Source organism: Homalodisca vitripennis, chromosome 8, assembly GCF_021130785.1.
Source record: "Homalodisca vitripennis isolate AUS2020 chromosome 8, UT_GWSS_2.1, whole genome shotgun sequence".
Classification (NCBI taxonomy): Eukaryota; Metazoa; Arthropoda; class Insecta; order Hemiptera; family Cicadellidae; genus Homalodisca; species Homalodisca vitripennis.
This window is the reverse complement of record NC_060214.1, coordinates 129,158,608-129,446,965: the sequence shown is the minus strand read 5'-3', so window position 1 is coordinate 129,446,965 and position 288,358 is coordinate 129,158,608. Positions and strand designations below refer to the sequence as shown.

At 35.2% G+C, this 288,358-nt stretch overlaps 1 protein-coding gene across 1 annotated transcript; it reads right to left on the bottom strand.

Moving 5' to 3' along the window:
• Positions 1 to 113,665: 113,665 nt before the first annotated feature.
• Positions 113,666 to 270,108, bottom strand: LOC124368372 (chaoptin-like). Its single transcript, XM_046825657.1, has 12 exons — positions 269,988 to 270,108; positions 133,511 to 133,673; positions 132,771 to 132,912; positions 130,602 to 130,712; positions 128,059 to 130,519; positions 126,227 to 126,359; positions 125,964 to 126,027; positions 125,033 to 125,096; positions 124,767 to 124,834; positions 122,390 to 122,625; positions 114,835 to 115,016; positions 113,666 to 113,889 (listed from the first exon to the last, which is right to left on the bottom strand). Exons 2-12 carry the CDS (start codon positions 133,665 to 133,667, stop codon positions 113,749 to 113,751), a joined length of 3,759 nt encoding a protein of 1,252 aa, XP_046681613.1. The 5' UTR covers positions 133,668 to 133,673; positions 269,988 to 270,108; the 3' UTR covers positions 113,666 to 113,748.
• Positions 270,109 to 288,358: the final 18,250 nt, after the last annotated feature.

The window sequence follows — 288,358 nt, the reverse complement described above, 5'->3', positions numbered from 1 at the left end:
ACGGGGCTGTCCTGGACAGGGTGGAATTTATTGTTACTCTACAATATTTTGTGCTTTTTTAACTCTATGCCAGTCGGTATCATGTTAGTGATTACAGTATGTAATTAAAGGTTATCTGAATTGTTTTATTTCCATTGAGAACCAGTCCATTTGTTGTGCAGTACTGTTTGCTAGTATTATGAGCGATGTTAGTATTTCTGATGAGTAATTCTGGTGATACATTTGCCAGCGTCATATTCGTATCGTCGGCGTACATAACTGTATGACACAAGTTTTGTATCCAACTTAGATGGTAGTTTTCCAGTAAGGGTAAAGAGTGGGGACCAGACCATAGCCTTGCGGAACTCCTCGACATACACTGAAGAGGTCTGATATGATTTTTTGTTTGTTGGTGTTATCTGTTTGGTGTATAACAACAAGCTGTTACTTTTTTTGTAGTTACATGTAGGTAACTACAAAACCAATTTTCTGTTGTTCCAGCAACACCTAGAGCTCTTAATTTATTAAGTAGTCTGATAAAATTATTACAGTCGAAAGCCTTGCTTAAGTTTAAGAATAGCTTGTTACTTTGTTTTCTTCTCCCATTCCATCAATTATAAGTTAAGTGAATCGTGTCAGAGCAGTAGCAGTAGACCTTCATTTTAGAAACTGATTCTAGCGATCAGTATCTTTTGCTGATGGTGAAGGTGAGGTTTTTGTGGAACTAACATTTCTATTGTTTTTGAGAAATGTGTAGTTGTGGACATTGATCTATAGCTACCTATACTGATAATTTTGCCATTTTTATTATTCGGATACACTTGTACGGCTTTCAGTAGATCTGGGAAGATTCTTTTGTGGAGTGATTTCTTTGTGATATCAGTCAGGGGGATTTTTATCTCTACTTTAAAGGTTTGTTAGTTTTACTCATATCACATCAACGCCCAAAGAGGGTATTGCCTTGAATGAGTATATGGCTTTTTTATAATAGCGTGTGTCACAGTCTTAAATTTAAATTCAAAATTGGCTGTTGGCTTTGCTTCGTTCTGTTGTTGTTAAGAGTTAAGGCAGATGTTGCTGGAATAAAGTGTTCTATCTCCAACTGTGATAACAAAATGCTTCAAACGGTTAACTATGTTTTGCATTCATTTGTTTATTTATTATCTGCCAAGTTGGGTTGATAGAAAGGCGACTGAGAGGTCCATGTTTGCACTTGCTGGTACTTGGAAGGTGTCTTTCTTCATTTCTATTTTAAATAGGCCCGTTTCACATATAATTTATAATTCTGCTTATTATGCTTTATTAGATTAAAGCTCTTTCTTGGCGTACATCAAAAACTTGTCGGTGTTCTATATCATATGCGAATCTCAATTGTAGTTTTAATATTGTCTTATTTCACTATCGCCAAAAACTGTGTAATTTTCAATGTTTTATATGCATAATTTACTTTGAATTTTAATGTTCATGGTCTTATTCCATCGCAAATTTATTTGCTAAATTCACTGCAGTTTCTATACGAATGTCAGGAAAATTAGTTTATACTTTTGATACGAGGCAAGAATACGTTATTTTTTGCTTGAACAGAAATGGCTACCAATTTGAACATTTATTTTAAAGTTTATAAAGGATTTACAACAGCATTCAGTGAGTAATTTTGCTGTTCTTTCACTTTTTTTTACCAAAATGCAGCATTTTTAAGAGCTTCAATTTGAGGTGTCACAAGGTATCAGTTACCGTTTCAAAATTTTGACTTTGGGTACGGACATAGGGGTGAGCATCCCCATTGGGATGAAAATAATTATTTTGTTTCCCAATTAGTATTATATACTCTCTCGTTTAAAGAAATTTGATACTTGGGCTATAAGTGTTTTAATACGAGTTTGAAGTTTTCAAATGAACTATGTGTATAAATAACAGGTAATTCAACAAAAATTGATTAAAATGAATAATTTAATCTGAAATCAAGTGTTTATATTACAGTTTTGTTTATTAAAGCTATACAATGACTTGTTTGTATTTAACTGAATGGTTGAACTAGTATTCCATCATTCATAAATTAAAATATTGCAACTGTTACTTAGTATGAAAATACTGATTAAGTTTCCATTAAAACTTTCAGTTATAATAAACACAGGAGATACACTGCACTGAAGCCTTTCAGCTTCTCTGAATTGTTACAATAAATTACATGATAAGATCAGAGCCACTTGACAGCACTAGAGAAACTACCACACCAGTGCTGCCAACAACACAGATTGCAACTCTCTTCTCATGAAAAAGAACCAAGACGTTCGCCAGAGGCAATAAGAGAGGAATCAATGAAATTGTAATAAGCTCGCGAGGGATGGCGAAACTCAAGTTGCCAACAACACAGATCGCAACTCTCTTCTCATGAAAAAGAACCTAGACGTTCGCGAGAGGCAATAAGAGAGGAATCGATGAAATTGTAATAAAAATAAGATGAGTTTAAATTTAGAATATTAGGGTGGACTTGCAAGTGTAACTTTAGTTGATGGTCAAATGAAGGAGAGGCGTTTGATAAACTTGTTCTGACTTATAGTACTTGTAGATACAGCCTAAAAATACTGTGACATCCTCCTACATTGCAAACGTTAACTTAATTCTCTTTACTTATAAGTTGTAACCGAATAATAGCAAACGATACACCACTCATGGATTTAAATTTAAGTCATTGTGAGAAAAAAGAGAATATCTGTCGATCAACAATCTAAAGGCATTATTAGAAGATTAAGTTACGGTACTTTTAAGTTTTAATTGGGTTACAAATGTTTGGAAACCAAACGAAGTAAATTAAAAGAACAGAAGTTATTACACTACAAACTATGTACGCCGTCAAAGTAAATAAAAAACTGATTTTTTATCTCATAACAATAATTTTTCTTTCACCTTGAAGGAAGGTAAAGAATGACTATTTGCATGTATTTTTGAAAATTTTATAACAGTTTTAAAACATTTTTTAATATCTCACCTCTCGATTGGTACTTTATCTGCTCATTTTTAAATTTTATCTTCCCACTGATTATATCTACAAAGAATATATAACAAATAAGCATTTACATTAACTCGACATATCTCCTGTAAAGCTTTAGTACAAGCTTTCATACTCCCACTACCTGAATACTTACACTAGTTGATCCTGTTTTGGAAGTAATAATAATAACTTAGACTTTCAAAATTATTGCTATATACATTGTCCTCAGCTTATACATAACACCAAAACACTCCTCTCAGGCCGACCCAATGTAAGCTTGCGATGGTTATTCTTGAATAATAAAGTAGTTACAACAGCTGTATAACATTCTTCAGAGTTTGTAGATTTTATCTGCTATGGAGAAAAAATGCTGAGTAAATGTTCCTGCAATATTTAGTGCACCAAAAAATTAAGGAAGATCGTTACGTAATGAAAGTTACAAGAACATTCTAAATCTTTAAAATGACAAAATTACATTTTGCTAATTAAATAGTTGGATTTGTCACTAATAAATGGAATGTGAATAAATTTACTGTTGTCACAACTATCAAGATATTGTAAAGAAAACAAAAGCAATATACGTCTATATTTAATCATGATAATTTATAAAGTATTGTTAAACATTATCTTTTCGAAAAAATTTGTGACTTATCGCTAAAATTTTTATAGAACTTATCAAAAGTTCAAAGACACCCAAAGCGTTTTGGTATAAAAATTAATAAAATTAGTATATATATTTACAATGTAGAATTTGGGAATGGTTTATCAATTTATAAGTAATCTCGATCAGACTGTATTAATAAATTGTATAATAACTTTATATTCCCGTTCTATTTTCAAAAAGGAAAAGAAAGATATTGTAGACAGTTATACCGTGAGGTATTTCGTCTATGTAATCGGGTCGCAAATACAAAATGTCTCGAGATGTTTGCCGTGACTGTAATTGAGAGTAAACAACGCAATTCACTCTCGCGGAAGATTTTAATGTTTTGAAGACTCACTGTGAGCTTTATATTAGTAAGTAATTTAGTAATTTATACTAAATACTAACCGATACTAACTAAAAAATTCCTAAAACCACTAGCCGTATAGCAAGAATGAGTGGGTTTCTTCGTAAACTTACATAAGGATGTATTTGTAAGCCATTTGTTATGTTGAATACGTTGAAACATATAGGGGGAGTGGGAGGGGGAGGGAGAGAGAGAGGGTGAGGGATATATATATATGAGCCGTATAGCAAGAATGAGTGGGTTTCTTCGTAAACTTACATAAGGATGTATTTGTAAGCCATTTGTTATGTTGAATACGTTGAAACATATAGGGGGAGTGGGAGGGGGAGGGAGAGAGAGAGGGAGAGGGATATATATATATGAGCCGTATAGCAAGAATGAGTGGGTTTCTTCGTAAACTTACATAAGGATGTATTTGTAAGCCATTCGTTATGTTCAATACGTTGAAACATATAGGGGGAGTGGGAGGGGGAGGGAGAGAGAGAGGGTGAGGGATATATATATATATATATATGAGCCGTATAGCAAGAATGAGTGGGTTTCTTCGTAAACTTACATAAGGATGTATTTGTAAGCCATTTGTTATGTTCAATACGTTGAAACATATAGGGGGAGTGGGAGGGGGAGGGAGAGAGAGAGGGTGAGGGATATATATATATGAGCCGTATAGCAAGAATGAGTGGGTTTCTTCGTAAACTTACATAAGGATGTATTTGTAAGCCATTTGCTATGTTGAATACGTTGAAACATATAGGGGGAGTGGGAGGGGGAGGGAGAGAGAGAGGGAGAGGGATATATATATATATGAGCCGTATAGCAAGAATGAGTGGGTTTCTTCGTAAACTTACATAAGGATGTATTTGTAAGCCATTTGTTATGTTGAATACGTTGAAACATATAGGGGGAGTGGGAGGGAGAGGGGGAGAGGGATATATATATATATATATATATATATATATATATATATATATATATATATATATGAGCCGTATAGCAAGAATGAGTGGGCTTCTTCGTAAACTTACATAAGGATGTATTTGTAAGCCATTTGATATGTTGAATACGTTGAAACGGTTTCGCCGTGTTTGGTAATTGCAAGAGAGCAGTGACTGTATCACACGTTAATATACTTATCTAGTGTTATATACTACATAATCTACTCCTTAAGCTGCTTGGTTAGATTTCAAGACCTACGAATGACATCTAATTTCTACTGGTTGGATATGATTGCTTGTTGCATGGTCGGTATGTATTATGGCTTATTAGAAATACACTATAGTCACACACACACACACACACACACACACACACACACACACACACACACACACACACACACACACACACACGCACGCACACGTACACACAGGCACACATAACATATACACTGACTTATAGTCTATTGAAATACACTATTGATTCAGGAATAAGCCCTTATGGGAGGTAAGACGCAAAACCCAAGAACAACCTAAGTACAGAATCACGTGTGTGACGAAGAGATGATAAACTATACACAGGGGAGATATTGAGCTTTATCAGTCCAGAATAGTCACTGTTGCTCGTTGTTCCTTTGTCGCTAGAAATCCCTCAAGAATAAGCTCTTATGGGAGGTAAGACGCAAAACCCAAGAACAACCTGAGTACAGAATCACGTGTATGACGAAGAGATGATAAAACTATACACAGGGGAGATATTGAGCTTTATCAGTCCAGAATAGTCACTGTTGCTCGTTGTTCCTTTGTCGCTAGAAATCCCTCAAGAATAAGCTCTTATGGGAGGTAAGACGCAAAACCCAGAACAACCTGAGTACAGAATCACGTGTATGACAAAGAGATGATAAACTATACATAGGGGAGATATTGAGCTTTATCAGTCCAGAATAGTCACTGTTGCTCGTTGTTCCTTTGTCGCTAGAAATCCCTCAAGAATAAGCTCTTATGGGAGGTAAGACGCAAAACCCAAGAACAACCTGAGTACAGAATCACGTGTATGACGAAGAGATGATAAACTATACACAGGGGAGATATTGAGCTTTATCAGTCCAGAATAGTCACTGTTGCTCGTTGTTCCTTTGTCGCTAGAAATCCCTCAAGAATAAGCTCTTAAGGGAGGTAAGACGCAAAACCCAAGAACAACCTGAGTACAGAATCACGTGTATGACGAAGAGATGATAAACTATACACAGGGAAGATATTGAGCTTTATCACTCCAGAATAGTCACTGTTGCTCGTTGTTCCTTTGTCGCTAGAAATCCCTCAAGAATAAGCTCTTATGGGAGGTAAGACGCAAAACCCAAGAACAACCTAAGTACAGAATCACGTGTATGACGAAGAGATGATAAACTATACACAGGGGAGATATTGAGCTTTATCACTCCAGAATAGTCACTGTTGCTCGTTGTTCCTTTGTCGCTAGAAATCCCTCAAGAATAAGCTCTTATGGGAGGTAAGACGCAAAACCCAAGAACAACCTGAGTACAGAATCACGTGTATGACGAAGAGATGATAAACTATACACAGGGAAGATATTGAGCTTTATCACTCCAGAATAGTCACTGTTGCTCGTTGTTCCTTTGTCGCTAGAAATCCCTCAAGAATAAGCTCTTATGGGAGGTAAGACGCAAAACCCAGAACAACCTAAGTACAGAATCACGTGTATGACGAAGAGATGATAAACTATACACAGGGGAGATATTGAGCTTTATCACTCCAGAATAGTCACTGTTGCTCGTTGTTCCTTTGTCGCTAGAAATCCCTCAAGAATAAGCTCTTATGGGAGGTAAGACGCAAAACCCAAGAACAACCTGAGTACAGAATCACGTGTATGACGAAGAGATGATAAACTATACACAGGGGAGATATTGAGCTTTATCACTCCAGAATAGTCACTGTTGCTCGTTGTTCCTTTGTCGCTAGAAATCCCTCAAGAATAAGCATTACGTATATGTAGGAATGGAAAACTCTATCAAATTATCAAACTACATATACATGATAAAATGTGCTCAAAGGAGATATTAAGTTTATGAACACATGATAAGATCGTCAAGATCATCGCATCATCAAGCTATTTGTGATATTACATCGAATTTTATAGGTTTTGATGGTATACATATTGAGTTTATAAAAATTAGATTTGATGAGATTAGGTGTATAATTTTTCATATTTCAAATTTTTCTTTCCTTAATACTGTTTATCCTGATCAATAGAAATTTCTTTGATTTTACCAAAGAATCGAAAGTAAATTATCCAACTGATTATAAGCATTTTCGACCAATTAATATTCTAAGTGTTTTTGGGAAAATAATAAGTTACAATTATGTTCATTTGTTACTAATAATAATATTTTATACAAGTACCAGTCTGGTTATAGATCTAATATTAGTACACAGACTGCTTTAGTTTGTATAAGTGATTAATTAAGAAGGGCAATAGATAATGGAGAACTAACCATTATGATTTTATTAGATTTTTCAGAGCTTTTCATAGATCATCACGAATTGTTAATGTCTATTTTGCGATCTTATAATTTTAGTGATGCTGTGGTAAGTTGGTTTAGCTGATATTTAAATAATAGACAACAAAGAATCAGAACAATTAATGGTTTATTGTCAGAATGGAAAATGTAACGTGGTAGAAGTTCCGCAAGGATCTACATTATCAGCTCTATTGTTTTCTTAATACATAAATATGTGATTCTTTAGTTTTCACTAAAACAATTATACCAATTACATGGTATACTTTAAAATAAAATAAAAATTTAATAAATAAAATTTTATTTTAGTATTGTAAATGGATAGGGAATAAAAAAGTAAATTTATATTGTAATCCAGCGGCAGGCACAACGCGCTTGGAATCTGGTCTAGACCTGACTTGATGGCAGTGAATGCTAAACAATAGTCTACAGTGGACTAAATCTTTTGTTAGGCGGCGAACCTGCGTTGAGAGAGATTCAAACAGGCCTGCAGGAACAGGAGCGTAGTCGGTGCAGGCCGAGAAAACACGCTCTGCTTCCTTTCCGAGTTGAGAAGCGATAGAGTAAAGTCTTTAGTGCGAGTTTAAAAGTAGTGTCGGGCGTAGGATCCGTCGGTATAAATTATTTTAATACCGAACTCCAAGACCTTCACGACTAAAGAGCTAAGTACTTTTGACTGAATTATAAAATTTTTCTAAATTTGAAATTTGAAAAATTTAAGAAGTGAATTAATTTGAAATTGGAATTGAAATTTGAAATTAACGATCAAATTCTGTTGAGTGTGGACTAATATATATCTAAATTGTAAAGGAGTTATTTATTTAAAGTCAAACGTAAAAATTTAATTGAAATTGTAGGGATTCTAGTTAAAATTAAGAGCTGCAGGTGCTGCACCATATCCTGTAGGAACTTGTGAAAAATTCCTGTTGAGAACTGTTTAGATTTGTTTGAGAATTTTATTTTAAAGAAGTTTATAATTTTTATTTTATTAGTTTTGAGAAGAAGCCTATTTATTTTATTTCATACAAATTTATTCAAGATTATTATTTTATTTTATATTTTATACACACGTATTTGGAGGACAGTGAGTCCATGTTAAATCGAAAGTGCCTTGCCTAAGGAAGTAGTAATTTTAAACTATTGTGCAAAACATTTCATTGGTGGAATACAAGGTTAATAATTGAAATTTGGATTGATTTAATAAACCTGAATATTTCTAAAAAGGTGCAGTTTTAATTTCCACCAGTATCTACTTAAATCTTATGAGTTCGAGAATATTTAAGGTCATCATAATAAAAACAAAAAATTTTGTATATTAACATTTAGTATAACAATGCTTTATGCAGATGACTCACAATTGTATATTCATTCTTCTGTAAGAAGTTCTGTAGAATGTTATTCTGTACAATAGTTGATACTGTTAATTGCTTGAGTTCAGATTTAAGTAAACGTTTTCAATGGTGCAATAACCATGGCTTAAAACTTAATATTGCAAAGTATAAACCAACAATCTTGGATAAAATTAAATTATTAAATACTATACATCTTGAAAATATACCTAAAGCCATAATTGATAATAATGAAATAGCATATGAAGATACTGAAACGCTCGTTTCTTGGTATACTGGACGAAAGTTTAGCCTGATCAACTAAACAAAGTTATATTTGCGTAGTGGAGCGCCAACGTAAAATTTGTCAACCACCAAGGAAACGGAGTGTGTCCACGCCGACCTTGACCAGATAGATAACTTGATTGTTGTTATCGGTTACAATGAAGTAGGCTACCGGATGACGAAAGTTGAAGTTCAAGGTTCGTCCACCTAGCGCTGGGAGTGATGAGTCACGAACGGAACGTTGAGCTTGGGAGTTACTGGTCTGTTTTAGTGGAGTTCAGAGTAGAGGCAGGTGACCGACCCTCTTCAGCTCCGTGGGAGGATTTCCGTAATTTGCTATATTTTTGAAGAGGGTTCTGGTTGCGTTCAGGACTGTACGTCAGGCAAACTGCACTCGCCTGGACATTTAGCAGCACAGACTGTACGCGGGGTCTACTGTAAGCTTCGCTAACTGTGAGGAGTAAGCGCACCTCACTTCCTTGCGTCACGACGTGACTGGTTGTGGAGTCACGGGCCTGAGAAGTGACTGCGACACGATAAGTCAATTTTTTTTTTCTTGTATGGCCATACCTAAATATTGAACTTGTATATACGTTATTTGAAAGCAGCTGTGGCGCCCTGATAAAAACCTACATTCAGCATACACTTGGTATTGGTAGTAGTAACCATAACACTGCCTGCTGACTGCTTCCACACACATTACACATTTTATATATGCGTATTGTACATTAGAAATAAAGAAGTGTCAAAATCCCTCTCTCTCTCTCTCTCTCTCTCTCTCTCTCTCTCTCTCTTCATTTAGAATTCAATGTTAAAAATAAAATAAATACTGATAATGGTAAAATTAAGATAAGAGATTTTAGAAATATAACCCTAGATGCTTTGAAGAATGAGTGTTTGAGTTTAAAGTGGGATGAGCTATATAATAGTGATTCAATTGATAATAAGGTAGCTATTTTAGAAAGTTATTTATCTATGTTGTTCAATAAATATGTAATAGAGCGTAATGTTTCTAAAAAGAGAGACCCGTGTCCTTGGATTACGGGAGAAATTAGAAATATGATGAAAGAAAGAGACGTTATTTATAGGCGTTATGTTAAGACTAAAGACCTAGGTGTATGGGAAAGTTATAAAACTCTTAGAAATAGAGTAAAGACAGTGTTAAGAGATGCAAGAAATAGGCATTTTGAATTGTTCTTTCAAAAAGATAACTCCAGTAAAAATGTATGGAAGGTGCTTAGGAAACAGGGAGCTGGAAAGGAGAAAAAAGGATTAACGGAACCAATTGTACCTTTGAATAATTTGAATGATTTTTTTTGTGGTATAAATAATGAAATCAGTAATGATTTGGTTCAACAATATAAGAACATGTATAATGAGACATCTGGGATATTTAGCTTTAAGGATGTTAATTGTGATTTAATGTTTAAAATGTTAAATAGTATATCTTCAAATGCTGTAGGAAACAATGAAATTGAAATAAAGTTTATCAAGTTAATTTTTAATGAAATTAAGGAGGTTTTATGCCATGTTTATAATTTTTTCTATAATTAACTCAGTTTATCCTAGCCAATGGAAAAAAATCAGTTATATTACCTTTGCCGAAAATATCTAGCCCTTCTGAGTGTAAGCACTATAGGTCGATAAATATACTGTGTGTGTTCGGAAAGGTTTTAGATAAGTTAGTGCATAGTCAAATATGTGAATACATTGATGAGAAAGATATTTTGTGTAAATACCAGTCAGGGTATAGAAAACACTTCAGCACTCAAACTGCTTTAATTCGTATTACAGATGATTTAAGATATGCAATGGATAAGAGACTTGTAACTATTTTAATGTTTTTAGACTTCAGTCGTGCATTTGACTGTGTTAATCACAAGCTTCTTTTGTCTATTTTAGAGTCTTATAATTTTAGTTCAAATGTTGTTCGATGGTTTAGTTTCTATTTAGACAATAGATTGCAGCGCATTAAAACCGTAGGAGGCTTGTTTTCAGATTGGAAAGTTAACCTTTCCGGTGTACCTCAGGGTTCCACTCTGTCTGCGTTGTTGTTTTCATTGTATATTAACAGAATAATAGAATCCATTACATTTAGTGAAATCCATATATATGCTGATGATGTACAGTTGTATTTGCAGACTAGTATAAAGGATATTAAACATAGCTATCACTAATTTAAATGCTGACTTGGAAAACCTTGTTAAGTGGTGCACAAACCATGGATTAGGCTTAAATGTATTGAAATGCAAACCTATGATTGTGGGCACTTCTCGCTTACTTTCTAGCATAGAGCATCATACTGTGTTACCTATAAAAATAAATAGTACAGTTTTAGAATTTGAAAAATCTGTTGTTAACTTAGGGATAAGAATTACTCAAAATTTATCATGGTCGGAACAAGTGGATTACATACATAGGAAAGTTTATCAATGTTTGTACCAGTTTAAAGACGATTGAATTTTAAACCAACTTTTATGATTAAAAAAATGTTAGTTACTACTTTAATTTTTCCTTATTTTGATTACGCTAATATAGCCTATTGTGACTTAAATGAAACCTTAACAACTAAGCTACAAAGAGCACAAAATGCGTGTATTAGGTATATGTATAATTTGCGATTAGATGACCATGTAACTAGATTCTACAAGGAACTAAGACTATTAAAAGTTAAAGAAAAAAGGGAGTATAGTGTTTTGAATCTGTGCAAGAAATTGTTAGTCAATAGAAAGCCAGAGTATTTATATGAAGTTTATAAAAGGTTAGGAGAAGGGAACCAACGGGAAACTAGATATGGTGAAGTAGTGTTGAGAGTTCCAATTCATAGAACATTAATTTATAATAGGTCTTTTCATGTATTATCAGTTCGGCTTATGAATTCTTTAGACAATTATGTTAAGGATGCTCCTAGTGTCAATATTTTTGCCAAAAGGTTAAAAGAGGTATTGCTAAGAAGATATTAATAGATTATTAAAATGTACTTAGAAAAGATGTGATGTTTGTATAAATGGAGATTAATCGAAATAAAACATATTCTACAGTGTGTATCTTAATTGAAGTTTGGAGAGATAAAAATAATAATATTTATATATTTATAACTAGCGATTTCACAAATCTTGTTAGTTTATGAAAATAATAGGTAAAATACTTTAATAATGTAATCGCAAATTGTGTGTTATTCTTAGTTATTATTAGTTATTAGAAATTATATTATTAATACTATTTGTGTAATATAACCCTCAACTAATGTAAAAAGAATTGTAAATCTTTGAGCCTGTCCTGGTGGAAGAGTGGGCCTTTGGCCCAAACCAGGGCAGGATAAATAAAACCATTGTCATTGTCTCTCTCTCTCTCTCTCTCTCTCTCTCTCTCTCTCTCTCTCTCTCTCTCTCTCTCTCTCTCTCTCTCTCTCTCTCTCTCTCTCATCTCTCTCTCTCCTCTCTCTCTCTCTCTCTCTCTCTCTCTCTCTCTCTCTCTCCCTCTCTCTCTCTCTCCAAACGAGTTGAGGTTTGGCCGCCGTCGAGTCAACACGCAATGTGAGAAGAGCTCTTGTTATTCAGCCGTGTTTACCTTTCATGTTCTGGTTTTGACTAGTTTCTTTTTTGTTTGCGTTTGTTTCGAAACTGTATACAATGAATTGTAAGAAGTGTTCTTTAGTTATTGCAAGTGATGCAAAAAAAACTTTTTTGTATTGAGTGCAGTGAATATTTCCATTTAACCTGTATTGAGGGAGTTAAGGAATCTGATTATGAATATATAGTTTCTTCCCAGCTAACTGGAAGTGTTTCATATGTAGTAAGAAGAAGGTTAAAGGTGATGATACTCCTGTTACACCACGAGGTGTGAAGGACGTAAGTTCGCAGAAAAGAAGTGGATCAGAAGGAGATTCGGATTCGAGTACGTTATCATCAGGTGTTACAAAAAAGACAGTATGTTTTTCGTGCAAGAAAGGGTTATTCTTATAATGCACACAGAGCTATTTGTGTGAAGTGTCAGAATAGTTTTCATTTTTAAATGCATTGGACTTAATAAAGATGATTACAATAAATCAGGTTCATGGCTGTGTGATGTTTGTCTACCGGTAGGAGCAGGAGTCTTATCAGGGTACGTCACAGATAAGCTCAGTAAACGTAGTAGATAAGATAACGACTGATACGGCTAATGCTGTTGTCTTGGACATTCTTAAGGAAATGCGAGAGTTCCGGCTTGAGATTAAAGAAAACAAACCAAGAATTTTCTAATCAGTTAGAAAAGTATTCAGAATGGATAATGAAACTGGAACAAAGATTGACGAGGTTGGTAAGAAGGTCGAAAAAGCCATGACCGATATGACTTTTCTTTTTCAAGAAAAATGTTAACTTAAAGAAAAATGTTCAGGAGCTTAATAATAAGGTTAATATGTTGGATCAGGCGTTTAAGGACAAAGATCTTGAAATCAGTGGCGTTCCATTAAAGAAAAGGAAGACTTACTTCAGGTACTAGTTAAAATATCGGAAGTAATTGGATTTGATTTTAATCAAACTATGGTGGATAATGTCTTTAGATATAAGACAACTAGTACAAGGTTGGGAAACATAGTTGTTCGTTTTGTACGAAAGCTCGATAAAGAAGCTATAGTGGAGAAGAGACGCCAAAAAAGAAATTTGAATTCCCGTGACCTTGGCTTTATGGAGGGAGATGCAAACGTTATATATTTCAACGACAGTCTCACGCAGGAAAGAAGAAAGTTGGGTCAATGCAGCTCGTATTGTTGAAAAACGAAAAGCAGTATTCTTTTCTGTGGGTTAGAAATGGGAAGAATCCACATGAGGAAAAACCAAGGGGATCGTTTTGTGATCATCAACAGCTTGGAGGACCTGGAAAAGCTGTCATGATGTTTACATTGTGTACGGGCATTGATGTTGTTGTACTTTGATTTCATCGGTTTAACTGATTTGTGTTTTGTAACAGTATTTGTTTTCATTGTTTCAACGGGTTTTGAGAGTTTTAGTTATATGTGTTTTTCTGTGCTATACAAGGTGCTAATATGCATTTCTGAAGGAAAAATTTCCTTGGTTCTAGGAATGAGAGTTTCTGTTTCAACTGTGGAACATAAGGGAACAGTTGGCTATGTTAACCAGTTGTATATGGGTAAGCTGATAAATAGTTTAGTAGATGTTAATATTGAATTTGATAATTATTTGAGATGTAAGGCAAACATTGGTAGTTTCTTCATCAATAATTGTATTTAAATGATGAATCAAAATGATAATGAAAAAAGTTTTTTTTTGATTTAAGAGAAACTTTTAAAGAGAATAAAAATTATTTGAAGATATGTCATGTGAACGTAGAGAACTTACATGCTCATAGGGATAATTTTATTGCTAAGTTTGGTGATTCTTTATTTGATATTATTGCCATTACGGAGACATTTTTAAAACCTGTTCTGCCATCAGCTCCTTATGTTATTGATGATTATAATATTTTAAGACACGATAGAGAAGGGAAGGAAGGGGGGTGGGATAGTAGCTTTGTACATTAAAAAATGTTTTACTTATAAAAAGATTGCTTTTTCAGAAGCAGTATATTGTAGAAAGCCGGAATATATTGTAGTTGAGATATCGTTAGCATTAAATTGGACGTTACTGTTGTTGTGTGTTGTATATCGTCCACCCAAAGTCGGGTATATATCAGAATGTTTTTGAAATTATTGGAAATTTGTTGCCTATTTATAGCAACGTAGTCATGATAGGTGATTTCAATATAGATTTGTGTACTGATAGGTATTTTAATGATAAAAATCAACTACTGGCTATAGTTCGTAACTTGAATCTTAATGTATTACCATGAAACCGACTTATCATAGGCCTGATACCGAGTCTTGGTTAGATTTAATTGATTGTTAGTGATGAACATAGAGTTAAAAACATTTGGACAAATATCAGTATCTGGTTTATCATATCATGATTTGATATATTTAGAATTCAATGTTAAAAAATAAAATAGATACTGATAAGGGTAAAATTAAGATAAGAGATTTTAGAAATATAAACCTAGATGCTTTGAAGAATGAGTGTTTGAGTTTAAAGTGGGATGAGCTATATAATAGTGATTCAATTGATAATAAGGTAGCTATTTTAGAAAGTTATTTATCTGTGTTGTTCAATAAATATGTAATAGAGCGTAATGTTTCTAAAAAGAGAGACCCGTGTCCTTGGATTACGGGAGAAAATTAGAAAATATGATGAAAGAAAGAGACGTTATTTATAGGCGTTATGTTAAGACTAAAGACCTAGGTGTATGGGAAAGTTATAAAACTCTTAGAAATAGAGTAAAGACAGTGTTTAAGAGATGCAAGAAATAGGCATTTTTGAATTGTTCTTTCAAAAAGATAACTCCAGTAAAGATGTATGGAAGGTGCTTAGGAAACAGGGAGCTGGAAAGGAGAAAAAAGGATTAACGGAACCAATTGTACCTTTGAATAATTTGAATGATTTTTTTTTTGTGGTATAAATAATGAAATCAGTAATGATTTGGTTCAACAATATAAGAACATGTATAATGAGACATCTGGGATATTTAGCTTTAAGGATGTTAATTGTGATTCAATGTTTAAAATGTTAAATAGTATATCTTCAAATGCTGTAGGAAACGATGAAATTGAAATAAAGTTTATCAAGTTAATTTTCAATGAAATTAAGGAGGTTTTATGCCATGTTTATAATTTTTCTATAATTAACTCAGTTTATCCTAGCCAATGGAAAAAATCAGTTATATTACCTTTGCCAAAATATCTAGCCCTTCTGAGTGTAAGCACTATAGGTCGATAAATATACTGTGTGTGTTCGGAAAGGTTTTAGATAAGTTAGTGCATAGTCAAATATGTGAATACATTGATGAGAAAGATATTTGTGTAAATACCAGTCAGGGTATAGAAAAACACTTCAGCACTCAAACTGCTTTAATTCGTATTACAGATGATTTAAGATATGCAATGGATAAGAGACTTGTAACTATTTTAATGTTTTTAGACTTCAGTCGTGCATTTGACTGTGTTAATCACAAGCTTCTTTTGTCTATTTTAGAGTCTTATAATTTTAGTTCAAATGTTGTTCGATGGTTTAGTTCCTATTTAGACAATAGATTGCAGCGCATTAAAACCGCAGGAGGCTTGTTTTCAGATTGGAAAGTTAACCTTTCCGGTGTACCTCAGGGTTCCACTCTGTCTGCGTTGTTGTTTTCATTGTATATTAACAGAATAATAGAATCCATTACATTTAGTGAAATCCATATATAAGCTGATGATGTACAGTTGTATTTGCAGACTAGTGTAAAGGATATTAACATAGCTATCACTAATTTAAATGCTGACTTGGAAAACCTTGTTAAGTGGTGCACAAACCATGGATTAGGTTTAAATGTATTGAAATGCAAACCTATGATTGTGGGCACTTCTCGCTTACTTTCTAGCATAGAGCATCATACTGTGTTAACCTATAAAAATAAATAGTACAGTTTTAGAATTTGAAAAAATCTGTTGTTAACTTAGGGATAAGAATTACTCAAAATTTATCGTGGTCGGAACAAGTGGATTACATACATAGGAAAGTTTATCAATGTTTGTACCAGTTAAGACGATTGAATTTTAAACCTACTTTTAATGATTAAGAAAATGTTAGTTACTACTTTAATTTTTTCCTTATTTTGATTACGCTAATATAGCCTATTGTGACTTAAATGAAACCTTAACAACTAAGCTACAAAGAGCACAAAACGCGTGTATTAGGTTATATGTATAATTTGCGATTAGATGACCATGTAACTGGATTCTACAAAGGAACTAAGACTATTAAAAGTTAAAGAAAAAAGGGAGTATAGTGTTTTGAATCTGTGCAAGAAATTGTTAGTCAATAGAAAGCCAGAGTATTTATATGAAGTTTATAAAAGGTTAGGAGAAGGGCACCAACGGGAAACTAGATATGGTGAAGTAGTGTTAAGAGTTCCAATTCATAGAACATTAATTTATAATAGGTCTTTTCATGTATTATCAGTTCGGCTTATGAATTCTTTAGGACAATTATGTTAAGGATGCTCCTAGTGTCAATATTTTTGCCAAAAGGTTTAAAAGAGGTATTGCTAAGAAGGTATTAATAGATTATTAAAATGTACTTAGAAAAGATGTGATGTTTGTATAATGGAGATTAATCGAAATAAAAACATATTCTACAGTGTGTATCTTAATTGAAGTTTGGAGGGATAAAAATAATAATATTTATATTTATAACTAGCGATTTTACAAACTTGTTAGTTTATGAAAATAATAGCTAAAATACTTTAATAATGTAATCGTAAATTGTGTGTTATTCTTAGTTATCAGAAATTATATTATTAATACTATTTGTGTAATATATAACCCTCAACTAATGTAAAAAGAATTGTAAATCTTTGAGCCTGTCCTGGTGGAAGAGTGGGCCTTTGGCCCAAACCAGGGCAGGATAAATAAAACCATTGTCAATTGTCAATTGTCAATTGTCCTCTCTCTCTTTTTTTGATTCTCTCTCTCTCTCTCTCTCTCTCTCCCTCCCTCCCTCTCCCTCTCCCTCTCCCTCCCTCTCTCTCCCATTCCCTCTCCCTCTCCCTCCCTCTCTCTCTCCCATTCCCTCTCCCTCTCCCTCTCTCTCTCTCTCTCTCTTTTTTGATTACGCTCAAGCAGCATATTGTGATTTAAATAACTCACTAATGAATAAATTACAGGTAGCACAGAATGCGTGTATAAGATATATTTATAACCTAAAAACTTGATGATCATGTAACTATTTATTATTGGAATTTAAGATGGTTAAAAATTAGATAAAGATTAGAATATTCTGTGTTAACAATGTTGTTTAAGATATTGAAAAATGAAAAACCGGATTATCTGTTTGAGCGTTACGTTAGTATGTATAATGTTCATCAAAGAAACACTCGTTTTGGAAGCACAACTTTGCTCTTTCCTATTCACAGAACGGTTATTTATACAAATTCTTTTCATGTAAAATCCATTAGACTAATGAGTGTTTTAGAAAATAATATAAAAAATGTTCCCTCAGAACAAACTTTTAAAAAATTATTGAAGGACAAGTTAGTAAAAAGATATGAGTAATGTGTTAATGTTCGTCATCCGTAAGCAGGAAAAATTAATTCTTATCTTGTGATGTATGATTTTATTGTAATACACGTTTTATTTGAGAATCGATTTGTTAGCTTTAAAGGGTAGTCTAAAGTTGAAAATTTAAGCATTGTAGGATAAACTGATTAAAATCATATAGATTTATATTAATTGTCTAGAGTAACTCCACTTATGTTTGTTGTTGTTAATTTGATTAAGTAATAGTTTATTATATTTAAAACAGTAAAAAATGTGTTTTTATGTGTGCAATATAAAAAGTAGAAACATTTGCGCATTTAAGTTTTAGTAAATAAATTAAATAGATTAATATAAATTGTGTAAACTTTTTCAGTACAAAATAATTGTAGCTAGTGTTTTCTAAATCGACCAAAATTATAAAGTAAAATAATTTTAGTCAAATAATATATTATAATTAACAATTCAATTTAAAGTTTAGATAAAGTTAAGTAAGATTAGTATGATTTAAATAATACTCAATGTTTCATGTGTGTTAGTATAAAATTGTGTGCCACAACTCTGTAAAAAAACAATGTAATTGTACAAATTTGAGCCTGTCCCGGTGTAAGAATGGACCTCTGGTCCAAACCGGGGCAGGGTAAATAAAGAAAGTATCAAAGTATATCTCTTTAGGTCCATGACAACATCCGGCTTCCAAGACAAATGGATGTCATACGTCATAATGGTGACGAGAAAAACACTGAATATACATTCATTAAATTAATAAAACATTTGTTAAAATACTTTGTTGGATTGGTTAGTTTAATTAAAAGTTTTCTCATTTAAATTTAAATTAAATATTGTCTGAAATTACATTATTCAGTACATGCAGCCACCTCTCTCAGTCAGCGTCATAACTTTCTGTTTCTTTCGTGGGTACATACTACAAATTTCACAATAATAACCTAAAAGAAAAAAATATTCTAATCTATCAACCATCTATAACTAACTAACCATTTAGTCCTAACTTCGCCTCTGTAAATAAAGGCATTTTTCATTTCATTTCATCTATATTCCTTAATCCACAAACAAATTACAGTCCGGTAAAGACATTAGTTATGTTCCGTCTGTTCATTCCATACCTCCTTATATCAGATTATTGCCTTGTTTAGACAGAGACTACCTAACTCTGATGAACCGGTAATATTACAGGAGGTCTGCTGCTGAGCCAGTATTCTTGGGTCTGTGACTGTGGCTTGACCTGGCTCGGCCACTGGCTCAGTCGGTGGCTCAGAGAAGTTCTGCAGATTCACACTGCACCACTAGACGTCGCTCAGCATGTTCTTATGACGTCACGGGAGGTCACCTGTTCGCTACAGGTCACTGGAAGAAAGGTAACTACTACAAAAATAATTTTAAGAGATAACAAAGTGTTTAATGCACTGTGTCCATTATTTATATAATATAAGGTATAATTTCTGACTGCTTTCTAGCTGTTATCAAATAACATTATTTACAATAATATTGTATTTAAGTAGTGCAGATCAAACCTCTTAATTATGCAGTGAAGTTTGTAGACTTCACCACACAAACTTGGTTGATTAATATCTTAGAACCCGAACCAGACGTTGAATCATAATTTAACTTCAGAACGAATTCCACTTTTCTTGTATTGCTTTGGAATGTATTAAGATTATTTAAACGGTCTTGGTATTGTACACTGAAATTAATAAAATATATAACTTAAACAAATACCACTATGAATGTATGTTGTATTACACCTTGAGAGGAGACATTTTAGTTGCACAGTAGTAATACATGTACTTAGTAATATTGATGTCTTTTGAAATTACTAAAACAGGCCGTAACTTTTCTATATTCTTCGGATTGTGGTGTTTAAACTTGTTTGGAAGTAAATCTAAATAAATTTAACAAAGACTATTTTCTTAGTTCTTAAGTTTACGCTGTCTTTGTACATAAAAACAGAAGTGCCCATAATAAGTATTATTTGTGTAGGCGAGTCGAAAGGAGCGGAACTGTGTTGATGTCTGTCCCCAGTTCCCAGCTTCTACTAGCTGACGCTATCTACTTTTTGAAATAGTTTCCTTCCTTCATTTATTTTATGGTTTATCTTTATTATTTCACTATAATTTGATGTTTACAAATTTTTAATACTAGTACTTGATAGATGAATGTAAACTTCAACTTAGAAAAACTGAAACCAAAGTTTGACTGTGAGTATTCCCAAGCACTATTAACTTGTAACAGGTGCGGTATTAGTTATACCTTATGTACAATGCATTAAAAGTGTTTAAACTTCAAACAGCAATTTATTTCGCATGTTTTGGCAAGTACATGAAAAATAAAGTACTAAGTTTAGGCCCTCAAATGGTTGAATAACAAGTGTATGCAATACTAAACCTGAATGGAGTTTTGTTAAAAGTGGTAAGGAATTACCTTTGAATTTGACAATAACGTGAGAAGTTAGACCGAGCGTTGCAATCGGTGGAAGACTTGTCGTTTCTGCAGGAGCTTAACGAAGTTGGAGGTTGTTACAGAGTCTCAAGTTCCCGGCTTTGCATTGTCTGTCGTTACTGACTATCCTTTGTTAGGGAATTCCCTTTTATGTATTATCTACTGCAAATTGTAATGCCCATAACGGACTGAGGACGTGATAAAGCTTACTTTCCAGTAGTTATTAATAATGAAAATCTAAAGGTTTTTTAATGAAAGAGTTTATTTGTGTAATGTGTAAAAAGTGTTATTCTAATGAAGGTAGTGTATTCAGCTGAGTTTTTCCCTTTTCATTCATTAAGGTGAGTTATTTAGTTAGTTCAGTTATTGTTTTATTAATGGGTGAATTAATTTCGTAAAAACACAGCATATGTTCTTCCCAGAGAAACTAATCATATGTGAATGTTCATTGTACTTTTAATATTGTCTTACTTGACAAACGCTGAAAACTGTGTAATATTTAACGAATATTTTATAAATGTTTCACTTTGAATTTTAATGTGCATGATCTTATGCTATCTCAAATTGATTGACTAACACCCATTGTAGTTTTAAACAAGAATTCCAGGAAAATTAGTTAATACTCTTATATAACATAAGAAAAAACATAATTATAATATGTTTTGTTGACATTGATGTGCAGTTAATATTACAATTACAAGTCAACAGTTATTGCAATATACACGAATAAAGTAAATAAACGAAGGATACTCGTAACGGCTTTTAGCTTGTATACAAATATCGTTTTTGTACTCTCTGTCATATAACAGTATTGTATTTACATATTATTGGTGGGTGAATAATTTATTGTTAGCTTCAGACTTTTAATGCATAACTGTAGATTTCATTTTTAAACCATCAACTGTTGAAAAGTGTATAAATACTGTTGTTGGATAAACATTATTGTATAGTAAATTATATTAAAGTAATAGTATAAAAGTTTTTACTAAGAGTTATGCCACCCTGCGGGATAATAACCTGCGCTGAAAGTGTTATAACTTTATTCATTAAAGTTGAAACATTATGTTGAAATATATGAAAAAATATGTTTTAGAAATACCACAATCCAAAATTTAGGGCCTACACATAACTAAAATATTACTCAGAATAGGTCTACTTTAACATATTTTGACAATGCAAAATTGTGTGCCTTTCATATGCAACCAAGTAAAGTTGAATAATATGTGAAATCTTACTCTATTACAGATCTTACTCCTGGAATCTGCACAGCCCTATGAAGAAATCCAAATACTCTTTGAACTGTTTCGACATCAAGGAAACACAACGTACAAAGGAGCTCTGTCTGGTTTACTCAGTAACTATCCAGTGGAATCTAGATGGAAAGATATTCTCACTGTATCACTAGGCACACAACTGAGTTCAATAATATGTTAGTAATAGTCATGTGGCGTTGCTATACTTTAATAACAAATAATAGTAATATATATAGCGAAGTTTACATTTGATAAAAGATTGTTCCCGTTTATCTTTGTAGGCTGCCTCTTCAAGTACTCTTGAACAAGTCAGAACAAGTTTATCAAACGGCTCCTTCAGACTACGAGTTTCAGTTGACCATCAGCTAAAGTTAACTGTTTCACTTTGCAGTTCACTCTAATCTTTCTGATGTAACCAGTGAAGTCCTTAACTGACCTCGTAATTATATTAGTAAATTCCAACATTTTTTGTGATGTATTCAAATCAATTATATTGATTTATATTTATTCAATTTATACGCCTTCACATTATAATTATTGTTATAATACTTTCTTACAGTCGATTATGTTCTGTCTGTTGATTTCCCTTTTAACTGCAGAAAGCCATTATTCCTACTAAACTCAATGTAGTATATTTATATATTCAAACACAGTTTGACGAACGAATTTTAATGTAACTTTGGAATTCTTGGAGTATATTTTAATATGAAGTAAGTTTTTAAGTTTTTAACTGTAGCACACAATAACACCCACGTGGTGTATTATGAAGAGATGTTCAATCATGCAATGACATTCAGCCCAGTACAGCACAGCTGAATGACATCTTTCCTTTTCCGCAAGTATTCTTGATGGAAGGTGGTTGGAGGTGTTCAATCATGCAATGACATTCAGCCCAGTACAGCACAGCTGAATGACATCTTTCCTTTTCCGCAAGTATTCTTGATGGAAGGTGGTTGGAGGTGTTCAATCATGCAATGACATTCAGCCCAGTACTGCACAGCTGAATGACATCTTTCCTTTTCCGCAAGTATTCTTGATGGAAGGTGGTTGGAGGTGTTCAATCATGCAATGACATTCAGCCCAGTACTGCACAGCTGAATGACATCTTTCCTTTTCCGCAAGTATTCTTGATGGAAGGTGGTTGGAGGTGTTCAATCATGCAATGACATTCAGCCCAGTACTGCACAGCTGAATGACATCTTTCCTTTTCCGCAAGTATTCTTGATGGAAGGTGGTTGGAGGTGTTCAATCATGCAATGACATTCAGCCCAGTACTGCACAGCTGAATGACATCTTTCCTTTTCCGCAAGTATTCTTGATGGAAGGTGGTTGGAGCTATACAATCAGTGCCAGGAAGACTATCTTTAAGTTTCATCATCTGCATCCGTCAACTGCATTGTGTGTGTAATAACAAGGGCAGTGATTAATTATGTCCAGGACATCGTTTTAACATGTTCCTGTGACCTGTATGTTGCTAGTTCACTTAGTGTTCCCCAGAGTTGTGTTCTACAACACATTTAAACAAGCTTACATACATTCCCACTCACTGGTTACCCGCACGACTCATGTGTCGTGAATCTTCACTTGTCTGAAAATATAAAAATGTACAAGACTGCCATAAATCCCCTCCATTCATTGAATAACGTTATAGATAAGAGTATATTGCGTTCCAGATCCCCACCTAAATCGTAATTCTAAAAGAACTAGCAGAAACTGCTGTCTCCCTTATAACAATAGGAAGAAGCGCACCACCACAGACAAAGAAGCCTTAGACATCGCCTTACCTCAAAAACATGGGTCCCTCTACTGATTAAGACTGACCACGGACAATAATCAGACTACTCCCTACACAGTGCGGCGCTGAGAAACAAACATCAGATCTCGTGACATCCTGCAGTCTGCCTTGGCCAAACATTGGAACAAGATTGCAGATTGTTGTTCCATATTAACAATGTGATCAAACATGATAAAACTGTGAACGTTTTTTATTAAGGCATCCAAGTAAGCAAAGTTGTCAGCTTCAATATCAAATAATTCAAGACTACGTTCGCCTCTTGCAGGCAATGTTCAGATTCCATTTATATATACACAATAAAATTGCTTTTCTCGCAACAAGACATTAAATTATCTCAACACTGCATTATTGCTTGTTTAGAGAGACACGCATGAAAACAACTGACACAATATTATTACGTTGTAAGTAAATAATTAAAGTAAACTCTCTATTTAAATTCAGTTGTGATTTTATGTCAATTTTCCCTATAGTTGCAGCAAAATTAATTGACCAACTGACACAATATTATTACATTCTAAGTAATAAATACTTTTTATTTTTGTTCAGTTGGGATTTTCTATGTCTATTTACCCAAAAAGTGCCGAAAATAAATGAACCAATTGCCAAATTTTGGTCTTAAATAATCATTCTCAATGGAACGGTCAGTAAAATTATACGTTTATAGACTATTTCACTATAGTATCTTAGCATTGCACTCGTATATTAGCATTCGTGCTAGGCTTAGATAAGACGGTTATTTGCGATTTCATAACTACATAACTATATACGCGTATTTCAACTCTATTGGACCTCAAACATATACCACGTCTGTGACAAACGTTACATTTTTAAAGTTAAACTTAGTATAATATATTTATGTTTGACTTTCTCTAAAATATAATATCAATGTTATTACTAAAATATAAAAAAGTTTATTTTTTGCAAAACGCAACACGCTACCTAGTTTAAGAAATTTTTAAGAGTCTTGCTATAACGTTTACAAAAATTAGCTTTTATTTCGATCTGTTCATCTGAAAATATTATAAAATATTTGTTGCAGGGTGAAAATAATATTTTTAATTAAAAAAACCTTTTTAAACCACTTTTAACCAACAATATTAGTTCACAATTAATGTCATGACATCATTAATTAATTTTATACTCCACATCTTTGAAAATTATTTATTTAATAACAATTTTATTACTTATAATATTTGTTTAACAATAACAGCAATGCAAATATCAGGCGTACCCATTTTTCGATTAACGTAAATTGTTTTGTGTCTTAAAATAATCCAAACAAACTGCTGTATTTCACCTTCACAAACCGAAACCAGATGGTAACAAATCGGCGCAACTCGGCGACAAATAGTTTCCTCCTCTTAAATCTTCTCCTAACTCCGTCCATTTGTTGTTACCTCGTACTTTTCCTCTGCCACGTTTTCTCAATATAAATAGAGTTCAGTTTTATGTTATCGCTTTGTTTCTTCCACTTTGTGATGTACGAAGGTATTAATTTATTTTTAATATAAAATGTGTTTTTTGCATTATATAACGACACATTTAATAAAATATGTAAATTATAAATACTGAAGCTGGATTACTTGAGTGGTTAACTTTAGAAACAATGGGTACAAAATAAGATATATTCGTCTCTTTCATTACTTTTATCATTTTTTATATTAAGGGGGTGACACATGACGTTGACTAGAATGAAGCCGAAAAAGGATGCGGAATATGCGGTAAAAAGTAACAATAACCAAACCATAAATATAAAAAACTTTAATTTTCAATTTTATTTTTGAGTACTTCCACAAGATACGTAGTTCGTGCATCGACTTTAAAATTAAAATAAAAATTCTCAAGGCTTATGTTTAAACACTATACTGTATACATCCCTAACTTATTCTTTAATCAAATCATTATTCGCCTTTTAAAGATTTTTAAACTTTCGGTACATCATAGCTTTGTGAAGTAAGCGAATTTTAAATCACAGAACTAGGTTTTGCAGTTCACATAAGCAGATAAGATGTAGGCCTCGTGTGTCAAAATGCAGTAAAAACTTTAGAACTCTCTTGTTTGTGTTTGGTTATTAGGCTAGAAATAGACGATAACTTACAAACAACATTCGATCATAACCACTAACGATACTGCAACTAAGTCTCTATAACACTAACCGACGTTCATAATTTATTGGTAATTGCTAAAGGATGAAAGCAACACGGAAGAGATTTGAGGATGGAGAATACAAGTTTAGCTATAACCTTACATATTCTGGACGTGGGATAACTATCTTCCCATATAGATGTAGCGCTTCTATAATCAAATAATTATACCACTATACGAATTATATTTTTAGAAAACTTTGCGAAGGCTCAGGTTACAAGAAGAGCTAATAAACGTTTAATAAAAGATATACTATATTACTGAACACATATGTGGTTATATGAAACAGAATTACTCAAAAGACAAGAAATGTTTTATCTGCTTTGCTTTTCTTTGATCTTTATAAAAGTCCTAATAATACAATGTTAGAGGGAGAATATAATTGACTAATTCAATAAGGGCAATTGAAAGGGATTTGTAAACTTTTGTTTGTAACAATCTTTTATTCTATACGGCTTCTTTCAAAGTCACGAAGGGTTGTTTTTTTATCTCGAATATTTTTATGTATTTTTTGTAATAAACCGTCACTACTTTAGTATGGTTCCCTCTGTATAACAGAGTAGTTGCAACTATAAGAATGTGTTTTATATACTACATATGTGTTGCTGTAAGGTAATCAATCCCTACAGTAATTGTCAGAGCTCCAGGAAGGGATCACGATATAATAATAAGAACGAATGATAACAACATTATAGAATGTTATCAAAACACAAATTAAAAAAAATGTCTTCAGTTCCTTAATTTATATGCGTAAATTTTGGCCAAATGATAAATTTGTGTCAATCGATTTTCAATAAAACTCAGTGGAATGCTTTTACAAAGTTTACTGCAAAGAAAACCTCGTATATGGTGTTCACAACCTGGAGTCCCGATCTTCTATAGCTGATAGTACTCATCATTAAAAATATAAAATGTCCTATAAACTAAGTCTAGAAATGTCTCGTTTAGCCACTAGCCCCATTTTGTATTTTGTGTAAAAATATATTATCTGTAGAACTTGTAAGGCTACAGACACCAAACCAACATGTAGATAGAATTATAAGAGGAAAACTTAAAAATAGTTATGTGATTTGTGTTAATATAAACAAATTGGTACCTGTTAACAATTTTTAATCAAATAAGCATGTGACCAATGCTGACGAGATATCGATGTAAAGCCAGATGATGGACAGCGCCGATTCGTAATTAGTTAAAAAAAAACGTGAATTCATTGATATCGACCAGTCTAACCTTGTTACTTGTGCTGTTAGACTAACTACGATAAATTACATACAAGGGTGATAGTGTAGTTAGTGTGATAGCACTTAGTCCGGTTCTCTTATTAATTGATAAAGATATGTATGTAGATTTGTATGCTCACCCATCATTGTGTAAACAAACTGAATATAAGAATATAAAATTTCATGTTTTGCTATAATGACACATTTAGGTATAGAATTTTGCATACAACCTCAGTGGTCCTGTTACACGATAAGTTGTGTTGATTACTTCTCCCTTTATTATTGTTGGGGTATTAATACATTCCATGTGAACTCCTAAGCGATTGATAATAATTGCTTGCTCTATGTTTGGTACGCACAACGACACACGATGCAGAATCAACGTTGGATTTGGATACAGATCTGGAGCTCTATAAATTATCCAACTGTCGTAGAAAAATATGTTCAGTCAATAATTTACCATCAACTCATGCTAAAGTTAAAATTATTTAAGAATTGACAAATTTAAGGTAGTAATGTGGAATTTTTATCGCTCATGATTTCATCACGCCTTGAAGCAAATAGAACAATGATTTCTTATCCTTGGTACTTAAAATGAGATATAAAAAGATAAATTAAACGGGATTAGAAGAGAAAATTATATTTTTGACACAAAGCTCCACAAGAAACGCTGTAGAGTGTAATTATGCAGTGGTCAGTCCAGCGCAAACACAGCTCGCCTGTTCTCTGTATAAATAATTAAAACATCAAGAGTTGTGGGAGAATATTTCTCGCCTTCATATGACGGGTAAAATTTGTTATGATCAAAGTGTTTAAAAGCGTTTACTAGATGTTACTGCTACTAGTACAGACTCAAAACACAGTATCAAATAGAATCACATTTTACCTTGAGTACTTTCGAAAATTAAATTGTCGACATTGTTCTCTTTTAGAATTCTAAGTGCGTTGGCAATTTACTTATACATTATACATCAGTTAGAGGCAAAATCATATACACGCATAACAAAGTTGACTTTCTAGTATTTATGTATCTTTAAAGAATGATCAAAAAAGATCACCGTAATGTACCCTACATCGTTATTGATCCTTAGTTAGGTGTCTTTATAATTTTAATATAGATTTAGAATCATTGAAAATTTGAATTAAAAAGAGTCGAGTAGGGATTCTGTCGGGGATACAGATTGCAAACTTTGCCCTGTCTCTATATTTTTGACGTGATCATGTACTGCAGATCAAAGTGCGCCTCGATTCGTGGCAGGAACGTTCATCAATATGAAACTAGAGGCAGAGACACATTTCGAACTCATCAACTCACACTGACATTAGCGCAACATCTACCGCAAGAAGTTGGTGTCAGATTAATGAAAAGGCTCCCTGAAGAAATCAAAATTTCCAACTTTCAATTAAAAACGCGTCTCAAACTCAAATTGTTGTCCAAGGCTTTCTACTCCGTTAGTGAATACATGATAACCCGGTGGGATATTTGAGAGTGCTGGATCTTAAGTCAATGCGACTGTGTCTTGAATGATTGTATGAATAATTGTGAGTATGAAGGTGTGTGAATGAGTAGATGAAACCGTGCAAATTTACCTAATCTGTTGATGATTGCGGTACGATGTAAAAATTGTTATCAGAATTCAATAAAGAGATTATTTTTATGGTTTCCTGCTAGGTTTTATTGAGATTGTGAGGTATTTTGGCCCATACTCATTAAAATAACGACTTCATTTGTGACTTCCGGTAGAGATTGGTTCGCTGTTCCCTGCAATAGGGATTGTATGACATCTTTATATAAAACAATTCAATACCATGGATTAGGAAATTGGCCAATACTTATTAAATGAACGAATTCATTGTGACTTCCGGTAGAGATGATCGTCGGCACGTGGTTCGCTGTTCCCTGCTAGGTTTTATAGGGATTGTATGGACATCTTTATACAAAACAATTCAATACCATGGATTAGAAAATTGGCCCATACTCATTAAATGAACGACTTCATTGTGACTTCCGATAGAGATGATCGTTCGGCACGTGGTTTCGCTGTTCCCTGCTAGGTTTTATAGGGATTGTATGGACATCTTTATACAAAACAATTCAATACCATGGATTATAAAATTGGCCCATACTCATTAAATGAACGACTTCCTTTGTGACTTCCCGGTAGAGATGATCTTCGACGCACGTGGTTCGCTGTTCCCTGCTAGGTTTTATAGGGATTGTATGGACATCTTTATATAAAAACAATTCAATACCATGGATTAGGAAATTGGCCAATACTTATTAAATGAACGAATTCATTGTGACTTCCGGTAGAGATGATCGTCGGCACGTGGTTCGCTGTTCCCTGCTAGGTTTTATAGGGATTGTATGGACATCTTTATATAAAAAAATTCAATACCATGGATTAGGAAATTGGCCCATACTTATTAAATGAACGAATTCATTGTGACTTCCGGTAGAGATGATCGTCGGCACGTGGTTCGCTGTTCCTGCTAGGTTTTATAGGGATTGTATGGATATCTTTATACAAAACAATTTTAATACCATGGATTAGGAAATTGGCCCATACTCATTAAATGAACTACTTCGTTGTGACTTCCGGTAAAGATGATTGTCGTCACATGGTTCGCTGTCCTCAGTTAGGTTTTATAATATTTCTAAATTTTCACTTTAACATCTGCTGCCCTACAAAACCGATCACTTTTTGCGAACAAATTTAAAAAAAAAACAACTGGATCCCAGCGGTTATTTTAGTTTCTAGAGAGAAACTAAAATTCTTCTCCGTAACTTATAAAAACACTTCAAGCGAACAATTAAAATTTTTTTTTCAAGAATTAAACAGAAAAATATACAAGAAAGTGATCAAGCCGCAAAAGCATATGATTTCTCAAAATCCATTCGCTCTTAAAAAAAAACGTTTCAAATCAATTTGGAGCATCATTAACAGTAAAACTTTTGTTTAACTCTTGCTCACAAAGAAAACAAAATTAAAATTCTTGGAAAGGCTTGTGGGGGATGAAGCAGAGATTGCCATTTAGTTCAACGACTTTTTCGCATCCGTTGCTGATGGGTGGGATCCTCAGCCATATGAACCCCAGTACGCCCCTCGCGTATACAGAGACCCACATCGTCAATGGCGTTGGCTTCTGTCGTTGAGGATGAGCTTCACCGAATTATTCGGCAGCTCCCAACCAAAAAATCAAATGACCTCAATCTAATGTCCCCGTGGCTCAAAAAAAAATGCTGCAAACAATTAGTGAGACCTCTGACTCAATTGGTAAACTATTCTTCCAAACAGGAGTGTTCCCCTCTCTAATGAAAATCGCTTAGTTTTTCCCAATTTTAAGATGGACGACCCAGCCTTTCAATCACTAACTACCGGCCTGTCTCAATTTTGCTAGTGCTGAGCAAAATTTTTGAAAAGCTTTTGCTTATAAGAATGCTTTAGTTTTTGGACAAATGCAATCAGCTCTCAAGAGAACAATTTGGATTCAGGAAGGGCAAATCGACAACAAACGCAGTCGTGAGTCTTGTCGATATGATTTAGAGGGGGATTGAATGTCGTAACCACTCAATGAATGTGTTCTTAGACATTTCCAAAGCACTCGACTGCGGTGACTACGGTACACTGCTTTGACAAACCCGTGCCTCTTAAATGGCTTAGCTCGTTTCTTCAACTCACAGATTCCAAGTTTTCCAGATATCTAGCAAGTCGCCCAAACAAATAGAACTGAGTTATGGAGTCCCTGGGGGATTCATCCTCAGCCCTGTGCTTTTCCTGCTTTACGTCAACGATCTAAAAATCATCGCTTCTGCATGGAAAATTAGTTCAGTTTGCCGTCGATACGACTCTCTTTTTTAATGCAATATCGAGTGAAGTGTTGGAACAACAGGCTTTTGTTGACATCAACAACTGTGTCCAATACTTTCACAGCTTCAATCTTACAACAACTCTTCAAAAACCAACGTTTTGAATTTTGCCTTGCGCACTGCAGGCAACCAGTGTAGGCCTGCCATTTTGTTAGATGACACCACACTGGATGAAGTCAGCTCTTCAAAACCCCTAGGAATGCACCTTGATCGAGGCCTGACTAGGAATGAGCATATTGACTTTCTTAGCGACAAAGTCTGCTCTTGAATTTTTGTTCTGAGATATTTAGCCAAATACTGCCCGAGTCAGGTAGTGATTACTGCGTATTATTAACTGATTTACCCACATCTGGCTTACAGTGTGGTTCTTTGGGGAGCTTGCGCAAACACACTGTTTTAAACTTCAAAAAGCAGTTTGAGCATTCAGACTTCAACAAAAGCAATTTGAATAATCGCCAAAATCAAATTTAGAGAGTCGTGCAGGGAAGCTTTCAATAAATTGCAGATGTTGACTCAGCCGTGCCTCTACATTTTGGAAACAACTTTGTTTCGTATGAGTAAATGTGCCTTAATTAGAGGCGAGACATACACATGTATGAGACACGTGGGAGAACTAACTACCGAACTGGGAGGCACAGAACGGTGATTTATGAACGCCTGCCCTAACAGGCAGGTGTTTATTTCAACAGACTGCCTAATTCAATTAAAGATGCACCAACGCCTAGGGCGTTAAAGACTCGCCTTAAACGTCTCTTGGTTTCACAAGCATTCTATAATGCAGGTGAGTTTTTGGCATTTGACTGGGAGACCGCCCAATTAGAAGACTGCCTCCGTTGTACTAAGTGGGTAGCATTGGCGATGGATGAAACAGGCGTAACTGTAAAATTGAATGTGTAAGTGTGTATTGTTGTATGATTGCTAGAAATTTATAAAACCCATGAGGTTTGCCGTACAATGTAATTATTCTCTATCAGTTAATGTCCGTGATGTTATTGAAGGACATATTTAGTAGTAAACCCCTGTTAATGTTAAAGCAGTCTTTTACAGTTAGCAAAACTCTTTCGAATGATAATAATTAAATAAATGCACACCGCTAAAGCTTTTATCAAAAGTTTTCCCTCTATATGATAACTGATTAATAATTTGAATAGTGAACAGTCAGACTTTTATGATTTATGAAATTAATAAGCTATTGGTAGTTAATGATTGAAACACTTTATAATTAAGAAAATTTTTTAACATTAACGCTTTCTTCTAAACAATGATAAATTTAATGTATTCAGAAGCTACACTAAAAAAGGAACAACTACGGAATAGATCTATGTAATAATATAGATTGCAGTTGTTATTATATACACAGATCATGTATGAGAGTTCATTTTAACTAGAATTTACCCCAACAAAACGCTTTAAGAAAGTTAGATAAAATTAGCTCGTAGGGTAGTTCATTATCTCAGAGTACGTATACAAACTACACACCCCACTATCACGTCTAAACTGAAAACAGCGCACTCAAATTACATATTTAGAGACAATAAATTTCTATCATATGCCAAATCCTAAATCTTAATCCAAACAGAAGATAAATAAATTTTACCAAATTAAAAATTTACAAAAAATAAAGCATAAAAATAAAACACGTTAAACATTTACTTCATATTTAGTGTTATACCACTGCCTTGTATAGAACATCACAAACACAATAAATACCAATGTTTTTTAGTTTTATTTATTGTGTTATAAATTTATGACATAATTTGCTAATTAAAAAAAGTCAGTGAAAACACATTGGTTAGTAGAGTGAAACGCCGCCTACCGCATCAGAATACGACGATCCAGTCAGAAATGGCAGCGCATAATGTACTTCACAATGTGTACCTAAAACAAGCCGCCATTTCTGATTGGATAAACCTTTTTAGATGCGGTTTGCGGAATTCAACTTTACTAAGTGAGCTCTTTCAAATGAGGTATCACTCGACCCATGCTTCAATTTAAGATTTCCATGTTTTCCTCTGTGGGCCGTCCCCCCATGGTTGGCATGTCATGGTAATAGCAAGGAAAAATTGTTTACATAGCCATATGACACTGTGCAAAGTTTATAGATGTTATCTCCTATGGTTTTTAAAATATTAAGCCGTACCCATACTTTTCAAACACCCTGTATATATCTGTAATAAAACTCGATGGAGTTCCACTCGGATCATGTTTTGCCAGTTGTAGAATTAAGTACTATAAAATGGTCCATTCATAGAACTCATGTTATCCGCTCCTTCATCAAGAGAGGTTTATTGCCGTGTCGGAAATGTTTTGTAAGCAGGATAACTTCAAAGTTGGATGTTTAATTACGTTGTGTTCTGGCAAACAACCAGCGGTCAGCCTTTTCAATCTATTCATGGACATGGATATTCAGATTACTGTTTGGATTACATTTTTATTTTCTCGATCTTTATATTATTACTATAAGTTTAACTATATATCAATTTTAAATGAACAATGAACTGTGTAAAGGAAAAAGCCGAAAATTCAGGCTACCTAGTTGGGGCTTGTTTTATTACTTTTGATTTCCATAAATGTTTCTTTACTGTTCCGATGATTATGGACAGATCTACATTGGTCATAAACTAGCAATCTCATCCACCCGTATCTCGAACTACGGTCTTACGTAGAAACCTCAACGTGTTATTCCTCAATGAACCTTATTAACTCATATATTTCCGATGACTATGGACAGAGCTACATTGATCATGAACTTGCAATCTTCATCCACCCCTATCTCGAACTACGGTCTTAGATAGAAACCTCAACGTGTTATTCCTCAATGTCACCTTATTAACTCATATATTTCCAATGACTATGGACAGAGCTACATTGGTCATGAACTTGCAATCTTCATCCACCCGTATCTCGAACTACGAGTCTTACATACAAACCTCAACGTGTTATTCTTCAATGTCAACCTTATTAACTCATATATTTCCGATGATTATGGACAGAGCTACATTGATCATGAATTTGCAATCTTTATCCATCCGTATCTCGAACTACGGGTCTTACATAGAAACCTCAACATGTTATTCCTCAATGAACCTTATTAACTCATATATTTCCGATGACTATGGACAGAGCTATATTGGTCATGAACTTAAAATCTTCATCCACCTGTTTCTCGGACTGCGGTCTTACATAGAAACCTCAACGTGTTATTCCTCAATGAACCTTATTAACTCATATATTTCCAATGATTAAGGACAGACCTATATTGGTAATGAACTTGCAATATTCATCCACCCGTATCTCGAACTAAGGTCTTACAAAGACACCTTAACGTGTTTATACATTAAAACCGGGCATAAAAAGGGGGGGGGGTATTTAGGTATGGTTTTTGCAAACTATATAATGCATTAATCTGCAGTGGAATAAGAACACAGAAGCATTAGAATGAAGCACTAGTAGGTTTATAAATTATCTGTATCAGATCAATAACATTGAACAAGACGCACGGCACTTGACGTTAAAACAACAGTTAACTGTTCTTTGATGGAGAAAGAACAAAGACATTCTTCCTTTTGACATTTGTACAATTAATTATACTTCCCAGCTTTAAACGCTCCAACGCTTTGTGGGTTTGAAACTGCTAAATTAGGTATTTGTACCTTGGCGATTCCGGTGCATCTTTAAATTAGAATATTTGAGGTGGTTCAATTAAGGTTATTAAAATACAATAAGTTTGAATAACCATTTAAATTAACGTACTTTGTGCCTACATGTGACGAAATTAGAATTCCTCAAAAATAAGTGGAGGAGGAATCTACAATTACATTTAATAGATGCCGTTCGTAAAATATACATGCATACTGATATTAATAAAGTTTACCTTTATGTCTTCAAATATCATAAAATGGCTATTTGGCCAAATTCTGTAAGAGGATGATGCAGCTTTAAATCCTGCAATCATGAGGTGTTTAAATAGTGATATATATATATATGTTCTATATGAATTGAATTAAGCATTTTATAAATGAAATATTACTGTAGTTAATATTTTTGAAAATATTGCAGTCGGTTGTATATTTATAATCCAATTACGAACTTTACCTTAGACATACTCAAAATCAGATTGTAATTGATTATGACATGCCCTGCCTTTATTTTCTTTTAAAACTCTAAAAGCAATAAAAGCTAACCATGGATGCTTCATATAAAATAATGAAGTTATTAAAACTGTAAATGAACAAATTCTATTATCCTATAATCCTATGTACATGTACATTTCCAACGGAAAACAATTAACATAAATGTGATGCATTGGAAAAGTGTTATATCCCAAAAAAATTAGGATTTTGGACTCAACAAATTCTTATTAAATATAAAAAACGCATACACTATCGGAATTCTCAGTTGCCAGAAGTTATAACACAGAGTATGCCACTAACCCGATTTATGGGTTGTATCACAGAGTATGCCACTAACCCGATTTATGGGTTGTATCACAGAGTATGTCATCAACCCGATTTATGGGTTGTATCACAGAGTATGCCACTAACCCGATTTATGGGTTGTATCACAGAGTATGTCATCAACCCGATTTATGGGTTGTATCACAGAGTATGCCACTAACCCGATTTATGGGTTGTATCACAGAGTATGTCATCAACCCGATTTATGGGTTGTATCACAGAGTATGTCATCAACCCGATTTATGGGTTGTATCACAGAGTATGTCATCAACCCGATTTATGGGTTGTATCACAGAGTATGTCACTGACCCGATTTATGGGTTGTATCACAGAGTATGTCACTGACACGATCTATATATTATGTCAATGAATATATCACTAGCTCATCCAATTGTTATATCGCAGAGTATTTCGCTAACCCGATCAAAGAGTTACAGTACACAGTATCTCTCTTACCTAATCTATGGGTACACATAGTACGTCAATAATGGAATACTAGTTTAAGTGATACCTAAATTATATGCAGATGCGTTCAGCAAATGTCACTCAATATAAAATCCATTTATACATTGTTAGGAAACACGTTAAAAACAAGCATCTCGCACCAAAATATTCCTAATATTTCCTATTTGAGGCCGTGTTGCCATAATTATGTCAACTACCAGCTATGTTTCTGCTATAGTCATATAATGTCTGTTAGTTTTAACAGTAGGGGAAAGTGCTGTACCTTGAGACAGTTTAGAAAAAATATTTTTTTTAGACACGCTATCGATGTTCTAGTGGAATAAAATAATTATTATTTGATTAATTGAATCTTGAAAAATTTAATGCCTTTAAGCTTTTTAGGGAATCAGTTACAGGTTTTTGTACAAAACAATAAATAAAAACACTTGCATATTTATTATATTTGCAACATAGGGTTGTACCTTGGGACTTGGTATGTTGTACCTTGGGACTGGTAAATAATAATTTTAAAATTGTAAGAATAATTAATTTATTTCTTATAAATCAGCATGGAGCTCATAATATTATATAAACTGAAACACTAACACTAAAGGCTCTTTTTTACAAATAAAAATCTTTTTGATAAATTAGTATGAACCTAACAATAAAAATATAAAATTCCTCCACATATTAAGTAGAAAAAATATCAATAGGAATATTAAAAAATATGAAAAACTTAAGGTGGGATCTTAATAGTCATTATTACGTCATGTCTATTACTGCATGCCATAACCACTGAAATCGACAGAGAATTTAACACCCCAATTTTGCCCTTGGGGAGATCGAAAATGCGTTGGCTGCGGAAGCCAAAGTGACACAAAGTCACTTTCGTCCATTTCATGAACTTTGTCATTCTTCTTAATAAAGGTGTTAGGACCAGTTTTGGTGAAGTGTCATAAAAAAATTCACCCTTTCCAACAACTTCTACAATGTTAAACTTCGTTGCCCTTTTCCCTGAAAACTTAACTAAAATATAATTTCCAATTTTTATATAAACTTCTTCAAATTGAAATTCCCCTACAACCTCTTCCTCGTCATTTATGATTTCATTTATGAAATTCTCCAAATTTTCATCATCTGCAGAAAGCAAGTTGATTAATTCATCTACAGAGCTTGACGATTCTTGTTTCATTTGTCTCTTTGTTTTAGTTTTCCATATCTTCTTTTGGAAAAGATGCCGTGGCTTTGTTTTATCTTTTTTTAACTTACTTTGGATGATTTAATTTTTTTCGGGAGTGTTTGTAAGAATTTTTGTCTCCCACGAGAAGTTTTTTTCCTGGCCCCTGCCTTGGGATAAGGTCGTACCATTTCCGGTGTTAATGTAGTTTTATTCAAACCTGATATCGAAGGACGGCTTAAATCAGTCAATGGTTCAGAAATTTCCTTAGATGAGGTCATAGGAGAATAAACTACCGGTATTACTTCACTTACACTAGTGGGGGGGTGGGGGGGTGGGGTTGATTCGTTAACTACAGATACAACAGGGGTGTTTATTTGTGTTGAAATTTCTTCACTTAATGGGCGATCTGTAACATAAGAGCACATAAATTTATTTAATTTATTTAAGGGGTGGATTCCTGCAACTTTGAACCCCTTTTCGATGTTTTCTTTAATAAATGCTTTGCAGTAAGCCTGCCCTATTAAGCTACCCATGTCATAAATAGTTACTGGCTTCCCTGGAGTAGACAGCATCCAGCCATTTACAGTTTGATTGTAAAATGTTTTATAGGGGCCATACACGGTTCTGTCAAGTGGTTGTAATTTATGGCTGGTATGTGGAGGAAATATTACCACCACCACTCCATTTTCTTTTGCCAAATTCAGCGACTCAATTGAAATGTGAGTTTCATGGTTGTCAAGTACAAGGAGTACAGGATCATTCTTACTTGGTTTGACATTCTTGATGAAGTGACTTAGCTATTCTACAAATAAGGATTCAGTAGACCAACCACTAGAGTTTGCTCCTCCAATTGATCCATTTGGGGCACCTATCAACGTATGCTTTTTTAAATTTACCCTAGAGAAGATGATCATTGGGGGTACGCTGTTCCCTATAGCATTTACACAGGATATCATTGTTACATTCAAACCCCTTTCACCTGATGTTACTGATCCAACTTGTTTACTCCCCTTAGCATAAATTACTTTAGGAGGAACATAAACAGTTGAATTACCTGTCTCATCCAGGTTATATATTTTGGCAGGCGTAAAGCAATGGCGCACCATAACAAGCTTAATATTATCAAAAAACTTTTTGACATTTTCCTTGCTAAAACCAGTAGCTCTCCCAAGACTAGTGGCCTCGGGTTTTAGCAAGCTAACTGTAGGATGTATTTTACGAAAGCCACGAAGCCAGTTTTTCCCTGCACATTCGTTGTTACGTCATTCTTGATGGAGAATGTTGGTACTGTTTGGTTGCTCAGTAAGGTTATTGGCGTACTGCCAAGCTAAACGCAACGTGTCTTTAGCTGACAATCCATGGTACAAAGTAGCTGCCTTTTTTAAATATTCAACAAGATTTAGCTCCTCAATAGTTGTAAATACCTGTTTCACAGCATTTGTTGTTACGACATTCTTGATGGAGAATGGTGGTACTGTTTGGTTGCTCAGTAAGGTTATTGGCGTACTGCCAAGCTAAACGCAACGTGTCTTTAGCTGACAATCCATGGTACAAAGTTGCTGCCTTTTTTAAATATTCAACAAGATTTAGCTCCTCAATAGTTGTAAATACCTGTTTCACAGCATTTTTTGTTACGACATTCTTGATGGAGAATGGTGGTACTGTTTGGTTGCTCAGTAAGGTTATTGGCGTACTGCCAAGCTAAACGCAACGTGTCTTTAGCTGACAATCCATGGTACAAAGTTGCTGCCTTTTTTAAATATTCAACAAGATTTAGCTCCTCAATAGTTGTAAATACCTGTTTCACAGCATTTGTTGTTACGACATTCTTGATGGAGAAGGGTGATACTGTTTGGTTGCTCAGTAAGGTTATTGGCGTACTGCCGAGCTGAACGCGACGTGTCTTTAGCTGACAAGCCATGGTACAAAGTGGCTGCCTTTTTTAAATATTCAACAAGATTTAGCTCCTCAATAGTTGTAAATACCTGTTTCACAGCATTTGTTGTTACGACATTCTTGATGGAGAAGGGTGATACTGTTTGGTTGCTCAGTAAGGTTATTGGCGTACTGCCAAGCTAAACGCAACGTGTCTTTAGCTGACAGGCCATGGTACAAAGTGCCTGCCTTTTTTAAATATTCAACAAGATTTAGCTCATCAATAGTTGTAAATACCGGTTTCACAGCATTTGTTGTTGTTTCATATTCAAAAGAACCACTTTCTTCTTTTCCTTTGTTCTTTAATAAATTCTGGTAGTGCTTACTTACTGTTGAGTTGCTCAAACCATACTCATCAGCCGCTTTATTAACTGCCGGTTTTCCTTCCAACACATCGTTGACTGCCTGTTCCAAGGCTGTCTTGTCAATCTTCTGAAGTTTTACACCTGACTTACTTCTAGGCATCTATGTAAATAAAAAAAAACTAATTACGACTGGAAGGGAAGTAACTATTTACTCATTATTCATAGAAAATTTGTAAATGATTAAATTTTTAATCCAAAGGAAGGCATATACTTTTAATATCTTTTAAAAATCATAATAAAATGTAAATGATATTGTAGATAGCTCATTTAGGTTAATTGCTTTAAATATTGCAGGTAACTTAAAACGAATTTAATGCCATGGTAAAGTATAAAAGAATAAATACTCATAGCTTTAAGAATATTTTTTGAAGAGTGCTTTCTCAGGACCTCCTAAGGTACAACACTTTTATAGTCCCAAGGTACGACACTAGACACAAGAAACAAAACTGAACTACAACTCTGTTATAGGTTATGTTTACCCAAATGTAGCAGTTGCAAAACAACCATCAGAAATCTTTAGTACCAAATTAACAACAGAAAATAATTAGATTTCATAATTGAAACCTTGAAAAATAACTAATCAAGATTCAAAATATTTACTTATCATAAAAAAATTCATAAATTCAACTGTAGAAGGAGAACACAGCCAGCAAACAGATTGATATCTTCCACAACCTACTCTGGTGGTGAAAAAAAGAACTATGAACTCTTAGATCATTGTTAGGTTAACCGATAAAACTGTGTTTGATAATGAGTCCCCAATATTTAGTAAAAGAGTAACCAAAGATAAAGCTCCTTGGAGAAATGACATGATAAAGCAAACCAAATTAAAGAATAAGTTGCGAAACAAATATTGGAAAACCAGGGACAGTGATAATTGGAAAGATTACAAGAGAGCTCGCAATAACCTGAATAAATTGGTGTGGAGGTCTGAGAAAGCCTTTTTTGCAGAAAATTTGTCATCCAATAAAAATCCAAAAGAATTTTGGACGTGCCTAAAGAAATTTAATGTTTTTGAAATAACAAAAATAAAATGTTCCTACTTCAATTAAATATTGATGATATAAATAAGTATTTTATTGAAATAGGGTGTGGAAAAGAAGTAAGTGCCGAAAAAATTGCCTTCTTTTAGGAACAGAGGCGAAACAGAGGTAAATGATTTCATCTTTTCAACAGTAAGAAGTGACGAAGTAAAATCAGCAATGAATGAAATCAAATCAAAAGCAGTCGGGAGTGATGAAATTTTAATAGATATGATCAAGGCTGTGAGTCCGTATGCCATAAAGGCCATTACACATTTGATAAACGATTCATTAATAAATGAGATTTTTCCTGAAAACTGGAAAATTAGTCTTGTACACCCTTTGCCAAAGGTAGCAGCCCCTAAATGTGTCGAACAGTTAAGGCCCATATCGATATTACCCGTAATATCCAAGATTCTCGAGAAAATTGTAGCAAGACAAATTGTTAATTATATGGAAAGAGAAACAATTTTGCCAAGAACACAATCTGGTTTTAGGAAAAGCCACAGCACATGCACTGCCCTGGTAAACTTATTCAGTTATCTGATCGATGAAAGAGACCAAGGAAGATATAGCTCAGTTGTAATGCTTCACTATTGACAAGAGTTTTATTCAATAAATCATGAGCTGCTGGTGGCGAAGACGCATTATTATGGATTTGGCAAAAATGTAATAGATTGGGTCAAATCATATCTAGATGATAGGAGCCAGATTACAAAGTTGGGAGCTGAGGCATATGATGTCTTGTTTAAACGTAGAGGTGTACCTCAGGGAAGTTGTCTGAGCCCAATTCTTTTCAATCATCAGATTTTCCTTCATGTGTGCAAACAGTGGAGTACACCAGTATGCAGATGACTCACAATTGCACTTGTCATATGCGCCTGGCAACATTGAAGAGGCGTTTCTGAGGATTAACTCTGATCTAGAGAGAATCAGCCAGTGGTCGCATGACAATGGGCTCAAACTCAATGTTAGCAAGTGCATTGTGATTCATCTTTCCCCACACAACCTTTTAGAGGCACTCAGTGACAGAGGTCTGAGTGTCACGATCGGTGGCGAGAGTTTCGCTGTTTGTGACAGCGTGAAGACTCTCGGCGTAGTGCTGGATAGGGAGGGACCTTACGTTTTCCAACCATGTTACTTATACCATCCAGCGTGCCATTTGCAGGTTAAGGGGTCTCTACAGGTTTAGGGATCTGCTGCCGGAGTCTGCAAGGCTGCTTTTAATGCAGGCTTTCGTGTTATCTGTTTACTATTGTTATCCTGCTTATGGCAACAGTATCTCTAAGGGAGACCAGGAGCGAATCCAGAAGCTTCAAAATTCCGCAATTCGTTTTGTTTTCAAATTGAAACGCTTTGATTATGTTTCTCCTTATCGAGATGCTGTTGGCCTATTGCTGATAGAAACTGTGTGCAGGATACAGACCTGTATTTTAATTCACAAGGTTCTGTCTGACGGAGAGCCACGGTACTTAAGCGGGAGGCTCTCATCCCGGGAGGCTCTCATCCCGGGAGGCTCTCATCCCGGGAGGCTCTCATCCCGGGAGGCTCTCATCCCGGGAGGCTCTCATCCCGGGAGGCTCTCATCCCGGGAGGCTCTCATCCCGGGAGGCTCTCATCCCGGGAGGCTCTCATCCCGGGAGGATGTTTCAAAATACAGAACCCGTCATGACACGCACTTGCTACTTTTCCAAAAGTAAACCTGGAATTGGTTAGGAGGAGCTTCTCTTACTTCGGCCCAAAATTTACAGCGACCTTTTTTTAAAATTTTTTTTAATAAAAATAGTCATGTAGTTCAAGTTAGTTCATTATTTAGTTGCTGTTAAGTTTAATGTGTACTTGTTTAATATTGTTTGTTGCACTTATTTTAAATATTTATAATGATTGACCTAAGTTATTCTGAAAAACGTTTTTGTACTGAGAAACGCTTGGAAATAAAAGGCATTTTTATTTATTTATTTATAACTGCACCAACTGGTTTGTCCCAAGGTACAACTGTCAGAAGGAACATCACTTTCCCCTAACTTTCGGCAAAACTGATAAATTAAATCAAATATACGTATAATTACTTACGGTAATAGCTAATGCAATAAATGTAGAGACGGATCACAATTCATACGTAAAACTGGCAACAATGTACGTCGCGGATGTAGAGGGGGGATTCAGATACACCAGCCATCATTGGACTACTTTCGTGCGGGCTATTCTATTCTTTAATCCATCAAGTATAACCTTTGTGTGTAAGTTTGTTAATCAGTGGTACTATTTATTAGTCTATAATGATATATATATATATATATATATATATATATATATATATATATATATACATATACATATATTTCAACAAATGTTGTTGCCTTTATTTATATTTCTATAACTACCATTTACAATCGTTTTATATTTAGACAACTCTACATTTAGGTTGTAAGATTGCCTTCTAAGCATAACGTAAAAAATTAATTATTAGGTACAAATAAGGTATAAATAAGAGTAAACATAGACCAATAATACTAAATATTACTTCATCATCATTATTTCTTTACTTAATAGTACTCGTTTATAAATAAATAAATATATATATATATACTATGTATTGTGGTTACCACCGTTATCCCTCGTTTTTTGGTTTTTCTCTTAATCTTACTCATTTATAATCATATATAAGGATACATATTGATAAATAATAGTAAACATTGCATCAACATAGCGAATTGAGGATGTATAAGATAAGACGTACACCTTATTTATTATTTATTTATTTACATACATACTGATCTTATTCTGGAACTCGTAGAATTTGAACTTGTAATATTGGAACTGGTATTATTGGAACTCGTAGAATTTGAACTTGTAATATTGGAAATGGTATTATTGGAACTGATAGAATTTGAACTTGTAATATTGGAACTGGTACATTATTATTGGAACTGGTAGAATTTGAACTTGTAATATTGGAACTGGTATTATTGAAACTCGTAGAATTTGGGTCTGTTAGTACTTAAACTCAGTATTGGGTCTCGCAAGCACTGGAAATAGCAGTATTGGAAAACAAAGAACTGAAACTCACATATTTATCGATTATTTACACAAAGTTTCAGCAACACGGAACATTTCATTATTTAGACTGAAGGTACACATCAGGCATAACTCGAAAATTTATGAGTGCACTTTAATAAATTATGACATTATGTGAAGTTTGTACAAGATAAATGCAGCAAGCCCAACCGATTCAATGTGGGAGCTTCGTGTTCACCTCCAATATTAACTTCTGTACTCAGTTGATTTTTCTTTGGGTCAATCTTTTACTGATCATAACTTCATAGCTATATGAATGTTAAACAATAAGGGAAACAATTTTCAGTTCAATACTTCTAAGGAACTGAACTGTATTGAAAGTTGATAAATGTTACAGTTTTATGAAGCAGTTTAAGAAATTCCAATAGTTGTAGTAGACATAAAAGGACTAGACAACAATAAAGAAATGGAAAATTTTACAAATGCACTAAAAAGGCAATAAAGCAAAATACTGTTGGAATTAGTAACATCAACAACGAACTATAAAAATATGGTCTTTTACTCCATGTTTTACTCCTTTACAAAATATATTCGGAGAGTATATAATACAACCGAAGTTTATTATAAGTTTATCAAAAAGTTTATCGTCAAGTTTATCATAAAGTTTATCAAAAAGAATAATAAACAGCTATAAAAACTTCAGAAGAATAAGTTATCTAGTTTAAGCTTTATAATGTGAAAGAAAAGTAAAACTCAACATTTCTATTGTACATTTTTATGAACTTTCTATTTATTAGCTACTTAGTAGAAATCAATATATCTCTATACAAGTATTTTCCAGTAATATCTTCTTAGTCTATTTTCCTTTACTTTATGCTAATTTTCGTTATAGATCTTTGTGTTAGGTACATATGAGCTAGCAGTTTGTGATGGTTGGTATAATAAATATAATTTACAAAGCTTCGGCCACCGCTTCTTACTCTTAAACCTCTTGAAAGGTTCATTATAAGATTATATTAGGTTCAGTGATAAGAATATCAAAAAACCACATATAATTACTATTTTATATACAAATTAATTATACAGAAGTATTTTAGATGTGGCCGTAATAATATTAGTTTAATAAAAAATTCCATAATAAAAGATTTGAAATTAAAATTAACGAAAAGGAAATTGCTGTTATTAAAGAGGTGGAGTTAGGGCTATTAATTTCTCTCAACCACGCATCTTGAATCTCAGAGCAAATCGCTAAAATAAAGAGTGCCATCATTCCTTTAAATTTGGAATAAATTTTGATTACAATAGACTACAATTATTAGCTAAGGCTTAGCAAAAATTTTGATTTATGCCTCTATGTATATTTGTCATACTGTCAATCTGTCCTGGCGACAGTATGAAAACCTACTAACCAATAGACCTGAAATTTTGCATGAAGCTTCATTCATATATTACCAACATTGAGTTCGATGATGGTGCTTGTCACTAACAGTTTAGCTGAACTTTACTGAACACTTTTACTTTGGTCTAATCGATAACCATGATGATAACAAGGAAAATCAGATTAAACATTTTTCAAATATGTTTTATCGTGTGACTTATATGTTCATTGAGTAAACGTAAAAAGAGTGGAAATTCAATGCTAAATTTCGAATCCAATATTTGATATCAGTGCACTCCTGTGTCATTGAATACACTTTAGCTTACCAGAACTTATATTATTTAAAAAATGTTATGAAACGCAATTTAACTATCAAAAATTTAATTTTGTTATGTAGGAAGGTATCTTGAGAAACTTTTCATCAGATCATTTAAATGTTGCGTGAATTTTAATGGCTACATATACAAGAATGTATTCCATAATATCCAAATGTGGAATATGTCTAATATTCATTAAAGACTATTTCTGAGTAGACTCACACAGTATCTCCTTCGCCTGCTAGAGAATATGTAAACATTTCATCAAATCATTTAAATGTTGTGTGAATTTAGATTGCTACATATACAAGAATGTATTCCATAATATCCAAATGTGGAATTTGTCTAATATTCATTAAAGACTATTTCTCAGTGGACTCGCACAGTATTTCCTTCACCTGCTGGAGAATATAAACATTTCCTTACGATTGTATTTTCTTCTAGATAACCGTAGGACATCTCAAGAATAAAATGGTCTATAGATTTTATGGTTTGATGCGACAGTAAGAAAGATATGTACGAGATAAGTCGTGTGGCATATAGACCTTGTATGATAAACACATTAATGGTATGTACAGTTTAACGAAACAAAAAGTAAGGGTGAATATTATAGACCAAAAAAGCAAGATATCTCTGGTGCGAATATTTTATCATGACTGTCGTACACGATAAACTACGTTCTGTCTTTTCCTGAGTTCTATATCCATAAATTTATATGGAGCTTATTCTTTTAGGCATGTTCACAAATTAAAAAAGAGCAACAGTGAAAGAACTGGACCATTATAGATCAATATCTCCCGTGAGTATGTTTTATAATGTATTTGTCATACACACAATACTCCACTTCGTCTGTTCACGGGTTTTACATCCTTACATTTACATGAGGCTTAGTGTTATGGGATTTTCAGTGACAAAGGACCAACGAGCAACGGTGAGCGTACTGGACCATTATAGCTCAATATCTCCCGTGAGTATGTTTTATAATGTCTTTGTCATACACACAATACTGCACTCCGTCTGTTGACGGGTTTTACATCCTTACATTTATATGAGGCTTAGTGTTATGGGATTTTCAGCGGCTAAGGAACAACGAGCAACAGTGAGCGTACTGGACCATTATAGCTCAATATCTCCCATGAGTATGTTTTATAATGTCTTTGTCATACACACAATACTGCACTCCGTCTGTTGACGGGTTTTACATCCTTACATTTATATGAGGCTTAGTGTTATGGGATTTTCAGTGACAAAGGACCAACGAGCAACAATAAGCGTACTGGACCAATATAGCTCAATATCTCCCGTGAGTATGTTTTATAATGTCTTTGTCATACACACAATACTGCACTCCGTCTGTTCACGGGTTTTACATCCTTACATTTATATGAGGCTTAGTGTTATGGAATTTTCAGTGACAAAGGACCAACGAGCAACAGTGAGCGTACTGGACCATTATAGCTCAATATCTCCCGTGAGTACGTTTTGTGATGTCTTTTTCGTACACACAATACTGCACTGCGTCTGTTCACAGGTTTTACATCCTTACATTTACATGAGGCTTAGTGTTATGGTATTTTCAGCGGCTAAGGAACAACGAGCAACAGAGAGCGTACTGGACCATTATAGCTCAATATCTCCCGTGAGTATGTTTTATAATGTCTTTGTCATACACACAATACTGCACTCCGTCTGTTGACGGGTTTTACATCCTTACATTTATATGAGGCTTAGTGTTATGGGATTTTCAGTGACAAAGGACCAACGAGCAACAATGAGCGTACTGGACCAATATAGCTCAATATCTCCCGTGAGTACGTTTTGTGATGTCTTTTTCGTACACACAATACTGCACTCCGTCTGTTGACGGGTTTTACATCCTTACATTTATATGAGGCTTAGTGTTATGGGATTTTCAGTGACAAAGGACCAACGAGCAACAGTGAGCGTACTGGACCATTATAGCTCAATATCTCCCGTGAGTACGTTTTGTGATGTCTTTTTCGTACACACAATACTGCACTCCGTCTGTTGACGGGTTTTACATCCTTACATTTATATGAGGCTTAGTGTTATGGGATTTTCAGTGACAAAGGACCAACGAGCAACAGTGAGCGTACTGGACCATTATAGCTCAATATCTCCCATGAGTATGTTTTATAATGTCTTTGTCATACACACAATACTGCACTCCGTCTGTTGACGGGTTTTACATCCTTACATTTATATGAGGCTTAGTGTTATGGGATTTTCAGTGACAAAGGACCAACGAGCAACAGTGAGCGTACTGGACAGTGTGAGCGACTGGACAATAGGGTTTTACATCCTTACATTTATATGAGGCTTAGTGTTAATTTTCAGTGACGTTATAGCTCAATATCTCCCGTGAGTACGTTTTGTGATGTCTTTTTCGTACACACAATACTGCACTGCGTCTGTTCACAGGTTTTACATCCTTACATTTATATGAGGCTTAGTGTTATGGGATTTTCAGTGACAAAGGAACAACGAGCAAACAGAGAGCGTACTGGACCATTATAGCTCAATATCTCCCGTGAGTACGTTTTATAATGTCTTTTTCGTACACACAATACTGCACTCCGTCTGTTGACGGGTTTTACATCCTTACATTTATATGAGGCTTAGTGTTATGGGATTTTCAGTGACAAAGGACCAACGAGCAACAGTGAGCGTACTGGACCATTATAGCTCAATATCTCCCGTGAGTACGTTTTGTGATGTCTTTTTCGTACACACAATACTGCACTCCGTCTGTTGACGGGTTTTACATCCTTACATTTATATGAGGCTTAGTGTTATGGGATTTTCAGTGACAAAGGACCAACGAGCAACAGTGAGCGTACTGGACCATTATAGCTCAATATCTCCCGTGAGTACGTTTTGTGATGTCTTTTTCGTACACACAATACTGCACTCCGTCTGTTCACAGGGTTTTACATCCTTACATTTATATGAGGCTTAGTGTTATGGGATTTTCAGTGACAAAGGAACAACGAGCAACAGTGAGCGTACTGGACCATTATAGCTCAATATCTCCCGTGAGTATGTTTTGTGATGTCTTTGCCTTACACACAATACTGCACTCCGTCTGTTGACGGGTTTTACATCCTTACATTTATATGAGGCTTAGTGTTATGGGATTTTCAGTGACAAAGGACCAACGAGCAACAGTGAGCGTACTGGACCATTATAGCTCAATATCTCCCGTGAGTACGTTTTGTGATGTCTTTTTCGCACACACAATACTGCACTCCGTCTGTTGACGGGTTTTACATCCTTACATTTACATGAGGCTTAGTGTTATGGGATTTTCAGTGACAAAGGACCAACGAGCAACAGTGAGTGAGCGTACTGGACCATTTATAGCTCAATATCTCCCGTGAGTACGTTTTGTGATGTCTTTTTCGTACATACACACAATACTGCACTCCGTCTGTTGACGGGTTTTACATCCTTACATTTATATGAGGCTTAGTGTTATGGGATTTTCAGTGACAAAGGACTAACGAGCAACAGTGAGCGTACTGGACCATTATAGCTCAATATCTCCCGTGAGTATGTTTTATAATGTCTTTGTCATACACACAATACTGCACTCCGTCTGTTCACGGGTTTTACATCCTTACATTTACATGAGGCTTAGTCTTATGGGATTTTCAGTGACAAAGGACCAACGAGCAACAGTGAGCGTACTGGACCATTATAGCTAGTGAGTCACATGTTATTCTCCGTGTCTATGTTTTTTCCACACACAATACTGCACTCCGTCGTTTTGTGATGTCACACACAATACTGCACTCCGTCTGTTGACGGGTTTTACATCCTTACATTTATATGAGGCTTAGTGTTATGGGATTTTCAGTGACAAAGGACTAACGAGCAACAGCGAGCGTACTGGACCATTATAGCTCAATATCTCCCGTGAGTATGTTTTATAATGTCTTTGCCTTACACGCAATACTGCACTCCGTCTGTTGACGGGTTTTACATCCTTACATTTTTATGAGGCTTAGTGTTATGGGATTTTCAGTGACAAAGGACCAACGAGCAACAGTGAGCGTACTGGACCATTATAGCTCAATATCTCCCGTGAGTACGTTTTGTGATGTCTTTTTCGTACACACAATACTGCACTCCGTCTGTTGACGGGTTTTACATCCTTACATTTATATGAGGCTTAGTGTTATGGGATTTTCAGTGACAAAGGACCAACGAGCAACAGTGAGCGTACTGGACCATTATAGCTCAATATCTCCCGTGAGTATGTTTTATAATGTCTTTGTCATACACACAATACTGCACTCCGTCTGTTCACAGGTTTTAAATCCTTATATTTATATAAGGCTTAGTGTTATGGGATTTTCAGTGACAAAGGACCAACGAGCAACAGTGAGCGTACTGGACCATTATAGCTCAATATCTCTCGTGAGTACGTTTTGTGATGTCTTTTTCGCACACACAATACTGCACTCCGTCTGTTCACAGGTTTTACATCCTTACATTTACATGAGGCTTAGTGTTATGGGATTTTCAGCGGCTAAGGAACAACGAGCAACAGTGAGCGTACTGGACCATTATAGCTCAATATCTCCCGTGAGTACGTTTTGTGATGTCTTTTTCGTACACACAATACTGCACTCCGTCTGTTGACGGGTTTTACATCCTTACATTTATATGAGGCTTAGTGTTATGGGATTTTCAGTGACAAAGGACTAACGAGCAACAGCGAGCGTACTGGACCATTATAGCTCAATATCTCCCGTGAGTATGTTTTATAATGTCTTTGCCTTACACGCAATACTGCACTCCGTCTGTTGACGGGTTTTACATCCTTACATTTTTATGAGGCTTAGTGTGTTATGGGATTTTCAGTGACAAAGGACCAACGAGCAACAGTGAGCGTACTGGACCATTATAGCTCAATATCTCCCGTGAGTACGTTTTGTGATGTCTTTTTCGTACACACAATACTGCACTCCGTCTGTTGACGGGTTTTACATCCTTACATTTATATGAGGCTTAGTGTTATGGGATTTTCAGTGACAAAGGACCAACGAGCAACAGTGAGCGTACTGGACCATTATAGCTCAATATATCCCGTGAGTATGTTTTATAATGTCTTTGTCATACACACAATACTGCACTCCGTCTGTTAACGGGTTTTACATCCTTCCACTTACATGAGGCTTAGTGATATGGGATTTTTAGTGACAAAGGACCAACGAGCAACACTGTGAGTTCTGGAACAATAGATCTGTATTTCCTGTGAGAATATTTTATTATACTTTTTTTTTATACTGGATATTGCATTCTACCTTCTATAGGTAATACATCCTTAGACTGATTAGGGGCTTCTTCTTGAGGGATTTTAATTAAAAAAGCAACAACGAGCAACAGTGTCTGTTATGGTCCAATACAGCTCAACATTTCCCATGTGTATATTTTACCATCTCTTTGTCATTCACATGGTTCTGTACTTCGGTTTTCTCAGATTTAGCGTCCTTACATTCCCTAAGAAATATTCTTGCATTATTTCATTGACACCGCACAAATACATAGCAGGTGCTGTTCTGGATCAATAGTGTCTTTCTAGTAACCTGCAACGAGCAATCATGTACAGCCAATAGAACGTAAATGCACTCCATAGGTTCTCAAGTCTAACCAATCAATTTCATGCGGTTAATGAGGCCTTATTTAAAAATATATTAGTAACCTGTGATAGTCACTGATCTGTTACAATTTACTAATACAGAAAAACCGTTCCAGTGTACGTACCATAAAATATGAGATGGCTTAAAAATGTATCCTTACGTAAGATATATCCTGTCATTTAAGAAAGAAACCCACTCACTAATCATTTTTGGATTTTTATTTTTTGAAAATCCGGCATATCTACTTGCATAAATTAAATATAACTAAAAAGTACAATATTTAAATTAGCGTGAATAACGATTGGTAGTAATAGAGATAATTACTCAGTTATAATATAGATTTCCCTTCAATATTCTTACTTTGGTAAAGTAAAAAACCTCACAGTTAGTATAAGGAGACTTCAGTACATTAAAATCTTCCGCGAGAGTGAATTGCGTTATTTACTCCTCATTGCAGTCCCACGAAACACATCGAGACATTTTGTATTTGCGACCTGATTAGACAGACTTAATACATAACTTATTGTCAGGGTTCCTCAACCCTTCCCTTTATTACCCAATTACAGTCCCACCAAACACATCGAGACATTTTGTATTCGCGACCTGATTACACAGACTTAATACATAACTTATTGTCAGGGTTCCTCAACCCTTCCCTTTGTTACCCGATTACAGTCCCACCAAACACATCGAGACATTTTGTATTCGCGACCTGATTACACAGACTTAATACATAACTTATTGTCAGGGTTCCTCAACGCTTCCCTTTGTTACCCGATTACAGTCCCACCAAACACATCGAGACATTTTGTATTCGCGACCTGATTACACAGACTTAATACATAACTTATTGTCAGGGTTCCTCAATCCTTCCCTTTGTTACCCAATTACAGTCCCACCAAACACATCGAGACATTTTGTATTCGCGACCTGATTACACAGACTTAATACATAACTTATTGTCAGGGTTCCTCAACCCTTCCCTTGTTTACCCAATTACAGTCCCACCAAACACATCGAGACATTTTGTATTCGCGACCTGATTACACAGACTTAATACATAACTTATTGTCAGGGTTCCTCAACCCTTCCCTTGTTACAAAAATTACAGTCCCACCAAACACATCGAGACATTTTGTATTCGCGACCTGATTACACAGACTTAATACATAACTTATTGTCAGGGTTCCTCAACCCTTCCCTTTGTTACCCGATTACAGTCCCACCAAACACATCGAGACATTTTGTATTCGCGACCTGATTACACAGACTTAATACATAACTTATTGTCAGGGTTCCTCAACCCTTCCCTTTGTTACCCGATTACAGTCCCACCAAACACATCGAGACATTTTGTATTCGCGACCTGATTACACAGACTTAATACATAACTTATTGTCAGGGTTCCTCAACGCTTCCCTTTGTTACCCGATTACAGTCCCACCAAACACATCGAGACATTTTGTATTCGCGATCTGATTACACAGACTTAATACATAACTTATTGTCAGGGTTCCTCAATCCTTCCCTTTATTACCAAATTACAGTCCCACCAAACACATCGAGACATTTTGTATTCGCGACCTGATTACACAGACTTAATACATAACTTATTGTCAGGGTTCCTCAACCCTTCCCTTTGTTACCCAATTACAGTCCCACCAAACACATCGAGACATTTTGTATTCGCGACCAGATTACACAGACTTAATACATAACTTATTGTCAGGCTTCCTCAACCCTTCCCTTTGTTACCCAATTACAGTCCCACCAAACTCATCGAGACATTTGTACTCGCGACCTGATTAGACAGACTTAATACATAACTTATTGTCAGGGTTCCTCAACCCTTCCCTTTGTTACCCAATTACAGTCCCACCAAACTCATCGAGACATTTTGTATTCGCGACCAGATTACACAGACTTAATACATAACTTATTGTCAGGGTTCCTCAACCCTTCCCTTTGTTACCCAATTACAGTCCCACCAAACTCATCGAGACATTTTGTATTCGCGACCTGATTACACAGACTTAATACATAACTTATTGTCAGGGTTCCTCAACCCTTCCCTTTGTTAACACGCCGCTAATTACAAAATTACATATCGAGACATTTTGTATTCGCGACCTGATTACACAGACTTAATACATAACTTATTGCCAGGGTTCCAAAACCCTTCCCTTGTTACAAAAATTACAGTCCCACCAAACACATCGAGACATTTTGTATTCGCGACCTGATTACACAGACTTAATACATAACTTATTGTCAGGGTTCCTCAACGCTTCCCTTTGTTACCCGATTACAGTCCCACCAAACACATCGAGACATTTTGTATTCGCGATCTGATTACACAGACTTAATACATAACTTATTGTCAGGGTTCCTCAATCCTTCCCTTTATTACCCAATTACAGTCCCACCAAACACATCGAGACATTTTGTATTCGCGACCAGATTACACAGACTTAATACATAACTTATTGTCAAGCTTCCTCAACCCTTCCCTTTGTTACCCAATTACAGTCCCACCAAACTCATTGAGACATTTGTACTCGCGACCTGATTAGACAGACTTAATACATAACTTATTGTCAGGGTTCCTCAACCCTTCCCTTTGTTACCCAATTACAGTCCCACCAAACTCATCGAGACATTTTGTATTCGCGACCAGATTACACAGACTTAATACATAACTTATTGTCAGGGTTCCTCAACCCTTCCCTTTGTTACCCAATTACAGTCCCACCAAACTCATCGAGACATTTTGTATTCGCGACCAGATTACACAGACTTAATACATAACTTATTGTCAGGCTTCCTCAACCCTTCCCTTTGTTACCCGATTACAGTCCCACCAAACACATCGAGACATTTGTATTCGCGACCAGATTAGACAGACTTAATACGAGTACTTTACCTGTGGTCAGGGAAGTTGTTCTAGGATTTGTCATTCCCTCCATTTTTAACCTCTAAGTAACGGAACATATGTACATAATATGTGCAAGTAGAACTATCCAATATTGTAATACAAATAATGTATAAAATACTATAAAGAGGTATTTTAAAGGTTATATCTATACAGTTAAACAATAATTTGTCCTATAACTTTTTGTCCAGGAGCTTCAAAAATGAATAAAACCCTAATGTATATTATTTAACGTTTGAATACTATTCGGTAATGCATAAAATTTACTTTCATATTAAATAATATAAATCCTAAATATTTGTTTTGTAAATATTGCAAATCTAATTTTACTTATTTTTTTAAATTAAAGGAGTCAAATAATTACTAAATATTTATAAAATGTAACAAAGTTTTTAAAACAAATTTTCAACAGCTTGATAAAAAATATTAAAATCTAACAAAACTCCTTCGAAATCAGTACAGGTTTAAAAAGAAATCATTAAGATTTAAAGATCAACAATTCTTAAATGAAAATGTATTTTACTTCAATTCTTCTCTGAAAAGAAGTGAGATAAAATTAATGGCCCTTACTGCAATCATGATATTTTGGACCTAAACTGTGACATTATAACTCTAAGAAGCCTATCGGAAATACAAATTTAAAGATATTTAGTTTGGTTATCTTCAAAATGTTAGAACAAATTAAGCCTATAATAATAAAACATTAAATGCTGAAAATTTTAAACAAATGTTTTTGTTTAATCCTAAAGTAGTTTACACTTTTTTATTCTATCAAGATCCTGCATTTCGTTGGTTGTTATTATTATTATAATATTACATTATTCACGAATAATCATATTATGAAATAGACTTTAAATATCATCAACATTAAAAATATCTTCAGAAGTCAATTGAAAAAAAACTTTCCGGTTTGACGTTTATTATTTCCTAATTGTGGTTTATAGTTACGTACTAAAATTTTAATTCATCTACTAAACTATTTTAATTTTGCTTATGTAAGCATGCACGTCTATAATATTTTGTTTTTAAATTGAAAAATATATTTAAATTATTAAAATATAAATATATTTTATATTTATATTTAATGTATATATAATGAATATACAACCAATAAAGTCTGTTAGATATTTTTTATAAATCAGTAACTTATTTTAAAGTGCTAAATCTTTAATATATCCAGAATATTTTAAACTAAAACGCTTTGGATGTTTTTGAACTTTTAGATATGTTATGTCAAAAATTTTGCAATACGATATAATTTTTGAATATAATGCTTACTAATATTTGATTAATTTTCAGTATTAAAATAGACTGTTATCGCTGTCGTTTTGTTTAAAATATTTGTTATATTCTATACATTGTTCTGCAAGTTTTGTTTTACAACTTCAAATTTGGCTTTCCTCTGCACAATCTTGAAGATAAGTAAATATATTGCTTTTTTCTATATGTTTGTTAGAGGTATTATTTAAGTAATAATTTGTTTTAATATCTTGATTGCAGTAACAACAGTTAATTTGGTCACTTATTAAACTTTATTAGTGACTTTACTAATAAATGGAAATAGTGATTTTACTATTTAGTAACACAATTTTATTCAAGAATGTTTTTCGAAAGGTTTTTTCAAATAATTTAGAAATGTAAATGTTTTTGAAACCGTAGTTTTTTTCATCGAATTTTTTGTTATTTTCGTAAATATTTACTTATATTTAGTGATATTTTTCAAATTAAAGTTTTGTTATGTTGTAGATTTAAAATGTTTCTGGAAATTTCAGGATTTACAAGCTAAACATTTGGCATTCCTTTTTTAAGTTTTCATTGTTATAAAATTTACAAAAAATAAATTCAAATACTTATTCATTATCTTTTCCCGATGTAAAAGAAAATGATAGTTATAGTATAAAGTTTAGTTTTTGATCTTCCTTCTAGGTATACACGGTGTTTCGTGTACTAACATCTGCTTTCCCAATTTACCTGGTTTGGTTTGAAATTACACCAATTAAATTTTTTAAATAAAAATCCTCTGTTAATCCCTTTAGAGTTTTTACCCATCAAATGTAATCTTTTTCTTGTAACGACTTAAATTCAAATCATAAAGTAATTAATCATGTAGCGTTGTTATTCTTCGGTTACAACTTATAAGGGAATAGAACGAAGTTAACATTTGATAAGAAGATGGCTCCGTATATCTGAGTAGGCTGCCTCTTGAAGTACTCTTGAACAAGTTAGAACAAGTTTATCAAACGGCTCCTTCAGACTACGAGTTTCAGTTGACCATCAGCTAAAGTTAACTGTTTCACTTTGAAGTTCACTCTAATCTTTCTGATGTAACCAGTGAAGTCCTTAACTGACCTCTTAATTATATCAGTACATTCCTAACTTGATTTCTATGTATTCCAGTTAAATAAATTTATTTTTATTATTTAAATTGATGGAATATTTAATGTTTAGAGAGTATAATGCAATTATTGTTATAATATTTCTAAAAGTCGAATATGTTCTATCTATTGATTTGCCTTTTTATGTCACATAAGTTCCATATCCAAGACAATTTTCACTTAAACACAATTTACCTCTCTGTGTGCACGCGATAATAGCATATTAGTATATTTTAAATAAGATTAAACAGAAAATAAAATTTAACAATTAAATGGAGCGTACTATCTGACCCAAATGAAATTCTAGAGCAGTGTTGCCAATATTAGAGACAAAAGATTCCCTGGTCTTGGAAACAAGATGCTGATAACAACATTGGTCTTATTGGTATTCTGTATTTGCAGGTAAGTCTATAAGAAATAGAACACTTTGGAGTTACGAACTGTATTGTTGGCAGCATTGGCCGACTCTGATCTTATCATGTAATTTATTAAAACAATTTGTAGAAGATGAGGAGGCTATACATAGTATGTGTTTAATTATAAGTAGTAATACAAACTAAATAGACCCCTGTGCTCTTAAGTATCAGTTACAATATTGTAAATTATAAAGTATAGAATGTTATTTATACTGTTTAGGTTTTCCCAACAAAGTTAATAATATTAAATTAATATAAGATAATTAAGCATAAGAATGAATTCATTATTTGAAATTAAATTATTATCATGTTAAATCATATTTTGTGTTGTTAACTTAGTTGTTATTTATACACATGTATAATCTTAATTTTTAAATACTCTACAAATAGAGAGTTTTTATGTTTTTAACAAAACATTTCATACATTATTGTTTAATATTCATGTGTGTAATTGTGGGGTTTTTGTGAAATAGGTTATGTCAATTAATCTCAAAAAATAAAACTAATTTATTGTATTAACTAATTGCATATATATATATATATATATATATATATATATATATATATATATATATATATATATATATATATCTCACCCGGCAAGTGAGAGATCCGGGTTCGAGTCCCGGCGGAGCAAGTACTTTTTGCGATTCAATGTTTATTGATAAAAATAAAATAAGGCTATTGCCATTTATACGAACTTGATTAATATATATATATATTATATTAAGCTTCATTTTCAAATAGGCAACATCGAGCTCAATGGTGGTTTTTGTCGCTCACTGTCAGCACGAAATCTCAAGAACAGATCTACGAGTATATTAGTGACATTTAGCATGAAGCTTCATTTTCAAATAGGCAACATCGAGCTCTATGATGGGTTTTGTCGCTCTCTGTCAGCACGATATCTCAAGAACAAATCTACGAGTATATTAGTGACATTTGGCATGAAGCTTCATTTTCAAATAGGCAACATCGAGCTCAATGATGGGTTTTGTCGCTCTCTGTCAGCACGATATCTCAAGAACAGATCTACGAGTATATTAGTGACATTTGGCATGAAGCTTCATTTTCAAATAGGCAACATCGAGCTCAGTGATGGGTTTTGTCGCTCTCTGTCAGCACGTATCTCAAGAACAGATCTACGAGTATATTAGTGACATTTGGCATGAAGCTTCATTTTCAAATAGGCAACATCGAGCTCAGTGATGGGTTTTGTCGCTCTCTGTCAGCACGATATCTCAAGAACAGATCTACGAGTATATTAGTGACATTTAGGCATGAAGCTTCATTTTCAAATAGGCAACATCGAGCTCAATGATGGGTTTTGTCGCTCTCTGTCAGCACGATATCTCAAGAACAGATCTACGAGTATATTAGAGACATTTGGCATGAAGCTTCATTTTCAAATAGGCAACATCGAGCTCAGTGATGGGTTTTGTCGCTCTCTGTCAGCACGATATCTCAAGAACAGATCTACGAGTATATTAGTGACATTTGGCATGAAGCTTCATTTTCAAATAGGCAACATCGAGCTCAGTGATGGGTTTTGTCGCTCTCTGTCAGCACGATATCTCAAGAACAGATCTACGAGTATATTAGTGACATTTGGCATGAAGCTTCATTTTCAAATAGGCAACATCGAGCTCAGTGATGGGTTTTGTCGCTCTCTGTCAGCACGATATCTCAAGAACAGATCTACGAGTATATTAGTGACATTTGGCATGAAGCTTCATTTTCAAATAGGCAACATCGAGCTCAGTGATGGGTTTTGTCGCTCTCTGTCAGCACGATATCTCAAGAACAGATCTACGAGTATATTAGTGACATTTGGCATGAAGCTTCATTTTCAAATAGGCAAAATCGAGCTCAATGATGGGTTTTGTCGCTCTCTGTCAGCACGATATCTCAAGAACAGATCTACGAGTATATTAGAGACATTTGGCATGAAGCTTCATTTTCAAATAGGCAACATCGAGCTCAGTGATGGGTTTTGTCGCTCTCTGTCAGCACGATATCTCAAGAACAGATCTACGAGTATATTAGTGACATTTGGCATGAAGCTTCATTTTCAAATAGGCAACATCGAGCTCAGTGATGGGTTTTGTCGCTCTCTGTCAGCACGATATCTCAAGAACAGATCTACGAGTATATTAGTGACATTTGGCATGAAGCTTCATTTTCAAATAGGCAACATCGAGCTCAGTGATGGGTTTTGTCGCTCTCTGTCAGCACGATATCTCAAGAACAGATCTACGAGTATATTAGTGACATTTGGCATGAAGCTTCATTTTCAAATAGGCAACATCGAGCTCAGTGATGGGTTTTGTCGCTCTCTGTCAGCACGATATCTCAAGAACAGATCTACGAGTATATTAGTGACATTTGGCATGAAGCTTCATTTTCAAATAGGCAACATCGAGCTCAGTGATGGGTTTTGTCGCTCTCTGTCAGCACGATATCTCAAGAACAGATCTACGAGTATATTAGTGACATTTGGCATGAAGCTTCATTTTCAAATAGGCAACATCGAGCTCAGTGATGGGTTTTGTCGCTCTCTGTCAGCACGATATCTCAAGAACAGATCTACGAGTATATTAGTGACATTTGGCATGAAGCTTCATTTTCAAATAGGCAAAATCGAGCTCAATGATGGGTTTTGTCGCTCTCTGTCAGCACGATATCTCAAGAACAGATCTACGAGTATATTAGAGACATTTGGCATGAAGCTTCATTTTCAAATAGGCAACATCGAGCTCAGTGATGGGTTTTGTCGCTCTCTGTCAGCACGATATCTCAAGAACAGATCTACGAGTATATTAGTGACATTTGGCATGAAGCTTCATATTTCAAATAGGCAACATCGAGCTCAATGATGGGTTTTGTCGCTCTCTGTCAGCACGATATCTCAAGAACAGATCTACGAGTATATTAGTGACATTTGGCATGAAGCTTCATTTTCAAATAGGCAACATCGAGCTCAGTGATGGGTTTATTCGCTCTCTGTCAGCACGATATCTCAAGAACAGATCTACGAGTATATTAGTGACATTTGGCATGAAGCTTCATTTTCAAATAGGCAACATCGAGCTCAGTGATGGGTTTTGTCGCTCTCTGTCAGCACGATATCTCAAGAACAGATCTACGAGTATATTAGTGACATTTGGCATGAAGCTTCATTTTCAAATAGGCAACATCGAGCTCAATGGTGGTTTTTGTCGCTCTCTGTCAGCACGATATCTCAAGAACAGATCTACGAGTATATTAGTGACATTTGGCATGAAGCTTCATTTTCAAATAGGCAACATCGAGCTCAATGATGGTTTTTGTCACTTGATGATATTTGGCTGAGCAATGGCAATTATGTTTACTTCAGCCCATAAGAAACAAGACATTTCCAGAATTAATACACTTTTATAGTACCTGAATATAATCATATTGAATTTTATATAACGCAGTAACATATGTAGCTATAGAAATGAATGGAGACTCAACGAAGCCTGTTACGAGACAAGTGCTACTTCGCATAGTAAATAAGAAATACAAATTAGAAAAATATCCACAGTACAGTTACGAAAAACAATAGTATATAAAATTGTTAACCTGTTATCTGGGTTTTTAACACTCTAACACAGTAACATATGTAGCTATAGAAATGAATGGAGACTCAACGAAGCCTGTTACGAGACAAGTGCTACTTCGCATAGTAAATAAGAAATACAAATTAGAAAAATATCCACAGTACAGTTACGAAAAACAATAGTATATAAAATTGTTAACCTGTTATCTGGGTTTTTAACACTCTAACACAGTAACATATGTAGCAATAGAAATGAATGGAGACTTAACGAAGCCTGTTACGAGACAAGTGCTACTTCGCATATTAAATAAGAAATACAAATTAGAAAAAATATCCACAGTACAGTTACGAAAAACAATAGTATATAAAATTGTTAACTTGTTATCTGGGTTTTCAACAGTCTAACAAATATATTTGACTACGATGTTTTAGACACGATCTTGAAGCAATCGCGGTTATTACTCATAACGTGGCTCTGGTGGGAAGGCTTGAATCTAACTAGGTGAATAGGTTTTCTCATTGTGCAACCTATGATAAAATAAGAATACCTGTTTATATATATTACAATATCTTTTGTAGTCTAGGTACCTCTGATGTATAATTGATGAAAAGAGTTTATTTATAGCGATTTTTGTCACCTACTTATTTTAGATCTCTTTAAAAGATCACTCCAGATTCAAGGACACAGGTCTACGTCACATTTCAGACATAGTACCAATAGGAATTTAAACTGTAGCTAAACTCAACATTCACTAATTATTTAATTGTACTTTGTTGAAAATAAAAGGCACACAGTCTCTATTAAATGTGAAAGTAGACCTATTGTAAACAATTACTTTGACTATTTTAAATTTTCGTAGTTCAAAAATATATTTTCCCCCGAGTGGGAGGCCTTAAAACAATAAGAATAATCCTTAAAGTACTTTAGAAGTACGAAGAGCCATTTTTGAAGTATCAAATTGAACATACTCACATGTTTTATGGCTAGTATAAACCACTTTAGCTACTACAACAATTTTATTAATGATATGTAATTTTTTTAGAAGCGTACCATGGTAAAATTTGATAATGCATCAAAACGTTTTTACCTCTAAATTTTATTATTTGAATGTATAAAGTTTGGGCATTAGATTTCGTTTTGTATTAAGAATATAGATTGAAATTTTCAAATCTAGGTGCACCTCAATAATAATCATTTACAAAGCGTGCATGGGATAATCAAGAAGAAATGTGTCCTCATAGTTAGTATAAAAGACTGTAATTGAATATGGATGGCCTACGAACACTTTCACTGTAGGTCATAACTTTGATACATCACATCGCACCTTATCGCAGGGTGGCTTAATTGTGCCATAATTCTTAGTAATATCTTGTAAATTGTTAGTTAATAATATTTGATATTGAAAATTTATAGAATACAAATATGCTTATCAAATAAGAATACCCTTAAGATATCCAATTGACAATAGTTTATAAACTAAAATCTGCAATTATGCATTAAGTGTCCGAGGCTAACACGACATTCTTCGGAAACCTGCCAACAATGGAGAATTTCAGTATTATCACATGGCGGAGAATACAAAAATAAGGATTGGATTATTATATTGTGTTTTAAGATTAATTCACCCATTAATACAAATAACAGCAGTAATTAAAGAATTCAGCTTAATGGGTGAAACAGTGAAACTCAACTTTAAATAGAAAACGTATTAACTTAGTTAGTGTAGTATTTTGTCATACTTTGTTCTCGTGTCCCCAGATGTGTACGGGTATTAAAACTTTTAGTAGATAATGCATAAAAGGGAATTCCCTAACAAAGGATAGTTCAGTAACGGCAGACAATGCAAAGCCGGGAACTTCAGACTCTGTAACAACCTCCAACTTCGTTAAGCTCCTGCAGAAACGACAAGTCTTCCACCGATTGCAACGCTCGGTCTTCTCGCGTTTAAGTCAAATTCAAAGGTTACAAAGTATATTAATTTATACTAACGCGCCAAACTAAATTACTCAAAATCTTTACTGAGTCTTAAAATAACAATTGAAAAGAAAAGTTGTTCTCCGCAAAAGGTATTTAAATAAAAAAAAAACTAAAACGATGTTTTACTTATATCTCTTTCAACAAATATAAAAAAACAATGTTTAATACATCAAAAAGATCTAATCAAAGAAGAGTTTTCCAAACTGAACAAAAACTTTAGATTCGCGTGAACAGCTTAAAGTCTTTAATATCTCATAAATATATGCATACATTTATCATGAGAACTTTGTGTCAGAATAAATTATTACAATTTTATAAACTGTGAATTTTTTCGCTCACTCCGAAACTAAAAACAATGTTAGATACGAGAAAAACAATCCTTACTACTGTAATATTTTACTTGAACTTTTGTCATAATACTTATATTTTATACCGAAAAAATTCTAAACTTTGTTACGAACCTGGTTAAATTTTATCAATCATAAATATTATTTGGGCTCTAAAATAAAACTATCTGAATAATCGCTGAACTAAACTTTAGAGCCTTGTCATAATATTTTCAGGGAGCGTGAGTCACTTTACTGGCGGCTGGACCAGGTGCGTTATCGTACAGGCGAGAGACTTCCGTCACTACGGTACCAGAGGTAGGTACAACAGCACAGAGGTTGGTGTCAGTTATACCAACCGACCCCTTGAAGGTATTAATACTTCTCCAAAATAAGTCAGTTTAAACGCTGAAACTTGTGTTTGTGTCTAAGGCAATCGACACACAAGGAGGACTTCGGGGAGACTGAAAACCAGATTTGGCACCGGTGCTTATCGTGAATGGCGGCTCGATTGTGCAGTTGACTTTGTTATGCAGTATCTCATAACTTAATTGTAAATATAATTTTATTGTATTATTATTCACCTGTAATATATTGTATCATTATTATTTGACTTCATGGTATATACTGTTAATTACTTGTATATATACCTTTACTGCCACATAGCTTTTATTTCTTTGCATTGTAAATAATTTAAGATGTATGCAATTGTCTAGCTCTAATGTTTTATTGTTGTGATATAGACTACATTAATTATGACGACCAGCATCAGCATACTTATTACGTTGCAACTAATAAGGACATCTTGGCTCTTGATAATCTGCCACGGCCCCGCCCAGCTTACCAAGCCCACGGCTGTTCCTATGCCTGCAATAAATCCATGAGAGCTGTTTCAATTCTTATAAAAGAAATCTATCAAACTTTTCCTAAAATAAAGTTAATTTTAATACCTCCTCTAAAACTGATACTTTCAATAGAAAAGACTCTAATGCCTCCGCCATTATGGTTAGTATTTATGAAATCAATACGGGTTGATTAAATAGGAATATTGGTTAACCTACATTTCAACCGTCCGTTACGTGCTGCGTCTGAACTCTCACACTGGTCAGACTTGATGTCTGGAATCTGGATTTGCACAGCTCTCTGAAGAGATTAAAAACTCTTTGCTTCGTTTCGACATCAAGGAAACCCAACCTACAAAGGAGCTCTGTCGGTTTACTCAGCAACTATCCAGTGGAATCTAGATGAAAAGATATTCTCACTGTATCACTAGGCACACAACTGAGTTCAATAACATGTTTTGACACGATCCCAAAACACAGAGGATCAACCGAATCGCACACATTAAATAATTTAGGTAGGAAAGGTTAATTCAATGCGAAAGAGTATTTAGCTACATTTCAACTTCCCTCTACGACTCTTTCTAGCTTTTTAACAAATCTGCTGGTTAATATCTATCATATAAAATACTCCGCCTTTCACCTGAATGTCAATGGCATATAGGAGTTCATATATTTTAATCACTATATTGGTTTTAAAAATATCCTACATTATCACCCACAGTGCAACACACGCGGTGTATTATGAGGAAACATTAAATCACGCAATGACAGTCACCTCAGCACTGCGGAGCTGAATGACATATTTCCTTATCCGCGAGTATTCTGGATAGAAGGTGGTTGGAGCTGTTCTATCAATGCCAGGGCGTTTATAGTCTGTACCCGTCAATTGTAGTGTGTGCAATAACAAGGGCAGTAATCGTGGCAGATCATGGACGACATTCAGATTCCTTACACAAACTTCAACTCTACTGGATCAAGGCAGATGCTGGATGCGATTTGTAGTGCAAGATAACAGATTCCTTACACAAACTTCAACTGTACTGGATCAAGGCAGATCCTGGATGCGACTTTGTAGTGCAAGGATAACAGATTCCTTACACAATCTTCAACTGTACTGGATCAAGGCAGATGCTGGATGCGATTTGTAGTGCAAGATAACAGATTCCTTACACAAACTTCAACTCTACAGGATCAAGGCAGATGCTGGATGCGACTTGTAGTGCAAGATAACAGATTCCTTACACAAACTTCAACTGTACTGGATCAAGGCAGATCCTGGATGCGATTTGTAGTGCAAGATAACAGATTCCTTGCACAAACTTCAACTCTACAGGATCAAGGCAGATCCTGGATGCGACTTGTAGTGCAAGATAACAGATTCCTTACACAATCTTCAACTGTACTGGATCAAGGCAGATGCTGGATGCGACTTGTAGTGCAAGATAACAGATTCCTTACACAATTCTTCAACTGTACTGGATCAAGGCACATGCTGGATGCGACTTGTAGTGCAAGATAACAGATTCCTTACACAATCTTCAACTGTACTGGTTCAAGGCAGATCCTGGATGCGACTTGTAGTGCAAGATAACAGATTCCTTACACAAACTTCAACTCTACAGGATCAAGGGCAGATCCTGGATGCGACTTGTAGTGCAAGATAACAGATTCCTTACACAAACTTCAACTCTACAGGATCAAGGCAGATCCTGGATGCGACTTGTAGTGCAAGATAACAGATTCCTTACACAAACTTCAACTCTACTGGATCAAGGCAGATCCTGGATGCGACTTGTAGTGCAAGATAACAGATTCCTTACACAAACTTCAACTCTACTGGATCAAGGCAGATCCTGGATGCGACCTTTAGTGCAAGATAACAGATTACTTACACAAAATACAACGCTACTGGATCATGGCAGATCCTGGATGCGACTTGTAGTGCAAGATAACAGATTCCTTACACAAACTTCAACTCTAACAGGATCAAGGCAGATCCTGGATGCGACTTGTAGTTGCAAGATAACAGATTCCTTACACAATCTTCAACTGTACTGGATCAAGGCAGATCCTGGATGCGACTTGTAGTGCAAGATAACAGATTCCTTACACAAACTTCAACTCTACAGGATCAAGGCAGATCCTGGATGCGACTTGTAGTGCAAGATAACAGATTCCTTACACAATCTTCAACTGTACTGGATCAAGGCAGATCCTGGATGCGACTTGTAGTGCAAGATAACAGATTCCTTACACAATCTTCAACTGTACTGGATCAAGGCAGATGCTGGATGCGACTTGTAGTGCAAGATAACAGATTCCTTACACAATCTTCAACTGTACTGGATCAAGGCAGATGCTAGATGCGACTTGTAGTGCAAGATAACAGATTCCTTACACAAACTTCAACTGTACTGGATCAAGGCAGATGCTGGATGCGATTTGTAGTGCAAGATAACAGATTCCTTACACAAACTTCAACTCTACAGGATCAAGGCAGATCCTGGATGCGACTTGTAGTGCAAGATAACAGATTCCTTACACAAACTTCAACTGTACTGGATCAAGGCAGATCCTGGATGCGATTTGTAGTGCAAGATAACAGATTCCTTGCACAAACTTCAACTCTACAGGATCAAGGCAGATCCTGGATGCGACTTGTAGTGCAAGATAACAGATTCCTTACACAATCTTCAACTGTACTGGATCAAGGCAGATGCTGGATGCGACTTGTAGTGCAAGATAACAGATTCCTTACACAATCTTCAACTGTACTGGATCAAGGCACATGCTGGATGCGACTTGTAGTGCAAGATAACAAGATTCCTTTACACAATCTTCAACTGTACTGGATCAAGGCACATGCTGGATGCGACTTGTAGTGCAAGATAAACAGATTCCTTACACAAACTTCAACTCTACAGGATCAAGGCAGATCCTGGATGCGACTTGTAGTGCAAGATAACAGATTCCTTACACAAACTTCAACTCTACAGGATCAAGGCAGATCCTGGGATGCGACTTGTAGTGCAAGATAACAGATTCCTTACACAAACTTCAACTCTACAGGGATCAAGGCAGATCCTGGATGCGACTTGTAGTGCAAGATAACAGATTCCTTACACAAACTTCAACTCTACTGGATCAAGGCAGATCCTGGATGCGACTTGTAGTGCAAGATAACAGATTCCTTACACAAAACTTCAACTCTACTGGATCAAGGCAGATCCTGGATGCGACTTTAGTGCAAGATAACAGATTACTTACACAAAATACAACGCTACTGGATCATGGCAGATCCTGGATGCGACTTGTAGTGCAAGATAACAGATTTCCTTACACAAACTTCAACTCTACTGGATCAAGGCAGATCCTGGATGCGACTTGTAGTGCAAGAATAACAGATTCCTTACACAATCTTCAACTGTTACTGGGATCAAGGCAGATCCTGGATGCGACTTGTAGTGCAAGATAACAGATTCCTTACACAAACATCAACTCTACAGGATCAAGGCAGATCCTGGATGCGACTTGTAGTGCAAGATAACAGATTCCTTACACAAATCTTCAACTGTACTGGATCAAGGCAGATCCTGGATGCGACTTGTAGTGCAAGATAATAGATTCCTTACTCAATCTTCAACTGTACTGGATCAAGGCAGATGCTGGATGCGACTTGTAGTGCAAGATAACAGATTCCTTACACAATCTTCAACTGTACTGGATCAAAGGCAGATGCTGGATGCGACTTGTAGTGCAAGATAACAGATTCCTTACACAAACTTCAACTGTACTGGATCAAGGCAGATGCTGGATGCGATTTGTAGTGCAAGATAAACAGATTCCTTACACAAACTTCAACTCTACAGGATCAAGGCAGATCCTGGATGCGACTTGTAGTGCAAGATAACAGATTCCTTACACAATCTTCAACTGTACTGGATCAAGGCAGATCCTGGATGCGACTTGTAGTGCAAGATAACAGATTCCTTACACAAACTTCAAACTCTACAGGATCAAGACAGATCCTGGATGCGACTTGTAGTGCAAGATAACAGATTCCTTACACAAACTTCAACTCTACTGGATCAAGGCAGATCCTGGATGCGACTTGTAGTGCAAGATAAACAGATTCCTTACACAAACTTCAACTCTACAGGATCAAGGCAGATCCTGGATGCGACTTGTAGTGCAAGATAACAGATTCCTTACACAAACTTCAACTCTACTGGGATCAAGGCAGATCCTGGATGCGACTTTAGTGCAAGATAACAGATTACTTACACAAAATACAACGCTACTGGATCATGGCAGATCCTGGATGCGACTTGTAGTGCAAGATAACAGATTCCTTACACAAACTTCAACTCTACAGGATCAAGGCAGATCCTGGATGCGACTTGTAGTGCAAGATAACAGATTCCTTACACAATCTTCAACTGTACTGGATCAGGCAGATCCTGGATGCGACTTGTAGTGCAAGATAACAGATTCCTTACACAAACTTCAACTCTACTGGATCAAGGCAGATCCTGGATGCGACTTGTAGTGCAAGATAACAGATTCCTTACACAATCTTCAACTGTACTGGATCAAGGCAGATCCTGGATGCGACTTGTAGTGCAAGATAACAGATTCCTTACACAATCTTCAACTGTACTGGATCAAGGCAGATGCTGGATGCGGACTTGTAGTGCAAGATAACAGATTCCTTACACAATCTTCAACTGTACTGGATCAAGGCAGATGCTGGATGCGACTTGTAGTGCAAGATAACAGATTCCTTACACAAACTTCAACTGTACTGGATCAAGCGCCGATGCTGGATGCGATTTGTAGTGCAAGATAACAGATTCCTTACACAAACTTCAACTCTACAGGATCAAGGCAGATCCTGGATGCGACTTGTAGTGCAAGATAACAGATTCCTTACACAAACTTCAACTGTACTGGATCAAGGCAGATCCTGGATGCGATTTGTAGTGCAAGATAAACAGATTCCTTGCACACAAACTTCAACTCTACAGGATCAAGGCAGATCCTGGATGCGACTTGTAGTGCAAGATAACAGATTCCTTACACAATCTTCAACTGTACTGGATCAAGGCAGATGCTGGATGCGACTTGTAGTGCAAGATAACAGATTCCTTACACAATCTTCAAACTGTACTGGATCAAGGCACATGCTGGATGGCGACTTGTAGTGCAAGATAACAGATTCCTTACACAATCTTCAACTGTACTGGATCAAGGCACATGCTGGATGCGACTTGTAGTGCAAGATAACAGATTCCTTACACAATCTTCAACTGTACTGGATCAAGGCAGATCCTGGATGCGACTTGTAGTGCAAGATAACAGATTCCTTACACAACTTCAACTCTACAGGATCAAGGCAGATCCCGGATGCGACTTGTAGTGCAAGATAACAGATTCCTTACACAAAACTTCAACTCTACAGGATCAAGGCAGATCCTGGATGCGACTTGTAGTGCAAGATAACAGATTTCCTTACACAAACTTCAACTCTACTGGATCAAGGCAGATCCTGGATGCGACTTGTAGTGCAAGATAACAGATTCCTTACACAAACTTCAACTCTACTGGATCAAGGCAGATCCTGGATGCGACTTTAGTGCAAGATAACAGATTACTTACACAAAATACAACGCTACTGGATCATGGCAGATCCTGGATGCGACTTGTAGTGCAAGATAACAGATTCCTTACACAAACTTCAACTCTACAGGATCAAGGCAGATCCTGGATGCGACTTGTAGTGCAAGATAACAGATTCCTTACACAATCTTCAACTGTACTGGATCAAGGCAGATCCTGGATGCGACGTGTAGTGCAAGATAACAGATTCCTTACACAAACATCAACTCTACAGGATCAAGGCAGATCCTGGATGCGACTTGTAGTGCAAGATAACAGATTCCTTACCACAATCTTCAACTGTACTGGATCAAGGCAGATCCTGGATGCGACTTGTAGTGCAAGATAACAGATTCCTTACACAATCTTCAACTGTACTGGATCAAGGCAGATGCTGGATGCGACTTGTAGTGCAAGATAACAGATTCCTTACACAATCTTTAACTGTACTGGATCAAGGCAGATGCTGGATGCGACTTGTAGTGCAAGATAACAGATTCCTTACACAAACTTCAACTGTACTGGATCAAGGCAGATGCTGGATGCGATTTGTAGTGCAAGATAACAGATTCCTTACACAAACTTCAACTCTACAGGATCAAGGCAGATCCTGGATGCGACTTGTAGTGCAAGATAACAGATTCCTTACACAATCTTCAACTGTTACTGGATCAAGGCAGATCCTGGATGCGACTTGTAGTGCAAGATAACAGATTCCTTACACAAACTTCAACTCTACAGGATCAAGGCAGATTCCTGGATGCGACTTGTAGTGCAAGATAAACAGATTCCTTACACAAACTTCAACTCTACTGGATCAAGGCAGATCCTGGATGCGACTTGTAGTGCAAGATAACAGATTCCTTACACAAACTTCAAACTGTACTGGATCAAGGCAGATCCTGGATGCGACTTGTAGTGCAAGATAACAGATTCCTTACACAAACTTCAACTCTACAGGATCAAGGCAGATCCTGGATGCGACTTGTAGTGCAAGGATAACAGATTCCTTACACAAACTTCAACTATACTGGATCAAAGGCAGATCCTGGATGCGACTTGTAGTGCAAGATAACAGATTCCTTACACAAACTTCAACTCTACAGGATCAAGGCAGATCCTGGATGCGACTTGTAGTGCAAGATAAACAGATTCCTTACACAAACTTCAACTCTACAGGATCAAGGCAGATCCTGGATGCGACTTGTAGTGCAAGATAACAGATTCCTTACACAAACTTCAACTCTACTGGATCAAGGCAGATCCTGGATGCGACTTGTAGTGCAAGATAACAGATTCCTTACACAAACTTCAACTCTACTGGATCAAGGCAGATCCTGGATGCGACTTTAGTGCAAGATAACAGATTACTTACACAAAATACAACGCTACTGGATCATGGCAGATCCTGGATGCGACTTGTAGTGCAAGATAACAGATTCCTTACACAAACTTCAACTCTACTGGATCAAGGCAGATCCTGGATGCGACTTGTAGTGCAAGATAAGCTTGATTGCAGATTGTTGTTCATTAATAAGTACGTGATAAAACCAAATAAATTTTCTCACATATACAATACAGTTTTCTCTTTAAACATCCAACTAAACAAAGTTTCCAGCATCAATAACAAATAAATCAAGACAGTGTTCGCACTTGTTTATAATGTTCAGATTCTATTCGTGTATACACAGTAGAATTGCCTTTCTAGGGACCTCTGGCAACACGATATTAAATTCTCTCGATACTGCATTGTTGTCTTAGACCTTATTTACAAAGGCTCGTATGAAAAAACAACTTACACAATATTATTACGTTCTAAATAAATAAGTAAACTTTCTAATTTACCTCAGTTGTGATTTTCTATGTATATTTAATCTACTATTGCGACAAAATAAATTGACCAAAAACCATAGTGATCGTTCTAAATAGGCTAATCTTTTGAAATGAAAGATTCGATTCAATTATATGCTTACAAACCATAGAATAATATACTAACATTGCACTCGAATATTATAGCATTGATTATCTGTTCGAGGCGTAGATAAAATTTGCAAAATGTTTTAACTGATTCATATTATACCACTTTAATACATTTAATTCGTCTTCATCCCAAAGGCTCTTCATAATATAAATGTTGCATCAATGCTACTAACTATGCATCCATAGATTTATATTTTGTTACAAAGTTCAGCTTTTTCCCAGAAAGTATTGAAATATTTATTTAAATTATTATAAATGTTCTAAAACACAAAGAAAGTTACATTTAAAAATGAGAATACGTTCCCTATTTTAACATAACTGTCATAATAAAATATTTTCTTTCTTACTAAACAATAAATGTCATTACAAATATTATTAATAAAGAGTGAAACGTAAAAGCTGCATAGGTCAATTATACACAAGAGAACATCAGTGACAACGGTTACAATTTTAAAGTTATACTTAGTGTAATACATCTGTGTTTTCCTTTGTCCAAAACATAACACGAATATTAATGCAAAAATATAAAAAAGTTTATTGTTTTGCGAAACCATAACACGCTACCTTCTCCAACTTAGTTGTTGCACTTCCATAAGAAAGATTTTAAAGAAAGTCTTGATTTGATGTTTATGAAAAAAACTTTTATTTCGATTTGTTCATCTAAAAATAAATTAAAGAAAGGAACATATTAATTGCAGGGTAACATAATATTTATATTGTTTAAAAAGTTTTGTTTTACAATATAAAAAGTTTAATTTTCAATTTTATTTTTGAATACTGCCACAAGATACGTAGTTCGTGGATCGACTTTAAATTTTTTTTTTAAATCGAGGTTGATTTTTAATAAAGATACTGCTTGTATCCTTCCATTTTTCTTTAATCAAATCATTATTCGTCTTTTAAAGCCTCTTAAACTTCCGGTACACCACAGCTTCGTGATGTAAGCGAATTTTAAATCACAGAACTAGGTTTTGCAGTCCAGATAAGCAGATAAGGTGGAGGCCTCGTGTTTCGAAATACAATCAAAAGTTTAAAACTCTCTTGTTTGTGATTGGTTATTAGGCTCCAAATAGATGATAACTTACAAACAACATTTGATCCTAACCACTAACGATAGTGCAACTATGTATCTATTAAACTAATCGACGTTCATAATTTACCCCAAAGTGATGAAAACAACACGGATGAGATTTGAGGATGGAGAATACAGGTTCAGCTATAACCATACATATTCTGGACACAATAACTCTCTCCCTATATAGATGTAGCGCTTCTATAATCAATTAATTAGACCACTATACGAATTATATTGTGAGAAAACTTTGCGAAGGCTCAGCTAACAAGATGAACTAATAAGCATTAAATAAAAGATATATTTTATTATTGAACACCAACTTATATATGGTTATATCCTTGGTACTTAAAATGAGAGATAAAAAGATAAATTAAACGGGAACAGAAGAGAAAATTATATTTTTGACACAAAGCTCCACAAGAAACGCTGTAGATTGTAATTATGCAGTGGTCAGTCCAGCGCAAACACAGCTCGCCTGTTCTCTGTATAAATAATTAAAACATCAAAAGTTGTGGGAGAATATTTCTCGCCTTCATATGACGGGTAAAATTTGTTACGATCAACGTGTTTAAAAGCGTGTACTAGATGTTACTGCTAATAGTACAGACTCAAAACACAGTATCAAATAGAATCACATTTTACCTTGAACCCTTTTCTAAAGTTAAATTGCTACAACTGTTATCTTTAAAACATCATTTAGAGGCTAATTCTTATAATATAAATAACAAAGTGGACATTATAGTAGATATGTATCGTTAAAGGATGATCAAAATAGATCGCTGTAATTTTCCCAATATCGTTGTTGATCCTGAGTGAGATGTATAAATATTCTATAAGTTCATAAATAGTTTAAACCTAAATTTATGGAGGAGACTATACTCAGAATTGTCAAATTATTTAGCGAAATGTATAACTACCTAACCTGATTGACATTATTTATTCCACATATATGAAACTGAGAGTAAACTTCTGAAATGTAACAATACAAATCATTTATTTCATTCTTTTAAACAGCGACAGGATGTACTGTAAGAGGTTCTAGAGCTCATCCTACATCAGTAGTACAGTATAATTGTACTCCCCGTTATATTATATTGATAATAAACAAACAAATTTATAATTAACATAACATCATTAATAATAAGCTTAGGTAAATTAATAGATAGAATAGCTTGTGAGAAAGCTGTGTCTCTTATGTAGTTTCATAATTATGATGTTGCGTAACTCGTTCAAATTATGGCAATAAAGAAAAGAGGAACAGTGCGGCAGGACTACTGTTATGTTAATTTTTCATAATGTGACTGTCACAATCTTCAGTGCGAACATTTGTCAGTAGGTGTGTCCCTTCTTGCAGTCTCATAATTATGATGTTACATAACTTTGTACAATTATGGCAATAAAGGAATGCGGAACAGTGCCGCAGGACTACTGTTATGTTAATGTTTCATAATGTGACTGTCACAATCTTCAGTGCGAACATTTGTCAGTAGGTGTGTCCCTTCTTGTAGTCTCATAATTATGATGTTACATAACTTTGTACAATTATGGCAATAAAGGAATGCGGAACAGTGCCGCAGGACTACTGTTATGGTAATGTTTCATAATGTGACTGTCACAATCTTCAGTGCAAACATTTGTCAGTAGGTGTGTCCCTTCTTGTAGTCTCATAATTATGATGTTACATAACTTTGTAAAATTATGGCAATGAGAAATGCGGAATAGTGCCGCAGGACTACTGTTATGGTAATGTTTCTTAATGTGACTGTCACAATCTTCAGTGCGAACATTTGTCAGTAGATGTTTCCCTTCTTGTAGTCTCATAATTATGATGTTACCTAACTTTGTAATATTATTGCTATGAGGAAGGCGGGACAGTGCCGCAGGACTACTGATATGGTAAAGTTTCATAATGTGACTATCACAATCTTCAATGTGAACATTTGTCAGTAGGTGTTTCCCTTCTTGTATTCCCATAATTATGATTTTACCTAACTTTGTAATATTATTGCTATGAGGAAGGCGGGACAGTGCCGCAGGACTACTGTTATGGTAATGTTTCATAATGTGACTGTCACAATCTTCAGTGCGAACATTTGTCAGTAGGTGTGTCCCTTCTTGTAGTCTCATAATTATGATGTTACATAACTTTGTAAAATTATGGCAATGAGGAATGTGGAATAGTGCCGCAGGACTACTGTTATGGTAATGTTTCTTAATGTGACTGTCACAATCTTCAGTGCGAACATTTGTCAGTAGATGTTACCCTTCTTGTAGTCTCATAATTATGATTTTACCTAACTTTGTAATATTATTGCTATGAGGAAGGCGGGACAGTGCCGCAGGACTACTATTATGGTAATGTTTCATAATGTGACTATCACAATCTTCAATGTGAACATTTGTCAGTAGGTGTTTCCCTTCTTGTATTCCCATAATTATGATTTTACCTAACTTTGTAATATTATTGCTATGAGGAAGGCGGGACAGTGCCGCAGGACTACTGTTATGGTAATGTTTCTTAATGTGACTGTCACAATCTTCAGTGCGAACATTTGTCAGTAGATGTTTCCCTTCTTGTAGTCTCATAATTATGATTTTACCTAACTTTGTAATATTATTGCTATGAGGAAGGCGGGACAGTGCCGCAGGACTACTGTTATGGTAAAGTTTCATAATGTGACTATCACAATCTTCAATGTGAACATTTGTCAGTAGGTGTGTCTCTTCTTGTAGTCTCATAATTATGATGTTAAATAACTTTGTAAAATTATGGCAATGATTAATGCGGAACAGTGCCGCAGGACTACTGTTATGGTAATGTTTCTTAATGTGACTGTCACAATCTTCAGTGCGAACATTTGTCAGTAGATGTTTCCCTTCTTGTAGTCTCATAATTATGATTTTACCTAACTTTGTAATATTATTGCTATGAGGAAGGCGGGACAGTGCCGCAGGACTACTGTTATAGTAAAGTTTCATAATGTGACTATCACAATCTTCAATGTGAACATTTGTCAGTAGGTGTTTCCCTTCTTGTATTCCCATAATTATGATTTTACCTAACTTTGTAATATTATTGCTATGAGGAAGGCGGGACAGTGCCGCAGGACTACTGTTATGGTAATGTTTCTTAATGTGACTGTCACAATCTTCAGTGCGAACATTTGTCAGTAGATGTTTCCCTTCTTGTAGTCTCATAATTATGATTTTACCTAACTTTGTAATATTATTGCTATGAGGAAGGCGGGACAGTGCCGCAGGACTACTGTTATAGTAAAGTTTCATAATGTGACTATCACAATCTTCAATGTGAACATTTGTCAGTAGGTGTTTCCCTTCTTGTATTCCCATAATTATGATTTTACCTAACTTTGTAATATTATTGCTATGAGGAAGGCGGGACAGTGCCGCAGGACTACTGTTATGGTAATGTTTCTTAATGTGACTGTCACAATCTTCAATGTGAACATTTGTCAGTAGGTGTTTCCCTTCTTGTAGTCCCATAATTATGATTTTACCTAACTTTGTAATATTATTGCTATGAGGAAGGCGGGACAGTGCCGCAGGACTACTGTTATGGTAATGTTTCTTAATGTGACTGTCACAATCTTCAGTGCGAACATTTGTCAGTAGGTGTGTCCCTTCTTGTAGTCTCATAATTATGATGTTACATAACTTTGTAAAATTATGGCAATGAGTAATGCGGAATAGTGCCGCAGGACTACTGTTATGGTAATGTTTCTTAATGTGACTGTCACAATCTTCAATGTGACCATTTGTCAGTAGGTGTGTCCCTTCTTGTAGTCTCATAATTATGATTTTACCTAACTTTGTAATATTATTGCTATGAGGAAGGCGGGACAGTGCCGCAGGACTACTGTTATGGTAAAGTTTCATAATGTGACTATCACAATCTTCAATGTGACCATTTGTAGGTGTGTCCCTTCTTGTAGTCTCATAATTATGATGTTACCTTACTTTGTAATATTATTGCTATGAAGGAATGCGGGACACTGCCACAGGACTACTGAGATGTGAAATGGAGATAATACTTCTATACGTTCTTCCATGTCTTTATATACTCAGTTATATTATTTTATAAAATACCAGTTAGTTTTTTGTCAATAATGGTTCAGCACAGCCTCTAAAAGAAAATTACTAATTTAAATTTATAAATATTATCTTATTTATATAGAGGGGCCGTAGTTTGTTAGTCATATTTAAGCTGACCTTTACAATTTAAAATGTTCAAAACTATACTTATTCGCATATTATTAATTTGTTAACCAAAAATTATTTTTTAATTGTACTTTATAATCATGCTGATTATATACAAGACCTCTACAAATGACATGGCGTACTAGTTTCCATGTAAGGAGTTTCCTACTCGTAAAACTGTTGGAATAGTTTTCAAACTAAAAACCATCAATATTGTGATATTAATAGAACGTTACAAGTAATGTATTTGACAGTGCATAAATTACAATCATGAACTTTTCTTAATGTATTCAGTTTTGGTTAAATATTGTTGCAAGTGCGCGGCAAATATATTACGACATAACAAACGCAAAAGTAAAAACTTTATTTTCATTATCTTAATACTTACAAGTATTAGGTAACCATGAAAAAATAAATCTGGCAATATTTAAAAGGTAATAATATTTTTTTAAAGTGAGTTCTTCCACTATAGGATGTATATAAATAGTAACGACAAGATGTTTACCTTGTGCGTTTCAAAATACTTTTTGATGAAGACATTTTAAACCGACACAGCAGCATTTTCAAGTCTTTGCTCACCTTAAAATCCATCACGTGAATTGCAATAAAACCCGCTCATAATGGACATATAAGTGAAAAACTTAATTGCAAATGTATAAATAAAAGAATATTTACCTTTTTAAACATTTGTATGTTTATATTTTTATATTATTTTAGAACACTAAATGCCTCTAAATGTAATATTATAAAGCTTTATAAAGAAAGTCATAAAATTAATAGAAATATATACGACATAAATATACGTCATCAATATAAATATTTACTACATTAGTGAATTAATCAAATACTCGTAGTATGTACAATAATTATGGCCAACAAAATGTAGAATAAAGGTTTATTTATCTGATATATTGACATTAGCATCGGTATAAAAAAGATAAAATGTATAAATGTACTATTATAAAAAGGCAACACACCCTCATTCAGCCTCACTGTGGAAAAGTTAAAACCAATATAACATAACATAATCGCAAAATTAAAACATCAGGCAATTCACTAGCAGCAATTAAGAAACTGAGCAAGAGTCATTAAATACAAACGACTTTGTTGTGACTTCCGGTGGAGATGATCGTCGTCACGTGGTTCATTGTTTCCTGCTAGGTTTTATTGGGATTGTGTGGAGATATTTATACAATACAATTCAATAGCACCGGTTAGGAAACTGGAGCAAGAGTCATTAAATACAAACGACTTTGTTGTGACTTCCGGTAGAGATGATCGTCGTCACGTGGTTCATTGTTTCCTGCTAGGTTTTATTGGGATTGTGTGGACATCTTTATACAATACAATTCAATAGAACCGGTTAGGAAACTGGAGCAAGAGTCATTAAATACAAACGACTTTGTTGTGACTTCCGGTAGAGATAATCGTCGTCACGTGGTTCGTTGTTTCCTGCTAGGTTTTATTGGGATTGTGTGGACATCTTTATACGATACAATTCAATAGCACCGGTTAAGAAACTGAGCAAGAGTCATTAATAAAAGACTTCGTTGTGACTTCCGATAGATATGATCATCGTCACTTGATTCGCTGTTTCCTGTTATGGGTTTCTTAAATTGTATAATTATAAGTATATACATTACATTACGGTTGCAAATTCATTGTTTGGTAACTTATCCATGCCACAAACTAAAACTTTATGAAGTATATCTAAATCGCATGGTGTTGTTGCCACCATAGTATCTGATATTCTATTTAAAAATATTTATTTGCTTTTTGTAATTACTAAGAATTTTTTAATGGGATTCAGCTACGTTTTATTAATAAAAAATCAGTGAGGAAGGACTTACGTGCAAGCTAACTCATTCTGTACTAAGTACTGGTTTATTTATTTATTTATTTATTTATTTCCAACGGACATACTCCATTTTTACATTCAAGATCCATAATTCAAGATCAATAATTACAACTTAACCTAAACCAAAAAATTACCTCAACAAAAACATGTGAATGACTGAAAGGAAATATTACATAATACTCTAATGCAAGGCATGATATATGCTAGAATAAAAACGTATTTAAATGTTTTAAAAACTATAACAATACCATAAATGAAAGAACGCAACAATAAATAAACTATAACAATAGAAATAACATAATAACAGAAATAACTTAATAACAGTAACAACAGAAAAAACATAATAAACTATAAAATAATATAACAGGGATATTCGTAACAGTGTTTCAAAACAGCAGACAGTAAAAATAACAATGGTAAATAGACAAACTATGACATACAATAAACCGAGAAAATGAACAAACATAGACATTAAGTGGAGGCATTTACGTTGGCAGCACTGCACCTTTCACTTTCCACTTCAATGATCTCACGCCATCATGGAAACAGGTCAACAGTTTATAGGCAGGTTTGTTGCCGGCCCTCTGCAGGCGAGCCACCGTTGCTGTTTGCTGCATAGTTTGTGCCATAGTGTTGCCTGATGAAGAGGTCATTGAACGAGTGCTGGATGGTGTGTCTTGAAATTGAGGAGTTGAAGGACGTCCGGGCAAACCATCTCACCGTTCACACCAACTTATGGAGAACCACTAAGTCGGCTACAGTCCTGCGAGTATCAAGATGTTCCAGTTTAAGTCTGGCGTACATATCATCACATTGGTACTTGTTTGTGTATTGGGTATCCATTTCTGACACCCACCAAACGATGAAACGACGCTGAACTCGTTCAAGATCATCACAAAGGTACTTTTGGTGTGGATTCCAAACAGTCGATCCATATTCCAGAATCTGGCGTACCAGAGCACAGTATATTGTCCTCAGGGCTACCATATTTGTTTAATATGTTTAGAAAAACGGGAAATAAAACCAAGCATTCTGTTTGCCTTCGAGCAAATATTATGAACGTGAGCCTCAGGGCTAAAATTCTGTGTCAGAGTAATTCCCAAATCTATCACTTCATTTACTCTAGCGATGGTTTCTCCTTGCAACAAGTAATTGTATATTATAGGCGAAGTGCAACGGTAAAATGATATGGCTTGACATTTCTTGGCGTTTAGTGACATTTTTGTTTATTAAGCACCATTCATATACGCCATGAAGACTATCTTGAAGTGATTCACAATCCGCAACATGAGTAATCTGTGAGTATAACTTGACATCGTCCGCAAACAATAGGCAGTCACTGTTGATATTCAGAGGAAGATCGTTTATAAAGAGTGCGAAGAGATAAGGTCCAATGATAGAGCCCTGGGGAACACCGGAAAGTGAGATAAACTCAGAGGATATTGAGCCAGCAAACTTCACTGCAAGCCTGCGCTCAGAAAGGTAACTCGACAGCCAACGAACTGAAATGTCATCGAAAACCAAGCGCAGAGATTTTCTTGAGTAATAAGGCATGGTCAAACAGAGTCAAAGGCCTTGGAAAAGTCTAAATATATTGGTATTCCAGCTGTTTGCCATTAGCAAAAGCATTCTGCACCTGAGTCTGGAGTAACATTAAGTTTGATAGAGTCGACCTTCCTGGTGAGAAACCGTGTTGCTGAGGACAGGTTAACTGAGCAAATCCTAAATCTTATTCGATTCAAGAAATAGATCCTCAAAAACCTTGTATATCGCTGAGAAGAATGGAAATGGGCCTGTAATTTGAGGTGATGTCAGTAGGTCCTGATTTATGAATGGGGACCACGTAGGCTGCTTTGAACGCCTCAGGAAAAAATTCCCATCGCAAGTGAAGTATTAAATATGTGGCAAACTGGAATGGCCAAGATGCTTCTGCTGTACTTGAGTACCCCTGGTGGAATCCCATCAGGGCCCCAGCCCTTTTTGTCATCAAGGTTTCTAAGCTTCTCCAATACTTCTTCAGGGGTGAACTCATAAGCAACTCCGTCACCGAGATGGTAATATATCCGCTTGGAACAAAGACCTCCGTAGGCTTCGTGAAAACCGAGGAGAAGAAGTCCTTGAATGCTTCACACATCGCAAGAGGCTCCTCAGCAAACAACGACTCCATTGTGAACAATCTGAGAGGGCACAGACGAAGATTTTTCTTGTGGAATTGACATGACTCCAAAATAAACGGAAATTGTTGGGGATTCCAGCTTCCACCCTTTGTATATGCTGGCAATAATCCCAGGCAGCCAAGACCTACACCTTGCTCTTATATTAGCGAATCTGGAATAATTAGATGCTGACGGAAAGTGCTGCTTGTATTTTTTATGTAAACATTTTTTTGTTATTATTAAGTTTTTTAAATAAGGTGAAAACCATTAGGAAACGGAGAGTAGCCAATTCTTCTTACTGGCGAGTTAGCCTTTACTATATTGGAAACTGTAGAGATAAAGGAATTTGTTGCCCTGTTAAGGTCTGTTGAGTTGGACAGTATTGCATGAAAGTCAGTAGTTAACAACGAGCGATGAACATTCATAAGGTTACACCTTTTCAGATCATATATGTGTCTTTTGAATAAATGAGATTGGTTGATATGTCGTTAGTGGATCTCAAAGGATAAGGGTGGGTGGTGCCTCTCCTCAAACCAGCAGCAGATTATCGCTCTCCAGTTGATACATTAATATCTTTATTAGAACTCAGAATCAGGTCCAACATGACGTCTCTGCTGTTATAGATTTGATTGATTTGGTAAAGCTGAAACAAGTCCATCAGTGACCGTACCACTCTTGACGCTGGGGAATGCGTACCAGTTGACAAACCATTCCAATCAATCCCGGGAAGGTTGAAATCACCCACGACAACCACCTCATCGAATCTTCGCCCCGTTGACATTAGTGCCTCTATTGACTGTAACAAACTATTGTATCTGGAGGGAGGCTGCTGAGGAGGGATGTAACAAGCTACTAGGAGCCATGAGGTGTATTTGCAGGGCTTAAGCTCAATAAGAAGGTGCTCAATATCATTGATTTCAGAGTAGAGTTGAGTTGAGTTGATAGCATCCCTGATGGCCACCATTACTCCACCCTTACCAGACCTTAGAGCTGCTCAGTGGAGACCTATCACATCTATAAATTGAGAAATTCTTAGGCAACACCTCAGCATCGTCAACGTCAACTGACAAGTTTGTCCTCCGCCAATATGACAACGTCGAAGTTAGACATAGTAATTGAGGACTTGAATTCATTCAGTTTGCTTCTCATTCCATTCACATTTTGATAGTAAAAATAAGTTATGACCGTTGGATGAAACTAGTTTTTTGTCTTCTTAACTATCATCGGCACCCCATTCTGATACTTAATTGTTAAATCCTTCTCCCCATTTCCTTTCTCTGACAGCTAGAGAATTTCGAAGTTCTTGCAAGTGATATCTCTCCTTGGACAGTTCGATCACGGAACACTTCAACAGCACTGTCAGGAAGAGACTGCTAAGTTTGGGAGAATCAAAATTTTTAAAGAAGCTGATGGCCTCACTTGTGTCACCAAAGGAAACCTTCATCGGACGAGGTTTTCCGGGCTTCCCTTTACCAATTCGAACTATCTTACTAATATGAAGGTCACTCACTTGGAGGACTTTGAGGACGTCATCCATTTTTCCCTTATCATGCTGATTTTACTCTTGATATCTATATCAGACGATTTCGGGTATACCATACAGTATAGCATTCTTTGAGCGCTGGTTCCGATCATTAACTTCAGCAATGACAGTTTCCGAATCAAGTGGCTTATTATTCTTTAATATCTTTATATCAGCAGCAAGGTTTTATTATAGTTTGAATGTTTAGCCTAGATTCAGATCACCTTCCGCCTAGTGAAGCATCTGGAATCTGAAATTTTTTCTGACCTTCAATCTCCTGGAATCTGGAGTCATGTTCGTCAGAAGAGATCCGAAAAAGTAAAGAACTAACAGTTGCACAGTTGAGTGCACAGTGCAATTTTCCACCTGATGACACAATGGGAAAGCTTCTGCAGCTTTATTTCACTACATTCTGTACTCGAGGTGTCTCTGATGTCAAAACTATGTAGAGCACGTTGTCCCTGACTTTTTTGGATCTCTTCTCTTTTTTGGATCACAGGAGCTAAGCCTGTGATCGCGTCAGATGCAAGACGTCGCACAAATGGGAATGTGAACTTCAGCTAATCTCAACACTAACATTGGATTTGCCCTTCCTACAATAACTACGTACATAGTACTCTCCCTACCTGTCCAATAGTCTTTACTTGGTAACTGTAGGTGACTTGCTTTAAATGTGCCTGTATGTGAAACTAAAGTGGATAAGTCGGTAATAGTTGTGTTATCGTTGTATTCTCTGCTACCCTCACATCACCGAGTACATCACAGGATCAACAACAAGCGTTGCTTCAGTGTTATGGATATTGGAAAGATGTGAAGAACCATTTCAGATTGGTGATAAATGAAAACACGAAACTAAGAGACGTAGTCTAAGCCACCATCTTGTATCACAATACACATCTCTCGACAAACTGGAAAATGGACCGATATTATTTATTTCGTGGGTCAAGAAAGAAATAGACTGACGTAGGAAAGAGGCCAGGGATGCCAGGACGGAGTGACGTCACCAACATCGAGTGGGGAGGGAATGCTTGCGTCCTCCATTGTCTTGCGTCACAGCACTCTATTTTTCTAATTTCAGAACAATTTATTTAAGTATACTAATACTATGCACGCTTTAAAAATGGTAGTACATTTTCTAATTAATAACAAGAAATATGTTTTTATTTCAAAATCTATATACAAAACGGCATAATTTTATTTTATTTATACACTTCAATTTATACATTTTTACTATTATTTATTTATTTTATTTTAATCTATGTTTCATCAAAATATTATTTATACGTAAAAAAGTTTGATATGGTACCGGTATTTTAGTTAAATAGTTCGTTAGAACTGTAATCTTTAAATTGATATTTGCAAAATTTATTTTCAAATTAATTTTTAAATACAAATTATAACGTGCATTTTAACAACAATTAAAGACATAACGTGATGGGGATGCCAACTCACATAGAGCGATTCTTTACATCCGACCTTACTTCTAATAAAACTATAAATTTTATGAAAAAAAAATAGAAATTTGTTTATATATTTCTGTTATTTTTTAAGAAATTCAAGGCTTTCCTATCTCCTAACCAAATAAATAAATCCATTCGTACAGAAGGGTTTTCTAATGTTTTGTAGTTAAAGAACGTTTCGTTAATATCATATATTTAGTAATTAACCCAACTATTATATATAATCGTTATGTAATTATGTAAAATAAATAATGATTTACTTAATAAATAATAAAACTACTTCATTTATAACTTTATCCTGGCATCATAAATATTATTTAACTGAAGTTGGTAAAAAATGATTTTACTAAAGATCGTCAGAGTGAATATTTATGCTTTATTTATTATTTTATCAGTATTTCGTATTTAAACAGATCCGTGGTTTTTTACCGGGAGAAATATACTATTAGTTTGGTTATTGTTGGGCCTGCGCTGTTGTTCGGGTGATCGGAACTTTAGTACCTACTTGATGGTACGTAATTTAGGTATCATCTAGAGGGATTGCCGCACTTATGACCAAGGACATTAGCGATCGGTGCTTTTCTGTGTTCCGATCACGTTAAACGTTTAGGGTGGCACTGGAGGCGTGATTGAAGTAATATATAGTTAAGTATATACTGTATTCTACATTGAGGGAAATGAGAATAAAATAGACTTTCTTCAATGCTTATCATCTTGCGTATAACTTTTGTACATAAACAAAAGGAATAAAAAATGAGCATCGAGTGTTGGACATAGGTTCAATGAAATCACAACCAACAGGGGGGTCTGCTTCAACCCCTGCAACAACCCATAGATACCTTGTTTCTTCTTTTGTCTGTGCTTTATTCCTTCTACTGTCGTTTCATAAACACTATCTGAGCTCAAATAAACCAGCTTCCTACATCGACTCGATGTACATCAACACTTCATAATTATCCTATTCATAATTATGTGTTATTGCCAGTAATTATCTTGCTTTTTCTTGCTTTATAGTTTCAGTCAAACTTTGGTTTAGTTATACGAGTAGTATGGTATTGTACAAACCGAACCTCAGTTTAAACAAGTAATGGTTTTTATCAAGTTGCCTAAAAGTGATCATCTCAACCGATTTGATGTTCATTGTTTATAACTTTTAATTGTACCAGTGTTAATATAAACAATATTTCGATAAAGTTTATTATAGTACAAACATCTGCACCATTCAAGAGAAACCTCAGTACGCATGATTAAGGTTACAGGGATTGGATTTATTGCCCACGTTAAGCTTATTTCTAATTGTTACAGTTTCTGGCTTTCAGTGTTTATGTCAAACTTTACTTTACTTAGAGCATGGATTATAAAAACCAAACATCAGTTTATACAAATAATGACTTTTATCAAGTTGGTTAAAATGATCAACTCAACCAGTATAATGTTAATTTTTTATCAATTTTAATTGTACCATGCATTAATATAAAAATAATATTTCGACACAGTGTATTATAGTACAAAACTCTGCACCAATCAAGAGAAAACTCAGTATGCATGATTACGGTTACAGGAATTGCATTTATTGCCCACGTTAAGCTCGCTCCATTTCCCATTTAATCAGGACAGCTTGTAAATTCAATTAAAGTTTAGCATGAGCGCCGCACCTAAAGTGTTTCATAAATACATACACAACGTGTCTGGCGGATTACTAGCGTGACGTGCTGTGATTGATGAGAACTCCCAAACATTTAATCAGGACAGCTTGTAAATTCAATTAAAGTTTAGCATGAGCGCCGCACCTAAAGTGTTTCATAAATACATACACAACGTGTCTGGCGGATTACTAGCGTGACGTGCTGTGATTGATGAGAACTCCCAAACATTTAAGCTGTTAAGCTGTTGCCTCTCAAGTTTCTGCATGTTTAACATGGACCGCTGTTCGGACTGCACGTCTATTTATACTTTAATGTTAAAACGGTCATTTCTTTAACAAGAACTTCACAGTTCTGTTTCAAATGTGCTTATTTAAATGTGTTTTAAAATTTTAAAATATTACATTTTTCAATACTGAAAGACTTAAAATATTAACTAGAACAAACTAACTGATACATAATTTTACTGCCATTTATTTTAAAAATCCAGCTCCCTTAAGGGGAGGCGGAACAAAAAAAAATATTTTTTTTTTCAAACTTTTTTTATTGTATTTTATTAAAATATACATTTTTCCGAGTTCACTGATATATAATACACCTGTGTTATCTAAATATTTCATTACAAAATAAATCCTTGAACTTTTGTTGCAGGGTCAGTTTTTACTAGAATATTTTTGCTTGCATACATACGTATATCTACCCATCATTTCTGTTGCTATTTAATTTTGCTTCATTTGGCAACACTGAATATAGACAACTGCTTACTGTCTTCTGTTGCTAGGGAATAAATATTGTAAACATAACCTGTTTGTTATTGTTTATGGACGTTATTAGTTTCTGTGAAAGTTTTTACTAACGTTTGTGATTCTTACAGTTTCGTTTATTGGTTGTATTATTTATTCATAATGCCTAGACCTACTTATAAAACAACTAAAAGCAGGAAAGGAGTTGGTGGACGTGGAAAAAAGAAGGTAGTACAAGGTGTACCTGTACATTCATCTGCTAGTGTTCCTAGCTCTCCTAGGCCTAGGCCTACCAAAGCGTCGAGCTCATCAAAGAAAATTGACTTTTCGGATTATAGCCAATATGCTACAGATCATAGCTATAAGAATGAAATTATAGATATCAGTATACTATCAGAGAAACTCCAAGAATGTTCTTTTTGCAAAAGCTGTAAGAAAAATGGTTTACAGTTGCGTTCCATGAATTATGTTGGCTTAGTGTCGAAACTAGAACTCTTTTGCACACATTGTAACTTTTGTGAAGAATTTAACAACTCTAAAAAGGTTGAAATACCTAATGTAGCAAGTAAGAAGTTTTTTGATGTAAATATTAGATTAGTGTATGGCCTGCGATGCATTGGAAAAGGTCAGACCGCTGCGCAAACTTTATGAGGCATCCTGAACCTCCCCCAGCCTCTTACAAAATTCCGACCCTATAACACGGTATTGCACGAAAAATGTAAACAGGTGGCTTTAGAATCTATGACCAGAGCTGTTGAAGGAGCTGTAGAAGAAGATACAGCTATAATTGAAGAGGAAAAAATAACTAATCCTGAACTGCAAACGGATTCTCGTAAATAAATGCACAGTTTTAGTTTTTAGCCGTTTTCCGAAAATCGATTTTTTTTGACATAAGGTACATTTTCTCTGGAAATACTGAAGATAGAGAGTTCAAATTTTTACACAATATGTATGTAATAGTTGTACACACCCTGAGTGTTAACTTAAGTTAACTAATTTGGTAAAAAAAAATTAAATCTTAAAAAAAAATTTGAATATTTTAGGTGTCATGGGAAAAAAATTATAACATACTTATTTTTTATATAACTACTTAAAAAAAACTCAGGCTATGTATAAAAGGCATATGAATAACTGACAAAAATTTCAAAACAATAGGCTTAGTAGTTTTTGAGAAAATGTTCCTTATTTTAGCATTACAGAGATAGGGATTCCGCCTCCCCATGTCTGTTGAAAATGTGGTCTTAGCGTACTGAAATATACGACGACGCTCAAATAATTTCTAGGGTGTTTAATGTTGTGACCCACTATTATACATATTACATGTACCTGTGTATCCTTCAGGACTGAATTGGTACTTCGATATTGGATATCAGTTATATATGATACTACGAGAAGAATGTCAAATTATATGGATCATCATCAAAATCTATGTTGTTTACGAGATACTCGTATAAATGAAGCTTCGTGCAAACGAGTCAGTTTGTTATAGCACGGGCAAACAGACAAACATTCAGAAGTTAAATTTATCCAACCTCTTGAGTGACAGGAAATATTTTTAATAACAGAAAAAAACCACAGTGAATCCAAATTAGGGGTCTCAATTATTAAAGATTTAAACTACATGTAAAAGTACTTATACTACTATCTATACATTTCGATATCTAATTCGCTGTCTGCATTATATTCAATGGATATTGCCATGTAGTTCATAACATATTGCTAAACCAATTCTTTTTTACATTCATGGCTTTTCATAAACTGAGAGTATATAAGCTTCCCACATTTAATAAAGGTTCGTAGGGATCCTTATAACACTTTACCTTTTAAGGTAAAGACGCCGTACGGTACAAACAATACCCATGTACATTTAACATATTCAGTGTTTTTAACATGTCCGTGATGTTATTGAAGGACATACTACTACTGTTAAAGTAGTGTTTTTCACTTAGTAAACCTCCTGCGATTGATAATAATTAAATAAATCCATCCGTTTTAAAACTTTTACCAATTTGTTTCCTCTTTATGTAAATTAATTAATACATTTAATTGTGAGCAACGAAATTAGAATGATTTTTGACCTTAAAGCTAACTGTAGCATTGACACACACTATAGTCAAGAAAAATATTTAATTTAATTGTATATGGTTGTACTTTTTCACTATTATACTATTTTATTTTATTAATATGATATAAACCTATGATACATCTAATGGAACTCAAAAACTACAGTAAATAAAGGAATACTGTGACATGAGTGATAATTTGCGTTGCAGTTGTTTTAGATATTGTGTCAGTACGCAATTCACAGGTTATTGTATACGTCATATACGAGAGTTTAACTACCTAAACAAAACACTTGAATTAAGTAGTTGAAATTAGCTCGTACTGCACTTCATTATCTCAGAATACGACTATAAACTCTACATTCAACAATCATCTCTAAACTAATAACAGCTCACTCAAATAATATATTTCCATTTTTATTATGGTGTTCATCTCCTTCACCAAACATATTTAGCCGCAATATATTTCACTCGGACGCCAGGTGATATACTATTGTGAACTTGCCGATTACAACACAACTGACTGATCTACGTTTTGTGACCTTTTTGCAACATTCTTTTCATCTGTCTACTCACAGTAGGAGTTATTCATTTCCACTTAACACATAATGTTTGATTAATCTGTAGGTTGCTCATATCGAAGTATATTATGTCTTCCTAATATGCAACTAAGGGTTGTGGACCTGATTGTATACCATCGCCTGTTTTGAAACACTGCACTGTTTTATTTACGGATGCAGTTGCTGTATTATTCAATGCGCAATAAGATCAGGTGAGTTCCCCCAAGTGTTTAAAACCGGTTTTGACACAACTATGTTTAAGTCGGGCTCCAAATGAAATGTAATGAATTACAGACCGGTAGTGATTCAATCAACGCTTGCAAAGGTCTTTGAAAAATTGTGCTTCATAGAATTCAGCCTGAGCTTGGTAACCTGATTCCTACTCATTAGCATGGGTTCTACGGTAACGAACCTCGTCACCCTGCAATGTGGTATCGTTGGGGCCATCTCCGACCGGAGTCAGATGGATGTTAAGCCTTCAGTAGAGTTGACGATTCGATTTTTGCTGCCAAGCTTGAAGCAAATGGAATTGGTGGGGATTTGTTGTCGTCGATGAAGATCTACCTGACTGATAAAAGATTTGTGGTAAAGTTTGCTAGCAAACTTGTTTTTATCGAATGATTTCTCAGCTTCTTCAGGGGTTCCTCAGGGCTCCCCATAGTGGCCCTTTTTCATTGACTTTGTAATTGATTCTTGTGATTGATATTGTTATTTTATGCAGGTTAGATTGTTGTTGAAATTACTAGTTATTTTCATTGTTATGCTTGTTATTTCTATTGCTGTTGGTATTACGATTCTCTTGTTGTTTTTTTCTTGTTATTGATTGATATATTGTTTCTTGTATTTTAACTTTTTTTATAGTTTTATTATTTATTCCCTACGTTGTTATTTTCTTGTTATATATCTATATAAGCCAAACAATATATTCATTGTGGTGCAATACACTGATTATTTATTGTTGTGTTTATACAGATGTTTATTTTTGTCTATCTTTTAAGTCTGCGATATTATAATACATGTTGTAAATTGGATGATATCCGTTGGAAATAAATAAATAAAGATAAATAGGTTTTAACAGAGTAACAATTTACAAGTAATAAAGGCTCAAAAACTAAAAATGATGATTGTATAAATGCCCAAAATCAATTTAGTAATCATCACGGAGTTTATTTTAAAATGTTGAGAGAATTAAGTCCCATATATGAATACATTTTAGTTATCACATAAGTTCAATAAATTTATTAAATTCCTCCACACACCTTATGATACTACACAACACAAAACTTTTCCTCGCGTGTAAAAACACGTTAAACAATTACTTCATGTTCAGTGTTATACCACTGCCTTGTATAGAACAGCATTGCTTATATAGCGACAGCAAAATATTTAATGAAGTATAGAAGGTCTTTTGGAAATAAAACATGAGCTATTTATTAGCTTGTTTTGTAAACTAAAATTCATCATGGTGTATAGAATAAAAACAAGTAGCCTATGTAGCAGTAACAGCATAAAACAGGCAACATTGTTGAAAATAAAGATATTTTAATATATATATATAGCCTATATATATATATATATATATATGTGTGTGTGTGTGTGTGTGTGTGTGTGTGTGTGTGTGTGTGTGTGTGTGTGTGTGTGTGTTCGTACGTGCGTGCGCGCGCGCGCGCGTGTGTGTGTGTTTGTGTTTTTTTTTTTTTTTTTTTTAACTCAATGGACTTCTACTCGGATCATGTTTTGCCAGTTGTAGAATTAAGTACTATACAATTGTCCATTCATAGAACTTCTTTTCTCCCGCTCCCTCGTCAAGAGAGGTATATTGCCGTGTCGGGAATGTTGTAGAAACAGGATAACTTCAAAGGTGAATTACGTTTTGTTCTGGCAAACAACCAGCAGTCAGCCTTTTCAATCTATTCACGGACATGGATATTCAGTTTATTGCTTGGATTACATTTTTATTTTATTGACCTTTATATTATTACTATTAGTCAAACTATATATCACTTTTTTAATTGAACAATGAACTATGTAACAGAAAAAGCATAAAATTCAGGCTACCTAGTTGAGGCTTATTTTATTACTTTTGATTTCCATAAATGATTCTTTACTTTTCTGATGACTATGGACAGAGCTACATTGATCATTAACTTGCAATCTTCATCCACCCCTATCTCGAACTACGGTCTTACATAGAAACCTCAACGTTTTATTCCTCAATGTATCCTTATTAATTCATATATTTCCGATGATTATGGACAGACGTACATTGGTCATGAACTTGAAATCTTTATAGACCCGTATCTCGAACTACGGGTCTTACATAGAAACCTCAACGTGTCATTCCTCAATGTAACCTTATTAACTCATATATTTCCGATGAATATTGACAGACCTACATTGGTCATGAACTTGAAATCTTTATCCACTCGTATCTCGAACTACGGTCTTACATAGAAACCTCAACGTTTTATTCCTCAATGTATCCTTATTAATTCATATATTTCCAATGATTATGGACAGACGTACATTGGTCATGAACTGGAAATCTTTATAGACCCGTATCTCGAACTACGGGTCTTACATAGAAACCTCAACGTGTCATTCCTCAATGTAACCTTATTAACTCATATATTTCCTATGATTATGGACAGACGTACACTGGTTATGAACTTGAAATCTTTATCCACCTCTATCTCGAACTACGGTCTTACATAGAAACCTCAACGTGTTATTCCTCAATGGCACCTTATTAACTCATATATTTCCAATGATTATGGACAGACGTACATTGGTCATGAACTTGAAATCTTTATAGACCCGTATCTCGAACTACGGGTCTTACATAGAAACCTCAACGTGCCATTCCTCAATGTAACCTTATTAACTCATATATTTCCGATGTTTATGGACAGACGTACACTGGTTATGAACTTGAAATCTTTATCCACCTCTATCTCGAACTACGGTCTTACATAGAAACCTCAACGTGTTATTCCTCAATGGCACCTTATTAACTCATATATTTCCAATGATTATGGACAGACCTACATTGGTCATGAACTTGCAATCTTCATCCACCGGTATCTCGAACTACGGTCTTACATAGAAACCTCAACGTGTTATTCTGCCATGCCACAAAAGCATGAGGCAACATTGCTCCGACTCAGACTCAGGGAGAAGGGTAGGTTCTGATAATAATTGTGCGCAGAACTCCAAGTCCCAGGTGCTAAGGCTCTAACCTAACTGTGTTCTTCGAGTTGTTGTTGAAAATTATTTGTTTAATGGGCGCCACCCCGTTGGTAAGGTTGCTGAGGGTAACGACGGGGAAGAAACCCTTCCAAAAGCACACAGTAAGGCAGACCCAAAGCCCTAACATTTATTCATGCTCGGTTCACAAGCTATGATATGAACCCCAATAATACACTATTAGTTTCCTGGAAATCCACTAATAGCATCTAAAGTTATTTCACCTTGATAAACTCAAATTTTATTAAACCACTATGTTTGTGTATCTCGGCACAACTCCATCCTTAAGTATGAAGTGCTGATAACTAATTGTAATCAAGTCCTGAGGGGACTCTAAGTTACACAGCAAAATTATTTAAATTTAATTGGCATATATCAATTTATTTAATCTAATTGTGCTTGTTATATTTTTCAATTCCACAAAACTATCACTAAATTATCAAGGAAAATTAAATACTGTATATATATATATATATATATATATATATATATATATATATATATATAAGAAAATCTTGGATTTATTTAAACATGATCAAATTAAGAACCCATTTCAAAATTCCAAAAAAACAGGAACCATATTCAGCTCATCAACCTGATAAGTATCAGTTCAACTTTCAAATAAACTTAATGTGAGGAAGTAAATATTCTTAATCAGTGACCTTAGGTCAAATTCTCAAGTATTCACAACAATTAATTTCAATAGAGTATGATAAATCCCCAGAATATATCAGAAATCACCATGGCGGACAATAATCAAAATCTATCACAAATAATCAATACTTAATAGCTATACAGTAATCAATATTCAATTATGACAATGAACAGCAAAGCAGGTGGCCACCGCTGAAAACAAACATTAAACATTTAAATGAACAGTGAGACATTTAATAACTAACATAATTGACAAATGAAGCGACGAATTGCATCACTGGCAGAGTCCAGAAATGTCAAGAAGTCTCATAACCGCACCAATATGAAATAGAATCGTTGTATTTAACTTTGACTATCACAGTCTAAGTCCGTGCTGGCCAGCCAAATCCAAAATAATATTGATTCAAGTTCACCAAGTGGAAAAGAATGACTATTCTATCACTTATCGGTTCATGACAGGCGATACGGTGAGTGAATAGAAGTCCCAGTGAGTAGGCACAAGGCAAAGGTAGTATGGTGCGGGGGGGGGGAGGGCCAATGTCACCAGGGCCACCGGTCAGCGGCGACGACACGGTAGCGGCGATGCGACGTGATGCTGATGGCTGTGGCTGTCAACCAACCGTTCCGTTCGCTTGACGATGTCCGGAACGTAAAAAAAACCCTACATATTCAATAATATATAGTATTTTTGGTAGACAAATAATTAAACTACATAATTAAACTACAATGGTATAAAACAAATCATTTTGCAGATTCATATTAAACATTTTAATAAATCTATTTACTAAAGCATTATTTTTTTTATACATATGTTTAATTTTATAATATTATTTATATTTTTAATAATTGGGATTCATTTAATTAAAACCTGAATTTAATCTTTAAAACTGTTACTGTTTACATTTATTTACATAATATTCTAAACTTCATAATATCGATATATATATATATATATATATATATATATATATATATATATATATATATATAGTATATTATTGTTTCAGTTACTTCAAAACATTTTAATCCTTTTCTATAAAATAATACTTGTGCAGCTTAACTGCATCATAACTCACGAGCTCACAAAATAACATGTAAAAGATAAATGATAATCTAGTATTGGACAGTTTGTACAAAATCACAAGTACGAAAATAAGGTTATTATTTAGACACATTAGAACTTTACTAAACAAAATCATTAATTGTCATTTAAAATCATTACTACGAGATATATCAGAGGTATGAAACATTAATAAACTTACGAGATATGAAACATTAATAAATTTGGTTCTGTAAATAGTGGACAATAATTAAATATTATATACGGACAGTTAGCTAGTAGAGCAGCTAATAACCTGTTCTCAACGACTAAAGGTAAATATTTTCAAGATATATATATATATTGATAACAACACTCATATTCTGTGGCACAAATAAACTCAAGTTACTGGCAATATTCAATAAGGTTACTGCAATATTCATTGTCATCGAACAATTGTGTACAAACCACAATCGTTGTCTCAAAATTGACAAATTTACAAATTTACATTTTACAAATTACACCGTTCTTTAAACATACAAAACAAATGAGACATTTATATTCACAAACAAGAACGTACTTGATTTTTTTTTAAATATACATTTACTTTAACATTAGACATTTTATGGCTACAAAATATTACTGAAACAGATTTTAACTACCCTAAATTCTACTCCAAGTTTCTTCCTTCAAAATTAATATTGCATAATTGGCTCGTATTCATTTTGACGTGACAACGTCTTAAATTAGGTTGCGGCTCGGAGTCACTCATGAAAAAGTGTAACGCCCGGTAACGTTACGATGCCCGTCCAGCCGTCCAGTGGGTCCGCCGCACGGGATCCGCACGGGATAAAGCAGATAACTGTGGGTCCGCCGCACGGGATAAAGCAGACAACTATGTTTATTCGTGAAAATGTGGAGTGCTTAGATTCGTCATTTACAACAACTACAACAATAAAGGTAAATAATTGTACTCTGATATTTCATTATCGTAAACTATGATTGATTGATTAATTGTTAGATTGACACAAAAGTTGAGAAATTGAGTTTATAGGTTATGTCATACTATTGACAAATGTTGATAGTGTTAAGTAAATTATTAGTTTAAATCACTCTGCAATCAATCGTAATTCAGTCGATTGAGAAGAAACAGCGCGTATTGCTAGTCAAACATTTAAAATAACAAATTATAACCTCTAACCTGTCATAACAGTGCGACCAAACAAACGAACTAAACCGACCAATCACCACGCGCGGAGTTTAGAATTTAACTGTGTTTAGCAAGAATTTCAAATTCCAATTTTAGTGAATGTTTTATTCAACTTTACCATTTACAATAACAAATTTTAATTAATTTCAAATTATGTACAATGTTTTAAGCTACAGTTAGATTTATATGAGTGAATTTTATATCGCTATACACATTAAACAGACAGTACTATTTTCATATTCAGCTCTTTCCCAATAAAATACAAATTGGGCAGTTTATCACACAACATAAAATATTGACAACACAATAAACGAAACCCTAATTACTTGTAAAATAAGTAATCATACATTAAACATCGTTCCTATTTGCCATGTGCCTTACTTAGGATTGTCCAAGCATGAATAAAGAGAACCTATTTTAATGATTGCAAAAGTCTAATAATGATTTAAATTTTGACGCTTTTAAATATTGCTTTTGACAAAGATTTGAATTATAGAAAATGACGGTCTGCCTTACCTCTAAGCAAATTTTCCCTGAAGAAAATGCTGAAAATCCACGACGTGAAGAGGGCTTCTTCCACAATCCATGTGAACAGGTCGGCAGCTCATCCACAACAAGCCTAATTGTCGAGACAATGCCATATCACCCGCTCGGGATTAAACTTGCTGGCGCACCGGTCTAAGGTCCAAAGTGGCGGCTCTGGCTAGACGACAGCGCTTACGGCAATTTCTCAGCGCCTACATAACTCTGATAGGCAAATACTGCACGCTCAAGTTTTAGGGAATGCATCGGCCAACTTTGCGGGCTAGCTTCCGCAGTGGAAATGTCTAATTGGGTGATCAATCCAACTTCCGAAAATGAGGTCCATAAAACATAAATGTTACAATTCCTCAATGTAACCTTTATTAACTCATATATTTCCGATGATTATGGACAGAGCTACATTGATCATGAACTTGCAATCTTCATCCACCCCTATCTCGAACTACGGTCTTATAAAGAAACCTCAACGTGTTATTCCTCAATGTAACCTTATTAACTCATATGTTTCCGATGAATATGGACAGACGTACATTGGTCTTGAACTTGAAATCTTTATCCACCTCTATCTCGAACTACGGTCTTACATAGAAACCTCAACGTGTTATTCCTCAATGTAACCTTATTAACTCATATATTTCCGATGATTATGAACAGACGTACATTGGTCATGAACTTAAAATCTTCATCCACCCCTATCTCGAACTACGATCTTACAAAGAAACCTCAACGTTTTACTCCTCAATGTAACCTTATTAACTCATATGTTTCCGATGATTATGGACAGACTTACATTGGTCATGAACTTGAATCTATATCCACCCGTATCTCGAACTACGGTCTTACATAGAAACCTCAACGTATTATTTCTCAATGTAACCTTATTAACTCATATATTTCCGATGATTATGGACAGACCTACATTGGTCATAAACTTGCAATCATCATCGACCCCTATCTCGAACTACGGTCTTACATAGAAACCTCAACGTTTTATTCCTCAATGTAACCTTATTAATTCATATATAAAACAGAGCTTGTAACAACTCCTTCAACACGTGTCTTTGTTTGAGCCATGACAAGTATAATTAACGATTTGAACTCAGGTGTCCTGAGCAAATCAAATGTATTTATCAGCACATATAATATTAGTAAAAATACATAAATTATAACAAGTTTGGGCACAATTTGAAACGACTTTACTATTTAATTTTATTTGTTCATAAATACTTTCTATCTGCACCACCAAACTGACGGTGGTGTTTAATTGTCTGTCAAAACCTTTGGAGCATTTATTTTATTATTTAGTTCAGTCTATAAAATAATCACAATTATTATTCTTAGTGAACCAAAGAAATTATATAAACAAACGCTATATTAGATATTTTAATTCAGTTATGCAACATAGGTAATGAAATAATAATTTCATGATGAGAAGGAGAAGAAAAGATAGTGTAATCAGACAACAACAGAAATCAGTCAGTTTGCATACATAACATCAGTAAGAAGCTAGGTATGGTTGGCTAATGAAGTGTACTGTTATAACTTGTTTTTTTATATTTGTGTATATGATTTAAACTTTAATATATCATCATTAATGACTCTGCAGAGGGTTTAAATAATTTACATCTTACTGACCGATATTAATGTTTTGACATCGAAACCGGTCTCTCGCATAAAAACGAAAAAAGGAATGTGTACGTATGTTACGTTTTTATTACTAATATAAAGCATTACTCTGCATTGGAATACACAGAAAGGAACATCAATGGTAACACAATTACGCAACAATAATTGTATTAATGATCTGTCTCAGAGCAGTAAAACTCAATCAGAAGAACGGGATTTAACATTGAAACAAGAGTTCCTTTTCTTTTATGGAAAAAGAACGGAGAACTTCTTTTGGCTCTTGTATAATTAATTATACTTTCCAGCTTTAAACGCTCCAACGCTTTGTGAGCTTGAAACTGTTAAATTAAGTACTTTACCTGAACGTTTCCGTTGCACCTTTAAATTGGAGTATTATGGTTACTCATATACAAAAATCGCATTAGTGCAACTATTTCAATTAGCGTACTTTGTGCTAATACGTAAAGAAATTATAATTGGTCAAAAGTACTGAAAAGTGGACGAGGATTTCATATATACATTAAATAGTAGCCGTTCACACATTATACACGAATGCTGATTGTAATAATGTTTAATTTTGAGTCTTGAAAGATTATAAAATTGTGATTTGGAAATTTTCTGTAGGTCTAGAGCTTTGGATACTCAAATCATAAGCTAAATAATATAAAGTATGAATGTTGTGCTGATATTTTTAATTGGAGGTTTATCCCGTTTACATTACATATTAAGGTATACAGGACCATCTAGAAATTATAATATTACTCTAATTAGAATTTTAAAATACAAGTACATTTTAGTGTAAAATAATTTTACTACCATCTAACTCGGATAAGTATATGCATATGTTACACTTACATTGGATCTCTGATTAAGGTATCATAGTTTAAGTAGCAATACGATGTCGCACTTTTGAGTTTTAATTTTTTTGGCATTTTCAAATATTAGGTTTTTGACGACAGACAACGAGAATTAATTTCATAGTAGGCCTAGTCTCTAAAATTGAATAATCAATAATATTAAAAGTTCCGATGAAGTAGTAAGTGTACTACAGGTCAAGAGTGGGGTGAAGTCAGATCGTTTGACAAAATTTATTTAGGTTATTTTCTCGTTGTCTGTAAGATCATGGGTCCTATAAGATCAATGTAACTGGGAATTGTTTAAAATAATGACATGTATGTACCTACATTGTTTTACTTTGTGTGTAATGATAGAATTTCCAGAGTGGGGATTGCGTGGTAGATAGTAAATCTTTTTCACAGTTCTAAATCCATAATAGTAATTTCCTAGTTACTTAGAATGAAATTTAAAAAGTTGGATATGTCAAATAATTGTTAGAGTCTGTTAAGAATATAACAGGTTTTTTACTGTTTTCAGTAATTGACGATGTTTACTTTGATTGTTGATAGATAGCGTAAACCCTAATTGTTTCTAGTGACAACTAGATTGCTGCATTGGATGCAATATCTTCTCATAGACTGCTATATAACTAGTGATAATCCTAACTGAAATTCCGGAAAGCAATCATGACATAAAGCTGATTTTCGATAATTTTTTAGTTATCATTATAAAAAAACAATATCAAACGTATTGCGATTCAATATTTTTATAGTATAAACACGTAATGAAAGTTATCAATCATTTCTTCAAAATTATCGAACAAAATGTCTCGATTATAAAGTTTCCTCGATTATCCCATCACTGCGCTGTTCATGACACAGAAGCCCGACCCCACCAGCTGTTTGACGACGAGTTCATAAAGCCGCCTGATATACCGAGCATTCAGTCACGTGATCTGGCTCACGAGCGTGTGTCATTCCGACCCGGGTGATGATGTACACATCGACGTGTTGTGTTGTGTTGCTTATTGTTGTAGGAAGCGCAGTGAAATATTTGTGTTTGACGACGAGCTCATAAAGCCGCCTGATATACCGAGCATTCAGTCACGTGATCTGGCTCACGAGCGTGTGTCATTCCGACCCGGGTGATGATGTACACATCGACGTGTTGTGTTGTGTCGCTTATTGTTATAGGAAGCACAGTGAAATATTTGTGTTTGACGACGAGCTCATAAAGCCGCCTGATATACCGAGCATTCAGTCACGTGATCTGGCTCACGAGCGTGTGTCATTCCGACCCGGGTGATGATGTACACATCGACGTGTTGTGTTGTGTTGCTTATTGTTGTAGGCAGCGCAGTGAAATATTTGTGTTTGACGACGAGCTCATATAGCCGCCTGATATACCGAGCATTCAGTCACGTGATCTGGCTCACGAGCGTGTGTCATTCCGACCCGGGTGATGATGTACACATCGACGTGTTGTGTTGTGTTGCTTATTGTTGTAGGCAGCGCAGTGAAATATTTGTGTTTGACGACGAGCTCATATAGCCGCCTGATATACCGAGCATTCAGTCACGTGATCTGGCTCACGAGCGTGTGTCATTCCGACCCGGGTGATGATGTACACATCGACGTGTTGTGTTGTGTTGCTTATTGTTGTAGGCAGCGCAGTGAAATATTTGTGTTTGACGACGAGCTCATATAGCCGCCTGATATACCGAGCATTCAGTCACGTGATCTGGCTCACGAGCGTGTGTCATTCCGACCCGGGTGATGATGTACACATCGACGTGTTGTGTTGTGTTGCTTATTGTTGTAGGCAGCGCAGTGAAATATTTGTGTTTGACGACGAGCTCATATAGCCGCCTGATATACCGAGCATTCAGTCACGTGATCTGGCTCACGAGCGTGTGTCATTCCGACCCGGGTGATGATGTACACATCGACGTGTTGTGTTGTGTTGCTTATTGTTGTAGGCAGCGCAGTGAAATATTTGTGTTTGACGACGAGCTCATATAGCCGCCTGATATACCGAGCATTCAGTCACGTGATCTGGCTCACGAGCGTGTGTCATTCCGACCCGGGTGATGATGTACACATCGACGTGTTGTGTTGTGTTGCTTATTGTTGTAGGCAGCGCAGTGAAATATTTGTGTTTGACGACGAGCTCATATAGCCGCCTGATATACCGAGCATTCAGTCACGTGATCTGGCTCACGAGCGTGTGTCATTCTGACCCGGGTGATGATGTACACATCGACGTGTTGTGTTGTGTTGCTTATTGTTGTAGGCAGCGCAGTGAAATATTTGTGTTTGACGACGAGCTCATATAGCCGCCTGATATACCGAGCATTCAGTCACGTGATCTGGCTCACGAGCGTGTGTCATTCCGACCCGGGTGATGATGTACACATCGACGTGTTGTGTTGTGTTGCTTATTGTTGTAGGCAGCGCAGTGAAATATTTGTGTTTGACGACGAGTTCACAAAGCGCCTGATATACCGCGCATTCAGTCACGTGATCTGGCTCACGAGCGTGTGTCATGCCGACCGGGTGATGATGTACACATCGACGTGTTGTGTTGTGTTGCTTATTGTTGTAGGCAGCGCAGTGAAATATTTGTGTTTGACGACGAGCTCATATAGCCGCCTGATATACCGAGCATTCAGTCACGTGATCTGGCTCACGAGCGTGTGTCATGCCGACCGGGTGATGATGTACACATCGACGTGTTGTGTTGTGTTGCTTATTGTTGTAGGCAGCGCAGTGAAATATTTGTGTTTGACGACGAGTTCATAAAGCGCCTGATATACCGAGCATTCAGTCACGTGATCTGGCTCACGAGCGTGTGTCATTCCGACCCGGGTGATGATGTACACATCGACGTGTTGTGTTGTGTTGCTTATTGTTGTAGGCAGCGCAGTGAAATTTTGTTGTGTTTTTGTGTTAGAACTAAACCTGTAATAGTGATTTCTATCTCGAAATTGAAATTTCAATTTAACGGTTTTTACCATTTATCTTATATATAAAAGATATACCAAAAAGCAGTTATATATATTAAAGTTTAGTTTACATAATAATACATATATATATATATATATATATAATATATATAATCACTATTAAATTAAAATATATTTTCATGCATGAGTGATTAACCGATATGTAATATTAATACTTAAAGCAATATTTTTTGTGACTAAAGATCCAAAAAGACTATATCAAAGTCGAGATTTAACACTAATAATATATTGAACGCCAGTCATAATTAGTTTGATCTGTTCGACCTTTTTAATCTATTGAAATATGAACAGTTGAAACGGTCGACTGAAGTCGTGTAGAGAGCAATCAAGGGTGGATAATGAGTGTTCGGTATTCCGTTCAGGGTTTAAAGAACATTACGCCATTCAGTAGCATTGAAATATAATTTGGCATTTACATTTAATTGAATGGCTTTCTTGTACAGATGGAGCATTAAAGATTAAATCTAAATGCGAGTTCAAACTCTTTTCAAAAATTAAATGCTTTCATTCATCCAGCCAACTTATTGCCTTTTTATATAATCATTGAATTTTAATTACTCAGTAATAAGTAGAGTCTAAGCTGAATTGAATACCCAACTATAAAAAATAAATTATTGAGCACTGGCAGTTTTGTAATAAACATTTCAAATGAACTTTTTAATGTATAATAATCGAGTAAATTATAATGTGATAGTTGTGATGTAATGCTTTTAAGTGCTGTGTTTCTAACCTACTTCTTTGTTCGATAATTACACCCAACACCTTTTATTTGATATATCCACTAAATTTCTACACACAATCTAGCTTCAGTGGGTAGGGTTGATTCAATGCCAAAGTTGAGTTAAGCTCTAGTTCACCCTCTGCTAGTGCAGCATCTGAATCTAACAGTCACATATTTGACAGTGGCGTGATGTAGCGGATACAGTGATTATCACAAGATCTCAGAAATCAAGCTATGTTGAGCATGGCTGTTACTTGGATGGGTGACCATTGAGAGACCCGGTCCTATCAAGTACCCGACAGTTCACCTTCCGCCTTTATACTGCTAGTCTCTATGTAAATTGTTAGAAAGGGTTTTAGTCCGCCTTAGGGATCCAAAAAATGTCAGCGACAAAGATGTTTAAATGTTGAACTCCAGTGTTTCGACATAAGAGACTGTCGATATAGTTTACCCATGAAACATCCGGTGTAATCTATATAAAGGTGATCTTATTGTCTCATCAATTGAACACAATTGAGTTCACTACGATGTGTGAGACATGGTTTCAGAGTACGGAGGAGCAACCGATTAAAGAAATACAATCGTGAGAGTGAGTGACATAACACCTCGCCAGGTTTGGATTTTATCTGTTGGATATTGTGACAATAATACTGTTTACTCGCGCTGCTGCGACGTTATACCGAACGTCTCGAGATGTATCAACACTATACTGAGGTTTGCAAAACATCTAAAACGTACAAGTGAACTACATACAACTTAAGGTTGTTGTGAATGCTTGAAACATCTTAAACTGTTCTTTGCTTTATTCTGCTATGTCTAACAGTTCTTTATGACACGAAATATATAGTTTATCCAATTGTAATTGAAATCTCAAACGTGTTTCAGCTTCCTATATTAAAAATTATAAAAATATATTACAGGAAAATCATTTTTAATTATTCGTGTTTTTGTAAAGCCAATTCATTTCGACTGTATTGTGCAGTGACTGAGATAATATCTTTACTAAATACGAATGGTATCTATGTATCAAAGTGTCATAAATTGTTAATTAACATACATGTTTAAGTTATTTACAAATGTTATTTTCTTGCAACTATAGTTCATACAGTTAAATAGCTATTTCACACATAGCTGGAAATTTTATTTCCCCATTATTGAAGTGTGATTAGCAATAACATTTAAGACAAAATGTTTTGTTAATTACCCGAGATTATTGAAATATTATGTGAATCAAATATTAACTGTGCTGTAGGTTTTAATTTAAAATTTCAAAATCATGCTGTTAATTATTATTAAAAACTGCTATCTATGTTGGAGTGTTTATGAAGCTTTTCTGATTAACTTAAGTGTAGAAATTCTTTGTGCTGTAAAGAAATTACATAGCATTGACTATGTTACAATGTCATTATAATATATATTATATATTCTAGGAAAAGTTCTGAATTTATCCAACCTTTTGGGGATAGCCTAAGTGAGTTAGGAAGACTGTTTTCTTTGAGTTGGTCACTCCATCTTATCCCTTTAAAAATCACCATTGATGGGATGAAACTTCCATCAGCGCAAACACAACACAATACTGTTTGAAGCTGTCTCCATTCTGCGTATGTTCTTTTATAAACATATTTGTTCAAAACTTGACCCACTATTATATTCGGTTTTGCAACATACGTGAGTCCTGTTTCATCTACATTCCAGATCCTATTTGGCTGGTTTTTTATTCCCAGTTCAGACAAAAGTTTGTCGAATTTTTGAAAATAATCTTTCACCATCACTGGATTTCCCATGCTTGCTCTGTACCTTGATAAGTTTTCGGGTGTCCGAAGACACAGGTTATAGCGTTCTTTAAATTTTTACCATCACCATTTACTGGCCGCCTATTTCTCTGTGTTAAAAAAATGTGATCTGCCTATTTTGTCTGAAAGGTCATAAGCCAGTTTTCTAATTTGAAGCACTGTAAGGCCAAAACCCAATTCCTGCATTTCAACAAAGTTAAATTTAAAAACACGCAACTCAGTATCTAAGGGCAAGGCGAATGGTCTGCCCATTTTGAGAACATGAGCATGATCTAAGTCGTCATTTTTGGCCAAAAAGTAATTGAAACGTGTAAAATTATGGTGATTTTGCTAAAAAAAATCTTACTTTTTAAGGTTATGGCTTATTTATTTTTAAGGATAAAATTCTCAAACTACTATTAAATGAAACTGTGTTTCCTGAACGACATGTACCACACCAGAACTTCTATCACACATACGTATTATGAAGGAAACAGGATTCTTCCGGACATTTGCCATCGTTTAGTGAAACAATAAATCAGTAACACTACGTTTCGAAATCTGCAATCTACTAACCTAATACGTAATTAAAAACTAGGTTAAAATAAACAAATCATACCAAAGCGTTGTGGACGCCTAAGCCAGGAATCACAACCACCACGTTTGTCAACTTCACTAACTCTAAAAACATGCACTTAATAAAAAACTATAAACAACACTAATCATTAAAACTGAACTATAGAATACAGGTCACAATACGTCTGCATTCGTCTACCAACATCCTACGACTGATTTAGTTTGTATTATATAAACTAAATCCACCAAACAACTATATACTCGTAAAACAGCACAAGACTCTAAAATAATTGTCAGACATAACCTTTAACTTTGTTTACAACACGAACTAGAAAGCAGAACCGGCGAAACATGTGTTTCTTCAAAACTAGACAACTTTCGCTACCTAGTGGCAAATACTTGAACTAATAACTTTGCAGGCAAGCCTGTAATAGAAGAAACAGAAATTACTGCGAAATACCCTTACCTTACCCTAGTGCATAATTTCTCATCAACATACTAATTTGGAAGCAGAAAGACGACGGATGTTGTGTTTGGGGGTATTTTACCCCCGTCTATACGCCGTCCTGTCCACCTTAAAGTAGTGTATCGGCCATCCTATGTCTTGTATATTTCATACCGTTCCCTAGATGAACAAGACCTGAATATTGATATTGTAATACTAGTAATAAAATTTACATTTACTATCGTTGATGATAAGCAGGTATTGTTTTAGGGACTATTATTGTTTATTAAAAAGGTTAAATTAAAAAAAAATTGTATTCTAAATTAAGGTCGATGTTTTATGAGTTTTGGCATGGCTTTTGATTTTGACCTATATCCTTAGTGTAAGGAGTAAAATGATTAAAGAATAAAAGAAGACCGTACACGAAACCTCATACTGGTATTCAATTTTTTCTTTGTGTACGCTTTTTCGAATTTGGCACCTATTATGTGCTCTAATTATAACCGGTATGCAAAGAATACAGCTTTACTACATATAACGCAGCAATTTTGGAAAGGGTTAATTTAATCCAAATGTTCAGTTCAGCTCCATTTCATCTACCTCTTAGTATAGCATCTGAAATCTGAGCCTGTCACAGTCTTCACTGTTGACATTAGGAGTCTACTTCTACCTACATATCTTAAAAAGAACTCTTTACATCGTTTAGACATCAGAGACACCTAGAGTACGAGATCATGTGTAATCTAGATGAAGAGGTGTTCTCATTGTTTCATCAGATGCACAATAAAATGCACTACTCGTATGATATTTTAGACAAACCAAAACATTACGTGTCAACTATGTCTACGACACATAACGTAGCTATGATAACGTAGCTATGATAACGTAGCTATGATAACGTAGCTATGATAAGAAGGATTAATTCACCGTGTGTATTGAGTATGAGTATAGCCCCCACTCTTTGTCTCTTCAGACATGGCAAGATTCTAGGATAAACATTCACATAGAATATGAAATTTTAAATTGTAATATTATATAAAATGCAATATAATACACTGTTATCATACATATAAGAATGTGAGAACACATCATTGTCTGGTCAGACTCACACTACTTGAGTGCACAACAGTGCTTTATACAAGATCCCAAAGCATGGCGAAGCAACCGAGTTTTCTTCACATATCGTACATAGCTACTGTATAGTATTAAAGATTAATTCAATGATAATGTTGAGCTCGGCTCCACTTCACTTGTGCTTAGTGCAGAAACTGGATTTTAAGTAACACGTTGTCAATAGAAACGTCTTACAAACAGTTTGCTTCGCTGCACTAAACGGAAGGTGAAATAGAGTTTAACTCCGTATTCACATTGAATCAACACCTAAGTTAAAACATTTATGGGTACGTATAACATGCACTTTTAACTATTTTTCAATGTTCCTTTTATTGAGTAGGTGATAATAAAGTATTTGGTAAACACCATGCAATGTAGTAAGACAGCGTCATCTGCACAAAGTGTTTACTATATAGTGTTTACAGTGGGACTATAGAGTGCCACCGCATACCAGTCAAGAATAATAATAATACAATTTATTGTGAACATACAATGAACACATTGTATCACAATCGTCCTACCTAACCTAATCATTCATTCTGACATTTCAGACATACTTTATATCACTCACTTTTCACACAATTTGGTTTTAATCTTCCCAGCCATCCATCATAAACTCGATAACTTAGTAAAATGCCCTGTAGTAGAATGGTGACGGGAAGGTATTGTCGGTGCCAGAGTCGTCTCTGCAGAGCACCCCCGCATAACAGTGAAGTATGGCGACGGGGAAGGTGAGGATAGCAGCAATAAATAACATTAGCCGGAAAACTAAATCTAAGTTATGGAAATTATAAACATAGAATTCACAGACATCCATGTAAACCGTTATAGTTGGGGTAGAACGACCACCAAAGCTGAAGGGACAGGGTAGTGTCAGGTCAGGCCTACCTCTCCCATATATGGCCTCTCGGACTATTGGATAAGGACCAGTAGTTTTGTGCGTTCTTCTATCCTACCACTACATCCTTCTCCTATTGACATATTTTACTTTCTTTCATTCCCGTGGTGAGAATTTGGGCATAAAGAAATCGCTGAGTTAAAAAAAATCAATACCTCTGATTCCTATCCTTTACACTACTCCAGCAAATTCTACACTGTCATAAAGATAAGTTTTCCCACCTGCTCCTCTTGCAATCCATGACCATTGAAAGAAAACTGTTTATGTATGTGATACTATGTTCTATACATACAGGGTGAGTTTTAAGTCCCTTCCCCCCCTATTTTTTTTAAACCGTATAAGTTAGGAGGTTTTAAACTCCGTACATATTCGTTAGACCTAAATATCTTGTTTTTCATGGGTTCATTGACTCTCCACCTCCAATGGGGGACGGTCCACGAGGAGTAAGCCGAGATTCTTAAATGTAAGCATAGGTTGATATGCACATCAAATTAAAGGTCTCTGTAAGTAGAATACAATGCCGCAAACCGGACCTCAAAAGGTTCATCCTAATGAAAATTACAGGGTGTTAAAATGTACAAAATAGTAATGTGTTATTATCTGCGTTTTATCGCGCAACTTTTTAAAAGTTCATTTCAAAACAATTTTTCTATTGCTGTTTATTCTTTAAAAGAAACTTTATTTTGTTGTGTTTAATGATTTTAAGGATCACTGGAAGTCCGAGATCTAGGAGTTAACTAAAGGATTTAATAAGAAGTCGGTCATGTGATGTGTCGTTTAACATTGCCTTTTAACGCTGGAAACGGTGCTACAATCTGAATTAAAAAAGGATAATTCGTAATTTTGTTAATAATAATTTTGTACAGAATCTGGGGTCTGCATTTTTAAATGTAATCTTTGACATAGTCCCCTGTGTCGTTGTAAAAGTGAAAGTTGTTTGTTATCTGGGAGACATGTTTATGTTTGGTTTCAGTTACTTGGGCCATTAAGTATCTGATCTTGTTAGTTGCAGTGTAGCTACTGACCTTGTTTAGTTTTAGTGCTGTTAAAGTTAGAAACATGTCTCGCACTCTTCAAGAAAAAAGTTGACATGGTGTTTATTTTTTGGTGCTTCTGGGAATAATTACCACAAAACAATGAGACGATTTAATGAAAAACATCCAGAAAAGACCTGTTAGCAGAACCTATTTAAGGCAGTTAATAACAAAATTTAGAGAGACTGGTAGCGTTTAACTGATGCAAAACGTTCAGGCCGTCCTCCTTTGTCAGAAGAAGTTGATTTTGAGGTTCTTTGTACAGTCGTGGAAAATCCTCAAACCTCTTCGAGACAAATAGCAGACAATATCGGGGTATCACAACGCAAAGCAATAACTACCCTGAAGAAGCACAAATTTCATCCCTACAAAATTATGCTACATCACGCATTAAATGAAGATGACCCGGACAGAAGATTGCAGTTCTGTGAAACTATGGATAGACTAATTATAGCAAATCCAACAACCGTAAATAATATCTGCTTTAGTGATGAGAGTACATTTTACGTAAATGGTTTAGTAAATAGACACAACTGCCGATTCTGGGATAACTCTAATCCCCATGTTCACAGAGAACATCATACCCAGTATCCCCAGAAAGTAAATGTTTGGGCAGGTCTCTTTGGTAACCACGTGATTGGACCACTGTTTTATTGACGGAAATTTAAATGGAGAAATTTATTTACATATGCTCCAAAATAATATTCATACCATTAATATAAAATACAATTCGCACTAATGTTGGGGAGTTTAATCGAGAAGAAGTAAGGTTCCAGCAGGACGGTGCTCCTCCACACTACGATGTTAATGTTCGTGGTTACCTTACTGTACATTTTCGTGAGAAGTGGATAGGACGACGCGGGGCAATAGAATGGCCGGCACGGTCCCCTGACTTGAACCCACTGGATTTTTTTTGTGGGGACACTTGAAGTCTGTGATTTATTGTACACCAGTCGCATGTGTGGAAGATCTTCGGAACAGAATTACTGAGGCCTGCAGGAAGGTAACACCAGAAATCCTAACCCGTGTAAGGAGTGAATTTGTTAACAGACTATACTACTGTCAGGAAGTAACAGGCAATCAGTTTGAGCATCTACTACAATAAAAGGGTAAGTAACAACCTACTAGTATCGGAATCATACAATATTAGAACCGGAATCGCTGTTGAAATAAAAATAAATGGGTCTAAAAAACCTTTGTAAGACAACAATTCTTTAAATAAAATACTTACAAGGCGACACAACACATGATCGACTTCTTATTAAATCCTTTAGTTAACTCCTAGATCTCGGACCTTCCAGTGATCCCTTAAAAATCATTAAACACAACAAAATAAAGTTTTCTTTTAAAGAATAAACAGCAATAGAAAAATTGTTTTGAAATGAACTTTTAAAAAATTTGCGCGATAAAACGCAGATAATAACACATTAATACTATTTTGTACATTTTAACACCCTGTAATTTTCATTAGGATGAACCTTTTGAGGTCCGGTTTGCGCATTGTATTCTACTTACAGAGACCTTTAATTTGATGTGCATATCAACCTATGCTTACATTTAAGAATCTCGGCTTACATCCTCGTGGACCGTCCCCCATTGGAGGTGGAGAGTCAATGAACCCATGAAAAACAAGATATTTAGGTCTAACGAATATGTACGGAGTTTAAACCTCCTAACTTATACGGTTTAAAAAAAAATAGGGGGGGAAGGGACTTAAAACTCACCCTGTATACTACACAGAACACACACTGGTGCAATAAAAATGGTTATATCTTCCTGGAAGGCAATACTTATAACCTTGTTGTAGGAGGAGGTAATACTGACAGTAAAAGTAAATTTTATGTTTTCAAATAATTATTTATGTTTATCCTCGCTCATAAAGGCACGCACATGTGACACATTTCATGTTGTACAGGCAATTACTCTACTATTACTCTTATCACTGGAGACATCATTAGCTTTTAATAATACTATACTATGATACTAAGTATGTTTGTAATTGTTAACCATATAATATCAAACTTACTGTTTTACTTATTAGCCGCTATTTGATATCATGTTGTATTTATATATACTTTTCATAGAGTTTACTTTTCATCTGACTGTTAGTTGGCGTCAACTGCCTTCGTTCCTCTGCTAGAAAACATATCGTTAACTTATTTATCTAAAATTTGCAAGTACCACAGGATGTCTAAACAAAATTAATTATTTTTCCTACATTTTGGATTTTCCTTTTGGACTTCTTGTACATTTAAGATATCCTTTGAGCCAACTATCAGATCCTCCTGGGCATATATCAGAAGATAAAATCAGCACTAATATTGTTTTATTTTACTTTAACGGCCTTTCAGTGCCTTAGCAGTGGGTATTCCTATATTTACGAAATTTATAAACGTACATTTAAATGAAAACAAACACGCTACAGTTACTTAAATAAGTCTTGAAAATATTCTCCGATTACAATTTTATTCCAAGATTTTTAAGTGTAATTATATTTTATTATTAAGAAGGACCCTTAAGAAAACTATATACTAACTAATATATCTTTCAAAAAAAAATATATATATACATAAATATTATATATATAATTGACTGTAATTCAAAAAATGTAATATACCAAATTAATTGTAAGTTTTGCTCCAAACAATATATTAGCCAAACATCGAACCATTTGAGAATCCGTATGACAGGGCATAGGTTTGACATATTCCCATAAAGATGAAGATAAACCATTGGCAAGACACTGTCTAGAACGCAAACAAGACAAAATTGAAGAGTGTTTTAAATTAAAAGGAATACACCAACTACCACAATGCCCTGATGAAAACTACAACAGATTAAAATTAAAGCACATGGAGCAAGCTCATCAAATTATGTTGAAGACAAAAAATCCATTTGGTCTAAATTTAAGGTAACTTTTTAAATAATTTTAAAACATTCAAAATTCGCCATAAATTACAAGTTGCATTCCACCCTTTATAAAAATCAACTGTTCCAACAAGATTGAATTAGAAAAATTTCAACGTCAGCTGGACTTTGTCAAATGTTATGCACTGTGTTTACATTTATGTTTTATTAATTTTTGTTTACATGTTTATAGTTCTGTATTCATTTTATTTAAAAACTTCCTGAAGACGGGGGTATTAAATCCCCCGAAATATAGAAGTGAAAAATAGTTCTTTTCTTTTCTTCTATTCAACACAGTGATTAGTAAGTAAGCCATTTTGGCAGATACGAAAATCGACCAACAAAAGCCTGCTGGTAACTCTTCTTTATACTCTTTATATTTTTGTTCTCTTTCTTTTTTTCTTTTTTCCTATGATTTCACAGCCTAGCAGAAAACATTTGATGAAACAATTTAAATACCATTCTTTTAAAATTGTTAACGTAAATTGTCACATTATGTTTCTTAGTGTACTTTTGTCTTTTGGTTTGACACCTCGTGGATTAAGTCCGAAGTTTCCTTTCTCTGGACTACCACCATCTATGCATGAAGATGTTGAAATTCTTGCAGTAAAAAACTAGCTTTGACCTGTCAAATCTAGTACTTATTTCATATAAAAAATTAGCTAAAGAACACGGTAATTCATTGAAGAATATCTATGATTTATTATTGTCTCTTTACAATAGTGAAGAACTTAAAACCGATATAAATAACGTAATAAAAAAACTACAAAGTTTTATGACAAACAAAACAGAAAAAAATCAAATGTAAACTTTTACGTATCTGTAAAGAAAACATAGAATTAGGAAATGAAATACCAACAAAATGGAAATATATGTCACAATTTGATTTAAAATAATGAAATGTCACAAACTGAATCGGAATCTTTTAACTACGAACAACCACAAATTAAGTCATCTAATCTCAACGATGAGCAGCAAGCGAATGTACAAAAAATCTCAATTAATTGTAAACCTTTCAAGTTTATGCTCCAAAAAAGGCCAGAACTGGAAGTTCTTTCAAAAGGTCTTACTTTTTTGTCCGACCCCTCAATTTAATCAAATTAATTTATTGAATGATGCTCTAGCATTTGCTAGAGATGTAAGAATAAAATACTTCTTCAGTAAACAGCAAGAAACATTAAACTCTGATATTATTCCATGTTTAGAAAAATTCAAAACAAAATCAAGCTGGGAACCTCCTCCACTACCTCCGGATGTTGAAACAGTTTATCAACCTAGTTCTGTTTAATTTATCCAACCCTGAATTTAAAAAGTCATTAAATACAAAGGAAAACCTCAGTCCACACCAATTTAAAGCAATACAGTCATTAAAAAATAACACAGACATCATCATTCTAACCTGCCGATAAAGGAACAAAATTATTATTCAAAATTTAGAAGATTAATATTTAAAGAAGCACAAAAGCAATTGTCCAGACCATGATACATATCAAACTTTGGATGAAGACCCAACCGTTAAATTTAATGATAAAATCAAAGAATATTTGGAGGAAAATGGTCCAGAACAAGATATTTCTTCAAAAAACATTGCATTACTTTCACCAATAAAACCTCGCACCCCCATTTTTTTATACACTCCCCAAAATTCATAAGAGTAATCCAAAATCCAACCTGGGAGACCCATTGTATCCAGTTACGGGTCACCGACTGAAAGGATATCCTCTTGTGTTGATGATCAGTTGCAACCACATGTAAAAATCTCTTCCATCATATGTAAAAAATTCATTGCATTTCATCGATCAAATTTCCTGTATCAACCAACCATTACCCTGATGACTCTATTTTAGTAACAGTGGATGTTAATTCCCTTTACACTAACATCCCACATGAAGATGGAGTAAAAGCAGCAGAATATTTTTTAAATTCACGACCAAATAATACTAAACCTACAACACAATTTATTATCACGTTAATCAGAATGATACTTTACAATGAACAATTTAAATTCAATAACCAAAATTATATACAAACTTCTGGTACTGCAATGGGAACTAGAATGGCCCCATCTTACGCAAGTCTATTTATGGGCTTATTTAAAAAAGAGAATTTTTAGATACACAACGCTTAATACCTTTGAAATGGCTACGTTATATAGACGATGTTTTTTTTTCATCTGGGATCATGGAGTCGATTCATTGACACAATTTCTTAATGATCTTCAAGATTTCTCTTCTTTAAAATTTTCATGGATATATTCTAAATCTAAAGTCACGTTTCTAGATTTAGATGTTTTTATTGAATCTGGATTCTCCAAACTAAATTACACATAAAAGAGACTAACACCATGAATTACCTACATTTCTCCAGCTGTCACCCAATGTACGTCAAAAAATCCATTCCAAAAAGTTTGTCAGTAAGAGCAAAGAAACTATGCAGCAGTCAATCTGATTTCTTAAACTACATTGAAAAATTGGGTAAAACCTTCAAAGATTTGGATTACCCCGAAAAAATTGTCAAAAATCAAATTAATAAACCGAAATGTCCAAAAAAATTCATATGATTATTCAAAAGAACCTAAATTTATTACTCAATTCTTCCCTGGTCTACACAAAAATTAATTCTATTATAAAAATTGGATTTAATTTACTTCAAAGTTCCCCTGACACTTCAAATTTTATTTCAAAAGCACCTCGAGTAATTTTTAGAAGACCTCCAAATTTGAAAAACAAGCTTGTTAACACACTAGTTCCAAAATCTATCAACTATACAAGAAATGGATGTGATCCATGTAAAAAAATCACGATGTGGAACATGTAAAATTATGACTTCTTCAAGAGAATTCAATAGCAGCAGTACCGGAATGACCTATCCTATAATTGGCAAAATTGACTGTAATTAAAAAAATGTAATATACCAAATTAATTGTAAGTTTTGCTCCAAACAATATATTGGCCAAACATCGAACCATTTGAGAATCCGTATGACAGGGCATAGGTTTGACATATTCCATAAAGATGAAGATAAACCATTGGCAAGACACTGTCTAGAACGCAAACAAGACAAAATTGAAGAGTGTTTTAAATTAAAAGGAATACACCAACTACCACAATGCCCTGATGAAAACTACAACAGATTAAAATTAAAGCACATGGAGCAAGCTCATCAAATTATGTTGAAGACAAAAAATCCATTTGGTCTAAATTTAAGGTAACTTTTTAAATAATTTTAAAACATTCAAAATTCGCCATAAATTACAAGTTGCATTCCACCCTTTATAAAAATCAACTGTTCCAACAAGATTGAATTAGAAAAATTTCACGTCAGCTGGACTTTGTCAAATGTTATGCACTGTGTTTACATTTATGTTTTATTAATTTTTGTTTACATGTTATAGTTTCTGTATTCATTTTTTTATTTAAAACTTCCTGAAGACGGGGGTATTAAATCCCCCGAAATATAGAAGTGAAAAATAGTTTCTTTTCTTTTCTTCTATTCAACACAGTGATTAGTATATATATATATATTATATGATATCAATAGTTTCCAGTACTGGCAGAGTATCTTCTACTTTCAATTACCATCTCCGAAGTAAATTACTTACTCAAAAAGAAATGTTTTCCTTGTTTGAAAGATATTTTAAAATATGTATTTCAATTATTTACGAATGCCACAATATTTAACTATGGCGGACAATTTTTCTAGAAAAAGTTCTTTTAAGACGTTTTTATCTTAGACTCTTTTTTCTCGTAAATAACGGTTATATGGCAGTTAAAATTTCTCATGGAGTTTTACATTGCAAAAAGCCATTTTTAAGTGGGCGTTAATTTTTATATTCGAAATATAGCGACCAAAATTTTGAAAAGTTTCCTTTGCTTCTATGGCACTTTATAAACACGATATGAAAATAATAATTAGGCTAAACGAAGGATGACAGACACATTAAACAACCAAAATTACTTTATTTTACAGTATGATACAATATTTACAATAAATACACGAAGCAGCTAGTCAACATCAACAGTCTAGATACGGCAACATCTCAAACTCCACCAGAGCATTGAAAACATGAAACAGGGAATATCCAAACACGGCGTCCGAAGGGTGAGCGAAGCTATGCTGAGAGCACTCGCCTGGCAGTTCGGGTACAGGTCGAGCAGTGGGATCTGTGGATAAACCAAACTGACATCAAACTGGCAATACCCAAATATGGCGTTCGAAGGGTGAGCGAAGCTATGCTGAGAGCACTCGCCTGGCAGTTCGGGTACAGGTCGAGCAGTGGGATCTGTGGATAAACCAAACTGACATCAAACTGGCAATACCCAAATATGGCGTTCGAAGGGTGAGCGAAGCTGAGCTGATAGCACTCGCCTTGCAGTTCGGGTACAGGTCGAATCTTGGAATTTAATCTGGCATTAAGTATGTACCTTTTCCCCCAAAATTGTTAAAAACTGAAAAATATCTCTATTCGCTGGGAGGGAAGTTGTGACATTTATAACGCTATTTTTTCAACAACTTTATTTATATAATAAGAATATTACCTATATTAAGGGATGTGTTTTGAAAACTATAAAATGTTTAACATTTAAATAATTAAATTTTCAATTTTTTAATTATTAAATTGCAAAATATCCTAAAATATTGTATATCAAATATTCTAAAATTTTCAAAAAACATCAATTTAATTAAGACAATTTATTAGCTTGGTGCAACATAAGTTTATTCCTATGGAATACAAAGGTATCTTCTCAAGGTATGATAGAATATACAATCATAGGTTTATTTAATTCGTGCATTTTGTTAATTTCTGAGGTAATGTGGTACCATGGCAAGAATGGTGAAGTATTGTTAATACACTCCAAAGCAATACAAGAAAAGTGGATTTTTTTTAAGTTATCTGGTTGATAGGGTTCTAATTTATTAACCAACCAGGTTTCTTGAATCTAGAAATTTCACTACATAATGAAGAGATTTGTTCTGCACTGTTTTAAATATATTATCAACATAATTTTTTTGCATAGTGACTATTTGTCATACTATGATATTATATCTCGTACATTGTACAAAATGCACGCTTTGTCGTATCTTAAAATTATTTTTTTAGTAGTTACCTTTCTTCCAGTGACCTGATGCGAACAGGTGACCTCCCGTGACGTCATGAGAACATGCTGAGCGACGTCTAGTGGTGCAGTGTGAATCTGCAGAACTTCTCTGAGCCACCGCCTGAGCCAGTGGCCGAGCCAGGCCAAGCCACAGTCACAGACCCAAGGATTCTGGCTCAGCAGCAGACCTCCTGTAATATTACCGGTTCGGTTTTTGTGGCATTGTTATCTTATTGGTTTACTCCACATGAGAATAAGCTAATTTAATGGAATATCATAGGATCCAATGGAATGTAACTAATATCTTTATAGGACTGTAAATGTTCTCAAATTAATGAATATTGAATGTCGGTAGTTCAACGAGTTCCTTTTTATGCTTATATTGTGCTTATTTTTTTAGTCTGTACCCATGAAAGGAACACTAAACGTTATAAGGCTGACTGACAGAAGTGGTTGCATGTACTGAATAACGTAATCTGAAAAGATTGAATTAAATTTAAATGATCAAGAACATGACTTATGATTTTCCTCCAAAATCTAGCTGTCTGTAGAAAGCTGCAATGGTGGATGTATGTAATATTTTTCATCTTTTCCAAAGGCAGATTTCAGCAGGTCCCAGAGGCGGGAGAAACTGGAAACTTCAATGTTACATACTTTTCCCTTTCGCGTCTAGAGCCATCAGAAGATAAACGTTTTGAATAACAGTGGCTGGATACCAACAAATATAGTCCTATAAAAAGGCTACAAATCCGTGGGTTTCAAGATTTATGTAAAGTTGTTCCGGAAATATAGATCACAGATATGTAATGACAATTTAATTTAGAAGGCTTAAAAGCCAGTTCTTGTAAGAGAGGCATCAACACCTTGGAGAAGGAATAAACTTGGAGAAGGCATCAACACAAACAAGCAGGAATATATTCCCAGACTTGCTACTTGGGAGAGGCCTAACATAGTCAATGAAAACCTTCTTCAAAGGTTTTTCCACCACTTCAGATGATAAAAGACCCAACTTTGTATTTTGAGCGGGTTTGCTTAGCGAGCACAACTCGCAAGAACGTACTCGAGCCGCAATATCCCGGTCCATACCTTTCTAGATGAACTGATTCCTAATCTTAGCGATGGTCTTAAGAATTCCGAGCTGTCCGCCCACAGGAGAATAAATAAAATATTGAAAGACCATTGGTACAAGGAAGCGTGGCAGCACTAACCTTGGTTTTCCCCGCTGCATGTCACGGCAGCACAGAGCACCACGGTACAGAAAATAAGGAGGGTGGGCACCTCCGTTTTGAAGCGCATTGATAATGCAGTCAGCTCGGAGCCTTTGTGTTGATGTGGAACAATGTCCGAAAATGCAAGAGATAAGTCTAAGAGCACGTCACAACATGTCGGCTCAGATAAATTCTGGTGGTCGTTGGGCATGTGATACATGCATGACAGAGTGTCCGCTATTATATTTTGAGTGCCTCCCACGTGCTGCACCGAGAAATTAAGGCAAGAATTTGGACTACCCAGCGACCAATTTTCCCGAACTAACGGGGGTGAGCAAGGAGCCAAACAAGTGCCTGATTGTCAGTTTCCAGCAATAAATCCTTATCTTCTAGGTAACGCCTAAACTTGTTAATTCCAAACACGACAGCCAAACATTCCAGCTTATAAACAGAACAACTCTTTCTCACAAGGTGTTAACGTGCGTGAAGCATAAGCAATGGGCTGCTGGATACCATCTATTTCTTGCGACAATACCGCTGAAACGGCTATGTAGGATGCATCAGTGCAAGACGAACTTACGACTAAAATCAGGCATAGCCAAGACTGGAGGCTGCATCACTGCCTCTTTCAACAGCTAAAAAGCAGTCTGTTGCGCTTCACCCCACTCAAACTTGGCACTCTCTTTTCTAAGAGAGTTCAGAGGGGCCGCTTCTTCAGCAACATTGGGGATGAAACGACGATAAAAATGTATCATTTCCACAAAACGGGCAACACTCTAGGCATATTTTGGAGGAGGAAGAAGAATATGATAATAAGCCTGATTAAGGTCGAAAATTGAGAAAAACTTGGCCTTACCGAACCAGTCGAAAGCAGAATGCAAATCGGGGAGAGGCACGGATACGATTTCAATCTGAGCATTGAGCTTGCGATAATCCAGGACCAATCTGGACTTGCCATTAGATTTTGCACTAGGAAAGCTGGACTGGAAAAACTTGAGTGAGGCGGCTCGATCACCCCACTTTCAAATAATATATTGATCATATTTCTGAGAATTTCCAACTTGGGTGGAGCAAGTTTATATGGAAGTGAACGCACAGCACGGGTGTCTGTAAGATGTATCTCATATTCCAAGATGTTAGTAATACCAAGTTTAGTTGTCAACACTTCAGGAAAACCAGAACAAATCCGCCTTATGGTGTCAGCCTCCTTCGGTGTTAGATGTCCCAGTGGCTCGGGTGGTACTAAGTTCTCAGCTTCCATCTGTAATGCTACCTTGCAAGCAGTCCAACAGTCTGGCCATTGGTCGTGGTTCGATGTTTACTTATAAGCCGTTTGTCTCTACGTTAAATGAACTTCGCCTGATAAAATAAGATACCCTTTCACTTGGTCTTTGTCTTTTATAGGTTTTAATTATAAACACTAACACTTCGAGTATAAGTACTTGTACCAAACATTTAAAATATGTAATAAATAAACAGTTTTTAATTTTATTTCCATATTTAAATTAAAGCTGCAAAGTATATTAGACTTTTTAAAATTAAACTTTACAGAAGAAAGTAAAAGTAATTTTATTAATTTGTTAAAGGCCTAGAGTTTACATAATTCTAGTAGCTAAGGACTATTTTAGACTCTGCGAGACAACAGGGAGGACTATAAAATACCCCCTAATGAGATTTCCACTCGCGCTCAACCACACATAGAAATACATTCACAACCGCCCCGGGATTACTCATTAGCAGTTGACAAGAAATGCGGACGGCGATTAAAGCATTCTTCAGGGTGACGTTTTAATTACGACACCGTTTGATGTCGGTAAGGTCTCCCTCATTAGAACACACTTGTCCCGCGACTGTGGGATAATTAGTGCCGGTTATACGTGTCAAAGGGCCAGCACTGCCGGCAACTGCCCACAATTAAAACAACAATATACCCTCAGACAGCTCTGAAAAAGGCATTGTGACTGCCTTCTGTTTATATTATATTCACTCTCTGAAATAATGTGCGGATTATTCTGCCCTTTCTTTTCTCGTTTTTTTGTAGTGACGTTGATCGGAATGAAGTGTACCAAGCCTTTTATTTTGAGAAGGGCCTTTAGCTTCACTTTCGACTGAAGAACCTCCGGACACATTTAGCAGGGTAAAAAAACATTTAAAGATTGTATTTTATGGACGTACGAATGATATTTGTCTTTGATGTATTTTATATTTTGAGTTATGTAATTTTGACGTGACAACGTCTTATAATTCGATGGAGCCGGTGTTACCTCACTCTGAGGCGTTCCGATTAAGGCTTGAAGTGCAAGCGAGAGCGCGGAACGAGCGATAAAGAGGCACAATCGGCCTCCGCGTTCGGCAGCGTTCGACATCAATCGGCCTCCACGTTCGGCAGCGTTCGACATCAATCGGCCTCCACGTTCGGCAGCGTTTGACATCAATCGGCCTCCACGTTCGGCAGCGTTCGACATCTGTCTCTCTCCTACACGAGAGAGCGATGCGTCCGCGTGGACAGCTGCTATTCAATAATACATTTACATGTTTTCGTCAAGTATGAAGTGCAGTGAAAAGTGAATGTGGTGTCATTTGTTTATAGCAACGATAATTGCGGCGATAAATGTAATGATTCTTTCGATTTTAAATATATGTTCAGTAATATATTGTCGAATATTCTTGCTTTCATCATTAAAATAAATAGCATTGGTTCACTAGTGCAGCGATTGTAGGTTATGCTATAATTTTAAAACTATAACAATAAGTGTTTCACGATGAGTAAAAAATCAATGGCTTTACTATTCGATCGAAATAATTATCTAGCGTAGCAATGAGTTAAAAAAATTAAAACATAAATGACAAATCTCCCACATATCATAACAACGTTTCTGAAATGACAGGTTGGACCAGCCAGCCGTCAAAGGGAACAATTTTCTCCTATATCAAACACATTGAGGCGGGCTTTTTGAAAGCTAGAGTTACAAAGATTTTAATGATGTTTTCAAATTTCAAATTTAAGATTTACGAACAATAATTTAATCACAGTTTATTATTATAATAAATTATTCAAAATTATTCCTTTTTTACAACAAATTACAATTAAAATGGCAAAAATATTGTTATGACGTTGTCACGTTCAACTATCGTCAGTCAACCGACTTTACAGACAACCGGTTTTTTTGTAATCTTAGGGAGGTTACTAAATATACAGTATGTTGTTGTAAAAGCCCAGAAATACTCCAACACAATAAGAGTGAGCATTTGATTTTGTCAAATCATATTCCTTTATTTGGATAGTCATTTTATATTGATTTAGTTTTATAATGTCAATGATGTTCTAAGCACGACGCGAAGGTACCATGTTGGTTGTTAAATTTAATAGGTGAGAATTTGGTTTTGTAATGGAATTATACTTGCATAATTAATTAACATGTAGTAATTTACTCAGGAAAGCGAAATAATACTGTAAAAACTAGATTGATTTCACATATCAAGGCCCAAGCAATGGGGCTGCCCTCCCATCGTTTAAGGCTCTCATTGTTAAGACGGCATATAACATATTATCATAATATAGTATAACACTCCATTAGTATATGGTTTGGCAAGGCTGAGCAAACATACTACATGTTATCATGCAGAGGAACTATCCTAAGATAAGTTTGAATCTGAGATTTTCCTAGTTCGTAGCGTTGCCGTAGAGTTCGGCGGGGCTGAGATACACTAACCTATTACCATGCACTGTAACTGAACTGAGATTACTTTGGTGGCGAGTTTTTCCCAGTTGGTAACATAGCCGTAGAGATCGACAGAGCTGAGATACACTAGCCTGTTACCATGCAGGTTAACTAACCTGAGATTAGTTTGGTGCCGAGATTTTCCCAGTCGATAACGTAGCCGTAGAGATCGACAGAGCTGAGATACACTAGCCTATTACCATGCAGGTTAACTAACCTGAGATTAGTTTGGTGCCGAGATTTTCCAGTCGGTAACGTAGCCGTAGAGATCGACAGAGCTGAGATACACTAGCCTGTTACCATGCAGGTTAACTAACCTGAGATGAGGTTGCTGTCAACATTTTCCCAGTCGGTAACGTAGCCGTAGAGATCGACAGAGCTGAGATATACTAGTTGTTACCATGCAGGTTAACTAACCTGAGATTAGTTTGGTGCCGAGATTTTCCCATTCGGTAGCGTTGCCGTAGAGATCGACAGATCTGAGATACACTAGCCTGTTTACCATGCGGGTTAACTAACCTGAGATTAGTTTGGTGCCGAGATTTTCCCATTCGGTAGCGTTGCCGTAGAGATCGGCGGAGCTAAGCTACACTAGCCTGTTACCATACAGTGTCACTAACCTGAGATGAAGTTGCTGTCAACATTTTCCCAGTCGGTAACGTAGCCGTAGATATCGACAGAGCTGAGATATACTAGTTGTTACCATGCAGGTTAACTAACCTGAGATTAGTTTGGTGCCGAGATTTTCCCATTCGGTAACGTAGCCGTAGAGATCGACAGAGCTGAGATATACTAGTTGTTACCATGCAGGTTAACTAACCTGAGATTAGTTTGGTGCCGAGATTTCCCCATTCGGTAGCGTTGCCGTAGAGATCGGCGGAGCTAAGCTACACTAGCCTGTTACCATACAGTGTAACTAACCTGAGATGAAGTTGCTGTCAACATTTTCCCAGTCGGTAACGTAGCCGTAGAGATCGACAGAGCTGAGATATACTAGTTGTTACCATGCAGGTTAACTAACCTGAGATTAGTTTGGTGCCGAGATTTTCCCATTCGGTAACGTAGCCGTAGAGATCGACAGAGCTGAGATATACTAGTTGTTACCATGCAGGTTAACTAACCTGAGATTAGTTTGGTGCCGAGATTTCCCCATTCGGTAGCGTTGCCGTAGAGATCGGCGGAGCTAAGATACACTAGCCTGTTACCATACAGTGTAACTAACCTGAGATAAGTTTGGTGCCGAGATTTTCCCAGTCGGTAGCGTTGCCGTAGAGATCGACAGAGCTGAGATATACTAGTTGTTACCATGCAGGTTAACTAACCTGAGATTAGTTTTGGTGCCGAGATTTCCCCATTCGGTAGCGTTGCCGTAGAGATCGGCGGAGCTAAGCTACACTAGCCTGTTACCATACAGTGTAACTAACCTGAGATGAAGTTGCTGTCAACATTTTCCCAGTCGGTAACGTAGCCGTAGAGATCGACAGAGCTGATATATACTAGTTGTTACCATGCGGGTTAACTAACCTGAGATTAGTTTGGTGCCGAGATTTTCCCATTCGGTAGCGTTGCCGTAGAGATCGGCGGAGCTGAGCGAGACTAGTCTGTTACCATATAGTGCATCTAACCTGAGATGAGGTTGCTGTCAACATTTTCCCAGTCGGTAACGTAGCCGTAGAGATCGACAGAGCTGAGATATACTAGCCTGTTATCATGCAGTGTAACTAACCTGAGATAAGTTTGGTGCCGAGATTTTCCCAGTCGGTAGCGTTGCCGTAGAGATCGGCGGGAGCTGAGCGAGACTAGTCTGTTGCCATGCAGTGTAACTAACCTGAGATTAGTTTTGGTGCCGAGATTTCCCCATTCGGTAGCGTTGCCGTAGAGATCGGCGGAGCTAAGCTACACTAGCCTGTTACCATACAGTGTAACTAACCTGAGATAAGTTTTGGTGCCGAGATTTTCCCAGTCGGTAACGTAGCCGTAGAGATCGACAGAGCTGAGATATACTAGTTGTTACCATGCAGGTTAACTAACCTGAGATTAGTTTGGTGCCGAGATTTCCCCATTCGGTAGCGTTGCCGTAGAGATCGGCGAGCTAAGCTACACTAGCCTGTTACCATACAGTGTAACTAACCTGAGATAAGTTTGGTGCCGAGATTTTCCCAGTCGGTAGCGTTGCCGTAGAGATCGACAGAGCTGAGATATACTAGTTGTTACGATGCAGGTTAACTAACCTGAGATTAGTTTGGTGCCGAGATTTCCCCATTCGGTAGCGTTGCCGTAGAGATCGGCGGAGCTAAGCTACACTAGCCTGTTACCATACAGTGTAACTAACCTGAGATGAAGTTGCTGTCAACATTTTCCCAGTCGGTAACGTAGCCGTAGAGATCGACAGAGCTGAGATATACTAGTTGTTACCATGCGGGTTAACTAACCTGAGATTAGTTTGGTGCCGAGATTTTCCCATTCGGTAGCGTTGCCGTAGAGATCGGCGGAGCTGAGCGAGACTAGTCTGTTACCATACAGTGCAACTAACCTGAGATGAGGTTGCTGTCAACATTTTCCCAGTCGGTAACGTAGCCGTAGAGATCGACAGAGCTGAGATACACTAGCCTGTTATCATGCAGTGTAACTAACCTGAGATAAGTTTGGTGCCGAGATTTTCCCAGTCGGTAGCGTTGCCGTAGAGATCGGCGGGGCTGAGCGAGACTAGTCTGTTGTCGCGCAGATCCACAGACAGTTGGGAGACCCGAGACAGAGGAGCTAGCAGGCCGGGGGGTAGCTCCTCCAGCATAGTGCCGGTCAGTTTCAGCTGTAGAGAGTGGCGCAATCGCCCCAGGGCTCGGAAGGCGTCTGGCCGCACGCTTGTCAACCTGCCGACAACAGACCAACCCTTTAAAGATCCATCCATTCTCTGAGACGACAAATAATTATTTTTTGAGTAGTCTGAAATTTTACTAGAAAGCACTTATAGGTTACATTACGTGGTACAGAGATTAAATGTTTAGGTTAGAATCTGAATTGTTAGCAATTTATTTTTTTAATGGCTATATACATATATAGCCATTTAAACGATTATTTTTTCTTATTGCTTGTTTATTATTGATAATGAAGGAGTTATTGGAAGAGAATCAAACATTTTCATCAAAAGTTTATTACTTTAAAAGTATTTCTTAAAAGGAACAATATACTACTTTCAGAATAGCAAATATGAAAAACATAAAAAAGAAATCAAATTGTATGAATGATTATATAATGTATCATCAAATTTCGGTTGAATTCATTTAAATAAATAAGTGCTGAATTGCCCTTGTTTTGTGAAATGCGATAATCTGGACTCATTCATCGTCCGAGTAGTTTTCAAGGGAGCCAATTAGTCTTAATGCCACATAACGAGCTCCTCTTTCGTTAAGTCGGTGGACTGAATTGAAGAGCCTACGTCATGTCTCAATTATCCGATGATGTCCTTGGTTTAGATAAATTTTTTCCAGTTAACACTGTCATAACAAAGAATCTAAAAAATGTAAACATATGCGAGTGTAAAATTTCAGTTTCGAATAAAATAAGGCATTAGGGATTATTTAGGCCCCAGCCGAAACATCATTAGAACTTGGATTTAAATTTTGTTATATTATCAGAGTGAACCAAATTACTTAAAAGTACCGTCACATATTTCAGATTCTTTACACATAATACATAGACAGATTTTATCTGAATATATCTGGGCTTTGCACAGGTAAGAATATTCGGAACTCCTTTTCTCTAACTAATTTCCTCATTGAAAGCTGTCTCCTGTAATTTACTCTTACTTCTAAAATCATACATAGACCCTATAATTGTTATGACGTTGGCAAAATGACTGACTGGAGCGCAGGAGACAGTATGCGCCAGATCCTTAACATAGAGCAAGAAGAGAGTTGGGCCCAAACGCATACCAGAGGAATTTTCTAAGCGTAGATAAACTAAAAGAGCGTAATAACAATATACTAATTATACAACCCCAGAGCCGATAATGCTCCACCATAAACTAATAACAACCAACAGCCACCAACAGACTCGTAAACACGCAGTTCAAAATAATAATAATAATAATAATAATAATAATTACAGTAACAATTATATAATACCATATTAGTATATAAAACTAAAAAGGTTTGGTAAATATATTAATATTAATATATTAATATGTAAATACATATCATGAATTAGCTATCGACTTGCACTATCTGCCAGGATAGATTCAGCTTTCCTCCTTTCCGAGTCGATTAGCCGACTGCACAGAAGTCATCCTCGTTATCAAATTGCATTGCCGAGGCAGATGACTTTTGGACTCTGATTACTGTTGAATAGATATGAACCCAATTCGCCCATTCTTTACCTCTAATTCCGTAGAAATTGAATATTTAATCAAAAGATCCTGCTAGAGATCAAAAAGCTTAATAGAGATCACATAGTACAGATGCTACGTAATCCCCTCCATCCAAAGACTTTGAAATTAATTCAATAAGGTTTTATCGGAATCTTTAGAAATATTTAAGTTTATCCAGTGGAAAAGCTCCACCTTAGTTTCCAATTACACTTATCCTTTATTTATGATCGGGCATAATAATATTAATATATTAATAATATGTAAGCAGCAGTACTGGTAGTTTCACATCTTTATGTAATAAAAAACTAAAAAGAGTTTTATGTGCGGTTGTAGATTATTTAGAACAAATCTTTAAGCACAATAAATATCAGTAATATTTTCTAGGGTCTGTATCCATCTAATAAACTTAACAGATATTGTTTAAAATGTACAAACCACTTTTTAGAAGCTAATAATAAATGTTACTAACAAAATCTTCTACGCACACTAATTATACTCAATAAATATTCTCTTATTGTATGGGGTTGAATCAGGTAGAGTAATGTTTTTCTTTTTAACGGAGGTACCGATTTGAATCTACGCCATCTCTAACTCAAATTCTCAAGTTGCTCAAGACACTCAATTTAAGCTTGTAACATTCAATACCTGCCGGTCAGCTCGAGATGCCTGAGCCTGGGCAGACTGAGGTTGTGGAGCTGGGTGGACAGCTCTGACTCAGATATCAAGTTTCTCAAGACACTCAATTTAACATTGGGTAAATACTGCTAACATTCAGTACCTGCCGGTCAGCTCGAGATGCCTGAGCCTGGGCAGACTGAGGTTGTGGAGCTGGGTGGACAGCTCTGACTCAGATATCAAGTTTCTCAAGACACTCAATTTAACATTGGGTAAATACTGCTAACATTCAGTACCTGCCGGTCAGCTCGAGATGCCTGAGCCTGGGCAGACTGAGGTTGTGGAGCTGGGTGGACAGCTCTGACTCAGATATCAAGTTTCTCAAGACACTCAATTTAACAATGGGTAAATACTGCTAACATTCAGTAAATGCCGGTCAGCTCGAGATGCCTGAGCCTGGGCAGACTGATGTTGTGGAGCTGGGTGGACAGCTCTGACTCAGATATCAAGTTTCTCAAGACACTCAATTTAACAATGGGTAAATACTGCTAACATTCAGTACCTGCCGGTCAGCTCGAGATGCCTGAGCCTGGGCAGACTGAGGTTGTGGAGCTGGGTGGACACCTCTGACTCAGATATCAATTTTTTCAAGACACTCAATTTAACATTGGGTAAATACTGCTAACATTCAGCACCTGCCGGTCAGCTCGAGATGCCTGAACCTGGGCAGACTGAGGTTGTGAAGCTGGGTGGACAGCTGTGACTCAGATATTAAGTTTCTCAAGACACTCAATTTAACATTGGGTAAATACTGCTAACATTCAGTACCTGCCGGTTAGTTCGAGATGCCTGAGCCTAGGCAGACTGAGGTTGTAAAGCTGGGTGGACAGCTCTGACTCAGATATTAAGTTTCTCAAGACACTCAATTTAACATTGGGTAAATACTGCTAACATTCAGTACCTGCCGGTCAGCTCGAGATTCCTGAGCCTGGGCAGACTGAGGTTGTAGAGCTGGGTGGACAGCTCTGACTCAGATATGAAGTTTCTCAAGACACTCAATTTAACATTGGGTAAATACTGCTAACATTCAGTACCTGCCGGTCAGCTCGAGATGCCTGAGCCTGGGCAGACTGAGGTTGTGGAGCTGGGTGGACAGCTCTGACTCAGATATGAAGTTTCTCAAGACACTCAATTTAACAATGGGTAAATACTGCTAACATTCAGTACCTGCCGGTCAGCTCGAGATGCCTGAGCCTGGGCAGACTGAGGTTGTGGAGCTGGGTGGACACCTCTGACTCAGATATCAATTTTTTCAAGACACTCAATTTAACATTGGGTAAATACTGCTAACATTCAGTACCTGCCGGTCAGCTCGAGATGCCTGAGCCTGGGCAGACTGAGGTTGTAGAGCTGGGTGGACAGCTCTGACTCCAGGACTGCCACTGAGAGAAACACGACCCCCAGCGTCTCCTGGAGTGGCCAAGGTCAGCTCTGGATGTGGAGGGAGCTGAGGGATCTCAGGCCGGAGAAGCTACCGGATTCTACACGCTCCAGGTCCGACAGCTCCGTCAACCTCAGGGAGTCGAGGCGCCGGAGGGAGGAGAAACTCGAGTTGGTAATCTCCTGTCATCGAAATTTATGTTAGTTTATTATTACTATAAGCTATCATGATTTACATGCATTCTACCATGGTTAAAATCAAATATTATTTTATTATGTAAATATTGAGTTCGTTTTCCTCTATTCCAGACCTTGCACTAAGAGGAAGGTTACTTGGAGCTAAACTCAATATTCACACTGAATCGACCATTAGAACAATAGCTGCTTTATATGATTTTGTTAGTTAATATCACTAATTACAGATACACATAAACATGCCGTAACACTGACAGTTGATACATTAATATCGATAAAGTAATAGTTTCATTCCACACATAGTATCTTGCCTTAACCTAAAAGTAGTCTTCGATCGAAAGATACCAGTCTTTATCTGAATTAATGTACTGAAAGTTTCAGTCTTTTTTGCTGCTCCTATCACAACAAATTACAACTATTGTAATTTTCTTGAATTCCTGTGGTTCACTCATGTGTTATATATTATTAATGTATTTTAGTGCATACGCTACCAGGTCTACTGTTAAACACGCTTTAAAGTCCGTTATAATGACTATCTGATGTTATAATTGCGGATGAAATTGCATAGAGTAGTAAACACTGCAAGCGAAAATATTCGGATGGGCAAAAGTTTGTTTTATACGCATGATTGTACCTAGAAAAAAGGTAAATATAAGAGTAATTGGTTTTTTTTCTTTTTGAAATAGTTTAATAGCAGGGTAGATTTGAAATTTAAAATTATTATTATTATAAATAAAATAAATTAAAATGTCAGTAATTGAATATAATTTAAGAGGAATAGATTTAAAAGCCCAGTAAATTTTATAAAAAATGTTATAATAGTATTATGGTAACTTAATAATGTAATGTCGAATGTATTAAACCAAATATGTTTACCCCCACGCGCACATTTAATGGTGCTTGGATACTGCGTTTATGATTGTAAAGTTTTTAAATAAAGAATATTTAATACTGATTACTGATATTTACTGATGAATTCATGATTCTTAACATTAAATAAAACGTAGCACAATTGTCCACTAATTAGTGGAAGTGTTTTTCACACAGTAAAACGTCTGATTTGGTTAATAATTAGATATTTGGTACCATACGCACTGAGAACTGTGCATGTTTCGACTTTGTAGTATATAGGCTCATTCAGTATTACATTTACCGAACCACTTTTATTAAATTCACGACAGTTCTTGATTACAGGCGTATACGATACTATAGTCTTCATGATTATCAAGTGTGTTTTATAAATGACTAAACTCTTTTTAAATAAAAAAATTAATCGCAATAAATAAGCTTCAAACTTCTTCTTATACCCTGTCTTTACATGAAGTTTTACGATACTCTCCCAAAAAAGTACTGACATTATTCTAATACAAAAAAATTTGAAATTATTATCACATCAGGGATTCATTACAATTCAAACAGAAACACGATCGCGAAATGATTTAACAAAACGTTATTGCAACATTTCAGCTTTATGTTTTACTTGAAGAGTTACAAAATATATTACAGATACCTAAAGATACTATTAGTATTTCAAATATTATGTTGTATTATTATTTCAGTGCATCATCATACTTTGTTTCACTTATATCGCATTTTACCTGATTGACTACGTTTATGTTACTTTGCTGATAATACTCCTACTTGGTACATTTTATAATGTCCGTATTTTAATGATTTATGTTATAACCTTAATCGGATTCAAGGAGAGATCCAGCTCCTTCAGCAGCGGCAGGCGGTACCAGGCCTGGTTGGGGATGGACGGGAGGTGGTTGGCCCTGAGCAGAAGAGTACGGAGACGTGGAAGGCCGTCCGCGCTGGAGGGGTGGACGTCCTGAATGAGGTTGTTGGTGAGGTTGAGATGGACGAGGTACGGGATGGCGAGTGGAGGGACGCTGGTCAGAGACACGGACGAGAGGTCGAGACGCCTCAGCTGAGGAGTGAAAGAGAACAACTCCCTGAAATTTGCTCTCAGTGGGTTGGAACACAAATGGAGGTTGATAAGGCTATTGAAACCTAAAAACACATCCGTAGGAAGTACGGTCAGTCGGTTATTGCAAACGTTCAATGTCGTCAACAACGGTACCTTTCGAAATACTTGGTTTTCCAAATACTCCAGTAGATTGTAGGACAAATCCAATTCCCTCATCGTCGATCCGACATCTTCCAAGTCCGGAACATTCGAAATGTCATTGTGGGACAAATCGAGTCTCTCCAGCTTCGTACTCTGAAAGAGGCGCGCAGAAATAGTTCTCAAATTGTTGTTTCGGAGGTTGATGATCCTCAAGTTGCTCACACTTGTGAACGAGCCTGATTGTAAATGTTTCATTCCATTGGAGGAAAGATCTAAAATTTGAAGTTGAGTTAAACCAAAGAATGTGCGCTTCTTTATAATACTGATTCTGTTGTGATCAAGATTGAGCACATTTAAAAATGTCATGTTCAGGAATGTGTTCGGTAATACAGAATCGATTCTATTGAAACCTAAGTAAAGCTTTCTCAAGTAGCCACTCAGAATTTCGAGCGTTTTCGATGGAAATTCTCGAATTTCATTACTGGTCAAATCTAACACCTTTATCTTTATGAATGGTTTGTTGTAGTTACAGTACAAGTCGGATATTTTATTGTGAGAAATATTGAGCGTCATTGGATGGATAATGGAGGTATTGACGAAAGCATCGAAGGTAAAATATTTCATGTCGTTCAATTGCAAATCTAATCTTACTAAACTGGGAAGGTTAAAGAAAGCATGCGGTGATATTTTGAGGAGGTTATTTTCTGTCAATAATATAGTCATGATGTTGTTGAGATCCTTAAACGTCTTCGGCTCAACATACCTGATGTTGTTACCGGTCAAGACAACAGTCTGTAAATCATGGAGAGAGGAGAAGGTTTCAGTCCCTAACTTGTTCAGTAAGTTATACCCGAGCCTTACGTCCCTCAGGTGTGTATGTATGAGGGAGTTGAATAATCCCTCCGGCAGGTGGGCGATTCTGTTGAAATCCAAGTTCAGATACTGGAGGTTACTAAATGTATAGAGAGATGTTCTGTGAACTGTTCTGATATTGTTGTTATCGAGGGCTAGCCACAGAAGAGAACTTAAAGGTCGAAGAGCGTCTTCAGGAAACTCTTCACTGAACAGACCAAAACTAATCTCCAAGCTCTCTAAACTCCTCGCCACATCCATGAATGTGTGTGGCTCTATATCGACAATTTTGTTGAATGAGAGGCTAAGTTCCCTCAAATTTGGAGTGTGCTGGAAAAGATAATTGCTTAGGTACATTATTCTGTTGTTCATCAGCAATAGTGTATCCAAATGTGTTCCCCAATTTTCGAAGTCGATGGCTTTTATTTCCAAAATCTGATTGTAGCCGATGTTCAAATGTGAAAGTTGAGAACAACTCCTCAGCCCATTTTGTGGAATTTCTGAAAATAAATTTCCCGCCAAAGATAAGGCTTTAAGTGAACCGGCAAAGTTTCTGAAGTCCTCGTTATCTAATTGTGAGAGCCTGTTATTGGGCAAGTACAGAAACTTCAACTTCCGAAGTTTACTGAATATAAGTGATACGTTCCTAATAAAATTCCCTTCCAAGTCCGCATATTCTAATGATTCCTCCAAGCCCGCAAAGGCATCTTTGCTAATATTTACTATCGCGTTATTAGCTAAAACTATTCTGCCCGAGTTTAGAGTCCTGAAGACAAACTCTCTGAGTACTCTGATGTTGTTGAACTCGAGATTGAGGTCCCTTATCGTGATAGAACTGTTGAACCAAGCAGGCGGTAAGTCCGATATCCTGTTGTTTCCTAGGTCCAGCTTGTCCAGGGCCTTCTTAGTCCTGAAGGAATAAGGCGGGATTCTGCTGATAAGATTTCCCCGTAAATAAAGCCTGACGAGGGAAGTGAGCTGGTCGACTGTTCGAGCCGGTATCTCTGACAGCAAGTTGTGCTGAACGCTGAGAGTGTGGAGGGTGTCGGGCAGACTGCCCCGAGGTACCGACCTCAGTTTGTTATGATCCAAGGTGATCCACTCCAGGTGGGAGAGGTTCTTCAAGGAGAGATCGAGGTCTTGGAGGTCGTTTTGTCCCAAGAAGAGGTTGGACAGCGTGGTCGACAGGTGGCACCACTGGTTGGACAAGTACGGGATTTGGTTGCTGCAAATAAACATTTAAGTTAATGCACACTTCAAGGAATGTAAACACATTTTTAGAACAGATTTTTTGGACAGTCGCTCACCCGTGTAGATTAAGCCAGCTGAGTGACGTGAGTGAACAGAGAGGAACGAGCGGAAGGCTTTGGAGCTGGTTGTGACTCATGTCGAGTGATCTCAAAGTCGACGCCATGCTTCTGAAATTCATTTCACTTAATATTTCTTTCACATCTTACCGTTTATAATCCAAAATACACATTGTTTCAGTTTGAAGTTACATTGGACGATATAGAACCTCAGTAAATTCACACCAAAAAGAAGGACGTTAAGTTTTGCAAACGCAAATAAGTATGCATCACTCAACATTCCCAAAGCTGTTCGAGAGGAAGGTACTGCAGATCAGCAGTGAGTAGTGATAAACCGACTCAGACACGGAGCTCTCTGATTCTTTTCTTCATTAAATATTCACAGGACACTCCGCTTCTGCTTTCACTATACCGTACTCTCCAAACATTAGACTAACTCAATCAAGTCCGCGGATGTTTCCTTTCAGACTCAACCAACGATGACGTACGTCGTTCTTTGAGAGAACAAGTTCTGGTAGTTCTTAACGTTTCTTTTTCTCCATCGGTATGTGGCTTACAATGAATTGCACATTTCAAATAACATTGAAGAAATAACTGTTGCTACAGCAAACTATGATGCAATATAAATTTCTTTTAATAAAGATCATAATAGCAGTTACATAGAGTTTATTAAAAGTTTGGAAACAACCAGACAGCTCCTTAGTTTCCTGGAACATAACAACCAAATTGAAACTTTATTAAGGCATAAAAGTGTACTTTTTATTCAAGGTTCAATGTAGCTTATGACCAAAAACAAATATCTTGAGGGAAACTCAGCATTTTAGAATGCAAACTTATATTAATAAACTTCTTTTTCTAAGAAATAGAACAGCGGAAACTAAAATAATGTATCTGTATCCTACCCGGAATGACGTCTAATAAATAATTTTAATAATTTTGAATTATGATTAAAAATAACTAAGTTTGCATAAAATTATTTGTGACCTAAGTCATGTTTAGTGTTACGACAGTAGATGCTTGAATCGCTTTCTCTCCACGGCCTTACAATAAGCCAGAGCTAATCTTGTGCAAAAATGTAAACTGGCAAGCTGGAACACCTTCTGATGACCTATTTGGAATTCCTGGACTATTTTTGGTTTTGTTTTGTAAACTCTGTCTTCACTATAATCTCCAAGGAAGCAGCATAACCTCAGTATGCTTAGACGCTTTGTACTATTGTACTATATCTTTGGTTATTTTACCATTCCCTGAAACATAGAATATTGCACCTAGTATATTTATAAATTCAATTAGCAAGATAGCGTACTAAAAACCATCTGTTTTTAACGTATTTGAATCACACGCGACTCGTGTTATCCACAAAGTACAAATTACATATGAAGATTCCTACATATTAATTGCTATGTGTAGGTTTAATAATCACGGTATTTATTATTTTAAATTTTAAAATATATAGTAGACAATTTTAACTTTCGAGAGTTGAAGTTAAAGTTTGTGGCACTAAATATTTTATGATTATTAAAGTTTAATGCAACTCAAGAAAGTAAACAACAAAAAACGTATATAATTATATACAATATTTTTAATTAATGAGTGATACGTAAAATATATTTTTAAATAATGACTAATAAAAACTATTCCTCGAGTCAATTAACAATCCAAATTGATTTAATGACTGTTCTTCCTCATTTCTCCCTTATCCAATACATACAATACATTTATTTTATAATGCTCTGCAATGGGAGAAAAATTTAAGCAGTAACTATAGACATTTTCGATCTAACCTTTTATCGACTTTACATTATGTATGCCTTTACTTATTTGCATTATCTCTCATTATACCATGTAAAAATAACAACATCATTTAATTTTAAAATTGAATTATTTTTTTATAATATTAGTATTTGCTACATCAAACAAACAGGTTGATTTTGTTTTTAAAATGTATACATAAGTAAATTTTGTGCCCACTATATATATATATATATATATATATATATATATATATTAATATATATATTCATAATCAGCGTAAACACAAACACAACATAAACATAGATATAATTTGCCAGTACCACAATGAAAAATAAAAACATTGTTGTAACTTTAATAGTAATAAAAAATTCCCAATATCAATCATGTATAAGAATTCTATAATTAAATACTCACAAGAAAGTGGTGTTAGATAAGGAGATGATATTGTTGGTGATTAGTCTTAGAGTCTCCACCTCTGCACTGAAAGAATCGTTGTCCATCACCTCCAGCCCGGCCCCCACTACGTCTACGTGAGAGATCTGTCGATGTGGCAGGTCTGGGTGTGAGGAAAACATAAAACTTTACATCCTTTACATTATAATTTTGGGGTTTTTTGGATATAAATATGACGTCAGTGACAATACTTGGGACCGTATCCACTTATACTGAGAAAATGTTTTTGACTTTCACTCCTGGTAATGTTTTCAGAAGTTTCTTAAATGCTATATTGCCAATTAAATTTCCGTGACTAATTTATATTTTTACTCTGCTGTTTAGTGACAAATTGAAATTCTTATCAGCCAAAACATTCTAAAAATGCTTTAAAATTCCATCTCATGTATAGATGCATTCAATTTTTCCTCATTGAATTTTTATCCTTCTCCCGAAGGATACAAATTTTACGCTAAAAATGAATCAAATGAAGGAGATGCCATTCTTTTCGTTAGATCAATTTATCAAAAAGAAGGGGAACTTTTCTTAGAGTTACACATTGTCTTAATTAACAATTTTTATCATTTCTAAAGGGACTAATGGTCTCCCTACCAACACCTTATGACACATAGGACATAGCTTAATTAATTATTAACTTAAAATAACCGTGAATATCACTGACTTTACTTGTTTATGAAATATATTCTGACAATCCCGTGTACCTGGTAGCTTTGAGAAAGGCACTCCGAGGCAGGATACGTCCCTGATGGCGGAAGGGTCGGCACTCCTGCAGGAGCACATGGGGTTGAATGAGCAAGGAGCAGGGTCCTGGCCGATGGTGTAATGTACGCACATGCTCAACAGCACCAGAGAAATCATCTGAAACTGACCGACACAGGGAATGAGCGATTGAGACCTTTCCTGCGATACTTTCAATACTGTGTTTACCAGTTCTGTAAAACATGTAGGTGTATTAATTTAAAATACACAAAATGTGGATGCACATCACTAAAATGACTCTTGCACCACAATATCTGGTAGTACAGATATTTTGACTTACGATATAATGGTGTATGTAGATTATTCCGATGTCTAAAAAAACAATCTACAGCAATAATGCGGCTTAGAGAGCTTTCGGTGATAAAAGTTAAGATAACGATTCAACCTTATTTTAAATCTTTAAAAGAAACCAGACTACTATAATTGGGCAATAGACGAGAATTTAGATACGTCACAAGCACTTAGATTGAGTGTAAAATAGGGCAGTAAATGTTAAGATATAATGTAAAATAATTTTAATAAAATTACTAACATGTATTAAGCGAACATGCAGATTTCTAGAAGAGTGAAGGATAGTTATGGACCATTATATAGTTATGAAATAAAGATAAAGGTTAAGAATAAAATCTTCTTTTCTACTTTTAATTTACTAGTGTCTACAAGTTTTTAAAATGATATTCTTAGGTCGTTATTTGTGAAGTGGTAAAATGAAGATCCTCCTTTGAGTCGGCAGTATAATTAAATAAGAAGAATGACTCAAATTGTATAATCCATTATTTTATGGTTTCTTTTTAGAATGTCCCCGCAATGATTAAAGATTTTCTATTTAACCAAGACTGTGATATTTAACGAGGAAGTTATTAGTAATCTGTTCTGTTCCAGCGAGTAAATATTACAACCAAAATTATAAAGCTTATGTTGTAGCAGGTCATTATCAACACCATAGCACACACAGTTGCGCACAAGGCCACAGCACATAACAATAGGCCTAATCTTCAAACTACCCTTATTGTATCATGTTAACAAACTAAACTGCCAGAAAAACCTGCTATCTCACTGTATCATCCTACATCTGAAGACCCTTTCTTGAGAAATTACATAATTTAATTTACCTATACTTTTACATCACTAATTAAAATTCTAAAATATTTTCGCACATATTTTCTCCCATGAATATTTTATAAGATAAATTATTTATTAATCCGTAAACATCGAGTAAAAAACCCAAGCCCCGAGTATTTGGTATAATTGTGTTCTTATTACAGGAATGAACTTGAAATAAATAACATTAGATAGATGTCATGAATAAAGAGGAATATGAGGCTCAGGAAAATAGAAATAGTTTAATAACTTTTGTGTTGTCATAGTAATGTTGTTGTCATAATCATGTTGTGTTCCAATGAGATCAATAATTGTTTAGAAATAAAAATCTTACTGTGTTATAGATTACAGTAAATATTTATTACAGTGTTGGTCATGTTGTTAATATTGTTTAATCGAATGCAAGTTATTGTTCATAAATAAAATGCACTGTGTGGTGATGTAACCACGACTAGTCACTTATAGTGTAATAGCTATACTATTTACTTAAGTTTATATTTACGTTGTGAACTGACGACAGTAATGCACTGTGTAGTGATGTAACCACGACTAGTCACTTATAGTGTAATAGCTATACTATTTACTTAAGTTTATATTTACGTTGTGAACTGACGACAGTAATGCACTGTGTAGTTATGTAACCACGACTAGTCACTTATAGTGTAATAGCTATACTATTTACTTAAGTTTATATTTACGTTGTGAACTGACGACAGTAATGCACTGTGTAGTTATGTAACCACGACTAGTCACTTATAGTGTAATAGCTATACTATTTACTTAAGTTTATATTTACGTTGTGAACTCTCGACAGTAATGCACTGTGTAGTGATGTAACCACGACTAGTCACTTATAGTGTAATAGCTATACTATTTACTTAAGGTTTATATTTACGTTGTGAACTGACGACAGTAATGCACTGTGTAGTTATGTAACCACGACTAGTCACTTATAGTGTAATAGCTATACTATTTACTTAAGTTTATATTTACGTTGTGAACTCTCGACAGTAATGCACTGTGTAGTGATGTAACCACGACTAGTCACTTATAGTGTAATAGCTATACTATTTACTTAAGTTTATATTTACGTTGTGAACTCTCGACAGTAATGCACTGTGTAGTGATGTAACCAAGACTAGTCACTTATAGTGTAATAGCTATACTATTTACTTAAGGTTTATATTTACGTTGTGAACTCTCGACAGTAATGCACTGTGTAGTTATGTAACCACGACTAGTCACTTATAGTGTAATAGCTATACTATTTACTTAAGTTTATATTTACGTTGTGAACTCTCGACAGTAATGCACTGTGTAGTGATGTAACCACGACTAGTCACTTATAGTGTAATAGCTATACTATTTACTTAAGTTTATATTTACGTTGTGAACTGACGACAGTAATGCACTGTGTAGTTATGTAACCACGACTAGTCACTTATAGTGTAATAGCTATACTATTTACTTAAGTTTATATTTACGTTGTGAACTCTCGACAGTAATGCACTGTGTAGTGATGTAACCACGACTAGTCACTTATAGTGTAATAGCTATACTATTTACTTAAGTTTATATTTACGTTGTGAACTGACGACAGTAATGCACTGTGTAGTTATGTAACCAAGACTAGTCACTTATAGTGTAATAGCTATACTATTTACTTAAGTTTATATTTACGTTGTGAACTGACGACAGTAATGCACTGTGTAGTGATGTAACCACGACTACTCATTTATAGTGTAATAGCTACACTATTATTTAGGCTTATATTAAGTTGTGAATTGACGACTGCAACGCATTATGTAAAATGTGAATGACGATAAAGATTCTTTATTTAATATATAATTACGTTGAAGAGTCTTCACTCGAAGCGGAATGCAGTAAATCAGTTTATCCAGGCTGTTTGTCTTGATTTGTCACATTCTTATCGGGTTTATTTGTAATCCATTGAACTGAGTAATGCAAAGGCATTTGGTTTCTAAGCCTATTAATATTAATTTCACTGAATTCCCTATCGGTTACTTGACTCATGAAGATTTGTTCATGTTCATGTTCATGTTCATGTTCATGTTCATTAGTGTCTGAATTATTTTAATAATTTATTAGGAAAGTATCTTACCCTCCACATTTAAAATAAGATTAATTCAAACTAGAATTTTTAAGATACTTTTTTAACGGATGGGGGATTGGTTACGCTCGGGATTGTAATAATTCAAGATTTTCCATTTCAACTGCAGACTGTATGTCGTACTGTTAGCCAACAAGCGACTGCGTTCTTCCTTATAAATTTAGCATTTAATACGCTGAAATACTCGTCTGCTTACATTGTTTTTGAACTTGCGAGAGTATTAATTGCAATAATAGTCACTTTACATGCGCAGACTAATAATAGAACATTTAGTACATTTAAGGGATTACATAGGTGTTACAACGACCGATTAACGTTTGCCAGCGACACACCGCTCGGGAAAAGAGTATTGAAATATTTTGTCAGTGACAACGTGTCACTGCTGGTGAAATATGAAGTGCTCTGATGGAAACTTATTTCCTCGTTGGGCGTCAAGAAATATTTCAAAACAAGTCAAACGTCGAGAGATGAAAATCGTGAGGTGGAAGTGAAAGTTACTTCGTATCACGCTCTAAGTCAAGCTTCCAGGTAACGTTTTAAGCTAGATTTCCTTCGCTATAAAAGTAAAAGTACTTATTAATGTTAATTTATCTTTAAATACTCGTAATCAATAAAATTTATAATTAAAATAATATGGATCCTTAAATTAATTATACATATACGAGTATATATAATAATTTATACACAAATTATTTGTTTTATACATATTTCATCATCCTTGTAGAAAGTCTTAATATTCCACTAAATAATAATAACAAAACAATAATAATAACATAATAACAATAATAACACATAATAATTATTAAATGTAAATCAGTGTTGAAAGTAAGTGAGTAGGACAGCAGCAAGACTGCTGACAATGCAGACTCAGCACCTGCGTGTTCTGGATATACTCGTATATGTACAGGGTTAGGTTTTGTTTGCTTTTTTATATTATGTGCGGTGAAGACATATTTATTTTTTTACGTGCTACCGTGAGAAAAATTGCATTATGCTAGTGTTTTATACAAAATCTACTTACAAATAATTTTTGAATGTTTTAATACGCGTACTTCAAGGCGTTTGCCAGGTTAAAGGTTATTACGTTCCTAAGCTTAGTGTAGTATAACAATCAACATGATTAGTGACATAACTATAATATTATGTTTACTAAATTTCAAGTTGATATTTGGTAGATTTGTATCTTCAAGTGGAAACCGAGAAGACTTGCAGCGTTAAATGCGACCTCCCTTAGATTCAGACGAAACGAAATGCCATGCAAATATTAAACATAGAATGGAATATGTCGTCTGCCATGCAGTTAAGGCATTTCTCGGAGTCTTGTGGTGTAACTGGGGCCCGGCATCTGCATATTGTAACTGAATTCCGCTTTTAACGCCTTGAATTAAAAAAGGTGTGCTTATACACTTGTAACCTAACACCAGTTACATTAGCAAGTATTTTATCATTCCAAATAATGTTTATGCACTTTGTAACTAAAAATAACAAAATTTTCTCTCGTTTACGTGTAAACGAAATATATATACATATATAAAATTATATATATATATATATATATATATATATATATATATATATATATATATATATATATATATATTTGTTATAAAACACATAAAGGTGGCAACAATCTGTTATCTATTCTGACTCACTTTGCCTTCGTCTAACTATTTCTCAGTATGCAGTACCGTACGCATAACTATTCCTCAGTATTGAGTACCATACGCATAATTATTCCTCAGTATTCAGTACCGTACGCATAACTATTCCTCAGTATTCAGTACCAGACGCATAACTATTCCTCAGTATTCAGTATTATACGCATAACTATTCCTCAGTGTTCAGTATCATACGCATAACTATTCCTCAGTATTCAGTACCATACGCATAATTATTCCTCAGTATTCAGTACCAGACGCATAACTATTCCTCAGTATTCAGTATTATACGCATGACTATTCCTCAGTATTCAGTATCATACGCATAACTATTAATCAGTATTCAGTATCATACGCATAATTATTCCTCAGTATTCAGTATCATACGCATAACTATTAATCAATATTCAGTATCATACGCATAATTATTCCTCAGTATTCAGTATCATACGCATAACTATTAATCAATATTCAGTATCATACGCATAATTATTCCTCAGTATTCAGTATCATACGCATAACTATTAATCAATATTCAGTATCATACGCATAATTATTTCACAGTATTCAGTATCATACGCATAACTATTCCTCAGTATTCAGTAACATACACATAATTATTCCTCATTATTCAGTATCATACGCATAACTATTCCTTAGTAATCAGTACCAAACGCATAACTATTCCTCAGTATTCAGTATTATACGCATAACTATTCCTCAGTGTTCAGTATCATACGCATAACTATTCCTCAGTATTCAGTACCGTACGCATAATTATTCCTCAGTATTCAGTATTATACGCATAGCTATTCCTCAGTATTCAGTAACATACGCATGACTATTCCTCAGTATTCAGTACCAGACGCATAACTATTCCTCAGTATTCAGTATTATACGCATAACTATTCCTCAGTATTCAGTACCATACGCATAACTATTCCTCAGTATTCAGTATTATACGCATAGCTATTCCTCAGTATTCAGTAACATACGCATGACTATTCCTCAGTATTCAGTACCGTACGCATAACTATTCCTCAGTAATCAGTATCATACGCATAACTATTCCTCAGTATTCAGTATCGTACGCATAATTATTTCTCAGTATTCAGTACCGTACGCATAATTATTCCTCAGTATTTAGTACCATACGCATAATTATTCGTCAGTATTCAGTACCATACGCATAACTATTCCTCAGTATTAAGTATCATACGCATAACTATTCCTCAGTATTCAGTATCATACGCATAACTATTCCTCAGTATTCAGTATCATACGCATAACTATTCCTCAGTATTCAGTATCATACGCATAACTATTCCTCAGTATTCAGTATCATACGCATAATTATTTCACAGTATTCAGTACCGTACGCATAACTATTCCTCAGTAATCAGTATCATACGCATAACTATTCCTCAGTATTCAGTATCATACGCATAATTATTTCTCAGTATTCAGTACCAGACGCATAACTATTTCACAGTATTCAGTACCGTACGCATAACTATTCCTCAGTAATCGGTATCATACGCATAATTATTTCACAGTATTCAGTACCGTACGCATAACTATTCCTCAGTAATCAGTATCATACGCATAACTATTCCTCAGTAATCAGTATCATACGCATAACTATTCCTCAGTATTCAGTATCATACGCATAATTATTTCTCAGTATTCAGTGTCATACGCATAATTATTCCTCAGTATTCAGTACCATACGCATATTTATTCCTCAGTATTCAGTACCATACGCATAACTATTCCTCAGTAATCAGTATCATACGCATAACTATTCCTCAGTATTCAGTATCATACGCATAACTATTCCTCAGTATTCAGTACCATACGCATAACTATTTCTCAGTATTCAGTATCATACGCATAATTATTCCTCAGTATTCAGTACCGTACGTATAACTATTCCTCAGTATTCAGTACCATACGCATAATTATTCCTCAGTATTCAGTACCATACGCATAATTATTCCTCAGTATTCGGTACCGTATCACTTGACCATATAGAATGATAAAGGAGCAATCTCATAGAAAGAGTAATACCTGGATTACTCAGAACATTCTGTACTTAAGAGAAAGGCTAAAATTTACCAATCAATTTATTTTAAATCTAATAATGAAAACTTTAATGAAAAAAATTTTTATAGAACATTTAAACAAAATTATCGCATGAAATAAAACCCGCTAAACACGGGATGATGATCAAAATTTTTAGAAAATGTTTCAAAAAGTTCGAGGGAAGTAATAAAAAGCGTTACAAAACTACTCAAAAGAATAAATCCGAAACTAAAAATTGACGGTAAATTAACCGCCGACTACTTTCTAGTAGCTAGCGAATTCAAAATTTTTATCTCGACTGCGGCTGTACCAAGCACATCTTTCAGTTGTGACAACCCTATCGAAAATTTTGTACTGAGGTTCTGTTTCCTGTGGTGGAGGTGGAGATGGCAGTCGTCTTGAGAGACCTCAAGCCGAAGAAGTCCAGCGACATCACCGGAATGTCAGTGTGGCTGATCAAGCGTTGCTTCAAGCACATCTTGACACCACTTACTAAATTGATAAATCTTTTCTTCGCCCAAGGCGTTTTCCCTTCAGCTTTGAAGACAGCAGGAGTGGTTCCGATCTTTGAAAAGGATGATACTTGCATCGAAAGTAATTATCGTCCTGTCTCCATTCTTCCCGTCATAAGCAAAATTTTCGAAAAGGTTTTCATTAGAAGACTTGAAGGTTTTCTTGGACAGTTTTAAATTCTTAACCTTAAGCAGTACGGCTTCAGGAAAAACAAATCGACTATTGATGCTGGAAAAACAAAACTCTATGACTGTGTTGTTGATGGCTTGGAGAGGCGAGAATAAGTGCTCAGCCATGTTTCTCGACCTTTCAAAGGCCTTTGACTGTGTGTATCATCGGACACTGTTGCATCAGTTAAGGACATGTGGTGTCCGAGGTCCGAGGAGTATAGTCTACTAATATATGAAAGCTCCTAGTAAAATTCTATCATTACTTATAAGCACAGTCTATTAATATAAAAAAGCTCCCAGAACAATTACATCATCACTTATGAGTATAACCTAGTAAGATATGATAGCAGCTCCCTGTATAATTCTATCAACACTTATGAGTACAGTTTACTAATATATTAAAGCTCCGAGTACAATTCAATCATCATTTATGAGTAGTCTACTAATATATGAATGCTGCCAGTACAGTTATATCATTACTTATTAGTATGGTCTATGTCTTTGTCTAATTACGTATAGCTGAATATATGAGATGCTTTCTAATAAACGGTTATTGTTAATTATTCTCGTTACTCACTCTTCAAGCGCGGCTAGTGCCCATGTAAGGAGCTAAAACGCGATAACGAGTATAAAAGTAGAGTTAAATCTAAGCATTAGATGTTGTAAATACCCGACTGAGAGCAGTTACCTTCATTTCTACATTTTGAACCAAACAAAGTGGTGTTTTCATTGTTGTTTTAGTATAATATCGATCCATAGCAATACACATAGCAACAGCTGTTCATCTTCGATTGTCCCCGACGCGGAATCCGGTTAAAAACAGCAATATGGTTCGTTATTCATGGCTTGCTTTTTGTGTTTATTAACATAGTTTTAGTCTATAGTTTATGGTTATAAGTGTTTTAATAGTGTTTTACTTCGTGAGTTGTTAACACCGGCAAATTTACTCAAACCGAACCAGATAGATTTTAGTGTAGAATTTCGGTGGATTTCATATATCCAAGATATAATATTTCAATGGTAAACTAATGCGATAACTCATTATTTTATAATTATAAAAGATAGCACCAATTGTTTTTATTGGCTTTTATTCTCTACATAGCATGTGAATATATATAAATATATGTTGTTATAGACTTTACTATAATAACAATAAATTGTTTTTACTATTATCTTATAGTAATATACCGGAAGATTTCAAAATATAAATATACATTGATAAACTACAAATAAGGAACTTTAGCGACTGGTCTGAATCTAGACTAAGGCTTTTCAAGGTTAAAATTCGTCCATTCATTGTACAAACAGATTTCACACTCAAAACCTTTTAAAAATGTATGCTCTACCATCAGTAGAAATTATTTTACGTCTAAGAGTTAAGCCATAAATAGGTTTATTTGAATATATTAATTTAGATCTAAAAAAATATACAATATTCATATATGAAAAATAAAAAATGATATTTACTTAGATAATGGTTTAGAGTATGGGTATGTTTAAGTGAATAAAATCGAAATATAAAGGCAATTCTTTAAAGAGGATAAATGTATTTTGGAAGTTACAAGTTTCAGACAGGAGCAAGGGTTTCAGAAGAGAAATATGTCGGTTTATCTGTTGTAAAAACTCGATTTGACGTTCCCGGTTGCGATTTGACGTTTATTTGATTCCATCTCATGTCAAGCTTTTCTCTGATGTGTTATTTAATTGGAACCTGTTTCTTTTCATTATATATATATAATTTTATATGTTTGATATATATTGATAAAATTAAAAAGAAATTTATGGCAATACTGAAGTTTAATTTCGATAAGAATTTATTTATAACCCTACTTGGTTCACAGGACAATACTCAAATTGAATTTAGATAAACATTTATTTATAAACCCTAATTGGTCCGTACGGTTTCGAACCAGTACCCCTCGCTTGTGAGCAAGGACCCGTCACCACACCACCCAACTCTATAGAAAACAATGACTTCTAGAATGGTGCATGTCTGTGCATTACATTTACCTGACCCAAATTTATTTTTATTGCGTCTGTATTTGATTTAGCTTTACCATACATAGTAACGGAGAGCTTCACTATATGTGATGATATGTCCCACTTTGAGATACCATAATATTATGCTCAAGTTCATTCACTTTCCTTAAACTGTGCGGTACTTACGTTCCTATAATGGTTACCCATAACACCAATGAAACAATGTTCGGTTACACTCAGCCAAAACTCCTGGAATGACACGAACCAGCAACGGACTCCACGTTGCTTGTATATAAATAAAGCCTCATGCAAAACTTAAAGTCTATTGATTTGTTCGTTCTGGAGATATCCTACGGACAGACACTCGAATGATAGGTTTCGCTGACGCTCAGCCAATAACATCTCCTGTAGATAGCGCACAAGCAAAACTCCTGGAATGACACGAACCAGCAACGGACTCCACGTTTCTTGTATATAAATAAAGCCTCATGCAAAACTTAAAGTCTATTGATTTGTTCGTTCTGGAGATATCCTACGGACAGACACTCGAATGATAGGTTTCGCTGACGCTCAGCCAATAACATCTCCTGTAGATAGCGCACAAGCAAAACTCCTGGAATGACACGAACCAGCAACGGACTCCACGTTGCTTGTATATAAAGAAAGCCTCATGCAAAACTTAAAGTCTATTGATTAGTTCGTTCTGGAGATATTCTACGGACAGACACTCGAATGATAGGTTTTGCTGACGCTCAGCCAATAACATCTCCTGTAGATAGCGCACAAACAAAACTTTTCAAGGTGATAGATGGCAATATATGTTAGCATTGGAAGACTATATACAATGTTTTGCTCATACATCACATTACTTATCTGCTCATAGACTGTTGTATAGTCGTAGTCTTTATATATCTGAATATTTACATATGTGGTGTATATGAAAAAAATTGGACATCAGCACCGCGATAATCAATTTTGTCAAGACATGCGATATTCTACCCTACAATTTGCTACAATCAACCAGGAAACACACTGGTAGTAGAGATTAGAGCCACGGATATCGCCAAAATAACTTACGTATAAATATTAATATGATAATTATAATTAATTCACACGTGCACGAACATTTACGTACGGATATCTGGACTTTGTTTGCTAATTTTAAAATTGCTCCTCCGCACACGGTCATAGTAAGTTTTCTTTATTTATTACGACGTATGATCAATACTATTAGAGTCAACATCGGTTGTTAGTGGCAATTTTTTTTTAATCCGGACTTAACGGTTTTTCTGGGACCCTGAAACAATTATGTTGCGGCTCCACTGTAGTTGTAACTATATTGAACGATGTTATACACCAATACTTTTTTCTCTTAGGATAAGAAGCAGAGAAATTGCACTTTAGTCTTAAAAGAACTTTGCACTGCTTCAGAAGTAACGGGATATTCTGGATGGGTAAGGTTAGCGGTAGGGACCGCCTCTTGTCGAGATATGTGATGAAGGATTTTCGATATTAATCCCAGTCAACTTTCATTGGGAGAAGGTGAGGCCAGCTCTGTGCCAGCCTCTGCAGTCAAAGTGAGCTGAGGCGGTCCGCCCTTATGTCTAGCTTAGTAACTGCCTTTAACACTTAGGGAGCCTCACCAATTACAACAGTCATCTCCCGCAGTAGACTAGACCTATCGATCTACCCTTGCACCCCAATATCTCGACATTTGCGGTTAGTGGTGTGACGCTCCTAAGTGATACATCGGTTTTAGCTGTGTAGGTTCAACTGAAAGGTATAAACCAGCCATAAGTGAACCCTCCTGGGGACGTCAATTATCATTGAATGCACTGACATGGCCAGTCCTTGTGTTTTCTGGACGTAACAATTTAAAATAAATATACCTCACTAGCAGTAATACACGATCCCAGTCCTGTTTAGATGTTAATGAACGTTGAAGTGGATAGGTCCATTTATACAACAAATAGTTCTAATTTTTACTCTATGCCATTTAAATTGGACATTTATAAATGTCTATAGGGAGTTGTTTGGTTTAATGAAGTAATGAATAGCGCTAAAACCATGACAAACAGAGTATTCAATATTCTTGGAGCCGAGAGTCAATTTGCACTATATACTAACTCAACCTCGTTTTTATTAAAATCGACAGAGGAATTTTTCAAAAGAAAGAAATCGGACGTCAGCTACGCTAATTTTAGCTTAGGTCGAAATGGAAAGGTGGGTAGCAAAGAGGTTAAAAAATATGAAACTATAATTCTCCTCAGATTATATTTTTGCTAGTTTGAAGCATTTAACAGTGACTGTCTGGCACAAAAATATTAGTTCACAAAACCATCGCCAGATAACTAAATGAACAGACTGGAAGTCTCCACTGCAACGAACAGAATATGGTTGCCTACTGAATCTGATTTAATCTAAATTTGCATTTCTGACGGTTATGTTTAACCCTCCAACTGGCGGTCATTTTTTCCTGTAGTGGCGGCATGTTTTCGAGCCTCGTGCAAGGGTTTTTTTTAAAAATTTATTAAAAATATAAATTAAAAGTAATATATATAGAAGTATATATTTTTGTGCTCAGAATTAAACATATAATAATATTAGTATTTAAATTTGGCCTTAAAAAAATGTTTACTAAAATTTTTTCACATGAAATTCAAAATTTACATTTTCTTTTTTTTAATTTGGGGGGGACCATACCTAGCAAACCAAGTTATAGTAAGAAAACTATAAAAGTGAGATTACCATTTTGTGTCAAATTTATTCTAGTTTCAGAAACACATAAGCATTATACAAATTTATGAAACTATAATAACACTATATAACAAAAAGCAGCGATGCGCATAAATTGTGAAAATAGGGTGTATATGTAAGAGTTTGCTAATAAAAGTTTTACTAATACAGTTTTACTTCAATACATGTTATATTGCATATTTTATTACTCAGAATGAAGTAAACTATACAGCAGTAGTAAAATAAATTCCATAACTTTTTTTTTGAAGAGTCGAAAAAAGTTTCATTTTGTCATTACTCAAAACTTTTGCGAACAATTTTCAAACAGCAAAGTATAAAATGTGTTTCAAAGCTTGTATTATATCCAAATTTATAAATCTATGGTTTAAATATGATGGAGAATTTTATGTAGTTTTAGAAAACCATAAACTGTGTCTAAATATATTACATATATTTTGATTCTACAACTACATGTATTACTAAAATAACAGTATATAGCCTACGCGACTAACAGTGACCCTGGAATGGTCCAAACAGTTATCATACATAACCAAAGAAATTACGGTAAATATATATTTGGTTGTGAAAATTGTTATTTCAGAACTAAAAGAGTGCCTAAAATAACGTTTAGTGAGTGAAAAACAAGAACAAACTACGTGAAATGAATTTTAGCCAAGTCATTTTGCCATAGCCTACACAGATTCGATAATTCATCAAACATATTTCAGTAAAAAGAAATGTATTTATTCTAAAATATATTTATTTGCATTACTGCAATATCTAACAACTCACCACACACTAATCACAACACTAAAACACAAATAAAACTTACTAATAAACACGACTCGTCACATAAACAAATCAGACTTCATCGACAACATGGCGGTCACAATGAATTGCATCATCTTCTTTTACGTTCCAAACTACGAACTTGGTACGTTGCAACTACAATACAAAGAGGAATAAAACTATAGTATTCCTTAGGCTTTTTTCCCGAATCCAATGGTGCATGAATCGAATCGATACGTTGCCGGAATATACTGTAATGAGTGATTATGCAAGGGAATGTTTGTTTATCGAACAACAATCCACAAAGGGTTATGTTTATCAAAATTTTGATGAACAACAGTTGGAGGGTTAAGAGTTTCAAGCTACGAACAAATATTATTTAAGAAAAAATCATTATTTTGTAACTTTATCTATTGGCAATAGAATAAAAATAGAATAGAAAAGTTGAATATATTCTCCAATTTTACCTCTACCAAAACTACTACGGCTGATGGTTGATTTGTTGCTAGGGAGAAATCTCTATATTGATCTCAAGAAAAACAAGGATGTGTGTTTCTTGGTGCAATGTAAAATGGTTCTCTGCCCCTGGTCTATAACATCGCCTGGCCATCAATGTGTCGAACATGTCACTTTTAACATGAGTCCTCTGGCACAATCTGATTGATGAACAGGGCACTATAATCAATAGATAATTGTATACTGTCGATGCTGAAATGAAGCTATAGAACGTTAAATTGTTAAATATGTGAAACCATAGATTAAAATATACGCCAGTTTTGTATATCTAAATTGATATAGTTTAATCACAATTTTAGCTAAGGTAATGTTACAGGTTTATGTGGAGACCGAACCACGAATGTCCTACGGAAGTCCGTGTTCCAACACTTAATTCAGTCGCTTCAGCACACCCAAGGTGACTGACCTTAATGTAATGTAGAGCGCCATTTCATCGAAGAGGTTTACACAGACGTCACGTGACACAAAAAGACTGGTTTCAAAGAATCAAAATATTTTACTGAAACATTTAATTACTTCCATGCAAATACAATTATTTCTTTTATTAAAATAAATAATTGACTAACAAAAGATAAGTCATTTCATTGTTCAAGCGAAACGACAACGTTTCTGTAATTCTCACACCGCATAATTAATAAACCGTAAAATATGTTTGTAATTTGCTGACATCCCTTATTGTAATCGAGTAATGAGGAAAGTAGGCTACACATGTTAATTAACAATACGCTATGTTATGATTGTGTTGTTCTTCCATGTATAACCCTTACGTTGAGCGTAAATTAGTGTTGTTCTTTGTTTCCATTGTTTCTCTTTAATACATATCATGTGCTTGGGTGTCAACGCGTTAGTGTTTAAACAATTCGTTACGTTTCGCTATGTTGCCGGGTATGTCTCTGATCTCTTAACTGCGGTATTTAATTTTGTAAAAAAAGGTCCATACTTTTCAATAGATTCTAACTTAAATAGCATTACTTACAATAAGAACATGGCACCTATAATGCAAAGCAGTACCGGTAAAGCGTTCAAGCATCTGTTAAATACTAACAAAAGATAACAATGTTATGGTTCTGCAAAGCCTATTCAGTGGCTACTCTAGTTAGACCGAACAATTATTAACTCAGGCATTATAATTGGTGACACAACAATCTTCAACAATAGCTTCTTTACACCCTTTGATTGGTCTCCACTTAAATCATTCCCGCTATAGATCCACGTGTAAATTTAGTTGGGTAGCTTTCTCATACAGCTAAGTGTATTTTAGCATGTTTTCATTTGCAGGGTTTGAGACAACAGGTAGCCTACACATAACGTAGCTCGGAAGCCATAGTGGGAAGGGTTGATGCAAAGTGAACGTTTAAGTCTAGCTCCAGTTCACCGTTCTCTTGGTGCAGGGTTTGAGATAACAGGTAGCCTACACATAACACAGCTATGGTGGGAAGGGTTGACGCAATGTGAACGTTGAGTTTAGCTCCAGTTCACCTTCCTCTTGGCGCAGGGTTTGAGACAACAGGTAGGCTACAAATAACACAGCTATGGTGGGAAGGGTTGACGCAATGTGAACGTTGGGTTTAGCTCCAGTTCACCTTCCCCTTGGTGCAGGGTTTGAGATAACAGGTAGCCTACACATAACACAGCTATGGTGGGAAGGGTTGACGCAATGTGAACGTTGGGTTTAGCTCCAGTTCACCTTCCTCTTGGTGCAGGGTTTGAGATAACAGGTAGCCTACACATAACACAGCTATGGTGGGAAGGGTTGACGCAATGTGAACGTTGATTTTAGGTCCAGTTCACGTTCCTCTTGGTGCAGGGTTTGAGATAACAGGTAGCCTACACATAACACAGCTATGGTGGGAAGGGTTGACGCAATGTGAACGTTGATTTTAGGTCCAGTTCACGTTCCTCTTGGTGCAGGGTTTAAGACAACAGGTAGCCTACACATAACAAAGCTATGGTGGGAAGGGTTGACGCAATGTGAACGTTGAGTTTAGCTCCAGTTCACCTTCCTCTTGGTGCAGGGTTTTAGACAACAGGTAGCCTACACATAACAAAGCTATAGTGGGAAGAGTTGACGCAATGTGAACGTTGAGTTTAGCTCCAGTTCACCTTCCTCTTGGCGCAGGGTTTAAGACAACAGGTAGGCTACAAATAACACAGCTATGGTGGGAAGGGTTGACGCAATGTGAACGTTGGGTTTAGCTCCAGTTCACCTTCCTCTTCGTGCAGGGTTTGAGACAACAGGTAGGCTACAAATAACACAGCTATGGTGGGAAGGGTTAACGCATTGTGAACGTTGATTTAAGCTCCAGTTCACCTTCCTCTTGGCGCAGGGTTTGAGACAACAGGTAGGCTACAAATAACACAGCTATGGTGGGAAGGGTTGACGCAATGTGAACGTTGGGTTTAGCTCCAGTTCACCTTCCTCTTGGTGCAGGGTTTGAGCCAACAGGTAGCCTACACATAACGTAGCTATGGTGGGAAGGGTTGACGCAACGTGAACGTTGATTTTAGCTCCAGTTCACCTTTCTCTTGGTGCAGGGTTTGAGACAACAGTAGCCTACACATAACGTAGCTATGGTGGGAAGGGTTGACGCAACGTGAACGTTGAGTTTAGCTCCAGTTCACCTTCCTCTTGGTGCAGGGTTTGAGACAACAGGTAGCCTACACATAACACAGCTATGGTGGGAAGGGTTGACGCAACGTGAACGTTGAGTTTAGTTCCAGTTCACCTTCCTCTTGGTGCAGGGTTTGAGACAACAGGTAGCCTACACATAACACAGCTATGGTGGGAAGAGTTGACGCAACGTGAACGTTGAGTTTAGTTCCAGTTCACCTTCCTCTTGGTGCAGGGTTTGAGACAACAGGTAGCCTACACATAACACAGCTATGGTGGGAAGGGTTGACGCAACGTGAACGTTGAGTTTAGTTCCAGTTCACCTTCCTCTTGGTGCAGGGTTTGAGACAACAGGTAGCCTACACATAACACAGCTATGGTGGGAAGGGTTGTCGCAATGTGAACTTTGGGCTTAGCTCCAGTTCACCTTCCTCTTGGTGCAGGGTTTAAGACAACAGGTAGCCTACACATAACGCAGCTATGGTGGGAAGGGTTGAAGCAATGTGAACCTTGCGTTTAGCTCCAGTTCACCTTCCTCTTGGTGTAGGGTTTGAGACAACAGGTAGCCTACACATAACACAGCTATGGTGGGAAGGGTTGACGTATTGTGAACGATGAGTTTAGCTCCAGTTCACCTTCTTCTTGGTGCAGGGTTTTAGACAACAGGTAGCCTACAAATAACACAGCTATGGTGGGAAGGGTTGACGTATTGTGAACGATGAGTTTAGCTCCAGTTCACCTTCCTCTTGGTGTAGGGTTTGAGACAACAGGTAGCCTACACATAACAAAGCTATAGTGGGAAGGGTTGACGTATTGTGAACGATGAGTTTAGCTCCAGTTCACCTTCTTCTTGGTGCAGGGTTTTAGACAATAGGTAGCCTACACATAACACAACTATGGTGGGAAGGGTTGACGCAATGTGAACGTTGAATTTAGCTCCAGTTCACCTTCCTCTTGGTACAGGGTTTGAGGCAACAGGTAGCCTACACATAACGTAGCTATAGTGGGAAGGGTTGATGCAATGTGAACGTTGAGTTTAGCTCCAGTTCACCTTCCTCTAAGTGTAGCGGCGGGAGTCTGGTCACAGACTTCACTCGAAACGAAGTAAAGATTTATTTTTGAGCTTCTTCGTCTTTGACGCCAGACGATCATGGTTGACTTTGGAAAAGATTCCAGGAGTCACGTCTCTGACGGCATTATACGCTTAGACGCTACGTTAAGAGATAGCATATCTAATATTTTGTTAAATTACAAGAAATATAAATCTTCTTGCTCTTAAGAAGCACAGAAAAAGGTATTATTGCACTCACTTTCAAATATGTGTATCCCAATATTTCCGCTTGTAATATCAATGCAGTGTCAAACATTTCTATGTCCGATATTTCTGCTTGTAATCTTAACTCATAGTCTTATCCATTTTCTATATGTCTGCTTGTAATTTAAAGTGATTTTCAAATATTAAAATCTCCGATATTTCTTGAGAAAATTTATTCTTATTGTCAAATATACTCTACATACGATTTCCGTTTTTTTTCTATGGAGAAAACACCTAATTTTATAAGGTTCTCTCCAATTAACGAAGTATAATTCAAAAACATTAACAAATGAGGTTTTTTACTACATTTTCAGAAACTAATGTTGTTTAAGTTTTGATTTAAAAAGTGTACACATGCAAGCAATGTACTATTTTTTATAAATACTACTTTTAACTCATTACAAGCTGCAGTAGTCGCATTAGATTGTTTCCCCTCCTGTCTGTGAGTTCACTGACAATTTAAACCAGTAAACTTGGCTTTTTTAAAGTAAATTTTTAATTCATGTCTGATTTTCAAAGATTGAGGCGTCAAACCAGTTATTGTCAGGTTGTGATGCGTTGTTTCGTTTTAACATTATTGCTGGTCTAATAGGTTTCAATTTTTTATCGTTGTGGCCTACAGATATTATATTATTATACTTATTAGTCCATTCACATCGACACCGTTATCCAATAGCCAAATCAAATTGTAATAAACATAAGGTTTTTTTACGTGTGTAGTGGTGCTGTACAGTTATTCATTGATAATTGAGATAACAACAGACTGATGATGTACTCCTCCCCACTCACAGATCATGTGGTCTTTGTGGGGACTTTTCAGTGCATATATAATTTTTTAACATATTAACATATAAATATGATAATAAATTCAAAAAAATCAAGATTCACCTGGCATTAAATGCTACTTATATTTTACTACGTTTTACTCGTATTTTCATATGCCTGTCTAATAAATGTTATCCTATTGTAAACATTTATTAACCTTATTTAATTTTTCCTTACATAGTGTTACTAATAGATTTTATTAGTAAATTGAGTATTTATTTTGTCATGTTCATTATTATATTATATTTGAAAGGACTTATTCAGCATAGTGCAATTACAATTTTGTATTATGTTATCTATAGTTACAGCATGGTTATGTTCCCAAAACTGAGGTCTAAAAAATCTAGAATTCTTATTCATAATAGTCAGTTATACCCAAGTTGTAGCAAAAATCCATAAAATAGGATAATTCAAAGGAAACCCGTGTCCGCAATGTTACGAAAGTTGGCTCACAAATAGGACCACATGTATATCTTAAATATTTTAAACATGTACAAAAAAAAGAAAATACTAAAATCGTGTTCTAGGGGTTTAGATCAGTTCAGACTCCACTCTTCGTGGTTTTGATGACTCTGAGAGCGATTGCAGCATTTAATTTTGTGAATGGAGACCCACTAAATGACTCTTTAATGTTTTAATTTGTTATGACCTTCTCATAACCGTATTAATTTCGTACATGCTCTAAAGATATGTTTTCATGTTTTACTGTGACCAATTATAATTTAAAAACACTCGTACTATCTGCGTAGTTAAAATATCAGAATCCTTTTTAAGAATTGATGTGGAACATTAGTGTATTAAATTTTTAAAATGAATTATAAAACTATTGAAAACCTTTATGAAAGGTACAGATATTCACATTAATATTTTTACAAGAATGAATATGTCACTAACACTATAATTCAATTATACTAGCTTGTAATATGTACATTATAGTGAAATATATTATTTATATAACCGTTGTCTACTTAAAATGAATTGTTTACTTTGCATTAATTACTTTTAGTTAAATTCGTCCGTTATACTGTGATACCTTTAATCACAAAAATTTATATTGATTTCCTTGTTACGAATAGATTAAAAATATTGCTTTTATTCGAATTATTTCGTTTCTTTTTAATTTTGTAGGCGCAATAAACTGTATTGTAAGTATTATAGTATCAAATCGTTTACCGTTCAGTAGTTAGGTAAAGAATTCTTGACATTGTTAAAATAATGTTTAAATAAAAAACTAATTTGCAGTTTATAATTGTTCTATTATTTATATTAAAAGTTATGTACTTACACAAGTAGATATCCCGAACACTATAAATGACCTAGAACAAATTAAAAGAAGCTTCCTCTCATAGGATGAGTTCGTGTACCAAGCAGTAGACACAACCTCACAGAACAAGATGTGGACCTGTAGTAGAGCGGTAGACAACTATGGTGTAGCTCACAGGTGGCAGGCCGACCATCTCCCCCACACACCACCCCACGTTCTTTTACTGTCAATACACGGATTGAGTTCGTGTACCAAGCAGTAGACACAACCTCACAGATCACGATGTGGATCTGTAGGAGAGCGGTAGCCAACTGTGGTGTAGCTCACAGGTGGCAGGCCGACCATCTCCCCCACACACCACCCCACGTTCTTTTACTGTCAATACACGGATTGAGTTCGCGTACCAAGCAGTAGACACAACCTCACAGAACACGATGTGGACCTGTAGGAGAGCGGTAGACAACTGTGGTGTAGCTCACAGGTGGCAGGCTGACCATCTCCCCCAAACACCACCCCACGTTCTTTTACTGTCAATACACGGATTGAGTTCGTGTACCAAGCAGTAGACACAACCTCACAGAACACGATGTGGACCTGTAGGAGAGCGGTAGACAACTGTGGTGTAGCTCACAGGTGGCAGGCTGACCATCTCCCCCACACACCACCCCACGTTCTTTTACTGTCAATACACGGATTGGGTTCGTGTACCAAGCAGTAGACACAACCTCACAGAACACGATGTGGACCTGTAGTAGAGCGGTAGGCAACTGTGATATAGCTCACAGGTGGCAAGCCGACCATCTCCCCCACACACCACCCCACGTTCTTTTAAATATACGAATTGAAAACAATCTAATTATTTTCCCTTTGATCTTCACTGGAGAAAACGTAATAATTTTTTATTATTTATTCAATACTATTCTTTAATTATTTGCTCAATAATAAATACATATATTGGGCATACTGACAATCATTGTATTATTGTTGTATAATGATTATCATTAGATTATATTATCGCTATAAGCGGTACCGACACTGCGGTCAAGACGTGTACAGCGGAAACTCTGGTTGTAAACGTATGACCCTTTCAATAGCTGTAGTGTACGAGGTTATACTGTAATTGCCAATCGCCGCTTTGGCGTCTGACCAACACTGAATACTGGTCTGTTGCTACACGCTATGTTACTCCAAAGTGTATTTAAAAACATAACCCTTCAATAGCATTAATTTACGATGTCATTACACTAATTATGAAATAGTTCTCTGTCTACTTCTAAACCATGTTAAATGAACGGCCAATGTAAGCTTTGGTAGCTTTCTGTATGTGTAAACATTACTAACAGTGATGTGTTACAATTAAAAATGTGTGCCTGATACTGTATGCTTTGCTAGTGATCATTGTAAAGGTCAACACGACATTAACTGAACTATATTACTGTGTCACATTAAATTTCAGTCAAAGCTGCGCTACTGTCAACGCAATATTACTGACCTGATACTGTATGCTTTGCTAGTGATCATTGTAAAGGTCAACACATCATTAACTGAACTATATTACTGTGTCACATTAAATGTCAGTCAAAGCTGCGCTACTGTCAACGCAATATTACTGACCTGATACTGTATGCTCTGCTAGTGATCATTGTAAAGGTCAAAACGTCATTAACTGAACTATATTACTGTGTCACATTAAATTTCAGTCAAAGCTGCGCTACTGTCAACGCAATATTACTGACCTGATACTGTATGCTCTGCTAGTGATCATTGTAAAGGTCAACACATCATTAACTGAACTATATTACTGTGTCACATTAAATGTCAGTCAAAGCTGCGCTACTGTCAACGCAATATTACTGACCTGATACTGTATGCTCTGCTAGTGATCATTGTAAAGGTCAACACATCATTAACTGAACTATATTACTGTGTCACATTAAATTTCAGTCAAAGCTGAGCTACTGTCAACGCAATGTTACTGACCTGATACGTTATGCTCTGCTAGTGATCATTGTAAAGGTCAACACATCATTAACTGAACTATATTACTGTGTCACATTAAATGTCAGTCAAAGCTGAGCTACTGTCAACGCAATATTACTGACCTGATACGTTATGCTCTGCTAGTGATCATTGTAAAGGTCAACACATCATTAACTGAACTATATTACTGTGTCACGTTAAATGTCAGTCAAAGCTGAGCTACTGTCAACGCAATATTACTGACCTGATACTGTATGCTCTGCTAGTGATCATTGTAAAGGTCAACACATCATTAACTGAACTATATTACTGTGTCACATTAAATTTCAGTCAAAGCTGCGCTACTGTCAACGCAATATTACTGACCTGATACTGTATGCTCTGCTAGTGATCATTGTAAAGGTCAACACATCCTTAACTGAACTGTATTACTGTGTCACATTAAATGTCAGTCAAAGCTGAGCTACTGTCAACGCAATGTTACTGACCTGATACGTTATGCTCTGCTAGTGATCATTGTAAAGGTCAACACATCATTAACTGAACTATATTACTGTGTCACATTAAATGTCAGTCAAAGCTGAGCTACTGTCAACGCAATATTACTGACCTGATACGTTATGCTCTGCTAGTGATCATTGTAAAGGTCAACACATCATTAACTGAACTATATTACTGTGTCACGTTAAATGTCAGTCAAAGCTATGCTACTGTCAACGCAATATTACTGACCTGATACTGTATGCTCTGCTAGTGATCATTGTAAAGGTCAACACATCATTAACGGAACTATATTGTTGTGTCACATTTAATATCAGACTGATCTTGTGCTATTGTCAACATAATGCTTTTAGCTCTGTTACGCTATGTACTGGTAATTCGTGTAGGGACTATTCCTGAATTAATGTATTACAATTCTGTAAAATGTGGTGTAGATTATGCTCCATTTTACATCATTTAAAATTTTATCACATTTGAGGCCAAGCATGCAGTTTTGTAAACGGGTCTTTATATACCTATATATATTTTGAGATGGTATGAAAATGTCTGTAGTTCCTACCTATTTATTTGTGCATCGTCTGAAATCTGACACTGACACATACTTGTTTACTGGAATCTGGAGTCTATGCCCGTCCCGTGAAATTTGACTCGTAGCATCTTTTCGACATCAGAGACATGTAGACTCCAAAAGTGGACTGCGCTGTTTACCGAGCTGTCATCTTTTGTAATCCTGATGAAGAGATATTCTCATTGTCTCATCAGGTGCACAAAGAGGTCTGAGATCAATGAGTGTCAGCGGAAGGTGAAAGGGAGTTTACCACATGTGCATTGAATGGACCCTTTTCAGCATAGCCACGCTACGCGTAGATAATTCTCATTAATACGCATAGGCTTGAAACCTGTTTTATGGCAAGTTTATTAACGTAATTCCACTGATAGAATCTTGTATTCCGTGAGACAGCCTTTAAGAGTTACTAATTGGTTGGGCGTTTCACAATTTATCGAAGATTGCCAGATACCAAACCAATAGAGCCAAACCATCATTTTTAATTTTTTGTTCGTTTATATTTAATTTTTGTAGGATATATTACTTACGTTTCTCACAATCATCGTGGATAGGTTTTATGGTCAACGATCGACCTCTGGCAAAGTACCTCAGTTATCCCTACTCTCATTTCTTGCCCGCACATCCTGCCAAAGGGCGAGACCTACACACATCACTCAACATAACTCCAGATTCATAAAACTTTAATCAATAATTGTACGGTCTATTGCACTGCTTGCACGTAACCAGTCATACGTGCAAGTCACGTAACCACATTTAGCTAACCAGTCATTGGCCACTTCCACTTTTCCGGATGCATGGAAGGAGGCAATTGTACTGCCTCTTCCCAAAGTCAAAGCACCTTCATCTGTGTCCGAGCTGCGTCCAATTTCGGTATTGCCTGCCCTGTCGAAGATAATGGAGAAGCTGGTTGTTTCACAGATGGTACAATTTCTGGAGTCGGAGAATATCCTTCCAGCCTTACAGTCTGGGTTCAGGAAGGACCATAGTACTGCAACTGCGCTTTTGCTCGTTTGTGACGAGTTGCTTCACGCAAGGGCGGATAAGAAAGCATCTCTTCTTGCAATGCTGGACTTTTCACATGCATTCGACTCAATATACCACAGGATGTTGGCTATCATGCATTTTTATGGTTTTCGACCAGAGGTGGTTTCTTGGTTTGATTCCTATTTGGTGAATAGGAGACAAAAGGTTAAAATTGGGATGGATTTCTCCTCATCTTTAAGTAGATTTGCTGGTGTTCCACAGGGAAGTTGCCTTGGGCACATTCTATTCACCCTGTTTTCCGCCACTATGGGTTCAGACTTGCAACATAGTCGCTTGTATTCATACGCCGATGATGCTCAACTGTGTGTTTCATATGAAGCCGGAAGAGCTGACTCAGCAGTTTCCATTTTGAATGCTGACTTAAGCATTGTCCATGATTGGTCTGAGAGGCATGGGATTAAACTGAACAAGAAAAGTGTAGTGTCTTGTCGATTCCTTCCAATGTGGGTTCGGAGACAGTGGGTGAGGTGTTGCTTGGCAGTGTCAGACTGAAGGAGTGTGAATCCTCAAATCTCTTGGGCCTCATGCTTGATAGTGGCCTCACACTATCTGGTCATGTAAGTGCTGTTTGTCGGCGAACACTTGGTCGACTGAGAATGCTATACAAGCATAGGCACATGTTTCCTAGAGAGACCAGGCTTCGCCTTGTCGGGGCTCTTGTGCTCTCTGTGATCGATTATTGCCTCCCTGTCTATGGCAACATTGTGTCTAAAGGAGATTTAGAAAAATTACAGAGGGTCCAAAATATGTGTGTAAGGTATGTATGTGGTTTAAGAAGGTTTGACCATGTTTCGGAGGCTCGACGATCGCTGGGTTTGTTGACTGTAGCTGATACTTGTATCCTGCGCTCCTCATGCCTGGTTTACAGAATCCTGACCACTGGCAGGCCGGGATATCTGAGAGAAAAACTAAAAAGCAGGTCTCAAGTCCGATCTCGCAGTACTAGACAGGATCAAGTGTTGGAGATGCCTCGCGTTCGCCGTGAATTTGAAAGAAAACGATTTGCGTACTTTGCTCCCAAATTATATAATGAACTGTCCCCCAGCGTAACAGGCCGGGGTGTATCTGAAACGACATACAAAGAAAATATATACAAGTATTTAACGTACAATACAAGGTGATATAGCCATATATAACTGTATGTCTAATATTATGTTTTATTTATTAATAACTATAAAATAAGCTTTTAATGTTAGAGATGTAGCCTCTAAAAGTGTTTTATAATCAATAACATATATATTAATAAACTTTTATCACTTTTATACTTTTATTTTACGTACAATGTACATTTCGGAATCATTGATTCCATCTTCTCAGGTACAAATAAACGAGTCTCCTCACGTGTTTAGATTTAATGGGGTGATCAACCGTGAGGTGCGGAGAGAAGGAGAAAGAGTAGAAAGGAGATGTGGGGACAGAGCCGAGCAGAGCCGAGCGAGTACCGATAAAATCCGAAAATTCCTGACCTAACTCTGTACATGCGGCTAATAGCGACCTCAGTTCGGAAACGGTTCTGATTTCTATTATTCTTTACCAATTTAATGAGTCGTTTTATATCTCAGAATTAATGAGTCGTTTTATATCCGAAAACATAATCTGCAAAACATAGAAATTATATCGAATAATTAATGTATATTAATATAGAACTTTCTTTATTAACTCCAAAGCACACTTTACACGAACATATCTGCCAAAACATAGAAAATTATATCGAATTAAAATATAAATTGCTTATAGTAATAATGAACTTTCTTTATAACTCCAAAAAGTTACCCTTATTATAAAGTCATGGTAAATCTTATACATATAACAACATCAGTTTTTCAGGCAGTAAAATAGTTGGCAAATACAAAACACATAAATAAACAAGATTTACGACCTATCAAACTAAAAAACAATGGCCCGACCATGGTCGTTTTGATGAGTTGAACAGTTGTCACGTGACAAACAGGAAAGTTTCCGATTGGCCGAGAGGGTCACCTGTGACTATAGGACGGCTTCGGATTGACCGCCAAGACGTAAACAAACAAACCACATGGACAAGGAAAGGAATAATATTAGTGAAGTTATTGAAATGGCGTGCGATGGTTTTTGTCACATCGCTAAAAAGACCCTAGCTTGCGTATTCAAAACTCAGATCACGCGATGCTTGCCCGCTGCGCAGCGCTTTGCGCTGCTTGCTCTTTTAGAAAAAAATTAACTCGGCTTGCAAAGTCCAAGCCCAGATCACGCCATGGACTGCTTACACACACAAAACTCAGACAGAACTAACGCAGGTTTTCATTACAGGCAAAAGGTAACCGGGCGCGCGTTTATGACTGATAAGATAAGACGAGTTTTTACATCGAGAAGTAGTACCTGGACTACTGCCCTACGAAATAATAACACCAAAAAAACAAATTATTATTACATTGTCAGTCAGGTTTTTCAAATTTTATTTTTTCAAAATTTTTTTGGGGGGGGGAGTAAAACGGCTACGGCGATAATCGGGACTAGTTTTTTCGGTGAAATTACGTGCCGCTGGTCTTAAGATTTACCAAAGTCATTTAATAATGTAACTGAAATGATGCCTAACTTCATGGAAACTGAAGGATTTAAAAAAATGACTGGGATTTTTGAATATTCTACCTTTATTTATGGTAAGAAATTAGTTATAAAAGGCGATAATAGATTAACAATTTAGAAGTAAGTAAAAAAGAATACGAGTAAAGAAAACTCTAAAACAATTGTGGTTTGAAAAAAATGTCACTATCACATTTAGGTTATGTTTATGTTTATACTGATGGAATCCAAAACTGACACGAGCTCCTCAACGGGCTATCTGTAGTTGGCAGGAGGGGGCCCCTCCATCCCCACTCTTTCTCTCCGCCTCGGTTTGATCACCCCATTAAATCTAACACGTGAGGAGCTCGTTAACAAATATAGGTTAAGTTAAAATAAAATAAATTAAAAATCAATTTGTCATGTGTGTGTTTTTTACCTACCTTGGGTGGCTAAACTTTGTGTTGTATTTAACCTTTTATGTGAGATCAATTCATTGTATAATAAACCCCCCCTTAAAACCAGTCTACTTCGAATAATAAATTTTTTGGTTAGAAAATCTTTGTCATTTAATAATTATATTTATGATTACTTATGGCACTTTTGTAACATTTCAAAAATGTTCTCTAAAAGTGTTGGATTAACATATGCCCCCCCCGACCTTTTTTTTGCTTGTGTGTGGTAAAATTTCAAGATTGTTTTCGATGTTAGTGTATGTATGGACGGTGTTGTTTAAATGGTCTGAATATTTTGAATTTGTGATGTTTTTCAATTGCTTTTATGTGTTACATTAAATCCTACTTATTTGAGATGATCGGCCGGTTTGTCCAATATAGTGGGATTGACAATTCGTTGCAATTTAATTTGTATACTCCCACTATTGTTGAATTTTGAATTTTGACTACAACATGAAGGATTTTTTTTTTACCAATGGGATCACCACTATCCGGATTATTGGCTGATATATTTCCTTGACAACATAGAAGACAAATTCATACTAAGCGATAAAAACAAACATCTAACACAAAATAATTTATTATTACAGATACGTTGATGATATAATATGTCTATTCAAAGGAAATGAAAGACAAATAGACATATTCAAAATCTACTTAACCAAATCATCATAATCTAAATTTTACCAGTGAAAATTGAAGAAAATTTAATGCAATAAAAATACCTTGATTTGACTATAATACCATGATCAACAAAAAACACAATTTCAAAATTTACAGAAAACCGGGACATACACAGATTTAGTTATTCCTTCCTCATCGAATCACCCATATCACCAAAAAAATGCTGCATTCAAATCAATGATCGACAGATTACACAAGAATTCCAATGGACAAATGGAAGATTTTTATAAAGAATTAACATTATTAAATACATAAGCCCAAAAATAATGGATATAAACCAAGCAAGATTGATTATATTATTGAAGAATTACAAAAACGAAAGAAAATAAGAAGAAAGAAGAAAGAAATATCAAATACATTCAATCAGACTACCTTGGTAAAACATTGTCACAAAATTAACAAATCATTTTATCTAAACAAGGATATCAAGATTGGCATTCAAAAACATCGAACAACCTTGGACTTTTAATCAAAAACATACAAAAGCAATTCAACAAACCAAAATCAAAATTCAAAATTCAACAATAGTGGAGTATACAAATTAAATTGCAAAACGATATGTCAATCCCACTATATTGGACAAACCGCCGTGCCGATTCATTCAAAATTAGATTTTAATGAACACACATAAAAGCATTGAAAAATCATCAAATTCAAAATATGCAGACCATTTAAACAACACCGGCCAGACGTACACTAAACATCCCCCCCCCCCCCCCCTCCAAAACAATCTTGAAATTTTACACTCAAGCAAAAAAAGTCGCATATTATCCACTTTAGAACATTTTGAAATTTACAAAAGTGCAAAAATTAATCATAATAAATGACAAAGATTTTCTAACAAAAAATTTTTTATTCGATAGACTTTTTAAACAATTATACACTGAACTGATCTCACATAAATTAAATACAACAAATTTAGCCACCAAGGTAGTAAAAAAACACATGACAAAATTGATTTTAATTATTTAATTTTAACTGAACCTTATTTGTACCTGAAGGATGGAATCAATGATTCCGAAAATGTACATTGTATACGTAAAATAAAAGTATAAAAGTGATTAAAGTTTATTAATATTATGTTATTAAGCTTTTTAATTTTTTAAGAACTATAATAAGACATGAGTCGTTTTGTAAACCAGCAATTATTGTTGAAAACCGCTCCAAAATAAAGTCCTTATTTAATACACATGGTTTTATTTTATTTTCTGTAAAACTTCCTTATGATAATGGAGAAACCGACTGTTGTCTAACTTGTTAGTTAGAGCTAAAGCGTGTAACAAATGTGGGATTTCATACAAAAGTGCATAAACAGTGACGCAGTTGAAACAAAAACAACTTAAGGTTTGGTCATATTTATATGACATAACTTATCGTCAAATCCACGGATCAAACAACAAACACGATGCACACTCAGTAGACATTTAAGAAACTATCAGAGCTTTTAAATAGATAAGTAATCCATTGAAAACAATAGGATATGTGACACATAACTACGTCACCGGTTTACATTAATGTGGTTGGCAATCACTGAGCGTTGCGAGGAATTCGGCCATTCATATATATATATATATATATATATATATATATATATATATATATATATATATATATATATATATATATATATTATAAAAGCACATTGAATGTTCATAGTAGCAACATAATTACTTTGAACATGCAAATATACAAAACTGGTCAGTTATTAAATTAAGAAGTTATAACAGTAAAAAACATTGGCTTGCACCTAACAGAAAAATATTATTTTACATCATTTTTAAAGTAAAAAACAAATTCTAACGATAGCAAAATTATAAGTCTAGTATAAAAAAATTAATATTTAAAAAATAATTACTATAAATAACGATAAATATCAAACTAACCAATTATATTACAGGGGTAGCATATAGTAAATTTAAACAAACATTAAACTTTAAAAACTTGTAACAACAATAATAATATTTACATATTACTTAATACATAATAATAGTGTATTTATACACAACAACATACATTCACATATACCATATAGTTGAGAGGCGAACACAGCAAACTTAGTTAGAGAGTTTTAAGTATATTTTGTTAGTAAACACCTCAATCTCGTTCCCGACTAATGAAACTAAATTATTATTGCCTTATCTATTTGATCAATATACGAACAACTGTCGTTGAATCTGTTCGGACTGGCCATTACGAAGATTGCATATTGTTTTAAGGAAGCTTAATTGCACTTCCATTAGGTGTACACCGCAGTATTCAATTAGGGACATTGTTTGTCACTTGTGACAATCCAATTACTGAAAGTTCGCAAAACGTTTATGGCTGCTTCAATTTATAGTGCAGCGGACAACAAAAACAATGCACTCGAGTATCGACGTGCGGTGCCCAGCTCTAATATCTGTGCTCTGTCATAACTAATGAACTGACATTGTACCGTGGTTCATCGTTTATGGCTGTTTCAATTTATAGAGCAGCGGACAACAAAAACAATGCACTCGAGTATCGACGTGCGGTGCCCAGCTCTAATATCTGTGCTCTGTCATAACTAATGAACTGACATTGTACCGTGGTTCATCGTTTATGGCTGTTTCAATTTATAGTGCAGCGGACAACAAAAACAATGCACTCGAGTATCGACGTGCGGTGCCCAGCTCTAATATCTGTGCTCTGTCATAACTAATGAACTGACATTGTACCGTGGTTCATCGTTTATGGCTGTTTCAATTTATAGTGCAGCGGACAACAAAAACAATGCACTCGAGTATCGACGTGCGGTGCCCAGCTCTAATATCTGTGCTCTGTCATAACTAATGAACTGACATTGTACCGTGGTTCATCGTTTATGGCTGCTTCAATTTATAGAGCAGCGGACAACAAAAACAATGCACTCGAGTATCGACGTGCGGTGCCCAGCTCTAATATCTGTGCTCTGTCATAACTAATGAACTGACATTGTACCGTGGTTCATCGTTTATGGCTGCTTCAATTTATAGTGCAGCGGACAACAAAAACAATGCACTCGAGTATCGACGTGCGGTGCCCAGCTCTAATATCTGTGCTCTGTCATAACTAATGAACTGACATTGTACCGTGGTTCATCGTTTATGGCTGCTTCAATTTATAGTGCAGCGGACAACAAAAACAATGCACTCGAGTATCGACGTGCGGTGCCCAGCTCTAATATCTGTGCTCTGTCATAACTAATGAACTGACATTGTACCGTGGTTCATCGTTTATGGCTGTTTCAATTTATAGTGCAGCGGACAACAAAAACAATGCACTCGAGTATCGACGTGCGGTGCCCAGCTCTAATATCTGTGCTCTGTCATAACTAATGAACTGACATTGTACCGTGGTTCATCGTTTATGGCTGCTTCAATTTATAGAGCAGCGGACAACAAAAACAATGCACTCGAGTATCGACGTGCGGTGCCCAGCTCTAATATCTGTGCTCTGTCATAACTAATGAACTGACATTGTACCGTGGTTCATCGTTTATGGCTGTTTCAATTTATAGTGCAGCGGACAACAAAAACAATGCACTCGAGTATCGACGTGCGGTGCCCAGCTCTAATATCTGTGCTCTGTCATAACTAATGAACTGACATTGTACCGTGGTTCATCGTTTATGGCTGCTTCAATTTATAGAGCAGCGGACAACAAAAACAATGCACTCGAGTATCGACGTGCGGTGCCCAGCTCTAATATCTGTGCTCTGTCATAACTAATGAACTGACATTGTACCGTGGTTCATCGTTTATGGCTGCTTCAATTTATAGTGCAGCGGACAACAAAAACAATGCACTCGAGTATCGACGTGCGGTGCCCAGCTCTAATATCTGTGCTCTGTCATAACTAATGAACTGACATTGTACCGTGGTTCATCGTTAATGATTAATGCTTACAGTAAAGTAACTCTTATTAGTTACGTATGAATTTAATCTTAAATTAAGTGTTATATATCCCTGCCTACTCTAAAATTTATCAGAAGTCATGAACTGATTGTATGTAATGAGTTAAATACCATATTAATTGGCTCTTTACCAGTAAGTTCCAAAGTTCTTATTAAACTCTAATTTAATATATTCAATGCACTGTACATAATACCACTACGATGCTATGTTCCCTACGATTATTAAAAATGATAACAATAAAACATTAATGCTTCAATTTATAATTTTGGGTATAAACGTAATCTACTTCCTGGCTTTTCGTTCAAAGCACCAAACGTGATTAAATTCATCTTTAAAAAAAATTTGGAGCCGCATTATGATACATTAGTTAGGCCTCATTATTAAGATTAGCATCTCTAAATGCTAGTCAAAAAGAGGACCCATAAATTACAAACAAGATTTCAGTATTTCAAAACATATTTCCACATCTCATCGTGTTAAAATAAATCTAGTTAATTGTAACTGGAAAAGAGAAAATGGTAAAAAAGCGAAGTTTTTGTTCAGTATATGACATTCCCTCAGGAAAATACAGCATGACAGGCATAAAATTAGCCTTAGTAACAACTTAAAAGACTATAAATGATAAGAACGGACCAGAGAGTAGGAAAAGAGGAGCAACATGACCTTCTGTACCTCAGTATCTGTGCTGCTGACCACATGGGTGGGATCTGTGGTTGTGCGTATGCGATAAGCCTACCATCTGGGTGTTATCGTATTTATGTTTTATTGAATCTGTGTGTGTTTTAATAAATGTTACTTTACGTCTTTCAACTGTTACCGACCTTTGCGTTTTCTATACCTAGCGGTGGGATTCCATCTCGACATGTGGTGTTAAATCGTCACAAAGCAAATTTTAAAGCAGTTGATGAGCTAAGGTGTCATATATTTGTATATAATTACATTTTCGGACGTATTACAAAAATGGATCATTGTAGGTTTCTTCATATATTTTGTTTAGTGTGAGAAGTGGTGTTATAAGGTTATAGCAATCAAAATTATGCCAAGAGAATCCTCATTTAAACAGAAAATGAGATTAGAAAATAGAAATTCGCTTTCCTGCCTTTTCAGCTGGTGCTACTATAATATGTTGGTGTTGGAGCCTCTATTGGGTCACGGTGTACTGGCAGAAAATATAGGCCCAAGAGGTGTTGAAATATTGCAAATTTTAATAGAACCGATCATTTTGTTTTTCCTTCATTCCGTGTCACGGGGTTATTAAATGTAGTACACGATATCGCAAAGAGCATTAATATAGTAGTTATAAAATGTAGGTTCTGGGACAGGACCTTTGACCCCTGTTATCTCTCTGCGGGGGGTCCTTATCAGTGATAACCTTTGACATTTCCGCATATTTTAAGATAAGCACGTGCCAGATAACCTTGACCCCAATTAAAAAGCAATTGACCTCAATTAAATAACAATTAGATAAGCCCGCGAGGTCGCTACTATTGTTTACGTTTCGTTATCGGCACGCGCCGGTTCGTATCGCGAATTCTTCACCTCTAGGTCATTGAAGTTGATATTATTGTTTACTTTCATCCCACTTTGGCGGAGAAAAAAACATTAAAATGTCAGAAGAACAAAGAAAAGCTTACAATTTAAGAGTTTTGAGAAATAGGTATCAAATATTCTACGAGAGACGTGAAGGTGAACGAATTCAGAGCTCTTTCGTTTCATCTTCGACTTGGACGTGGGGTGATTCAAAATATTACAAAGCACAGGTTTCACGTCCAACGGATACAAACAACTGCGTACAAGACTCTCAAGTTTCAAGTAGTGGCAGCTAGCTCTAAGGATGAAGATTTGAGACCGGTTACAACTTTTCATAAAACTTATAATTGAGAGTAATAAAAATTTTGTGAAAGATTTACTAGTAAAAAAAAAAAAATAATTTTATAATTTTGTTTTGATGTCTTAATAAAGTTAGAAGAGAGTTTCAGAAGATGATTGGTACAATTCATTCGTAAACTTCAAATTGCAGAGAAAGAAAAAAGGATTGTTGAAGATTTACTAGTAAAACAATTTTATGTATATATGTTTAATATAAATATAACTTTTTACTGAGGTATTAATTTTAATTTGTGTTAACATCCCAATAAAGATAGAAGTGTGAAAGATTCAACAGCTCAGAAGATGATTGGTATAATATTCATTATACTAAGCTTTGATATCAATTGACCTGACCTCTGATAAATGTTTTATCTAACAACCAATTTAATTTTAAAGTAAGCGGTATTGTTTGATCCACCGAAACATGCTTGCAACGTCTGCTCTCCTGATAATATCACATTTTTACTTGTCCTTTATTTACCCTTGTTTACTACATTTTGTCGACACGTGGTCACCTTAAACCTTTAGAATGATTAAAACTGTAAATTTCTATCAACACGTGTTCGCCTTTAACCTCAAACGTCAGTTCTGGATGGGTATATAGCGTTCTCCTCTTCAGAGAGTTGATCAAGTTCAATTTTCGACTTCTACTCGTCCGCTTCTCACTTAACAAGTAAGTACAACTATAAAATAGTGTGATAGAAAATGGAAACCTTGCGGTGTTAACACAAGTTTTCTATCGCACTTTTAAAATAATAATAAGTACTTAGTTTTATGGAGCAGAGAATGGAAACCTTGCGGTGTTAACGTAAGTTCTCTGTTATTAGTAATTTATTTTAGACCAGTGTGATAGAAAATGGAAACCTTGCGGTGTTAACACAAGTTTTCTATCGCACTTTTAAAATAATAATAAGTACTTAGTTTTATGGAGCAGAGAATGGAAACCTTGCGGTGTTAACGTAAGTTCTCTGTTTAGCTAGACATACACAATTATTATCATAAACAGCTTTAATTAATGTAAAACTTATTATTTTTTAGTGTCGAAGTCTCAACTAGGGTTCGTGCGTCTAACTGAAAACGCTTTTCCTCCACATAGAAGCTCACCTTCAGCTGCTGGTTTTGATTTATGTAGTGCCTATGATTATGTAGTACAGAAATTTGGCAGACAATTAATTAAGACAGATATAGCAATTAAACTACCTGAAAACTGTTATGGTAGAATAGCACCTAGATCCGGTTTGGCTCTACATCATTTCATTGATGTTGGAGCAGGTGTAGTTGACAGGGACTATACGGGGAATGTAGGTGTTGTACTATTTAATCATTCAAATCAAGACTTTGTTATTAAAAAAGGAGACAGGATAGCACAACTGATTTGTGAATTAATACTGTATCCTGAGTTATGTGAGCTTTCTGACGTGGGAGAGACCGTGAGAGGATCACATGGGTTTGGGTCTAGTGGTGTGTAGTATTAAAATAATTATAAACTTTTAAGATTTATTTAAGTTAAAATAAAATATTATATTTTTGTTAACTTTTGCAAGCGTTTAACAGGTTAACTAATTTTCTTTTTTTCTTTTAATGCAGAAAATGGAGCAAGCCCATCATGTCGTGGAAACCGTGGATTCTGACAATGAATCCATGAGATCTGATGCCGTGGTTGACCAACCAAAGAAAAGCACTTCTTCTTCTTCAAAAGTAGAGGGTGCGTTGATCAGCTTGATAGTTTTGATTCAAAATTTGTATACGATTGGGTTAAATTCTTTGGATATGTGGGAGAAGGCAGTCAACGGACTAAAAAAATGCGAAACTTTGAAAAACAACTTTGACGCTATGGCCCTAGTGTTTGACTTAACACAACTTATGAACGTTTTTTATTCCAATGTACATATTAACCCAGTAGATCTTAGTCAAGAAAAGGTCCCGTTGCTCACTGCAGAAGTTAAAACATACGATGAAGTAATGTCTTTTTTTAAACCAATTTTAAGTAAAAAACCGTTGAAAGGGAAAAAATACACACCTGAAATAGTTAATGCTGTAATTCAATGTTTAAATTATATTCTTTCGGGCTCATCTAAAAATGAAGAAGAAGAAAAGAAAAGTAGCAAGAGAGGTAGATCAAAACAGTTAAAACAAAAATCTGTTAAAAAACTTAAGAAATCTCGATCAGCCTCAACCTCCTCGTCTTCTTCTTCTTCATCTTCTTCTAGTTCATCGTCTTCATCAGACTCATCTTCTTGCAGTGAAGACACGGAATCTGAATCAGACTTTGATAGTCTTTTTAGAAGTAGGAAAGGGAAGGGTCCAATAGTCTTAAGTCAACAATTTCAATGTTTAAAAAATAAGAAAAGATTAAGGTTTACTTCTCCAGGAGAGCAGGGTACGCATTTAATAAAAATCGAAATTACTAAAACAAAAGACCTAAAGTATTGCAGTTCAAGTAGCATGTATTGGCAGATGGTATCAAAAAAAGGCTTGTTTTTGATTGATTCCACTAAAGGTGATGAAAAGGAAGCTCTAAAAAAACTGTCTTCTATTTTAACTATTTTTGGTAAGAAGGTTAAAAACATTGAAAATTTTACAATGGCTAAGAGATCACACTCCAGTTTAGCCGGTGATGAACAGGCTATGGAAGTAGATGCTCTACCTACAAGATTGACTAAGCGGAGACGTCTTGAAGTTGTTACTCGTGTTGATGAGTTTATCGAGATAAAAACCGCTTTCAAGGGAATACTTAAAACTTTTTTCCTTAAAAACAGTGATTTGAATTTATTAAATATTTGTGATTTTCTCCAACAACATGAGGATAAACTCGAACGTTTAATTAACAGGGTCATAGCCGAAAGTGATGCTATTAAGTTTAATATTGTGCTTGAGTGTACTTATGTAAAACCTCTTAGCCAAGAGGTAACACCTCGCGCATTCAAAACCAGAAACAAGAAGGTTTTGGAAGAAACTTCCATTTCCAGAGTTGTACAAAAAATGTTTAGAAAAATTTGTAGAGAAGAGAGTGAACAGTTAAGCAAAGGGAGTGGGTGGACTCTTCTACATATTGATGGGATTTTAGTACGATTCAGCAGGTACAAACCGCTTAGAGGTAGTACTTTCATACCTTTACCATCAGCAATAGTGCTTAAAAAAGCAGTAATCAATCCGATGAACTTACATGATAACGAGTGCTTTAAGTGGGCAATTTTATGTCATTATGTTAAAGGTGTGCACAGGGAGCGCGTAAACAACAGATACTTTGATTTACAACATAAATTTAATTTTAACGGTATTCAGTTTCCAACACCTCTAAATCAAGTCGGTAAATTTGAAAAAAACAATCCGACTGTTAGTATAAACGTATATGGACTTAACAAGAATAATGAGGTGTATCCTCTGAAAGTGGTTAAGACTGAGAAGAAAGATCACATAGATTTGTTGTTATTTTCTAACAATGTAGGATTAAGCCACTATTGTTATATTAATAATTTTTCTAGATTAGTACGTGTACAAATGACAAAACATGAAGTAAAGGCAGCTTTTTGTAAAAGTTGTTTAAAACATTTTCAAGGCTTACGTGCTAAAAAACTGTTAAAAAAACATAGAAAAGACTGTGTTCCTAACAAACCCGTAAAGGTTGTTATGCCTCATCTTACAGATAATGAGGATGATCCTACTTATTTATCTTTTAATAACTTTCATTTTAAGTATAAAGTACCTATAGTATGTTATTGTGATTTTGAGTCTATTCTAAAAAAACCTAGCTCTGAAGAATGTAACAAACAATCTCAACATGTAACAGTAAAAGAAATACATGAACCAATGAGCTTCTGTGCATATTTTGCTATCAACGAAAATATGTTACCACTAGAAATTGTAAACAGTTTGCCTAATGAGCCCTATCTCTATCGAGGTCCTAATGCCGGTTTAAAATTTGTAGAGTACATTAAATCTATAGCAAATCTGATTGGTGATTTGTTAAATGTAAATGTACCCATGTTACCTCTTACTAGGGAAGAAAGTGATAGATTTAAGTCAGCCACCCACTGTGAATGTTGTAACACAGAATTTAGTGAGGCTCTTAATGCTCCTTGTAGAGACCATTGTCACTTAACTGGTAAATTCAGAGCAGTGTTATGCGGTTCTTGTAATTTAAAAAGACAAGATCAAAAATCTCTTCCCGTTATAATTCACGGTAGTTCTAATTATGATACCCATTTTATTATTAAACATTTAGGACTTGATCAAAATAAAGTTGATGTTGTTCCTAACACCAAAGAGAAATACATTTCTTATGTAAAACACACAGATAGCGGTATTAAATTAAGGTTCATAGATAGCTTTAGGTTCATGGCAAGTAGTCTAAGTTCTTTGGTTAAAAATTTGAAAAATGATCAATTTATTCACACAAAAATGTTTTTTCGTGATGAAGACTTGTGTCTTGTAACGAGAAAAGGAGTGTATCCATATGAGTTTACCGATAGTTGGGAGAAACTTGATGTAACTCAACTCCCTGCTAAAGCGCAATTTTATAATAGTATGGGTTTAAGCGAAATATCGGACACGGACTATGAACATGCTGAAAAAGTATGGAATACATTTAACTGTCAAACCCTCGGTGATTATAGCGATTTGTATCTGAAAACCGATGTGTTGTTACTCTGTGATGTATTTGAAAACTTTAGATTAGTTTGTATAAATAATTATGAATTAGATCCAGCACATTATTTTACCTTACCTAGTCTTACCTTTGATGCTATGCTAAAGTATACTAAAGTTGAACTTGAGCTGATTCATGATTATGATATGTATATGTTTATCGAAAAGGGGATAAGAGGAGGAATTACCCAATGTGTTAAACGCTATGCAAAAGCTAACAATAGTTATTTAGGATCATCTTTTGATGCTGGTAAAGATGTTAGTTTTCTTACTTACATTGATGCAAATAATTTGTATGGTTTTTCAATGTCTCAACCAATACCGAAAGAAAACTTTAGATGGTTAAAAAAGGGAGCGATAAAACATTTTGATGTTATGACAAAGCCTGATGAAGGAGAAAATGGTTACATTCTAGAGTGTGATCTATCTTATCCACAACATCTTCATGAGGAACATAATGATTTACCTTTTCTCCCTGAAAACAAACGTCCTCCAGGATCAAAACAGATCAAGCTGTTAACAACATTAACGGATAAAAAAAAATATGTTTGTCATTATTTAAACTTAAAACAAGCTTTGCAAAACGGTCTTGTGTTGAAAAAGATTCATAGAATTCTAAAGTTTTCCCAGAGTTGTTGGTTAAAACCTTACATAGATTTTAATACTAAAAAACGAAAAGAATCAAAAAACGATTTTGAGAAAGAATTTTACAAATTACTAAACAATGCAATGTTTGGAAAAACAATTGAAAACATTAGGAAAAGAATTGATTTAGAACTAGTTACTAATAGCAAAAGAGTAGATAAGTTAGTTTCAAAGCCTAATTTTAAGAATAGAATAATATATGGTGAAAATATTGCAGCTATTGAGCTATCCAAAGATAAGATTTGTTTTAACAAACCAATTTATGTAGGATTCACTGTCTTGGAGTTGTCCAAACTTCACATGTACAACTTTCACTACAACATTGTAAAACCTTTTTATGGTAACAAACAAATCAACATTTTATATCTTGATACAGATTCTTTTTTGTATGAAGTATTTACTGAGGACTTGTATGAAGACTTTGAGAATCCTATTCTAAAGCAACACCTCGACTTATCCAACTATCCTTTTGATCATAAGTGTTTTGATGCATCTAACAAAAAAGCATTAGGCAAATTTAAAGACGAATGTACAGGGATTCCAATTGTAGAGTTTGTAGGTTTACGACCTAAACTTTATGCCTACCGCACAACAAATGATGATTATTTACAAGAATCCAATAATCTAAGATTGAAAAAAGCTAAAGGAATTTCAAAGGCTGTAGTGGATAAGACTATAGTTTTTCAAAACTATTTAGATTGTTTGTTTAAAAATGAAAATATGAGAAGAGATGTAAGAACTTTTCAATCAAAGAAGCACAATGTAAAAACTGTAGTAATTAACAAGTTAGCTTTAAGTAATAAGGATGATAAGAGATATGTTTGTCCAAACAACATCAACACCCTAGCATATGGTCATTATAGCTTGTAAGTTCTTGACTTGTCATTTTGTGCTTGTTATTGTGAGAATAAACAGCTTTTTAATCAAAAACTTTGTTTTTAATTCACAACCTTTTCATATATGACATACGCTTGTATGTTTCTTTCAAGGTGATTAGAAAAAGGAAAGAAGAAAAAATCGAAATAGAGTAACATGTTCCTTTATTGATAAATACAGAAATCTACATAATTTTTTTAACAATACCAGACAATGGTAAATATTGAATTAAAGCATCATGAATGATCAAACAGTAGGCTGCCGTATTAGCAGGTATTGCAGCAGACGTTTGAATTTCCAGTCGTATATCCAGTGATCCTGATTTTAACGTTTCCACTTGCTTAGAACAGTCAATAACAAATAAAGGAGTTTTAGCTAAATATGTTGTTTTATCGAGACAAGGTTGATCATCACATCCTGAATAATAAGAAGATTGAAATCTTGTATACAAGTCATACATTAATGATTTGTTGCTGTTCAAGTTATCATATGGATAGTACTTGCTGTTGAGGTAAAGTTTCACATTTTCTAGATGACACAAATCAAAATGAGATGCATTTTTAGCAGCGTTATCTTTACGATTTGTTTGAAAACCTAGTATGACGTAGCGTGGCTTTTCCATAACTGAACTAGTTTTAACTGTCCATGTTTGAAACTGCGAGGCTGGTAAAGATGGATATTCGTTTAACTGCCATCTTCTAAAAGGAATAGAAATGGGTTGATCTTTATCTACAACTTTTAAAAGAGATAATTTTATATTGTCTTCAACTTGTACGTAAGGTACTTTCCAAATAACTTTTGCCAAATTTATTTTAAAATCATGTAAAGCAGCTCCACTCTGAATGATGGCATTCTTATCACTTGATGCTCTCAAAAGTACCAATTCCTGTTTAACATTTAATAAAATATGATTATAATCTTCTACAAATCCAAGAAGCAATTTAAGTGGTACACAAAAAGAAAAGTTAGTTCTATCACTTAAATTTTCTACTGATGTAATTTTCCAACCAGCATTTTCCATCCAGTTGACATCACTTGGGCGAGATGTAAGTATATTTTTCATTGTAGTCGTAATACCAACATTTTTAACTCTATCAATTTCTGTACCACACAGTTCGTATCGTATTTCATCAAACAAAAATGACATAGCATTATTTACCAACTCCGTAGTTATATCATCAGAATTGTCCGCAACCTTTATAATTTTTCCCTCAATCAGAAGGAAACTTCGACTTGGTAATGTGTATACATCTTGTTGGTGAACTGGAATTCTAATTTCATCACTATTCTTTAATGAATTCGAAGAGTATGGATTGTGAGAATGCCATTCAATATTAATTACTGAATCATCAAAATTTACATTTTCACCAATATCCAGTATCCCGTTCATGATGATAAAGGTGATTTAAATATTCCTAGTGAGTTAAGAAATATGCGGTTCCTCAATGTTAACGGCTTCACTGTTCGAGGAATACTGACATTTGGTGTAGTATGAAAGGTTTTAACTAACTTTTTTTTAGAAGATGCAGAGGTTGAGTTAAACACCAAGCCCATAGTTATTTTCCTGCTTTCTCTCTAATGTGAACGCGTAAATTAATGTTTTCACCTCTGAAATTAATTAAATCTCCGTTCTGATCTTCGAGTTTTATGTTAAATTCTGATAAATTATTTTGTTTGTAAATTGGAAGATATTGTACTGATTCAGGTCTTTCAACAATTTTAAATCCAGGTCCAACCACTGGATAAAATTCATGTAATACGTGTCCTTCGATTCCGTCTCTATATGAACCTCCTACAATATTACAAGTGATTCGTATGATATCAACTTTGTTAATGGCCACTTGACTTGATGATACATGCCATTTATTTGCATCCAATATCTTTATATCTTTATCTATAAACCCAAGTAACGAACCTAAATTGTGAGGTTTCGAAACGTCTATTCTCTTAGAACACCATATTTCACTTTTAAGTGTATTGTTGTTTGCTTTTAACTTGAATGTTGTAGTCGGATCTATTTCTTTCAATTTATTGTTAATATACTTATGAATGTCTTCTATTTCATAAGATCCTGTTGGAAGAGATATTGTATTGGAGCCGATGTAAAGTACGTTATTGATATTTTCTTCAATATTGGGAATTGAATTGTAAGTCATTAAATCCAAAAAACCCATTTCCCAGTCATTAGATCTTGATAAATCTAAAGGAGGAAACAACGTACACTTGAGATCAGACGATCTTCCTGTAACACAAATCATTTCTTCACGAACAAAAAGTCTAAACACAAATGACCGCAGTTAAAAGTATTTTCCTTCTGCCTCGGAAAGTAATTGTATTTGATTGTAACGTGATGGGGTCCACTGTTAAAGTAATCCTCTAACTCGGTCGGCGGTCTTAAATTACCAAAACTGTCAAAGTATTCTACGTTATATCCACGTTTCACATAACATACCCAATGTGTACCTTTTCCATTTATACTATCTAAATTAACAACTGCAGATTCATTATCGTTAATTTTAGGCGGTAACAGGTCTCTCATAAATACTCCTCTAAAGTATGGTAACTTTAGAAGCTTAGCACATTTTAAAATGTCAAACTGTGATAGCGGTTTACTTGGAAGCTCATCTATTATTTTCGATGAATATTTTTTTTTTTTTTAATCCTGATCCGGAATACGGTTTTAAATATAACCCCTTTCCCTTTAAGGTTTTTTTCATTTGCTTTGTTTTGTTCTTGTTTGTCTTTGTTTTCTTATTGTTTTTTATATTTTTATTTGTTTTCATCTGTTTCCTCTTCTGTACTGCTTTCTTCTTCTTCTTACTTATTGACCCACCACTTAATTTAGATTTCGCTTTCATAATATTTGTAACTGCCCACGCTGCGGCTTTTTCACCTACACTTGAATCTGATGCTTTAAATCTATTCCAAGCCTTTTCAGCTAAGATTCTGTCAGCGTATGCTCTGTTATTAGTATCTTGATATTTTAAGTACGCTATATCATGTTCCTTACAAGCTGCGTCTAAACCGTTAATTCCTGGATCGTTTCTACTTAATCTCTTTTGTAAATCTGTACCAGGACCGCAGTACTGATAACCTCCAGGTAAATGTAATTCAAAAGGTAAAATGTCAATTCCTCGATTTATAATAGCACTTGCAGTTTTTCCAATTGTACTTAACAGTCCGGAGCCACAATAACGACTGACGCGGTTGTTTCGCACAGCCATTACTTAAATACATCTAAGAGACGTCTTCACTTACTGGGGACTCTACTTTAACTGAAAAAAGATCAAGCCAATTTATGTTTTTATATTTTATAACTTTATTTATCCATTCGGATTTAGTCATCTTTTTCTTACTCCTTTTGTGAATTTGATAATAAATTGCGTAGGTTATGTCGGCAATATTTTCTAGAAAATATAATTTGTTCACAGCATCGTACAGAAACTTAGGTTTAGACAGATTTGATATGGTAGCACTCTTTGCATCAAGTTCTTTAGTTGTTTTATTAAGTATTAATGTGTTATCTCTTAAATATTGCACATTAACAGCATGTTTATTGAAGTATTTTAAATTTACAATGTCATACTCCTCAACCGGTTCACTAGCACTGCATATAACTTTATTTTTCGCATCAAACTTTCCATTTTCAATCCTTAAACAGTCTTCGATGGAATCTTTTAAATATTGCACGTTAACTACATCTTGTAAATTTGAAGGTTTTCCAACATTTGATATTTTTAGATTTTCTGCATTAAACAAACTCCCATCTTTGGTCCTTAACAGACTATTGTTTTTGATATAGTTTAAATTTACAACATCGTTCTTCTCGGTAGGTTCTCTGACATTACACAGTTTCTTATTTTGCATATCATAATTGCCTTCGGTAGTAAGTTCGAACCCTTCTCCTTTTGGACCTCTAAGAACCTTAGTCGATCGTGAATGGTGACCAAATTTATCAACACTCATGATACATGTATATCATGTGAGGAATAGAAATAAAATGAACAATATTCAACTTGATAACAATATTTATTTTATTTTTTCACTACAACGTTTTTTTTGACAATACAGGTTCTAATTCAAGTAGTTCTTCAATGATTGAGTTGATTTCATTTGAATGACCTGTGTTCCCCGCTTGTTGAGATGCTAATAATAACCTCAATCGATCTACAAGTTCATTTGGATCGTCAAAATAGACATAATTAGGTGCGGTGTTTGTTAAATTAATACCGCTCCCGGTAGCTTCTTTATTTACCAAATCAGAATATGTTGACATGTGATGCTCTTCAAGTGTTGGTACTCGATTAATCAGAGGAGCAATTATATTTTTATATTTACTTCCTCTGTTAGATCTAATTTTTCCTGTTGCTGAATAATTCACTCTATAAACGTTAGTTTCTCTCAAAATGTCAGCATATGCATTTAAATCCTCTTCAGTATAAATATAATCGTTTGGAATGTTCATAACTATTAATTCATAAAGACCGGGTGTACCTTTATATCTTTTTCCATCTATTAAAATATCATCAACATGAATATCTATTCGTTTGTCTCCTATCATCCAAGAATCACCATCGATTCGAATACCATAATTATGGTCTAGAGTTTTACCTCCTTGTATAAGTTTTAGAAAATAATCTCTAGCAATTTTCCCCTTAAACTCACGTTCTACAAATTCCTTTGCAAGTTTTTTTCCTTGGGGTGTTTTTAATAATTCCTGTCCAGTTGTTGACTCGTATACCATTTCCTCGTCAAATTGCTTTGGCGGCGGTGGTGTATTCATTTCAATATCGTTATTATCATTTGTTAATTCAGTTTCCATATAAGAATCATGACTTGCTAATCGTTTTGCAGAAGGAAGCTCTTCACTATTACCATCATCATATTCATAATCACTCTCATAATCAGGTTGAGTTGGAAGATTTAGGCGAGGCTTTCTCTTAACTCCTTGAGGATGTTGAGGTAAGTAACGTTTCGCAGGTGTTTCTTCATGGTCTTCTAAACTTTTCCTCTTAAGTTCTTTCTTAACTTCTTGTTGTTGTTGTTGTTGTTGTTGTTGTTGAAGCTGTTCACCCTCCTCAACTAGTTTTTATAACGGTTCTGATATTGGTTTTAATTTGTTTTTCCACATATCTTCAGTTTCTATAAGGTCACGTTTAAGTGTTCTATGTTTTCGTTTTATATTTTTCCGGAGTTCTGTAATTTCTTTGATAATATCTTCTTTTGTTTTGTTAATTTTTTCATTCTCAATTGGTTCGCATTGATCGTCCTCTGCTGCTTTACTCTCCATCTTTACTCCTTGATCGTCAAACATCGACTGAAGGAGTAAATGAAATGCAAAACGATTTGTAACCTCTCCCTTTATAGTGTTACAAACGTATCAAATCCTGATCGATAACGTCCTTTATTAACTTGACTTTCTCTATCGATAACAATAAATTTATTGTTTCCTTGATCCCATACCCTAAAGCAAATAGTTTTAAATGTATCGAAACTCATGTCAGGGTTTACATGATCATGGTAGATATGTTGCAAGTTACGATCATCTTGTTTGAAAACAACTATAAAATTAGCATTATCACGTACCAACTGTTTTGGAATGTAACTGTACGTTTGACAAATATAAAACGTGTCAACATCATTATGTCTTCCCATGGAGAAGTAATTTTTTATATTAGTTTGTTTACCACAAGCTACATCATCAAAAATCATTATGGAATTCGGTTTCACTTCACTTGGGTGTGGGACTTCATCGTTGTCTGAAAACGAAAAGTATCCAATCTCAGGAAGTTTTTTTAACACACATTCCAAAAACTCATACTTTGATTGATACAATGATTTCGAGAATATATAAATATTCTCAAAAACAGACCTTGCGGAGAAAATAATAAATTTAACATTAAGTTCGTTTTTCCGCAGTTGGAAGGACCGCAAATTATACATCTTATAGAATTAGGTAATAATTTACCATGATGTTTTTTGTATTCTGAATTCTTCTCCTTTATTATCATATCTAAATTTATAACAGAAAAATTATTTTTTTGTTTTTCAAACTTCATTATAGAAGATCTACTTTATCAATCCAACTGTCATGTGATTTATCAAATCCTAACCAACGCACTAAAACTTTATCACCTTTTTTCCTAACAATCTTTTCTACTAAATACGTGTCTTTGTAATTGGTTTTGCTTAGTTCCTCTTGATAGAATCCTCCTTTAATGACATTTCCTTTATCATCTCTTAATATATATGTAATAGGTTTCGTTAACTGTACTTTATATACAGTATATATTTCATTGCTCCATTGAGGAAAATAACCTTTAGTAAACACTTTAGATTTTTTGCTTACTCTAACTGGATCACCAACTTTGAATCTTTGTTTTAACTGAGGAGTTTTACGGGTTTTAACAATCCTTAATAAAATATCTCTCTCATTTAGATTTGTTACATCAACAGGTTTGACTCCTATAGTTCTGTGAACAGTATTGTTATATACGTTTACAAGCTTTGGTAATAAACCGAGCCAGCGGTAACTACCTTGTTCACTAAACGCTCTCCACATTTTACTTTTCAGTGTGCGGTTAAACCTTTCAACGATTACCGCTTTTTTATCTGAGAATGTATGATAATGATTTATATTGTACTTATTTAGTAACGATTTAACTCTAGAATTGAACCATTCAGTTCCCTGGTCAGTCTGAAAATGTTTCATAGGATATTTTAATAATATTGGTTTTAGAACTTTCTCAATTTCAAGCCCACTTTTAGACTTCAACGGTATAGCAATTGCAAATTTACTGAAACAATTAATAATTGTCATTATATATTTAAAACCCTTATTTTCTTTTTGAAATGGAATCATTTCCACTAAATCTGCTTGATATAGATCATTAATACCCTTAAGTTCAACATGACGAGTATGAAAATTCCTACGTGCTTGTTTATGCAATTCTCTTGCAATACCAGCTCTAACAGCTAATGTATTCATCATGAGTTATACTCTGGTAGTGAAAAATAAAAACAACAATATATCATGATATAGTATTTTATTTGACAAGTTCACAGAAAGGTGATGCTCTCTTGTGTTCTTCTTGCGGATTGTCTTCTGGACTCCACTGATCCAAAGTAACACCGCAGCTAACGCAGGTAGTCGAATCACCAGTTCCAATGTAGTAAAACCCGGTGCTCACCATTTCTTCTATTGCAGGATATGATTTAGGCCACATCATAAAAGTCTCTTTCATAACCTTCTCAGTTTCAGCAACAGACCTTTTGTACTTGCAATAGTTGTTATAATCCTCCTTTATAAATTTACTCAGGTCACAATCTGGATTGTTGATTTTATGAACGAAATTTAAATGTCTAATAGTTAGTCTGGTGCTGTCTGACTGCCATCCGCATCCGCAGCAAATAACATTCTCAAAATACTTTGTCCGATAAAATCCAGAGTTTGTTAAGTCCTTTTTAGTACAGTTGAAAATGTTACAACACCCATTAACGGTATCTACTGACATTGTTGTTGTTGTTGTTAGAACAGCGCACGTACTAAAGACTATTACAAAAGAACAATTATTAAAAATACATTTGTTATCTATGAACTTTGAACAGATAATGATGTCATAACTTTATTTAAACAGTACGTACAATGTCTTTTCTTAACGTTATGCGGGTAGTGTTCTTTACATGTCATGCTTAAGACAATGTCTATATCACATTTCAAATTGCTGGGTAGTTTATCATATATATTTTCCACATCCTCAGAATGATTTACAATGAAATGTTTTGGGATAAACTTGACCATACCAGCCGACATATGTTTGTATCCTTTTTGAAAACACTCCTTAAAGGCTAAATTGACATTTTCCATTTGTTTCTTCTCCACAAGCTTTTGTGCATTGAACCATTGCAACAATACATGTACATTAATATAAGCACAATTGTGTGGACTGTGATTAAAACTACATTCTTTCATCGAACTCGGTTGTACAAATTGAGATCTCAAAATAGACAAATTGGGACAACCGAGATCTTCTATATTAATAACATTAACACAAAAATCTGACAGTAAACTAGTTATAAACTTTTGTTTTTCGTTTCCCTTCACATACACATTTCCGTTTATTTTAACATTTGAAAATATATCTTTCATTGAATTATACTCTGTAAAACCAGATCCCCAATACAGTCCATGGTATTGTCTCTCCAACCACAGCACCTGTTTTTGTATTTGTGGTGCGAGTTCATGAAAATTACACGGTGGCTGAAATAAATGGAGCTCATATATTTGTGCATCAGTTGAAATAAGAGCAAGTTCTTTTACTATAAATTCATTGTTACTATTTTTAAACCCTTGAAAATCTATTATGAACTCCATCTTCTTCTTCTTCTTCTTCTAGTGATGAGCTGTAAAATCACGTGGTTCTCTGACGTCAATAGACTGCTTCACCATTTGTCGGAATCCATTTTTCTCTAATAAAAAAAAAGAAATAATTAATAACAAATAAGTGTTACTTACACTAAATATTATTCTAAGTAAAGTTGATTTTTAATCTTTTATACTTTTAGAAAGCGTAAGATTGTAAACAATTGTTATTTTACATCTTTAACGTTTTTTTTTTTCAATATTTAAAATAAAACAACTGTTAAACAGAGAACTTACGTTAACACCGCAAGGTTTCCGTTCTCTGCTCAACAGCACTAAGTATATTATTTACAGACTTGTAATTCTTTAAAGTGTAATAGAAAACTTGTGTTAACACCGCAAGGTTTCCATTTTCTATCACACTGACTATAAAGTGAATTTTTATTAATATTTTTAACATAAAACAACTGTTAAACAGAGAACTTACGTTAACACCGCAAGGTTTCCGTTCTCTGCTCAACAGCACTAAGTATATTATTTACAGACTTGTAATTCTTTAAAGTGTAATAGAAAACTTGTGTTAACACCGCAAGGTTTCCATTTTCTATCACACTGACTATAAAGTGAAAGATTACTACTTACTTGTTAAGTGAGAAGCGGACGAGTAGAAGTCGAAAATTGAACTTGATCAACTCTCTGAAGAGGAGAACGCTATATACCCATCCAGAACTGACGTTTGAGGTTAAAGGCGAACACGTGTTGATAGAAAGTTGCAGTTTTAAACATTCTAAAGGTTTAAGGTGACCACGTGTCGACAAAATGTAGTAAACAAGGGTAAATAAAGGACAAATAGCGCTTCATTTAAAATTAAATTGGTTGTTAGATAAAACATTTATCAGAGGTCAGGTCAATTGATATCAAAGCTTAGTATAATGAATATTATACCAATCATGTTCTGTCTTTATTGGGACGTTAACACAAATAAAATTAATACCTCAGTAAAAATTTATATTTATATTAAACATATATACATAAAATTGTTTTTCTAGTAAATCTTCTGAACTGTTGATTATTTCTGCTCTTCTAACTTTATTAAGACTTAGACACCACGTCTTAAAATTCCTTTTCTTCTCCGACAGTAACATCTTCGACTTCTATATTTGGGTGACTTCACTTCGTACAATTCCTTGTTTCTTAATTCAGCATCATATTCTAGGACACGAATTGTTGTATTCAATCTTGAGATTTCATTATTTAACTGTCCTATTCTATCGATGTATTCCTCAATGTCTTTTTGTAAAGATTCTTTAACATATGCGCAATCATCAGCTTGCAGACAACAGTCATTTGTTTCATTTAAAATTTCAAGTGTGGTCGTGTCATCACTATAGTTGTCTTCATTAAATGTAGAGTCGTTTTCGTCAAAAGAAAACGTTTCATCACCTTGTTCTGACGGTGCATCATTCATAGTCTCTTCATTAAAAAATGACAACGATTCTTCTCCATCAGATCCACTAGTTGTCTCTTGGCTACTAACATTGAAATAGTTCAAAGTGAACAACGCTTGATGGGGAGATTTAGGTGAGTAATGTAAATCTATCCTTGTTCTGTTTGATATTGCGTGAGCTACAAGTGTACTTCCATTACCCCAGTGTTGTGAAGAGAAATTTTGTTGACTGTACACAACACTCAAAACATAAAGGAAGATTACATATGGCATTGTTACCGACATGATTAACACACATAATAATAATAATAAATCAATAGCGAGTCAATCCATTTATATTCTTACAAAATGCATATTAAGCAGAAAAATATAACTCGAAACACTCTCGAGTCAATCGTACTATAGTTAGAAGAATTGTTTTTTGGATAACGTTGCATTATATTATTCATCACCTAGTTTTAAAGAGAAAAAAACCTTATCGGTCTGATGGACTGGTTGGCAGACGCCTGACAGTGATATCAGGTCCATGACCTAGAGGTGAAGAATTCGCGATACGAACCGGCGCGTGCCGATAACGAAACGTAAACAATAGTAGCGACCTCGCGGGCTTATCTAATTGTTATTTAATTGAGGTCAATTGCTTTTTAATTGGGGTCAAGGTTATCTGGCACGTGCTTATCTTAAAATATGCGGAAATGTCAAAGGTTATCACTGATAAGGACCCCCCGCAGAGAGATAACAGGGGTCAAAGGTCCTGTCCCAGAACCTACATTTTATAACTACTTAATATATTATATACTTTCAAACAAATCGAAAGGATATAATCGCATTTCTTACGAAAAGTCAAATATGGCACTTTGGAACAACACTGGATTCAGAGGTAGGCATTGTGGAGATCACGACTATTCCACGCTACATAGGGGATACCAGGTTACCAGTAGTAATAGAAGACTAGGGGAGTTATAAATAAGTTTCTATATTGTACGCTGCTCCAACTTAAGGAAGGTGAATGATTTATTTGTAAATATGATAATGTAGTATTTGTATGAAAAAACATAGAAAGGGGTGGTTCGCTTTGGGTTTTATAGTGTTAAAAAATCAGATCTAAAATACATGCGTTTGTTCCAATATAAAACTGTAAATATAAAAATTAAACCACAGAGCACAATTGTACAACCTTTAAACCACTTCATTCTAACTTCAATATATGAAAACAGTTGTCTCATTGGAAATTACAACAATTTACCTACGTCATATTATTATTCGTAGGACATCATTATTATTTCAACTAAATTTAAAATTAGTCGTTTCATTAAGGTTTATGAAACGTAGTTTCAGTAGTAATAATATTCCCAATGTAATCAGTACAAGCTAAACAACTGTATTATTTATTGGTACTAGTTAGTTTTCTTGCTCACGCTTTATTTGTTAGAACTGTATGTATCTTAATTACAAACACCTACCTGGCTGTAGAGATACGTGATTTGTATGGACGCTAATATTACTGTTGTAGAGGGGGTGGGAGGCCCGTACTCTGCCATTGTTGCCTAAGCTCAAGTGGGCCCAGTGTGACAACAATGGTTATTGTGATAAGATAGTCAGGCGACTACGTTATCTAACATATTGGTGACAGTGAAGACAATGTAAACAGGACAATAGAGTACATACCTAAATCTAAGTATTTAAAACGAGTTCCTTGCTGTGATGCAGTTAACTCAGGTTATTTAGAAATATACACCTATAAAGACTAAACAAGAGAATACACACATTTGTGTGTAAACAGAGAGCACAAAAACTATTCACAGAATATACAAATTTATTTATGAACAGATATCATCTCTTAATACTGCTGTAACCATTATACCATAAGTCTAATACGCAGTTTTGGGTGGGGGGGGGGGTTACACTTCAGGGAATTTAATCTTATTTCTATGGATAAAAACCCTTTCGAAGAGGTATCTTAGCAATGAAGGATGTGGTAGTTTAATTTCGTATTTAACTAAAATGACAAGTTCCAGTGAACGATAAGTTAGAATGCTGGGCATGCTGAGGAACACATTTGTAAACATGTAGGCTACATAAATGTCAATGAAGACTACCCTAGTTAAAAATATTTCTCTAGAGTCAATGTGAGCGACGGGTCTGAAGCTTACTGTATTTATTTAGTATGTCATGTTTCATGTATACAAGGGCTATTCAAGAAGTAAGAAACGTTTTGGAATATAAAAACACCGAGTACAAGAAAAAAATTTTATTATACACATTTGAAAGAGACTAAAATATTAATTTCCTACGTAATCATCATACAAATTCAGGCATTTATCATAGCGGTGGACAAGCTTTAAATTCCTGTGTCATATAATTCTGCCGCCTGTGATCTAAGCCACTCAGTGACGCGTACCTTGAGCTCCCAATAGTTGTTAAAATGCTGTGTTGCTGGTCAGTTCTTCATTTGACCTGACTAGCAACATTTGAAAATCACTTGAAGCAAGATCAGGACTGTAGGAGGAATGAGGAAAACTTCTCAGATGAACGAGATCAAGAGTTCTTGCATACGGTTTCTCGAGTGAGCCAATTTTGCTTTTGCGTGGCAATTCATTTAAAAGAAAAATGTTTGATGACAATTTCCCTTGGCGCTTGTTAACTTCTGTGAAAAAGTCTTAAACAATAAAGTTGTGAAACTTGTGGGAAACAAACTACCTGTAGATAAAGCTACCTGTAAACGACGGTTTTTACGAATCTTCATATTTGGCAAGCACACCGTCAGTCACAATGCTTGGGCGTCCAATCTTCTCTTTGACATGTTTACATTTATTGCACCACTTCGTGACAGAACTTTCAGTCATAAAGTTGTTCCTGTACACACCAAATAGTTCCAGATGAATTTATATTGTTTTAAGGATACCAAGAACTTCACAGTTGACGGGATTTTCTATTGCAACGCACATTTTACTTTGTATATAAAAAACGGGCAGGGTGGAGATGATACCGATGTCACGGCTGAAGGCTGTCTGAAGTGCCGAGCATGAGAATACATATATATACGTGATTGACTCGTATCTGGCGGCATCTGGTGGAAATGTTCCTTACTTTCTGAATAGCCCTCATATAATAAATGACTGGTCAATATATACCGTTTAATGTTATAATAACTCTTTTTAACGTAACAGTCCCTTAAACTCGATTATGTTAACCAATTTCAAAATTTTGCCTTTCTGTTGTCTAGGGTTTCAAATGACTGAATCATAAAACACATGTATTCGATACAGACATTTCTGCACCGCATATATATATACCCCCAATTCCGTAAATATTTCTGCAAAATATCTGATATTTCATCTACTACTCAACTATATGCAATAGAAATATAAACTGAAACTCACTTTAGTACAAATCCATTCTCTAACAACTATTCTGCATTCTAGCTTCCGATAAATCTTACGCATTGAACTTTCTTATCAACGGCAATTTCTTATTTCAGGATTCCTAGAAAACAATATAATTAAAAATAGGAATAAACCACTTTCAAACTGCTATACAACTTATGTCATATTTCAAAAGCTGTATTGTAACAAGTTCTGTGTTCGGTTAAGAAATTTTAAAACATTAATTCAGAAAACGCTTAACACAGTTTTTAAATTTTAAACTGTACAAGGCTGGTCGTAGAATTATTTCTTATTTAGGTCAGTAAAGAAGAGTGTGGATATGATAAAGTATCACCACCCACTTTTGCACCCAGTTTGCTCTGGCGCAAGAGAGAGACGAACAGATAGATAAACTAGATGTCGTGGCAAAATATTCTTATTTGGAGCAGAAACCCGGTTATACTATTTGTTTACTGAGACTTCCACTTCTGCATCCGTTAGAGCAGACAGTTTACACTGGTTAGCGACACACAAACCGAGGGACAAACTAGATGTCTTTGCAAAATGTTCTTATTTGGAGCAGAAACTCTGTTATATGTTATATGTTGACTGAGACTACCCACTTCTGCATCCGTTAGAGCAGACAGTTTACACTAGTTAGCGACGCACAAACCGAGGGACAAACTAGATGTCTTTGCAAAATGTTCTTATTTGGAGCAGAAACTCTGTTATACTATTTGTTAACTGAGACTACCCACTTCTGCATCCGTTAGAGCAGACAGTTTACACTGGTTTGCGACTCACAAACCGAGGGACAAACTAGATGTCTTTGCAAAATGTTCTTATTTGGAGCAGAACTCTGTTATACTATTTGTTAACTGAGACTACCCACTTCTGCATCCGTTAGAGCAGACAGTTTACACTGGTTTGCGACTCACAAACCGAGGGACAAACTAGATGTCTTTGCAAAATGTTCTTATTTGGAGCAGAAACTCTGTTATACTATTTGTTTACTGAGACTACCCACTTCTGCATCCGTTAGAGCAGACAGTTTACACTGGTTTGCGACTCACAAACCGAGGGACAAACTAGATGTCTTTGCAAAATGTTCTTATTTGGAGCAGAAACTCTGTTATATGTTATTTGTTGACTGAGACTACCCACTTCTGCATCCGTTAGAGCAGACAGTTTACACTAGTTTGCGACTCACAAACCGAGGGACAAACTAGATGTCTTTGCAAAATGTTCTTATTTGGAGCAGAAACTCTGTTATATGTTATATGTTGACTGAGACTACCCACTTCTGCATCCGTTAGAGCAGACAGTTTACACTAGTTAGCGACGCACAAACCGAGGGACAAACTAGATGTCGTTGCAAAATGTTCTTATTTGGAGCAGAACTCTGTTATACTATTTGTTTACTGAGACTACCCACTTCTGCATCCGTTAGAGCAGACAGTTCACACCAGTTAGCGACACACGAACAGAGAGACAAACTAGATGTCGTTGCAAAATGTTTTTATTTAGAGCAGTAACTCGGTTTTTACGGTTTGTTTACTGAGACTACCCACTTCTGCATCCGTTAGAGCAGACAGTTTACACTAGTTATCGACACACAAACAGAGAAACAAACTAGATGTCGTTGCAAAAATGTTTTACTTGGAGCAGAAACTCGGTTTTTACGGTTTGTTTACTGAGATTTCCACTTCCACATCCGTTAGAGCAGACAGTTTACACTGGTTAGCGACACACAAACAGAGACAAACTAGATGTCGTTGCAAAATGTTCTTATTTGGAGCAGAACTCTTTTATACTATTTGTTTACTGAGACTACCCACTTCTGCATCCGTTAGAGCAGACAGTTTACACTAGTTATCGACACACAAACAGAGAAACCACTAAATATCTTTGCAAAATGTTCTTATTTGGAGAAGAAACTCGGTTGTAAGATATGTTGACTGAGACTACCCACTTCTGCATCCGTTATATCCGACAGTTTGCACTGGTTTGCGACAGACAAACAGAGAAACAACTAAATCTCTTTGCAAAATGTTCTTATTTGGAGAATAAACTCGGTTATGCGATATGTTTACTGAGACTACCCACTTCTGCATCCGTTAGATCCAACATTTTAAACTGGTTTGTGACACACAAACAGAGAATCAACTAAATCTCTTTGCAAAATGTTCTTATTTGGAGAATAAACTCGGTTATGCGATATGTTTACTGAGATTACCCACTTCTGCATCCGTTAGATCCAACATTTTAAACTGGTTTGCGACAGACAAACAGAGAAACAACTAAATCTCTTTGCAAAATGTTCTTATTTGGAGAATAAACTCGGTTGTGCGATATGTTTACTGAGATTACCCACTTCTGCATCCGTTAGATCCAACATTTTAAACTGGTTTGCGACACACAAACAGAGAGACAACTAGATGTCGTTGCAAAATGTTCTTATTTGGAGCAGAAACTTGGTTGTACGGTTTGTTTACTAAAACTTCCTTTATTGCGCTCTAACAGCTTTGTTTGCAAGTGGAAACATCTAACGAAATCATATGTTATCAGCAAGCGCGTTCAACGTTTCTTTTCGGTAAAATTAATATTAGGATGTTTTTTATAGTAAATATGGCAACATACCGATAACTACGAGGTTTATTTAATTTGCATTTATTTTTTAATTTATTTGTATTGTATTTTTTTGTTGGGACCCAAGATTGTGTATGTTTATTATAAGTATTTCTTTGATTTCTTGAAAGTTACATGAAGACTATAACCTATAGCGTCTTCGCTAGTAATAATAGAGTTCTTCTGGATAATGAATTGTGGATTTTCAGGATTGCATTAGTCATGACTACTAATGAATCATTAGTACTGTCTTAGTAGTCCAAAACTTATCTTTCTAAAATATTTTTGTTTCAATATTCAACCTAATTGAGCGTTCTATCCGGAACGTGCTCTTCCATCCTTTTGTGTGTTCTATTTATATTTAATAAATTATAAATCTATGTATATACCCAGAATATATACCATATAAATCAATTTATCATGCTTTTGTTCTAGTAGAGGATGGATACTAAAACCTGTTTAGCTTTTATACGTTAATCTAGTTTAATTATTTTTCTCCCAAATCATATTTTAATGTCAAATTGTTAAATAATCCAGCAGAGGAAAGGTAGATTTGGTGAAATTACTATTAAATATCGAATTTATGTTTGAGATCATCTCGCTAGAGCGAGAATAATCCTTTTGCATGTTTAATACAAATCCCCCAGAGAGCATCATTGTTCCCGTTTCTCAAAAGCTTCATGGGAAGTTGGGGATCTCTTTAATTGATAAAAGGGACACACACATTCCAGGGGATCATGGGGATAAAAGGGATCATGAACCATTCCAAACAGGAAGAATTCCTCTGAAGTCCTGACGGAGGTCACGCTCTCGAGTAACAAAAAGTTGCAGTAAAGGATAATCGGTGACAAGTTCAGAGATGGCATTCATCGTCCTGTGAGGGTTGATGGAAATACAATCTTGGACGACAACTCAGGAGTAGTTGGCACTACTTCACAAGAAGGTGCCATACTGCATTAGCAATATGACGCGTTCCCCTGTATACCTCTAATAAGAGTTTAGCCCTTTTACAACGAATTCGGGAAAAATACGTTTAGTGCGTGTTTTTCTGACAGTGATCTTGTTTGTACCTCTTTTATAAATGATAGCAAAGTATATTATGAAGGTAGTCCATTTTAATAATCACATATTTAACTTACGTTTCTTCCACAGGTAAAATGTGTTCCCAAATAAGACGAGCTTCCAGAACAGAAAAACCTTTAAAAAGATTCATTTCCGGTTACGTTATTTTTCAAATGCTACATTTTACAATATTTGTTAACAATTGACTTGGCTTTGTAAATTATTTTAAAAGTACTGTTGTTTGCTTTATGTTGTATTTTTCCAATGCTAACTAAATACAAACACCATACAATGCCTACTCGAAGTAAAAAGATCAACAAACTTTAATAATTTAGCTTAGCTTTTATGATCTTTGCACTCTTTGATGAATCGACGAATACCAACATATATGTTGTTCTTATGTATTGACTCGAGACTATGATCCTGAGTATGATTCATAGGCCTAAATTTCTCACGAGATTTTTGTTCTGCACAAAGATGAATCGACGCATACCAACATAAATGTTATTCTTATGTATTGACTTGAGACTATGACCCTGAGTATGATTCATAGGCCCAAATTTCTCACGAGATTTTTGTTCTACACAAAGATGAATCGACGCATACCAACATAAATGTTGTTCTTATGTATTGACTCGAGACTATGATCCTGAGTATGATTCATACGCCCAAATTTCTCACGAGATTTTTGTTCTACACAAAGATGAATCGACGCATACCAACATAAATGTTGTTCTTATGTATTGAATCGAGACTATGATCCTGAGTATGATTCATAGGCCCAAATTTCTCACGAGATTTTTGTTCTACACAAAGATGAATCGACGCATACCAACATAAATGTTGTTCTTATGTATGCTGAAATACAAACACTCACATTTACTGCTTCACTAACGCTCAGTCTACACGATGTGTTTCTAGTTACTGTTTAAATACGCCGTGTCACGATGGAAAAAAGGGGTGTTTTGATAGTAGAGACAAGCACATAGAAAGCCCTGGTCCACTGCCGCTTTACAGCCACCATTCACAGTTACGGCTCGGACGTTTATATAAACCAAGTTCTTGCTTGCCCTTACCGTCAAAATGGATGGGGAGTATAAAGTGTGTATAATAAAGAAGGCTTTATTGTAGTCGTACAACAAGGGTTACGGTTTACTCCTTGACCCTTTGTAAACTCTAAGCTAAGTCCGCTGCCAGCAAATATTGTACTTTATACTTGACCCTCTCTGTTAGCTTTTATAAATTATTCTCATACTATTTCACCGTTACTGTCTCGTACTAATTGTATTATATTGCGGAAAAGCTTTAATGTTATACATTCTGATAATTAACTGCCTTCCACCAATTCCTTATCATAATAAATTAAATTCCAAGATATTTTAAATTAATAAATTTCCTAGGTAATCCTTTTATAGTTTAAAATAATACTTACCAGATCATAGACAGCGAGACAAGGGCCAATTTGCGTTTTATAAGCACACAGCTTGGTGTTTCTTCAATTTGCGTTTTATAAGCACACAGCTGGGTGTTTCTTCAATTTGCGTTTTATAAGCACACAGCTTGGTGTTTCTTCAATCTGCGTTTTATAAGCACACAGCTTGGTGTTTCTTCAATTTGCGTTTTATAAACACACAGCTTGGTGTTTCTTCAATTTGCTAGATCAAGTCAGCCGCGTCTAATTTTGGTGAAGGTCGAAATGGGAGGGTAACTAAAGGGTTAAAAATGTGAAACCGAACTTTTTCACGTTTTATGTTTTTCACTTAATATACTTATAAAGGAACATCATACATAGAAGTAATAGTTATACCATTGTCGAACACCTAAGTAAAGCTCCCGGAAGTCACCATTTTGAGAGTCTGTATATGGATAACAACGCTGATTCAACATTTATTTGTATCTGACGGTTAATTTCCCAAGCTAAAAAAACTACAATCTAAATTATCATTTCATAATTGTAACCTATAGCCTTACCCTGTTTTTTCGACCTCCAAAATAACTAGCACAGCTGACGATCAGTTTATTTATTAGGGAAAAACAGTTTGATGCGATTAAAGATTATGTTTATAGAGTTTATTTAAAACTACTTTCCAAGTAAGTACTGTAAAATTTACTACATAAGCAAATTAAAATTGTATTACTCAATAGTTATGGGAGAGAGAATGTCGGTACGAAAATATTATAGAATTAGCGTAGTTTTTCATAATATAGGTAAAATAAATAATACAATTTCTCAAGAAAGTGTCTGCCTTTTGATTGGATAGTCAGAGGCCAATCTAAGGCGTCAGTGATGAGTTATTTGTTGGGGAGGGGGTCGGTATAAAAACGGCCGACACGTGCGTTTCAGCTATTTAAAATGCGAATCAAGTCAACGGTAGTTTATTTGAAAGAAGAAATATTTTACAACACAAGTAGTCATGTAAGCATTTAGGAATTAAATCTAAATATCTAATGTATAAAAGGATTTTTCGTTTAATTTTAATTTACTGAATTATTAATTAATAAATAACTTTAAAAGTAATACGAAAAGTGTATTCTATTGTCTGTCTTTCGTAATATATAACTAATTAATATTTAAACTGGAAAATTATGTAAAGGGACTGTGGTACTTGTGGCTATCTCTACATTGAATTGAACCATTCTGCTCGTTTATACTGGAACTTTATTGTTTGGTAAAAACTATTTTTGAATTAAGGTATACTGGAGAATATTTTACAGTGTGAGCGTTTATTTTTGATAACTGCAGTATCTAGAGTTTGCTCGATGTACTAAAATTACTGCTTAATAAGCTTATTTTACTAATTATTAAGCTTATTTTAAAATGAAATAAGAATATTTTGAAGACAGTTTTTTTAACCTATGGGAAAGTTGTGAAAATACATTTAAACAAAAATGGTATTAAAATGGTATTTTTATGAATTTATTTGAAACACTTTAAATAAGTTTTATTATAAAAATGTTTTTAATACCATTTAGTGTAAATATAACAAGGCAAATTTATTTACGTGGAATTATACCAACAAAGTTAAAACCTTTTGATGTATGTTTAAGAGATAAAGAAAATCAGATACCTATACCACATACCTATATAAGTAGTGAAATATTTTTAGGCGGCTTAAAAACAATATGCGCCTAAAAAACCTCCGGAAAAGTCTGCTTATTCGCAATGGTCATGCATCGCGCGTAAATTGCTATGATTTACTAGAATATACTGACGAAAATGAAATCATAACTTTATATTCACTAAACCATGCAACCCAAGCTTTTCATCCTCTTGACCACTCTTTCTTCAAGCCTCTCAGGGAATGGTTCGCTCATCATGCAGGAGGAACCATTAGTAGAATCCAGGCCTCAGAGTTTATTGGTAAAGCTTGGAAAAATGCTGCTTCCTTTAAAACTGCTGTTAATGGTTTGAGGATACTGTATCACCCGGACAAGTGGGAGAGATAGTCAGTTGTCACAACATACAAAGATTAATGTTTCGGAAACAAATAGATTTTTGTATTTATTGTGTTTGGCTCTTATTAACGCCTACAAATTGCCACGTTTATTTACCAAGTTCTGGGTCTCTCTTAAAGCTCTAATAATTTTTATGAAATAATTTCCTATGGTTCAATCCCGGACTTGCATTATATATATTGTACTATTAATATTTCTGCACTATATTCATAGGCTGTTGTCGGTCTTATCGATCTCAACTGGTACTTTGACGTGGTAGATGGACATTTTCCAAAAATATTATTCTACTCTGAATACATCAACTGATACTTTTTCTCCAACAACTTAACATTTTTTTGAGCTATTAAAATACTATTTTAAACCGTATTGTCGACTCACACTACACAGTGTCCTCATCTTGCCTCGACATTGCAGCTGAACTTACCCGAAAAGTAAGTTTGAAAGAAGTTACTTGGTATCAAACTTGTACTCAAAGATGGACTTAAAGTACTTGATCTCAGAAACTCGCATAAAACAACATCACGTCGAGATTAGCCATTTATAGAGACAACTTATAATCACGACAACGAGGTCTAGTCAGAAGGACAACGCACGACTAATATCTGGATTAAGCTGGTAAATAAAACTCCATCATGGATAAGTTACTTTACTATTTACAAATTAACTTTATATTAAATTTAAAGTAGTATTTCTGATAAAAGGGCTAATATTTTATAACACGAAAAATGTAAATTAACCGGTAACCGGTAAGCTGTTGAACGGCTACAAAGTTGAAGAGAGAAAGAATTACTAGGCGTGTCAATTCGGTTATTACTCCGATAAGAATTTAGTTCCGAGACATCGGAGAAAATTAATACTAACCTGTAACTAGTAACAGGGTTCCGAAAAAATATACATATATTTAACTTACCTTAGCTGAGCTGACTCAAACATCACAACTAACCAGAATATTGTTGATATCATCAGACAGATCTCATCCCAATAGCCGACACACTACACACTACAGTGTTTCCCGCAAGAACAACGTTGAATCTCATACACTTTTATGGTAGAGTTTCGTATCTTGGCGTTATGAGGTATGACTCATTTATTTAACTGATAAAGTACAAAACATACAGATTTCTTCTGATTGACCATAAAAATATTTTTTTAAGCATTTGAATGCTTAATAGTTATATATTAAAATGAGACATGCAATAAAATTATATGACTAAAATTAATGTAATAACAGTGTATTGAGGCTTAAATTGTTCTTATAGGGCTAAAAGCGGGATATCCGCTAAGTACAGTCGACTCTTGAACTAGCTGTTACCCGAGGCTTCGCACTCAATTTCCTGTAAGATAACAGGTGTGCCAGAGGCATCTTTCTAATGTCACATTCTGGCAAGTCTCATTACTTCCCGACTGTGAAAATATACTTCCCGTGTTTGAATGTGGCATTGAGATTCTAGTAGGAGATTAATTAGAAACACTAATAGGCATTTATGTTATTCCAGTGTTAAGCCAATTCATAAAATCTTTCCACTTAGTCTGTTTGATAGTTTTTTCTTGACAAAGAAACAAACATTCATCCAAATCTTTACCAAAATATATTGGTATAATGAAACGAATTACATTTTAAATATTAAGACCTGTATGAACACTAAATTTTATCATGCTTTACTGCAATCTTTTCACTTAACCTTTCAACGATTTAACAAACAAAACCTAATAAAAAATTCACACATAACAATAAATTATCAGTACAAAGAAGAAAATTTCTGCAGTAAAAATAATTTTTAACAATCCCCCTAATGCATTTTTTAGATTAATGCAACATGTGTTCCTATTAGAAATAGTTTTGCATTATTATAACCTCTTCATTGTAATAAACATCGTTTTGTACTATTAGTTAAGCAGAAAATTTTCAAATAACTGAAAGAACATACATACTAAATGTATATGTTACATATACTCTAACTTTGTTTCTTCAATTTATATCTGATAAACTTATTTCTGTCCACTTATATTAATAGTATTTATATTTCTGTATTGAACGTATTGTAAAATATGATCAACACCGACGGAACAACGGATTGTGTGAAGTTTTTCTTTATTCCGCCCTTGTTTTATACAAACAAACAGAATTAAGTGAAGCGTTCTGGAATTTCTTTGCGTTTACATTTAACAATCCTTCAAAGTCGGATAGTGGTTACCTGTTGTCTGCTTGGACACAACTGTTACTATAGCTGTAACATTCTCTTCTACGCTTCTTGTATGTTACTCAGAAAAACCAGAGTATTTCTGTTTCTAGACGGTTTAAAATTGTCAATAAATTGTGGTTTTCAAAAACTTGGTATAGTACCCAATAGAAAAAAAGTTTAATTAAATATATATTCTTAAAACAGAACCACTTGAAATAAATATTTTTTCCAAAAAATGAATTATTACCTACAATACTGTAATTTCAGTAACCACTGCATTTTAAAACTTTCTAACTATTAAGTAATAATTTCTTGCCTTATTTTTCATAAAAAAAGCTCAAACATACAAACAATATCCAAAAACAGTATATAAAAAGTGTTTTATATACACACACAAAAAACAAACCAGCACTAGTTAGTAGCAGAGTTGAATCGTAATATCAACCAGTTTTACATACGATGTTAAATACAAACTGGTATTCATTACCAAGAATCCTCTTGTATTTTTGGACGGGAATATAAAGTTTTGGTTTAAACAAATATAGTTTACTTTTTGTTTTAAAATTCACAAAAGTTAACGAAAACGATCAGTTCGCTTATTTTTTTAAGGTAATACTTTAACTTAAAATTAATAAGAAATTAAATCTCTTCTTAATTACTGCTATTATTATTAATCTATTTTCACTTCACACAAGGATTGTAGTTGGTACCTATATTTTGTAGATCAGGCATCAAAATTGCATATTTTTAAATCATATTTGCTTATATTGTAAGATAAGAACAATGGCGTTATTTCCATAACGATACTTTTAGTGGATCAGTGAAGCCAGTGGAAATAAACAAATACAAAAAACAACAAAATAATAGCAATACTATATTTATATCAATACAAAATATTACAAATATATCAAACACTATGAGATCAATCAGGACCAAATGTCAGCAACATTGTTTTTGATGCAGGCTATACGTTTGTAACTATTTAAATCATATATCCAACACTGGTAGTTAAAGCACGACCAAATGTTAGGAAGGTGATGCTTTAGGATTTAATACTACTACTTTAGATTACTCCATATTAACTTTGCCATTTCCACATCCACTTAGGTGAACAGTTCCAGGGAAATCTGTATTGTTACTTTCCGATAAAGTACATAGTAAAGTTCCCCAAAGTGGTATAATTATGTAATGGAAAAGCTTCACCTTCAACGTACTAAAGCTTAGCAATCGGAGATTAGTGTCATTAAGGGACGATGTTTCGCACTGCACTTATATTATTGTTCATCTCTACTTTTTAAGAATAGTGTGTTTTATTAGAAGGACATCACAGTAAATATAATTGTTATATATTATTGTAACATCTTATAAAACAAGTTGTGTGTATTTATAATTTTTCACGTTAAAGTACCTTAGCAAAATCTTTCTAAGTCAATACTGCATTGAGTTAGTGACTTCATTGTTTACTTATGTTAACCTATGTTTAACGAATTAAAAAGACTTAATTTAGCTATAATTTTATTGTAGCAAAATTTTCCAAGCAAAGTTTGCATTCCACCAGGTATTGTTGGGTGTTCGTCTCCTATTATTATGTAATTTTTAATAGTTTTTGAGATATGTATTTTCAGTATATGATTTTTCTAAGAGCATTGTAAATTATAGAGTTTTTGAGGAATTTATTATTATTGTTATTATAAATCTGTAAATTCTGGTTTTCATATCATTTTGCCTGATTTTGGCTTGTGATTTTCGTGTTTAACACATAAATCAGACTTCTGAAATACATGTTTCATTTTAGTTATAGGTTTTTTTCATGCATATTATATTTTCCCTACTGCACTAAAAGTATTTTATTGCTTGAGTTAATTAAACCCTATTATTTTCATTCTAATAATGTATATATTTAAAAATATTTTATATCATTTTAACTGTATATGTGTATTTTAGTCACTATCTACCTCTTGCTTTATTCAAGATTTGTAATAATTTTAATCCCAATGATGCACTATTGGTTTATATTCCCTTGGTCTGTGTATTGCTTTGACTATTCTATGAATACCAACCATGAAAATATATAAGTTTCAAACTAATAAGCAATAGGACACGATGTTAAGTAACATTATTTTCACGTATATTAAATAATAATCGGTAATAGTTGACCTTTGCCGGAGTGAGCTTTGCGGCGGGGACTTCTTCCTTATCAGCTCTAAGCCTGAAATATTGGCTACAGAATAAACTTTGCATCCAAATATTTACTTCATATGAATACAATCAGGAACACTGTATCCTGGATATATTTTTTACTATTGTTTTCTTTCGGATAAATATCAATTTTCCAACTACACGCTAGTGCAGAATATGTTATATTGAGATTAACTTTAAATATATATATATTGGGAAAAGAAAAAATATTTAAATAATCTTATCACGGGTAAATTGTAAGGAATTATTGTAAATGTATAGCATACAAATTTGCAAAAAAGAGGAGGATGACAAAAATTATTACTGAGTCTGCTTGATTATACTCCTCCAAACAAACGTGGATTTTACTGTAACATTATGAGTTCTACAAATCTCCCCTCAATAATTCTTGTAGATTGTGAAGACGACAATGAGGAGGAAGACAAAAATTGTTACTGAGTCTGCTTGATTATACTCCTCCAAACAAACGTGGATTTTACTGTAACATTATGAGTTTTACAAATCTCCCCTCAATAATTCTTGTAGATTGTGAAGACAACAATGAGGAGGAAGATAAACATTTTTACTGAGTCTGCTTGATTATCATCCTCCAAACAAACGTGGATTTTACTGTAACATTATGAGTTCTAAAAATCTCCCCTCAATAATTCTTGTAGATTGTGAAGACGACAATGAGGAGGAAGACAAAAATTGTTACTGAGTCTGCTTGATTATACTCCTCCAAAAAAACGTGGATTTTACCGTAACATTAGGAGTTCTACAAATCTCCCCTCAATAATTCTTGTAGATTGTGAAGACGACAATGAGGAGGAAGAAAATAAATGCCAAATAAAACTCTTAAGAAAGTCAAGCTGAAGAAATATAGATAGATAGGGACATTATTTTAATATTGTCTAAAGATTGCCTACAAAATAATGCGAAGGTACAAAAATGTAATTTTTAAATCAATTGACAAAACTTTGTTTACATTTACTATAGAAAATATATGTTTTAATACATTTGGTTTTGTACAAAAAATATTATATTTATCAAACAAATGGATATGGCCTAAACCACACTGACTTATAAATACTTAATTAAATTGAGGACCAAGAAATGGACCAACCCACATTTTGATAAAAAATATTAAAAATACATAAAAATAGGTTGAACGGCACAAAATTATTATTTTTCCTTATACACGTCTTTAATATCCAGTAAAAAAAACATTAATCGTTTTAAAAATAATACATTTTTGGCCCCAAGCTCTACACTGTGATTATTTCTAGACTATAATTTTGGGGTTGGGCCACTTGTATTCTGAGCGCCTCAGTTCATTTAAGAGATATATTCATGGTTTATTTATTAATTTTTAAACGGGTAATATTTTAACTATGAATAATCTGGCAGGAATAAATAATAAAAATAAGCGAAATTAGGGTTTTGTAGTCAAACCTTTGTGATGTTATCGCGTAAACATCAACAGCAGTCTTACAGACTGTACAGCCTCACTAAACAGGGATTCACCAGGGATTACTTCTTTGTGATGTTATCGCGTAAACATCAACAGCAGTCTTACAGACTGTACAGCCTCACTCACCAGGGATTCACCAGGGATTACTTCTTTGTGATGTTATCGCGTAAACATCAACAGCAGTCTTACAGACTGTACAGCCTCACTCACCAGGGATTCACCAGGGATTACTTCTTTGTGATGTTATCGCGTAAACATCAACAGCAGTCTTACAGACTGTACAGCCTCACTCACCAGGGATTCACCAGGGATTACTTCTTTGTGATGTTATCGCGTAAACATCAACAGCAGTCTTACAGACTGTACAGCCTCACTCACCAGGGATTCACCAGGGATTACTTCTTTGTGATGTTATCGCGTAAACATCAACAGCAGTCTTACAGACTGTACAGCCTCACTCACCAGGGATTCACCAGGGATTACTTCTTTGTGATGTTATCGCGTAAACATCAACAGCAGTCTTACAGACTGTACAGCCTCACTCACCAGGGATTCACCAGGGATTACTTCTTTGTGATGTTATCGCGTAAACATCAACAGCAGTCTTACAGACTGTACAGCCTCACTCACCAGGGATTCACCAGGGATTACTTCTTTGTGATGTTATCGCGTAAACATCAACAGCAGTCTTACAGACTGTACAGCCTCACTCACCAGGGATTCACCAGGGATTACTTCTTTGTGATGTTATCGCGTAAACATCAACAGCAGTCTTACAGACTGTACAGCCTCACTCACCAGGGATTCACCAGGGATTACTTCTTTGTGATGTTATCGCGTAAACATCAACAGCAGTCTTACAGACTGTACAGCCTCACTCACCAGGGATTCACCAGGGATTACTTCTTTGTGATGTTATCGCGTAAACATCAACAGCAGTCTTACAGACTGTACAGCCTCACTCACCAGGGATTCACCAGGGATTACTTCTTTGTGATGTTATCGCGTAAACATCAACAGCAGTCTTACAGACTGTACAGCCTCACTCACCAGGGATTCACCAGGGATTGACACTAACAAGTAACTGTACTGAAATGTCTTGAATCTATTACGTATAATTAGAACTGACTTTTAATCTCATGAAAATGTCTTCTTTACAAGCTTCGACAACCCATATTAGTGGTACTGCACAACGATGTCTAAATATTGTAATATAAAACTATGTTAGCATGTTTTGACACAGCCTGGCTAGTAAAATTAGAGCCATGATATTGGACATGTATACCTAAGGACTAATATAAGTCATAATACAATGTTGTGTCAAAGAAAGGAAGTAGGTCATGTATTAACAAAACATGTCCCTATCTATCTATATAGGTATATTATATATATTATGTGTGTATATATACATTATATATATATATATACATAATATATATGGGTGTGTCAGGTAGTGTTTGTACAAGTTGACAGATACAATCTGTACAGGTTGGGTTTGCAATGAGACATTGTTGATGTTGACAACCTGGAGTGTCGACATCTACATGGAACTAATATCTCATTACTCTCAACATCAGACACACTGCTACACTACACCTTTAGAGTTTCATACTGTATACTTTACTCCTGTAATGTACATTACTTTCTTTTCAGTAGCAGGACCACTAGGTATTAATTAAAAAAGAGTAGAATTATTCGTATCGTTTAATCCACTAAATCCATTGACTAAGCAACTTTTTGCCCTGGAAGCGTCCGACTCGGCGACTGCAGTAGCAGGACTACTAGCCTGTAATTACAAAAGAGTAGAAATATTCGTGTCGTTTAATCCACTAAACTCATTAACTAAGCAACTTCTTGCCCTGGAAGCGTCCGACACGGCGACTGTTTGCAGAACTTTAATCCCCAGGCGAAACGTTAACTGTTGTTTACGGTTATGTAAAACTTTGTAAACAGGATTTATTGTTTTACTTCTTTTAATAAGTATGCAAAACTCCTTTTAGTTCTTGTTTCATTTAATTATTGGTATTTTAGATTTCTGTTTGAATATTTTATTCTACTGTATATATGACTTCTATGTTAAAACAAATTAGAATACTAAAGTAAGTTTATTTGTAATTGGTTCTCTTAGAGCGAGAGTATAAGAACGTTGTGTAATTGTGTGTTATTTTTAACTCAAAAAAGCTTTTTTTATATGCTTGGAAGTAATCACGTCCATGTAAGTACATAATATGTACATACCAAGTTATTATTGCAATATTTTCGCTTATTTATTAAATTTGTTTGTTTTTTACACTATCTTTTGCTTTTTGAAAGTACAGATCAGTCAGAATGCATTATTTTTACTTTATTTTTTCCGCATTGACTTAAAAAATAAACGGTAACATCTTTAGAACCCGGAAATTAAATAGCATGATAACAGCAAAGTCAAAAGTAAACAAATTATTCTATCCCTTAGTGACGGCATGTGACAGGAACATTACAAGGATATGTGACACAAGCCCACAAGTGACATTAGCGGACATAAGGGACCTTCCAAGCAGGGTCATGTACCTGCCAACCGAGAAGAGCCCGGACCAGAGTGACATTAGCGGACATACGGGACCTTCCAAGCAAGGTCATGTACCTGCAAACCGAGAAGAGCCCGGACCAGAGTGACATTAGCGGACATACGGGACCTTCCAAGCAGGGTCATGTACCTGCCAACCAAAAAGAGTCCGGACCAGAACGACATTAGCGGACATACGGGACCTTCCAAGCAGGGCCATGTACCTGCCAAACAAAAAGAGCCCGGACCAGAGTGACATTAGCGGACATACGGGACCTTCCAAGCAGGGTCATGTACCTGCCAACCAAAAAGAGTCCGGACCAGAACGACATTAGCGGACATACGGGACCTTCCAAGCAGGGCCATGTACCTGCCAAACAAAAAGAGCCCGGACCAGAGTGACATTAGCGGACATACGGGACTTTCCAAGCAAGGTCATGTACCTACCAACCGAGAAGAGCCCGGACCAGAGTGACATTTAGGGACATCTCAGGTTTAAAGAAAGGCTGACAGAAGAGAAAGGTTCTTCACTGATGACACCTAAATAATCTTTTAAACCAACATCGTTTTGTTTTGAATGTTTCACAAAACCCAGGCTCATTTCTTTATTATATAATCACAAAATATAAGCAATATTTTTTTTAATTTTCTAAGAAATTTGAATATTTGCAAGCGGAATAATTTTCCATTCCATGTTTTGTTAAAAAGTAATTAAATTCATATAATACTTCAAACTTTACACTCTACAACTAATTATCATTCTTGTAAATTCTCTCTGTGGTTTTTACTGGCAACACAGGTTGTAAAACTTTTAAAGCAATTAAAACATTTCATTAAGTTCCACGTGCGTCGCGAGTTCTTTTCTCATCAAAATTTCGTTAAATTATGTGATTATATTTATATTTTGATATTGCAATGCATGAAAATTTTAAAACTTACTGATTTTTAATTATTTTAAATAACCAACACCTGTATCTCTAGCATTATAGTACCGTGCTTCGTTAAGCTATTTCAGATATTAGTCGCATAGTGGCCGTATGTATTTCGATTGTTATAACCTCGACTGGTTCCTCCCTGTACACAAACAGGATAAACATTTATAAGTCGATATCAAGATCAAAAGTGATAAGATTTTGTCTCTGATTAAATAACATAGAATTAATATTTCAATATATCATATTATTTGATCAAAAAAAGAATCATAATATTTAAAATTTACTTATTTAGCTCATGGATTTTTTTTCTAGACTTTTGGCTATAACCCCTATAATTTATTAATATGAAAAAACGATTTAACGGATTACATTTCTTAACTTTGCAGGCAATGGTTGGACAAATCTTGCACGCGAAACTGGTGATGACAACAGCACACAATACTCGTATGTTATTCTTTATTTACTCAATAACTGATTTGTGCATGCCGTTTTTCAAGATACTTAATATAACCCGGTGTTCAAGGAGGGTTAATAAAACTGCTACCACACCTCCGCGATAAGCCGTTTCCTATAATTTTCGGCTTTTCTACATGGTATCGGCCGAAGCATCCAAGTTTTTTAGGAAGCGTACATATTTTAGTTTACATATTTTAGTCTTGGGCTTCCTGAAGTGCACTATTTATTGCTCTGTAAAAGAACTGACTGGAAAATTTTTGAAATTACTTATTTTATAAAAGAGTATAAATAATTGAAATGATTTGTTCTCATACAAAATATTTTTGTTCCTTGTAGTCATTCATATCACCCTTATACATACCAAATATGTCAGAAACTACCTGGGCTCCGCTACGTGGCTGTAAGGTTGATGAAATCTTCAAAAAAATACGTTGGTGAATGAGTCTGAATTTTAGTCACAGGGTCAAAGTATACTTTGCATCACTACAGTGCTTTTATTAACAACTAGCTGTTACACGCGGCTTTAACAAAGGTTTCTACATCTTATGCTGCCTTATGCTTCTTATTAAAAACACTTATGATATAAGGATAGTAGGATTTCGTCAAACATGCTCTAAATCTGCTTGGAGTCCAGACAGAAGAAAACTAACATAGCAGTTGTCACTGCACAGCACACGAGTCACAGGATGGAGATGGTCGTGAGAGAGGAGGGTTCATTAATGTTTCACAACTCTCGTGAACAGTGGGGCGTAGCCCATAGGGATTACCAAAGTAAGAATAGGCCTATATTCATTCCTGGGACCCTAAGAATGTCAATGTAAATTTTCTGCACAATCGGTTAAATAGTTTACCCGTAAAAGCGTAACAAGCAAACTTGGCTTTCACATTTATTTATAATATTATTAGGATGACACCTCACGCTCTATAAGCTTCATTGCAACAAAGCGTTATATCATGAAATTCTGTAAAGGTCAACTTCGTTACTGCTAATACAAATTACACCGAGAACAATAAAACTGATCTTAAACTCTATTTGACAATGTATTAATAAAAAGTCGTTAAAATGACTAACATTTTTTAGATTTTTTAAACACTTACAAATTTACTTGAGTTTATCTAATTCTTCATAGGTGTTTACCCTTCTTTCAGGTTCACCACTTCACTTTTTATCATAAAATACTTTCCATCGCGACACCAGATAAACTTGTAACTTAGATCTCTTGTCTCCTTCTTGAACTTAGCTAGCAATTGCTGTTCTCTGGTGAGAGGTGCTCTTTCACGTAGACCTTGGTTTCCGGGAAGTGTTGGTTACCTGTCGGACTAACAGACTCGACGATCCATTGCTCCTTCACCTACCGGATTGTGAACTGGACGATGACACTCCCGGTCCCTCTTGTAGGACGGTACCCGCTGCCCCACGACCGATGTCCCCTGCACCTCCACGCCCAGTGTCGCTCCCATGTCTATGACCAAATCACCGCTGCTCCTCCTTCCCTGGGTGACAGGCAGATTGCTGATCTCGATATTCTTGACTCATGAATATTGTTCCAGGTTCCTCATACTCTCGAGTAGGTTCACAACCTCTTTGCTTAGCAGCTTATTTTTTGTCTTTAGTAAATTGTTTTCATTCTGTAGTTCACCAAACTGTCTCATCATTTATTCCATAATACTGTTTGAGTCTTCCAATTTATTAGATAAGTACTGCACTGACATAGAGAGTTTGTTCATCTATTTTCAAAAATTCGACATATGATAAAACACATCTTTTTAACCTAACATCACTTTTATGAGAAAGCCCTTTGTGAGTACCTCGTTTGCTGAAGATGAAGATTTATTTATATAGGAAGAATACTGCCAGTCTTCTGTACCGCGTAGGATTTTCCCCTCTGTTTCATTTTTCATGCAGCTAATGTGAAAAATACTTTTACACTTTCCAGCACATTTAATTCCATTAATATCACTACACTCTTTCTCGCGGCACTAAGTCATTATTGTAATAGGTGTAGTTAGTTTATTTTATAACACGTTCGCACACGCACAAATGTCACACTCTCCTCAATATACGTTATCTTGAGACCGCGATACCAACTACCGCAGATAGGTGTTATTGGCTCGGGCTTGGCTGTCACCGGAAATATCTTAGACCTTCCGTGTGACAAGGCAAGAAATAGGTTTTCGTGACCTATATAATTTTTTTAAAGGCGAAAATACTTCTTAATATTCTTTAAATAATAAAACACGAATTATTACTTAAGATTATTTTAATAAATAAATATTAGGTTACCAAATTTTTCCCAGACATACATTATTAAGGCCAATACCATAAAATATCAAAAAAATATATCATAAGTCAAATATCTTGAAACATGTATTCGACTATATATTTCTCTATGAATTATCACAATCAGTATTGAGCCCTAGAAATATAAAACGTTGAACATACCACAGTATGTTAACCCTCTCCAACACGATATTCAGTTGTATAGTACACAATAGAATTAACATATGAATGATGAGAATCAACAACATCAGTAACGTTATACAGCTAAGACTGCAAAATTAGTTTCTGCATGAGACAGATAAGAGTGTTCCATGTAGCAAGAATTCTCAGTCATACGGTGTGTTTGCTGAGAATCACATTACATTAAATTTCACCTTTGAGTTCTCATCCTCCCCCCACCTCTAGTAACGAAAAGTCCATTTACTTCTATACAGTTAACATACAAATGATGAGAGCCAAAAACGTCAGTAACCTTATAAAGTTGACACTGCAAAATTAGTTTCCGCATGAGACAGATGAGAGTGTTCCATGTAGCAAGAATTCTCAGTCATACGGTGCGTTTGCTGAGAATCACATTACATTTCACCTTTGAGTTCTCACCCTCCCCCCACCTCTCGTAACGAAAAGTCCATTTACTTCTGTACAGTTAACATACAAATGAAGAGAGCCAACAACGTCAGTAACCTTATAAAGTTGGCACTGCAAAATTAGTTTCCGCATGAGACAGATGAGAGTGTTCCATGTAGCAAGAATTCTCAGTCATACGGTGTGTTTGCTGAGAATCACATTACATTTCACCTTTGAGTTCTCACCCTCCCCCCACCTCTCGTAACGAAAAGTCCATTTACTTCTATACAGTTAACATACAAATGAAGAGAGCCAACGACGTCAGTAACCTTATAAAGTTAACACTGCAAAATTAGTTTCCGCATGGGACAGATGAGAGTGTTCCATGTTTCAAGAATTCTCAGTCATACGGTGTGTTTGCTGAGAATCACATTACATTTCACCTTTGAGTTCTCACCCTTCCCCCACCTCTCGTAACGAAAAGTCCATTTACTTCTATACAGTTAACATACAAATGATGAGAGCCAAAAACGTCAGTAACCTTATAAAGTTGACACTGCAAAATTAGTTTCTGCATGAGACAGATGAGAGTGTTCCATGTAGCAAGAATTCTCAGTCATACGGTGCGTTTGCTGAGAATCACATTACATTTCACCTTTGAGTTCTCACCCTCCCCCCACCTCTCGTAACGAAAAGTCCATTTACTTCTGTACAGTTAACATACAAATGAAGAGAGCCAACAACGTCAGTAACCTTATAAAGTTGGCACTGCAAAATTAGTTTCCGCATGAGACAGATGAGAGTGTTCCATGTTTCAAGAATTCTCAGTCATACGGTGTGTTTGCTGAGAATCACATTACATTTCACCTTTGAGTTGTCACCCTCCCCCCACCTCTCGTAACGAAAAGTCCATTTACTTCCATACAGTTAACATACAAATGATGAGAGCCAAAAACGTCAGTAACCTTATAAAGTTGACACTGCAAAATTAGTTTCCGCATGAGACAGATGAGAGTCTTCCATGTAGCAAGAATTCTCAGTCATACGGTGTGTTTGCTGAGAATCCCATTACATTTCACCTTTAAGCTCTCACCCTCCCCCCAACTGTCATCTCCCGAAGGTTATTTCAATACAAGGATTATAATACACTTAATTTAGGTGTGTACATGTTTCTGTTTATATGTTTCTTTAACCATTGTTTTGCAAGAGTAGGTTCTTATCATTTACACCACCAATCATTAGTTTTTAGTTTCTTGAAATGCTGCCACGCTTAAATGGTTCGTGAACCTTTCTTCATCCGTAGTTTCACAAGAGTAGGTTCTTAACACTTACTCTAGCAATCATTAGTTTTTACTAGATTTAGTAATTTTAGATCAGAGCATAGAGACACACTAAATTGTGGCGTTTGAAATATAATTAATATGAACTAGAAATGTTCCTACATGCGCAAAACATGATATGAGCATCATATTAAACTCTGATTTTCTTAACCATGAAACAATATCTAGGTGATGAACGTCTAATTACGTTCAAAAATAGTCATCATTTTGTGTACCAATATTAAAAAGCACCCGATAGAAAACCTAAAAATGTTTTTATAATCAAAAAAACCTCAACAAACAAAATTTGTTCGTGCACCATGACATTTAGGTGCAGAACCATAACATAGGGCCGGAGGCGACTACCGAGAGCATTTCCAATGTAATCACCTGTTCTGTGTAAAAATTGTTTATTATTTACAGCTTGTTTACATTTATAGTGAGTACATTTAAAGTGAAGGAAAGATGATTTTTCCGGACATTTGCCATTGTTCAGTGAAACAAGAAATCAGTAACACTACGTTTCGAGATCTGCAATCTGATCACTTCTTTAGGTAAAGAACTAACCTTATTCATAATTACAAACTATGTTAAAATAAACAAATCTTACCAAAGCACGCTTAAAGTTCAGATTTAATGATTAGTGTTTTGTATGGTTTTTATTAAGTGCATGTTTATAGAGTTAGTGAAGTTGACAAACAACATGTAGGTTGTGCTTCCTGACTTAGGCGTAACAAAACGCTTTGGTAATATTTGTTTATTTTAACCTAGTTTGTAATTATGTATTAGGTTAGTTCTTTACCTGAAGAAGAGATCAGATTGCAGATCTCGAAACGTAGTGTTACTGATTTCTTGTTTCACTGAACGATGGCAAATGTCCGGAAAATCCTGTTTCCTTCACAATCCTTCCATCGTCAAAAATAACCTTCAAACAAAGGACATTTAAAGTGTTTTCGGTATTATATTATGGATATGGGATTGGGAAACAAACACATGTACTATACTGCAACATGTATCATATTTTTATATGGATGACAACTGTCATAATGTAGTATTGAAATATGTTAGTATTATTGGTATTTAATTTGGTTTATAATTTTCAATAGCAATATTTATATTAATACAATTTAATAAGAATTACTCGCAATTTTGCTTAGCTTCTGGTTCTCTAAATCATGAACACGAAAAGAGTGCATAATATATGACTTACTTTTTAAAATTGTCATATATATTTAAACTAGTGTTTGTCTGTATGTCCCTTATAGAATATTAAACTATTTGACGGATCAATATTAAAATTTGTTATGTATAAGTATTTTTTTCACGGAGAAGATTTATATCTACGCCCATTTATTTCACTAGCCACTAGGTTGTGCTGCATAAGATACAAGTTTTCAAAGCGCCTGCACATTACAAAATGCAATGATGAGACAGCTGTTAAATAACCAAACTCTGTTTGAAGGCGCTACGTTACGATGTATATTTGTCTTTAAATTAATTTCTGGATGAACTTAAAGCTTGACTTTTTAATAAAGTACATGCACGTTTACAATGGCTATAAACGTACACTTTTGACAGATTGTCTTGATCTGGCAACAAGGCAAACTCTACATGGACGTTGAAAATATAATTCACTTTAACCAGAAATGCTCATACACGGGAAAAAGCTTACGAAAAGCGTGCGAATCCGCTGCAATGTAATGTTATACATTTGAAAGTGCCATTATTTGATTGATTTGTTTTCACGCATAAACTATCTGATTGTACTGATATTTCACTTTCTGAGGATCCTTGACATGATTATACGTTTATTTTTAAATCACTGCAGGCTAACCCCCCCCCCCCCCCCACTGGTCTTTAAAGTAACAAAAATCCCATCTTGGTCTCTGCATTTACGTAACATGAATTGAAAGAACCTGTTAAATGTAATCAACAGTTCATTGTAAATAGTGTATTATAACTGCACGGTGATATGATTTATTAATTTAACCAATATTTTCAATTTGTTTACATTTTGAAGGAAACAAAATATAGAAATCGACGGAGTGCCTGAATCAAATAATGAAGATGTTTACGCCATCATCCACGACGTTGGGAGAGCCATCGGAGTCGAGCTGAAGAGAGAAAGAAGTTGGTAGCAGCTCAAGCTCACCGCATACCTTCCTTTAATAAGAAGAGGACGCCGCCTATCATTGTCCGGTTCTCTACCTTCGAGGAAAAGGACGTCTGGATCAGCAGCTTCAGGAAAGTGCGACCACTGACAGCCAATAAGATCAACCCGAGATTCAACTTACAGAATAAAGTGTTTATCAATGAAACATCTCTCGCCAGAAAAATAAACCAACTCCTCTCAAGGACCAAAGAGGCTGCGAAAACGAAGGGGTACAAATACGTGTGGGACCAGGGACGGCCAAGATCTTCGTGCGAAGAGGCGAAGGAGAAAAATGTAAGAAGGTTGACACTTTCGCTGATTTAGATAAGTTGTAAATAGTTTATGCTACTCGTAATTAGATCTAAGTATGTTATTTTTTAGCTATTTTCTATTCATATTTAACTCTTTAACACTATATGAGTTGTATATTTAATACATTGGATCAGTCTTTCTTCCCCCTGTAAACAAATTCAATCATATATCGTTTATACATCAAAATATTAGAAGCCTCAGGAAAAACTTTGATTTACTTTTAATGTATTTGCAAAAGCTAGAACGAAATATTGATTTTTTGATCTTAACTGAAACTTGGATTTTTAATAATGAAATAACACACTACCAAATACCTAATTATATACCTCCTTCTATAACTGTAACGAGACGTACAGATCCAGGTGGCATAGTGGTTTTCATCAATAATAGAATTAAGGCAAATGTTATAGAATGTAAGATGACAACTGCAGATGTATTGCTACTACAAATCTATTTTGACAACCTAATATTTTCATTACTTTGCGTTTATAGAATGCATGAGTTTTCAAAATTGGAGTTTGTAAAAGAAGTAGAACCTGTTCTCAAACAATTAAAACCAAATTCTATAGTTATTGGAGATTTTAAATATAGATTATAGGAAAACATAGTCCCGAATCTGAAGCCTACCTATCTCTGTTCCAACATAATAGTTTTAACTCGCTTATAAATGATAACACTAGAATAACTACAGAACATGCTTCATGTCTGGATCACATTTTCGTCAGGCACAAAAATCTAACAAACTTCAAAACAGGAATTTTTCACATTAACATTACCGACCACAGTTTAACAGCATTAACTCTAAATAACTTTAATGTACACAATTTGCAGCACAACAAAGAAGTGACAATTAAAAAAATTAACTTTGAGGGTGTTAAACATTATTTATTAGCTTCCTCCTGGGATGCAATCTATCATACGACAGACGTTGACCTGTCACTAGATATGTTTTATGATACATTACATGAAAGTATAATTTCAAAAATACCAATGAAAAAGTATTTCTGCCGAAATTCAGCAAAGCTAAATTCAAAAGTCCGTGGATAACGGAATCACTGTTAAAAAAAATAAATAAGAGGAACAAATTAGTAAAAATTTTGAAAAATAGACCGTATGACAAATCTTTTTGCAATTACTTTAATAAATTTAAAGACAATCTTCAAACCGAGATAAGTTGTACAAAGAAAAACTACTACCACAATTTAATTCATCGCAATGCAGGTAATTCAGCATATCAATGGAAAACAATCAACAGTCTAATTGATAGAACTGATAAAAAACTAACTACTAAGATAAGACTGGAGGACGGCACCATAAATCGATAAGCCAGAATCAATAGCCGACATATTCAATGAATACTTTGTATCAGTCTCTCAACAGCTGATAGCCGGCCCCCTCCACCCCCTCGCGAGCAGCCCTCGCACACTGTTGCCGTCAACCGCATTCCATGTTCCTGAGTCCTGTCACTGAGTCCTGTCACTCCGCTAGAAATAGCAAATACCATTAAATCCCTAAATAATAAAAGATCTACTGGAATTGAAAATATATCAGTCCAATTAATAAAACATATTGAAACTGCTATCTGAAGTATTATCATATATTGTCAACTTAAGTTTTGAAACAGGAAAGTTTCCTTCTAAATTAAAAACAAACTATAATTGTACCTATTTTTAAGAAAGACAGCCCCGAAATGATACAAAACCACAGACCGATTGCTCTATTGCCTATATATCTAAAATTCTAGAGAGGTGCATTAAATCTAGGGCTACTTTCATTTTTAAATAACAACAACTTTTTTCATCTAACCAATTTGGCTTTACTAAAGGTAAAAGTACAGAATCGGCTATTGCAACTTTTATGGAGGGAATTTTTAAACAGCATAAATAATAGTCATAAATGTACAGGATTATTTATAGATTTTTTCAAAGGCCATCGACCTTGTTGACATTGACATACTTCTAGACAAATTAGAACTCGCTGGAATAAGAGGACCTTTGCTAAACTGGTTTAGTAGTTTTCTAAAAGAAAGAAACCCAGCAAGTAAAAATTCAAAACTGTCTCAGTCACGCAAAATCTATTGTGAAAGGTGTACCCCAGGGATCGGTACTGTCTGCAAACACTATTTATTAATTTTCATAAATGATTTAATGAATGTTCCATTCAAGGGTAAAATAATAGCATTTGCCGATGACGTTGCCATCCATTACTCAAGAAAAGTTGGGAAAACATATGGGTCGACATTAATGAAGATTTGCAGTCCTTTGGGAACCTGGTGTATTAACAACAGAATGAAAATAAATGCTTAAAAAACAAACTTTATTAATTTTGACCTAAAACAATACTCTTTCCCTAATACTTTAAAATATCACGATTATTTAAATTGCTCAATCAATGATAACTGTCCCTGCCCGATTATTAGTCAAGTAACTCATATAAAATATCTGGGCGTAATTCTAGACGAAAACGCTTCATGGAAGGAAGCAACACATCTATCATCTACAGACCCAATTAAGAAAAAATATAAGAACGTTCTATTATTATAAGAAATCTTTTAACCGATGACCTTTTACGTATGCTATATTTTGCCTTAATCCACTCAAGACTGACTTATGGTATAGAAGTGTGGGGGTGCAGCAAACAATTACCACAATAAATCCATTAGAAATCATACAAAAACACTTTATAAGGATCATAACATTTAAATCCAAACACGAAACCGTCCTTGCCTCTATTTCGCCTCCTAAAAATTCTGCCTCTGAAATACCTTTTTTATTTTTAAAGTATTAAAAATGTTTTACATACGTAGTGGAAATAAATGTTCAAAACAATTTCGCTTCTATACCAGGGCAGCTTCTAAAGTAACATACATTAGACCAAAAGTGAAATAAAACTATGTTCAGTTAAAACATTTATATTTTTAGGCCCAAAAAATTTTAATATTTTAACCAATAGACATAAAAAACTGTCAAAACATAAGGCTATTTCAGATTAAATTAAAATCATGGCTGTTTGATAAAGACAACATTAATGACCTGGTAGAAATATTACATTAGCTATAATTATGAAAATTAAAAACGAAATTCCTATTGTAGATATATGGAATAGAGTTTATATGCGTTTGTGTAAATATTTTTAAGTATTCAATTGTTTGGCTTTATTTAATGTATTGGATGTTTTTAGTTCACCTACTGACGAGGTTACTTAGTGAAGTGAATAGTTTACTTAGTTTATTTTACTTACTCGTATTAATGTAAAGTGTACTTTGGTTCAGTTAAATAAATAAGTGCTGACACTGCAGCGGACCGCTAGGTTATAAGTAATATTTTGACTGTTTGATGTAAGAAGTTCTTGTTTATTTTCATTGTGCTAGTCACCTTTACTTGAGGCGGTGACTAGTCATTCCAAGTTTTTTTACATATGTTTACCTTTGTTATTTGATGATGGAATAAATACATTCTTATTCTTATTCTTATTTATCGATTGAACGCATAGAAAAAGTAACAAAACTTCTTATTTCAACATCGTGGGCATTTAACATAAACAATTCTATAATAAACAATAACAATAACATAAATTTATTCTGTATTTTACATAATTTGGTTTCCTTATACATTGTGGGATAGTATTTACAGTACCTTGAAGAAGAAACACGGAGGGACTGGGCATTAGCTTGATTCAACAAACCATTCGCTCCGTGACCACAATGTGAGGAAACAAGCGACCACAGTGAGTCGTAGATTGCAGACTGGAATCACAAAGCAACATGCGAGACACTAAATGCAATTTTTATATAAGAAAACCGTCGAGGTGAAACGGCATCCATCAGTTACAAGCTGGCTTTCAGGACAACTCACGTCAAATTTTAATTTCTATACTTTTTATAGAAACTAATGGAAAGAGACTTCAAGAAACCAAAGAAGTCATTATACGATATCGGCCCAAAATAGGAAGAACCTTTTCGGCGTAGCTCAAGCCTAATGTACGTAAAGCCTCCGGTGGCGGCTATCACACTGCGACTCCTCATCCCCTGACACCGCAGTCTCTCACTCAGGTACTGGGGCTCCCTGAGGCGGAAGACTTTGTGAGTCATGCAGCTTGCAGAAGTCACCCATGCAAAGCATGTTAACAGCATCACGATACCGTGACAAATGATCATTCCATCTTAGAGAGAACACATACCTCAGCGTTGTGTTTTGGGGTTTTTGAACTCTCTGAGCGTCGTGCATTGTGATACTGTTCCCACGGACAGCGTAACAATAATAGAAAACTGATAAAACTAAAGACAGCATTACCTGGAGTTTTGTAAGCTCAGTCAACAAACCTCTAAACCGACACAAACCGCTCAGCCTGCCAATGGCGCGCTGGATGTAATAAAACACGTGGTCTGCCAAAGAGAAGTAAGTCACTGTCTAAAATGACTCCAAGAGTTTTGACATTATCAAAAATTGATAGACTCTCACCGCCAAGAGTGACGACTAAACCACTCCCATTGTGAGTCTATAAGTAGTTTTATGGTGCTTTATGCAACACAGAACACTTCCCTATGTATGTGCTAGTAGATATATATATATATATATATATATATATATATATATATATATATATATATCTACTACGGAAGACTGAGGGTTTAGGGGAAACTCTACAACCTCCTGTTTAAGGAGAAAATCCTCATTTATTTAATGTAACATTTAAAAATTATCGTTTATGATGTTTTACGTTATAGAAGTCTTGAAAGAATGGATCATTAGGGTATGTGATTACTCGTATCACCGTTTCCACTTACTCTTTAAATTCCACATCTCAATGTCAAGGACGCACACAAGTGGGGAGTACCCACTTTATAAAACTTCGGTATAACATGTCAACACATGTCTCTTTTTGTTACATTTATATTATGAAACATAAATTTTACATTTTTCTAATTCTAAAATACTCCAAATAACTTTTTGAATCATTCTATTCATATAAACCTAAATTGGATTTTAACGAATATTTTACAAAAAGAATTAGCCGAATCGGTCCAGCTGTTCTTGAGATTAGCACTGAAAAACACATTTTGAAATTAACTTTTATTTACAAGTTATACTAATATATGCATCACACATCGAAACGCCGAAATGAAAAAAATATTATTTAAAAAAATCGTGCATATTTATGTGACTGTAGGTTTTATGTCAAACATATGACATCGATTTCTAATGGACGAAACATAATATTTTGAAACACTACGTGTTATGTTATGTCTGTAGTTGTAGCTTCCCAGCTAGTATACACAGATTTATGATATGATAAGACGTTTAGAACTCTTAAAATATGAAGTTTGTAGTACAGTTCACCAAGGAATATACCCAAATATAACTATTTTAATGAGAAATAAACACCCACACTTTGAGTAGTATCCATTAGATAAATCATATTCCAGAAGTAGTATATCAGTTATACTTCTGTATAAGTAATTTCTTGGAATTATATGAACAGTTTCTCTCCAATTTAAACAAAAATAATTTACATAATAACTTTATGTTTCTAAATTGTTCAAACATTTATGTAATAAAGCTAATCTTTTTATGATCTTCCAGTCTTTAGAGAAGTTAAACAAATCCCTATTGTTATATGAGAAAACACAGAACAAGAAAAGTGGCTATTAACCGTAAGTTGTTGGTCCGTGACATTGTTTTACGAAAGAAAATAATTGCATTTCTAAAATCAGTACTGTTTTATGGCAAGAAGCCGTATCTTTAAAAAGTGAAACAAATCCCTATTGTTATATGATAACACACAGAACAAGAAAAGTGGCTACTGAAGAAAACAATTGCATTTCTACAATCAGTTTTGTTGCAGGGCATGAAGCCGTGTCTGCTTAATTAGGTTATCCTGCAGCAAATCATACTGCAGGGGTTCCATGTACTTTTGAATACATTTAAATCCCGGTAATATCGATTTATTATATATTTTCACTTGATATTGTTCTCTGTAGTAGTTAAACAGTGTAACAAGAAAAGTGGCTACTGAAGAAAACAATTGTATTTCTACAATCAGTTTTGTTGCAGGGCATGAAGCCGTGTCTGCTTAATTAGGTTATCCTGCAGCAAATCATACTGCAGGGGTTCAATGTACTTTTGAATACATTTAAATCCCGGTAATATCGATTTATTATATATTTTCACTTGATATTGTTCTCTGTAGTAGTTAAACAGTGTAACAGAAATAAAATGAGGGATACAAACGAGCGGTTAGCGCCGTGTGATGTATTAAACAATCCACAATTGTCGGAATTTAATACCACATGGTTATAATATATGTCGTGTTTTAGTATTAATTTTACTTGATATTGTTCTCTGTAGTAGTTAAACAGTGTAAAGTGAAATAAACACCAATGAGCGGTTAGCGCCGTGTGATGTATTAAACAATCCACAATTGTCGGAATTTAATACCACATGGTTATAATATATGTTGTGTTTTAGTATTAATTTTACTTACTCGTTTAATAAGTATGGTCTACTTCCAACGTTGCTGTATGTATGCAAAGTATATTTGATTTCATATGAAGCCTGTCAAGCTAATGCCCTTTTCAAACTTAATGTTGTTACATAAGTAATGCGTTCTCGCATTTTACAAGTTTCAATTGTTATTATTATTTTCTTAATGAAAGGGAAACATTCTTTAAGGCACAGAAACATTAAGATGTATTTGGAAGGGTGTGGTCTAAAATTATCAATTGAAATTACATTTGAAGGTAATTGGTGCAAATGTGTTCCCTGAAGTGTCTTTAAAAGGTAAGTTGTGGTCAGTGTGTTGCTCTGTAGTATCATTAAGAGGTAAGTTGATGAAAAGGTGTTGCTCTGAAGAGCCTTTAAGAGGTAAGGTGAGGCAAATGTGTTGCTCTGTAGTGTCATTAAGAGGTAAGTTGAGGCAGAGGTGTTGCTCTGGAGTGTATTTAAAAGATAAGTTGGGGAAAATATCTGAATACGCTTTTAAAGGTAAAATTATACAAATATATTGTTCCAAAGTCACTTAAAAGCGTGTTAGTTGATGTTGTTTTGCATTTGTTAAGGCTTAAACTCTCGAAACTATAATATCAGTAATCAACTGACCCGTAAGCCTGTATAAGGTTTCTATAAATGTAGATGTTTCAATAATTTTGTTTAAAATTAAGTATTGCCTCTCTCAATATGTCTCATCAAAGTGTAAAACCTTGTATTTAAATATTATTTAACCTATCCAGGTTACATTTTGAAATAATTTACAAAATATATCATTAATCAATATGCAAGTAGTATTTATTACCAATGATAAGCCACCATATAGTGATGTTTCTTCACAGCATTATTAATATAAATCTCCTAGTTCTGAATTGCAATCAGAAGTTTTTCTTAATCACTGTCATGTATAGGTTAAATCTTAAGTTAGGCTATATTAAAATATATAAATCTAATTTATTGTAAATACCTTCAAATGTAATAAAAATATTCATTTTTATTCTTAAACATTTAAAATTTAAAATACGGAATATTCCCTTAGGAAATAATGATTAACTGTGGTTTTTTAGTTAAAGGGAATATAAAGAGATAAAATATTTCAAATTCCTTAAATGATTTCTTTAGCCTATTTTAGAAGACTTACACTGTACGAATTCTGTATTGAAACTGTTTATAATAGGCACGTTAAAACAAACTCACATATATTTAATGATAGCGTATATGTGATATATTTCTCTAGGCTTAGTTAAAATAAAAATACATCTACCCTCATAATAAAACTATAAAAAAACATTTGAAATAAGGACTAAGTATATGTGAAAATAATCTAAAAAATCTAAAACAGTTTTCAACTTTACTCCTTAATGCTTTATAAATCTGATATTAATTTCTTATAGAAATATTTAATTGCCGCCAAGTGTTAAAAGAAAAGAAAATAATCCAAAAATATATGCAAACATAACATTTTTTATTTTCGTTTCTTTCTCTACTTAAAAAATTGCTTTTCGTCTGTATCTGTGACTAATGGAGAAAACGTGCGAACAAATGTGAAAACCTCCAATATTCTGCTCGATTTGAAAAATTAATCGGTTTATTTAAGGAAGCCTGATCGTAAACTATTACAGAACACAAACATATTTTATTCTGTACTTCGTAAAGCCGAGACAGTACAGTATAGTTCGAAATTTTTGGCCTGTTAAGATCTTAAAATCTTGAAATATGTGCATGAATAAACTTCGTTTCCCATATCTTACCATCTCCAAAATACTTTCCCACATTCTTTAGTAGTGGAGTTGAACCTTAATACAAATTCGAACGGCTACTATCATGAAATCGGTTTTTTTTAATAAAGACAAACATTTTACTTCACAATGACATGTTTTGATATTGAATAAACATAAGCAATAATTGCGAATATTATGTATATTGTACTTTAAGCTAAAATTGATTAGCGTAAAAGAATAAATAAACCAGCCGGATTAAGGTAGTCATACTGTACATTGTACAAATAGAATGAAACAGCTCACAAATCGATACTAATTGGCCATCAGACGACTAACGACTCGTTGGCACTGCGGTGCCGGTGATTGTACCGATACGATTACTTATGTGATGTTGAGAAACCTTAGAACTTCAAACCTTGACTGTTGCTCCACAACACACAGGAATACGAGATATCGCAGTAAAGCTGATCTTGAAATTGTGGACTATAATCGAATGTGTTATTTATATTGGTTGTCTTTAAGGTAAAGAAAGTATTTAGTTCCCCTGTGTCTCTAATATGAGAATTAGTCTATGTCAAATGTCTGCAGCCATATATCCTTTAGTATTATCGAAATATCTTATTGTTCTTATTTAATAATACGATAATGTTACCTATTTCATCTAAACTATTTTAAATATCTCTATAAAATTACTCTATAAAATTTTTCATTACGAGCAGAATGTACATGTTCATTCATAGATTCTTATTTCGATCTAAGTCTATTCATTTTAAAGAAATAATTTGTCGTGGTCATAAACCTCCTTACTTTACGGTATATCACGAGTATAACTGTCCGCCTATCTGTTGTATTGTTAAAGCTTATTAAAGTATCATTTAAGTCAAGTATCAAGTAAAGTAACATTTTTAAAGTATTTACATTTATATTCCTTCATTCTGAGTATTATTTCGATAGAGAAAACACTCATAGTAACGATTAGATATATTTTGTGAGGGGAGGATTCAGCAGCTTTGGTTCAAGTATATAGTTTAAGTAAGACAAAAACTAAACTATGAGTCTTTATTGAAATGTTGCAGCATATAATAATACAGGGTTAATAAAAAGTCTGGAAACTATAAATTGTTGTTTTTCATTTGGTTTATTTACTTACTCCCAACTAAAATTGAATTACATAACTTGTCAGAGCAGATTATCGTAAACGTCAGAGTAGATATTCGATTATATTACAATCTTAATGTATCACCACTTATTACATTTAATGTAGTAAAATTTCCTTTGACATTTCAAATTGTAAAAAGCGTAAAGCATCATGTCGATAGTTAATATTATTGCGAAATTATCTTTGAAATGGCAAAAACTTTGTTACATATCGAGTCCAGCGTGTCGATATCTGTAGGAGGTCCCCAGAACGTAACAATGTTTACAGCTCTGTGCGCTACGCCCTTGTCCACTGACGCGACAAATTGGCTGGATCTCGAGTTTTATCAGCTAGATTGGCTTCGGAAAATGTGTTCATTCTCGGTTAAATCTACCTTGAAGTAACCAACTATTGGTACTTACCTTCCACACATGTTATATATGACATCCAGTAAGAACTGCGAACTATTATGTTCAGAAACATGTGACACTTATGTAGCCAGGTACGAGAAAAGTGCCATTTCCAAATCAGAGTTCATGGACAATAAGTTATTTTTTCAAGATGTTTTCAAGTATTTTATTGCTATAGTACACTATTTCAGGGTCGTGTCTCACTGGCACGTCATGGTCCACCTGACGTAAACAGCTCAAACAGGACGTGTGATTGAATCACTGCAGTGTTGGCAATCGCATGACTACCCTATTTTCACATAAGTCAGCAATTTCACAACCTGGTTTATTATGTCCATACGCGTGCGAATAACCGTTATTTCCCGGTAAAACAAAAGTAAGAATTAAATCAATCTAACTATTGACTTGAGATGTTTTAACGCTGAATTTGGAAACATACTGGTCCCATAACCAGAAGTAGGTGGATTGGAAAAACAATCTGATACCAGTTGAGATGGTTTTAACTTTGGTTAACACTGAATTTGGAAACGTCCTGGGTCCATAACCAGAGGTCCGTGGGTCGGAAACACGATCTGCTAACCGATCACCGGCGAACAAAATAAAAGTGGCAGACGCTGCAAACTTATTCTTACCTTCTAATACATAAGAATACTATTGGATGCTAATAGACCTTCAGACCCAATTAGTATTGTTGACAACACAACTTGCTATCTGTATCGACAGAATTTTTCTCTCTAGGAAACAAATTGAGCGTCAGGCGCGCTAGTTTCCGTCGAGTTCGAAATGGAAAGGCACCGAAAGAGTTAAAACATGACATGGTATGTTTTCTCGATACAAATGTGTTTTAAATGCTTAAAGCTAATTGGCAGAAACGTAAATTAAGTTGAAGAGCTGCATATAATCAAATACATATCTTTCAACGGGCGCATTTCAGTATTTTTATCTAATTTTTTGACGATGATATTTCTTATGTGTCTAACAGTAGGGGTTAGGTTTATCAATATATAAAAATATATTCTCATAAAAATCATTGTTTCCTTGTTTTCACCATTTTATACCCTTTCCATCGACCTCCTCCCAAAATTAGCGTAGCGGACCACGGATTTGTTTCTTAGGAAAAATTACTTTTAACGATTTCAATCACAATCAGGTTGAGAGCTTATACAGTGCACATTGGCTCTCGGCCTCTAGACTAACAACCTCACTAACTACTCTTAGAGCGCCTAGTCAAGTAGGGCACATAAGAACCGTTTTATCGATTTCAATCACAATCAGGTTGAGAGCTTATACAGTGCACATTGGCTCTCGGCCTCTAGACTAACAACCTCACTAACCTCTCTTAGAGCGCCTTGTCAAGTAGGGCACATAAGAACCGTTTTATCGATTTCAATCACAATCAGGTTGAGAGCTTGTACAGTGCACATTGGCTCTCGGCATCTAGACTAACAACCTCACTAACTACTCTTAGAGCGCCTTGTCAAGTAGGGCACATAAGAACCGTTTTATCGATTTCAATCACAATCAGGTTGAGAGCTTATACAGTGCACATTTGCTCTCGGCATCTAGACTAACAACCTCACTAACTACTCTTAGAGCGCCTTGTCAAGTAGGGCACATAAGAACCGTTTTATCGATTTCAATCACAATCAGGTTGAGAGCTTGTACAGTGCACATTGGCTCTCGGCATCTAGACTAACAACCTCACTAACTACTCTTAGAGCGCCTTGTCAAGTAGGGCATATAAGAACCGTTTTATCGATTTCAATCACAATCAGGTTGAGAGCTTGTACAGTGCACATTGGCTCTCGGCATCTAGACTAACAACCTCACTAACCTCTCTTAGAGCGCCTTGTCAAGTAGGGCACATAAGAACCGTTTTATTGATTTCAATCACAATCAGGTTGAAAGCTTATACAGTGCACACTGGCTCTCGGCCTCTAGACTAACAACCTCACTAACCTCTCTTAGAGCGCCTTGTCAAGTAGGGCACATAAGAACCGTTTTATCGATTTCAATCAGAATCAGGTTGAGAGCTTGTAGAGTGCACATTGCCTCTCGGCCTCTAGACTAACAACCTCACTAACCTCTCTTAGAGCGCCTTGTCAAGTAGGGCACATAAGAACCGTTTTATCGATTTCAATCAGAATCAGGTTGAGAGCTTATACAGTGCACATTGGCTCTCGGCCTCTAGACTAACAACCTCACTAACCACTCTTAGAGCGCCTTGTCAAGTAGGGCACATAAGAACCGTTTTGTCGATTTCAATTACAATCAGGTTGAGAGCTTATACAGTGCACATTGGCTCTCGGCATCTAGACTAACAACCTCACTAACTACTCTTAGAGCGCCTTGTCAAGTAGGGCACATAAGAACCGTTTTATCGATTTCAATCAGAATCAGGTTGAGAGCTTGTAGAGTGCACATTGCCTCTCGGCCTCTAGACTAACAACCTCACTAACCTCTCTTAGAGCGCCTTGTGAAGTAGGGCACATAAGAACCGTTTTATCGATTTCAATCAGAATCAGGTTGAGAGCTTATACAGTGCACAATGGCTCTCGGCCTCTAGACTAACAACCTCACTAACCACTCTTAGAGCGCCTTGTCAAGTAGGGCACATAAGAACCGTTTTATCGATTTCAATCAGAATCAGGTTGAGAGCTTATACAGTGCACATTGGCTCTCGGCCTCTAGACTAACAACCTCACTAATCACTCTTAGAGCGCCTTGTCAAGTAGGGCACATAAGAACCGTTTTATCGATTTCAATCACAATAAGGTTGAGAGCTTGTACAGTGCACATTGGCTCTCGGCATCTAGACTAACAACCTCACTAACTACTCTTAGAGCGCCTTGTCAAGTAGGGCACATAAGAACCGTTTTATCGATTTCAATCACAATCAGGTTGAGAGCTTATACAGTGCACATTGGCTCTCGGCATCTAGACTAACAACCTCACTAACTACTCTTAGAGCGCCTTGTCAAGTAGGGCACATAAGAACCGTTTTATCGATTTCAATCACAATCAGGTTGAGAGCTTGTACAGTGCACATTGGCTCTCGGCATCTAGACTAACAACCTCACTAACTACTCTTAGAGCGCCTTGTCAAGTAGGGCACATAAGAACCGTTTTATCGATTTCAATCACAATCAGGTTGAGAGCTTGTACAGTGCACATTGGCTCTCGGCATCTAGACTAACAACCTCACTAACTACTCTTAGAGCGCCTTGTCAAGTAGGGCACATAAGAACCGTTTTATCGATTTCAATCACAATAAGGTTGAGAGCTTGTACAGTGCACATTGGCTCTCGGCATCTAGACTAACAACCTCACTAACTACTCTTAGAGCGCCTTGTCAAGTAGGGCACATAAGAACCGTTTTATCGATTTTAATCACAATCAGGTTGAGAGCTTGTACAGTGCACATTGGCTCTCGGCATCTAGACTAACAACCTCACTAACCTCTCTTAGAGCGCCTTGTCAAGTAGGGCACATAAGAACCGTTTTATTGATTTCAATCACAATCAGGTTGAAAGCTTATACAGTGCACACTGGATCTCGGCCTCTAGACTAACAACCTCACTAACCTCTCTTAGAGCGCCTTGTCAAGTAGGGCACATAAGAACCGTTTTATCGATTTCAATCAGAATCAGGTTGAGAGCTTGTAGAGTGCACATTGCCTCTCGGCCTCTAGACTAACAACCTCACTAACTACTCTTAGAGCGCCTAGTCAAGTAGGGCACATAAGAACCGTTTTATCGATTTCAATCACAATCAGGTTGAGAGCTTATACAGTGCACATTGGCTCTCGGCCTCTAGACTAACAACCTCACTAACCACTCTTAGAGCGCCTTGTCAAGTAGGGCACATAAGAACCGTTTCGTTTACTCTTGCTTCAAACCAAATTCCGTCGCTTCATCGCTCATTTAAATATTTGTCACTAAAAATCCTTTTTCAAGTCCGGTTAAAAGAAGTCCAAATACTTATAAGTACCAAATATATCAGGACCATATTTAAAACGTTCGTTCTCGCCATTTAAAGATAAATATTCGTCTCATACTTGGGTATATTACTGGCATGGAGGAAATAGTAGTAAGAACATCAATAAGAGCTACATTTACAGTCACATACAACGATAAGAACGAACGTTACCGAACCGATGTAATGAGGCTCGACTGTGCATTACACTTTATAGATGAATAAATCCCATTTAAAAAGTTGTACATAACTTTAAATAACAGTTAAACTTTCTACATAGGATTAAAGTTCTGGAAACAGTCAGGAGTCTTACTTCCAGGGCAATAAGTTGCTTAGTAAATAAGTTTAGTGGATTCAATGTCACGAATAATTGTACTCTTTTGTAATTTTTGGTAAGTATTCATGTCACTTCAAAGAAAAACATATATATATATATATATATATATATATATATATATATATATATATATAACAGCAGTCTAAAAATATTTAGCAGTATTTGATGTTGATAGCTAAGAGATATCAGTTCCACGAAGACGTCAGTACTCCAGATTGTCAACATCAACATAATACCATTTCAAACCTTCACAATACAGATTGTATCCTTAAACTCGTAAAAGGACTTTATGTATGTATTATATTATATTTACGTATATAGTATTAAAAATTACGAATGGATGGCAATTCCATCAAATTACCGAAAATATACAATAATTTATTTTGTACTTTATTCTTCTGAGAATTCTAACCAGATTCTACATTGCCCTATATCAGATAAACATCAATTGTTGTAGTATTTTCAGACATCTGTTTGCCATCATTATTTTCCTACTAATATTACTTTTGTGTTGTTTTTGATGTTTCCATGTACGTATTAGACAATATATCATTACTTTATCTTTGTGATAAAGTGAGTGTTCAAGTGAGAAAACTCTTTCCAAACGATTTACTTCAAATAATCAAAATAATAGCAAGAAAACGACAGCTGATCTGAAATCATGTTTATTACATTTTATAAAATTTATGCCGAGTTATATCCTATTTATTCTTATACTTATAGGTACAATATCTCTTATTTGTAGCGTAATTCCATACATTTTGTATTTTTATCTTAGCATTTTATTTGGTTTCTCCGATAACGTATGTTATTTATATAAACGTAATAAAAGAGCAATAAATTAATGAAAAAAATAATATTAGAATACAGATTTGTTAATTATAACTAAAACTATTACAACATTTATTTTATTGTGAATTTTTATACATATAGTCTGAGCGTAATGATATTGTCTACTGACAGTTGAACCATACATTTGATGTGTACGTGAAACCCACGTGTGTATCAATGTATACTTAAAGACGGCAGAGAAAAAAACTTTATACATATAGTCTGAGCGTATTGAGATTGTCTACTGACAGTTTGAACCAGACATTTGATGTGTACGTGAAACCCACGTGTGTATCAATGTATACTTAAAGACGGCAGGAGAAACTTTATACATATAGTCTGAGCGGTATTGCGATTGTCTACTGGACAGTTGAACCAGACATTTGATGTGTACGTGAAACCCACGTGTGTAATCAATGTATACTTAAAGACGGCTCAGAGGAAAACTTTATAAATATAGTCTGAGCGTATTGAGATTGTCTACTGACAGTTGAACAGACATTTGATGTGTACGTGAAACCCACGTGTGTATCAATGTATACTTAAAGACGGCAGAGAAACTTTATACATATAGTCTGAGCGTATTGAGATTGTCTACTGACAGTTGAACCAGACATTTGATGTGTACGTGAAACCCACGTGTGTATCAATGTATACTTAAAGACGGCAGAGAACTTTTATACATATAGTCTGAGCGTATATTGAGAATTGTCTACTGACAGTTGAACCAAGACATTTGATGTGTACGTGAAAACCCACGTGTGTATCAATGTATACTTAAAGACGGCAGAGAAACTTTTATACCATATAGTCTGAGCGTAATGAGATTGTCTACTGACAGTTGAACCATGACATTTGATGTGTACGTGAAACCCACGTGTGTATCAATGTATACTTAAAGTACGGCAGAGAAACTTTATACTATAGTCTGAGGCGTATTGAGATTGTCTACTGACAGTTGATCCATACATTTGATGTGTACGTGAAAACCCACGTGTGTATCAATGTATACTTATCGGCAGACAATAAACTTTATACATATTGGATGAGCGTTATTGAGATTGTCTACTGACAGTTGAACACAGACATTTGATGTGTACGTGAAACCCACGTGTGTATCAATGTATACTTAAAGACGGCAGAGAAACTTTATACATATAGTCTGAGCGTATTGAGATTGTCTACTGACAGTTGAACCAGACAATTTTGATGTGTACGTGAAAACCCACGTGTTGTATCAATGTATACTTAAAGACGGCAGAGAAACTTTATACCATATAGTCTGAGGTATTGAGATTGTCTACTGACAGTTGAACCAGACAATTTGATGTGTACGTGAAAACCACGTGTGTATCAAATTTATACTTAAAGACGGCAGAGAAACTTTATACATATGTCTGAGCGTATTGAGATGTCTACTGACAGTTGAACCAGACCATTAGATGTGTACGTGAAAACCCACGTGTGTATCAATAGTATACTTAAAGACGGCAGAGAAAACTTTATACATATAGTCTGAGCGTATTGAGATTGTCTAGCTGACAGTTGGAACCAGACATTTGATGTGTACGTGAAACCCACGTGTGTATCAATGTATACTTAAAGACGGCAGAGAAACTTTATACATATAGTCTGAGCGTATTGAATTTGTCTACTGACAGTTGAACCAGACATTTGATGTGTACGTGAAACCAGTGTGTATTCAATGTATACTTAAAGACGGCAGAGAAACTTTATACATATAGTCTGATCGTAATGAGATTGTCTACTGACAGTTGAACCATACATTTGATGTGTACGTGAAACCCACGTGTGTATCAATGTATACTTAAAGACGGCAGAGAAACTTTATACATATAGTCTGAGCGTAATGAGATTGTCTACTGACAGTTTGAACCAGACATTTGATGTGTACAGTGAAACCCACGTGTGTATCAATGTATACTTAAAGACGGCAGAGAAAAAACTTTATACATATAGTCTGGAGCGTATTGAGATTGTCTACTGACAGTTTGAACCAGACATTTGATGTGTACGTGAAAACCACGTGTGTATCAATGTATACTTAAAGACGGCAGAGAAACTTTATACATATAGTCTGAGCGTATTGAGATTGTCTACTGACAGTTGAACCAGACATTTGATGTGTACGTGAAACCCACGTGTGTATCAATGTATACCTTAAAGACGGCAGAGAAACTTTATACATATAGTCTGAGCGTAATGAGATTGTCTACTGACAGTTGAACCATACATTTGATGTGTACGTGAAACCCACGTGTGTATCAATGTATACTTAAAGACGGCAGAGAAACTTTATACATATAGTCTGAGCGTATTGAGATTGTCTACTGACAGTTGAACCATACATTTGATGTGTACGTGAAACCCACGTGTGTATCAATGTATACTTAAAGACGGCAGACAAACTTTATAAGAAAAGTTTCATTGTGACACCCCAATACATCTGTCTTTGTATATCTTGCTGCCTCGATGCATTTGAAAATGACAAAGTTATTACTACGTAAGATATCTTGTCGTTGTTCCCAACAGTAATGCAGATTTTAACGTTTGTTTGGATTGGTTTCTGTAGAGAAAAGGCGGTTCCAACACTTCAGTTCCTCAACCAAGTTTCATTATACAAGTTCAGGTTCAAAAACATTTATTTTCTAGAAATACATGACATAATATGTATTCCATGAGTTATGTTGAACTGCCGGAACATTTTCTACAATAATAAATATTTTATGGAAAGATCAGTTAGAGTGCGATTCAAGATTCAAGACCTTTATTCGAAAATACAAAATACATTTTTACATTGCACGTCAAATACTAAAAACTATATATAACCTAGCAAATCTTTTACCCAGTAAAAACATTTATCAAGAAAGTGTGTCTTTAGTTTTTGTTTAAATAAACGTAGATTTTGCTCATTTTTAATATTCAGTGGCAATGCATTTAAAGCTTTTGCACCCAAGTGGTATGGACCCCTCTCAAATGCGCTGGTACTAAGTGCAGCCACAGATATCAGCTCTCTTGATCTGGTCGGATACTGATGGTAGTATCCATTGCTTAAAAAAAGCTTTGGATTTCCTTTAACAAAATAGCATAGCTCGTACCCCACCAGACCCGCCCGAGTAAGTATTTTTAATTCACCGAAAAGAGGTTTACAAGTCTCGAATCTCCTACGTCCTGAGATGATTCGCAACACATTTCTGGAGGACAAATACTGTATTGAAATTTACCACGCTGGATGGACCCCAGAACATTAACACGTACCTCAAAATCGATTGTACGTGAGAAAAATATACTGTTCGTAGAACATCTTGGCTACAGACCTTGGCGAGACGGTTGAGAGCAAATTCCATGGTTCAAAGCCTTTTGCAAACATGTTCCACGTGGCCGCTCCATGTGAGCCTATTATCGTTATATAAACCCAGATATTTAACTGAGGTTTCTTTCTTGGCTTCCTCGCTTCATATTTTGATAAGACCCTGATATATACAGTATAAGTATTCTTAACTTAAGCTAATAAAACTTACGAATGTTCTTTAATTGCTTTGTACAGCATCAATACAAGTAATAATAAATAGAAAAATAATAATACAAATCACAAACCGTGTCGAGTAGTGAACAGCTCATTAGCGCACATTTGTAAGGAACTGACGAGGTAACAACTAAGCTGTAGCTAAGTATTCGTTTAATTATGGAGTATTACACATTTTATTACCGATTTTCCGTAAAGTAATCGCTAAGGCAGATTGTCTAGTCGCACTTCCCTACAATGAAGATTGAAGACATATGTATAGTTCTGCATCTCCAGACGTATTTGGACTGTATTTTGGAAATGTAACACACAATGCAGCAAATACTGCAGCTTTCAATGAATATCCGTTACGTTACTTCTACTATACTCGTGATTGATATGTAAGACATGATAACTATTTATGAAGTAATCGTCTAAGTGTAATAATATTACGTTTTTAACGCCTTAAACACACTGAGCAAAGGACTGAAGAGTACCGGAGTGGGAAATATTGTTATACTCACTGTTTTACTTACGCGACATAGTAACAACTGGTATGTCTAATATAGTAACAACTGGTATGTCTAGTATAGTAACAACTGGTATGTCTAGTATAGTAACAACTGGTATGTCTAGTATAGTAACAACTGGTATGTCTAGTATAGTAACAAATAGTATGTCTAGTATAGTAATCAATGGAAGGAACAAACGTAGCCAGGCTTAGGGTTTCTCTTCCTATACACGATAATAACCCGGAATGTACAATTTTATTCTTAGAAACGAATTGTACCACATCAAAAGTTTTAATTGTTAATTAGGCATGTTTTAGGAACTTTGCTGATGCTCACTCTGGCACTCACTCCTTCACTATACGTTCCACTCAGCCTGTTCCTGTCTTCAGTTCACTATCGGTCAATAATCTCAATTAGGCATGTTTGGCGAACTATGCTGATGCTCACTCAGGCACTCACTCCTTCCCTATACGTTCTACTCAGCCTGTTCCTGTCTTCAGTTCACTATCGGTCAATAATCACAATTAGGCATGTTTGGCGAACTTTGCTGATGCTCACTCAGGCACTCACTCCTTCATTATACGTTTTACTCAGCCTGTTCCTGTCTTCAGTTCACTATCGGTCAATAATCACAATTAGGCATATTTGGCGAACTTTGCTGATACTCACTCAGGCACTCACTCCTTCACTATACGTTCCACTCATTCTGTTCCAGTCTTCAGTTCACTATCGTTCAATAATCACAATTAGGCATGTTTGGCGAACTTTGGTGATGTTCACTCAGGCACTCACTCCTTCACTATACGTTCCACTCAGCCTGTTCATGTCTTTAGTTCAATATCGGTCGATAATCACAATTAGGCATGTTTGGCGAACTTTGCCGATGCTCATTCAGGCACTCACTCCTTCACTATACGTTCCACTCATTCTGTTCCAGTCTTCAGTTCACTATCGTTCAATAATCACAATTAGGCATGTTTGGCGAACTTTGGTGATGTTTACTCAGGCACTCACTCCTTCACTATACGTCCCACTCAGCCTGTTCCTGTCTTCAGTTCACTATCGGTCAATAATCACAATTAGACATGTTTGGCGAACTTTGGTGATGCTCACTCAGGCACTCACTCCTTCACTATACGTTCCACTCATCCTGTTCCGTACTTCAGTTCACTATCGGTCAATAATGACAATAAGGTATGTTTGGCGATCTTTGCTGATGCTCACTCAGGCACTCACTCCTTCACTATACGTTCCACTCAGCCTCTTCATGTCTTCAATTCACTATCGGTCAATAATCACAATTAGGCATGTTTGGCGAACTTTGGTGATGCTCACTCAGGCACTCACTCCTTCACTATACGTTCCACTCAGCCTGTTCCTGTCTTCAGTTCACTATCGGTCAATAATCAAAATTAGGTATGTTTGGCGAACTTTGCTGATGCTTGCTCTGTCACTCACTCCTTCACTATACGTTCCACTCAGCCTGTTCCTGTCTTCAGTTCACTACCGGTCAATAATCACAATTAGACATGTTTAGCGAATTTTGCTGATGCTCACTCACGCACTCACTCCTTCACTATACGTTCCACTCAGCCTCTTCCTCTTCAGTTCACTATCGGTCAATAATCACAATTAGGCATGTTTGGCGAACTTTGGTGATGCTCACTCAGGCACTCACCCCTTCACTATACGTTCCACTCAGCTTGTTCCTGTCTTCAGTTCACTATCGGTCAATAATCACAATTAGGTATGTTTGGCGAACTTTGCTGATGCTCAGTCAGGCACTCACTCCTTCACTATACGCTCCACTCAGCCTCTTCCTCTTCAGTTCACTATCGGTCAATAATCACAATTAGGCATGTTTGGCGAACTTTGGTGATGCTCACTCAGGCACTCACTCCTTCACTATACGTTCCACTCAGCCTGTTCATGTCTTTAGTTCAATATCGGTCAATAATCACAATTAGGCATGTTTGGCGAACTTTGGTGATGCTCACTCAGGCATTCACTCCTTCACTATACGTTCCACTCAGCCTGTTCCTGTCTTCAGTTCACTATCGGTCGATACAATTAGGCCAGCTGCCTAACCACCTAAATGATGTTAGGTCCAAACCGCTGATTAGATTCCTTGATTTGTGGTAGAAGACGTATCAGTTCCATACAACAGGCACATAAGGGTGAGATATGACAAGCCAAAAGTGAGGCAGGAAGGTGATGATAATGATCAAGTCTAAAGGGATTCAGTCTGAATAACCCAAAACGTAAGCTTATTAATAATTAAAACTTATATTTCGATGAAGACGCTCATCGCTTTTATGTTAACTGGATGGAATAGTATATAAGTGCATGACCTTTGCGAGGCGACAGGTGGAGGGAGGGTGAGAACTTAAAGATGACATGTAATGGGATTCTCAGCCAACACATTGCATCACTGAGAGTTCTTGCTACAAAGAACACTCTCGTCTGTCTCATGCGGAAACTAATTTTGCAGTGTCAACTGTACAACGTTACTGACGTTGTTGTTTCTCATATATGTTAACTGTATTGCGTGCCACAGAACTGCATATCGAGTTGGAGATGATTGTCGCACTTAGATTTTTTATGCATTATCACAATGGAGTTTTCTTATACAGAATTGTATTATTCCATATATATTGCAATGCATGTTTAAAGAAAAGTATTAGTCTTTAACAGCGTTAGTATCAAGTGAATTGATATAATTGTGTATTCTAAATATGCAAATGACTGCAAGGAAATAGAAGAAAATATCACGGTAGCCTATTTCTGGTTGGCTCACGGAAGTAAATTGTGCATGAAGGTTACGTCTTTGCCATATTTTATCCAGCACATTAGTTAATTAAAGAATACTAAGCCATTTTGTAAAATTATGCATAGTTTCAAGGAAGCAGCTACATTTAAGATCAAGTCATAAACTCTATGTTTAATTTTCATCTAATGATTGTGAATGTATACCATTGTTATATATATGATTGTACGAAACGTATTGTTTTACATATCATATCTGAATATGACTAAGAGTATACGTCGTACGTCGTAAAAACGTTAGCGATCGTAAGTTTTATCACTGCAGACCAGTTTTTATCAGGGCAAAAACGCGTGGTGATACAATAGTATAGACATAAGGAGTTTGACTTGGCGTATCAGTGGCCAAGCGGTCTTAGACGTCGGACATTGGTTCTGATTCAGAGATATCCCAGCTTCCAATTCTGTTTGTGTCCGTTGCATTTTTAACAGTACGATCGACCTTGTACCGTATCAGTTGCCAAGCGGTCTTAGACGTCGGACATTGGTTCTGATTCAGAGATATCCCAGCTTCCAATTCTGTTTGTGTCCGTTGCATTTTAACAGTACGATCGACCTTGTACCGTATCAGTTGCCAAGCGGTCTTAGACGTCGGACATTGGTTCTGATTCAGAGATATCCCAGCTTCCAATTCTGTTTGTGTCCGTTGCATTTTTAACAGTACGATCGACCTTGTACCGTATCAGTTGCCAAGCGGTCTTAGACGTCGGACATTGGTTCTGATTCAGAGATATCCCAGCTTCCAATTCTGTTTGTGTCCGTTGCATTTTTAACAGTACGATCGACCTTGTACCGTATCAGTTGCCAAGCGGTCTTAGACGTCGGACATTGATTCTGATTCAGAGATATCCCAGCTTCCAATTCTGTTTGTGTCCGTTGCATTTTTAACAGTACGATCGACCTTGTACCGTATCAGTGGCCAAGCGGTCTTAGACGTCGGACATTGGTTCTGATTCAGAGATATCCCAGCTTCCAATTCTGTTTGTGTCCGTTGCATTTTTAACAGTACGATCGACCTTGTACCGTATCGAGTCTCCTCTTTATTCTGTTTGATATGATCCTCGCACAGTCCAGTGCCCCATGAGGACGAGCAAAATAAAAGATTATTAAAAAAAGTTTATAAAATTTGTTATGAAATAACAAATGTAAATAATATATAAATAAATATAAAGCAATGTATGCTGTTGCCACTTTCGCTACAAATACGACTTTCAGATACATTTTAATTTTTTTTTGTCATATGAAGTTCTTAACCGTAATAAAAAATACAATAATTTTCATGTGAGAAGGAATTTTAGGTATATAAATAGTCCCCGTTCAACTAATTTGATAGTAGGAGAAAGATTCTGATAGGTCACTATAAATTAGTTATTATCTAATGACAGTTCTTTGAAGAAACCTCATATTTTATAAACGTTTTGTGAAAATTTGTATTCACCACAAAAAATAAAAAGAATATGATATGTTTAATCCTTAAACATTTAACCCAAAAGTTAATCTGTGGAACTATTCACAACTTGAAAATTTTCTATAGAAAAATTAGTCTATTAAGTTAACGGATGTATGCTTATTTGTCTATCATTACTGTAAGAAAGTTATTTTTAATGAAAATGAATAAATAATCTTGGATAAAATAATAAAATCACTAAAGAAGGTGAATATGTGCATTTTTGTAATAGAATAACTAGAACAGGGACTATGATTACTGAACCATACATTGAAGGTGTGTGGTGTTTTTTCAGGAAAATATAAAATTATATTCCAAACAATTTCTGGTGTACGATTAGAAACCGTATCTTTACTGCAGTACAAAGGTCACAAGAGGACATAGAATTCATGTGGAGGTACACAATATTGAATATTAATTCTAAAAATAAAAACAATATTTTCAATATGATGCAATGTGCGGTTCTCTTAACAGTAGGTGAAGAATACAAAGGCGAGTAACTAAGAATATCTGCGGGAACCAGTTTTATCGGGTACGCCTGAATTAGCACCCCCTCGTTACTAACGTAAGTTTGACGTCACGAAAGGGATGGCTAAATCAGCGCAGTGGCCATGTCTATGCCCTGAATAAGCACCCCCTTTGAATAGGATGGGGGGTCCAAATTCAGCGCATTGACCGTGTCAATGTGCTGATTCAGCTACCTCTTGAATCTGGTGAGTGCTAAATCAGAGATGATTATCTATTGTTGGAAGTCAGAAGGCTATGGTCAGGACGGCAGTGTTGGTGACGTAACCTAGATGATTATCTATAATTGTGGGAAGTCAGAAGGCCATGGTCAGGACGGCAGTGTTGGTGACGTAACCTAGATGATTATCTATAATTGTTGGAACTCAGAAGGCTATGGTCAAGACGGTAGTGTTGGTGACGTAACCTAGATGATTATCTATAATTGTGGGAAGTCAGAAGGCTATGGTCAGGACGGCAGTGTTGGTGACGTAACCTAGATGATTATCTATAATTGTTGGAACTCAGAAGGCTATGGTCAAGACGGTAGTGTTGGTGACGTAACCTAGATGATTATCTATAATTGTGGGAAGTCAGAAGGGCATGGTCAGGACGGCAGTGTTGATGACGTAACCTAGATGATTATCTATAATTGTGGGAAGTCAGAAGGCCATGGTCAGGACGGCAGTGTTGGTGACGTAACCTAGATGATTATCTATAATTGTTGGAACTCAGAAGGTCATGGTCAAGACGGCAGTGTTGTTGACGTAACCTAGATAATTATCTATGATTGTGGGAAGTCAGAAGGCCATGGTCAGGATGTCAGTGTTGGTGAAGTAACCTAGATGATTATCTATAATTGTTGGAAGTCAGAAGGCTATGGTCAAGACGGCAGTGTTGGTGACGTTACCTAGATGATTGCCTATAATTGTGGGAAGTCAGAAGGCCATGGTCAGGTCGGCAGTGTTGGTGACGTAACCTCGATGATAATTTATGTGTTGTTGTCAGCCCTGTGAAATATTAATCTGATCCAACCTTGTCTCTTGGTCCATATTTTATTGCTCACAAACACAACGGAATAGAGAAACGGGAGTGAAGCTAATTATAAACTGAAATTATAATAGAATATGGTATTATCTGTGTTTACGCTTTCCATCAATTATAATAATGATTCAAACATAAATTTCACACTATAAAGTGACCCTGTTTCACAAATATAAGTGTTATAAGTGTAGGTTATAGCTTCAAATGTGAAAATTGTCTCTCTCCAGGGTCTAAAGACGTATTTTAAATTGATACTACGATCAAATAAACTGTATCATTAATGTGTTTTCAAATTCAGGATAAGGTTAGAGAGTAGAACTTTCCACGCAGAACTTTCGTTTACACCATATCTCTCTTGTTTTTACTTGTGATCAATCTATTCGTGATCAAGTCACGTTTTTCACAACATCACTGAATCTATCAACGACTTGCGCTTGTTGAAGTCAGAATAATCAGATTTCGATGTGTTTTAAATAGATTTTCCTTATTTAAAGCAATTTCAAATTGAGATATTCTTATAGAATTGATATCCTTTATACCGCCCTTACAGCACGTAATGATAGCAGGGCGTATAGAACGAGCTCACATCGCGTATAGATTTCGATGTGTTTTAAATAGATTTTCCTTATTTAAAGCAATTTCAAATTGAGATATTCTATAGAATTGATATCCTTTATACCGCCCTTACAGCACGTAATGATAGCAGGGCGTATAGAACGAGCTCACATCGCGTATAGATTTCGATGTGTTTTAAATAGATTTTCCTTATTTAAAGCAATTTCAAATTGAGATATTCTTATAGAATTGATATCCTTTATACCGCCCTTACAGCACGTAATGATAGCAGGGCGTATAGAACGAGCTCACATCGCGTATAGATTTCGATGTTGATGACTTCTCTATTGCACGTCTTCAGAATGTTGCTAAACATTTACTACAAATAATTTATTTTTTTAATACAGTTTTAAAATTTAAGAAATCTATCAAGAAACCTATTGATTAATTACAAGTATAAACATATATTTAATCACCACCTTTAAAAATATATTGCTTGAATGGAACTATAAACAATACAATTTTGTTAAGTGACTAAACTCACTTGGAACAACAATATTTTTTTTATTGAGAAATATCTCTCTATGGCTTACAGCCTCTAGCTTGCACATAATAGACTTAGCGTGTCGATATCTGTAGGAGGTCCCCAGCACGTTACGATGTTTACAGCTCTGTGCGCTACGCCCTTGTCCACTGACGCGACAAATTGGCTGGATCTCGAGTTTTATCATCTAGATTGGCTTCGGAAAATGTGTTCATTCTCGGTGAAATCTACCTTACACAAGCCAATTATTGAGATATACCTTCATTTCCTATTACATCAACATCAAGTACGTACCGAGAGATATTATATTCCTAAAGATACATTATAGAGTGTTCAACATTGCAGTTTAATCGTTGTATATACAGTACATTATTTTTCATCACTTTATGGTAATAAATTAAATTAATTTTAGCATTAAATTTGTCAGTTCAACGTCAATAATGATCAAGCTGTCCTAAATTGCCCCAACCATGTGTGATTGGGGACTCACTATAACTTTGCGTTTATATCGCGTGATATTTACTAAGATATGGAAGACAACATGGCACAGCTGTAATGTGATGACAGTTAGTTCTAACCAACACAATTCTCAAGATTCACTGATTCGTTGAACTCGTTCACTCGCTTCCACACCCGAGGATCATGTCTGATGCTGACACAATTAAAGGCTAGCAGAGGTTGCTTTAATAGAGGTTTCAGTCGGATAAATGTTAACGGAATTAATATAAATTCATTGTAATTCGTAATTCATTGTTGTCACTTGTTTGAAGTACTTTGATGTCCTTAATTTTAGAATTTGGTTCTACAAATTCTCTATGATATGTTTTCAACTACTCGAATGTTTTAGATTTTGACGATATTTAGAACTAATGTCAATAATTATGAATTAATATACTTGAAAATTTCTTGTCGTAAGCCATATAAGATTTAACGGTACTTGGTGTTGAACTGTAGGCATAATTGAACCTGGAATGTTCCCTATTAAACAGTACAAAGGATGAGATTATACCAAAAATATTGGTTTTCCATGGATATGGCAAATTTTATACTAATTTTGGGGCTTCTTCAATTATAAACGAAGTGCTAATTGTTTTTATTTCCAATAATTAGTTTTAGTAAATCTTTAACAAACGAAAGATCTATGGTTACGTAATATTAATATCAGATTACTTCTGAGAGTGTGGAATTTGGTATATAGGGCTTAAATTACAATTCATAAAAGCTCGTAGCAAAATTATGCAAAAGAACTCGTTTTTATCCAGAGAAAAGACTGTTATACAACTACGTACTGTACTAGAACTGTTTAATTTTAATACATGTAGTTAACTCATCTATATAGTGTCGTTTCACAAATACATGATCCACATCAATGTGTGAGAATTATATTTATCTACATAGAGAATGTTCATAATTACTTATTAGACGTTGACTCACTGGTACTTCCCTATCGCAATGTTTTATGTCAACTCTTGGGTTTAGATAACATGTGATACTATTTTATATTAGAATCATACAATAATATATAACTATCTTGAATAAATTTTTCATATTGTCCAACAGTAACACTTTTTCCACACAATTTGAAACGCTACAATCATTCTATACTGATGGAACAGACATAGGATCTCCAAAAATTCAAATTCTCAGTTTTAGGCTATTAATGTACCTTTTTTTACCTTATGTATAGATCTATTTATGGGTGTTTTTCATAAAGTTGTCATGGTTAACTTAATATTTTATAGTAAGTGTATATTTTATATATTGTGTTTCCATAAAGTATTTTATTTCCTGAAAATAAAAATAAAATAGTAATCATTTACCCAGTTTACAAAAATCTGAAAACACATAAAAAATAAGCATTTGTTTTATGGTTGAAATATAATAATTTGATTAAGTGTTCCAAAAACTGAATTTCCACACTTAACACGCAACTTTTATAAAAAAATTTTAAATCTTTAACTAGCCGGATACTATTTGAAAAAAAGCTATTTAGAATATGTTGCTAAAAAAATTATGTTACGGAAAACATTCACCTTTATAGGAAAACAGCATATACAAATTATAAACAGGCTTCAATAATAGGTTCCTGTTATCGAATTCTTAAATTATTAATACTGTCTTTGTTTTAAACATTATTTTTATACGCTAGAGTACTATGTGAATATCTGCATGTAAGGGGTCAGAAATGGTGCAATAATCATTATGACCCACTTCCTGCAGGTTCATCTGGAGAAGTCCCATGTGAGCCCCGCCCCGTGTAACCTACTTCCAGATAATGCGGGTGTAAAAGCTGATTGGAAATACGTAAAAGGAAACTGATCACGCGAAACCATTTAGGTTTAAATGTTACTTGGCACGAGCTAGTTTAAGTATTCATTAGTTGAATAGAGTCAAATCAAATATATAGTTATTCTGCTAGAACATAACACAATTTATTTATTGTTTATTATTGAATTTAAACGATAATCTGTACAGTAAGAAATACTATCTAGCCACTAAATTGTATTGGATGTTTTGTGGGTTAAAGTTATGACTTTACTTGAAACCAAAATTGAATTTACATTCCTGTTCATAGCATATTTAAGTATATAAAAAAATAAGTCTTCAACTTGATTAAATCCTGAAGGATTACAAGTGTTCTGTCTGTTTCTTTCTTTCTTTCTGGAGCAAATCCAGAACCGTGTGTAAATAGGGTATTTTGTTACTCTAAATAATAAATAAACGGAAGGTGGACATTATTACTGCCATGTACGACTATTTCAATAAACATATTGAGAATAAATATTTCAGTTTAGAATCCTGAATAGAATAACTTGACAACTGAATGTAAACAGCTTTGAACTTCTTGTATGCATGTATGCATGCTAACAAAGGAGACGACATTTCAATTGTTGCATTCCGGCACAAACCGCGAATAGATTTATTACCTATTTTGCTGTGTAGTGAGTTACCACGTTCAAAGAAGAAATAGGCATGTGGTTACTATGGGATGTTGTTATTTATTATTTAAAGTAACAAAAGACACTGTTCCGGATGTTCTCAGAAGATAACTTTGAGCAAGAAACGAGTTTTCAATATTTCTGACTAACAGCCGCTATTACACGGAATAACTGCCGCCCATAAACAAGGCCACATGATGCGGGCGGCGCGGCGCCTAGTCTACACAAGCTGCATTATAATGTGACTACACTGCTTCTCTGGACCCCTGATCCGTTATAGTATCAGGAGATTAGCATGCAATAAGATTAGATTTGTTTCATTTAATTATTGTATTCGCGTGTACTACAACTGAGAAGTCCATAAATAATATTCGAGTGTTAACTAAAGCTAGTTTACGCAACATTCAACAATATAAATTAAATACGAAAGTATGGAGTTAACTAAGCTACTACGAACAGCATTACATTTACAGCATTAAAACTTCTCTAACTCATTAAAATCGAAAACTTCCTGGTAGGAAATTGCATTTATTAAATCATTACATTCTTCTAGTGGGTGGACTTTGGCTGTATTTATTTTGCATACACAATACAACATTTACAAAAAGTATATCAGTAACAATGAAAAGCATTTTTGTTTTAAAACTAATCACAAATTAAAAAACTTTTGATATGAGAAACGTTTTTGAAATATATAAGAGTTGTTTGCCTTAGTATGATTTATAACAAAATTGTATTGACGATAGTTCACTACATTGTAAAATAGAGTGATGCTTTCATTGGAGATATTCATCTTGTTAAAAACTCTCTCTTAGCAAACGGCGTTTATTTTTACTCATAATATTGATAAATGTTTCTTTAATCTCATAATATATTTGTATAATATTTGCAATTTTATTGTATTAGAATGAAATTATAAATAATTCGTTTTTTTTCAAATTTAAATTCAAATTAATAACTGGTTTTAAATGCACATTCTGAGATAATGTACAAATATTTTTGAAAAATACTTTTAAATTTGAATTGACCATACAGTTAGTTTATATGTAAACCCTATTGTTTTATAACTATAACATTGTTGTTCACATTTACGCTTTATTTGTTTCTAAAGTGTAAAGCATCAACTTCATTATAAAAAAATAATTAGTCTAAATAATGTATCTTTTTTCCAAGTTATAATGCGTATTGGGTCATTGTTTCATACATAAAAGGTTTTTTTGTCATGAATTAATGGAATTTTTATTTATTTTAATCAATTTTTTCATTTAATAAGCAGTTTTAAAAGTTTTCCCACTCAATTGCAGGTATGAAAAGTTTCAGTATAAATAAAAGAAACATTCATATTATTATAAGGAGAGGTGTAGTAGATACTGCAAAGCTTCCAACTTTATGGTTGTGACAAACATCAACTTCAGGGAGTGGTCATACATCAAACATGTATAAGCTGACATATCCAGGTCATTCGAGACGAGTGGGTCCCCTTCACGCAATACTTAGGTTTACTGCACAAACATACCTCAGTTCTGTCACGCAACTTCAGGTAGTGGTCATACATCAAACATGTATAAGCCGACATATCCAGATCATTCAAGACGAGTGGGTCCCCTTCACGCAATACTTAGGTTTACTGCACAAACATACCTCAGTTCTGTCACGCAACTTCAGGGAGTGGTCATACATCAAACATGTATAAGCCGACATATCCAGGTCATTCGAGACGAGTGGGTCCCCTTCACGCAATACTTAGGTTTACTGCACAAACATACCTCAGTTCTGTCACGCAACTTCAGGGAGTGGTCATACATCAAACATGTATAAGCTGACATATCCAGGTCGTTCGAGACGAGTGGCTCCCCTTCACGCAATACTTAGGTTTACTGCACAAACATACCTCAGTTCTGTCACGCAACTTCAGGTAGTGGTCATACATCAAACATGTATAAGCTGACATATCCAGGTCGTTCGAGACGAGTGGGTCCCCTTCACGCAATACTTAGGTTTACTGCACAAACATACCTCAGTTCTGTCACGCAACTTCAGGGAGTGGTCATACATCAAACATGTATAAGCTGACATATCCAGGTCGTTCGAGACGAGTGGCTCCCCTTCACGCAATACTTAGGTTTACTGCACAAACATACCTCAGTTCTGTCACGCAACTTCAGGTAGTGGTCATACATCAAACATGTATAAGCTGACATATCCAGGTCATTCGAGACGAGTGGGTCCCCTTCACGCAATACTTAGGTTTACTGCACAAACATACCTCAGTTCTGTAGTACAACTTCAGGGAGTGGTCATACATCAAACATGTATAAGCTGACATATCCAGGTCGTTCGAGACGAGTGGCTCCCCTTCACGCAATACTTAGGTTTACTGCACAAACATACCTCAGTTCTGTCACGCAACTTCAGGTAGTGGTCATACATCAAACATGTATAAGCTGACATATCCAGGTCGTTCGAGACGAGTGGCTCCCCTTCACGCGATACTTAGGTTTACTGCACAAACATACCTCAGTTCTGTCACGCAACTTCAGGTAGTGGTCATACATCAAACATGTATAAGCTGACATATCCAGGTCGTTCGAGACGAGTGGCTCCCCTTCACGCAATACTTAGGTTTACTGCACAAACATACCTCAGTTCTGTCACGTACAACTTCAGGGAGTGGTCATACATCAAACATGTATAAGCTGGATTTCATATCCAGGTCGTTCGAGACGAGTGGGTCCCCTTCACGCAATACTTAGGTTTACTGCACAAACATACCTCAGTTCTGTCGTACAACTAGAAATGTTGTTGAAGTTAATATGTAATAAACATAGATAATAGGCTGATTTCATTGTTGCAGGCTCAAACGGGACTGTTGCCGCAGACCGTCATCTGCGTTCATATTTGCAAACATACCTCAGTTCTGTTGTACAACTAGAAATGTTGTTGAAGTTAATATGTAATAAATAGATAATAGGCTGATTTCATTGTTGCAGGCTCAAACGGGACTGTTGCCGCAGACCGTCATCTGCGTTCATATTTGCAAACATACCTCAGTTCTGTTGTACAACTAGAAATGTTGTTGAAGTTAATATGTAATAAATTGATAATAGGCTGATTTCATTGTTGCAGGCTCAAACGGGACTGTTGCCGCAGACCGTCATCTGCGTTCATATTTGCAACATTACCTTTTACTTAATCTGGAAAATGAGATGTGTATAAGTTGAACAAAATTGGTTTAAGACAACTAACTACCTAAAGGTTTACCCTTCTCACTGACAACCTTGGTGATATGCGATATGAACATTCCAACTCGTACTAAAACCATGATAGTTCACAATCGGTAGTAGCATATCATGATTGATTGAATCGAACGCTTGGGATTAAACGAGCATATTACAAACTACTACACTTGGAACTATGCAGATGTAATGTATGAATCGTACAGATGGTATTTGGTTCGATCCCCTGTTCTCTCTTTGGGTCGTGACAGTAATTATGTGCCTTTGCTTTGGCCTCACGGCGGTATTCATTTCTCCAGCTACCTGGCATATGGAACTTATCTACCTTCGCCCCTTCTTTTACAGAACTGTATAGTGAAGATGTGTATCAATCCTATAAACTGTTCTCTCCTAGATATTTTAATGTTTCAATTGTAAATTGAAAATGTGAGTGTCAATTCTCTCCAGTGACTACCAGGACAGAATTTCAGGATCAACATACACCAGCTTCTAGAACTGATAAGTTAATTCTGCACCCAGCACCTCGCAGACTATAATCACACGATTAATGGGCTGTATAATAACTGGGGTATATTCCAATATTAGTCCAGTTCCTGTTGTTCCGAGGACATGTCCGTGCACCCTGTTAATTATTTCAACTTCGGCCAGTTTTTAAATACGTTTTATTTTGGTGTAAATGTTTGAAAATTATATTTGATTAGTTTTTAAATGTTGTAACACCGTAGACTAATCTATATTTAATAATCGTTTGATCTGTAATTCTGATGTGAAATCTGGAACCTGAGTCCATGCTGTAAGATTTATATTTTCTGGGTCACAACGTGATATTTGACGAGAACCTTTAATAATTAAAGGAAACATAAACCCCATAGTAGTATTAAATATTATCCAGCAGGGCTCACCTAGAAATCGATGTGTCACTTAGGAGCGATACACCACTAACCGCAAATGTCGAGATATCGGGGTGCAAGGGTAGATCGATAGGTCTAGTCTACTGCGGGAGATGACTGTTGTAATTGGTGAGGCTTCTTAAGTGTTAAAGGCAGTTACTAAGCTAGACATAAGGGCGGACCGCCTCAGCTCTTAGACTGCAGAGGCTGGCACAGAGCTGGCCTCACCTTCTCCCAATGATAGTTGACTGAGATTAATATCGAAACTCCTTCTTCACATATCTCGACAAGAGGCGGTCCCTATCGCCAACCTTACCCTGGATTCTGGAAAGAATATCCCGTCACTTCTGAAGCAGCGCAAAGGTCTAAACTGGGGCAATTTCTCACTTCTTGTCGTAAGAGAACAAATACGTTTACTATATCTGAAGTTGTATAGGCTGACTTTCCTGGACATTCTAGACAGTTGTTGTTTGTTTAAATTAAGTTTTAGTTTACGACACAAACAACGTTTTTACTGGTTTTTATTAGTACAAAGTCATGTCAGAAAGTGTTTGGGTTGCATAATATCCATCTATGTTCCAACTCAAATATTCTGCAATTAATTTACAATAGTTAATTGATTCTTATGACGTATCATCTTTCATAACTAAGTTTGGCTGTGGCCATCATAGCCTAGAAGCTGTAAATTCTTAACTTATACGCTAACCAGCATATAATGTGTTTTGGTTATATAACATAAGCCAGGCTTCTAATAGGTGTGCTGATTATCGTCCAAGCAGCATTACACAAACAACAAGGATCATGTTTGATTGTGAAATAAGATATATTGTTGTATTAGCTGCAGACACGGCAAATCCTCGTAATCCACAACTCTGGACTTGTACGCTAACCAGCATATAATGTGTTTTAGTTATATATAATTCATAAGCCAGGCTTCTAATAAGTGTGCTGATTATCGTCCAAGCAGCATTACACAAACAACAAGGATCATGTTTGATTGTGAAATAAGATATATTGTTGTATTAGCTATAGGCAGGGCAAATCCTCGTAATCCACAACTCTGGACTTGTACGCTAACCAGCATATAATGTGTTTTGGTTATATAACATAAGCCAGGCTTCTAATAGGTGTGCTGATTATCGTCCAAGCAGCATTACACAAACAACAAGGATAATGTTTGATTGTGAAATAAGATATATTGTTGTATTAGCTATAGACACGGCAAACCCTCCTAATCCACAACTCTGGCCTTGTACGCTAACCAGCATATAATGTGTTTTAGGTTATATAATTCATAAGCCAGGCTTCTAATAGGTGTGCTGATTATCGTCCAAGCAGCATTACACAAACAACAAGGATCATGTTTGATTGTGAAATAAGATATATTGTTGTATTAGCTGCAGACACGGCAAATCCTCGTAATCCACAACTCTGGACTTGTACGCTAACCAGCATATAATGTGTTTTGGTTATATAATTCATAAGCCAGGCTTCTAATAGGTGTGCTGATTATCGTCCAAGCAGCATTACACAAACAACAAGGATCATGTTTGATTGTGAAATAAGGTATATTGTTGTATTAGCTGCAGACACGGCAAATCCTCGTAATCCACAACTCTGGACTTGTACGCTAACCAGCATATAATGTGTTTTAGGTTATATAATTCATAAGCCAGGCTTCTAATAGGTGTGCTGATTATCGTCCAAGCAGCATTACACAAACAACAAGGATCATGTTTGATTGTGAAATAAGGTAAATTGTTGTATTAGCTGCAGACACGGCAAATCCTCGTAATCCACAACTCTGGACTTGTACGCTAACCAGCATATAATGTGTTTTAGGTTATATAATTCATAAGCCAGGCTTCTAATAGGTGTGCTGATTATCGTCCAAGCAGCATTACACAAACAACAAGGATCATGTTTGATTGTGAAATAAGGTATATTGTTGTATTAGCTGCAGACACGGCAAATCCTCGTAATCCACAACTCTGGACTTGTACGCTAACCAGCATATAATGTGTTTTGGTTATATAATTCATAAGCCAGGCTTCTAATAGGTGTGCTGATTATCGTCCAAGCAGCATTACACAAACAACAAGGATCATGTTTGATTGTGAAATAAGGTATATTGTTGTATTAGCTGCAGACACGGCAAATCCTCGTAATCCACAACTCTGGACTTGTACGCTAACCAGCATATAATGTGTTTTGGTTATATAATTCATAAGCCAGGCTTCTAATAGGTGTGCTGATTATCGTCCAAGCAGCATTACACAAACAACAAGGATCATGTTTGATTGTGAAATAAGGTATATTGTTGTATTAGCTGCAGACACGGCAAATCCTCGTAATCCACAACTCTGGACTTGTACGCTAACCAGCATATAATGTGTTTTGGTTATATAATTCATAAGCCAGGCTTCTAATAGGTGTGCTGATTATCGTCCAAGCAGCATTACACAAACAACAAGGATCATGTTTGATTGTGAAATAAGGTATATTGTTGTATTAGCTGCAGACACGGCAAATCCTCGTAATCCACAACTCTGGACTTGTACGCTAACCAGCATATAATGTGTTTTGGTTATATAATTCATAAGCCAGGCTTCTAATAGGTGTGCTGATTATCGTCCAAGCAGCATTACACAAACAACAAGGATCATGTTTGATTGTGAAATAAGGTATATTGTTGTATTAGCTGCAGACACGGCAAATCCCTCCTAATCCACAACTCTGGCCTTGTACGCTAACCAGCATATAATGTGTTTTAGTTATATAATTCATAAGCCAGGCTTCTAATAGGTGTGCTGATTATCGTCCAAGCAGCATTACACAAACAACAAGGATCATGTTTGATTGTGAAATAAGGTATATTGTTGTATTAGCTGCAGACACGGCAAATCCTCCTAATCCACAACTCTGGCCTTGTACGCTAACCAGCATATAATGTGTTTTAGTTATATAATTCATAAGCCAGGCTTCTAATAAGTGTGCTGATTATCGTCCAAGCAGCATTACACAAACAACAAGGATCATGTTTGATTGTGAAATAAGATATATTGTTGTATTAGCTATAGACACGGCAAACCCTCCTAATCCACAACTCTGGCCTTGTACGCTAACCAGCATATAATGTGTTTTGGTTATATAATTCATAAGCCAGGCTTCTAATAGGTGTGCTGATTATCGTCCAAGCAGCATTACACAAACAACAAGGATCATGTTTGATTGTGAAATAAGGTATATTGTTGTATTAGCTGCAGACACGGCAAATCCTCCTAATCCACAACTCTGGCCTTGTACGCTAACCAGCATATAATGTGTTTTAGTTATATAATTCATAAGCCAGGCTTCTAATAAGTGTGCTGATTATCGTCCAAGCAGCATTACACAAACAACAAGGATCATGTTTGATTGTGAAATAAGATATATTGTTGTATTAGCTATAGACAGGGCAAATCCTCTTAATCCACAACTCTGGACTTGTACGCTAACCAGCATATAATGTGTTTTAGTTATATAATTCATAAGCCAGGCTTCTAATAGGTGTGCTGATTATCGTCCAAGCAGCATTACACAAACAACAAGGATCATGTTTGATTGTGAAATAAGGTATATTGTTGTATTAGCTATAGACACGGCAGATCCTCCTAATCCACAAATCTTAGTCACACTAGATATCATCTCAGCATAAACTAATGTAAGTAAGGGATAATCCATTTGACGCATGAGCTTACTGGCAGTATTGGGGATTAGTCCTAATCAATGCTCTAAGATCATTATCATTGATTCCTAATCAGAGACAGTAATACAGAGTAATTAGTGTGAGAATTGTAATGGCGAATGGATATAAAGGATAACACACTAATAAAACAAAACATATTTTCTTATTGAACATCAACAACTGTGTTCATTAAGTTTTTTATATAGACACTCTAGGTGCGTTAAAATGAAAAAATAATTTGAGGATTTAAATTGTTACAAATTGTAAAACGACTAACCAGTTACAAAATAAACGAAAAATGTGTTAATATTTTCAGTGGATTTCGTAAAATGTGCCTATTTTATAAATGAATTGAATTGTTTCCTTCTTAATACACATAACGAACCCATACTAGTCTTTTAAGTGGTATGCGGAAAGTGAATATTTGTATCGTATGTACAGTTCAATTATTTTTAAGGTATTCTGTTACAGATATGCATTGGTTTCTGTAGTTTTACCTCATTGACAATGTGAGTTTACATTGACAAAGATTTTTGCATTGAGTAGCACTTTACGCACCACGTAGCCCTAGGACGAATAACTGATTTAATATGAATGTTGATGAGACAATGAGAACCTGTATTACACTAATTTTATATTTTGTATCTCTTATGTCGAATCTATCGTAAATTGTTCGTTGTACTCTTGTTCGTCGTCGACATTTTTCGATCTCTTCAGACGAGGATGGCTCAAGATTTCGACGATGCACCTGGAGCTAAACTCAACCTTCATACTTACTGTAAGAATAATACACGAGGATGATGGGACAAGAATAGTTCGGTTACAGTCCGACAAACAGCTGGGCTCGGATAATTGAATGAGGTAGGTTCGCCCCCACAGCCGATAACGGTTGGTCAGCGCGGTGGATGCCGGGGGCCCGGGCGACCAGGGGAGTGTCGGTGACTTATTTATGTGATATTGGAAGACCATTGAAATATTCACCTTATGAAACCTTGGCTCTCGGTCCATATTTTACCACTGCAAACACAATATTATTCCGTGATAACTTCAAAGCTGGTTTCAAACTGGAATTTTACTATTGTTGTCGCGTGGATGTGTTGTATAAACTTTTACTTTTACAAATTGAAGTACAACCCGTAAACATTTTGGTGATACAAAATCTTGTTGTAAAACATGAATACAGCAGAAAATATACCTCGTGTCATATAGAACATAATATTATGTACGTCTAATAATATATTTAAGTAGCACAATTATATTCATCTAAATAACAATGATTTATGAAATGTGGCTTTTTGGTTATTTTGATCCTCATCAGAGATATTATGAAAAGAAACTATTTCCCTGTACTTTGTTTAAGAACTAAATATTAATTAATGTTTTTCAGTAATTCAGAAGCGCAGACACAACTGATACGGATTTGCAAATATGGGGCGTGAGATTTTGAGACTTCATCTGAAGTGTTTTTGGCAATGAAAAACGGTCCGTTTTTCGGAATTTATTGTGATTCACCCTAAGTTTTAAAGTCTACAAATATTTATATACTTTAACACAGATTATACCATTGGGTCTTAAATCGTTTGTATTGTATTCTTAAAAAACAGATAATCGGTTCTAGTCAGTGTACATTCTATATTTTAATCGTGTCTTTACAAACCATGCATTTGTAAATAACATTCCGCAAAAGTAGTGCATATTTCAATTTTACCAAGAAGGGATTTTATTCAAAATTATTTACAAACAAATGATATTCTGAATTTCAGAAAAACTAAATTTTGACGTGTCAATGACTATTTTCGGATTTATATATATGGAAATTAATATTTTTAATACTATTTACTTCATTTCGTGAGGTCGAAAGAAAAATTGTGACATTAGTAAGTTTTAAAACGTTAAGGAAACTACGACCACATTAACTTCATACGGGGTTAGCAGCACGATTAATGAGAATGGTCACTAATTCTAATTTAGGAATATTAAATTACAGTTAAAAAATAAAGAATATTAAGGCGGCATTGAATAAAATAAAACATTGTATTAATAAATTATTGGAAAGTCGAAATTTTATATAAGGCACTAATTCTATCTACTATTTAACTTTATCTGACCAAACCTTGAGTCTCTGGTTCAGTTTTACTATTCCCAGCTAATATAATATTTTACTAACTGGTCCTCACGAATACAGCCCTTATCCAAACAAGGACTGTACTCATTTCTGTACTTTATTCCTTCCTCATACAGAAATATAACCATATCGGACGAAAACTAGGAAATAAATGTACTGTTTAATGGTGGTGAGAATCATTGTGGCGAGAAAGCTGTTGGCACATGTTTAAGCGCGTTCTAAGAATAGGTTTTTTACTATCTACTAAAAGTATCTCCATTACATTATTTACTTGGAAGCATTTATGGTATGAGGAAAATAACTAAATGTTTATTCTTATTACGTAGAATACTGCTTCGCTGTTACTGCAATACGAACAGTTTTGTTGAGAAGATAATCGATAAAAAGTAAACCGTTTTACCCGCATTTTGTGCGCGAGTCGTCGATATCTCCCGCGGCTCCCCCACGTAACGATGTTTACAGCCCCGCACCCCAAAGCCGTGCTTACTGACGCGATAAATTGGCTGCATCTGAACTTTTATCAGTTAAATCGGCCTTGGAAACATACCTTAAATAGCTAATTAAATAAGCATTTGTTAATCTGCAAACTTGAGTAATTGTCTTTGTATGGACCAAATGTGATGAAGATATATCCGCCCATGATAAGTACGGGTCCAACATTGTTGCTTTGTCAAAAGTTGGCTGCCACTTGTCTTTTTCTTCGTAGACATATATAGGCTGGTAATACCTAGTTGGTAGGATATACGATGCAAACTGAACTGTAGGGGGAATGAGTCTTTTCGTGGTCCTTTCAGAAAATTAATTTCAATGAAAATGTCAAAGGTAAACGTTGCTTACTGCAGGTAATATGACTAGGTATATTGTTATGTTGTTACTAGAGATGTTTAGACTACAATGCTACAACGGGACTTTCGTAAAATTGTTATTAAAAAATATTGCCCATTATTTTAAAGTCACACTATTTTGGTTTCCATAACGTTATCGGCATAACGTCTAATATCTGTACGTTTGATTGAAATAATTTTAAACTCTTGTTAACCATTATTAAAAAGTTAGTTGATATTAGGTTGATTAATGGATTTTATAACAAATCAGCTGATATTAAGGTGGTTAATAGATTTTATAACAATTAAGTAATATTAAGTTGGTAAATGGATGTTATAACAAATCAGCTAATATTAACAAAGTTAGTGGAATGTGAACAATTGCCTGAGCGATACGTCGGTTTTAGTAATCAGCTGTTCTACACTAAATAAATATACTCTCATGAGATACAATTGGAGCATCCTCCTGTATTCGAATATATTTTATAACAAATCAGCTAATATTAACAAAGTTAGTGGAATGTGAACAATTGCCTGAGCGATACGTCGGTTTTAGTAATCAGCTGTTCTACACTAAATAAATATACTCTCATGAGATACAATTGGAGCATCCTCCTGTATTCGAATATATTTTATAACAAATCAGCTAATATTAACAAAGTTAGTGGAATGTGAACAATTGCCTGAGCGATACGTCGGTTTTAGTAATCAGCTGTTCTACACTAAATAAATATACTCTCTTGAGATACCATTGGAGCATCCTCCTGTAGTCGAATATATTTTACATCCTCCTGTAGTCGAATATATTCTACATCCTCCTGTAGTGGAATATATTTTACATCCTCCTGTAGTGGAATATATTTTACATCCTCCTGTAGTCGAATATATTTTACATCCTCCTGTAGTCGAATATATTCTACATCCTCCTGTAGTCGAATATATTTTACATCCATGACAGGCAATCTAGATCGTAAGAGCTTTAGATTTACGAGTATATCAAATATATGCATAAATCAATAGTTTTATATTTAAAACTACCATATAAAAATCAAGAACTCGTTGAATAATATAGTGTATATATATATATATATATATATATATATATATATATATATATATATAATTTTGTCTTTTAAGATTTTGCATTTCTTTGATAGAGATTTAATTAATTATCTGCAGAAGCATGAAATGCTCTGTTTGTTAGGAGTGTTTGGGTTTTTTACTACCTGTGAAAACTTTTTCGGCTCAGTCATTAAATAGCTTAGTGGTCAGGGAAACCAAAGCACGTACAATTTAATATGGATTCCGAACCATTTACTGATAACTCTGATTGTGTAATTGACCTCAGTTCAGTGAGCTTGGTGTACCAGACTTGTCAATGTCCATGGAGGGACAGCTGGTGGGCGTACATACATGATAATCTAGTAAGCGAACAGGACAGTCTCTAGTCTCCGACGTACAAGAATTACGTTTTTATGTCACGGATGCCTGTCAGTGTTATATGAGACAAATTTTAATGTGTTTTTACAACATAAGTATGAGCCATATTGTTATTCACTTTTCACATGAATTTGGCAATAAACCGGTAGTAGGTCAAATTTTAGTGGGACTTATAGATTTTTTTGTTTTTTTTTTTTGGTTAACCGATAACTCTGCGCCTCTGAATTAATAATGTATCATTAAGAGTTAACTTATTTGAGCTATTATTGGCACTCGCTATATAAATATTTATTGTAGATTTGACTTTGATATGAATATTAAAATCTATATTGTATAAACAATTTATAGCTTAGCCCATATCAGTGCAATCGCCATATCCAAAACAGTTTTTAAATGTACCTCACTAAAACCCCGTAATACACGTTATAACTGCCGCCCATAAACAAAGGCCACATGATGCGCGCTGCGCGGCCCCAGTCTACACAAGCTGCATTATAATGTGACTACACGGCTTCTCTGGGACCCTGATACAGTCGATACCTGTATACATTAGCTCAATTATAAATGCATTACATTGAATTGTGCTATTTATTCATCTATAAACTGTTTTGGGTTTAAAGCTATGACACTTTAAGTTATTTCAAAAACACACTTTTACAAATTTTAGAAATAATTTCAATCAACACAAGTTTTTATATACAACGTGAAAATTTAGCTCCTGAATGTATTTTCTACATAAGAGAATTACATTAAAGGGGTCGTTTTGTATCATAACTTTTCATTTTTCATATTTTGAACTATTAATGAGCACTTGGAACACTTCCAGTGCTCTATAACTATTGGCTGTTACGAGATTAACTGTTTCCATAAGTAGCTACTAAATACTAGAAATCTGGAACACACGTGGAGATTGGGAATACTTAGTATGGAAGGTTTGGATGTAAATAACTATCGAAGTCTTTCGGTTGATAGTGCGAGGAACATTGTGTAAACAAGCAAATTCTTGAAATATTTCAGCCTCGGAGAAGAAAACTCTTTACATATTATGTTTAATCGAAACTACCAATAATACACAGTCGTCTGTACAGGCGAGTTGGAGGGGCGGGCTTCCGTATAACTGGTGGCCAGCATCAACGTGATCCAGGCCATATTTTATAACTGAAGACGTATTAATGCTGGATTATTTCCTCCTGGAGTTTTCTCTGTTGGCGCAGTGTAGCGGTTAAAACGATTGTCGCAAGATAACCGCATCAAACAACGTCTAGTGTGGCTGCTGCTTGGATGGGTGACCGCAGAGCGATCCTGTCCTTGCAAGCAACCCGCTTGCCTGGTCTTTGGTGGTTCAGAAGTAACCTTGAAGTCGTTGGTCCCCAGGTTGTGTTAGAGAGTGCTTCTTAGCCCTAACTTCGCTTGGTAAAATAATACATCTTACTTTACTTTATTGCCCTTGGATAATGCTATGGAATTTTCGAAAGTATTTTTATATTTTCTTTCGTGTCCACAACAAATCAAAGACCTACTTGGTCATGACATATTGTAAAATGTTTAGTATAATGAATTAAAAATCCTACTGACATATAAAGAATCTCTACACATTAAAAAAATACATAAGTTAAATATTAGAAATTACACTTCCATAATGTAAGTTACCATTTATAATATAACCATAACGTGTTTTCTTCTTAGTAGGCACAACGCTCATGAAAGTGGAACATGTACACATTTTATCTTGTACAGGCTAATATTATTTTTAAAATTATGTATTTATATTATTTTAACTAAATATGTTGTTCTGTTTTTAAATATTCTTCTATATACATACATTTGACAAAATAACGCCTATTTGCTGAGGGTAACTGCTGTAAGCTTGTATGATAAGATACTGGAAATCATCATTGTATTATACATCAAATTGTTTTAGTGTTAAAAATCCAACATTTATTTATTTAAATTTTTAACTAGTGGACTGTTCACTATTATGAGAGGATAGTCATATCAACTGTGTTTAACACTTTAGACAAAGCTCAAATTTATTACTCGAACATCCAATTACACCAGACTAACTAGAGCTGTAAGACAGAATGTTATTGCATTTGTTACACAACCAATTTATTGGTTATACAAGTGGAATGGTCACTATTATGAGAGGATAGTCATATCAACTGTGTATAACACTTCTATACCTTATGATTATGACAAACATCGAGTTCTTGAGTGTGGTCATACATTAGAGGTCGTATAAGCTGACACTTCCAGGTCATAGAGACAAGCAGTGCCACTTCAGACAAAGCTCAAATTTATTACTCTAACATCCAATTACACCAGACTAACTAGAGCTGTAAGAGAGAATGTTATGGCATCTTTTACACCTCACCAATCCCTTGATGATTCGATTGTCTATAAAAGATTGCAGTTTTAACTCATTAATACGTCCACTAGAAGACTGGATTGTTCTAAACACAAACACGTTGACTTTTATTGTCAATGTTTATCTAAAGATGTATTATTAGTTTAGAATTTTACTTTTCACATCACCGATGGACAATAACCCTCAATGTTAATATAATCGTAACACTTTAAATCATTTATAAAGATTATAACCTTGAAGTCTTGCAATTCAAAATTGTTATAAATATATAAATTGCTTTGTATAAACTTAGACTTAATTTATTTACAATTAATTCGGAATTATGTTTATTAACATAATCTCTTATAACGGTTCAATTGCATACTTCTATAACTGTAAACTTTATATATACCTCCCATCTTTCAATGTTTAGAATTATTATAAAATAAGTATGAATAAATGTTGCTTTATGTCGCCTGATTCCTGTCTGGAAATCTTACGAGATGTCGAAAACAAACATTATTAGAAATAACCTGAGAATCCAAACCCACTTTTTTGCGCTATAATGCATATAACCATTCCTTTCCCACATTTTCAATGGTTGTCATCTTGAAACCTTAACAGATATAAAATTAGTTTAAAGACTAAAAGATATTTATAATCATCTACTATATTTAAAATGTGTCTGGTTTTGGCGCTACGCTGGCTATTAGTTAAGTTACAATTTTGTCGAAGTTTAATGGCCGCCGCTATAAACTTGTAATTGGTTAAGATTGGATAAAGAACTCATCCAAGCTGTGAGCAAGCACTGCCTTTGTATTAAGTTTGGTATTGATATTTTTAAATTACGCAGTTATCGAGTTCACAAGGTTATATTTCATAATCCCATACATACAAAGGGGTCTTGATCCGAGGAAATGCAAAACTCTCTCAAAAGTTCAGTCATGTGGATGGTTGCAATAGGCAGTTTTCTATGAAATCTATCTGAAACCAATGAAGTAAAGTGTATCTAAGCAGCTCGTCATAAATAATAGTCGTGTACCGTACTCAGTGAATAAAATATATTACATTCATAAAATATTTCTAATTTAAAAATTAAAGTATTAAAATATTTTCAAACAACGTCTTTAAATGTAATCTTTGAACTAATTCGTTCACCGAAAACATTTAACATGATACGTAATTTGATTTCACAATATTTTAAATGAAGAAATATTCAAAAATCATCAAAATTAAGCATCCTTGCGAACCATCAAGTCTTTATGAAGGCCTAAGTAAAGTCGTCCCTCTTACACAAAATAAGTAAACGGTACTAAAGTAATGCACAAATGTGCTTCCAAAATTTTAAATATATACTTATTATTGAACTAAAGTTCCTAATTTATGGTAACATTAAAAGGTGGCCGACTCTTGTAGTTGTGTTATTAATACTAAACATTTAGTATTGATGTATTTATTTTAATGTATGAAGTAAATTGATAAGTACAACATTATAATTAATAATACTAAATAATATTAACAATCATATTAAAATAATCACTACCCAACGAAAATATGCTAATAAAACATAAAACGAACCAAAGCAATATGTTTAATAATACTATGAAAACATTGTTCCAACTAAAAAAATATATATGTGTTCAAATTATAATAATTTATTATAACTACAAATTAAAATCATTATGTTAATTTATTAAAAATTAATTAAATAAAGAGAGGGCAATGTTTTTAGAAATGTAAGACAGTTGATTGACAGGCAGAGGGCGCATTCCTCCCGCTACTCTACTTGTGAGCTCCATGTAGTAGGTGCTCCACTCGTGAGCTCCATACAGTAGTATGAAAAAGGTATGTACACTACTGTAATAATATTTGACGGTGTATATCGCCGTTTTCAATATTCCATAAAGCTGTGGTAGACCTTTGTAGGGTCCACGTAGATATAACTTAATGTGTACTAATCGAATTAAATATTTTAATGTTTATGCATTACGCATACAAATCAATTTTTTTCAAACAATCACTGCAGGCTTGTAAGAAAATAATAACCTATATTATGTATAAATGTTGATAAATTGGGTTATAGATTTTAAATATTAAACAACTAGAATAATATGAAAATCCGTCATTTTCTTACAATTGAGTATTATAAAAGTGGCATATTTTACGTTTTCCACAGAGGATTACGGGAAATAACTGTTCTTAAATTGTAATCAGGTTAGGTTTAAGATTATAAGGAACATTTGATGTGAAACCAAAAGTATTCTTAATTTAAATATCTTTAAAATGATTAAGACTCATTAAGACATTTTATCAATTGGAATAACATGTAAAGTCTTATTGAAATCAAATAACCACAGTGAGTTTGTTCGCAGTGTACACTACAATAGCGTACACCTGATACGACTGGTATTGTGGTCGAGATTGTCTGGTCTTCGCAACAGCCATAATCAGCTTAGAGTATCTAAGAACAATTATTCTCAGTAACTGGTAAACATGTGTTCCACTTTTACAGTCTCCTTTTACAAAGACTTATATATCCATCAGACATGTATGGTAGTTGTCTGGACAATAATTGTGATCTTATACATCCATCAGACATGTATGGTAGTTGTCTGGACAATAATTGTGACCTTATACATCCATCAGACATGTATGGTAGTTGTCTGGAAAATAATTGTGACCTTATACATCCATCAGACATGTATGGTAGTTGTCTGGAAAATAATTGTGACCTTATACATCCATCAGACATGTATGGTAGTTGTCTGGAAAATAATTGTGACCTTATACATCCATCAGACATGTATGGTAGTTGTCTGGAAAATAATTGTGACCTTATACATCCATCAGACATGTATGGTAGTTGTCTGGAAAATAATTGTGACCTTATACATCCATCAGACATGTATGGTAGTTGTCTGGAAAATAATTGTGACCTTATACATCCATCAGACATGTCTGGTAGTTGTCTGGACAATAATTGTGACCGAGTGTTTTCAACACTTAAGTTCACAGCAGCGAAGGAGTATGCATATTCGTCTCTCTGCATTCAATCAGTTTTATATTCTACGTATAACACGCCCCCACCGCTCTTACTGTTGTCTCATTGGCTCTCACTTTTTTCAATAGCTTTATATTCTGCGTAACCACGTCTCTACTGTTATTGCTCGCATAAGTTTGCATTGTATTGTGCGTAACCACGTCCCTACTGTTATTGCAGCCGTCGCATAAGTTTGCATTGTATTCAATAGTTTTATATTCTGCGTAACCACGTCTCTACTGTTATTGTAGTCCGTCGCATAAGTTTGCATTGTATCCAATAGTTTTATATTCTGCGTAACCACGTCTCTACTGTTATTGTAGCCGTCGCATAAGTTTGCATTGTTTCCAATAGTTTTATATTCTGCGTAACCACGTCTCTACTGTTATTGTAGCCGTCGCATAAGTTTGCATTGTTTCCAATAGTTTTATATTCTGCGTAACCACGTCTCTACTGTTATTGTAGCAGCCGTCGCATAAGTTTGCATTGTATTCAATAGTTTTATATTCTGCGTAACCACGTCTCTACTGTTATTGTAGCCGTCGCATAAGTTTGCATTGTTTCCAATAGTTTTATATTCTGCGTAACCACGTCTCTACTGTTATTGTAGCCGTCGCATAAGTTTGCATTGTATTCAATAGTTTTATATTCTGCGTAACCACGTCTCTATTGTTATTGTAGCCGTCGCATAAGTTTGCATTGTATCCAATAGTTTTATATTCTGCGTAACCACGTCTCTACTGTTATTGCAGCCTTTGCACTGTTTCCAATAGTTTTATATTCTGCGTAAATAGGCCTCCACCGCTAATCCTGCCGTCTAATTAATCCTCATTGTTCCTAGTAGTTCTTTGGTTTCTTTGTACCCTAAACCAGTTCAGCAGCTTTGTTTGTATTACAGCTGCTTTATCTTTCAGACTCTCTTTGCTACGTCCAAAGGGATAAGATCTGTCTTTATTGTTTCTATGGGTCTGATTTCTTTTCAGATCTTAATATTTTTCACAAAAAACCTTTTTACATATCGTGTTTCATATTTGACCAAACTCTTAACGTTAAAGTAAAATATACATTTCAAGGACATGGTATCATGACATCCTTCGTGGGATTAAAATCTATTTCGCTTTTCGAATTATATGGAGGTGACTATTACCTTATCAATTAATAGAGTTAGATTTTTTCGTCATATAGATAAACCTCGAGATGGAAGTAAGAAGATGTTTGGTGTTGGTAGTTGTTCATTATTGAGACCATCCAGCTCTGTGTTCTGGATATCTTCCAGGATAGTTCAGTAAGTAGGTCAGTCTGGCAGTCGGGGTTTAAATTGATGGTATTAGCATAACACATTCTTTATTACATAACCATTGCAAGACTACGGAGTGCACTACATTTTACTAAACATTTCATAGCATTTGGTTTGGCTCGAAATTACCCAAATTGTATCCTAATTCATAACAAGGAATCGGAAATGATCAATATCTTCTACTTCTTTATTCTAGGATCAAATAATAATAATAATACCATGTTATTATTGTTTGCATAATGCATTAACTGTTTAATACACATATATACATATATATATATATACATATATATATATATATATATATATATATATATATATATATATATATATATATATATCCTCTTAAAATCCTCATTCGGCTCGTCCTTATCGACCACTGTCCTCTGCGGATCTGATCAACCACAATAAGAGGGAAAGTCGGTGCAGTACAAGGTCTATTGTATTGATAGAAAAGTGCTACGTCACTGACGGGGTTTGACAAGCATCTCTAACTCAGATGTTGGCAGCTATACAACTGTATTAAGTGTTGTCAGGGCCGCACTCAGCCTTGTCATGTCCCGCTACCGCGGCGTCGTGCCGTTTACACGGTCCTTGTGGAGAGGCCCGGGCCTGGGCGTCTGAGTACGGCCCTGAATGTATTGAAAACAGATATTGTTACGGTTAAGTTAAAGAATGACAATGATAGCTGAAAAGGCATAATTTTTAATATCCTCTAACGTTGATAGAGATAGTCTAAGGCAGCCATTATTATTTAGATAAATAACATTTAACAATTATGTGAAAATGTCTAAATTTACGCAGTTTTTCAGGTTATGTAAATAGTAAAATATACATTGCGAGATAATGTTATTCTACCATGTCGTGAAACAGTTAACATTTTTATGTGGATAATCAACATTTTCACTACTTTTAAGTAACTTTTTTACATTGCGTAACCTGCCATGCAAACTTGTAGCATTTAAAAACTATTAATGTTTTTAAATTGCTAGTTCACTTTTAGTTTTTATTCATACAAACAGAAATAGAGATCCAGATTTCAAATATGTATTTCCTATTCATAGTTATACAGCCGTTTTGTTTTAGCTCTAAGAACAAACATTCAAAACCAACATACAGAGTGTTCATAAGCACCATAAACTTTTGACAGGAAAATATAAACATTGCGATTATATACGCATTATTTGGTTTTTATTTGTAAATTTGGAGGGTAAAATAAAACTCATACTATAAAATGTTGTTATACATTGTCTTTGTGCAAAACTTTTCCTAATTATATTAAATTAAACATTAGAATTGTATTCTTATAAAGTAATTGCACAAACTAAAGTATAATGTTCCACATGTAAGATTGATATTAAAATTGCAATGTAGCTATGATCAATATATGGCTGTGGTAGCAAATTTAATAATTTTAACACTCTTCAAACATTTACAATATTAAACAGTATTATAATATGTTTAATCTTTTTACACAGTTAGTGCTATACCCAGATCAGAGCAAATAATAATCAGGATACTTTAACAAATATACTATCTTAAGTTCTTAAAAATAACATTTAAGTGTATGTTTAGCATTGAGGAGTAATGTACTTATATTGCAATACACAAATCTCTGATTGTGGTCCCCTTATGAACGGCGAATTAGAAATCCGCCTTCAGGTTATTCTCTGAGTGTTATAACTGGAATCGCATAAAATTCAGAACTATTGGAATGAAATTGTGGTTACACAATTGAATACACTTTTAAACAGTCACAGAGAAATTGTGCGATCTAGGACTTCTTTCGTTTTAACGGTGATTTTAGTTTCAATACAAGTTAATAAATCTCAGAAACTATAGAACGTTTGAACGATCTCATTTATTTAATAGTCGCAACTTAAATGAGTACTGAAATCAATACCAATAAATGTAACACTGATAGCCATGTTACCTCAGAGACCTGGAGTTCACAATTAGATATCCAGTGAAGAGTTTGTTCTATTCGACTTCGATGTCTCATTATCAGCTACTAATATTCTACCATTGATGCAAATGTTATGTAATGTTGGATAGACACTGTATCACTCTACTTTCAGGGTACTTGTTCTTTAATAGTGTAGAGAATGACACAACAGACTTTGTCAGATATTAGAGATAAACATAGTTCGGAAATGGTTAGAAAAATTGCGATATCTTACAATTATCTTCATTATAGGTTGCTTCGGATAGCGTTTAAAGGGTTTGTCTCTCACTCCCTTTGGAAAATCAAGGGCAAGCGTTGGTTTATAACTAAGAGACGGAATAGTTAGGAATTTAATCAAATCACTTTAGCGCTTCGTGTCGTAAATTATTTTCTTTTACTTATTGCCGTTGTCTTCAAAATATTAAAAACCATAACCATTAATTTTAAACTAAAAGTATGAGTTTCGCGTTATTAACCTATTGCTATCATCCTTCTGAACAAAAAAATACTGGGTTTCAATGGGTGGAAATGACAAGTAACGAAGTTATAGAATATTAAAAGTGGAACTACTTTTCTCGCGCGAAGTAATATTTCTAATATTTCTGTTCTACGGGTGTCACGTTTTCTTGTTATAATCGTAAGTCAACCTCGATTGGTTGCTGCGTCGTCACCCGTTAGACCATATTTGGATACGTAAAATAATAATAATTCTGAAATCAAGGGAATTTTACCCAAATGTAAGCGTTTTTGTTAATTTGGACATTCTAAGAATAAAAGTTCATATCTGACTAACAAAAGTGCCACACATCCAGCAACGAACAACATCCCTCGAGTTATTAACTATCAGTAAACAAAATAAATCATACGTTCTGAACACAATTACCTCCGGCCAAGTCTGTTTTATAGGAAACGCAACTTGAAAAAAGCAAACAAATATTGTTCATTCACATAACCCTTCCTACTACCCTGCAAAAAAAAGTAATTCCACTTTTAATATTCTAAAATCTATAATTTGTCTTTTTCATACCCTTAAACCTTATACTTTTCCTTAGGACGATAGCAATAGATAGCAACGTTTATATCGTTTCCGGCGTGAATAAAAGTAAGTTAGAAAATAATGCATAAAAATTTAATCAAACTTTCATCATACCAATAAATAACGGTACAAACAAACATAAGTTTAATAAATAATCAACACAAACCTATCCATGCCTTCGTATGCAGTACTATGCACTTATATATCAAGTGTGGTAACTTCTAATCACATAAAGATGATATTTCATGATTTTAAAAGCAACAATACACAACGAACTTGTACTATCACACCAGTTACAGAGAAATAAATTTACTTCTTAATATTTAAAGTTCTCATGTAATTCGCATACAAACACGTAAATCACCGTCAAAACTAATTAACTGTATTAGAGCTAACAGACAGCAATTGTGTAATAGACGCCATCGAGAGGCAGTGAAGGATACTGCACGATACGATTGATGTTAGTTAACTAAGCTCAGATAGCAACAATTACACAACGAACTTGTACTATCACACCAGTTACAGAGAAATAAATTTACTTCTTAATATTTAAAGTTCTCATGTAATTCGCATACAAACACGTAAATCACCTTCAAAACTAATTAACTGTATTAGAGCTAACAGGCAGCAATTGTTTAATAGACGCCATCGAGAGGCAGTGAAGGATACTGCACGATACGATTGATGTTAGTTAACTAAGCTCAGATAGCAACAATTACACAACGAACTTGTACTATCACACCAGTTACAGAGAAATAAATTTACTTCTTAATATTTAAAGTTCTCATGTAATTCGCATACAAACACGTAAATCACCGTCAAAACTAATTAACTGTATTAGAGCTAACAGACAGCAATTGTGTAATAGACGCCATCGGGAGGCAGTGAAGGATACTGCACGATACGATTGATGTTAGTTAACTAAGCTCAGATAGCAACAAATACACAAGGAACTTGTACTATCACACCAGTTACAGAGAAATAAATTTACTTCTTAATATTTAAAGTTCTCATGTAATTCGCATACAAACACGTAAATCACCTTCAAAACTAATTAACTGTATTAGAGCTAACAGGCAGCAATTGTGTAATAGACGCCATCGAGAGGCAGTGAAGGATACTGCACGATACGATTGATGTTAGTTAACTAAGCTCAGATAGCAACAATTACACAACGAACTTGTACTATCACACCAGTTACAGAGAAATAAATTTACTTCTTAATTAAACTTCTCACGTAATTCGCATACAAACACGTAAATCACCTTCAAAACTAATTAACTGTATTAGAGCTAACAGGCAGCAATTGTGTAATAGACGCCATCGAGACGCAGTGAAGGATACTGCACGATACGATTGATGTTAGTTAACTAAGCTCAGATAGCAACAATTACACAAGGAACTTGTACTATCACACCAGTTACAGAGAAATAAATTTACTTCTTAATATTTAAACTTCTCACGTAATTCGCATGCAAACACGTAAATCACCTTCAGAACTAATTAACTGTATTAGAGCTAACAGGCAGCAATTGTTTAATAGACGCCATCGAGAGGCAGTGAAGGATACTGCACGATACGATTGATGTTAGTTAACTAAGCTCAGATAGCAACAATTACACAAGGAACTTGTACTATCACACCAGTTACAGAGAAATAAATTTACTTCTCAATATTTAAACTTCTCACGTAATTCGCATACAAACACGTAAATCACCTTCAAAACTAATTAACTGTATTAGAGCTAACAGGCAGCAATTGTGTAATAGACGCCATCGAGAGGCAGTGAAGGATACTGCACGATACGATTGATGTTAGTTAACTAAGCTCAGATAGCAACAATTACACAAGGAACTTGTACTATCACACCAGTTACAGAGAAATAAATTTACTTCTCAATATTTAAACTTCTCACGTAATTCGCATACAAACACGTAAATCACCTTCAGAACTAATTAACTGTATTAGAGCTAACAGGCAGCAATTGTTTAATAGACGCCATCGAGAGGCAGTGAAGGATACTGCACGATACGATTGATGTTAGTTAACTAAGCTCAGATAGCAACAATTACACAAGGAACTTGTACTATCACACCAGTTACAGAGAAATAAATTTACTTCTCAATATTTAAACTTCTCACGTAATTCGCATACAAACACGTAAATCACCTTCAAAACTAATTAACTGTATTAGAGCTAACAGGCAGCAATTGTGTAATAGACGCCATCGAGAGGCAGTGAAGGATACTGCACGATACGATTGATGTTAGTTAACTAAGCTCAGATAGCAACAATTACACAAGGAACTTGTACTATCACACCAGTTACAGAGAAATAAATTTACTTCTCAATATTTAAACTTCTCACGTAATTCGCATACAAACACGTAAATCACCTTCAAAACTAATTAACTGTATTAGAGCTAACAGGCAGCAATTGTTTAATAGACGCCATCGAGAGGCAGTGAAGGATACTGCACGATACGATTGATGTTAGTTAACTAAGCTCAGATAGCGATCAGGAGCAGATAACGCTGAAAATCATAGAAAATAAGAAGCGGAGTACACAATAATAACTACAAATTTACACTTACATTACATGATTAAAACAAAGTTATTAGTGATTTCCACCCCCTAAAACAAATCGTAGTTCAAGAGGATAAGCAGAATACTTTATTAACGTTGAAAGTTTGCTCGGACAATCCGGCCGTTAACCGCATAGATACCCAATTGCCTAATTCATTTTGTGGCAAAATAACCCAATTTTCTCTGACGTTAAGTATCCAAATCAATGGCGTTACTCCGAAGAGCGTCAAAATTTTAACACAACAACGTCAGGAGTGAAAGCTCATGTAAATGTGTTAATTCTCCACCCCGGCTACACGGGAGGGGTGAGGGGTGCAATATTATTGGCTCTAAGTTCCCGGGTCTGCTGTTGCCAAGAAACTTTGGATCTAACGGCAGTTTTATGTCCCTAATTTCATCAAGGCTTATTTCTTCCCAGTTTTATTTTATATATGTTTACCTCAATTCGAATTTGCTAACAACCTTTATATTATTATATAACTATCCAGTGATGGAGTTAAAGTTGGGTAAAGCATTAGATTCAATTCAGTGTCGATGATTCAAGTGCAGCGTTAACCGTGTGCTCAATGATTGTATGTTTTATCTTCTATCAGTAAAAAATACACATACATAGATCAAACAATACTGATCTACCTAACCATCGCAAATTTCTTTTATAAATGTATTAATATTTATTTTTGTAAGGTTAATTATTTTTAGTCTTAAATTCCTGCATAAATTAACATAGGATAAGTGTGTATCTCTCTAATTCCCCCTCTCTCTCTCTCTCTGAAATTCGGTTGAGCGTTAGCTTAGCCTAACTATCTGCGGAATATTTTCAGAACAATTTCATCTGTAAACTCTTGAAAGAAACATTATTTCTACGCAGACAAGAGTTCGACGAGTGTGCTCATTCCTCTATTCATTGACGCCTATCACTGAATAAACTGCCAAACTTCAGTTGTCTGTCTGTGCCTGTAAAATGTTCTTTTCTTCATTATCGCACGTATGTTTGTACAAAGGGCGTATAGAGAATGAAATGAGCTGGAGGCTTAAGGTTTTGCATGCTAACTCTGTTTTGTGCCATTGTCATGTGTACTCTTACCTTGTTATGTTAACTAATTAGTTGTTATGTGTTGCAAGGATATAAAACTACACTTCAAGAATTGGAATCCACCCTTATCCTTAAATGTAAACTATTTAATGTATTGATTTTACCAAGTAATAAATAAATGCACGGCTACAATCTTAATTCATAGGGCTCCTTGTATCTTTTACGCCTGAAGAAGAATACATATCCTTGAAACGTCGTGTTCCTTGTATCACTAATGTAATCCGAAATCATGCTTTTCTTTCAAATAAACCATAGTAAATAATAGAATTTAAGCAAAGAACTAATTTCCTGACGTACATTTCTTGAAGAATATGATCTCTTCTATATCAATGTCCTAGTTTTATTGGCTACAGATTTCCACGTCATTGAGGAGGTTTGTGATGACACTTTGTTTAACTTCGTATCGAATATTAATAGGAATATTTCAAATTTCTATTATATATTCGTACGAAACTTGAGTGAGATGATAAAAGGATTAAGTAAAAGTTTGCCATCTTCTGTGTGTATTTGTGATGCAGAGCCACAAGTAATGTCAGAGGTTAGGTATGATAAGTCTTCACTACTTCTAGCGGACAGGTTACGATATATATAGCTTTTACTTTTAGTACAAAATCTGGTAATGATTTCTTACAGGGCCTTACCTTGCACCAGATTATAAAAGGAATTTAATTTATAGAAGTCGTTTAGTGATATAGTTTCTTGGTAATAGGGTATGAAGTACGTTTATTGTTATTAATCACCTGCGTCATGCGCTCTGTCCGAGTCCCTGTTATTGTTATAGAACACTCGCATCATGCGCTCAGTCAGAGTCCCTGTTATTGTCATAGTACACTCGCATCATGCGCTCAGTCAGAGTCCCTGTTATTGTTATAGTACACTCGCATCATGCGCTCAGTCAGAGTCCCTGTTATTGTTATAATACACTCGCATCATTGGCTCACTCAGAGTCCCTGTTATTGTTATAGTACACTCGCATCATGCGCTCAGTCAGAGTCCCTGTTATTGTCATAGTACACTCGCATCATGCGCTCAGTCAGAGTCCCTGTTATTGTTATAGTACACTCGCATCATGCGCTCAGTCAGAGTCCCTGTTATTGTTATAGTACACTCGCATCATGCGCTCAGTCAGAGTCCCTGTTATTGTTATAGTACACTCACATCATGCGCTCAGTCAGAGTCCCTGTTATTGTTATAGTACACTCGCATCATGCGCTCAGTCAGAGTCCCTGTTATTGTTATAATACACTCGCATCATTGGCTCACTCAGAGTCCCTGTTATTGTTATAGTACACTCGCATCATGCGCTCAGTCAGAGTCCCTGTTATTGTTATAGCACACTCGCATCATGCGCTCAGTCAGAGTCCCTGTTATTGTTATAATTCACCGTGTCATGGGCTCTGTCCGAGACCCTGTTATTGTTATAATTCACCGCGTCATGCGCTCTGTCCGAGTCCCTGTTATTGTTATAGTACACTCGCATCATGCGCTCAGTCAGAGTCCCTGTTATTGTTATAATGCACTTGTATCATTGGCTCTGTTCGAGTCCCTGTTATTGTTATAATTCACTCGTGTCATGGGCTCTGTCCGAGACTCTGTTATTGTTATAAATCACCCGCGTCGTATATAATGAACGTTAAACACAAAAAATGAATGCGTATTACGTAATAAACATTTTAGACGTAGTTAATATACAGGGAGTGTTCAAAAAAGAGTGTCACAAGCAAAATTTCCTATAGTCAAGGAAATGTTTCCTTTAGCTGCTAGCCGCTAATAAATTTTGAATTTTTTATTAAAATATTAATATCTCTAAAATTATTTAAGCTAAGGAAACCTACTTTGGCTCACAGGTTTCAATAATTAAGAGGAAAATGTTGATAATTCTATTTGCTATTGTTATAATATTAACAAAATGGTGTCTGTTAAAAATATTTAACGTCCAATAATAAAAAAGCACATAGTTATAAAAATTAACTGGCCACCAATTACTGGAACAATTGCATTAAGATTTTAACGGTAACTGTTCCAACAGAATTCGTAAGTGCATACGCGAACACGACCAATTTAAGGATACGCTTGCACAAGCCGAGAGCAAGAAAATTTTGTATTTGGCATCTGCTGATTTACATGGATTATAAAAATGTTACAAGATACCAAATATTTCCAAACTCATAATAATTCTAACGGTACATTTTCTAACAAAATCCATCAACGCATACGACATCACGATCACTTTAAAGATACGCTTGCACAATCCGAGAGCAAGAAAATTTTGTATTTGGCATCTGCTAATTTACATAGATTATAAAAATGTTACAAGATACCAAATATTTCCAAACTCATAATAATTCTAACGGTACATTTTCTAACAAAATCCATCAACGCATACGACATCACGATCACTTTAAAGATACGCTTGCACAATCCGAGAGCAAGAAAATTTTGTATTTGGCATCTGCTAATTTACATAGATTATAAAAATGTTACAAGATACCAAATATTTCCAAACTCATAATAATTCTAACGGTACATTTTCTAACAAAATCCATCAACGCATACGACATCACGATCACTTTAAAGATACGCTTGCCCAATCCGGGAGCAAGAAAAATTTTGTATTTGATTGGCATCTGCTAATTTACATAGATTATAAAAATGTTACAAGATACCAAATATTTCCAAACTCATAATAATTCTAACGGTACATTTTCTAACAAAATCCATCAACGCATACGACATCACGATCACTTTAAAGATACGCTTGCCCAATCCGGGAGCAAGAAAAATTTTGTATTTTGGCATCTGCTAATTTACATAGATTATAAAAATGTTACAAGATACCAAATATTTCCAAACTCATAATAATTCTAACGGTACATTTTCTAACAAAATCCATCAACGCATACGACATCACGATCACTTTAAAGATACGCTTGCACAATCCGGGAGCAAGAAACAACTGATACCTCCCAAGTGTGAAATGTTTGGCGCTCTCCGCTTGTGCAAGCGTAGGCCTACCTTTAGGGCGATCGTGCTCAATTATGTGTTGACGGGTTTTATTTAAAAAAACGTACGGTTTGGAATTCTTTTAAAAATTTAAATATAGTTGGTATATTGTAAAATTTTTCTAACTAATTAAAAATATCTGATGCCTATGAAAAGACAAAATATTTGTTGCTCCTAGCTTGTACAGCGTACCTTTATAGTGGTCCAGTTCACTTATGTACAAACGGATTTCATTGAAGCAAGTAACGTTTAAATTTTAATTAAGTTGGTCAAATAGTTAGTGACCAGTACATTTTTTATAACTATATGGTTTTTTCTTATTTGATTTCAAGTATTTTCAACAGACGCCATTTTGTTAATATTATACAAAATAACACAAAAAAACCTCAACATTTTCTTCTTTTTTACTCAAACCTATGAGGCAAATTTTTTTCCTTAACTTAATGTTTTCTAGAGATTAAAGATTTATAAAAAATACAAAATGGCGGCTAGCGGCTAAACGACTATTTTCTACCTATACTTACAGAACGTCTTTTGTTTGAAATGATGAATACTATCACCCTCAGAAGTTTGTGACGCCTTTTGTGGACACCCTGTAATATACACTATGTACAGTCTTATGTAAATAAAATCACATAATAATTATGAAATGCGGGTGCTAGAGTTTCAATTGCAATTAATACTAATAACACAATTAAACTTATGAGCGACGCGACGGTTTGAACCACATCTAACTAATGTAAAGTTATAACAATAGGACGGCTTGTGTTGTGCTATGTTCAACTCATCACTGCTTTATGGGTCAGTTTGTTTAGCTATTACATTGTTTTCTTACTTCGGTTTAATTAATTAATTTCCAATGTATTGGCTTTAGAAGCGGACCTAAGCGTTTCTCTATATCAAATAAATATACTTATGTAAATAACGTATATGTATGAATTGACAACTACTTTGAAGTTATTTTTAATTTGGTATTCTGTGGTTATGTGGAAATTGGAGGGTAAACAACGCATATGTATGAATTGACAACTACTTTGAAGTTATTTTTAATTTGGTATTCTGTGGTTATGTGGAAATTGGAGGGTAAACAACGCATATGTATGAATTGACAACTACTTTGAAGTTATTTTTAATTTGGTATTCTGTGGTTATGTGGAAATTGGAGGGTAAACAACGCATATGTATGAATTGACAACTACTTTGAAGTTATTTTTAATTTGGTATTCTGTGGTTATGTGGAAATTGGAGGGTAAACAACGCATATGTATGAATTGACAACTACTTTGAAGTTATTTTTAATTTGGTATTCTGTGGTTATGTGGAAATTGGAGGGTAAACAACGCATATGTATGAATTGACAACTACTTTGAAGTTATTTTTAATTTGGTATTCTGTGGTTATGTGGAAATTGGAGGGTAAACAACGCATATGTATGAATTGACAACTACTTTGAAGTTATTTTTAATTTGGTATTCTGTGGTTATGTGGAAATTGGAGGGTAAACAACGCATATGTATGAATTGACAACTACTTTGAAGTTATTTTTAATTTGGTATTCTGTGGTTATGTGGAAATTGGAGGGTAAACAACGCATATGTATGAATTGACAACTACTTTGAAGTTATTTTTAATTTGGTATTCTGTGGTTATGTGGAAATTGGAGGGTAAACAACGTCATACTAACAGCATTGTGTTCTTACACCGTATCTCAAATGTTGTCGAGTAACAATTGAATAGCGCTAATTAAAGAAGATTAGATTACGTTTGACAAAATTATAAGTTTAATCAAGCCATTATTTTTGGAAATTATGATATTTCTATTACATATTTAAAAAATAAAAACACATGTTATGGACAGTATATATCACACACGCGCGCGCGCACGCACACACACACACACAGATATATATATATTATATATATATATATATATATATATATATATATATATAAAATATATTTTTAGCAAGTGTCAAAATATTGTAATGTACTTTTCAATGATTAATGAAAAACCGTACATTTAATATAACACAATAAGGTAATGGAACACATACAAGAACAACATTCCTCGAGGGATTACGTTTAAATACAAACCAAATTCATATCGCAATAGTGACCGCAATAACTTATTTGTCTTGGAAATTCGCCAATAACACAAGTCCACCTTCAGATTCTTCTATATAATATATGTTTAATATGGTAACTAATGTAACATACATGTTTGTCCTTCGTAACATCGTATATGTAACTAAATTTGTCATTTCGAGGATTGTAATCTACCATTACCTAATCTGTAACAAAAATTAATATAATTATGCACTTAAAATATAAATAAGTACGGCAGTAGACTTTTGGACAGTGCATTTTTCATGGCAGTCTATTACCTCACTTTTTACATTGTAAGTGCACAATTAAGATTTTTATACTTTTCAGACCTGGAAACGTAGTGTTACAAATGTAGTAACATATAACGATAACGAATGGGCGAAATTCAATTACCCTCTTAAACCATCAATACCAAACTTTGCTAACTTACTGTCCCAATTAATAAGTGAATAATGTTTGCATCTTTTCCGATAGCGAGGTGACGAGGCAAAACTTTAGTTAACACTTTCAGTAACTACAATACAACAAGTCTTCTTCGTAACTGAAAATAGGTTTTGTAACCAAGGAGGCGGTACGGAGATGGTACAGGAACAAAATTTAAAAACATCGATACTAGTTTATGAACAATTTTGGAAGTCAATAAAAAATAAGGTACATGTAATTGATTGAATATAAAATTGAATTAACTACTAAGTTATAATCCTTCCTATTTTTGCTGTTAATACAAGTACGAAAGACGCACAAATAACAAAATTGTAAGTAACTAGATAATAATAATACGTGGCTTTACTCACGACGTCTCCGCAGCTCTTGCACCAGTTCACAAACCTCCGCGTGATGTCGTCAGTTTAACACAGCAGGATGTAAGGATAACGGACGGCTGAGTGAGGACGGCGATGGTGATCGCGCTGCGGCGTCTACACCACTGTGTCAGGGAGCGGTCGGGACGAGAGGAGGCAGCACCCCCCCCCCTCCCACACCTATCAGCGCGGGGGGTGAAACAGTCTCGCGGCGAATATTGTAAAAAATATTTTGGTTTCGCTATGTAACGGTACGATATCAAGTGGACTATCAGGTGGACAAATGTACAAGACTGTACTAGCGTAATGATTGTGGCAAATCTTTCTTGCAGACATAAAAACCTACAGTAAATGCTTCAAAATGTTAATAATTCCCAATTTTTTGTATTTCAACATTTTAATGACAGGCTAAGTTTCCGTAAAAAAAAAATTAATTATTAATAGGTATCAAAAATAAGTGAAATCCTCGAATGTAGTGAGCCGTTGAGGACACAGGACATGAGGTAGCAGGCATTCTGACTTATTAACATTCGATCATGATTCTCAATATTCTTGGCTTGTAGTATGGAAATAATATATTGAATATTTTGATACACCAAATAGCCTTTATTGAAATGTTTCATGGATTATTGATAACGTATGCAATTGTTATTTTTAGAGACTGTGTATTACTATAATTAATACTGTGATTATCTAATGTGTTAGATCGACTCAATATCGATATCGATTTTCAATGAAAATCTCCTTTTTGAGATTTTACTTAATATTTATATTGATTTTTATTGAAAATCTCCTTTATGAGATTCGACTTGATATCGAAATTGATTTTCATTGAAAATCTCCTTTTTTGAGATTAATAACACTCATCTAAAATTGTGTCATCGCTAATTTTCTCTCACGTGTAAAAACTCTTTTGTGTCCCTAACCAAACAAATATACCGGTCTTAATCAAATTACGAAGGTATTTGATATGAAGTAGCTACGATGGGAAGGGTTGATTCCATGTGAATGTTGAGTTAAGCACAAATTCTCCTTCCTCTCAGTGCAGCGTCTAGAATATGACGCTGTTACAGATTTGTCTCCTGAAATTTAGAGTCATGTTTGTCTGAAGGGATCCAAAAAAGTCGGCGACGGGAAGCTCCAAAACTAAGAGGAAAGTGAAGCGGAGCTTAACTCAACATTCACATGCAATCGACCCTTCCCTCCACATCTACTTATGTGTAGAAAATTTGGTTGTTCCACCGTACTTAGACTATTACATAGTAGTGCACTCAATTGTGCATCTGTTGAGACAATGAGAATGCCTCTTCACCTATATTACACTACTGTATATCTTGTGGTATAGATGACTCTGATGTCGAAACTATGTGAGAAGTTCGTTTTGAGCTTCTTCGTCACCAATTGTTTTTTTATCTCTTCAGACGAATATGACTCCAGATTTCAGGAGTCAAGTCTGAGACAGCGTCAGATTCCAGACTCTGTACTTTGAGGAAGGCGAATTGGAGTTTAACTCAAAATTCACAAAGTATTTGAATTATTATATTCATGTTCAAAAGAAAGTATTTATTAAAATAATCTCAATCCTTAAATCGATTTTCAGCGGCTTTGGTATTAAATTTATTGTTACTCGTTCACTGTAAGTTTACAAAAAATCAACTAAGTTCGGAGTAATTGGGACCTTAAACAGTACAAGATGTAGGAAATATGTCATTTAGACTTTCATTTATCAAAGAAGGTACTCAGTACTCAGTACACGACATTAAAGTACTTAGTACACAGCATCAAAGTACTTATTATATAGTATAAAAATACTCAGTACTCCGCTGCTTGATCAAAATACTAATGAGCTCAAAGCTATGAAATACACAATATTTTACTCTGTATTCGAATACACCCAAAAATATATGAGATTTTTAACAATTTATTTATTTAGTATTAAATGAAAATATATCTCTCGCAGTACTATACAATAAATAAATAGTCTGATCAAAAGCTTACATTTAACTTTTAAACTATAACGAAAATAACAATGCTCACTTCTAAAACCTAAAATGAAAACAGAACAAAACTTATCTCTTGTGCTTGCTATTCTCTTAAACAATGCATTATTGTCAGTATCTGTTCAGTTACATACAACAACTTTAACATTTCAAGGTGCATTTTAAGTTGTTTTTGAACGTGTATGCAAAATTCATACAGAATGGGCTATTCAAAAATGTAAACATCTTGGTGGGTAACAGACATAACCATACAAAAGTGTGCAAGAACCTTTTGTTTTATGTGGAGATACGAAACAAGTATGTAAGATAGTTATAATACTATTAATCCATAACCATTATTACTATTAATGATACATAGTGCTTCCGGCTCAGCTACAAGGTCTAGAGAGATGTTGTGATTCCGAATGGACGAAACACGTGTGGTTAGAGATATCCGAGGTTGTTAGAGATATCTGAGGTTGTAGTAATATCCGGCTCAGTTACAAGGTCTAGAGAGATGTTGTGATTCCGAATGGACGAAACACGTGTGGTTAGAGATATCCGAGGTTGTTACAGATATCTGAGGTTGTAGTAATATCCGGCTCAGTTACAAGGTCTAGAGAGATGTTGTGATTCCGAATGGTCGAAACACGTGTGGTTAGAGATATCCGAGGTTGTTACAGATATCTGAGGTTGTTAGAGATATCTGAGGTTTTAGTTATATCCGGCTCAGTTACAAGGTCTAGAGAGATGTTGTGATTCCGAATGGTCGAAACACGTGTGGTTAGAGATATCCGAGGTTGTTAGAGATATCTGAGGTTGTTAGAGATATCTGAGGTTGTAGTATATCCGGCTCAGTTACAAGGTCTAGAGAGATGTTGTGATTCCGAATGGACGAAACACGTGTGGTTAGAGATATCCGAGGTTGTTAGAGATATCTGAGGTTGTTAGAGATATCTGAGGTTGTAGTAATATCCGGCTCAGTTACAAGGTCTAGAGAGATGTTGTGATTCCGAATGGACGAAACACATGTGGTTAGAGATATCCGAGGTTTTTAGAGATATCTGAGGTTGTAGTAATAAATACTCGGTATTTAAAAGTTTACTTATAGTTAATAAAGCTACAAGAACCACTTTTTAATGTTAAAATACAATTGTGACTTTCCACGTTGTTGCCAAAAAGAGTAATAATGAACTAAAATAATATCTTGGGGGTGGGCCTGGTAGTTCCAATGTTCTGTGTAATTTGACGAACTTAAACACTTCATAACACTTTTAAATAACTTTTCTTCACATTTATGTCGAATTACACACCCTGCATCAGCGTCTTGGCTCAAATTGGCGGCTGTAGTCACTAAAAGGAAGATTTAATCAAAGTAGTCCTCAAAGAATAATCATTCTATGACTCAAGAAGTGGAACAATAACTTGATCTTGAAGTTGTACTCAAGGAATAATCATTCTAGGACTCAAGAACTCTCCTAAAACAAACTCACGAGGGTATCAGCCATTTATCAAAACAAAGTAGTATGGTCAGAAGGTACTAATACCACTTTATCTGTATTAATCTAGCAAATAAAATATCATCGTAAGTAATTGACTTTAGTATTTACAATTTAACTTTTTAATACATTCAAAATAATAGTCTCGTATGAATGGGCTAATTTATAATAGGGTAGTACATAATAAATAATTATTGTATCATAACAAGAATGTAAATTTATTTATGGACAAGGTACGAGAGGTGGTAACTGGTGAGCTGCCAAACGACTACAAAGTTCAAGAGAGAAATAATTACTACGCTTGCCGATTAGGTTATTATTCAGCCAAGAATTTAGTTCTAAGGAAATCGGAAAAAATAACACTAACCAGTAACGAGTAACAGGTTGCAAAAATACATAATGCAACTAAATAACGGTACCTGACCTTGCGATATACAACAAAATACGTACAACAATAAGTGTATGAAATATTATAAGTACTACAGAATACTTATATTTGTTATATCCAGATATAAATAACTGAGTTGTGAATTATTTGAATGTTTTAACGGATAATACATTTAAAAGATTGCGTGCCAAGCTAACTAACGAACTTAGCCACAATATTTCCACATCAGTTTTAGTACTAAGTTTAAATTTACTAAATTTTAGATTTACTAAGTTTAAATCTAGTACAGTTATCGTTTCCACTAATCGTTTATCTTTATGTCCTTTATAGACTCAGAAACAATTTGACCTATAATTATGAAAATTTGTATACATGTATTTTTTCACGTGGAAGGTTTATACGCTACGCCCATTGAAGTAACTACCACCAGGCGGCACGGCGCTGCAAAATATAGAAGTTATCAGAGCGCCTGCACATTATAAACTGCAATTAAGAGACAGTTACGCGTGTTAAATAGCTAAACATTATTTTAAGGCCCTAAGATTTGTCTTTAAAATAAATTTCTGGTTGGACTTAAAATCAAGTTCGACCACTTTTTAATAAAGTACGTGTACAATGGCTATAAACATACACTTTTACATTTTCTTGATTTTGTCAAGAACATTGAATCACAAAAAGTACTTGCTCCGCCGGGACTCGAACCCGGATCTCTCATTTGCCGGGTGGATGTGCTACCATTACACCACAGATGCCTTACTTTTTATGATTCAATTATTTTGTATTTGGCCGTATATTATCTGGGGGTTATTTGCGGAAATTATGCGGAAAGTTTCCATAAGTTCTATTATGACGACAACTGTACTAGGCTGACCCTGTGTACACCATGTACCTAAAATTTGTGTTACACTAAAGATAAGTTTTACAGTTAACTAATACACAGTTTATATGAGTACACGTATTGGCGACCTTTGAACTTTACACTCGAGTCACGTACACTCTGTGGTCAGTCGTTATCGCTGACCTCCCTTCTTCCCCACTCCCCCGCGGAACTCCAAAACCTCCCTCTCCCCGCCCAGGAGGGACGGTCCAACAGTAGAGTATAACTTTATTACTGCCTTTTCTGCGGAATATTAAACCGCCTAACCCTTGGACAAACACTGATGTAAGCCTTTTATAGCACGTATACCTGTACACGCTACTCGACTCGTAGTCAGTTCCAAGTAGACTGGAAACACGTGTTTTATATGTGTTAAAAGTGACTCTAAAATACATAATCAAATAATAATATGCGGAGGCAATATCATGAGTTAGTGATAAACGATAAAGCCTGTATTACGCTTGTCGTCTGTCGATTGTAATTACAGGATATACAAAGATTTATTTTAACATCAATGTATTACTTTTCATTTCGTAACATACATTTCAAAATAGCTTGTTATACTAATACAATTTAAAATATCCATTATATGTTTCTTAATCGACTCTTTATAAACTCTAAAGTAAAAACCATTGACAAAAGAAGTTTTACTCTAACACCGAATTCTACGTATAATGTTTGATTTTAATGTTCAGATGATTATAGTCAACTATAAAACACGTTAAGTTTTAGCAAGTGAATGTAACAATCCGAAGTTGTGAGGATCTCCAACTCTACGGTGATGAGCTAAATGTAGACACTGAGGACAGCAAGCTGTAATTCTCTACTGCGTAAACTGACTTATTTCATTTAACATGATGAAGGAACGGTGATGAGCTAAATGCTGAGGACAGCAAGCTGTGATTCTCTACTGCGTCAACTGCGTAATGAACACTTTTAGCATGTACGTTGTACTCTCCAACTCTACGGTGATGAGCTAAATGTAGACACTGAGGATAGCAAGCTGTGATTCTCTACTGCGTCAACTGGGACGTACTTATTTCATTTAACATGAACACTTTTAGCAAGTGGTGAATGTAACAACCCTAAGTTGTAAGGCTCTCCAACTCTACGGTGATGAGCTAAATGTAGACACTGAGGACAGCAAGCTGTGATTCTCTACTGCGTCAACTGGGACGTACTTATTTCATTTAACATGAACACTTTTAGCAAGTGGTGAATGTAACAACCTAAAGTTGTAAGGCTCTCCAACTCTACGGTGATGAGCTAAATGTAGACACTGAGGACAGCAAGCTGTGATTCTCTACTGCGTAAACTGGGACGTACTTATTTCATTTAACATGAACACTTTTAGCAAGTGGTGAATGTAACAACCCAAAGTTGTAAGGCTCTCCAACTCTACAGTGATGAGCTAAATGTAGACACTGAGGACAGCAAGCTGTGATTCTCTACTGCGTCAACTGGGACGTACTTATTTCATTTAACATGAACACTTTTAGCAAGTGGTGAATATATTATAATATGAAAAATCGTTTTCACATCCCTTATCAACCGTGATAAAATGTGCACTTTTATCTAAATCATCCTCTACAGTAAATATGTATTCAAACGCTTTGAACATTTGTTTGTAGAGTGTAGACTTTTCTAGTGTTTCAACAATGAAGTGAAATAAAATTTGTAGTGTTTCGAATACCCTACACAACCCTCAATCTACTAAACCTATTTTAGACACGTACCAATATGTCTTTAAACTTAATAAATACATCCCATAATTGTGTGGCTTAAAATAAGGACGTGACAGTGCACAGTGTTCAATGTTGTTTGTGTGACCCTAAAACTAGATGGCAGCCTTTACAGCCGGCTCTTAGCGTTTCTGTGCCAATGCTGTAGCCTCAGTTATTTACAGAGCCCAACGAGTGACGTCAGAAGGTGGTGATAAACACTAGTACCAAAGATAAACTAATTACTTGCTCTGGACCGTAATGTTGCGAAGCGTGGCAAAAAATTGTTCATCTAATGTTCTTTCTATAAATTTATAGCTCCAACTTTATATCATCATGGAAGAACATTGGCAAGCAAGAACATTTGGAGAAGACTTACATTTCAATTCACTAAAGGTATTGAACCAAATATTGCTATATTTAGCTAAATCTGCATAAAGTGCCAGATTCTCGAAAAATTATTAAAAATTGTAATTGCAGTAAATCACGCTGTGGAGTTGGAACAACTAATTGAGTTCCTCCTGAATTCACCATTTTCAGCGATTACTTGACATGTTTCTTACGAATGATTATTGCAATCGTATGAGAATGCAGTGACGTCATCTACAACAGAATTCCCTCACAGCTTATTGCACGACATACTCTCAGAGCTACGAGACAAATATAGGATAAAGATGCAATTATATCTACAGTTATGCATACAATCCAATTTAAAGTTTATTTAACAATAACATAAAACTGGCTTGACATTGAAGACATTATTTATTTAATCGGGATATAAATATTGAACATGTTTTTTATATCTCCTATATGTAGATCCCTTAATTGTATGTGAAGGGCATAGTAAACGGCTATGACCAAAGAAATTTGAGCAAACCGTACTTCTGACTTAGTCGGAAACACACAGAGTACCCAGTAGGTACACTAGGAATCCCACTAAATTGGGAAATTGGGAGAGATTGTCCTAGCAGAACTCAGGAATTTAAAGTCTTTGTAATTCTCTAAACTGTGTAAACAAGTTGTGGAAGAAGCTTAAAATTATCTCTTTACATCGTTTCGACATCAGAGACACCTAGACTATAAAATATAATGTAATCTAGGTGAAGAAATGTTCTCATTGTCTCATCAGGTGTACGCATGAGTGCACTAAAATGTTGTAGACAGGATATAAGAGCACTGTGGAGCAATTATAAAACTTGGTTGCTTCTTCGTCGCCGACTTTTGGATCTGAAGTGACTCAGGAATCCAGAAGTCAAGTTTATGACACTGTCAGATTCCTGACGCAGCACTAAGAGGGAGGTGCACTGAAGTTTAACTCAACATTCAAACTGAATCAACCCTTCCTACCATAGCTACTTATGTGTAGAAAAACCGTCAATTCTAAAACCAAATATGTGCGTTTTTCAACCAAAACTCTGTAAATAGGAATAAAATGTAGACGTTGAGTGATAACCTCGGGCTTAAAAGTTTCAATAATCAACTTAATCAAAAAACCTATCACAATAATTATAATTTTAAACTACTGACTAGTGTAAAAATATCTTTAGGGACATTTACTATTTGTACATGTGTCCAAAATACAAGGTTAATAAAAAGTCTGGAGATAACCTTTCACATTGTAACGGATCACACTAGAAACACTCTGCAGTCCTTTATTTCATGTTATGAACTATTTTCTGGGCATACTTAGTTCACGAGCACAAAATGGGGGATTTTGGTGGTACCTCAAAAATGTTCAATGACATGCCACATCGATTAACTCCTTATTTTAAAATTTCGGAAAGATACAACATAAAGGTCTTTGCTGAAAATATCCGTATAATAAACTTTCCTGTTTTGTAATCCTGAATAAAATAACATAACCATCGAATGATAGCGTCTGAAGCCCCGCTGGATAATTTTATTGTGTACATATCAAACACTGAACCGATACAATGTATTTGTGTTGAAGATGATGAAAATGCTATTGCAAGACAAGCCATCTATTCAGAAGCAAACCGAATTATTCCAATATAAACGAGACAAAGCAGCCGAGTTACTAGATATTAAAGTGGATAGAGTACTGCCTTTGATGTTGCAATAATCGCTTTCAGATCGTTGAACAGTTTTATAAAGACTTATGAACTGTAACCTCTTGTTCTCTCAGAATCGTATTTGTAAAGGATTTCCAAACAAATTATGTTCGGGAATTTTCCTTATCTCGTTAAATTTAAGATGTCGTTTATTTATCGTTACATACATGTCGTTTACTGTTGCAAAAACAAAGACTGGTAAAACCCTGCATCATTTTTGACGATGTTAAATACAGACAACACCGAGTTTTGAAAAATGGTGAAGGTGTCTTGGCGTTGTCTGGGGAAGAATTGTGGAGCGTCAATTAAAAACTGATGCAAGTCTGACAAGAGTGGTTGCGTGCAATCAGAAGCACAGTGGCGAACACCTGTGACAATGCGTTCACTTTTATCAACCCCTGACCAAAAACTGTGTCTGCGACTGGCGCGTCCACTCGCTACACCGCCTGCACTCGCCACAACCCCTGCTCACGCTACCCCCAACCTGCTTTCGCTACTCTGTCTACACCCACTACAACTTCTGCTCTCGCTGCACCGCCAGTTTGCTCGACACCGGTGTAGACCTGTCTCAGTTCCACCACTCCAATTTATAATTTTAAAACGCCTGAGGACCCGTCAGCGGAGATCTCTAGACTCAAATAAGAGATCAAGCGTTTTGGAAAACGAGTTTCAGAAGCTGCTGGACCATACCATCGAGTCGGACACACGCTTACTTGAGTACACTGATCAAGTTTTCCCAGTGAACCACATCTCGCGTCAACCAGATCGCCCGCGCATCCGCGACAGTGGACTGCGGCGTTCAGTGCGAGCCTAACCCCAGCCCACCAGGGGACCCCGCGCCCGCTACTGTAGACTCTGGTGTGCAGTGCGACCTGCGGGAACAATCTTCGGAGTGTAAGTTGTGTGCGGAAAACACTGAGCTTCTTCGATGCTTTCAAAACAACAATAGAGGTTCTGGAGGCTGAAAATCAGTGTTTGAAGCAGCAAAAATACGTGTGAGAGTGCGAGTTTGAACTCTGGTCAGCCATAGACCGAAGTTAAAAATAAAAAAAACTCATCTCCAGTATTTAAAAAAAATAGGTTCCAGATTCTGTCGGTTAATCCCAAAAACACCGCCTGCCCGTAAACCTAAAGAAAATAGTTTTCCCAAAGCAAGTAAAGAAAAAAAACGAAGCTCCCTAAAAACCAACAATATCCCCAAAATGCCCACTTCAAAAATATTTATTATCAGAGGTGACAGCCACGCTCGTCACATCGCGGGCCTTGTACAAAGTTTAACTGGGCCCTACGATCTCAGTTGGCGGGTGTGTGCTTGCCTGGTGCCGGGCTGCTTGATGTCCTGGGTTCGAGGCAGAAGTCAATTGAGTCCGGAACCCACTGCGAGCTGCTGATGGCTGGCACAAACGACCTGGCGGTGGGAAATCAGAACAATATTTACAGTCACCTGGAGAACTTACATCACTTTCAGATCAATCAACACTGACATCGTTCTTGTCACCCTTCCGCGTCGACACGAACTGGAGCCAGACCACTCCATCCACGATGAGGACCTTGCTTGTGAATGCCTACATTGAAGAGCTCGCAAATCCGACACAACATCAAGGTCTTAAACTTTTAATAGGATCGGTCGTAGGCCATTTCACAAGACACGGTATGCACCTCTCAATGCGGGGAAAGCGGATACTTGCTGGAATGATTGTAGAGAGCCTCGCTCTGCTGAGACCTGACCCTCCGGAACCCGAGAAGCCACTCCTAGTGACCGCCGTCCCTCCAGCCTTCGTGCCGCCACTTGCTGCTACCCCCGGGGAGCCGGCTGCTGTCTCTCAACGGTCTCCAAGGTTCCAGTCTCGTATGCGGAGGCAGCCAGAGTGTCAACTACATTAGACATAGACTGTCCAATGTCAAAAAAAACTGTCCTGGTCAGATATGTGTGAAGCCGACCTAGGGATGACTTCAGATCCAGCTCCAAAACACAACAAAATTCAAAATCAACATTTTAAAAACATTTCAAAATTTAAAATTGACAACTGAAACAATAAAAATTGATTCACCAAAAACGCCCAAATAGCAAACCAACAAGGTTGAAGAGCTAGAGATCATGTGTGAAGAGCTTAAAACCCGATGTGTTTATAGTCTCAGAACACGGTTTCAAATATCCGATTCAATACATCTTTTTAAGATTCAAAATTTTGAATTGGCTAAACATTTTTGTCGAACCAGCTATAAAGGGGGCGATTTTTATGAAAAATTCCTCAAAATTCGAAAATTTCAAGATTAAAAACAGTTCGGACATGAATTTTGAAGCTGAAGGCATCACAATCATGTCCAACCTCTTCGGAAAGAATAACAATCATTGGGTTGTATAGATCCCCCAATGGCTCTAGAGATTCTTTTTTCGAGAGCTTGGAACACCTTCTGATTGGTCTTTCCTCTAAATCAACGAAGTTTGTAATAATTGGCGATTTCAACATTAATGTTTTGGATCACACCGACCCCCTCACCCAGCGGCTTCGCGATCTTCTAAAATTCCTTCAATCTAAATTGGTCCGTGAATTTGCCAACACGAGTGACAGCCACGACGCGTACGGCCATCGACAATATGATCACCAACATTCCTAACACAACAGTTTTCTGTATTGAGTTCTGCAATCTCTGATCATTTTGCGCAGGAGGTCTTGATTCATGGATGCAAACTAGAAAAATCAAAATCCAAAATTCAAAATTACTAGGGCACTTACTTCCCAAAAACATTTGCCACTTGAATAGATGTTTAAAACTGAATCTTGGACGTTTTTGAGCGGGTATAGAAATGTCGACGACATGTATCAGTCATTTAGTGATACCTTCAGTCACTATCTGGATGCTGCATGCCCGCTCAGGAAAACAAAAAATCAGTAAAAAGCTGCAAGGTTCATGGATAACTAAAGGAATTCTTGTATCTCGAGAAAGGCTCCAATTCTTCTATAAAATTTTCACTAATACTCAAAATAATGATTTCAAAATGTTTTTAGAAGGTATCGGAGAATCTATAAGAAGGTCATAAGAGCTGCAAAAGCCTATGACATCAATAGAGCCTTGGGTACCTGTGAAAACCTTTCCAAAAACGGCTTGGAAAATAATTAATAACTTTTCTCGAGGATGGAAGTTCCAACAAGAGTTCCAAATCTATTGAAATCCAAATTAATAATGAAATTGTTGAAGATAAATTAAAAGTGGCAAATGAGTTTAATAAATACTTTTCAACGTTGCTTTTACGAATTCGTCATTTAAGAATCCCCAGTCTCACGGAGGAGAGATTGGGGTACCTGTTGCGTCCATGGCTTTGGCTCCTGTGTGTGAGGAGGAGGTAGAAGTGTCATACAGAGACTCAAATAAAAAAAGACCAGTGACGCCCAATAGGATGTCAGTGTGGCTACTCAAACGCTGCTTTAAGCATATTTTGAGTCCTCTAACAAAAATTGATCAATTTTTCATGGGAGACTGGAAGTTTTCCATCTCTTTTAAAGACGGCCAAGATCACCCCTATTTTCAAAAAGGACGATCCTTGTCTCACAAGCAATTATCGTCCAATCTCAATTCTTCCAGTTTTCAGCAAAATTTTTGAAAAACTTTTCTACGAAAGGCTTGAAAGCTTTCTGGAAAAATTCGAAAATTCTGAATCCAGAGCAATTTGGATTTAGAAAAAAACAGATCCACAATTGACGCTGTGAACAATCTATTGGACAATGTTGTCGATGGTCTGGATAGGCGAGAACATGTGCTTAGCATATTTCTCGATCTGTCCAAAGCCTTTGACTGCGTGCACCACGAGACACTGTTGCACCAGTTGGAGAAATGTGGCATTCGAGGTCTCCCGCATTTATGGATCGGTTTTACCTTAAGGATCGACATCAGTGCGTGGATATTTCGAACGTCATTTCAAACAAAATTAAATAGCCCACGGTGTTCCTCAGGGTTCTATCCTCGGGCCTCTCCTGTTTTTGATTTATGTCGGCGGATTGAATTCAGTTATCCAGCATGGAAAAACTAGTTCAATATGCCGATGACACGACTCTTTGCTTTAAAAGTAAATCAATACAAGAATTGGAAATCACCTCTTTTATGGAACTGAACAAATGCATTCAGTATTTCACTGAAATGAATCTAAAAAACAAATCAGTCAAAAACAATAGTAGTAAATTTTCGGCCTTCGTCAGCATGATCGAGTCGTGCGTCCGGCCGTATTTATGGACGACAACCTTCTCGAAGAAAATAATTCCACAAAGTTTTTGGGAATGATTCTGGACGAAGGACTGACCTGGAGCAATCATGTTGACAGGGTCTGTGCTAGAGTTACCTCAGGTATTTATGCTCCTGCGCAAAATCTAGCAAAATTTTGTTCCTCAGATGTTTTAAGAATGGCCTACTATGGCCTAATCCATCCTCATTTTGCGTATGGAATAAGACTTTGGGGAAGTTGTGCAAAAAAAACAAAAATGGAGCGCGTCTTTAGACTCCAGAAAAAAAGCTGTCAGAATCATTGAAAATTTGAATTACAGAGAGTCGTGTAGGGAATCTTTCAGGGAGTTGAGATTGCTGACTTTGCCCTGTCTCTATATTTTTGAGGTGATCATGTACTGCAGATCAAGGTGCACCTTGATTCGTGGCGGTGACGTTCAATCAATATGAAACTAGAGGCAGGGGACAACTTTCGAACTCATCAAACGCAGATTGACATTAGCGCAAACATTTACCGCAAGAAGTTGGTGTCAGATTAATCAACAGGCTCCCTGAAGAAATCAAAAATTTCCAATAATCAAAATCAATTTAAAATGCGTCTCAAAAACTCCTATTGGTGTCCAAGGCTTTCTACTCTGTTGATGAATTCATGATAAGCCACTGGGATATTTGAGAGTGCTGGATCTGAGGTCAGTGCGATTGTGTCTTGAATGATTGTAGGAATTGTGAGTATGAGGTTGCGTGAATGTGTAGATAATATCGTGTAAATTTACAAACTATTGACGATTGCGATACGATGTAAAAATTTTTAAAAGAATGCAATAAAGAGATTATTATTATTATTATTATTATTATATGTATAATGACTGTTTACTTTTTATTGCAATGTGTTTTTGTTTATATTAATGTGTTTGGTTATAAAATTAACCTTACAAATGAGGCACACATACTGAATAAGATATGTGAATATCACGTTAGAAGTATTAAGAACACGTGTGGGTTAAGTGAGTTCTCTTCAGAAATAGGAGAATAGCAATTTAATTACTAATTTTTAAAGTAAAACATCAAACTCACAAAAACGGAATATCTGGAATCACTTAACTGAATTAAATATTTAAAAATCTAGTTGAATATGTTTAAACGGAGTGCAAACTAAAGGTTCATGACTTTAATAAATGTCAGGGCTGAAAATAATACAAAAATGCCAGACATGTAGAACACTGTTGTTTTCTGGGTTTGTCCACTTAGGACAACAACCTGAAATACTTCTAATTGCTCTTACTAAATTCCTAAAAGGACCTTTGCGCTCGCTTCCGGAGTGACAAGGTACTCAGGAGCTGTAAGGTGGGGGGGGGGCACGAGAAACTACAAGGAGGTTACATTTCTCATGTCACCTTCGTGGAAGGAAAGGGCAGCTCTGTTCAAGCCTGTGCAGGATGCAGCACTTCCTCAGGTCCTGGCTAGCAACAGCTTTGTCACAGGGAACTCCACCCACTCTACCAGTTATTTTCCGTAAAAAACTAGACTTCTCGACTGTATCTACATTTGTAGTTATTGATGTACCGCTTGAAGACATGCACACCACAGAGATTCCCTTACATTATTGACTGATCGGTTTTTGCTGAAACCTTTTTATATTCAACTGGAATATATAAACCATCCAGAAATTTAACCTTTCTAAATTCCTAAATAAGATCATGAGAGTCCAGAACTTCTGGGACTCCAACTGTCTGTACCACCTATCGCAAGACATAGTCTGGTATCTGAGTGTATCACCTGTCGCACGACATAGTCTGGTATCTGAGTGTACCACCGGTCGCACGACATAGTCTGGTATCTGAGTTTACCACCTGTCGCACGACATAGTCTGGTATCTGAGTGTACCCCCTGTCACACGACATAGTCTGGTGTCTGAGTGTACCGCCTGTCGCACGACATAGTCTGGTATCTGAGTGTACCACCGGTATCGCACGACATAGTCTAGTATCTGAGTGTACCGCCTATCGCACGACTTAGTCTGGTATCTGAGTGTACCGCCGGTCGCATGACGACATAGTCTAGTATCTGAGTGTACCGCCTGTCGCACGACATACTCTGGTATCTGAGTGTACCGCCTGTCGCACGACATAGTCTGGTATCTGAGTGTACCACCGGTCGCACGACATAGTCTAGTATCTGAGTGTACCGCCTGTCGCACGACATAGACTGGTGTCTGAGTGTACCGCCTGTCACACGACTTAGTCTGGTATCTGAGTGTACCGCCTGTCGCACGACATAGTCTAGTATCTGAGTGTACCGCCTGTCGCACGACATAGTCTGGTATCTGAGTGTACCGCCTGTCGCACGACATAGTCTGGTATCTGTGTGTGATCTATTTTTATCGAACTCTTTGGAATTATAAATAATTATTTGTAATTCATTGCTAGAATTGTAGTTAAATGTTTATAACTTCTTACTGACCATCAAACTAAGACAAAACATTCTTTACACTACAAAGTCAAACTAAAGAAACCATGGTCTGGCGGATTCAGCAGAGTTTCACATTAAACCCAATCATAAGTGTGAAGCTGTTCTCGACAGAGTAGTATTTTACCGAACGACTGTAATCAAAACTGAACTGAGAGTTTGGTAAATTTGCATTTCCCCAAGCAAACATTAGAGGACAGAGTTATGTGGCCACAGGTCCTCGACGAGTCTAAGTTGGGTCAAATATTGACCCTGAGGTCAGGTGGGTCGGTAAACATATCGCTGTTCCACGGGCAATAACGACATTAGTACGTAGCAGCTTTTATACTCTTAATCATATTTAGGTCTGCTAAGAGATCCCTGGGGGTTCTACCACTGTTAAGAGATAGCTGGATAGTTGGTTAGGTATCTGTTAGTTGATCAAGTAAGTATTAAATAGGTTTAAAACTAATCTACACAGAAGTGTTATTATAAAAAATTATAAATATATTGATATATTTATGCAGCTACACCTAGTTATCAGCATTATTTACAGATCAGTTTTAGGCTGTATTTTGATAGATGTTTGACAAGTAAAATAATGTATCAAGTACGTTAAAGACCGAATTGAACTGAGGGAAACTAGATATTACCTGAATTTAAACAAAATGAGTATTATACTATATGAGCACTCATTTCCGAACCCTGATAGCAGTGAGGCCAATGCAGTTTAGTCCCAGGATTTCAGGATAATCCCATTTATGTCAATAGTCCTGAACATTATGATCCATGAATTGCAACAAAAGGTGATAATGATGATTTATTTATTTACCAACAGTGGGGCCTGTATAACATTAGTACTTAAGATTATTTCTAGCTCAGAATTAAGTTAATAAATAAAGGCGCTGTTTGTAACTATTGCATAAATTAAATTAGCTTAACACATTTACTGCTGGCGGCACTCATGTGTGCCCGCCTCCTAAGCCTGTACAGTGCTGCCAAGCCTCAAGAGTGCCGCGCGACCGAACTAATCTGGCACTGCCAGTCTTGATTTCACGGTCCGTTGAGGCGGTTGTAGTGTTGTGTGCGTGTTTAGAACATCTGTGCCGACTCTGTGGACGGTCTGGTTCGCACGGTGTGGCACGGCACTCATGAGGTACACGTAAATAAAGGTAAGATTTATTTTATAAAAATATTTCAGCACGGGTATGACGTAAAATGTTTTTTACAGGTAGTAGTGAATGTGTTAAAATACATTTCTTGTAATATTCATAAAACTTAAATAACAATTCTGTACTAAAAATATTACCTCTTATGCCATACCATAAATAACATAGTATTAAGCTATACTAATAAATTTGAATATTAATTCAATTTAATATTATTACCTGATTACATAATTTAAGTATTTGAATACTTTCCATCTAAGAATATTTGAATATAAGAATCCAAATTTAAAAAATATTCCCTAAATTCCCTGAATCAAATAGTATATCTTAATTACCAGTTAGTTTGTTAAAATACTTAGATCAAATATAATTAGAAGAGTAGCATGGATTTAATTATCTTAGGTAATCTAATTTTCCTTATAGAAGAGCATTTTCTATTTTGATAGATAAAATTATAGTCTGTATATCCACTTTATTGGGAAAAACAATTTTAAGGCTTTAGAGAGAAAATATATTTAAAAGGCATATTTTTAGATCCTGATTCAATGAAAAGAACCATCTCTTTTTTAATGCACAAACAATAGTTCTGGGTAGTCCGTAATTTTTTGGTTAAGTAAATAAAAGTTCTACCAAAATAGACTATATCAATTTAAGACGGGAGTGGATTAAATAGAAATAAAATGAATAGTAAATAAAGTGTATAAAGTAAATAGAAAATCTTAACATCAAAGTATCACAACAATGTCTCACAAAGAACATTATATGACTAAACTGTTATCAAGATTATTTTGAAAAGTGCAAGGCTATACATGTTTGACAAAACTACACTATATAAATGCATAATTTTTTCATGTACTATATGTTTAAACATTCTTACCGATGTATATGTTTAGAGCCCAAATCCAAATTTATATTGTATAGAAATGTAACATGGGTTTTCTTGAAATTTACGGAGCAATTCTTCAAAGAAAACAAATTGATGGTCAGTCACACTGTTTTTGGTAAGGTCGGAATTGGATGCTATCGAAAGTATTGATGATATCAAATAAAAACATTTTCTCAGTTCATATTGTACTTACTTGAACACAATTAAACCTTGAATGCGTTAGCTAATAGGATTTGAGAACATTTCAAGGTCTTACCTTTGACATATTTGTAATACTTGTTCTTGTGCACTTATACAATGCAACTGGATCTCGGCTGTACAACATCTATCATAATTCAGAGAACATTTTATTTCCTAAGTACACAAATAATACTCAAGGTATATAACTTACTCCATTAGCACACTGATTATTAACCCAGGGCAGGATCCATATCAGAACCTCATGTACGATTGGTTCAAGTGAACATAAATATTCCAATGTTCATTAGTCAGCATTGCTGAGATTCCGAGAGGCCAAAGTTGTGTCGGAAGTTGGTAATAAGTTACAAATAAAATATCACATCCATGAGCTAGCATTTCGCCTTTACATGTAATTTAAACAGTGTTAGTTTGTCGACATTATATTTCTATTAGAAAACTTTGATTAGTAAGCAGTAGTGAACACCCATTAGTGTTTTTTTTTATTTTGTACTAAAATTCTCAAAGCTATATTACAGCTGTCTTTCAACAAATTATATTGTTTGGTGTTTCAATACAAATTAATTTCTGAGACCTTTTAAAAGGAATACTCATTACAAAATGTTCAATCAGCATCAGTAATGGGTATTCACCATGCCCCATAAGGGGTTTTGACGGGCGTTACGTCAAACCAACTCAGCATCAAGAGCATTCAGGAGTTTGAGTTAAGACTGCAGAACCTAACTCACCTCGACGAGGTACTAAAAGCCTCTTCGGGATATTCTGGAGTGTATTCTTCTTTACATTAAATATCGGAATCAAATTGAATAGCCTGTAAATTGCAGATCTGTACATGTATTATTTCCAAGTAAAAGCTTAACTTATATGTTTATTAGGTACCACTTGTGGCTCGCTCAAACTGACGCAGTAAACT

Coding starts and splice junctions, on each gene's coding strand:
- LOC124368372 (XM_046825657.1), bottom strand. CDS start 133,667: ATGATTTCTCTGGTGCTGTTGAGCATGTGCGTACATTACACCATCGGC. Junction 132,913..133,510: donor GCCTTTCTCAAAGCTACCAG/GTACACGGGATT, acceptor CCTCACACCCAG/ACCTGCCACATCGACAGATC. Junction 126,028..126,226: donor CAGCTCCCTCCACATCCAGA/GCTGACCTTGGC, acceptor TATCTGAGTCAG/AGGTGTCCACCCAGCTCCAC.